This window comes from Lithobates pipiens, unplaced genomic scaffold (assembly GCF_037356315.1).
Source record: "Lithobates pipiens isolate NorthernLeopardFrog02 unplaced genomic scaffold, aLitPip1_a1.2 Scaffold_24, whole genome shotgun sequence".
Lineage (NCBI taxonomy): Eukaryota > Metazoa > Chordata > Amphibia > Anura > Ranidae > Lithobates > Lithobates pipiens.
The window spans coordinates 4,390,419-4,595,160 of NW_027507786.1; the positions used below are offsets into that span (position 1 = coordinate 4,390,419).

Genomic DNA, 204,742 nt, shown 5'->3' on the forward strand with positions numbered 1-204,742 from the left:
CTTCTGCCCCTCACTGGGGTCAAGTGTTCATTTGTATTGCATGGGTACAATAAATGGGGTTTCTTGTAATGTGGGGAAAATCCCACAATTGTGGAGCTGCCCCTGGTGAAGCCGAGCTTTCTCTGCATTGCTGGACTTTGCCTTTCATTCATGCTTCCTTCTCCCCCCTCCTCTCCTCCTCTCCTCCTCTCCTCCTCTGCTCTCTGTCTTTTTTTTTCCTATCTTCTATTCAGGAAAAAAAAAAAATGTGTGGGTGGGCACTGCAAGCTTACCTATCAATCAAGTTACTGATCTGAAAAAAAAAAATCAGCAAGGGGAATAGAAGGAGAGAGAGAGAGAGAGAAGGGGGCTGCAGCAAGGTAGGTGGGTGTACAGAGCCAGCGGTGGGTAGGATGCTACCAAAGAGGAGAGGGTGTAATAATATACAAGCAGCATCCTTCCCAGCACAGCTTCAGAATCCGCAGCACTGATTCATAAAAGGATGAATCCCACTCCCAGCCCTGACATATGAGCCTGTTGTGGGAGGAAAAGGAAAAATTTTTAGGATCAGAACGTACAACATAAACATCCAATCTGATAAGGTAATACTGCAATTTGTACATACATGAGATTCTTTTTTTTTTTGCATGATGTTATCTATGTAAAGGATGCAGCTTCATGTATGTTATAATAGCATGAATGTGTAGACTGCATACTGATCTATGGAAGGGGGGCTATTTAATGTGATGTATATTGCAGTTATATTTTATATTGCTGGAAATAAATGTATGCTTGATTATCTATCTACTTTATCTATCTATCTATCTATCTATCTATCTATCTATCTATCTATCTATCTATCTATCTTTCTATCTATCTATCTATCTATCTATCTATCTATCTATCATGCATTCTTTCTATCCATCCATAACCTAATTCATATATACCTGCCACATCCTCTCCTTGCTTCTACCTATAGAATGAATATGATCCATCTACCTTACTGTCTGTCTGTCTATCTATGTAAACCTCTCTCCTTTACTCATCTCTTTATTCCCCTAACATATTATCTTCCATCTCTCTACCTATGTTGTGTCTGTTTTATCTCTCTACTTATCTATTTTTCCACCTATCTATCTACAGCTCTCCCCTGATAACTCAAATCTACCAACCTCATCCCACTCTCTCTTTAGTATTTATTGAATAGTATCTATCATGTTCTCTCTTTATCTGCCATACATATTTTATCTATCTCCTCTTTCTCTCTTTCTTTCTCTCCCCCTTTCTTATCTATATAACTCTTTCTATCTTTTTTTCCTTTCTAATGTATATTATCTTCTGTTCTCCCCCACTCCTATCTCTCCTTTAATCTCTCTCCTCTTTCCCTCTCTTTCATTCTCTCTCTCTCCCTCCTTCTCTCTTATACTCCTCTCTCTCTCCATCTCTCTCTCTGTTTCTCTCTCTATCTCCGTCTCTCTCTCTCTGTTTTTCTCTCTCTCTCTCCCCATCTCTCGCTCTCTTTATTTCTCTCGCTTTCTCTTTCTCTCTCTCTCAATTTCTCTCTCTCTGTTTTTTCTCTCTCCATCTTTCTCTCTCTATCCCTCCTTTAATCTCTCTCCTCTTTCCCTCTCTTTCATTCTCTCTCTCCCTCCATCTCTCTCTCTCTCTCTCTGTTTCTCTCTCTCTCTCTCTCTCTGTTTCTCTCCCTCTCTCTCTCTCTCTCTGTTTCTCTCTCTCTCTCTCTCTCTGTTTCTCTCTCTCTCTCTCTCTCTGTTTCTCTCTCTCTCTCTCTCTCTCTCTCTCTCTCTCTCTCTCTCTCTCTCTCTCTCAATTTCTCTATTTCTCTCTGGCTCTCACTTTCTTTCTCTCTCTCTCTCTCTCTGTTTTTTCTCTCTCCGTCTTTCTCTCTCTATCCCTCTAATCTCCCTCCTCTTTCCCTCTCTTTCATTCTCTCGCTCCCTCCTTCTCTCTTATACTCCTCTCTCTCTCTCTCTCTCTCTCTCTCTCCATCTCTCTCTCTCCGTTTCTCTCTCTCTGTGTTTTTCTCTTGGTCTCTCTCCGTGTCTCTCTCTTTCTCTCTCTCCATCTCTCTCTCTCTCTCTCTCTCTTTGTTTCTCTCTCTCTCCATCTCTCTCTCTGTCTCTCTCTCTCTCTGTTTTCTCTCTCTCTCTCTCTCCATTTCTTTCTCTCTCTCTCCCCCCATCTCTCGCTTGCTCTCTTTATTTCTCTCTCTCTCTCTCCATTTCTCTCGCTCTCTTTAGCTCTCTCTCACTCTTTCTCTCTCTATTTCTCTCTCGCTCTCTCTATTTCTCTCTCTCTCCATCTCTCGCTATCTCTATTTCTCTCTCGCTCTCTCTATTTCTCTCTCTCTATTTCTCTCTCTCTATTCTCTCTATTTCTCGCTCACTCTCTCTATTTCTTTCTCTCTCTTTCTGTCTCGCTCGCTCTATTTCTCTCTCTCTCTATTTCTCTCTCTCCACCTTTCTCTCGTGCTCTCTCTCTCTCCATCTCTCTCCATCTTTCTCTCTCTCTCTGTTTCTCTCTCTCTGTTTCTCTCTCTCTCTCCATCTCTCTCTCTCTCCATCTCTCTCTCTCCATCTCTATCTCTCGCATGCTCTCTATTTCTCTCTCTCTCTCTCTCCACCTCTCTCCATCTTTCTCTTTCTTTCTCTCTCTTTCTCTCTCCCTCTGTCTCTCTCTCTTTCTCTCTCTCTCTCCCCCCTCTCTCTGCTTCTCTCTCTGTTTCTCTCTCTCTCTCCGTTTCTCTCTCTCCGTTTCTCTCTCTCTCTCCGTTTCTCTCTCTCTCTCTCAGTTGCTCTCTCCCTCTCTGTTTCTCTCTCTCTCAGTTTATCTCTCTCTCTTTCCAATTCTCTCTCTTTCCATTTCTCTCTCTCCCTTTCCATCTCTCTCTCTCTCTTTCCAATCCCTCTCTCTTTCTCTTTCCACCTCTCTCTCTCTCCATCTCTCTCTCTCTCCATCTCTCTCTCTCCATCTCTCTCTCTCTCTTTCCAACCCCTCTCTCTTTCTCTTTCCACCTCTCTCTCTCTCCATCTCTCTCTCTCTCCATCTCCTCTCTCCCCCTCTCTCTCCCTCCCTCTCTCTTCCTCTCTCTTCATCTCTCTTTCCATCTCTCTCTCTCTCTCTCTCCCTCCCTCTCTCTCTCTTTCCGTCTCGCTCTACCTCTCTCTCACTCTCTCCACATCTCTCCCTCTCTCTCCATCTCTCTCTCTCTCTCCATCTCTCTCTCTCTAATCTACATGATCCCCCCCTTTATTTTTCTTATCCTGTCTCTTGTGTATATAATCAATTCTCCCCCCCCCCCTCCCCTCTCCTCTTCCTCTCTCTCCTCCTCACCCCCCCCCCCCCCTCTCTTTCTTCCCCCTCTCTCTTTATTCTATATTATGTTCTTACTTCCTTTCTTTTTCTTATCCTTTCTCTCACCTATATAATCTCTCTCTCTCTCTCTCTCTTTTACCAATCACCCAAACATACATAAACACACACATACATATACCTAGAATCTGACCTCAGTGGATTTCTCAATGGTAATCAAAGGTTGTGAATTATTGATATCAGCAATTTACATTACAGCTCCTTTCAGTGCTGAGCACCCAATGAAGTCTTTATTTTTCTCTATATTTGAATGATTTGTTGTTGTCCATCTTACAGTAATGTAACAACAAACTCATAAATGTAATATAATATAATACATAAAACACAATGGCTGAGATGTACCGTACCAGGCGCTGAGTTTGAAGATTAAAGCTGTTGCACGTTTGTAGAAGATTTGTTGCTTCCTCTCCATAGATGAGATGTAACAAGGAGCTATTGATTGGAAGTGATCAGAATGTTCTGTATTTTGTGTGTGTGTTTGTGTGTCTCTGTGTATATTTACAAAAAAAAAAAAATATATATATATATATATATATATATATATATATATATATATATATATGTGTGTGTGTGTGTGTATGTTTAATATACAGAGCATTAGCTAGCCTATCTCTAGCTACCTATTGAGTATTCTAAACACAGTGTCACCGCAGTGCTCTTACCTGCTGACAAGCAACGCTTGCAGGATCAGAGACCTGATAAAACCAAGAAGAGAATCAATGTTAGTAAATGGGCTGAGTGGGGTTTGCTGATCTTGGTAAATTTAGGGTGCTTTGTCACTTCTACACTTTCCTGGGCAGTCTTTCTCAATCACCAGGCTGAGGCCTTCCTTCTACTTGGTCTTCAGTCAACTTCAGATCCCCTAATCTATCATAGTACCTCCAACCTGACATGGTGCCCCCAGGTCCCAAGAGATCCCTCAGCCCTCACATTATTCCCAACATCCCACAGTGTTCCCCAGCCTGCTGTAGTGCCTTCGGCTCCACATAGTGCCTGAACCTCTAGAAGTTTCCCATAGTGCCCCCCCCAACCTCCCACGCTACCACCCAGCCTCCCACAATGCCCCCACCCTGCATTTGGGCCCCCATAGTGCCCCCAACCTCCAGGAGTTTCCCATAGTCCCCTCCAAACCCCCCACACTACCACCCAGCCTCCCACAATGCCCCCCATCCTGCCTTTGGGCCCCCATAGTGCCCCCAAGCTCCAGGAATTTCCCATAGTCCCCTCCAAACCTCCCACGCTACCACCCAGCCTCCCACAATGCCCCCCATCCTGCCTTTGGGCCCCCATAGTGCCCCCAATTCCAAGAGTTTCCCATAGTCCCCTCCAAACCTCCCACACTACCACCCAGCCTCCCACAATGCACCCCATCCTGCCTTTGGGCCCCCATAGTGCCCCCAATTCCAAGAGTTTCCCATAGTCCCCTCCAAACCTCCCACACTACCAGCCAGCCTCCCACAATGCCCCCCATCCTGCCTTTGGGCCCCCATAGTGCCCCCAATTCCAAGAGTTTCCCATAGTCCCCTCCAAACCTCCCACACTACCACCCAGCCTCCCACAATGCGCCCCATCCTGCCTTTGGGCCCCCATAGTGCCCCCAACCTCCAAGAGTTTCCCATAGTCCCCTCCAAACCTCCCACGCTAGCAGCCAGCTTCCCACAATGCCCCCCATCCTGCCTTTGGGCCCCCATAGTGCTCCCAACCTCCAACAGTGTCCCACAGTGCCCCTCAACTCCCACAGTGCCTGCAGGCTGCATAAAGGTCCTCAGTGCCCAAATCGCTCCCCAGCCTGCTACAGAGCTATCAGCCCTGTAGTGCCCCCAACCTCCAACAGTGTCCCTCAACCCCCCCCCCCCCACACACACACACACACACACACACACACACAGTAGCCCCAGGCCCCATGAGATTCCTCAGCCCCCATAGTGGCTCCCTAACTTCTCACAGTGCCCTCCAGCCTGCTACAAAGGCATCAGCCCCCCCCCATAGTACCCCCAATCTCCAGGAGTGTTCCACAGTGCCCCCAGGCGCTATGAGAGTGCCCAGTCCCAAAAGTGGCTCCCTAACGTCCCACAGTGCCCTCCAGCCTGCTGAAGAGCCTTCAGTCCCCCATAGTAATCAAGCCCCAATAGTACCCCCATCCTCCAGGAGTGCCCTGGAGTGCGCCAAGGTGCCATAACAGGGCTCAGAACCCACAATTTCCCACAATTTCGTATAATGCCCTCCAGCCTTGCTGCAGAACCATCAACCCCCCCTTATTGTTCACAACCTCCAGCAGTGTCTCCTCTAGCCCCTAGATTCCCCCCCCCCCCCCAAAATTTGTGACTGTCTTTCACTTTAATTTTTGGTGATAAAGGTAAAAAGGGGACATAGGGTGAATAACCCTTATGTTTCCCGGGCTCTAAGCTCCCATCTGCACACAAGGGTTGCCAACCACCCGCAAATTTACGTAAATTTACAGACAGTTTGTAAAACATATGGCTGGTGAAGAAGCCGTGCAGCCAGACGATTCCATTCCCCAACCATGGACAGCTCCTGACAGCGCATGCAAACACTCAGAGCTAATAGGACCCCTATGAGATAGCATAGGCAGATGACAGATCCTCTTTGTGGAGACTTTGGAGTGTGTGAATCCCTAATGTCTCCCTGTTCTCATTCTCAAGACTTTAAAAGCGATCAGGATGTAGAGCCATCAGCTAAAAAAACAGCACTTTGTTTTAACCGCTTGAAGGCTTTATGGACGTCGCGTGGATAGGGCAGTTTGTTTTGTTTTTTTTAAATTGAGCTGCCAACTCATAGCAAATGTGACCTGAAACTTTTATTAAAAGCCGAGCACCTGTAGGGAGGTGATATAGAGACAGAGAGTTCGCCCCCTACAGGGCAGGTTAGAAAGTAATGCTCCACACTGCTATTCCTATAGCATTAACCCTTTCACACGTTTTAAAAATTATTTTAGGCCTGAAGATTACATAAAACCCCCAAACATTATATGTTTTCTGAAAGCAGACACCCTAGAGCAGTGATGGCGAACCTTGGCACCCCAGATGTTTTGGAACTACATTTCCCATGATGCTCAACTACACTGCAGAGTGCCAGAGCATCATGGGAAATGTAGTTCCAAAACATCTGGGGTGCCAAGGTTCGCCATCACTGGCCTAGAGAATAAAATAGTGGTAGCTCAAATTTTTTTTTATGTCACATAATATTGCCATATACACTATAAGCTACCCACATTTTTGGTAAAATATAAAAGACGAGGTTGCACCGAGTAAATAGATACCCAACATGTCAAACCTTAAAGCGGAGGTCCACCCTAAAGTGGACCTTCCGCTCATTGGAACCCTCCCCCCCTCCGGCGCCACAATTGGCACCTTTCAGGGGGGAGGGGGGTGCAGGTACCTGTACAGTTAAGGTATCTGCACCCACTGCCGGGATAGCTCTCTGCGGAAAGGGGCGTAGATTCTGCAGAATCTACGCCCCTTTCCGAAAGTCCCCCGCTGTCTGCTGGGAAACACACGGATCCCAGAGGCAGCGGGTCCATCCTTATTGCGCAGCGTGACTCGCGCATACGCAGTAGGGAACCGGGAAATGAAGCCGAAAGGCTCCACTTCCTGATTCCCATACCCAAGATGGCGGCGGCAGCACCCGAGAAACGATCGAGAGATCGGCTTCGGGTGCCGACATCGCGGGCGCGCTGGGCGGGTAAGTGTACTTATTTTAAAAGTCAGCAGCTGCAGTATTTGTAGCTGCTGGCTTTTAAAAAAAAAAAAAACGGCGGAACTCCCGGCGGACTCCCGCTTTAAGTTTGTGTGCGCCTGTGAAATGGCGACAAACTTCAGTACCCTACATTTTCTATAGGCGGCGCCTCAAAAACCCCCTACAGTTCATCAGTTTAGTGTTACAAAGAAGGTCTGGTGCTAGAATTATTGCTGTCACTCTGGCATGCGTGGCAATATGTCAGGTGATATGTCAGTTTTACACACAATCCCGGAGGCTGCAGCTACCTGATCGGATGCGAAACCCCCTCGCTGTCACCTCTGGACAGCAGGATTTGCAGCATTGGCAGTCTATGGTAAGGGGTATGTTAGATGTACTAGCAGATTTAGATATACTAACAATTTGAAGCCAAACTCAGCTAACACTTTATAATCAGTTACAGCAGTTTTTTTTTTTTTTTGTTTACCTTTTTGGGATAAAGGTTTCACAATAAGTAACAGCTGATTATTGTAAGCACCCCTGTCTGTGGTAAATGGTTTGACTCATCCCTGTAACTGATACATCTGCAAGAGAGCTTGTTCTTTTGAAAAACAGCGGACTTGCTAGCTAGATGACCAGATGAAGATAAAAGAAAGAAAGCCTAAAATGGAAAGCATCATATCTTATTCCACATACACGCGATCGGAAAGCCCGCCAGCAAAAGTCCGATGAGAGCTTTTGGTTGGAAATTCCGATCGTGTGTACGCTCCATTGGACTTGAGAGCAGGTTCTCGAATTTTCCAGAAATTTGGATCGTCTGTAGCAATTCCAACGAGCAAAATTCCTACGCATGCTCGGAAACAATTCGAAGTATGCTCGGAAGCATCGAACTTAATTTTCTCGGCTCGTCGTAGTGTTGTACGTCACCGCGTTCTTGGCGGTCAAAAGTTCAGAGAACTTTTGTTTGACCCGTGTGTGTATGCAAGCCAAGCTTGAGCGGAATTCCGTCGGAAAAACCGTCCAAGATTTTTCTGACGAAAACTCAGATCGTGTGTACGCGGCATAAGAAATAAGCTGCAATATAATACATGTTAGCTTTTGGGTTTATTACCGTTTTAAGCACTTCATGCCAGGAACCAGCAGACACCATCAATGTCATTAACCTTCACTCTGAATTCTATAGCGTTGCAAGAAGGGAATGCAGAACACGTCCCGTTCTTCACCAGTCCCTCTTGTCTTCCCAAGAGATGTAACATTTCTGGAAAATTTTAAGCCATAGGAAAAAAAAAAAGTTTTTTCCTTTTTTTGTTTTCTCTGGGAAAAAATAAAAATTTTCGGAAAAATTGAAAAAAAAAAAAATCAGTGTGGAGTAGTTTTAAAAATTGAAAGTTGTTTTGTTACACTAGGAAGGTGAAATGCAGTGTATATAAAAGTATTGTATTTTTTTTTTTGAAGCACCGGATTAGAGCCATAGGCTCTAACAGGCTTTAAAAAAGGTAAACTCGTGGAGCAAAGCATTGCGCTATGAGCCCACCCAGGTGTGTTAGAAAAGCGCATGAATATTCACTTTCCTAACACTGAACTGATTCTCAGCCAATTGGGCACATTGTCAGCATTTGATGGGCACAGTGGCTGCGTTTGATGGGCACAGTGGCTGAGTTTGATGGGCACAATACCTGCATTTGATGGGCACAGTGGCTGCGTTTGGCACAGTGGCTGCGTTTTATGGGCACAGTGGCTGCGTTTGATGGGCACAGTGGCATGCGTTTGGCACAGTGGCTGCATTTGATGGGCACAGTAGCTGCATTTGATGGGCACAGTGGCTGCGTTTGATGGGCACAGTGGCTACGTTTGATGGACACAGTGGCTGCGTTTGATGGGCACAGTGGCTGCGTTTGATGGGCAGAGTGGCTGCGTTTAATGGGCACAGTGGATGCGTTTGATGGGCACAGTGGCTGCGTTTGATGGGCACAGTGGGTGCGTTTGATGGGCACAGTGGCTGCGTTTGATGGGCACAGTGGATGCATTTGATGGGCACAGTGAGGCTGCAATTGATGTATTTTTTTCAAGAATTTTTCAGTTTGTTTGCGCTCCCCCAAACATTTTGATCACCAGCCACCACTGGTGCCTAGTGTCATACTCCCAAAGGTGGTGCCATAACCCAATGGTCAGAGATCAAGATCTTTGCTGAGAATGAAGGAGAAATCTGCTTTTCCCATCTCCCTGATAATGAGACAGTAAGCTGGTATAAGAAAGGGTAATTCTGAGCTGGTATTAATGTGGCATTGGGCTGGTATATAAAAATGTTGCAATGATCTGATATATAATAATGCTACATCAGGCTAATATATATACAGGGGTGGACTGACAACTCATGGAGCCCCCAGGCAATAGGAGATTATGGGGCCCCCAGGCAATCAGACATTATGGGGCCACACAGTATACACAAACACACACACAGTATACAATCACACAGTATACACAGACATGTTTCTATTGGCTGAGAAGGTGCTGGAGAGGTGGGGCAGCTATAATCTCGGGATTTTTAGACCAAAAGGATGTCGGTAAGGGACATTTCAGAGACAGATGTAAAAAAAACACAGATTTTTACATACTGTGCCTGGTTTTACTGAGGCTGGCAACCCTGATGGGGCCCCCTAGATGCACGGGGCACTCGGGCAGTGCCACCCCTGTATATATAATAATGTGACCCATAGCTGGTATAATTTAATATAGTACTTAGCTGGTATAAAATAATGTGTCTATAAGTTGGTATATAGTGATGTGGCTCTCAGGCTCGGCTCACACCTATACATTTTTCTTTCTTTTTTTTTTTTCAGAAACGCACTACAGTCCATTTAATGTGGTTTCCTATGGGACAAGTTCACATCTATGCTTTTTTCAGCCGTTGCGTTTTTGGAAAGGGTTAGGGACTTTTTCAAAAGCAAAACGGTGCATTTTTGGTTCAATCAAGAATTGGAGCACCCCTAGTGGTGGACTTTTTAGAATGTACGTGCCTAAAAAGTCCACCACTAGGGGTGCTCTAATTCTTTGTTTACAATTTTGGAAGTGGCACACAAAATAGTAAAATTATTGCCTTCCATATATATTTTTGGTTCAATAGACTTCGACGGAGAAGCTGCAGAAAAGCATGCAGTGCATTTTTGCCTTGATTTTACTGTGATCTAGATGCGATTTGCGTTTTTTTTTTTTTTTTTTTACTCCACCCAACAAGACAACAAATTGGCTGAAAAAAACTTGTCAAAAACGTGTGTGCAAAAAAATGCACCACAAAAAGCACTGCAGAGACAAATCAAAAGCAAACTGCATAGTTGTAAACCAAGCCTAACCTGGTATATAACAATGTGGCACTGATCTGACAAATACTGAGGTGACCCTGAGCTAGTATATAATCATTTCGCAGAAAGCTGGTATATAATAATGTGGCAATGAGCTGGTATATAATAGTGTAGCAGTGATCTGGTATGCAATAATGTGGAAAAGATCTGGTATAGAATAATGTAGCAGTGATCTGGTATATAATAATGTCATAGCTCCCAACTGTCCCGGATTTCGAGGGCGATTTGGAGCAAAGTCCCTCTGTCTCTCTTTCCTCCTCATTTGTCCCTCATGTTGGTCTGATCTATATAGATGTGTATAAAATGCACTTTTTATCTTTCAAAAAGTGTTTTCCAGTGCTAAACCTTTCATCCAATTTCTAAATTGCTGCATTTGTAAATTTGAAAAGCCAATATAAAGGAATAGTAGTAGTAAAAAAAAAAGTCCTTGTGGATTTTTAACCACTTCAATACCGGGCACTTAAACACCTTCCTGCCCAGACCAATTTTGAGCTTTCAGCGCTGTCGCACTTTGAATGACAATTGCGCGGTCATGCAACACTGTACCCAAATGAAATTTTTATCATTTTTTTCCCACAAATAGAGCTTTCTTTTGGTGGTATTTGATCACCTCTACGGTTTTTATTTTTTGCGCTACAAATAAAAAAATACAGAAAATTTTGAAAAAAAAAATGTTTTTTTTTGTTTCAGTTTCAAAACTTTGTAAATAAGTACATTTTCTCCTTCACTGATGGGCACTGATGGGGCTACACTGATGGGCACTGATAAGGTGGCACTGATGGGCACCAATGTGGCACCAATGAAGTGGCACTGATAGGCGGCACTGATGGGCGACACGGATGGGCGACACGGATGGGCGACACGGATGGGCGACACGGACGGACACTGATAGGTGGCACAAATTGGCACTGATAGCTGGCACAGATGGGCGGCACGGATGGGCATGGATAGGCGGCACAGGTGGGCATGGATAGGTGGCACAGGTGGGCATGGATAGGCGGCACAGGTGGGTATAGATAGGCGGCACAGGTGGGCATGGATAGGCGGCACAGGTGGGCACTCATAGGCGGCACAGGTGGGCACTCAGACGGCACAGGTGGGCACTCAGGCGGCACAGGTGGGCACTCATAGGCGGCACAGGTGGGCACTCATAGGCGGCATCGGTGTTATAGTAATGGATGCCAATCAGTGCCAAACAATAATGCATGCCAATCAGTGATGCCCATTGTGGCCACTGATTGGCATCCATTATGGGCACTGATTGGCACCCATTGTGCTGACTGGCACCCTGGTGGTCTAGGGAGGATTATGGGTTTTTATTACCTTTTCCCTGGTGGTCTAGTGGTGTCCCTGGTGGTCCAGTGTGGGCATCCTCGGGGGGGCTGTGCTGATAATCGATCAGCACAGACCCCCCCTGTCAGAGGAGCAGCCGATCGGCTCTCCTCTACTCGCGTCTGACAGACGCGAGTGAGGGAAAGCCGATCACCGGCTCTTCCCATTTACACTGTGATCAGCCGTGATTGGACACGGCTGATCACATGGTAAAGAGTCTCCGTCGGAGACTCTTTACCGAGATCGTAGTTGCCGGGTGTCAGACTGACACCCCGCAACAACGATCGCCGCGATGCGCGCCCCTGGGGGCGCGCAGCGGCTCATAATCCTAATCACGTCATATGACGTCCGGTTAGGATTATGAAACCACTTTGCCGCCGTCAATTTGTAATAGGGCGGGCGGCAAGTGGTTAATTAACCTTTTTTTTGGTTAATTCTCCTTTAAGGGGGTGTGGCAGGGGGCGTGTCCTATGCCTACATACGTTTGTTAGTAGGGGTCCCTCATTTCCATCTCAAAATGTTGGGAGGTATGTAATGTGGCAGTGAGCTGGCATATAATAATGTGGCAGTGAGCTGGCATATAATAATGTGGCAGTGAGCTGGCATATAATAATGTGGCAGTGAACTGTGGTATATAATAATGTGGCAGTGATCTGGCATATAATAATGTGGCAGTGAGCTGGTATATAATAATGTGGCAGTGATCTGGCATATAATATGTGGCAGTGATCTGGCATATAATAATGTGGCAGTGAGCTGGTATATAATAATGTGGCAGTGATCTGGCATATAATATGTGGCAGTGAGCTGGCATAGAACATCATTAAAGTAATTTTTTCCACAAAAATTGCATTTGAAAGGCCGCTGCGCAAATACAGTGTGACATAAAATATTGCAACAACCACCATTTTATTCTATAGGGTGTCTACTAAAATATATATATATATATATATATATATATATATATATATATATATATATATAATGTTTGGGGGTTCTAAGTAATTTTCTGGCAAAAAAAAATGTCAGAAAAAGGTTTAGTGTTTAAAGCGGGAGTCTGCCGGGACTCCGCGTTTTTTTTTTTTTTTAAAAGCCAGCAGCTACAAATACTGCAGCTGCTGACTTTTAAAATAGTGACACTTACCTGTCCAGCGCGCCCGCGATGTCGGCACCCGAAGCCGATCTCTAGATCGACACTCGAGTGCTGCCGCCGCCATCTTGGGTATGGGAATCAGGAAATGGAGCCTTTCGGCTTCATTTCCCGGTTCCCTACTGCGCATGCGCGAGCCGCGCTGCGCAATGAGGACGGTCCCCGCTGCCTCTGGGATCTGTGTGTTTCCCAGCAGGCAGCGGGGCACTTGCGGGAAGGGGCGGGCACTTGCGGAAAGGGGCGTAAGTTACGCCCCTTTCCGCAGAGAGCTATCCCGGAAGTGGGTGCAGTTACCTGGATTATCCAGGTAACTGCACCCCCCTCCCCCCTGAAAGGTGCCGATTGTGGCACCGAAGGGGGGGAGGGTTCCGATGAGCGGAAGGTCCACTTTAGGGTGGACCTCCGCTTTAAGTGGTTAAAACTTTTTTCACTTACACACAAATTCTATTCCATTGACAAATTGTTACAATGTTTATACTTAAGTTCAACTAATAAAGAATGTTTTGATTGTTGGCAGACTGCCCGGTTTTTCTCTTCCTTTCTTTTGGTGGCTGTGGCTTCAGAAGAGCAGAGAGAATTCTTTGCATAGAAAGAATCGGGAAACACTTTAGTCAAGATCGCGATAACGATTCTTGATGATTAATTGTGCAGCTCTATCTGGTATATAATAATGTGGCAGTGATCTGGTATATAATAATGTGGAAAATGATCTGGTATATAATAATTTGGCTCTAAGCTGATATATGACAATGTGGCACTGATCTGACATAGGCCCCTTTCACACTGACGTCCCGTTCAGGCCCGCCTGTCAGTTTTTCAGGCGGACCTGAACGGGTGCTCCATAGAGCTCTATGGAGCGTCGGATGTCAGCGGTGACATGTCCGCTGACATCCGACCCGCTCCGATCCGAAAAAGTTTAACGGAGGAAAAAGCTATTTTTCCATCCGTCTGCGGATCGGATCGGGTGACGACGGGCACTGTGGTCCGTCGTCATCCGATCTCCCATAGGGGAGAGCGGCGCTGTGACAGGTCCGTCCCTGCGCAGTGTGCAGAGACGGACCTGTCATCTCCCTGCTCAGCGGGGATTGACGGAGTGATCCCCACGGAGCAAACGGATATCCACGGGGCGGATCAGAACTGATCCGCCCCGTGTGAAAGGACCCATATAAAGAGGTGACCCTAAGGTAGTATATAATCATTTTGTGGTGAGCTGGTATATAATAATGTGCAGTGAGCTGGTATATAATAATATTTTGTAATAACGTGGCACTGATATAGTATGCAGTAATGTGACAGTGAGCTGGTACTTTACATAGTAAAGTGGCACCGAGCTTACATATAGGAATCAACCCGGGGCTGGTATATAGTAATGTAAAGCTGAGCTGGTAAAATATGTAGCACCGATCTTATAGGTAAGAATGCCAAGATGCAAATGAACATGAAGATGTGACTGCGCTAGGTTAAAACATACTAGGTTAAAACGTACTCAAAATAATTAATTCAATGGCCAAATGAATCACATGATCAAAGATATTACTGTGTAATAAACAAAAAAAAAATCATCAATGAAACAATGTTTCATATAAGCAAATAAAGCTAAAAAAAATTTACTTTAAAAAAAAAAATAAAATGAAAAAAAAAAATATTGCAATATAATTTATAAGTAGCCCACAATTTGCAGTTTCATATGGAACAGTCTTAACCCAATTTTCTTCATCATTGTTTCTCCAGCAGAGCATTTGAATCTGATTTTCATCTCCCATCTGAGACCAGAAAAGTGCCAGAAATCCTGACATTTATTGTTTCAAAAGAAAGTACAATGCACTTACATTGTAAAGTGTCTAATTTTTAGGGACTCATTAATGATGGGCATGGTACCACTGGATTGGCGCAGGGCCAACGTGGTGCCTATATTTAAAAAGGGAACAAAGTCTTTACCAAGTAACTATAGACCTGTTAGTTTAGCTTCTATAGTTGGGAAGATACTGGAGAGTTTAATAAAATATCACATAAACAAGTATTTTAAGCAACAGACAACATGGATTAATGAAAGACAGAAGGAGGTAAGTAAAACCTTGGACAGAGGGGTGGCTGTGGATGTGGTATACATGGACAGAGGGGTGGGCTGTGGACGTGGTATACTTGGACAGAGGGGTGGCTGTGGATGTGGTATACATGGACAGAGGGGTGGGCTGTGGATGTGGTATACATGGACAGAGGGGTGGGCTGTGGATGTGGTATACATGGACAGAGGGGTGGTGGTGGACGTGGTATACTTGGACAGAGGGGTAGCTGTGGACGTGGTATACTTGGACAGAGGGTGGCTGTGGATGTGGTATACTTGGACAGAGGGGTGGCTGTGGATGTGGTATACTTGGACAGAGGGGTGGCTGTGGACGTGGTAAACTTGGACAGAGGGGTGGCTGTGGACGTGGTATACTTGGACAGAGGGGTGGCTGTGGACATGGTATACTTGGACAGAGGGGTAGCTGTGGACGTGGTATACTTGGACAGAGGGTGGCTGTGGATGTGGTATACTTGGACAGAGAGGTGGCTGTGGATGGGGTATACTTGGACAGAGGGGTGGCTGTGGACGTGGTATACTTGGACAGAGGGGTGGCTGTGGATGTGGTATACTTGGACAGAGGGGTGGCTGTGGACGTGGTAAACTTGGACAGAGGGGTGGCTGTGGACGTGGTATACTTGGACAGAGGGGTGGCTGTGGACATGGTATACTTGGACAGAGGGGTAGCTGTGGACATGGTATACTTGGACAGAGGGGTAGCTGTGGACGTGGTATACTTGGACAGAGGGTGGCTGTGGATGTGGTATACTTGGACAGAGAGGTGGCTGTGGATGGGGTATACTTGGACAGAGGGGTAGCTGTGGATGTGGTATACTTGGACAGAGGGGTGGCTGTGGACGTGGTATACTTGGACAGAGGGGTAGCTGTGGATGTGGTATACTTGGACAGAGGGTGGCTGTGGATGTGGTATACTTGGACACAGGATGTCTCCAACTTAAAAGTCAAACTCAATGCTCTGTCTAATTGGGCGACTATGTGGCAGATGAGGTTTAATGTTGATAAATGTAAAGTTCTGCACTTGGGGGCTAAGAATATGCATCATACATACTAGGGGGAGTACAACTGGGGGGATCCATAATGGAGAAGGATCTGGGGGGGGTTTTGGTGGATCATAAGCTCAATAATAACATGCAATACCAAGCTGCGGTTTCTAAAGCGAGCAAAGTCATTTCCTGTATTAGGAGAGGTATGGACTCCAGAGAGAGAGATATCATTTTGCCCCCCTGTACAAATCATTAGTGAGACCTCATCTGGAATATGCAGTTCAGTTTTGGGCTCCAGTTCTCAAAAAGGATATCGGGGAACTGGAGAAAGTGCAGAGAAGGGCAACCAAACTGATAAGAGGCATGGAGGAGCTCAGCTATGAGGAGAGATTAGAGGAACTGAATTTATTCTCTCTTGATAAGAGGAGATTAAAGGGGGATATGATCACCAGGTATAAATAAGGGGTCCATATAGTGAACTTGGTGTTGAGTTATTCACTTTATGGTCATAACAGAGGACGAGGGGGCACTCTTTACATCTGGAGGAAAAGAGATTTCATCTCCAAATAAGGAAAAGTTTCTTTACAGTAAGAGCTGTGAAAATGTGCAATAGACTCCCGCCAGAGTTGGTTCTGGCAAGTTCAGTAGATTGCTTTAAGAAAGGATTCTTTCCTCAAAGCATATGAGGTAACTGGGTACTTATAGGTGAAGTTGCTTCTCGGGGGATCAGGAAGGAGTTTTTTCCCCTGCTGTAGCAAATTGGATCATGCTTTTCTGGGTTTTTTTTCGCCTTCCTCTGAATCAACTGTGGGTATAGAATTGGGTATATGGGATTGTATGATATTATTTATTTATTTATTTATTTTTATGGTTGAACTTAACTTGCGTCTTTTTTCAACCTGGCTAACTATGCAACTATCCAACTATGTCTACCCCACACTCGGGGATACTCACGTCACTAGAAAGCACTGTCATTTCTAACCGCTAAGCCAGGCTGTGAGAGGACAGGCAATGCGGAGAAACGTCAGTCTCGGAAAGCACCGCCCTACGCGTTTCGACGTGATGTCGTCATCAGGAGCGGCATCAGCTCACAGCCTGTTTTAGCGGCTGGAGCACTGTCTGTGTCCTATACATGGTCTGAGATGGGAGGTGAAATCATGCTGGGTTAACCCCTTGAGAGAAGGAAAGGATTAAGACTGGATTACCCAGTTATGTGACAATAGCTAATTAATAATTGCTATCGTCTTCCTGATTCGCCTTATGGCCAATCAGGAAGGAGTCTTAGGACTCCCTGGCCAATAGGGTCTCAGGACACACCTTCTGTTTGGGGGGGAGAAGAAGCAATGGCTCTATCTCTTCCTTCCCCCTGCCTCCTAAAGTAAGGCCTCTGAAGGCCATGCGGGGGGGGGGGGGGGGGGGCGATCGTCACATTCCCGTCTGACACCCATGCAGGGGGTGGGGGATGATTACTGCAAATAGTTTGCCACCTCCCCAAAATATTGAGCACCGGACACCACTGCATTTTGCCCAATAGCACTGCAAGTACTTTTTTTGTGGATTCAGCCACTGCATTGAGATTTTTTTTGTTGTGCAATAGACACTCTGGCACATGTTTATCCATTTTTGATTGACTTTTCATTTTATTTTTTATTTTTTATTTTTTTTACTTTTATTTATCTTATTTTTTTTGCTTATATGAACTATTTTGCCCATTGATGAATTATTTATTTATTACACAGTAATTGGGCCGCTTGCCTTTACACACACATGAACTTTAATGGCCTCCCAGTCTTAGTTCGTAGCGTTGATTGAGTTGGCCCGCCCTTTGCAGCTATAACAGCTTCAACTCTTCTGCAAAGGCCGTCCACAAGGTTTTGGAGTGTGTCTATGGGAACGTTTGACCATTCTTCCAGAAGCGTATTTGTGAGGTCAGGCACTGATGTTGGACGAGAAGGCCTGGCTCGCAGTCTCTGCTCCAATTCATCCCAAAGGTGTTCTATCGGGTTGAGGTCAGGACTCTGTGCAGGCCAGTCAAGTTCCTCCACCCCAAACGCTGAAAAAAAAAAAAAAAGTAGTGCATGCACAACCCTAGGCGGGTGTGTTGGGTTTCACATACTTTGAATGGTGATGCAGGGCACCTAGCATTACACTATAGTGTTAATGGACCCTAAGGGGAAAAAAATAATCTATCAGCAAGCTTGTGACACGTGGTAAGTGGGCGGAGCTGGGAACACGCATGTAGACTTCTCATTGTTCATCTTTAAATAATCAGTTTTGGACGGACCTATTGTACATCCTAAATTAAAAATGAAGATTATATTTTAATTGGTATTTCTTTCCTGTCTTGTCCCATTTACCTTTTCATCTTTAATATTTCCCTGGCAGGAGTATCTAGTTAAATCCAAACTGCTCAGTTTATATTCCGTCAGGCCTGGTTTAGCTGCCTCCCTGACAAACCAATTTGCAGGCCTCCCCAGGGCAGCCCTGCCGAAGTCTTCTTGAATCCTCTAGCATGTCATCGTTATGGGTAGACTAACCATTGTCAATGTATTTCTGATGAGCAAAAGGGATTGTGACAGAGCGGGTGTAATAATAAATGTTGAGGCCTGTCTTAAAGAAGATCTTTCGTCAAAATGCATGGTCCCCTTATTATGTAGATCCTCTCCTCCCCCATGTAGTAATGTAAAATTGAATTGTGTCTAAGCACAAGAACAAAAATGCCATATTTTGTAGCTTACAAGTCCTTGAATGTGGTGGCTTCATTAGTTTTCTTTTTTGTTTCTTTTTTTTTCCCTTTATTTGCACCCGGTCATCCTGCTAGTAACATACTTTGTGTTCTAGGGTGACAACCCTCACTCGCCACCATGGCTTTTTCTGTTTTTTTTTCTCAGAGAATAGGTGCAAGAACACCCTGCCTTGGCCAACTCCCTGCCTCCAACCACGCTCTAGCCCCGCCCCCGTTGCGGCACCTTCTGGCCGAAAAAAAAAAAGCCCTGCTCACCATACTGTATTTATGGGTGAGCAGGGTTGTCACCCTAAGACAGGGCTAGAGGACACCCTCATCTCTCCACATGGCTAGAACCTGGTGGGACTTGTTTTGTAATCCAAAGAGAGAGATGGTAACAAGGTAACTGATAACAGTAAGCAGAGGAAGAGCAAACAAAGTTTTCAGCTCTAAAGGGTTTTGAGAGGATCAGAACACTTATATATTATATTGAACATATATATTAAAAATATCCGTTCAATGGTATATTAAAAGCAGAAGTAAAGTTCTAGCTCTAGCAATATGAAGTGTTGCCAACTGTCTGTAAAATTATGGACAGTTTGTAAAAAAAAAAGGGCAGTTTTCTCCTGTCTGTAATTGTCCATGGACAGGACAGGATGATCATCGATAATCAGCTGAGCTCCGCCTTCCTCGGGCAGTGGGGCAGTGACGTCATGTCGCTTGGTACCTTTCCCAGCCGATGCGATGTCCGCAATCTACCACCATCATCATCTCACCCCGGTCTTCTTCTGGGTTTGGCATTTTTGGTCTTCTTCATTGGTCCCGGCTGAGATGACTTAGGCCTTGCTCATTCACATGGGGCAATTACTTCTTGCCTATCTTCAAGAAGCACCTTGAGGATAGGCAAGATGTAATTGGCTCCTGCAGTGATGAGTCAAATGACCAAATCATAAGGGGCTAGGGCAGTGATGGCGAACCTTGGCACCCCAGATGTTTTGAAACCACATTTCCCATGATGCTCGTGCACTCTGCAGTGTAGTTGAGCATCATTGGAAATGTAGTTCCAAAACATCTGGGGTGCCAAGGTTCACCATCACTGGGCTAGGGGAACAACACATAAGTAGAGTTGACCAATCATGATCACTTCCCAAAAGCCCAGGACTGAGATTACGTGACCAAATACCTACTTCTGCTCATGGGATCAGCCAGGGCTGGACTGGGACAGAAATTTGACCCTGGACTTCATCCAGACCGGCCCACTTACATTTTGAGTGTCCCATCAGCACTCCCTTACATCAGAGTGTCCCATCACCAGCCCCCTTACATCAGAGTGTCCCATCACCAGCCCCCTTACATCAGAGTGTCCCATCACCAGCCCCTTACATCAGAGTGTCCCATCACCAGCCCCCTTACATCAGAGTGTCCCATCACCAGCCCCCTTACATCAGAGTGTCCCATCACCAGCCCCCTTACATCAGAGTGTCCCATCACCAGCCCCCTTACATCAGAGTGTCCCATCACCAGCCCCCTTACATCAGAGTGTGCCATCACCAGCCCCCTTACATCAGAGTGTCCCATCACCAGCCCCCTTACATCAGAGTGTCCCATCACCAGCCCCCTTACATCAGAGTGTCCCATCACCAGCCCCCTTACATCAGAGTGTGCCATCACCAGCCCCCTTACATCAGAGTGTCCCATCACCAGCCCCCTTACATCAGAGTGTCCCATCACCAGCCCCCTTACATCAGAGTGTCCCATCACCAGCCCCCTTACATCAGAGTGTCCCATCACCAGCCCCCTTACATCAGAGTGTCCCATCACCAGCCCCCTTACATCAGAGTGTCCCATCACCAGCCCCCTTACATCAGAGTGTCCCATCACCAGCCCCCTTACATCAGAGTGTGCCATCACCAGCCCCTTACATCAGAGTGTCCCATCACCAGCCCCCTTACATCAGAGTGGCCCACTGAGCCATCGGCCCACCGGGAAACTCCCTGTAGTCCCGATGGCCAGTACATGCCTGGGATCAGCCCATTAGATCCCAGTGCAGCCTGTTCTTCAGCCTTTATATTACTGTTTTCTTTATTTGCCCCAGTAAAATTGCTAAAGTGAACCAGCCAGATCCTATACATTGTGAAAGCTAACCAAACTGCTTAAGTGCAAACAGCTTGTGTCGTGTTGCCTGCAAAGACCTTTGTTATTCTCAACTCTAGTTTCTCTGTTTCCTCAGAGTTCCTTCAAACCCAGGTCCAGGCTGTTTTTGGGACTTTGACATTTGTTCAAGTCAACACTAAGCCACCTCTTCCCCATCGTTCAGACGTAGAGTGGCAGAGCCTATTTGGTATCTGAGGTTCTGGCAATACTGTTGAATGGCAGGTAGACGAGTTTTGGTGCCAAGAGGGGTTGTAAATTCCAAAGGGTTCCATTAGGACATTTGTATTAATTTGAGGAAGAATATGGGTACAGCCATCATAAGGTGAGTACACTCCCACAGAACCACTGAAAAAATGTCGAAAAAAAAAACTGTTGTAGACTGCCAGACAGAACAATAAAAAAGAAATATAAGAAAGTCCCACACTTCGTGATGAAGATGGAAAAGGCTCCTAGCCTAGGATAGCCAAGGTGACATCAAAACACCCTCACCAAAAGCTTACCGGAATGCCAGTGACCCCTAGCAGTCACTGGTCAGTATGCACCATATCGCCATTCCATCCTCTGCCATGGAGTTCGTTCTTAGCCCTTGTACACACGGTCGGACATTACGACAACCAAATCCATCGGATTTTGTCCAATGGATTTTGTCTGAAACTGTTGCATACACACGGTCGGACGAAGTTGTCAGAAAATCCGATCGTTCAGAACGTGATGACGTAATTTCGTTACGACGGGACTACGTTCAGGCTAGTAGCCAATAGCTTTGATGTAGGAATTTGATCTGAGCATGCGTGGTACTTTGTCCGATCGGAATTCTCTACACATGATCGGAGTATGTCCGATCGGAGCATTTTGTCGGAAAATTTTACCAACAAGTTGGAAAACTTGGTCCGTCGGATACTCCGACGGAAACAGTCCGATGGAGACCACACACAGTCGGAATATCCGACAACACGGTCCGATAGGACACATTCCGACGGAATCTCCGACCGTGTGTACAAGGGCTAACTGTTTAATCGAGCGCCTATTGACCACTCTTATTAGGGTTCATTGGCATTTCGGTAAGCTTTTGGTGAGTGTGTTTTGGTGTCACCTCTGTTATTCTAGTAACCTTGTCCATCTTCATCACAGAGTGTGAGACTTTCTTATATTTCATTTTTACTGTTCTATCTGGTGGTGACACCTTTAAATGTGGATTTGTCACTATTTTGCACTACTGTTTTGTCACGATTCATTTCATTTATTCACTTTTAAATATTTTCGCAATTTGCATATTTCTTAAGGGCACAATTAATTACAAATTTGGATGTATATTACATTTCACACGTAAGTCGAAACCTTGTGTAAGCTCCATGTCAGAGCTTACGTAGGGTTAATGACTTCTTCTCCTCCTTCACGCAATTGGCTCCTCAGATCCCTCCACTGCACACTTATGCCCCGTACACACGATCGGACTTTCCGACAACAAAACCGTGGAATTTTGTTTGAAGGTTGTTGGCTCCAACTTGTCTTGCATACACACGGTCACACAAATGTTGGCCAACAATTACGAACGTAGTGACATACAAGATAAAAAGGAAGTTCAATAGTCATGCGCCACCCTTTGGGCTCCTTCTTGTCATGGTTATGCAATAGTTTGTCTGCTTACCTGTTCCCATGTGTTCATCTAGAGACCAGCCGACCCTCACCTGTCTGCTTTTGTAATCCATCCTCTGGCATGGCTCCACCCTAGCTCCTATCAGGGAGCTCTATATTAACCTGTGCACTGCAAGCCAACCCTGCTGATCAACCTTTGTGTGTTAGCTTCCTGTTACCTGCCCGTGTGCTCTTCTGTTGTTTTCCGTTACCGACTTTGGCGTGTCCTTGACTATCCCTGTTTGCCTGTGATCCCGACCTTTTGGCGTGTCCCTGACTATTCCTGTCTGCTTGTGGCCCTGACCTTGGCTTTGTCCCCCACTTTCCCTATCCTCCTGTTGCCTACTGTGGGTGTGAGCTGGGGGACCCTGGGGGTCGCGACCTGGAGCCAGTTGCAGCCAAGTCCATCCTCACCACTAGAGGCGCTGGTGAACACCTGCTGGCTCTAAGGCCGCGTACACACGGGCGGATTGTCTGCCCAACTAAGTTCGACAGAGAATCCGACAGACAGTCCGTCCAACTTTTGAATGAACGGACTTGACCACACACGACGAACAGACAGTCCGCTGAAAGCTTGCGCGATGACGTGTACAGCACGTACGACGGGACTAGAAATACGACGTCCAATACACTGCAATGCAACCTTCGGCCGTGTAAATCCTTTCTGAGCATGCGCCATACTTAGTCCGTCCAACTTGCCTACTCACGAGCGGACTGTCCGCTGAAACCAAGTTTGGACGGACAAAATTACGGAAATTCCGAAAGACTTAGTCCGCCAGACTGTCCGCTGAAAAAGTCCGCTGAAGCCCACACACGAGCGGATTGTCCGCTGAAACACGTTTCAGCGGACTAAGTTGGACGGACAATCCTCTCGTGTGTACGTGGCCTTAGACTCTGCGCCCCAGGGAATCTTACGCTCTAACCCCAGTGGGATCTGTCTCCCGTCTGCAGCAGTCAGCCGTAGGGTCCACAACCTTGCGGTGCACTCCTGATCCCTACGGTGTGCATCTGTCACCTCGCCTCAAGGTGACCTGATACTTCTGCTAATATTGTGTTTGGTGAGCCTTGAATCTGTGCATGCGTGTTTGCACTTTTAGACTTTTGTCCGACGTGCTTGTTCACACACAATCGGAAAGTCCGACAACACACATTTGTTGGCGGAAAATTTGAGAACATGCTAGCCAACATTTGTTGGCGGAAAGGCCGACAATGAATGTCCAATGGAGCACACACACGGTCGGACTTTCCGCCAACAATCCAACATTTGTTTTCAGAAAATCCGATCGTGTGTACGGGGCATTACACTTTAAAGAAAACCCACCAAGAATGGACATTTTGAAGGACCTTAATTTCCACACTTAAAGAGACTGATACTTCCCAATGCTGATCAAAGTATCAGGCCGCGTACACACGCGGGGACTGTTCGCCCAACTTTGTCCGCTGAACAGTGTTTCGGCAAACAGTCCGCTCGTGTGTGGGCTTTCAGCGGACAGTTTCAGCGAACAGTCCGCTGAACAAGGTTTTTCGGAATTTCCGAAAAACTGTCCGCTGAAACCTTGTTTCAGCGAACAGTTCCCTCGTGTGTAGGCTTGTTCGACAAACTAAGTTCCGCGCATGCTCAGAAAGGCTTTACACGCCGAAAGTTATAATGCAGTGTATAGGACGTCGTATTTTTCGTCCCGTCGTACGTGCCGTTCACGTCATCGCGCACGGTTTCAGCAAACTGTTCGTACGTCGTGTGTGGCCATGTCCGTCCATGCTAATTTTGAGCGGACTGTTTGCCGAAACTGTTTGACGGACAAAGTTGGGCGAACAGTCCCCGCGTGTGTACGCGGCCTCAGAGTCTTCCCTGCACTTCCCTACCACTACGTTCCTCCTTCAGACCCAAGAGTCCAAACCCATGTAAGCTCAATGTTGGATGGAATTGGAGCTTACATGGGGTTTATTACTTCTTCTCCACCTTCATGAAATCTGCTGCTCAGATCCAATCTCTACTTTCTGGTTGGAAGGAGTGGACTGAGCAATGGTGTGTTGGAGGATGAAGTCAGAGCTTATGTAGGACTAATGACTTCCTCTCCTCCTTCACACAGTTGATTGCTAATGCCCAAGCATTGAACATTCACACTTTAAGGGAACCCCATCTGGAATGGGTATTTTACCTTAATAAAGAAACTCTGATAATTTTCCAATGTTTATAAAAAGTGACAGAGCCTTCCCTGCACTCCCCCACCACTCCTTTCCTCCATCAGACCTGTTGGAAGGTGTAGGGCCTTTTATGTGATGCCACTCCTCTGGTGATGTAGTGGGTAGAGACTGTGACTTTTTTTATTATCAGCTGTGGGTGGGTCCTGGCAGATCAGGTATGGGATGGGAACCAGACACACCTGACAGCACCACGTAGATCCGTGTCATGTATACAAGAGAGAGAGCCCTTTGCAGGGCTGGACTGCCAGGAGGCTGGAGATGAGGACCTATGTTAGGGTGACTCACCAAGGAAAAGGTGGAAGGACATTAGATACCCCTGACCTACTCCTAGCAGGTATGTAGCCTGAAATATAGCCGGCATTTTGGGTACGGGGATTGGAGAGACACCACTGTACTGTGGATGTGGAGATATAATTCTGTGGTTGCCGAGTTTGTGTGCAGTAAAAGCATCTTGAGTGAATACTCTTTATCCTGGGAAACAGGCCTTTGCCCAGGAATATGTCAGTACTGTGAAGATGGTGGGACTCGGGCCTGAAGTATACGTGACACCATATGGCGGCATCTCTCCCAAAATTCAGGTATGTGTGTGTTTTATCTTGAGAAAAAGCAGGGCGGGACCTGGACCAGCTTGGTGGGAACCGCTGTTCAATCCCTTATAGACCCATGAATCCAAACCAGGGGCGGACTGACAACTCATGAGGCCCCCGGGCAATAGGAGAATATGGGGCCCCCAGGCCATCAGAGATTATGGGGTCACACAGTATACAATCACACAGTATACACATACATGTACACACAGTATACACAGACATGTTTCTATTGGCTAAGAAGGTACTGGAGAGGTGGGGCAGCTATAATCTCTGGATTTTTAGACCAAAAGGATGTCGGTAAGGGACATTTCAGAGACAGATGTAAAAAAAAACTGATTTTTACATACTGCCCTTGGTTTTACTGAGGCTGCCAACCCTGATGGGGCCCCCTAGTGGCCCGGGGCCCTCGGGCAGTGCCCGAGTGGCCCAATGGTCAGTCCGCCCCTGGTCCAAACCTTGTGTAAGCTCAATGTTGAATGAAGTTAGAGATTTTTTTGCTCTCTTCCCTCATTCAAAAGGCTGCTGAGGCTCAAGCCCTGCATCCTGGCTGTAAGGAATGGAGGGTGCAATGGTGTGAAGGAGGAGCATGGAAAAGGTGAAATATCAACAGGTGTGGGGGAAGGGGAGTAGAGTGTGTGTTCCTCTAAAAGAACCGTTTTCATTACACTAAATGGGCAAAGTGACTGGCTCTCTTTGACTTGTTATAATATTGCAGAAATTGGCATTTCTTGATACCTACATATGGTTATAACCACAGCTGGGCTGGATGGGCCTGAGCAATCCCACTGAAACTCAATCTTCTACTAGTGGAATTAGTACCCGGTGTTCTGCCTAATAGAGTCCGCCCATCAAATGGTGTCCGCTCCGTACTGCGCATGCGCAGTACGGAGCAGCCGAAGCTTCGGAAAATCTCTGAAGCTGAACGGCGCCTGCGCCGTGAGTGGAGGTGGTAGCCCCACCATCCAAGCGTACATAGGGTTGTGAATTTTAGAGTGCCGCTCGCCACGCTCCAGGCTCGGCCTCGCTCCGCTCGGCTCCTTTTTATTCTAACTCTATGTCCACTTGGATAGTGGGGATAGAACCTGGACTCACGGCGCAGGCGCCGTTCATCCTCGGCAATTTTCGGAATCTGTGTTCCTGTGTACTGCGCATGCGCAGTACGCAGGGGACAGTATCTGATGGAGGACGCTATTTGACAAGACACCGGAAATGACTTGCCCATAAGCAATGTAATATGTATGGTTGCTAGTATCCTTATTTTATTATTCCATTGATGACTGTTATATAAGCTGTAAACCTATTTTTTTTTAATCTGCAAGCTTCTATATCCACCTTCATCTTTACCGTTCACCGTTAGGTTCAGCAAACAAAGACCTCAATTTTTTTTGCAATCAGCCTCCTGTGCCGATACATTCACTGTCTCTATTACAGCTGCACAGCACATAAACTCAGCCCATAGGAACATGTATTTTTATCCAAAATCTTACAATAAAAACAATAGTTCAAAGGGCCGCCTTACAAGTAGTTTTATTGTTGATAGCAATGTGAAGTAAAGGAATTAGCAAGCATGTTCTAGAAACTTTCTGATGGCCTCTCCGGGAAGGTTTGCTATATGTGTGGGGAGTTTACCAACTCTCTCCAGCCAAAAACAAGGCTGACGGTTTAGAAGAGAAATCTGTTTGAAGGATTGCTTACCCGAGAGCTATTGTGACTGACCTTTTTTGCTGACCCAGCTACCATTAGATCTGCACTTGGATTACCCTTATCTGTTCACAACTCCTGTTTATGCTCATTGCTCACTCCAGCTTGGACCTCTGACCAAAATTCTAATTGTCAACGCAGTAACTCATTGCCTGCACATTGCCAGCCTCTGATTATTTCTTACCCTAGTTCGGCTTATGATGCTTTGTAATGCCCTGTACACACGGTCGGGCTTTCCGATGGAAAATGTGCGATCGGAGCTTGTTGTCAGAAATTCAGACCGTGTGTTTTTTCTATCGGAATTTCCGACACACACAAAATTTGAGAGCTTTTCCGACAATTCCATTCCCGTAAATTCCGATCGTGTGTAGACAATTCCGATGCACAAAGTGCCATGCATGCTCAGGATCAAGCAGAAGAGCAGCACTGGCTATTGAACTTCATTTTTCACCGATCATCGTATGTGTTGTACGCCACCACGTTCTTGATGTTCGGAATTTCCGACCAACTTTGTGTGACCATGTGTATGCAAGACAAGTTTGAGCCAACATCCATCGGAAAAAAATATGATGGATTTTGTTGTTGGAATGTCTGTTGTGTTTACAGGGCATTAGCCTAGCTATGCCCCCCTTCTCCTACATCCATCTTACTTATTGATGTAAAGAGGAATGCAGAAGGACGGACTCCTGCATTTCTCTTGCTATTGTTTGTCTTGGGCAAGTACTTGGAGTTAGACACAAGTTCCGGTTATCAAGCAGTGATCTCCTTGCTAGCTATGTTGTCGGATGACCACAGGGGAGAGGGGGCACCCTCTCTCACCTTGTAGCTAGCATTCCTCCCGTCCCTCTGCATCCCTCTTCCTGTTGCTTGCTTCAGGCAACTGCTTGGAGCCAGAGGCAAGTTCCATTTACCAAGCAGCCATCTCCTTGCTAGCTAGGTTGCCGGATGACCACAGTGGAAGGACGGCGCCCTTTCAGATCTTGTGGCTAGGCTTGCAAAGCATGTAGGAACATGGGAAAAATGTATATTGTACACATACTTTATGCTTGCAGGTCCTTTCTGACCTCATAGCTATGCTTACAAAGCAGGTAGGAACACGGGACAAGGTACTACTTGGGAGAGCTGTTGTATATTTGAGTTTCTTTCCATTTTTCACAGTTCTTTGTTTTGCTGCACCATCCCAGTCACTTCTACTTTTTCAAAGTAATTGATTAGTTTGGTGGTTTGATAGTGGTTTGTCACATGCCTCTATGAAGATGTTGACAAGGGTTACCTCTTTCCTATTTCCCACCTAGGCACTCCTGGAAATTGAGACAGGGCCTGCAAGAGTGATAGAAGGACACAAGTGTCTGGGTAACTGGAATTTGAGAGATCTGGAAATATATGTGCAGAAGTAAAAACTAGTAATCACTGAGGATCCACGGAGTTCAGGTATGACTGGAGTCAGGTCATAAGCCGTGGTCAGAAACAGGTGAGCAGCAAAGCACCAAATCGTAAGCAGGATTAAGGTCAGGAACAAGCAGAGGTTGGTACTATGTTGACAAACCGAATCTTGGTCAGAAGCCCAGGCCAGGGTCAATAACAGAGGTAAACTGCAATCATGAGCAGATAAGGCTAATTCAAGGGCAGGTCAGTTGGAAACCAGGCAAGCAACAAGATGCAGCAAGAAGGTCAGACACAAGTTCAGGGTCAGGAATCTCAGGAATATAGACTGAAAGACCTGCTAGGCTGAAATAGCCTGCTAGGTGCCAGCATCTGTGCCGGATGGGCGCATGCTAATGCCTGACAGCTTGCACGTTGTTCCTGTTGGCTGAGTGATGTTCCTGACACCATTACTGTCTCTTGGCAGCTGTATGTCTGTTTAGTGAGAATCTTCTACTAAGGTATCCCATCTCTGCTTGGGGAATGCTTTTGTGGTTTTGCCTGCGACATTCCATGGTTGCACAACTGTCCATCTAAAGTCATCATGGGCATCCGCAGGTAGGGGCAAGGGGGGTCAAGTGCCCCCCCCTGGAATCAGGGATTGGATCTTAAATTCAGCACAGTTGCGTCGCTATTGGGGTGCGGGCAGCCCGCACCCGGCTGCCACCCGCCAGTGGGGTGAAACCATCAAGGTGCTGTCAAGCCCCCCCATCAGTGTAGTGTGACCTCTTTTACCTACTCAGTCCAGCAGAGAACTCGGCTGTGCTGTGACAGGAGAAAGGCAAGCTGCAGGTTTCCCCCGCTTGCACCCCCCTTTCTCCTGTCAGGGAGAAGAGACAGCGGGTCTCACCAGGTTCTCTGCCCAGCTTCCTGCCCACTCCATTCCTTCCCTATTGTCCATAACTGTGGCCCCATTTTCCACAGGTAGGAGGCTACAGCTCGATCAAGAGAGAGATTGAGAGGGAGAGAGCGCTACAGGACAAAGAATAAGGAGTGTGCTGGGCGGAAGCCAGAGAGAGTGCCACGCTGCCCAGCGCCACCAGAAAACGACACTGCCCAGCAGCACCAGAGAGAGAAACACTGAGCCACTACCAGGGTACAGGCATGCTACACTACTGACCAGAGTCGCCCCCGGGGAACCCAGAGTGAGTGATCGTCCTGTGTTCTGCCAAAATCTGTCCCCCCTCCCATTGGATAGTGTCCGCCCCGCACTGTGCAGGCACAGGGCTTGCGCAGTACGGAGGATAAGGAGACTCTGAAAATCTCCGAAGATGAACGGCGCCTGTGCACTGAGTCCAGGTTGAAGCCCCACCATCCAAGTGAACATACGGTAGCAGTTAGTAAGTCGGCCCCTCGCGGGTTCGCATCGCTCGCCACGCTTCGGGCACGGGCCTTGCTTCGCTCGGCAATTTTTTATTCTAACTCTATGTCCACTTGGATGGTGGAGCTTGAACCTGGACTCAGTGCGCAGGCACCGTTCATGTTCGGAGACTTTCGGCGTCTCCTTGTCTTCAGTACTGCGCAAGCGCAGTACAGGGCGGACACTATTTGATGGCGGACAGTATTCGACGCAACACCGGCTCTGTTTCACATTGCTGTAACCATTAGTGCACCCCGGCTGTTCAGTTTTCCCCGCCGGGATTGTTGTACGAGTTCGTCACCATGCCTGACCGCGTGAATTATTGTCGCCGCACCCCACCTACAAGCGGTAAAGCTGTTATAGATCCCCCTGAGCTAGCGGTTGTACCGAACACAAATTGCGCGGCATCTCTAGTGCTCCAAGAGTTTATGTTCTCATTACCAAACTTATTTCAAAACAATACCGGAACACAGTTTTCTATCTCTCCTCGCCAGTACTCATGGGTTTTAGTTGCATACAAGTGCATTGGCAGTGTCTCACAACAAGGAACAATTAAGGAATCTAATGACTTGGTGTGAAGTGTTACTCCTCACTGCATTACAGCTGTTAATTGCTTTGAAATAGAAAACTGTAAAGGAAAAAAAAAAAAAGATTAGCTGTGATAAAGGAGACTGTAAGCTCAGAGAAGGCGCAGGCCCTGCCATGCGGATACAGTAGAGGTGTGCCACATTGTAAAAGTCCACCAGCAACTTGTCCAGTCTCTGCCATGGCCCACCTTGCTGGTATAATTACCTCCAGCTTTTTTTTATTTTTTTATTATTTGTTAACATTTTTAATGTCATTTTATTTAACCACTTGCAGACCGGACCAATTTGCTGGTCAAAGACCAGACCACTTTTTGCGATTTGGCACTGCGTCGCTTTAACTGACAATTGCGCGGTCGTGCGACGTGGCTCCCAAACAAAATTGACATCCTTTTTTTCCCACAAATAGAGCTTTCTTTTGGTGGTATTTGATCACCCCTGCGGTTTTTATTTTTTGCGCTATAAACAAAAATAGAGCGACAATTTTGAAAAAAACGCATTATTTTTTACTTTTTGTTATAATAAATATCCCCCAAAAATATATAAAAAAACTTTTTTTTCCCTCAGTTTAGGCCGATACGTATTCTTCTACATATTTTTGGTAAAAAAATTCGCAATAAGCGATTATTGATTGGTTTGCGCAAAAGTTATAGCGTTTACAAAATAGGGATAGTTTTATAGCATTTTTATGAATAATTTTTTATTGTTTTTTTTTTTTTACTAGTAATGGCGGCGATCAGCGATTTTTATTGTGACTGCGACATTGTGGGGGACCCATCGGACATTTTTGACACATTTTTGGGACCATTGTCATTTATACAGTAATCACTGCTATATAAATGCAGTGATTCCTGTGTAAATTACACTGGCAGTGAAGGGGTTAACCAGTGGGTGGCAGTGTAGGGGTTAAGTGTTCCTAGGGGTGTGTTACTAACTGTGGGGGGGTTGGGCTTTCATTTAGTGAACACTGATCTCTGCTCCAATCACATGGAGCAGAGATCAGCGTCACTAGTTGCTAGGCAGAATGGAGAAATGTTGTTTACAACGGCACTTCTCCATTCGGCCGCTCCGTGAGACGATCGCGGGGATGCCCGCGGCGATCGAGTCCACTGGTCCCGCGACCGGACTCACGGGGGTCCCGACCAGCGCGGGAGCACGCCGCCGGCGGCGCGCTCCCGATGGCAGGGCGGCAAATTTAAAGGGACGTACATGTACGCCCATTTGCCTGCCCGTGCCATTTTGTCAACGTACATCGTCGTGCGCTGGTCGGCAAGTGATTAAAATGACATGCAGGTTTTTCCCTGAACCAGTGGAAGTCAGCTTTCTTGATATAGGGGGCCTCAAGTGGGGCCCCTGACATCACCAAAGCATAGCTCCCAACTGTCCCTGAATTCGAGGGGACTGTCCCTGATTTGGAGCAATGTCCCCTCTGTCCCTCATTCCTCCTCATTTGTCCCTCATTTCGGTCTGATCTACCCTGTTTCCCCCGAAAATAAGACCTAGCGTGATTGTTGGTGATGGCTGCAATATAAGCCCTACCCCCCAAATAAGCCCTACCCTGTTTCCCTGAAAATAAGCCCTATCCTGAAAATAAAACCTACAAGGACTTTAATTGGGGGCTTATATTGCAGCCATCACCGACAATCACGCTAGGTCTTACTTTCAGGGGAAACAGGGTATATTGATGTATATAAAATGCACTTTTTTTTTATATCAAAAAGTGTTTCCCAGCGCTAAACCTTTCATCTGATTTCTAAATTGCTGCGTTTGTGAATTCCAAAAATCAATATAGAGGAAGAGTAGTGGTAAAAATTCACTTTTGGGTTGAACCAATCTTTTTTTTTTTTTTTGTACAATTCTCCTTTAAGGGGGCGGGGCAAGGGGCCTGCATACTTTTGCTGATAGGTGTTCCACATTCCCATCTCTAAAAGCTGGGGGGGGGGGGGGGGGGTATGCCAAAGGGCCACACATACAGTCATGAAAAGTCGGTGTCAGGAACATTGTATTTTACTGAGGCACAGTTTTAGAACCTTTTTTTGCATGTTTCTCAGGCATATGGCAACACATTGTTACTGTTACAAGTTACTGGGCTGCCCTAAAATGCGTTGTGCAGGAGCGTGCAAAAAAGGATGTGTGCTCAGGCGCACTTCCTGTTGTCAAAGAGGTCTTAATAATCAAACTGCAACATTGTAATTTTGTTGCAAGGTAAAAGATGAGAGAACCTTTCTGTCTTGTGGCCAAGATACATTATGCTATGCCAAAAGTATTGGGACACCTGTCTTTACATGCGCGTGCATACCTCCCGACTGTCCCTGATTTGGAGCAATGTCCCTCATCCCTCCTCATTTGTCCCTCATTTTGGTCTGATCCATATAGTTGTATATAAAATGCACTTTTTATCTTTCAAAAAGTTTTTCCCAATGCTAAACCTTTCATCTGATTTCTAAATCGCTGCATTTATACATTTTAAAAGCCAATATAAAGGAATAATAGTGGTAAATAATAATTGTGGATTTAACCGGTTCCCGACCAGCGCACGACGATGTACATCGACAGAATGGCACGGGCAGGCATATTGGCGTACATGTACGTCCAATCTTCAATGCCGCCCTGCCATCGGGAGCGCACCGCCGGCGGCGCGCTCCCGCGCTGGTCGGGACCCCCGTGAGTCCCGTTGCGGGACCCGCGGACTCGATCGCCACGGGCATACCCGCGATCGTCTCACGGGACGGCTGAATGGAGGAAATGCCGTGTAAACAGCATTTCTCCATTCTGCCTAGCAACTAGTGACGCTGATCTCTGCTCCATGTGATTGGAGCAGAGATCAGTGTTCACTAAATGAAAGCCCAACCCCCCCACAGTTAGTAACACACCCCTAGGAACACTTAACACCTACACTGCCACCCACTGGTTAACCCTTTCACTGCCAGTGTCATTTACACAGGAATCACTGCATTTATATAGCAGTGATTACTGTATAAAGGACAATGGTCCCAAAAATGTGTCAAAAATGTCTGATGGGTCCCCCACAATGTCGCAGTCACAATAAAAATCGCTGATCGCCGCTATTACTAGTAAAAAAAAAAATAATAAAAAATTATTAATAAAAATGCTATAAAACTATCCCTATTTTGTAAACGCTATAACTTTTGCGCAAACCAATCAATAATCGCTTATTGCGATTTTTTTTTACCAAAAATATGTAGAAGAATACGTATCGGCCTAAACTGAGGGAAAAAAATGTTTTTTTATATATTTTTGGGGGATATTTATTATAACAAAAAGTAAAAAATAATGCGTTTTTTTCAAAATTGTCGCTCTATTTTTGTTTATAGCGCAAAAAATAAAAACCGCAGGGGTGATCAAATACCACCAAAAGAAAGCTCTATTTGTGGGAAAAAAAGGACGTCAATTTTGTTTGGGAGCCACGTCGCACGACCGCGCAATTGTCAGTTAAAGCGATGCAGTGCCGAATCGCAAAAAGTGGTCTGGTCTTTGACCAGCAAAATGGTCCGGTCTGTAAGCGGTTAATTAACATTTTTATATTTTTTTGGTTTATTCTCCTTTAAGGGGGTGTGGCAGGGGGGCGTGTCTTATGCCTACATACATTTGTTAGTAGGTGTCCCTCGTTCCCATCTCAAAATGTTGGAAGGTATGCGCACGTGAACTGTAATGGCCTCCCAGTCTTAGTCTGTAGGGATCAATGATGAGTTTGCCCACCCTTTGCAGCTATAACAGCTTCAATATGTAGAATAGGGATTTCAATGCACGTACTTCATCCCCTGAGGGACAGAGCACTGAAAGAAATCAAAGTGGGAGTGCCCCCCCCCCCCCCCATTCTTCCCCTGGGTGAATTTCTCTTGCTGTTGTTTGTCTTGGGCAAGTATTTGGAGCTAGGCACAAACACTGGTTATCAAGCAGCCATCTCTTTGCTAGCTATGTTGTCGGACAACCACATGGGAAAGGGGACACCCTGTCTGACCTCCTAGCCAGCATCCCTCCTCCCTCTGTATTCCTCTTCCCCTCACTTGTTTCAGAAAAGTGCTTGGAGCCAGGGACAAGTTTTATTTATCAAGCAGCGTCTCCTTGCTACCTAGGTTGTCAGATGGCCCGGGGAGGGGAGGGGGGGGGGGCACCCTTTCTGATCTTGTGGCTAGGCTTACAATGTAGGAACATGGAACAAATTATTACTGTACTTCATCCTCTGGGCGATAGAACACTCAATAAATTGAAGTGCGAGGGACCGATCCCCCCCCCCCCCCCCCCACACACACACACACACATTCCTCTTGCTGTTGCTTGTCTTGGGCTCTGCCCAACCTCGTAGCTAGCATTCGTCCCATCCCTCTGCATTTCTCTTCCTCTTGCTTGTCATAGGCAAGTGCTTACAGCCAGAGAAACAGGGCTGCCTAGGGCACCTGGCCACTGGTGTTCCTATTCTCTTCTCTCTGCAGCAAGCAACTAAGTCTCAGCATGAGCAGCCAGCCGCTACACCATTCGCACATAGTGTCAGAGGCGCAGCAGCGGCCGAGGACTGTGTCTGTGTCCCGACTCCCGAATGAATGGAAGCAAGCAAACATTCATTAATGGGTGCTGGTGAGGCTGCATTGATGGGCGCTGGTGAGGCTGCATTGATTGGTGCTGGTGAGGCTGCATTGATTGGTGCTGGTGAGGCTGCATTTGATATGCGCTGGTGAGGCTGCATTGATGGGTGCTGGTGAGGCTGCATTGATGGGCCCTGGTGAGGTTGCAGTGATGGGCGCTGGTGGGGCTTTATTGATGGGCGCTGGTGAGGCTGCATTGATAGGTGCTGGTGAGTTTGCATTGATGGGCGCTGGTGGGGCTGCATTGATGGGCGCTAGTGGGGCTGCATTGACGGGCGCTGGTGGGGCTGCATTGATGGGCAATGGTGGGGCTGAATTGATGGGCGCTGGTGGGGCTGCATTGATGGGTGCTGGTGGGGCTGCATTGATGGGTGCTGGTGGGGCTGCATTGATGGGCACTGGTGGGGCTGCATTGATGGACGCTGGTGGGGCTGAATTGATGGGCACTGATAGGCTGCATTAATTGGCACTTCATTAAAAAGGTGGGGTCTACATGGGCAGGGCAATGGGTTGGAGTCAGATGTGGGGCCAATGGGGGGGGGGCGGCAAAATTAGCTTTCATCTAGGGTGTCAAAAATCCTTGCACCAGCCCTGCAGAGAAAAGTGCTGGTTAGCAAGCCACTGTCTCCTTGCCAGCTACGTTGTCGGATGACCATGTCTGGCCTCGTCCCTAGCATTCTTCCAATCCCTCTGCTTTCCTCTTCCTGTTGCTTGTCTTGGGCAAGTGCTTACAGCTAGAGAGTTCTGGTCATCAAACAGCCTTCTCCTAGCTAGCTACATGCATTGGCTAATTACCACAAGGGGGGGGGGGGGGGCTCCTGTCCAACCTCAAAGCTAGGCTTACAAAGCATGTAAGAACATGGGATTAATTAATACATGTACTGTATTTTGCCCCCCCCCCCCAAAAAAAATAATAATAATTGAAGTCAGGGTTTTTCTTTAAGTATTGCCCTGGGCCTGTGCTTGTTTTCCGTCACCCCAGAGTACAGATGTTTCCACGCTGAAAAAAATATGTGTAGTTTAGCCATCTTCTGTCTTGTAGCCAAAAAACGTCGTACATGCCTGCCAAGCACAGGCCCTTGTGACAGAAGGCTGCAAAAGACATCATGAGCCCCGGGAAGGAGGCAGCGCAAGCTGCTGATTATACGCTGTGTATGTAAAACACACTAAATTGGGGACTGTCTCCTCCGCTGACAAGAACGACTAAATTCGCTCTGTCAATCACACATGCCCATTAGATGACTAACTCGGCTCCCACACATGACGTGTAGGCAGTGAATGCTCTCATCATTCGATGCCGCTACCGCTCAGAACACATCCCATCTTCTGTTTACCTACTCGCCGATAAAAATACCCGGGTAATGTCGCACACGGCTCCGCCGTTATGTCAAGAGGGTTCTGGAGATGCTCTTTGCACGAGGGCAAGGTGGTAGGTGAGTAAAGCCGGACACGGCGCCCATTGCGCTCCGCAGAGTTCCCGGACAGCTGTGAGATCCAGCAGGGTGACATGGAGGAGCGGTATAGATGGCGGTATAGATGACCACAGATGTTGCCGGGTAAAGAGAGCCAACTTTTACACTCAGAATAAAATGCTTAGAGGGGAAGTCTTTGTATGAAAATAATCCCCCACAAATATACCTTAACTACTTCCCTACCAGGCCAATTCTGACACTTCGCTCCTACATATAAAAATCATAATTTTTTTTATGCTAGTAAATTACTCAGAACCCCCAAGCAAAAGAAAAAATAATAATATATATATATATATATATATATATATATATATATATATATATATATATATATATATATATATATATATATATATATAATATTCAGATTTTATATATTTTTTTAGTATAATTCTTTATTCAAATATTTTTCAATTATAACCAAACATATAAGTGATCATACCCCCCCCCCCCCCCATTTTTGTATCAAAATAATCCCCCACAAATATACCTTAACTACTTCCCTACCAGGCCAATTCTGACACTTCGCTCCTACATATAAAAATCATAATTTTTTTTTGCTAGTAAATTACTCAGAACCCCCAAGCAAAAAAAAAAAAAAATATATATATATATATATATATATATATATATATATATATATATATATAATATTCAGATTTTATATATTTTTTTTGTATAATTCTTTATTCAAATATTTTTCAATTATAACCAAACATATAAGTGATCATACCCCCCCCCCCCCCCATTTTTGTATCAAAATAATCCCCCACAAATATACCTAAACTACTTCCCTACCAGGCCAATTCTGACACTTCGCTCCTACATATAAAAATCATAATTTTTTTTATGCTAGTAAATTACTCAGAACCCCCAAGCAAAAAAAAAAAAATATATATATATATATATATATATATATATATATATATATATATATATATATATATAAATTCAAATTCAGATTTTATATGTTTTTTTTGTATAATTCTTTATTCAAATATTTTTCAATTATAACCCAACATATAAGTGATCATAACCCCCCCCCCCCCCCCATTTTTGTATGAAAATAATCCCCCACAAATATACCTAAACTACTTCCCTACCAAGCCAATTCTGACACTTCGCTCCTACATATGAAAATCATAATTTTTTTTTTTTGCTAGTAAATTACTCAGAACCCCCAAGCAAAAAAAAATAAAATAATAAATACATATATATATATATATATATATATATATATATATATAAATTCAGATTTTATATATTTTTTTTTGTATAATTCTTTATTCAAATATTTTTCAATTATAACCAAACATATAAGTGATCATAACCCCCCCCAACTTTTAGAGATGAGAATGAGGGACACCTATCAGCAAAAGTATGCAGGCATAAGACACACCCCTTGCCACTCCCCCTTAAAGGAGAATTGTACAAAAAAAAATGAAAGATTGGTTCAACCCAAAAGTGAATTTTTACCACTACTATTCCTTTATATTGGCTTTTCGAATTTACAAATGCAGCAATTTAGAAATCAGATGAAAGGTTTAGCGCTGGGAAACACTTTTTGATGGATAAAAAGTGCATTTTATATACATCTATATAGATCAGACCGAAATGAGGGACAAATGAGGAGGAATGAGGGACAGAGGGACATTGCTCGAGTTCAGGGACAGTCCCTCAAAATCAGGGACAGTTGACAGCTATGAGTAATAACAAAAAAAAAGGGATAAACTTGTTTTAGAATCAAAGAAAAAAATCAAGACTAGCTTCGCCAAACATATATAACGAATAAACCAATATTGACACATATTACATTTATAAACGAAAGATAGGAGGTTAATACGGATTATAAATGAATACACCACTCTAGTGAAAATTCATTATCAAATCAAATCGTAAACTCCAAAGTATATTTAATATGCGAAAATGACATCAATTGTTAATCTATAATACATATACCTTGACTTATCTACTTTAGGAAGAAAACCTTTCTCCTGACCCCAACAGTGGGGGTCCGGAGACAAAATCTACAAAATAAAAGAGAGAGAGAGGTCTTAGGGAATAAAATGGTGGTAATTGCAACTTTTTATCTCGCACAGTATTTGCATAGCAATTTTTCAAACGGGTTTTTTTGGGGGGGAAAAAACTGTTTCATGGGAAAAAAAACAGTGAAGTTAGCCCCGATTTTTTTGCATAATGTGAAAGATGATGTTATGCTGAGTAAATAGATACCTAACATGTCACGTTTTAAAATTGCGCACACTCTGAATGGCGCTAAACTTCGATACTTAAATCCCCATAGGCGACATTTTCATTTTTTTTTTTTTACAGGTTACCTGTTTAGAGTTACAGAGGAGGTCTAACATTATAATTATTGCTCCCACTCTACTGTTTGCGACAATACCTCACATGTGTGGTTTGACCGCCATTTACATATGTGGCGCAACCCACGTATTGCGTTCGCTTCTGTAAGCAAGCACGGCGGGGATGGGGGCGCTTTATTTATTGTATTTTTTTAATTGTTTATTTTCCTTTTATGTTTCTGTTTTGATGCTTTCTTTTTATTTTTTTATCACTTTTATTCCTATTTACAAGGAATGTAAAACATCCATTGTAATAGGAATAGTGCGTGCCAGGTCCACTTTACAGTGAGATCTGTGGTCAATAATCTCACCTCTAGGCTGGGAAGCCTGAAATAAATAAAAACATTTAAAAAAAAATCTTGGCTTCCCAGCCAAAGCGGCGGTGATTTTTAAAATGCAGGGGCCGGGCGTAATGTAATAACATCGCACTCAGCCTCCGAAAAGGTCATAGAGACTAACAGGGACCATCAGGCCCACCGTATTCTCTATTGTCAATTTCTGGCGCCGGTCGATTCCTTCTTCGGCTTGGCGATCACACGGGCAAGCCTGGAGAAGCACTGGAGGGTGGCCGGAGGGCAGGGCTGGACTGGGACAGAAATTTGGCCCTGGACTTCATCCAGACCGGCCCACTTACATTTTGAGTGTCCCATCAACACCCCCTTACATCAGAGTATCCCATCACCAGCCTCCTTACATCAGAGTGTCCCATCAGCACCCCCTTACATCATAAATCCCATCACCAGCCCCCTTACATCAGAGTGTCCCATCAGCACCCCCTTATATCAGAGTGTCCCATCACCAGCCCCCTTACATCAGAGTGTCCCATCATCAGCCCCCTTACATCAGAGTGTCCCATCACCAGCCCCCTTACATCAGAGTGTCCCATCATCAGCCCCCTTACATCAGAGTGTCCCATCAGCACCCCCTTTACATCAGAGTGTCCCATCAGCACCCCCTTTACATCAGAGCGTCCCACCACCAGCCCCCTTACATCAGAGTGTCCCATCAGCACCCCCTTTACATCAGAGTGTCCCATCAGCACCCCCTTTACATCAGAGTGTCCCATCAGCACCCCCTTTACATCAGAGTGTCCCATCAGCACCCCCTTTACATCAGAGTGTCCCATCAGCACCCCCTTTACATCAGTGTCCCATCACCAGCCCCCTTACATCAGAGTGTCCCATCAGCACCCCCTTACATCAGAGTGTCCCATCAGCACCCCCTTACATCAGAGTGTCCCATCAGCACCCCCTTACATCAGAGTGTCCCATCAGCACCCCCTTACATCAGAGTGTCCCATCACCAGCCCCCTTACATCAGAGTGGCCCACTGAGCCATCGGCCCACCGGGAAACTCCCGGTAGTCCCAATGGCCAGTACATGCCTGCCGGAGGGGGGGGGGGTGCCTGTAGGAACGATCAAGCAGCTGAACGGTTATGATTGTTCTTGCGGTGCAGGGAATCCCTCAAAGTTCGTGACGTCATATGACGGCTTGTGGGCGGGAAGTGGTTAAACATTAAATAAAAAGTAAGAACAATGCTGTGCTAAATAATACATATACAAACATAAATGTGAACAAATATAGTGTACCAGAATTAACTAATGGTGACAAGCGCACATACAAATCAAATAAATACAGTTTGTTATGAAAGCGCATATAATAAAATGTCCCAAGTAAAATACCGTGCGGAGTGAAAAGGAATGCAAGCACAGCAAACATGACACCCATAAAGTAATCACATTGGAGGCTTACCAGAATCCTGTATAATAATCATAATAATATCAGAAGGCCAGCGACCCTCCCCTTCTCGGGGACGTCAAAGAGCACTCTATCAACAAGCAAATCCAATGGCAGAAGCTTGAGCGTCCAACTCAGGTGGCCCCAGGCAGCCAATTCACAGAAAAGTGCTTCGTATAATCAATCCAACAGATCCTCTCTCGTATTCAATAAACCATGTGTATGTAAAATATAAAGTTCCACATAGTACAGTATTGTACAAACCTTCCATTTATTGAATAAAAGTAGTGCACTTACAATAAAATAGCAGTAAAAGACACAAATCGCATCCTAAATCACGAGCAGGTCAGTTTCCCACATCAAAGATGGCCAAATATCAGTCACGCACTAGTAGTGTCGTGTGTGCGTGGCTCCATCCCACGCGTTTTGTCAGAGGTGACATCATCAGGGGTACCTTGAGCATTGTTTGTATCAAATTGACTTTTAGGTGTATGAAAATAATTCTGTAGAGCTACCCCCAAAGGAGCCACTGGATAGGATGAGTCCTCTTTTCTTTACCTCAACCTCCTAAATGACTTCAGTACCTCTGACACAGCAGCTCAAAATAATATTAAAGTCTCGTTTTTTTATTTTTTTGGGTTTAAAAATAACAATGTTAGCCCTTGTACACACGGTCAGAGATTCCGACGGAATGTGTCCGATCGGACCGTTTTGTCGGATATTCCGACTGTGTGTGGTCTCCATCGGACTGTTTCTGTCGGAGTATCCAACGGACCAAGCTTTCCAACTTGTCGGTAAAATTTTCCGACAACATGATCCGATCGGACCTTGTCCGATCATGTGTAGAGAATTCCAATCGGACAAAGTGCCACGCAGGCTCAGATCAAATTCCTACACCAAAGCTATTGGCTACTAGCCTGAACGTAGTCCCGTCGTAACAAAATAACGTCATCACGTTCTGAACGATCGGATTTTCCGACAACTTTGTCCGACCGTGTGTATGCAACAGTTTCGGACAAAATCCGACGGACAAAATCCGACGGATTTGGTTGTCGGAATGTCCGACCGTGTGTACAAGGGCTAATACTAACCTGGCCCAGATCTTAGCCCAGATCCTCCTCATCTCGGTCCTCCGCCTGGCCACTCCCTCCTGCCCCCACAACAAGCAGCTTGCTATGGGGGCACCAGAGCTGAGCCGCTGCTCTGTGTATCCATTCAGACACGGAGCCGCAGCTCAGCCCCCTCTCTCCTTATTAGCTCACTGACTTGCAGTTGGCAGCAGCGGGAGCAAATGGCGCCGTGCTGCTGTCTCAGCCAATGAGGGAGAGTCCCCAGACAGCGTGCAACATCGCTGGATCGAGATTGGGCTCAGGTAAGTTTTAGGGGGCTGAGGGGGGCTGCTGCACACAGAAGGTTTTTTTATTGTAAAAAAAAAAATATTGTAATGCATAGAATGCACAGAAATCACTGAAGGCAATGACGGGTACACAATAATTATGATGGGTCCAAAAATAGACACCAAACAAATAAGCAAAGCAAGTCCTAATATATTGTCATACATTATGATTAGTAACGATAAAGGCATAAAAGTGGATTAGCAATAGTAGTAGTGCAACTCAACATACAGGGTAGCCAATAGTCAGCAGTGGGAATAGAAAAACACTATGCACCAGGATCAGCATAAACAATAGCAAGATCACCGTGAGTACAGCAATGGACAGTAACATAGTAGAATTAACCATGTTCAGGAGACTATGCTGCCAAAGTGTATTAATGGTGACTCTGCTAGACCATAGATGAACTAGGTGGAGGTACCCTTTAAATAAATAATTGATAGGGGCTAGAAGAATGATTTGTAGGGCGTAGTCTTTTATTTTCATCCTCTGTTGGCTATAGTTGGGGCTCATAAGAAGCGTTGGTGCACCTATCGACAGTATTGATGAATTATTAGGCAGTGTAGGTGCTAAGTAATAGGTATTCTGCTTCCAGCAACTCTGTCCATGCTATCAGTGTGTGAATAGCTAAACACATTTTAAAAATTTGGCTTTATATTCACTAAATTCTACCCTTCATATCATAATGCCAACCAGATTCAGGAAGTTCTTTAGTCTGTTTCTGAAGAGGGACGCAGCTTAAGGTCACCTAACTTCCAGCCGTGCATCCTTTTTAGCTGCATTGTGGGTGGGCGGCCCTATAGAAAGTTCAGTTAGTGGGCGGTGCACTGAATCAGAGAACACACTGCTTTGCACTTAAAGCCGAACTCCATGATAAGCAAATATCATCTAAATTAATTCACCATGTGTATTTTTCTTGACTCTTGGTGAGCTTTGTGTATTTCTTCCAGATCTGTGCAGTAATCCAGTGTGAGATTTTCCCTCTGTAATAAAGACCGCTCACTGCTGCTCTCTCTCCTTGTGCAGGGGGACTGGTCTTGTCTCCGCCCCCTCCTGTAGTTTACTACAGGCAACTTGTAGTGGGTGGAGCCTGCTAGGCTCCTCCCACTGCTCTGCTCTCTGCACAGGCTATATAGAGCACAGTGATGGTGTCGCTGTCAGGTTCACAAGGTAATATTTGGGTTTAACGGGGCATTTGGTGCTCACAAATGAGATTTTTTTTTTTTTATCCTTTGCGGCAAATACCGCAATATAATCAAATAAAAGTTTGTGTGCCCGGGGGTTCACTAGCTCAGATTCCAGGTTGGGCACAAAATAAGAATACAGGCAACTGTAGTCACTTATTTGTGCAAGGTGTACAGTGTATGGGAAGCCCTTGGATGGTGAAAAACCCGTGATGGGATAAATGTGATTACATAAAAAATTTAATGTACACAATATACAAGGGTAATTGGTGAAAACAAATCTTAAAGGGACATGACACTTAGTGTAATACTTATGCCCCATACACACGGTCGGACATTTCAATCACAAAATCCGTCTGATTTTTTTCTGACGGATTTTGGCCGAAACTTGTCTTGCATACACACGGTCGCACAAAGTTGTCGGAAAATCCGATTGTTCGGAACGAGGTGACGTACAAAACGTACGACGGGACTACGTAGAGGCCAGTAGCCAATAGCTTTCGTCTCCAAATTTTTTCTGAGCATGCGTGGCACTTTGTGTGTCGGAATTCTCTACACACGATTGGAAAAAGTCCAATCGGATTTTGTTGTTGGAAAATTTTAGATCCAGCTCTCAAACTTTTTCCGTCGGAAATTCCGACCGTGTGTATGGCGCATTAGAGTGACATATCTCTAATATATATATATATATATATATATATATATATATATATATATATATATATATATATACACAGTCAAGTGGATGGGCAAAACATCATTGTGACTTCAAATATAGGATTGTGCAGAAAAGTTGCCGATAGACGAACCACCACCAATAAGTAAAAGGCTTACCGGAAAGATTGAACTCAAACAGGCAAACGCCTAATGAGCCAATCAGACTTGTGGTGTGACACACCAGGAGATAATGGCCTCAACACACACGACCTCCGGTTAGGGGTATAAACTCCAGTGGTCCCTCACAATGACACTCCAAAAGGATAGCCCTCCAAAGGGATTGAGACGGAGAGCCAGATGGATGATCTCTCCTGTGTGATGTAGTTTTGAGGAAAGAAGGAAAAGGGCCACATAGTGTAATTCCATTAAGGAAAAAGGGAACTGAATGTACAAAAGGAACAAAAAAAGGGCTTGGTATAAAATATGACACAATGGCATCAGCAGAGCCCATCCCAATGACATCAGCAGAGCCCGTCCCAATGGCATCAGCAGAGCCCGTCCCAGTGGCATCAGCAGAACCCATCCCATTGGCATCAGCAGAGCCCGTCCCAATGGCATCAGCAGAGCCCGTCCCAATGGCATCAGCAGAGCCCATCCCAGTGGCATCAGCAGAGCCCGTCCCAGTGGCATCAGCAGAGCCCATCCCAATGGCATCAGCAGAGCCCGTCCCAGTGGCATCAGCAGAGCCCGTCCCAGTGGCATCAGCAGAGCCCGTCCCAGTAGCATCAGCAGAACCCATCCCAGTGGCATCAGCAGAGCCCGTCCCAATGGCATCAGCAGAGCCTGTCCCAATGGCATCAGCAGAGCCTATCCCAGTGGCATCAGCAGAGCCCGTCCCAGTGGCATCAGCAGAGCCTGTCCCAGTGGCATCAGCAGAGCCCGTCCCAGTAGCATCAGCAGAACCCATCCCAGTGGCATCAGCAGAGCCCGTCCCAACGGCATCAGCAGAGCCCGTCCCAACGGCATCAGCAGAGCCCGTCTCAATGGCATCAGCAGAGCCCGTCTCAATGGCATCAGCAGAGCCTGTCCCATTAGCGCTGCACTTATTTATAACTTTTCACTTTGCAATTGATCCTTTGCTGTGCCGGCTGCTATCTAACCATTTAAAGAGACAGCGCGGTATAGTTGTTTTGTTTTTAAACTGTAGTCACTAAGGATGGGTGTGAAAGATCGATGACATCATTACGTATCTGACCCCCATAACTCTATTTGCATCGCCTCTCTTTCCAGGTTTGGGAGGACGGTGTGGAAGCTGTGACTGTTGTGGAAGAAGATCCGTTTTGGATATGGGGTTGTCATAAAGATTCTCTTTTCTTCTTCATGGTAAGTAAATGTGTTTTATTTAAAATTAAACTTAACAAGTTTAGATAGCAGACCAAAGGGGATGGTGTAGACATTTATTTTCCTAAATTAATGTTGAATTCCAGGAATTCAGCCACTTTGTAAAAAAAAAAAGTGGAAGCACACTATGAGTTAGGTCCAAGGAGGTGCATGGCATCTCCTGAATTTATCAATTTTATTTACATCTGACAGGTTTATGGCTCTTCCCGAGCATACACTGACCCTCAGGGCTGTGAGAGAAGAGAGAAAGAGAGAGAGAGAGGCACACAGAGCAGCTATGCCTGCCCTTCCCCTCTGCTGCCCATTCAAAGAAGCCTTTGTATTTTGCGAATTAGTTCACATAATACAAGGGCTTCTGTGATTGGGCAGGAGGAGGCAAGGGGCAGGCATTGCACCTGCGTGTACTCTAATGCTGAAAAGGCTTAGACCTGAAGCATCAGTGCTGGGCTCCCAGAAATACAGGGATAACCGTCTTCCCGTTAGTGTAATAAATCTGTCAGACGTAAATAATAAAAATAGGCCCAGGAGATGTCATGCACCTCTATGGCCTTAACCCATAGTGTGCCTCCACGTTTTACAGAGGAGCTGAATTTCTGGAATCAGCTTTAATGTTGGATAGAGTAAGGGAGGGTTATAACCCAAGTCAAGTTTTTTTTTTTTTGTTTGTTTGTTTACCATCTGTGTCTCATAGGGGAGATTTCCCTACGCAACCAATGCAGAAAGTGAGAGGAAATCCCTCCAAAGGGAGGGGGTCCCTGGTTGTCATCAGAATTGGTGTCCCCATTGGAAGATTTCCCTTCTTTTCCAGTTCTAAAAACTAAAAAAAAAAAAAAAAAAAAAAACTTCCCCTACTTTAAGACTTATTTTTGCTTTTAGAAGTATCTTAAATTGGTCTGTTAGCTTCCTGTAAATCTCTATTCAACAAGGCTGGGTAAGGCATGGCCAATTTGCGTGGGCCAATCAGGCTTTTCCTCTTTTTACAGTTCTGTCAGTCTAACACTGTAAACACGCTTACAGGCGGCAGGGATGACCATGCTGCTGGTGCTCTTTTATTGTCCAGTCGCATGCTTGGATGGGTGGCCGTTGGACGACTTGAATGTTAGGATAACTGAAATTGCTAACTAAATGACGCTTTTATAATTTATTATCTTCATTGTCAATGAGAGAACAAATAATGTGAAAACACCCTCATAAGTTGTGGGGTTCATTCATTAAAACTGGAGAAAAGAACAAAAGTACAATTGCTGTCCATGGTGAGCAATTCTAATTACTGTCTCGTTAATTAAAAAACTAAAGGCTAAAATGAATTGGTTGCTGCTGGCAAAATTTTTATTTGTATTTTCACTTTAATTCTTTTCCTTTTTAAGCCTTTTCTCCCCCCTAGCCATGGCACCCCTTTATGTGGGTCTTTATACCTAGGGTGGGAAAGCAGGACAGACCTCACAATCATTTGACCATTGTGATTGGCTGTCACAGTGGTCAAGTGATTGAAAACCTTGGGTCCCTTCTACTACCCTCCAGCCCTCCTCTCCATGACTAAGCTCGGGGGGGGGGGGGGGAAACGCGTTGGGGGCATGGCCTGGTTGGAGCCCAGGCTGAGGTTGCCACTCTGATACTACCACAAGATGAGATGGATGTGTGGCTTCAGGCAGGGCCGGTGCTACCACTAGGCAAACTAGGCAGCCGCCAAGGTCGCCCTGCTGCCTATGGCGCCCGGCCTCTGGTTTTCCTATTCTCTTCTCTCTGCAGTCTCTGAAGTCTCAGCATCAGCAGGCAGCTGGTGCTCCGTTCGCACATAGTGTGAGGGGCGCAGTGGTGGTGGAGGACTGTGTCTGTGTCCTGACTCCTGATAGAATGTAAGCAAGCAAACGTTCATTGATGGGTGCTGGTAGGCTGCATTGATGGACACTAATGAGACAGGCTGCATCTGATGGGCACTGGTGAGGCTGCATTTGATGGGCACTGGTGAGGCTGCATTAGATGGGCACCGGTGAGGCTGCATTTGGTGGGCACTGGTGAGGCTGAATTTTATGGGCGCTGGTGAGGCTGCATTTGATGGGCGCTGGTGAGGCTGCATTTGATGGGCGCTGGTGAGGCTGCATTTGATGGACGCTGGTAAGGCTGCATTTGATGGGCGCTGGTGAGGCTGCATTGGATGGGCGCTGGTGAGGCTGCATTTGATGGGCGCTGGTGAGGCTGAATTTGATGGGCGCTGGTGAGGCTGATTTGATGGGCACTGGTGAGGCTGCATTTGATGGGCACTGGTGGGGCTGAATTTGATGGGCGTTGGTGAGGCTGAATTTGATGGGCGCTGGTGAGGCAGGCTGCATTTGATGGGCGCTGGTGAGGCAGGCTGCATTTGATGGGCACTGGTGAGGCAGGCTGCATGTGATGGGAGCTGGTGAGGCTGCATTTGATGAGCACTAGTGAGGCTGCATTTGATGGACGCTGGTGAGGCTGCATTTGATGGACGCCGGTGAGGCTGCATTTGATGGACGCTGGTGAGGCTGCATTTGATGAGCACTGGTGAGGCTGCATTTGATGAGCGCTGGTGAGGCTGCATTTGATGGGCACTTCATTAAAAAGGTGGTGTTTACATGGGCAAGCAAAAGGGGGTGGAGTCAGGGGTGGAGCCAGGGGGCGTCAAAATTTGGTTTGCCTAGGGCAGTGATGGCGAACCTTGGCACCCCAGATGTTTTGGAACTACATTTCCCATGATGCTCATGCACTCTGCAGTGTAGTTGAGCATCATGGGAAATGTAGTTCCAAAACATCTGGGGTGCCAAGGTTCGCCATCACTGGCCTAGGGTGTCAAAAATCCTGGCCCTGGCCCTGGCTTCAGGGATTATGTCCTCCCTCCTCCCTCCTCCAGGTCGAATGTTAGACATAAAGAATAGAATAAATCACTGAAATACAGCATTATGGCCACTAGATGGCGCCGATCCAGATAATAGGAAATAGGATTCAGGGCGGTAGGGAGCCCCAATGATGACTTTTCCAGGGCAAAGAAGAGGATTATGTACTGCCTGAGAAAAGGTAACAAAGAAAAACATGGCACAGCAACATAGAATAGTGATGGCAGAAAAAGACCATCAAGGCTGCCCACTATTTTACTTTTTGGAATTTTTTTTTGTCTGAATATAGATCTATGTTTGTCCCAAGCATGTTTAAATTTATTTTAGGGTGTATAGATCAATAATGATGTGCACAGCCCTTCAAAAATACATGTACGTTTATTCTGTGAGAATGAGGAGAAAACCGAATGTTATTAGGCTCCGTTTTTCTCCAGGTCGAATGTTAGTCATAAACAATAGAATGAACCAGTAAAATACCACATGGCCTCTAGATGGAGCTGATCCAGAGAAATAGGAAATAAATACCTATTTACTATGATTGTCAGCTCCCTCTAGTGGATGTGTATCGGGAGGCTATTGAGTGGAATTGAATGGTACTCATCTGGAACGACCAAACATAGATAATCTAAAAAAATATTATTTTATCACAGCAGTTTAAAAAACACACACAGACATTGTGCAGACAAAAAAAGACTAAAAACCGCTCTCATTTATATGGATTATTATCCAGTGATGCCAATCCATATAGATGAGAGCGATTTATGCGTCTGTCACCCTGCATGTAGTTTAGGGGGCCGGGCGCATGGATTAGAAGGGCGGCGCCCCTGCCCCCCTAATGGACGGGCCGCCACTGCTTAGGACATTGGTACTTGCATTGGTGATTTACCCCTTTAGCACTTAAAGCGGAGGTCCACCCTAAAGTGGACCTTCCGCTCATTGGAACCCTCCCCCCCTCCGGCGCCACAATTGGCACCTTTCAGGGGGGAGGGGGGTGCAGTTACCTGGATAATCCAGGTAACTGCACCCACTTCCGGTATACGCTCTCTGCGGAAAGGGGCGTAGATCTACGCCCCTTTCCAAAAGTCCCCCGCTGTCTGCTGGGAAACATACAGATCCCAGAGGCAGCGGGCCCATCCTTATTGCGCAGCGCGACTCGCGCATGCGCAGTAGGGAACTGGGAAATGAAGCCGAAAGGCTCCACTTCCTGATTCCCATACCCAAGATGGCGGCGGCAGCACCCGAGAGACGATCGAGAGATCGGCTTCGGGTGCCGACATCGCGGGCGCGCTGGGCGGGTAAGTGTCATCATTTTAAAAGTCAGCAGCTGCTGTATTTGTAGCTGCTGGCTTTAAAAAAAAAAAACGGCGGACTCCCGGCTTTATAATCTCCCTCTAGTGGCCAAAATGGCAGCGATCAAACTGCAACACTGCGACTTTGTAGCAAGGCCACAAGGTGAGAGGTCCACAGCAAGGGCTGATCTGTGTCAGACATTTGTAGAACACAGCCAAGAACTGCACAGGCATCACAATTTGCATTACTGTGCCATCAGGGACCTGGCATCTCAGTCCTGGAAGTAGATGGTGCCCCTGGATGATGCCTGAATAAAGATGGTGCCGTCCATCAGGAGAGATAAGCAGATGAAGGCATTGTTTCAGGGGGGGTTAGTGTGATCTTTATGAGAGGTAATACGTTTCTGAAAGGGTTATAGTCGCTGATTCCGGAACATGGGGATGCTAGGTCCACTTTTACCCGCTTGCGATATAGGCAAAAAAAAAAGCTCAAGTTGCTGGGAGGGCATCGATGGATATCGTCCCGGGATCACGCTTCTCATGCTTCCCGTGAGCCCCATGCGGTGCACATCTGCGCAGATCTGTGATTGCCGTGCCCTTCGGACACAGCTGATCACAGATTGGGGTAAAGAGCCAATAACAAAGCTCTTTACCAGGTGACCAGCTGTGTCCAATCACAGCTGACCACAATGTAAACAGGATTTGCCGGTTATTGGCTGACAGCGGGTGAGGAGAGGAGAGCAGATAACCAGAAAATCCACACAGGGGACGTCTACAATGATCATCAGGGCAGCCCCAACAGTTCCCATCAGTGATGCCTATCAGTGCCCATCATTGTTGCCTATCAGTGCCCATCATTGATGCCTATCAGTGCCCATCATTGATGCCAGTCAGTGCCCATCAGTGATGCCAGTCAGTGCCCATCAGTGATGCCAGTCAGTGCCCATCAGTGATGCCTGTCAGTGCCCTTCAGTGATGTCTGTCAGTACTCATCAGTGATGCCTGTCAGTGCCCATCAGTGATGCCTGTCAGTGCCCATCAGTGATGCCTATCAGTGCCCATCATTGTTGCCTATCAGTGCCCATCATTGATGCCTATTAGTGCCCATCATTGATGCTTATCAGTGCCCATCATTGATGTCAGTCAGTGCCCATCATTGATGTCAGTCAGTGCCCATCAGTGATGTCTGTCAGTGTCCATCAGTGATGCCTGTCAGTGCCCATCAGTGATGCCTGTCAGTGCCCATCAGTGATGCCTGTCAGTGCCCATCAGTGATGCCTATCAGTGCCCGTCAGTGATGTCTGTCAGTACTCATCAGTGATGCCTGTCAGTGCCCATCAGTGATGCCTGTCAGTGCCCATCAGTGATGCCTGTCAGTGCCCTTCAGTGATGCCTATCAGTGCCCATCAGTGATGCCTGTCAGTTCCCATCAGTGATGCCTGTCAGTTCCCATCAGTGATGCCTGTCAGTGCCAATAAGTGATGTCTGTCAGTGTCCATCAGTGATGCCTATCAGTGCCCTTCAGTGATGTCTGTCAGTACTCATCAGTGATGCCTATCAGTGCCCATCAGTGATGCCTATCAGTTCCCATCAGTGATGCCAGTCAGTGCCCATCAGTGATGCCTGTCAGTGCCAATAAGTGATGTCTGTCAGTGTCCAACAGTGATGCCTATCAGTGCCCATTAGTGATGCCTGTCAGTGCCACATATATGTGCCTCCTCATCAGTGCAGCATATCAGTGCCCATCAGGGCTGCCTATTAGTGCCACATATCATTGCCTCCTTATCAGTGCCCATCAGTGCAGCCTATTTAGAAGATTTTGTAACAGAAAAAAAAACGTCCCCCCAATTTTTGGTCTTATTTTGTTTGTTTAGCAAAACGTTACAAACTCAGCGGTGATTAAAGAGGAAGTAAACCCTGATGGGTTTACTTCCTCTTTCATTCCCTGCAAAGGTAAAGCATAATGGACTACTATGCATCGCATCGCATCGCATCGCATAGCAGCCCATTATGTGTCACTTACCTGACACAGGAGCCAGCGAAGTCACCGCTGTCCCCTGTAGACCGGCGCATCCATCTTCTCGGTTTGGTCTCGCAGCTCTGCCGCTGTCATTCGGCGAAGCCGCGATGACGTCACTCCCGCGCATGCGCACGGGAGCCGGCACGCGCGGCGTTGACGATGCCGCGCTCGCATGCGCCATAGACAGCGATGGCAAAAACCTATGTTTAGGAGATATTTCTTGGACCTACAGGTAAGCCTTAATCTATACTTACCTGTAGGTCAATGTGTGTTGTAAGGGTTTACAACCACTTTAAATACCACCAAAAAAAAGCTCTATCTGTCTCCAAAAAATTAAAAAAATGTCATATGGGAACAGTGCTGCACGACCGCGCAATTGTCATTCAAAATCCGACAGCAGTAAAAGCTAATAATGTGGTCTGTGCAGGAAGTGGGTGAAAGTGCCCACATAGGCAAGTAGTTAAAGAGGGCCGGGTACCGTGTGGGTGTGGGGGGAGAGGGGGGGGGTTCTTTAACAGCTCTAGAAGCCGGTGCTGTATTTGCCAACAATCTTCTCTCGTATGATTGTGAGCTCCTCGTTTTCGGTGGATTTTAATTGCAATTAGCAGACAGGGTGAAAATGAGCCGTAAGTCATGTTACAAAAAAATGAGGTGTTATAATTATACCTTCCTCTATAGACTGGTAATTTAATGTCATGAAATCACACATTACCAAAATCACGTTTAAAGCTTTTATTACTCCCAAGCGAGAATAATAATGTGAGACTTCAACAGAAGAAAAAATGAGGGCGATATTTATCCAATATTTATTATTCTTTCTGTAGTACTTTGCAGTATGACATTTGGGGGTGTACACTTGTAGCGGATTCCTCTGTTAAAGTGATTGTAAAGGAATTGTTTTAAATAACAAACAAAGTTATACTTACCTGCTCTGTGTAACGGTTTTGCACAGAGCAGCCCCGATCCTCTTCTCCTGGGGTTCCACTTGCGGGGGGGGGGGGGTACTCTTGCAGGTTCAACCCCCCAGTCAGGCTGTGTGCATCTATTGACACACACAGTGCTGCTCAGCCCCGCCCCCTGCTCTCTCCTCATTGGATTTAATGGACAGCAGTGGGAGCCAATGACTTTTGTTGCTCTCAATGAGACCAGTGAGGTGGGAGAGAGAGCAAGGCCACTGGATTTGGGGGGGGGGGGGGTGAACCTGAAAGGTTTTCTACCCTAAGAAGTCATTAAGGTAAAAAACCTTCTGGCTTTACAACCACTTTAACCAGTTCAGGTCCACCCTATAGCAGTTTTACAGCTACAGGGCGCCACTTGTGCGTGGCATTACGTATTTATGCGTGAGCTGGTTCTGCAGGTAGGTGGCGTGCATGCAGGCCGCCCGCAGCTCACTTCCTCTGTGATCACACGCAGCGGGAGCCCAGCTGGCAGGATCAGACAGGAGGGAAGGCATGGATCCTCTGTCTTTGCAAAGCAGGGACTAGAATCTTCTCTGTCAGAAACCATGAAATCAGGCCGAGACAGAAGTACAGTTAAATCACACTTGTTTAATAATAAAAGTAAAAAGCACAAACGTAGTCAAAACATAGCCAGCGTTCAGTAACCGTAACGGATAGTCAGCCAAGCCAGAAGTCAGGGATCAATGTAGTGGAACAGCAAGCAGGATCTGGAGCCAGAAGGGATGGAGCAAAGCCAGTCTTTAAACAGGATCGCAGGAGATAGTTTCTTGTGATGTTGACCAAGGCGAAGGCAGAGCTCCTCTGGGCTGGATGGCTTAAGTAGGCAGGACTGACGAGCAGGATATCATCAACAGCTAAGTAACTGTGGAGAGATAGGAGCTGACAATTAGACAACAGCTGAGCGGCCAGCTCTGAGAAGGAAGGGCCGAGCCCAGCCTTGACATTCCCCTAGTAAAAGCACCTCCCACAGTTTAATAAAACAATTGTTAGGCACACAGTTAACCCTTTGATCGCCCCTGGTGTTACCCCCTTCCCAGACATTAGTGCAGTGACAGTCAGTGCAGGGCACCAGGCGCATGGATTTCAATGGGTTGTTTTTTTTAAGCACGTGTTTAGAGCCTGAGGCTCTAATTGGATTAAAAAAAAGGGTGGGCTCAGGGCGCAGAACAATTCGCCCTGAGCCCACCCTGTTCTGTGACATTAGCGAATTAATATTCGCTAATGTCTTCCTGTTTCTCCTTCCCTCAATCAGGAAGCGGGTCCTGAGAACCCATTGGCCGAGAGTCCTAAGACCTTTTTGGCTGGGAGAAGTAGCGACAGCCAAGACATGGAGGAGACGGAGGGGGAAGCTGCAGCCGTGACCTGCATGGGGTAAGTGCAGGGCTGACGGGGGGCCTGGCAGGCCAGGGTGGGAGGGATGGGGGGTGTGGGTATTGTGCGTGGTGGCGTGTTTGAGCGACTGGGAGAGGAGGGTTAGTGTGGGGTGGTGGGCTAGAGCGACAGGGGGGGAGTCTGTGTTCAGGTCTGTCTCCTCCCCCCCAACAGATGGAGCAGCAGCCTCCACTGGTGACAGTGCATTTTCATTCGCTGATCTCCCCTTCCTCTTCCTGAGCCGGAAGCCACATGTAAAACATCACTTCCGGGTCCTGGTGTTGCTGTCGCCAAGCCAGTATAGGGTAGTAGCTAATAGAGTGAGATCTGCACTGCATTCGTTTCAGTGGAGGACACCGGAGACATCAGGGGTCTAAAAAGACCCCTGATGTCTCATTAAAGAGAGCCTATTACCAAAAAAGCATCACATGGGGGACTTTTTGTCCCCTATGTGATAAAAAAAAAAAAAGTTTAGTAAAAAAACATCCAAGCACTTAAAATCCCCCTAGTATTGTGTCAATATTGTTAGACATAAAAAATTGGAACTACCACTATTTTATTCTCGAAGGGTGTCTGCTTTCAGAAAATATATAATGTTTGGGGGTTTTCACTAATCTTCAGAACTAAAATATTTTTTTAAACATCTTCCTAGTTAGGATGGCAGGTACATTTAAGAGGAGGAGCAGTGATTGTTTGGTATTTTCTGTTCAGGGTACCCCCCCCCCCCCACCTACCTCTAGAAGAAGTGTCTAAAGCTTAGGGAGGGGCAATTCAAATGACCAGCCTGAATATTGATTAGGGCCTAACCAATCCCTGGGGAGGTGTGCCCAGATGGTGGCTGGGAAGTTGATAAATAGTATGGAGCCCTGGATTGTCTTTCTCCAGCAAGGAGAGTTCCAAGCCCCTGAGGCAGCCCGTGGACTGTGTTACTGTTCTGTGAGGTCTCAGCGGTGACAGACCTGGGACCTGGAAGTGATCTGGATCTGACTGCAGGACTTTACTAAAGGGATGTGGTCTAGAGAAGGATTGTCTTACTCACTGGGTTGTGTCCAGAGGAGGCTGGAAGGTGGCAGCTGTCCTGGCGACTTGCAAGTAATGACCCTGAATTTATTCCTGGTGACTTTGTGCTTTTGGGATATAAGTGCCAGAGGTAGCTTGGACTGAGACAGCTCTCATATGGTCTCAGATCCTGGCCATTCTCTGTCTTCCGCAGTGCCCAGCCCATGTGTCTGCCACCATTGAGAGACAATTAATATGTGCAAGAGTAACTTCCTGGCTTCCTTGAACCAGCTTGGTGGTGGAAGGCCCAGCAGATATCTGGCTGGGTCAGGAGTGACAAGTTTATTAATGGACAGCACACATCCCATCCTTCCACCCTGGGTTTGTCTCTTTAACACGTTTCACCCATCTGGGCTTCTCTATGATTAAACTTTTCAGGCTTTTATTACATCCTTGGAGTGCGGTCCCTTCTTTTATAGTGGAATGTCCTTCAAGGATCGGGAACTGCCTTCTTCAGGCTTAGCACCTGCCTGTCCACACAATGGAGGGTGTCAAGGAGATCTTCTACTCCATACCAAAAAGAACAGATCCTGGGCAAAGTCCAAAAAATGTGTAACAGGGTCCCTGGAGGTTGAAAGCACGTCCAACAATGGTCCTGGGCTGTGAGCTTAGAGAAGAGTGTCCTTCTGTTTTGTGTTACAGAGACCGAGCATTGTACCAATAGCTGTGCCGTGGTTCAGGGTAACCAATGCCAAAGAGATTTGCCTTATGGTATCCAGCTGTGAGGTCTTAGACTTCTGATGCCCAACCTGTGGCCCGAGGGCTGCATGTGGCCCTTTGGTATATGATGTGTGGCCCTTATATCTCAGCAGTCTATAGTGGGAACATTCATTAGGGCAGTGATGGCGAACCTTGGCACCCCAGATGTTTTGGAAGTACGTTTCCCATGATGCTCATGCACTCTGCATTGTAGGTGAGCATCATGCGAAACGTAGTTCCAAAACATCTGGGGTGCCAAGGTTCGCCATCACTGCATTAGGGTAATAGCACTGATCTCTACTAGCCTCATCTACCATGTTACCAGTTTCGTATTGTCTTCTGCTGTATATCCCCAGCCAACATGTATCTTGTGCACACTCTCTGACCCCCATTTCCTCTGTTAGGTTTGCAGGTTCTGACAGTTCTCTCAAGCGTTACATAAATTGAATATTGTGCGCAGCTCTTTGGTGATATCAAGGGCCGCGTTTGAGGCCCCCTTTTAGTTCATAAGTTGACAACCACTGCCTTATGCCGCGTACACACGATTGAATTGTCTGGCGTAGTCCGCCGAAACGCATTTCACCGGACAATCCGATCGTGTGTGAGCTTTAGCGGACTTCCTCAGCGTAAAGTCCGGCGGACTTAGAAAGTATCTTTCCGCTGGACTTGGGTTTCAGCGGATAATACGTTCGTGAGTATGCTAGTCCGGCGAACTAAGAATGACGCATGCTCAGAAGCAAGTACGAGAAGGAAGCTATTGGATACTGGCTATTGAACTTCCTTTTTCTAGTCCCGTCGTACGTGCTGTACGTCATCGCGCTAGCAAACGCCGGACTTTCTGTGTGTCCGTGTGTGGCCAAGTCCGTTCGGTAGAAAGCCCGCCGGACTATCCGCCAGATTGTTTGCCGGACTAAGTTTGCCGGACAATTCGATCGTGTGTACGCGGCCTTAGACTTTCCAACACCCTCAAATGCTAAGAAAAAGACCATCCTGTAAATTGTATTAAACGTTTTGGAGTATCCCTTGCCCCTACCCCTCTCCTGTTACAAGTTCTATCAGCAATAAATCACAAAATGGCAACCCCTAGACCAGCCTTTCTCAACCAGGGTTCCTTCAAGGTTGCTAGGGGTTCCTTGAGCAATGAGCAACTTCTGTCTCTCAGATGAGTACCAATATGAACATTGATCTTTTTGGCTATCTGTAAGGCCGCGTACACACGATCGAATTGTCCGGCAAACTTAGTCCGGCAAACAATCTGGCGGATAGTCCAGCGTGCTTTCTACCGAACGGACTTGGCCACACACGGACACACAGAAAGTCCGGCGTTTGCTAGCGCGATGACGTACAGCACGTATGACGGGACTAGAAAAAGGAAGTTCAATAGCCAGTAGCCAATAGCTTCCTTCTCGTACTTGCTTCTGAGCATGCGTCATTCTTAGTCCGCCGGACTAGCATACTCACGAACGTATTGTCCGCTGAAACCCAAGTCCGGCGGAAAGATTGGACTGCAAAAATACTTTCTAAGTCCGCCGGACTTTACACTGAGAAAGTGCGCTGAAGCCCACACACGATCAGATTGTCCGGTGAAATGCGTTTCGGCGGACTAAGTATGCCGGACAATTCGATCGTGTGTACGCGGCATCAGGGGGAGAGTCTTCTCGATGGCCACAAATGTGCGAAGCATTCTTCTAAGTGACCATCACACTAATGCGCTGTGAACTTTTGATAAAGTAATTACTAACAGGGGTTCCCTGAGCCTGGAAAGTTCCACCATGTTAAAAAAAGGTTAAGAAAGGCTAGTGTAGACAGGCAGCCTCTAAACTTTTGGGGAGGAACCAGTTAATATCTGAAGTCCCCGCGGGGGAACTCTACAGTAAATTGGCTTTTAGTTTTAGGAAGTGCATTTCGATCTAATTTCCAGTTATCAACGTGTCCTGTTCCCAACCCCATCCAATCAACTACACTGTATTGTCACAGAGTGTCCTTGTCCCAGGAAGGTGGAAAAAGAGCGCTGTGTCAACACAACACACAAAGCCTCAAAAGCATTGTGTGTGCTGAGAAGTGATGGCAATGACAGGGGTTGTGCCAGGATAAATGCTGCTTACACTGTGATATTACAAACAAAATATGACAGAATAAATTAAACCAGGTAAATAGCCAGAAACCTTAAAGTCTCACAATTGCAACCTGGAATTTTTTTTTTTTTAGGATAAATAGTTTTTATTTTATTTTAAAATGTTCAAGGGTACAACATGTGCTAACCCATGGGGGTCTATTTACAAAAATAAAATCACTGTGAGAGTGTCTTAAGCTGTCTCATCTCCATCTTTTGGCCATAATGTGGTATTTTCCTGAAAAACCCCAATCAGGAAAATTCCACATTATGACCACTAGACGGAGCTGACGATCATAGGAAATAAACGTACACAAATTACAGGGATTATTCTTGATGGTTGCATGAATGCTTGAGACTAGGGTTGCACTGATACTAGTATCGGTACTGATACCGAGTTTTTGCACAAGTATCGGTACTCGTGCAAATGTACCGATACCTGAAACCGATACTTTCAGGTTTGGTTCTTTGAGCTGTCAGTGGGTCTTCCCTGTTGACTGCTGAAGTGTTAAAGAAGTCCGGTAATTGAAGCTGTCAAAAAAAAAAAAAAGGCAGCTGGCAAATGTTTATTAACAACATTGATCAGCCTGAGTGCCCGTTCACACAGGGGCGACGCGACTTGCAGCGCGACTCACAGACGCGACCTGCACACGACTTCAGTGGCGACTTGCAAAATGACTTCTGTATAGAAGTCAATGCAAGTCGCCTGAAGTCGCCCCAAAAATAGTACAGGAACCTTTTTCTAAGTCGGAGCGACTTGAGTCGCTCCTATTAGAACGGTTCCTGAAACAACTAAAATAAAAAGAAACATTGTTTCTTTTTGTATCTTTCTGTTTCTTCATCTTCAGATCAACGGGATGAACAAATGTTCCTTTGTTTAACCCCTTATAAACCCTCAATTGACTCCAATCAGCCTTAATTAACTCCCTATTCTCCATTTAAAAATGTTGCTGTTTTTTTTTTCTTTGTGTGTTCATGTCTATTTTATAAACGATAAACAATTAAAACTTTTTTTTTTTTTTGCTTTGTTAGTGAATATTTTTACACATATATATTAACATATATTTACACATTTCACATTGAAAAAAATAAATAAAAATCAATTTATTTCATTTGTAAATAACTTTTCAAAGCTTTGTACCATTGCTGACAGCTGAAGTGAAAACAACACAGTTGCGGTAGGTATCGGTAATTGGTATCGGCAAGTATTTTTAAAAAAAAGTATCGGTACTCGTAAAAAAAAAATGGTATCAGTGCATCCCTACTTGAGACTTTTGCATAATGAATGTTTTATAAGTAGACCTCGTGGTCAGCTGATAGGAAACCTTGGCCTAGTGTGCTAAAGTTCCACATTCAAGTCAAAGAAACGTGCTAATTAAGGTGTTATCGTCCTTAAAGTGGAGGGCCACCCTGAAAAAAAAAAAATACATTAAAAATGTGAAAAAAATCTTAAAAAATAAATAAATAAAAAAAATATTTTTTTTTTACTTACCAGAAATGCCTGTTGCTAGGCACATCATCCTAATCTGTCTCTTCCTCCTCCGCGGAGATCTTCTTTCTTCTCTCCTCCGTGATGCGTCTTCTGGGTAATGGGTCGCGCTGTGTTCTGGGAACTGTGTGTCCCAGAACACAGCGCGTTCCCATTCACAAAGCGATGCGCGACTCGCGCATGCGCAGTAGGAAACGGGCAGTGAAGCCGCAAGGCTCCACTGCCTGTTTCCCTTAGATAGAATGGCGGCGCCGGGACCCGATAGCCGAGGGACGGGTCGGTCTCGGGCGGCCGACATCGCGGGCGCCCTGGCCAGGTAAGTCGGCTTATTAAGGCAGCAGCTACAGTGTTTGCAGCTGCTGACTTTTAATTTTTTTTTTTTTTTAACCGGCCCTCCTCTTTAAGAACAGTAAAAAAAAGTAAAGGGTATGCAGGGTGAGGTAAGGAAGGGGTTGACCCCGCAGTAAGATGGTGGAGGAGGGGAGAAAAAGAGAGAAAGAGGGAAGAAGGGGAGGAAGACGTTAAAGAAAGAAGTGAATGAAAAAGGGAAGAAAGAAAGAAGGGAAGGAAGAAAAAAAGAACAGGACGATGACCAGGTCCCCTTGCAGGAGTGGTCTTACAAGGTACATTTAAATGTGAGTATCAAAGCAGACCTAGGGGTCCCACACTCACTCATAAGTAATAAGGGTATTATTCATTCTATCTGTAAGTTTCCATAAGCTTTGCTTCTTGTATAGGTCAAATGTGGTCGAACCCATTTGTCTGCCACCATTGAGAGGCAATTAATATGTGCAAAAGTAACCTGGCTTCTTTGAACGCATTGGGTTGTGGAAGGCCGACAGGTATGTGGCTGGGTCAACAATGACAAGTTTATTGATGGACAGCACACATCACGTCCTTCCACCCTTGGTTCGTTCATTTAACGCGTTTCACCTATCTGGGCTTCTCTACGATTAAACATGTCAGGCTTTTGTGACGTCATTGGAGTGTGGCCCCTTCCTTTATAGAGGTGTGTCTTTCAAGCAGCCCAAACTGCTTTATTTGGGCTTAGCACCTGCCTAGCTACACAATGGAGAAACGATTGGGCAGCCTTAAGGTGGTGAGGTTTTGGGATTTCCTATAATGGGTCATGTGAATGGAGTTTGTAGGAGGGTGTAAAGAAGATCTTTCCATGCCATATAGAGCAAATCCTGGGGGGAAATGTAAAAAATGTGTAATGCCCCGTACACACTAGCGGAATTTCCGTCGCATTTTCCGACCAAAAGCTGTCATCGGTCTTTTGCTGGCCGAATTTCCGATCGTGTGTACGGGGCATAACCGGGTCCCTGGAGGTTGAAGGCACCTCAAACAATGGTCTGAAATGTTAAGAGCAAGGGAATGTAGAAAGGCAGAAGTATGGTACCAGTGATCTTGTAAAGTGAAGTTTTATGCGCAGTTTCCCAGATTTTGCCCAAATTCTCTAAGGTGAACCTTCTGTGTAAAGTTTTACGCAACATATTAAGGGTACAAAACAATATTGCAATCGGTAAGTACAAATAAATATGGTAATGTAAGGCTGTAAACCATCTATAGTAAAGAAAGAGTAATGAAGTAGTAACGTGAGATTTACTGTAGATATTGAAGTCAATGACACTCTACAACACTCTTTCTGAATTTAAAGGTATATATTAGGGTATGATATGTAACTATAGAAACACATTTGGCAATTGCTCAAAGTAAAGTTAGCTTTGTCATCAACACGGATGGATGGATGATATGTCAAGTTGAATAAGAGACCCCCAGTAAATATAGGAATAAACATGGTTCGTGTGGCCCGTCATCTTGGTGGATGCAGCTGGGGATCAATTTATATTATGTGTAAAACCTCGTACACGCAATCGGACTTTCCGACAACAAAACCGTGGAATTTTGTCCGAAGGGTGTGGGCTCAAACTTGTGTTGCATACACACGGTCGCACAAATGTTGGCCAACAATTACGAACGTATTGACAAACTAGACGCACTACGTGGTTTTTCAGCTCTTTAGCACCACGTTTTGGGCTCCTTCTGCTAATTTCATGTTAGTAGAAGTTTGGTTTGTGTTGATTCGCACTTTTCATTTCGCATTTTTAATTTATCGCTTTTCATTTTGCGGTTTTCTTTTTTTTTTTTTCTTGCCACATCAGCAACCTTGTACAGGAGACTTAATTCACCTTGCAGCTTATTTGTGTCTCTTCTCGATTCCGCATCATCGTGGCATTTTTAATTCCATAATTTTTATTAATTTATACAAAACTTTCTTATGGTCACAAAACATAAAAAATTCGTACAATTTGCAAAGGGAAGTAAATAACAGATGGAAACCTCAACACCCTTTAGCGTTCCCAAGATAGTCGCATTAGCTATTCCTAGTGCCCTGACACCTAATACCTATATTATTAGTTTCCTCCCCTTTCTCCTTACCCATTTCGCGGTTTTCAGTTTGTTTCTGAACGGCCGTTCGTCAACCAGACATGTTGCGGAATCGGAGGAGATAACATGTTATTTATTATTGGCCTTGGAGTTACTGCTTTGACATTATAATAATAAATATAAAATGAATAATAAATTAAATAATAATGATTTGATTTGGTAAATTTTCTATATTTTTGGATGCATAGAATGCACTTTTTGGTTATTTTCTATTGGCAGATAGCATGTCAAATTTTTTATTTTATTTTTTTGATGCACAATAAAAAAATTGTGTAGAATAATACTTGGCTATGTGTTTTACTTCAAATGACAGTTTGGGAGTAGCAGTTACATTTTAAAAAATACGATGTAAAATTAACAAGGGACACCAACATAGTTGTATCTTTGATCTTAAAGCAGGAGTCTGCCGGGAGTCCGCCGTTTTTTTCTTTTTAAAAGCCAGCAGCTACAAATACAGCAGCTTCTGACTTTTAAAATAATGACACTTACCCGCCCAGCGCGCCCGTGATGTCAGCACCCGAAGCCGATCTCTCGATCGTCTCTCGGGTGCTGCTGCCGCCATCTTGGGTATGGCAATCAGGAAGTGGAGCCTTGCGGCTTCATTTCCCACTTCCCTACTGCGCATGCGCGAGTCGCGCTGCGCAATAAGGATGGTCCCCGCTGTCTCTGGGATCCGTGTGTTTCCCAGCAGGCAGCGGGGGACCTTCCGAAACGGGCGTAGATTCTGCGGAAAGGGGCGTACCTTCTGCAGAATCTACTCCGGAAGTGAGTGCAGATACTTGTACTGTTCAGGTACCTGCACCCACCTCCCCCCTGAAAGGTGCCAATTGTGGCGCCGGAGGGGGGGAGGGTTCCAATGAACGGAAGGTCCACTTTAGGGTGGACCTCCGCTTTAAAAACTACAGGATAATGGTGTTGTGGTAACTTACCCAAATAAAAAAATAAAAAAACAACATAATAATATTTATTATTCTTGATATCACTAGAAAAAAAAAAGCCTTTTTAAAATTCTTTTGCAAAAACTCCATCAGTATCACCAGCAAAGCAGCTTCATTATTATCCCATTAAAGAAGAAGAGAATTGTGCGCTGCATTTCCAGATTTCATAATTTGCCGTGTCACCAATGTTAATTATCCATTATGAACGCTAGTTTACAAGACCGACCGATTCTACTTTCAAGCATGCGTGTTTGTACTTTGGACTTTTGTCCGACGGACTTGTGTACACACGCTCGGAAAATCCGACAACACACATTTTTCTGCGGAAAATTTGAGAACATGCTAGCCAACTTTTTTTTTGGTGGAAAGTCCGACAACAAATGTCTGATGGAACGTACACACGGTCGGAGTTACCGCCAACAAGCTCAAACCCAACATTTCCCATCGGAAAATCCGATTGTGTGTACGCGGCATTAGGCTGGCAGAGGTAAACCTTTCAATGTTATGAAATGTAGACATCAGTTGGGTAATTTCTTTTGAAGAAGTGTCTAGTATGCACTCTCATTCTGGGAGAATGTCATATGATGTACCCAACTCTTACCGTGCATGAGCGCCTGCGGGGGCGCTTGCGGGGCGGTGATCAGTGGTGCGCTCTGTCCCAGGTACACAGCACATCACCGGTCCTGGTAAAGAGATGATAATAAGGCTCTTTATCCATGTGATCAGCTGTGTCCAATCACAGCTGATCACATGTAAACAAGGAAATGCCAGTTATCGTCATTCCTCTCCTCACACTGACAGCGTGTGGAGAGGAGAGCTGATCAGCAGCATTTCCTCACAGGGGAGATCTGCACAGATAATCAGGACACTGATTGATTATTAGTGACCTGATTATCAGTGCAGCCCCAAAAGTGCCCAGCAGTGATGCCAGTCAGTTCCAAGCAGTGATGCCAATCAGTTTCCAGCAGTGATAACACTTAGTGCCCATCAGTGATGCCAGTTAGTGTCAATCAGTGCCTGCTCATCTGTGCTGCCTATCAGTGCCCATCAGTGCCACCTATTCATGCCACCTATCAGTGCCCATAATTGTCACCTATTAATGCCCATCAGTGCCACCTACAGTGGTGTGAAAAAGTGTTTGCCCCTTCCTCATTTCCTGTTCCTTTGCATGTTTGTCACACTTAAGTGTTTCGGAAAATCAAACCAATTTAAACAATAGTCAAGGACAACACAAGTAAACACAAAATGCAATTTGTAAATGAAGGTGTTTATTATTAAAGGTGAAAAAAAATCCAAACCATCATGGCCCTGTGTGAAAAAGTGATTGCCCCCTAAACCTAATAACTGGTTGGGCCACCCTTAGCAGCAACAACTGCAACCAAGCGTTTGCGATAACGTGCAATGAGGCTTTTACAGCTTCCTGGAGGAATTTTGGCCCACTCATCTTTGCAGAATTGTCCTAATTCAGTTACATTAGAGGGTTTTCGAGCATGAACGGCCTTTTTAAGGTCATACCACAACATCTCAATAGGATTCAGGTCAGGACTTTGGCTAGGCCACTCCAAAGTCTTCATTTTGTTTTTCTTCAGCCATTCGGTGGTGGACTTGCTGGTGTGTTTAGGATCATTGTCCTGCTGCAGAACCCAAGTTCGTTTCAGCTTGAGTACACGAACAGATGGTCGGACATTCTCCTTCAGGATCTCTTGGTAGACAGCAGAATTCATAGTTCCTTTTATCACGACAAGTCTTCCAGGTCCTGAAGCAGCAAAACAGCCCCAGACCATCACACTACCACCACCATATTTTACTGTTGGTATAATGTTCTTTTTATGAAATGCAGTGTTCCTTCTACGCCAGATATACTTGGACACACACCTTCCAAAGAGTTCCACTTTTGTCTCATCGGTCCACAGAATGTTGTCCCAAAAGTCTTGGGGATCATCAAGATGTGTTGTGGAGAAATTGAGACGAGCTTTGATGTTCTTTTTGCTCAGCAGTGGTTTTCTCCTTGGAACTCTGCCATGCAGGCCATTTTTGCCCAGTCTTTTCCTGATGGTGGAGGCATGAACACTGACCTTAACTGAGGCAAGTGAGGCCTGCAGTTCCTTGGACGTTGTTGTGGGGTCTTTTGTGACCTCTTGGATGAGTCGTTGCTGCGCTCTTGGGGTAATTTTGGGCGGCCGGCCACTCCTGGGAAGGTTCACCACTGTTCCATGTCTTCGCCATTTGTGGATAATGGCTCTCACTGTGGTTCGCTGGATTCCCAAAGCTTTGGAAATGGCTTTATAACCCTTTCCAGACTGATAGATCTCAATTACTTTCTTTCTCAATTCTTCCTGAATTTCTTTGGGTCTCGGCATGATGTGTAGCTTTTAAGGATCTTCTGGTGGACCTTAGGCCGCGTACACACGCGCGGACTGTTCGCCCAACTTTGTCCGTCCAACAGTTTCGGCAAACAGTCCGCTCAAACTTAGCATGGACGGACATGGCCACACACGACGGACGAACAGTTTGCTGAAACCGTGCGCGATGACGTGAACGGCACGTACGACGGGACGAAAAATACGACGTCCTATACACTGCAATGCAACCTTCCGACGTGGAAATCCTTTCTGAGCATGCGCGAGACTTAGTTGGCCGAACAAGCCTACACACGAGCGAACAGTCCGCTGAAACCTTGTTTCAGCGGACAGTTTTTCGGAATTTCCGTAAGACCTTGTTCGGCCAACTGTCCGCTGAAACTGTCCGCTGAAGCCCCACACACGAGCGGACTGTCCGCCCAAACACTGTTCAGCGGACAAGGTTGGGCGAACAGTCCGCGCGTGTGTACGCGGCCTTACTGTGTCAAGCAGCTCCTATTTAAGTGATGCCTTGATTGTGAACAGGTGTGGCAATAATCAGGCCTGGGTGTGGCTAGAGAAATTGAACTCAGGTGTGGACAACCACAGTTATAGTATGTTTTAACAAGGGGGGCAATCACTTTTTCACACAGGGCCATGATGGTTTGGATTTTTTTTCACCTTTAATAATAAACACCTTCATTTACAAATTGCATTTTGTGTTTACTTGTGTTGTCCTTGACTATTGTTTAAATTGGTTTGATGTTCCGAAACACTTAAGTGTGACAAACATGCAAAGGAACAGGAAATGAGGAAGGGGGCAAACACTTTTTCACACCACTGTATTAGTGCCCATCACTGCCATCTCTCAGTGCTCATCAGTGCTGCTGCATAACAGAAGCTAATGGTGTGTACACGCGACCGGACTTTCCGGCAGACTAGGTCCAACGGTCTTCCCGACTGACTTTCCGAACTAACGGACTTGGCCACACACAATCAAACACCAAAGTTTCATGTGATGACGTACGACCGGACTAGAATAAGGAAGTTCATAGCCAGAAGCCAATAGCTGCCCTAGCGTCGGTTTTCATCCGTCGGAACTAGCATACAGACGAACAGATTTTTCAAACGGACTCGAGTCCGCGGATAGATTTGAAACGTATTCTAAATGTAAAGTCCCTCTGATTTTTCGACAGCAAAGGTCTGATAAAGCCCACGCACGGTCAAATTGTGTACACGGCATTAGAAAAACTTTTTTTTTTTTTTTTTAAACATTTTCGACCATATTCGTTTATTTACCAAACAATAAAAAACCCAGTGGTGATTGAATAGCACCAAAAAAAAAGCTCTGTCTGTCTCAAAAAAATGATAATAATTTTGTTTGGGTACAGTGTAGCATGGCCGCGCAGTTGTCATTCAAAGTGTGACAGCGCTGAAAGCTGAAAATTGGCCTGGGCAGGAACGGGGTGAAAGTGCCCGGTAGGCAAGTGGGTGATCTAAAAGTATATTTCATGACCATATATTAAAATTCCTATAGGGTGAGGTAAAAATAAATATATTATAGACAGATATTAGACATTAGACAAAATTCCCCCTATATGATATGTCTTTGTGACAGTTCTTTTTGTTAAGAAATTAGAGGTCTTTTAGATCATTGGTCTCCAAATTGTGTCCGTTGGGCCGGATGTGGCCCTTTGCATTCCTTTAACATGCCCTTGTCCTAACACAGATACAAAGCACTATTCCTTCTACACCAGCAATGGGCCATAATTCTTGCCACTGATACCAACAATAGGGCACTATTCCTCCTCCCACTGACACCAACTGCAGGGCCCTATTCTTCCCACTGACACCAACAATGGGGCCCTATTCCTCCCACTAATATCAGTGATGGGGCATTCTGCTCTCCCATTGATGCCACAGCATTCTTTGCTCTCACTGGCTACAGTCCGACCTCCTCAAAGTGGGAAAAAAAGTAAACTGACCCTATATTCAGAAAGTTTGGAGACCCCTGTTTTGGACCCCTTATGTCTTCTCTGTTCTTCATTGAAGCTATTGCAGCACAGACCTGCCTCCATTAGCTTCTTCTCTGGCCGCTGACACCTGACAACTGTTATACATGTCGCTTCTTTTGCAGCTAAGGGAGATCAGAGAATAGATGTTCACTGGTCTCCTCCCTCTCCATCTGTGACCCCTACCATGTAGGTCCCAGGCCTGCAGGTGGGACAGTGGAGCCCGGGAAGCATGGTGGGGCGGCACAATTCTGGGGTTGATAAAAGCGTTCGGGAAGCCGTATATCCACTAAATTGCTTTTATCAGAAAACCGACCTTTAGCTTGTGAAACATACACAATGGGTGCAATGCTCTGCAGGCAAATTAGCAAAAAAAAACATTAAATCAATGTTGCTGGAATTGCTACTTTTTTCATTAGTGCACTATTATACACTTGTACTAATAAATTAGAAATATAGCATACAGTATATGTAAATGGAGTGTCTGAATATATGATAGGGTTTCCACCTCATCCCTTTAAACCCGAACACATATGAATTACCGTAACTACTCGAGTATAAGCCGAGTTTTTCAGCACATTTTTTAGGCTAACCCCCCCCCCCCCCCCCGGCTTATACTCGAGTGAGGGTCTCAAGTGCAGCCTCATTGTGCCCATCTGCAGCCATACCTTTGATAACTAAAACAGTGGGTGTCTCCCGCTGTGTCATGCAGTCTGTTCCGTCCATTGTAACAAAGCCCAGTCCTTCTCGGCTGCAGATGGGCACAGTGAGGCTGCAGATGGGCACAAAGAGGCTGCACATGGGCGCAATAAAGCCCTGTATACACGATCAGAAATTCTGCCAGCAAAAGTCGGATGTAAGCTTTTGGTCGGAAATTCCGACCGTGTGTATGCTCCATCTGACTTTTGCTGGCAGAATTCCCGCCAGCAAAAGATTGAGAGCAGGTTCTCTATTTTTTGGTCGGAAAAAGTTCTCTGACACACAAAATTCCTACGCATGATCGGAAACAATTTGAAACGTGCGCGGAAGTATTGAACTTCATTTTCTTGGCTTGTCGTAGTGGCTTGTCGTAGTGTTGTACGTCAGAGTTCAGAGAACTTTTGTGTGACAGTGTGTATGCAAGCCAAGCTTGAGCGGAATTCCACCGGAAAAACCATCCAAGTTTTAGGGGTAAAGAGTAACAGAAAGTATGATATGGTGATAACTCCTGGTCGAACCACTCCTTAATAGGAGGTAAAAGTATCAGTCAATAAGAAAATATCCAGACCGCAATAGCGCAATAACGAGTCCCAAATGACCGGCGTGGGAGGTGGCACATTCGTCCGTACACAATAAAGTCGGAGACAAATACTCCAAATTCCATGTCCACTGTCTCCAAAGGGGTATTTTAGGGGTAGAATTGCCCCGGATCCCAGGGAGTGTCCTAGTCCATATGGATCCTTTACTGGGAGTGTCTTTAACACTAATAATTGCCAGGAGAGCAACGTGATGTCCTGTCTGGAAAAAAACGCCACTGTTATTAGGCTGCAGATGGGCACAATGAGGCTGCAGAGATGGGCACTGATGATACAGGTGGGCACAGTGAGGCTGCAGATGGGCACAGTAAGGCTGCAGATGGGCATTGGATACCCAGTAGCTGCTGCATTTCCCACCCTAGGCTTATACTCGAGTCGACACGTTTTCCCAATTTCTTGTGGTAAAATTAGGTGCCTCGGCTTATATTCGGGTCGGCCTATACTCGAGTATATACGGCACATAGGTTCTAAAACTAATTTAGTGCAGGTAAGGCACCAAGTGAGTTTAATTACCACCTCAATCAGCCACAGAACCTGTGTAATTAATATGTGTTTGGGTTTAAAGGGATGAGGTGGCAACTCTAGTATATGGGCAGTGTCTATCATGTATTAAATACTTCCCGGGATCAACGGTGAGGTTGCAGTTCAAATGTTGGTTCTGGGAACATTGAATACGGAATGCGATGGGAATGTGTAGCAGCGATGGAGTGATTCATAGTTTCACCACCAGCATGACTAATTGTGCCTAATTAAGCAGGTGACTGCAGCATTACACATCGGATACATGCGGGGAGCTGTGTGCCGAACACTTACCTGATCCCCACACGAATTACGTAACTACAGAACTAGAGAGAAACGAACAATATCCTGAAGCGCTGCAAAAGGACTGTAGGGTCATGTATGATTGGATGTAGCTGTGACGTAAACAATCCGTGATTGATAATGATCAAACTCAGTGCAGCTGCCACAACACTGGAATAACGTGTAACAAACAAAAAGAACTATAAGCGGCGCTCTATGAGTAAGATCCAAAAGTGTAGTAGTCATAAAACAGGCACGTGTAACCATGGAATGATGATCCAACAATGTTTATTCCATCATAGATATGATGAGCTGATGCGAAGTCTAAAATTAAAATCTAAAAATCAGCTGGGAAACAGGTATAAAAACAATGATGTAATGGACAGATAAAAGTTATTCAACGTTACCACAGGTGACCTCAGATGGAGAAGAGGGGTAAACACACATCCGGGGGACATGGTGTACGATTGTTCTGGGAACCCAATTGCAGTCTATCATTTTTCTGGGAGCTCAAGTGTTGGTGTACCATTGTTATGGGAACCCAATTGTTATATCATTGCTCAAGTGTTGGTGTACCATTGTTATGGGAACCCAATTGTTATATCATTGCTCAAGTGTTGGTGTATCATTGTTCCGGGAATCCAAGTGTCAGTGTACTATTGCTCTGGGAGCCCAAGTGTTGGTGTCCCATTATTCTGGGAACCCAAATATTGGCATATAATTGTTCTGAGACCAAAAATATTTGTGTAGCATTGTTCTAGGACTCAGTGTTGGTGTACCATTGTTCTGGGAGCCCAAGTACTGGTGTACCATTGTCCTGGGAGCCCAAGTGTTGGTGTATCGTTGTTCTGGGAAGAACCCAAGTGTTGGTGTATCGTTGTTCTGGGAACCCAAGTGTTGGTGTATCGTTGTTCTGGGAACCTAAGTGTTGGTGTATCGTTGTTCTCAGAGCTCAGGTGTTGGTTTATCATTGTTCTCAGAGCCCAAGTGTTGGTGTACCATTGTGCTGGGAGCCCAAGTGTTGGTGTACCATTGTCCTGGGAGCCCAAATGTTTGTGTATAATTGTTTTGGGAGCCCAAGTGCTGGTGCACCATTGGCCTGGGAGCCCAAGTGTTAGGCCGCGTACACACGCGGGGACTGTTCGCCCAACTTTGTCCGTCAAACAGTTTTGGCAAACAGTCCGCTCAAAATTAGCATGGACGGACATGGCCACACACGACGTACGAACAGTTTGCTGAAACCGTGCGCGATGACGTGAACGGCACGTACGACGGGACGCAAAATACGACGTCCTATACATTGCATTACAACTTTCGGCGTGTAAATCCTTTCTGAGCATGCGCGGAACTTAGTTTGACGAACAAGCCTACACACGAGGGGACTGTTCGCTGAAACCAAGTTTCAGCGGACAGTTTTTCAGAAATTCCGAAAAACCTTGCTCAGCAAACTGTTCGCTGAAACTGTCCGCTGAAAGCCCACACACTGGCGGACTGTCCGCCGAAACACTGTTCAGCGGACAAAGTTGGGCGAACAGTCCCCGCGTGTGTACGCGGCCTTAGTGTATCATTGTTCTGGGAGCCCAAGTGTTGATGTATCCTTGTTCTGGGAGCCTACTGTAAGTGTTGATGTACTATTGTTGTAGGAGGCCAAGTGTTGGTGCACCATTGTTATGGAAGCCCAGGTATCGGTGTCACATTGTTCTGGGAGTCCAAGTTTTGGCATCCCATTTTTCTGGGAGTTCTTGCTTTGGCATACCGTTGTTCTGGGACCCCAGGTGTTTGTGTAGAATTGGTTTGGGACCCGATGTGCTAGTGTACTATTGTTCTTGGATCCCATGCTTTGGTGTACCATTCTTCTGAACCCCAGGGGCGAGATTTTGTAAAAACCGGTGCACACAGAATTTGGTGCAGCTCTGCATTTTTATTGTGAAAGCTTAATTGACAAGCTGAAGTTAAAAGCAGATTGGTTACTATGCACAGCTGCACCAGATTCTGTGTGCCCAAGTTTTAGTAAAAAATTCCTATGAGGAATAGTGGCAATGCCGAGTGAGTGGTCTGCACCACTGCACTGCATTCACTTGCATTGCATGCAGCTGCAGACGGGTTGCGGCCTGGCTCCATTCACTTAAATAGGTCACATGTAGCATGCAGAACCCTGAATTTGCATGGGGGGGGGGGGGGGGTGAGCACTGAGAGGGGAAATTTGAGGGGTTGAGGATTTGTGCTAGAAAGAGTGATTTATTGGGAGGGTTGATTTGCGCAGGGGGATTTGCAGAGAGAGAGAGGGAGAGAGAGAGAGAGGATTTGGGCTGAGAGAAGGGATGGGATGGCAAAGATTTGTGCTGGGAGGGAGGATTTCTGCAGGAGGGTGGATTTGTCCTGGGAAGAGGGGGGGTTATGCTTATGGGGTAAGCATACAGATTAGTTCTCCATTTTATTTTGGGGGGAATTGCTGACATATAATGCTCATACATTATGGGGGGGGGGGTGCAGTTTGGCATGCTCGTCCTGGGCTATAGATGAGCTTGTCCTGGCACTGGTGGTAACATGTTGTTTAATTTTTGCTGCAGCTGCAGCACATGTACAGCCCTGAGTGGATGCATAGCCTGGTTCAGGCGGGTGGCTGTAAGATGGTAAAACTGCAGATCAACCGCCTGGTTTTATTGCCCCCCTAGCCACATGTTTGAAGGAACCATAAAGAGAGTTCATAATGTACAAGGACATGGTAATAGGAGATTTGGAACCATGCGTCTACTATAATGACAGCATTAATCAGAAGTGTTTCTCTTTTCCATCTCGGAAAGTTAGAAGGAATGGCTTCTGCGTAAGCAGCTTTTAGATGGAGGATGGGTGGTGTGTGTGTGTGTGGGGGCATATGGTGCCAACATTTCTGAACCTCCAGACTCCAGTGATGCAGATCCGGTCCTGCTGTACGGGGAGAAAAAAAAAGGATGCATACATTATTAGGAGCGGCGTATCTTTCCGTGGTTGGATGCAGTTACACACAATTCTCCAGCCCACACTCCATCTTCCCCACGCAGACTGCGCACATGTCCAGAATTCAAATATATTCCTATGAGTCACCGTGCAGAGGAGAAGGGAGAGACAGGGAGAGAAGCATCTCCTGCCTTCCTGTGTGTACACTGTGAATAGTCAACCGCTATGTGAGCATCATCCTGAACGGAGGAAAAGAACATTTATTTTAATCCTCCCATTCATGCCTCCAGCTTGCTATTGTTAGTGACTGTCACCTTCTGCATATAATGTTGGCTTTTTAGACCACAGAGGCTGGACCGTACTGAACACCGCCTATAACACATTAATGTGTTGGGGTTTTTTTCTTTTTTTTTTCTTTTAAAACATGCTTTATTAAAAATTTTAACTGAAGATCTCCAGTTATATATATTTTTTTTCATTTTTCGTTCAGCTATACATAGATCGCAGTAATCGCCACACAGTGGCAGCTGGTGAAGTTTTAGGATGGGGGGGTGCCAGACCCCATCTTTCTTTTTTGACACTTTCCACTTCCCATAAGTCCCAGCCCTTATAAAATCCACCCACTCTGTTTCCTGTATTCCACCCATAGTGTCAGGAGTATATAGTCCAGCATCAAAGATGGGGTATACAGTCCAGCATCAAAGATGGGGTATACAGTCCAGCATCAAAGATGGGGTATACAGTCCAGCATCAAAGATAGGGTATACAGTCCAGCATCAAAGATAGGGTATACAGTCCAGCATCAAAGATAGAGTATACAGTCCAGCATCACTGATGGGGTACACAGTGCAGCATCACTGATGGGGTATACAGTCCAGCATCACGGATGGGGTATACAGTCCAGCATCAAAGATGGGGTATACAGTCCAGCATCACTGATGGGGTATACAGTCCAGCATCACTGATGGGGTATACAGTCCAGCATCACTGATGGGGTATACAGTCCAGCATCACTGATGGGGTATACAGTCCAGCATCAAAGATGGGGTATACAGTCCAGCATCACTGATGGGGTATACAGTCCAGCATCACTGATGGGGTATACAGTCCAGCATCATTGATGGGGTATACAGTCCAGCATCAAAGATGGGGTATACAGTCCAGCATCACTGATGGGGTATACAGTCCAGCATCACTGATGGGGTATACAGTCCAGCATCACTGATGGGGTATACAGTCCAGCATCACTGATGGGGTATACAGTCCAGCATCATTGATGGGGTATACAGCCCAGCATCACAGATAGAGTATACTCACAGCTGGAGGAGCAGAGAGACTGAGAGAGATAGTATGATGATGATCCTTTCTCCTGTCTTATAGTCAAACTATATAGCTATATACACTCACATCTTCCTTCCTGACTGTATATGGAGACCTTCCTCCATCATCACTGTGACTGCAGAAGTGCAGATATACATCATCTGTCCTGTTACTATGTATACGGCTATATACAGGACAGATGATGTATATCTTCAGCCAGTAATAATGGAGGAAGGTCTCCATATACAGGAAGGAAGCTGGTGGGAAGCTTCCTGTATATGGAGACCTTCCTCCATCATCACTGACTGCAGATATACAGCTATATACATAGTAACAGGACAGATGATGTATATCTGCACTTCTGCAGTCACAGTGATGATAGAGGAAGGGCTCCATATACAGTCAGGAAGGAAGATGTGGGTGTATATAGCTGTACAGTTTGACTACAGGACAGAAGGAAGGATCATCACCATACTATCTCTCTCTGTCTCTCTGCTCCTCCAGCCGCGTGATCAGGCCAAGTCTGCTCTGGTGGGGAGAGAAGTGGTGAAGCTTGGTAATGTATGCCTATGTGGAGCTGCGGCTGTCTGGGAAAATCATCAACATTATCAATCCTCCATGTCCAGTTGAGGCCTGCAGGTGGCACTGAGAAAGACAGTCGGTGCTGCTTAGCTAAGTAACTGAGCTTAATGTCCGTTCCTATAGGCCGTGCTCTCCAAGTGGTGAGGAAACCAGAAGTGACAGCTCCGCGATAAACCCCACCTACCGTCCCCTGGACCCACCAATCCTGTGCAACAGGGTGGAATGGAATCATGAATGATTCAATGTAGAGTGGAACTGGTAGTCTAAACTGGATGCATGGCCCATGCCTTGTTTGCAATCAAAACACCTCTCAATGAAGCTTTTCAGTCAAGTTTATAGTGTCCAGCTTTGGGGGGGGGCGGCGACCAAGCGCCCCCTATTGATGGGCCGTCACTGTGACATCACCTCTTTTTCAGCGATGTCCCCCACAGAAACTTCACCACCAGCCAACAGTGGGGATGGCACTCTTACAATGTCAATTAAAATTCAGAATGTCAACAATAACATACAAAGCCATCCACAACTCTGCCCTAATCAACATCACCAACCTAACATCAAAAGATCACCCAAAGTGTCCACTTCGTTCCTGCCAAGACCTCCTCCTCTCTAGCCCCCTAGTTACATGCTCGCCTTGTCACACACTCACTTCCAGGACTTTTCTGAAGCCTTTTTCATTCACCTTCCACTTCACTCCTCCCAAATTCTCCTGCTCTCTAGCTCTGTTGTCACCTCCTCCCATGCTTGCCTCCAGGACTTCTCCAGAGCCTCTGCCATCCACCCTCCACTTTGCACCTTTCAAGACCTCCTGCTCTCCAGAAACCTTGTCCCACGCTTGCCTTCAGGACTTCTCCAAAGCCTTTCCAATCCACCTTCCACTTCTCTCTTCGCAAGACCTTCTGCTTTCAAGCTCCCTCATCTCTTCCACCTATGCTCGCCTCCAGAATTTCTAAAGAGCCTCTTCCATACACCTTGCTTCTCTCAAGACCGCCTTCTCTCCAGCCCCCTTGTTACATGCTCACCTCCTTTCTATTACACCTTCTGCTTTGTTTTTCCCAAGACCTTCTGCTCTCTAGCTCTTTCATAAGCTTCTCCCACACTTGCCTCCAGGACTTCTCATGAGCCTCCATCGTCCACTTTGCTCCTCTCAAGGCCTCCTGCCCCTTAGCTCCCTTGTCACACACTTTCTTCAAAGCTTTTCCCATCCACCTTCCACTTCCCTCCTCCCAAGACAATCTGCTTTGGAGCCCCTTCCATCACCTTCACCTATGCTTGCCTCCAGGATTTCTCCAGAGTCCTCGTCCATCCACCATCCACTTTGCTCCTCTCAAGACCTTACTTTTCTCTAGCCCCCTTGTTACATGCTTACCTCCATTACTTCTCTATTCCACCTTCTGCTTCTCTGCGCCCAAGACCTTCTGCTCTCTAGCTTCCTTATCACCTCATACCATGCTTGCCTTCAGGACTTTTCCAGAGCCTCCACATGCAACCTTCAATTTGCTCCTCTCAAGACCTCCTTCTCTCTAGCCTCCTTGTCACACGCTTGCACAACACCTCCTTCTATGCACGCCTCCAAGATTTCTACAGAGCCCCTTCCATCCATCCTCCACTTTGCATATCTCAAGACCTCCTTCTCTCTAGCCCCCTTGTTACATGCTCGCCTCCAGGACTTATCTGGAATCTTTCTATTACACCTTCTGCTTTGTTCTTCCCAAGACCTTCTGCTCTCTAGCTCTTTCATCAGCTTCTCCCACACTTGCCTCCAGGACTTCTCCAGAGCCTCCACAGTCCATTTTGCTCCTCTCAAGGCCTCCTGCCCTTTAGCCCCCTTGTCACACAATTGCTTCCAGGACTTCACCAAAGCCTTTTCCATCCACCTTCCACTTCCCTCCTCCCAAGACAATCTGCTTTGGAGCCCCTTCCATCACCTCCACCTATACTCACCTCCAGGATTTCTCCAGAGTCTCTTCCATCCACCATCCACTTTGCTCCTCTCAAGACCTTACTTTTCTCTAGCCCCCTTGTTACATTCTTACCTCCATGACCTTTCTAGAACCTTTTTATTCCACCTTCTGCTTTGCTCCTCCCAAGACCTCCTGCTCACTAGCTATTTTGTCAGCTCCTCCCATGCTTGCCTCCAGGACTTCTCCAGAGCCTCCACCATCCACCCTCCACTTTGCTCCTCCCAAGACCTCCTGCTCACTAGCTATTTTGTCAGCTCCTCCCATGCTTGCCTCCAGGACTTCTCCAGAGCCTCCACTTTGCTCCTCCCAAGACCTCCTGCTCACTAGCTATTTTGTCAGCTCCTCTCATGCTTGCCTCCAGGACTTCTCCAGAGCCTCCACCATCCACCCTCCACTTTGCTCCTCCCAAGACCTCCTGCTCACTAGCTATTTTGTCAGCTCCTCCCATGCTTGCCTCCAGGACTTCTCCAGAGCCTCCACTTTGCTCCTCCCAAGACCTCCTGCTCACTAGCTATTTTGTCAGCTCCTCCCATGCTTGCCTCCAGGACTTCTCCAGAGCCTCCACTTTGCTCCTCCCAAGACCTCCTGCTCACTAGCTATTTTGTCAGCTCCTCCCATGCTTGCCTCCAGGACTTCTCCAGAGCCTCCACTTTGCTCCTCCCAAGACCTCCTGCTCACTAGCTATTTTGTCAGCTCCTCCCATGCTTGCCTCCAGGACTTCTCCAGAGCCTCCACCATCCACCCTCCACTTTGCTCCTCCCAAGACCTCCTGCTCACTAGCTATTTTGTCAGCTCCTCTCATGCTTGCCTCCAGGACTTCTCCAGAGCCTCCACCATCCACCCTCCACTTTGCTCCTCTCAAGACCTCCTCCCCTCTAGCCTCCTTGTCACACACATGCTTCTAGGACTTCATTCACCATCCACTTTGCTCCTCCCTACACTTCCTTCTCTCTAGAACCCTCCTTCCTGGGATTTTCCAACAATCTCTGGTGTTATTACCCCTAAATAGTGATGGACGAACTTCCGACGGGACGTTTCGCGAACGCGAAACGCGAACGGACACAAACGTTCGCGAAAACGACCGTTCGCCGCGGGCTCCATTGACTTCAATGGGAGGCGAATTTCGCAAACCTTTAGGTCGAATTTGCGGCCACGGGGTAATTATTAGGGGGTAGCACGTAGTCCCACCACCTGGACAATAGCATAATACATGTATGAGGTGAATTTGGGATCGATAACTACAAGCATTTTTTTTTTATTTGGGAAATTGTTCTGACAATTCAGGACTATGGAGCTAATGAAGGCAATGGAGGAGAGGGAAGGTCAGGGACCAGGGTAGGCAAACAAGAGGGTGCAGGAGATACAGAGCACTGACAGCAGCACCGTAATACAGAGCACTGACATCAGCACCGTGACATACAGCGCTGACAGCAGCTCCGTGACATACAGCGCTGACAGCAGCTCCGTGACATACAGCGCTGACAGCAGCTCCGTGACATACAGCGCTGACAGCAGCTCCGTGACATACAGCGCTGACAGCAGCTCCGTGACATACAGCGCTGACAGCAGCACCGTGACATACAGCGCTGACAGCAGCTCCGTGACATACAGCGCTGACAGCAGCTCCGTGACATACAGCGCTGACAGCAGCTCCGTGACATACAGCACTGACAGCAGCTCCGTGACATACAGCGCTGACAGCAGCTCCGTGACATACAGCGCTGACAGCAGCACCGTGACATACAGCGCTGACAGCAGCTCCGTGACATACAGCGCTGACAGCAGCTCCGTGACATACAGCGCTGACAGCAGCTCCGTGACATACAGCGCTGACAGCAGCTCCGTGACATACAGCGCTGACAGCAGCTCCGTGACATACAGCGCTGACAGCAGCTCCGTGACATACAGCGCTGACAGCAGCTCCGTGACATACAGCGCTGACAGCAGCTCCGTGACATACAGCGCTGACAGCAGCTCCGTGACATACAGCGCTGACAGCAGCACCGTAAGCAGCCCCAGGAGGAAGTCAGCACAGCACAGGGATGGTGTGATCCCCTCATAATAAGAACCCCCAGGAGGAAGTCAGCACAGCACAGGGATGGTGGGAGCCCCTCATAATAAGAACACCCAGGAGGAAGTCAGCACAGCACAGGGATGGTGGGAACCCCTCATAATAAGCAGCCCCAGTAGAAATATGACACCGCTCAACCTCTTCAAAGAGGAGGGTAGGGGCATATAGTACGGTGTGCTTTTTTGGGTCAGGGAAGTGAGCCAAATGAATTAAGAAGGTCTGTGTGCTTGATTCCAAAAATTGTTTATAGACATATACATGGTCTACTGATCACATGTGTTGAATTCCTCCGAGATCCATGCCTCATTCATTTTTAGAAATGTGAGGTAGTTAACACTGTGGTGAGCTAGGCGAGTACGCTTATCGGTCACAATCCCCCCTGCTGCGCTGAACGTCCTTTCGGACAGGACACTGGATGAGGGGCAAGCCAACAGTTCGATTGCAAATTGGGCAAGCTCTGGCCAGAGGTCAAGCCTGCCCACCCAGTAGTCTAGGGGTTCATCACTCCTCAGAGCGTCCACATCGGCCGTTAACCCAATGTAGTCGGACACCTGACGGTCTAGGCGTTCCCTGATGCTGGATCCGGATGACACCTGTCGATGGGTCGGCTGAAAGAATGACCTCATATCCGAAGTCACCAACACATCTTCAAACCGGCCTCTTCTTGCAGGCGCTGTTGGATTGGTACCCGCAAATCCTTCTCTGGGAGTGGGAATTGCTCCTCTGCCAGCGCACGCAAAAGCAGAATGCAGCATTTCTCGAAGCAAGGCCTGGAAGTGCTGCATTCTGACAGCCCTCTGCGACGGCGGTAACATTTCCGCCATTTTGTGTTTGTACCGGGGGTCTAAGTACGTTGCCACCCAGTACTGGTCCTTGACCCTCATGCTTTTTATACGGGGGTCCCTATTAAAACACTGGAGCATGAAGGCCCCCATTTGCACTAAAGTGGAAGCGGTGTGGTGGCCTGGCTCCTGCTCATCATCCAGGATAATGTCGTCCTCTTCATTCTCCTCTCCCCATCCTCGCACAACAGGGATCCCAGAAAGGTTTAAAGCATGCTCTTCTTGCTCCTGCTCATCCGCCCCGGCACCATCCTCCTCTGACTCCTCATCAGACTCCTGTTGTTGACTTGTCTCAGATAGAGTAGCCCCCCCTGGGAATTCATCCAGCATTGCGACTTCCTCATCTTCCCGCTCCTGCTCCTCCACAGCCTGATCAATGACACGACGCAATGCACGCTCCAGAAAGAAGGCATAAGGTACCATGTCACTGATGGCGCCATGGCTGCGACTGACCAGTTTGGTGATCTCCTCAAATGGCCGCAGAAGTCTGCATGTGTCGCGCATGAGCAGCCACTGGCGCGGTGAAAAAAAACCCAGCTCCCCAGAACCGTTTCTTTCGCAGAGTTCATACAGGTAGACGTTAACTGCACGTTTCTGCTGGAGCAGCCTATCAAGCATATAGAAGGTTGAGTTCCATCGCGTCGGGCAATCGCAAATAAGACGTCTGACCGGCAGATGGTGTCGCCGCTGAATGTCAGCAAGGCGAGCCATGGCCGTGTAAGATCTTCTGAAATGGGCCGAGATTTTCCTTGCCTGCCGCAAGATGTCCTGGACCCCAGGGTATTTGACAAGGAATCGCTGCACGACCAAGTTTAAGACGTGTGCCATGCACGGCACGTGCGTGATTTTGCCCTGTTTCAATGCGCTAAGCAGATTGGCACCGTTGTCACACACCACTTTACCAACTGTCAAATTGAGCGGTGTTAGCCACTCATCTGCCTGTGAACGCAAAGCTGAAAGGAGTGCCGGGCCAGTGTGGCTCTTTGCTTCCAGGCACAACAGACGCAGCACGGCATGGCAACGTCTCACCTGGCATGTGGAATAGGTTCTGGGGAGCTTGGGCGGTGCAGTGGAAGAGACGCTAGCAGCGGAAAAGGAGGAGGCAGCTGAGGAGGAGAGGGAGGAGGATGGAGTAGGAGGAGGAGAAGAAGAGTCAGGCCTGCATGCAATCCGTGGCGGTAAAACCAAATCTACACGGGTGCCACGGGTTACATGCTTGACGGCCGTCAGAAGGTTCACCCAGTGGGCAGTAAAACTGATATACCTTCCCTGCCCGTGTTTGCTAGACCACGTGTCTGTGGTCAGATGTATCTTGGCACCGACACTGTGTGCCAGAGATACATTCACTTGCCGCTGAACATGGCCATATAGCTCTGGGATGCCCTTCTCTGAGAAATACTTCCTTCCTGGGACCTTCCATTGTGGTGTTCCAATGGCCACAAATTTGCGAAAGGCCTCCGAGTCCACCAGTTTATATGGCAGTAGTTGGCGGGCTATGAGTTCTGACAAGCCAGCCGCCAACCGTTGGGCAAGAGGGTTATCCGGCGTCATCATTTTTTTACGCTCAAACATTAGGCCCACGGAAGCCTGCCTTTTTGCAGAAAAATGTGAGCTTGGCGTGATGGAAGGTGGAGTGGAGGACAATTGTGAGGAGAGAGGAGAAGGAGAAGTAGAAGACGAGGCTGGACGGTGAGAGCCTGCAGTGTGGCTTTGTGTGTTCCGTTGCTCCCACTGGGCTCGGTGATGGCTGCTCATGTGCCTTCTTAAGGCGGTCGTCCCTAGGTGAGTATTGGGCTTACCGCGACTAACGCGTTGACTGCAAAGATTGCAGATGGCAACGCTATTGTCAGCAGCGGACACGTTAAAAAAAGCCCACACTGCGGAGCCATGTGCCGGTGTCCTGGGAGCGCCAGATGTGACCGTACATGGTCGATGACTCGCTCCTGATACATTTGCAGTCTGCTTTGTCCCTGCTGTGCAATGTAAGTCATTGCTGCTTCTCCTCCCTATCTGCTGGTCCATATCTCCCTCTGAACTCCCCTCCTCTTCCTCTCTTGTGGGCACCCACGTGACATCACTAGACACGTCATCATCAACGTCACCTTCCCCACCGCTATAAGTAGAGTAGGCAGCAACACCGGGGACCAACCTCCTCCTTGGGCTGATCTGGGTACTGGCGTCAGACTGCTGAGTAGCGCTTGTTGCTACCTCCTCTTCCTGATCCAATACCAAGAGTGGCTGCGCATCAGAAATGTCCTCTTGATATGGATCGGAAAATAATTCCAGTGACTCAAGCGGAAGGTATGTGGTGGTGGTGGTGGTGGTCGTGTTGTTGGTGGTAGTGTCTTTGGGGGTGCACATAGCAGAGAGTGAAGAAGAGGGTGCAGATCGAGAGGATGAGGAGGGTGCAGAAGAGTAAGGCTGAGCGAGCCACTCAACCAAGTCTGGTGCATCCTTTAAAGTAATTGAACGCACCTTCTGCAACTTCCCACTTTGGCTCAAGCCTGTTGCTCCTGCCCTACCCCTACCACCCCTGCGGAAGGGCCTGCCTCTTCCTCTGCATGTCATTTTTTAAATGACCCTGTGACAAAACTCTTAGTCCCTATACCGCTGAAGGACTGCTGCAGTATAGGTGAGCGGTCAGCAGTGGTGCACGTCAACCCTATCTATTGTGGACCTATAGCGGTCCTTACAGAACAGCAGACTGTACCGCACTCAAGCCTATGTACCGTAGCACCCTATACCAAGTTACCAGTCCTTATAAGAACTTTTGTGGACCAAGCAGGTTGTGTATTAGTGTTTAGCAGACTGTACGTCAGTCCCTATACCGCTGAAGGACTGCTGCAGTATAGGGCAGCGGTCAGCAGTGGTGCACGTCAACCCTATCTATTGTGGACCGATAGCGGTCCTTACAGAACAGCAGACTGTACCGCACTCAAGCCTATGTACCGTAGCACCCTATACCAAGTTACCAGTCCTTATAAGAACTTTTGTGGACCAAGCAGGTTGTGTGTTAGTGTTTAGCAGACTGTGCGTCAGTCCCTATACCGCTGAAGGACTGCTGCAGTATAGGGCAGCGGTCAGCAGTAGTGCACGGCAACCCTATGTATTGTGGACCGATAGCGGTCCTTACAGAACAGCAGACTGTAACGCACTCAGGCCTATGTACCGTAGCACCCTATACCAAGTTACCAGTCCTTATAAGAACTTTTGTGGACCAAGCAGGTTGTGTGTTAGTGATTAGCAGACTGTACGTCAGTCCCTATACCAATGAAGGACTGCTGCAGTATAGGGCAGCGGTCAGCAGTAGTGCACGGCAACCCTATGTATTGTGGACCGATAGCGGTCCTTACAGAACAGCAGACTGTAACGCACTCAGGCCTATGTACCGTAGCACCCTATACCAAGTTACCAGTCCTTATAAAAACTTTTGTGGACCAAGCAGGTTGTGTGTTAGTGTTTAGCAGACTGTGCGTCAGTCCCTATACCGCTGAAGGACTGCTGCAGTATAGGGCAGCGGTCAGCAGTGGTGCACGTCAACCCTATCTATTGTGGACCGATAGCGGTCCTTACAGAACAGCAGACTGTACCGCACTCAAGCCTATGTACCGTAGCACCCTATACCAAGTTACCAGTCCTTATAAGAACTTTTGTGGACCAAGCAGGTTGTGTATTAGTGTTTAGCAGACTGTACGTCAGTCCCTATACCGCTGAAGGACTGCTGCAGTATAGGGCAGCGGTCAGCAGTGGTGCACGTCAACCCTATCTATTGTGGACCGATAGCGGTCCTTACAGAACAGCAGACTGTACCGCACTCAAGCCTATGTACCGTAGCACCCTATACCAAGTTACCAGTCCTTATAAGAACTTTTGTGGACCAAGCAGGTTGTGTGTTAGTGTTTAGCAGACTGTGCGTCAGTCCCTATACCGCTGAAGGACTGCTGCAGTATAGGGCAGCGGTCAGCAGTAGTGCACGGCAACCCTATGTATTGTGGACCGATAGCGGTCCTTACAGAACAGCAGACTGTAACGCACTCAGGCCTATGTACCGTAGCACCCTATACCAAGTTACCAGTCCTTATAAGAACTTTTGTGGACCAAGCAGGTTGTGTGTTAGTGATTAGCAGACTGTACGTCAGTCCCTATACCAATGAAGGACTGCTGCAGTATAGGGCAGCGGTCAGCAGTAGTGCACGGCAACCCTATGTATTGTGGACCGATAGCGGTCCTTACAGAACAGCAGACTGTAACGCACTCAGGCCTATGTACCGTAGCACCCTATACCAAGTTACCAGTCCTTATAAAAACTTTTGTGGACCAAGCAGGTTGTGTGTTAGTGTTTAGCAGACTGTGCGTCAGTCCCTATACCGCTGAAGGACTGCTGCAGTATAGGGCAGCGGTCAGCAGTGGTGCACGTCAACCCTATCTATTGTGGACCGATAGCGGTCCTTACAGAACAGCAGACTGTACCGCACTCAAGCCTATGTACCGTAGCACCCTATACCAAGTTACCAGTCCTTATAAGAACTTTTGTGGACCAAGCAGGTTGTGTATTAGTGTTTAGCAGACTGTACGTCAGTCCCTATACCGCTGAAGGACTGCTGCAGTATAGGGCAGCGGTCAGCAGTGGTGCACGTCAACCCTATCTATTGTGGACCGATAGCGGTCCTTACAGAACAGCAGACTGTACCGCACTCAAGCCTATGTACCGTAGCACCCTATACCAAGTTACCAGTCCTTATAAGAACTTTTGTGGAACAAGCAGGTTGTGTGTTAGTGATTAGCAGACTGTACGTCAGTCCCTATACCAATGAAGGACTGCTGCAGTATAGGGCAGCGGTCAGCAGTAGTGCACGGCAACCCTATGTATTGTGGACCGATAGCGGTCCTTACAGAACAGCAGACTGTACTGCACTCAGGCCTATGTACCGTAGCACCCTATACCAAGTTACCAGTCCTTATAAAAACTTTTGTGGACCAAGCAGGTTGTGTGTTAGTGTTTAGCAGACTGTGCGTCAGTCCCTATACCGCTGAAGGACTGCTGCAGTATAGGGCAGCGGTCAGCAGTAGTGCACGGCAACCCTATGTATTGTGGACCGATAGCGGTCCTTACAGAACAGCAGACTGTAACGCACTCAGGCCTATGTACCGTAGCACCCTATACCAAGTTACCAGTCCTTATAAGAACTTTTGTGGACCAAGCAGGTTGTGTGTTAGTGATTAGCAGACTGTACGTCAGTCCCTATACCAATGAAGGACTGCTGCAGTATAGGGCAGCGGTCAGCAGTAGTGCACGGCAACCCTATGTATTGTGGACCGATAGCGGTCCTTACAGAACAGCAGACTGTAACGCACTCAGGCCTATGTACCGTAGCACCCTATACCAAGTTACCAGTCCTTATAAAAACTTTTGTGGACCAAGCAGGTTGTGTGTTAGTGTTTAGCAGACTGTGCGTCAGTCCCTATACCGCTGAAGGACTGCTGCAGTATAGGGCAGCGGTCAGCAGTGGTGCACGTCAACCCTATCTATTGTGGACCGATAGCGGTCCTTACAGAACAGCAGACTGTACCGCACTCAAGCCTATGTACCGTAGCACCCTATACCAAGTTACCAGTCCTTATAAGAACTTTTGTGGACCAAGCAGGTTGTGTATTAGTGTTTAGCAGACTGTACGTCAGTCCCTATACCGCTGAAGGACTGCTGCAGTATAGGGCAGCGGTCAGCAGTGGTGCACGTCAACCCTATCTATTGTGGACCGATAGCGGTCCTTACAGAACAGCAGACTGTACCGCACTCAAGCCTATGTACCGTAGCACCCTATACCAAGTTACCAGTCCTTATAAGAACTTTTGTGGAACAAGCAGGTTGTGTGTTAGTGATTAGCAGACTGTACGTCAGTCCCTATACCAATGAAGGACTGCTGCAGTATAGGGCAGCGGTCAGCAGTAGTGCACGGCAACCCTATGTATTGTGGACCGATAGCGGTCCTTACAGAACAGCAGACTGTAACGCACTCAGGCCTATGTACCGTAGCACCCTATACCAAGTTACCAGTCCTTATAAGAACTTTTGTGGAACAAGCAGGTTGTGTGTTAGTGATTAGCAGACTGTACGTCAGTCCCTATACCAATGAAGGACTGCTGCAGTATAGGGCAGCGGTCAGCAGTAGTGCACGGCAACCCTATGTATTGTGGACCGATAGCGGTCCTTACAGAACAGCAGACTGTAACGCACTCAGGCCTATGTACCGTAGCACCCTATACCAAGTTACCAGTCCTTATAAGAACTTTTGTGGACCAAGCAGGTTGTGTGTTAGTGATTAGCAGACTGTACGTCAGTCCCTATACCAATGAAGGACTGCTGCAGTATAGGGCAGCGGTCAGCAGTAGTGCACGGCAACCCTATGTATTGTGGACCGATAGCGGTCCTTACAGAACAGCAGACTGTACTGCACTCAGGCCTATGTACCGTAGCACCCTATACCAAGTTACCAGTCCTTATAAGAACTTTTGTGGACCAAGCAGGTTGTGTGTTAGTGTTTAGCAGACTGTGCGTCAGTCCCTATACCGCTGAAGGACTGCTGCAGTATAGGGCAGCGGTCAGCAGTAGTGCACGGCAACCCTATGTATTGTGGACCGATAGCGGTCCTTACAGAACAGCAGACTGTAACGCACTCAGGCCTATGTACCGTAGCACCCTATACCAAGTTACCAGTCCTTATAAGAACTTTTGTGGACCAAGCAGGTTGTGTGTTAGTGATTAGCAGACTGTACGTCAGTCCCTATACCAATGAAGGACTGCTGCAGTATAGGGCAGCGGTCAGCAGTAGTGCACGGCAACCCTATGTATTGTGGACCGATAGCGGTCCTTACAGAACAGCAGACTGTAACGCACTCAGGCCTATGTACCGTAGCACCCTATACCAAGTTACCAGTCCTTATAAAAACTTTTGTGGACCAAGCAGGTTGTGTGTTAGTGTTTAGCAGACTGTGCGTCAGTCCCTATACCGCTGAAGGACTGCTGCAGTATAGGGCAGCGGTCAGCAGTAGTGCACGGCAACCCTATGTATTGTGGACCGATAGCGGTCCTTACAGAACAGCAGACTGTAACGCACTCAGGCCTATGTACCGTAGCACCCTATACCAAGTTACCAGTCCTTATAAGAACTTTTGTGGAACAAGCAGGTTGTGTGTTAGTGATTAGCAGACTGTACGTCAGTCCCTATACCAATGAAGGACTGCTGCAGTATAGGGCAGCGGTCAGCAGTAGTGCACGGCAACCCTATGTATTGTGGACCGATAGCGGTCCTTACAGAACAGCAGACTGTAACGCACTCAGGCCTATGTACCGTAGCACCCTATACCAAGTTACCAGTCCTTATAAGAACTTTTGTGGACCAAGCAGGTTGTGTGTTAGTGATTAGCAGACTGTACGTCAGTCCCTATACCAATGAAGGACTGCTGCAGTATAGGGCAGCGGTCAGCAGTAGTGCACGGCAACCCTATGTATTGTGGACCGATAGCGGTCCTTACAGAACAGCAGACTGTACTGCACTCAGGCCTATGTACCGTAGCACCCTATACCAAGTTACCAGTCCTTATAAAAACTTTTGTGGACCAAGCAGGTTGTGTGTTAGTGTTTAGCAGACTGTGCGTCAGTCCCTATACCGCTGAAGGACTGCTGCAGTATAGGGCAGCGGTCAGCAGTAGTGCACGGCAACCCTATGTATTGTGGACCGATAGCGGTCCTTACAGAACAGCAGACTGTAACGCACTCAGGCCTATGTACCGTAGCACCCTATACCAAGTTACCAGTCCTTATAAGAACTTTTGTGGACCAAGCAGGTTGTGTGTTAGTGATTAGCAGACTGTACGTCAGTCCCTATACCAATGAAGGACTGCTGCAGTATAGGGCAGCGGTCAGCAGTAGTGCACGGCAACCCTATGTATTGTGGACCGATAGCGGTCCTTACAGAACAGCAGACTGTACCGCACCCAAGCCTATGTACCGTAGCACCCTAGACAGACCAAGTTACCAGTCCTGATAAAGAGCTTTGTGGAACAAGTGAGTTGTGAATGATTAGCAGACTGCAGCAGAAGGGCAGCAGTCAAGTATAATATTCTTTCTATATTTGGAAGAAAGAATATTATACGTGTACAAGCCTATTACCGTACCACTGATACCAGTCCTGAAAAGAACCTTTGTGGAACTAATAGTAACAGCAAGTCTTTAAAATTATCCTCACTGCCTGACACACTGCTTCCTGCCTGTCCCTATACAAATTGGCAAAAAAGAGTAGGCTGGAACGATTAGCTGGAACAGCTCTTTTGTGGACCTGATAGTAACAGCTAATGATGATGATGATGATGATGATGAAGAAAGACTAATCTGGCTGAGCTGTCCCTAAAATAGCAGCATACAGCGCTCTGTCCCTTTATCTAAACTGACAAAAGAAACTCAGGCTGCTGACCTAACACCTATACCAGTCCTGAAAAGAACTTTTGTGTACCAAATAGCTAGCGTTTTCTCTGTCCCTACTCCACACAGGATCCTTTCCCTACAGTGACAGAAGAAAGAATGTAAAATGGCCACCGGATCGGGTGTATTTATAGGTTAGGGGGAATGTCCAAGTGTCCATGAGCTGTCATGTCTCAATTGGTTGTCCTGTAACACATGATAAACGTGTCACGAAAGGTTAAAGTTCTTGTATACATTAAACACGTAAGTCCGCCGGGGCGAACGACGGAAAAAGGCGTTCGAACCCGCGGACGGCGAAAGTCGGAAATTCGCCGCGAAACGACCGCCGGGCGAACCGTTCGGCCATCACTACCCCTAAATAATAATATCCAGTCATATTTTGTGCATTTAGGAATACATCCAGCTCCTTTTTAAAACAATCTACTGAGCTGGCCAGAACTAGTTCTTGAGGGAGACAGTTCCACATATTCACAGCTCTTACTGGGAAGAAGCTTTTCCATATGTTCAGGTTAAATCTATGTTAAGGGGTATCTATGTCCCCCTAGACCTCTAATGACCAGAAAGTGAATAACACTTTACCAAGTTTTCTATATAACCCCCTTGTGTTATTATACATGGTGGTGATCAAATCCCCTCCTAATTGCATCTTCTCAAGAGAGAATTTGTTCAATTATCTCCGACCTACTCTGTCCACCTTTACAGCAAAATAAAACCCAGTAGTCCACGTCAATGAAAAACATAAAAGAACAATGTAATACCCGACATACAATTAATAAATAGTTGATAACATCATCTAATTGCCCTTACATATTTTTTTCCACTGCGGGTGATGAGGGAACCATGTTCGATTGTTCCTATCAGTAAGGGTTAGTTTACACATGCGGCAAGTACTGATGCGTGTCTGAAAAGCGATACACATTCTGATCAATATTCCATAGGTGGTGAGGAGTTGATATGTCACCTGCTCATCACCAGTTTTAACCCACCTAAACCCCCCCACCGCGGATCTTGAATGAGTTACGATCGACGGGTTGTAGTGCCCGCTGTATGTGACAGGGGTTTTAATTCCTGCCACAAACACAAAGGGGGGGATGTAATGGTAAAAGCTTGGCTCGACTGCATATTTTTACTGCCCCACAACCTCAGGTGTAAACAAGCCCTAGGAAATAGGAAGTGCAGGGAACATCTGTAGGGCTTCCTAACACCACTATTTTGTATCTTACAGGCCTTTGTCCTGTCCACCAGCAGGAGACAGAAAACTGGGCTTTGCAGTCTTTCCTTAGCCATTGTAAAGAGACAAAGGAGGGCGAAAACTCCTAATGCATTACAACCACCAAATTTTATTTCATAAAAAATGGCAAAAACATACATACATGAGAAGGTACAAGCATATCCAAACTCAACTCCAGCTCAGGCGATGCCCAAATGACTACAGATGAAGAGGCAGGGCCGTCTTTAATATTGATTGGACCCTGGGCAACATTTTTCTTGGGGCCCCCCCCCTATGCAATTTCCCTTTCCACCTGCTCTGAGACATACAATAAATAGCAGCTAGACTTAAAATCAGTTTACTGTATCAGATCTGGCAGCAATTGTGATTGGTTGCCAGCAGTTACAGCATTTCATTACTGCTTACTGACTGGTTGCTAGAGGTTACAGCACACATTACAGCTCACTGATTAGTTGCTAGAGGTTACAATACATCCTCTCCTCACTGCAGGGGAGCGTGATATACATACGAATGCTTCCTTTATGCATATATCAATGCCACCGGCTGCAGCTATTTACTTAGTATTGTCGCCGCTATTTACATATGAATGACGGTTATTTACATGTAAACACAGGTATGCAGGTGAGTCATCTGTACACAACAATAGGGCAGAGCTGGGCAGCATTAGTACCACACACTTCACACTGACATATTGGGACACAGCACAGGACTAAGACTTCAAGGGACCAGGGAATTTAAACCAGGATAGTTGGCAAGTATGAGGCAGCTTTTTTGGGCCCCACAGCAATGACCGGGCCCAGGGAAGCTGCCCCTTTTGCCCTGCCTTAAAGACGGCCCTGTGAAGAGGGGATGCTTTTTGGGGGAAAAGCCCCCTTCCTTTGCCACGTAGCAACACACAAACCCCTAAAAAGCCAGGGGGCCAACCTGACTACATATTCATTAAAGGAAATGTAGCGGGAAGACCATTTCCTGTGACACCTTTCTAAAAGGGGATTTACATTCACTTTGAAAGGATCTCCTCTAACTACCTGCTGAATCTCCAGGCCAGGAATTGAAGTCCTACACTAAATTTGTATGTAGCACTAACCCCTGAAGGAGCTGCTGGTTATTTTTGGGCTTAACGTTACCTTCCGTTCTCCTTGTAGCAAGTCTAGGGGGATGTCCTGTGGTAGATGGCCCAGTAACTTGAAACTGACAATAGATCCACTTGAATGGATTTTATTTGCAAAACTCAGACAATTGAACAGTCTTTCAACTTGGGATTAGAGGGTTGGAAATAATGTTCAGGTACTCTTAGTGTCAAAGTCAGAAAAACGTTGAAGAACTTGCTTACTTTGATGGATGATCACACAGGTTGGACAGTCCCTCTCTCACAAGGCCTAGCAGCCAACTTGGTGCTTACTCAGGGACAAAGTCTTTGTCACAGACGTTGTAGAAACGTACAAAATAATCTCTCTGCCACAGCTTGAGAACACTTGTGGGATACCTGGATCTCTCAGCCTACTTGGGGATATCCACAAAACCGGATTCTCTCAGTTACTTCAGCCCTTCCAGGCTCTTTCTAAGAAAACCAACCCATACGTGGTGTTCTTCTGAAGAGTCCTCCCCTGGAATGCTTGAAGTCCACTGGGTCTCTCCCAAACCAGAGACGGCACCCAACCACCTCAGAATCCTCCTTTAGTTTCCTTGCCTTGGGCTAGCCAGCCCCGAGACATTAAAGTCGGGTGGATCCACACCCCAGGCCATAGCCTTCCTGGGGGCTGGTCAGGATGACCAGGACCATGAAGTCAGCACATCATTCTGGACCAGAACCCCGAACCACGTGTCTATGCATTTTAAATACCCTCTCCCAGAAAGCACAGAGAGAGCGCCACTCCCACTGGGCGAGAGTAATTTAAGCACCTGGCCAGACCATAGTTCCATGCCTGCCAGAAGAGACAGTGCCCCCTGTGGCCAGACTGAACACCGCACAGTCCAGTCAGACTGATGCTGAGGCCCAATTTAGATAATTGTACCCAAACTAAACTGCAGTTTAGGCAACTTTAACTTTAGAAAAACGCACAGTGTGTGCTCTTCAGGAGCCGCCGCTACATGTAAAATGTAGAAGAGGAATCCCCACCACCCACCCTTTTATTTTTTTGTTTCTATTGTGGAATTGTGGAATTGTGGAAACACAACAGCAAATGAAAGGAAATCTCAGAAAATTGAAGGGAGATTCCTCCTAATTGAGGTATCCCCAGCTGGAAGATTTCCCCACACCTTCTGTTCTGTTGACCACTGTAAAATCGTGGTTTCTCCATCACTTTCTGTGAACGCAATGATATGTACACTATGGATTCACAATTATATAAAGATCTGAAATGATGAGACTTTGAGTCAAAACAATGGTAGCAGCTATGACGTGTTTGACCTGGGGCTCAAACGTGGGCCTTCACTTTTAATGGTCTTTCTGTGTGATGCTAATTGATGCTTTCCTCCTTTAGGTCCATCCATGACAGGTCCTTCCCAGCAGACATGGGTTCCGTGGATGAGGCAGATGACCAGCAGCACCTGCAGGCGGGGATGGAGCATTCCCAGGATGTGGTGGGCGATGGGCAGTACAGCTGGGCCGCGCTCTGGAATATATTGACCATTGGGGGCAGTATCTGCCTCCTTGTACTCTCACAGATACTGGTAAGTCAGCAATGCAATCCAACTCGCAAGTTTCTTACAGCATCTTCTCAACCTCGGTCCTCACGTACCCCCAACGGGCCATGTTTTCAGGTTTTCCTTTACTATGCACAGCTGCTTTAAATCAAAATCAATGACATGGTATTGATAAGACCCATCTTATCTAGGGGAAGTTCCTAAAGCATGGCCCGTTGGTGGTACTTGAGGACTGAGATTGAGAACCACTGACTTACAGTATAATATAAACAATACAGCCTGAGCTATATATATATATATATATATATATATATATATATGTATATATATTTGGTTTTTATAAAGTGAACGGGGTTAGAGCCTCGTCTGTGCTTCTAGCTAGGGAGTTTCAACCCATCTCCTTTGTTATAAAATTCCCCAAATTATTGTTCCATGACAGCCTTGTGTCAGAGGAGATAGGTTTTATGATGCTGGCTGTCATTTAGCCTAAAAGACTGAGGACATCTAGTGGCAGAAGAGAATCACTGCAACTGCAGCAAAATCTACTTTTTTATTTTTTCTGCTAGGGCTTGTTCACACGGGCATCCGAGAGGAGGTAAAAACAAGCAGTTAAGCCACCTAAAAAAGGGCATGCACATTTACTGTACATTTGCTGTGATGCTTACTTTAAGGAATGAAGCAGGAATGAAACCGCATATTGCATTTGGCTCACACTGGTATTTATGCCTGCTTCACACAGGCTTCAGCTTGTATAAGAGTAGTGATGGGCTCTGGCATGTTCAGATCGAACCCCTGCCAGGAAGCCGGCACTGCACACCACCAATCATAGGCAGAATGTGTGTGTGCAGCTGCCCATCTGGAAATGCCTCACTGCCTGTGATTGGCGGTGTGCAGTGACGGCTTTCTGGCGGGTTCGATCCGAAAAAAAGCCAGAGCCCATCACTATATAAGAGCAGTGTGACCAGCAAGCTTTGGCAAACCAGGGGCAAAGCTTTCGGCGAGCTTTGTTGAAGCTTTTAAAGTACCATTCAGCTCCAGTTTGTAAATGCTGACCACTAATGATAATGGAGCGCTGATTGCCACTTTAAACAAGTTGCTAGCAGGCTTCTCGAAGCTTGTTCAAAAGTCTGCTGAAGCCTGCTAGCAGTTTGTTTAAAGTGACAATCAGCACTTCCATTAGAATCTGTGTTCAGAAAATTACAAACTGGAGCTGAATTGTACTTTTAAGGCTCCATGCACACTGGAAATTAAAATAACATTATAAAAACGATAGTAGCTTTGCAGTGTAGTCTTTCAACTTTTTTATTAACGTTTTTGCAACAGCGTTAGCGTTATTTAAGCGTTTTTTCCACGTTTTATTTTTTTCAGTGGGTCAAAAACGTTAAACACTGGTGGAACCATGTTTTTGAGCGTTTATCAGCGTTTGGAGTTTTTTTGTGGTCAGAAAAACGTCTGCTGAACACGATTTTATGGCATTCAGAAAACAGCCTGATAAATATCCAAAAACGTCCATGTGTGCATGGACACATAGGATATCATAGAGGGGAGTTCATGGGCTGTTAAAAAAAAAAAAAAAACGCCCAAACTCCCAAAAACTGCAATTTTTTGAGCTTCAGTGTGCATGGAGCCTAAAGCTTAAACAAATCTTGCAAAAAGCTCGCCGTTCACACTGCTTTTATACAAGTTGAAACCCGTGTGAAACAGGCCAAATAAACTGGCGTTTGTGGTGAATTTGTTAACGCCCCTCTAACACCTCGTATAGCAGTCTGCAATTGATGATATGGACAGAGCACAGAGCTGTTCACATTATCAAAACATGAAGAGTTTGCGTTGCGTCGTGTTGCGCCACCACACTTCAAAAGTATACATACATGTAGAGTCTGGAAGGAGATGAACCATCTCAACGCCTTCCATTCAAGTTTATGTTAACGCACCATAAATGCACCGGCATGCTTTTGCGATATGTTAGCCCACGTACGCACGGTCGGAGATTTTGCCAACCAAATCCGTCGGATTTTGCCCATCGGATTTAGTCCGACGGATTGTGTCCGAAACTGTTGCATACACACGGTCGGGCCAAGTTGGCGAAAAATCCGATCTTTCAGAACGTGATGACGTAATTTCGTTACGATGGGACTACATTCAGGCTAGTAGCCAATAGCTTTGATGTAGGAATTTGATCTGAGCATGCGTGGCACTTGGTCCGATCAAAATGCTCTACACATGATCGGAGTATGTCCGTCCGGCCCAGTTGGTCGGGAAATATTTCCAACATGTTGGAAATTTGGATCGGACGGAGATTCGGACGGAATCAGTCCGATGCATACCACACACAGTCGGATTATCTGACGACGCGGTCCGATAAGACTCATTCCGACGGATTCTCCGACCGTGTGTACAAGGGCTAAGACCTTTTTTTTCACAACAGCCAAAAAAAAAAAAAAACAGGCGTGGGGTGCATTTTTAGCGCTCCGTTAATGCATCTCGAATGCGGATGGGACATTCAGGCCAATTCTGACATTTCTCTCCTACATGTAAAATTCATCATTTTTTTATTTTTTTTTGCTAGATAATTACATAGAACCCCCAAACATTATATATATATTTATATATATATATATATATTTTTTTAGCAAAGACCCTAAAGAATACAATGGCGGTCGTTGCAACTTTTTAAGAAAAAAATACTAAAGCGCAAATATGGATCCTAAGTGGAACGTGCCTAAATGAAAACAGCTGCAAACACTTAAAGCGGAGGTCCACCCTAAAGTGGACCTTCCGCTCATCGGAACCCTCCCCCCCTCCGGTGCCACAATCGGCACCTTTCAGGGGGGAGGGGGGTGCAGTTACCTGGATAATCCAGGTAACTGCACCCACTTCCGGGACAGCTCTCTGCGGAAAGGGGCGTAACTTACGCCCCTTTCCGCAAGTGCCCGCCCCTTCCCGCAAGTGCCCCGCTGCCTGCTGGGAAACACACAGCTCCCAGAGGCAGCGGGGAGCGTCCTTATTGCGCAGCGCAATTCGCGCATGCGCAGTAAGGAACCGGGAAATGAAGCCGAAAGGCTCCATTTCCTGATTCCCATACCCAAGATGGCGGCGGCAGGATCCGACAGACGACCTAGCGATCGGCTTCGGGTGCCGACATCGCGGGCGCGCTGGACAGGTAAGTGTCACTATTTTAAAAGTCAGCAGCTGCAGTATTTGTAGCTGCTGGCTTTAAAAAAAAAAAAAAAACGCGGAGTCCCGGTGGACTCCCGCTTTAAACGTGGTCAGTCACTGAGATCAATAAATATTAAACAATAGCGATGCGCTATAATCAATATTCCACCCAAAAACTAAAGCGCAATGTGCAAATTGTGCAACATGCTATGTGCGACAATGTAACAATAGGGGGAGAAATCACCACGAAACCCCCCACCACTTTAACATCCACAAGAGGTGGCAAATAAATAACACTACTTCAAGTCTCAAAAATAAGTGAAGAATGAAATATCCAGAATGAATAGCCAAAAATTTAAACTTTGCAACTTTTTATCTCGCACTGTGTTGGTGCAGCAATTTTTCGAACACCTTTTTTTGGATAAAAACTGTTTTGTGCTTTAAAAAAAAACAAAAAAACATTAAAGTTAGCCCAGTTTTTTTTTTTGCATAATGTGAAAGATGAAGTTACACCGAGCAAATGGATTTTTAACATGTTACGCTTCAAAATTGCACACGCTCGTGGAATGGCGCCAAACTTCGGTGCTTAACCACTACAATACAGGGCACTTTCACCCCCTTTCCTTCCCAGCCCAATTTTCAGCTTTCATCGCTCTCGCATTTTCAATGACAATTGCGCGGTCATGCTACGCTGTACCCAAATGAAATTTTTATCATTTTGTTGGCACAAATAGAGCTTTATTTTGGTGGTATTTATTCACGACTCCGTTTTTTATTTTTTGCGATTTAAGCGCAAAAAAAGGTGGAAATTTGGAAAAAAAACTATATTTTCTTTTTTCTATTTTAAAATAAATCCAATAAAATCAACTTTTGTCATAAATTTAAGCCAAAATGTATTCTGCTACATGTTTTTGGTAAAAAACAATTCCGTTAAGTGTATAATAATTGGTTTGTGTGATCACAGACATATGTACGCAAATGATCACGTACAGATGTGTGCAGATAATCTTTGGGACATGTGATTTTAGTGGGACATATGTTTTTCATTTGGGGACATGTCTTTTTATTATTTGGGGACATGTGTGTTTTGGGGACATGTGTTTACACTGTGTGGTGACACTAGACTAGTGATCAGTGAGTAAAAAGCTGTAAAAACAGCTCATACTCACTGATCACCAGCCGGCTGCAGCGATCTGCTCTCCTCTCCTCAGCGACGACTTCCGTGTGAGGAGAGGAGAGCCGATTGCCTAGCAAGACGGCTGTGATTGGACATCATGTGATCAGGAGGGCCAATCACAGAGCCCTCCTGCCGATCCGAGATGCACCGTGTCCGGGTGACACAAGCGCATCGGGATCGCGCCGCTGCGCGGGCACGCGCGCACGCGATCCCCCTCCTTCTGAAGGACATTCCTGAATGTCCAGTCAGAAGGAGGCGGCTCCCACCCGGCCGTATATGTACATTGGCCGGGTGGGAAGTAGTTAAAAATCCCCATAGGCGATGTTTTAAATTTCTTTACTGGTTGCATGTTTTGAGTTACAGAGGAGTTCTAGTGCTATTGCGGCGATACCTCACATGTGTGGTTTGAACACCGTTTTCATATGTGAGCAGGACTTACGTATGCGTTCACTTCTGCGTGCGAGCACACGGGGACAGGGGCGCTTCAAATTTTTTTTATTGTTAATTTTACTTTTCTTTTTTTAGTTTGACACTTTAAAAATATAAAATAAAATTGTGATCACTTTTATTCCTATTACAAGGAAAGCAAACATCCCTTGCAATAGGAATATGGCATGACAGGTCCTATTTACAGTGAGATCTGGGGTCAATTAGACCCCCACAAAAAATAAATAAATGATCTCAGCTTCCCAGCCGTTTGAATGCAGAGGTCGGGCGTGACGTCATAACATTGCGCCCGGCCTCTGAACGATCATGGAGAAAATCTGCGAAATCTCTATGGTCAACATATGGTCATATGACCATATTGACCATATATGGTCAATATGGGCCCAGGCGGATCCTGTCTCCGACTCACCGATGGAAGCGGTGAGTCGGTAGAAGCACTGAACGGCGGCGGGTGAGGGCGGGGCTTGTCCCCTCTCACCACCCGTAAGAATGATCAAGCGGCAGAACACCCGATACGATCACTCTAATGCCCTGTACACACGGTCGGAAATTCCGATGAAAAAAGTCAGATCGGATTATGTTGTCGGAAAATCCGATCGTGTGTGGGCTCTATCGGACTTTTTCTGTCCGATTTTCCGACGCACAAAGTCTGATCGCGTGTAGACAATTCCGACGGACAAAGTGCCACGCATTGCTCAGAATAAACTATGGGTCGAAAGCTATTGGCTACTGGCCCGTTTATAGCCCCGACGTACGTGTTTGACGTCACCTCGTTCCGAACGATCAGATTTTCCGACAACTTTGTGCGACCGTGTGTATACAACACAAGTTTCGGACAAAATCCATCTGAAAAAATCTGGTCGGAATGTCCTGACTGTGTGTACGTGGCATTATGGTGTAGGGAATCGCCGGTGTTGTGTCGAATACTGTCCCCCCGTCGGATAGTGTGCGCCCTGTACTGCGCTTGCACAGTGCGGAGGACAAGGAGACGCCGAAAGTGTCAGAAGATGAACGGCGCCTGCCAGGCCAGTCCAGGTTCAAGCCCCACCATCCAAGTGGGCACAGAGTCAGAATAAAAAATTGCAGAGCGAAGCGAGGCCGTGCCCGAAGCGCGGCGAGCGAAGCGAGCCCACAAGGGGCCCTGTTACTAAGTTCTACCGTATGTCCACTTGGATGGTGGGGCTTGCACCTGGACTCAGTGCGCAGGCGCCGTTCATCTTCAGAGACTTTCGGAATCTCCTTGTCCTCCGTACTGCGCAAGCCCTGCGCCTGAGCAGTACGGGGCGGACACTATCCGATGGGGGGACAGTTTTTGGCAGAACACCGGCACGAAAAGATGATATCTAAATGATGTCCTTGACTTTGACCGGGTATATCTGAATGATGCCTGTAGCTGCAGGGCATCATTCAGATAAGCCCAGTCAAAGTCAAGGACTTCATATGACATAGCTCGGGTGGGAAGTGGCTAAATGTGTATCAAACGCATCAAACAACGCGCATTAACGCTATAGGAGTGTCAGTATTTTGACGAAGTGTTAACAAAGTCAAAAGAAGGAGAAAAAGAAGTTAAAAACACTGCGATTCGCTGTAGCAAAACATCACGTCGCCCTTACACAACGCACTCCAACACGCACGCGTTATAAGAGCCATGGAACGCACCCGCCGGTCCCTTGAACCTGCATCACGCTGCGATCTCCTTCTACTATGAATGTGCGTCTGTAATGAAACAATGTAATTTAGTCCAGACTTCTGGGAAATTAGCCCAACAGCTGTGCTGCACGTGAACATAGCCGAGCGCAACGCATTACACCAAACAGCTCTGCTACAATGTAATTCACTTACGGTAATGTAAGACTACGCCGCCATTAGCAGCGGTGGAGAGATTCCGTGGCGAGATGGGGGGGTGGGGGGGGTTACAGAAAAGCCTTATCATTTTCCAGAAGATTCTAAATGAGATTTACAAATAGACCATCTGGCGCCTCTAAGGCAACCTATGATTCAAATAAGATCAGATCCTGACCGACGAGGGCTGATTAATGTCATTTGTGCCGAGTCGTCCACCTCTCGCCCTAGGTAATACATTTTTCCAGGTCAGCTTCAATTATCCTAAATGTATTATGTTATTCAGTTCTCCAATGTACATTAGGGGGAAAATAATCGACGGAAAGGCCAATGGTGTGCATTTATTTGGGCAGAATAAGAATCAGTTCCCCCGCTTGGCCAACTAGCGACCTACACTATATCACCAAAAGTATTGGGATGCCTGCCTTTGCACACACATGATCTTTAATGGCATCCCAGTCTTATGCCCCATACACACGGTCGGAAATTGCAACGGAAAAAGTCAGATCGGATTATGTTGTTGGAAAATCCGATCGTGTGTGGGCTCTATCGGACTTTCTCTGTCGGAATATCCGACGGAAAAAGTTTGAGAGCAGGATCTAAAATTTTCCGACAACAAAATCTGATCTGACTTTTTCCGATTGTGTGTAGAGAATTCTGACGCAAAAAGTGCCACACATGCTCAGAAAAAAGACAGTAGACAGTACTGGGAGAAGACACCTCCAGGAGAACACAGCTCCAGAAGAAGACGGCACCGGAAGAAGACAGTACCAAGAGAAGTCAGCACCGGCAGAAGTCAGCACCTAGAGAAGACAGCTCCGGAAGAAGTCAGAACCAAAAGAAGAAAGCACCGGGAGAAGACAGCTTCGTGAGAAGACAGCACCGGGAGAAGACAGCCCCTGAGAAGACAGCTCCTGGAGAAGTCCGCTCGGGCAGAAGTCCGCTCGGGCAGAAGTCCGCTCGGGCAGAAGTCCGCTCGGGCAGAATTGAGCACCGGAAGAATTGAGCACTGGGAGAAGACGGCTCTGGGAGAATTCAGCACCAGGAGAAGACAGCACCAGCAGAAGACAGCTCTGGGAGAAGACAGTTCTGGCAGAAGACAGTACCGGCAGAAGACAGTACCGGCAGAAGTCAGCTCCGGGAGAAGTCAGCACCGGGAGTAGTCTGCTCCGGGAGAAGTCAGCTCCGGGAGAAGTCAGCACCAGCAGAAGACAGTACCGACAGAAGTCAGCTCCGGGAGAAGTCAGCACCAGCAGAAGACAGTACCGACAGAAGTCAGCTCCGGGAGAAGCCAGCACCAGCAGAAGACAGTACCGACAGAAGTCAGTTCCGGGAGAAGTCAGCTCCGGGAGAAGTCAGCACCAGCAGAAGACAGTACCGACAGAAGTCAGCTCCGGGAGAAGCCAGCACCAGCAGAAGACAGTACCGACAGAAGTCAGCTCCGGGAGAAGCCAGCACCAGCAGAAGACAGTACCGACAGAAGTCAGCTCCGGGAGAAGCCAGCACCAGCAGAAGACAGTACCGACAGAAGTCAGCTCCGGGAGAAGTCAGCTCCGGGAGAAGTCAGCACCAGCAGAAGACAGTACCGACAGAAGTCAGCTCCGGCAGAAGTCAGCTCCGGCAGAAGTCAGCTCCAGGAGAAGTCAGCTCCGGGAGAAGTCAGCTCCGGGAGAAGTCAGCTCCGGGAGAAGACAGCACCGGGAGAAGACAGCACCGGGAGAAGACAGCTCCGGGAGAAGACAGCTCCGGGAGAAGACAGCTCTGGGAGAAGACAGCTCTAGGAGAAGACAGTACTGGGAGAAGACAGCACCGGGAGAAGACAGCACCGGGAGAAGACAGCTCTGGGAGAAGTCAGCTCTGGGAGAAGTCAGCACCGGCAGAAGACAGCTCTGGGAGAAGACAGCTCTGGGAGAAGACAGCTCTGGGAGAAGACAGCACCGGGAGAAGACAGCAACGGGAGAAGACAGCAACGGGAGAAGACAGCACTGGGAGAAGACAGCACTGGGAGAAGACATCTCTGGGAGAAGACAGCACTGGGAGAAGACAGCAACGGGAGAAGACAGCACTGGGAGAAGACAGCACCGGCAGAAGACAGCTCCGGGAGAAGACAGCTCTGGGAGAAGTCAGCTCCGGGAGAAGTCAGCTCTGGGAGAAGACAGCTCTGGGAGAAGACAGCAACGGGAGAAGACAGCTCTGGGAGAAGACAGCTCTGGGAGAAGTCAGCTCCGGGAGAAGTCAGCTCTGGGAGAAGACAGCTCTGGGAGAAGACAGCAACGGGAGAAGACAGCTCTGGGAGAAGACAGCACCGGGAGAAGACAGCTCTGGGAGAAGACAGCACCGGGAGAAGACATCTCCGGGAGAAGACAGCTCCGGGAGAAGACAGCTCGGGGCTTCTTTTTTAATAAAGGACTTGTCAAAAACCAGCTCTTGTTTTTTTTTAATATTTCACTGCTTTTTTGGGTGAATATACCCTTGTTAAAGGGGGCGTTAAGATTCCGATAAGCCCATCATAATGGGGGCAAGGTGCTTTGGGGGGGTGCCTGCCATGGTTCGGGGGGGGGGTCACTTTTCCCCTCCCTTTCCTGACCTGCCGGGATTTTTGGGGGGGACCCCATGCAATTTTTTTCACATTTTGTCTTTTTTCACAATTTTTTTTTTTTACATTCAGTTGTCAACGGGGAACCCCGCTGACAGCTGATGACTCATCAGTTGTTAAGGACGAAGCGGCTGGCTTGTCGGCCCCCTCCTTAGCAACTAGCTATATACAGTGTTTAAACAAAAAAATAAACAACGCAAAACACATCAAAAAATCACATCACAGACACAACACTTGCATTTCTGGTGTGATTTCATTGAGCTTCCATTCATATCGGCCGATTTGACATGCGATTTGGCAAGTCAAATCGCATGCCAAATCCAAGCCTATTGCCAGCAACGGCACTATCCATATAGTTCCTGAACTACCTTTGGCAACTTCGGGGCTATTTTAATAGACATCTGTGCATGAACCCGCACAGATGTCTCTCAAATCGCCCCTGAAGTCGGACTGAATTGCTGGTTTCAGCTGAACTCGCACAATTTCAAACCCGCATTCAGTGTGAACCTAGGCTGAAGTCTACTACACACAAAACAAGGGGAAAAAAAAGTCCCTGACCCTTTCTAAAAATGCACCAGGTGCAAAATGCATAGATGTGAACTCATAGGAAACCATGTTAAATGGACTGTAGTGCATTTCTGCAAACTGCAAAACGCACTAAAAACTGCATAGATGTGAACCTAGGGTGAATGAAAATGCTGCTGTCCAAGGCTGGCTACTTTTCCCCTCCATAGACAGACCTCCCAACTGCCCTTGATTTCGAGGGACTGTCCCTGATTTGGAGCAATGTCCCTCTGTCCCTCTTTCCTCCTCATTTGTCCCTCATTTTGGTCTGATCTATATAGATGTATATAAAATGCACTTTTTAACTTTCAAAAAGTGTTTCAAAGTGCTAAACCTTTCATCTGATTTCTAAATTGCTGCATTTGTACATTTTAAAAGCCAAAATAAATTTATAGTAGTGGTAAAATAAGCACTTGTGCATTTAATTAACCTTTTTTTTGGGGTTAATTCTCCTTTTAAGGGGGTGTGGTAGGGGGCGTGTCCTATGCTTACATACATTTGTTAGTAGGTGTCCCTCATTCCCATCTGAAAATGTTGGGAGGTATGCATAGATACAGTAGAGGAGAGAATGTAGCCACCCTAAGACAGGAGGTGTGTGACTGTCCGATCATCACATAAAAACAAAGGAAAAAAAGCTTGAAAAAAGAAAACGAATGCAGCCACCACATCCACTGATTGATAAGATACAATATACAATTTTTGGCGTTAGCAATGCTTTAATGCAATTTTTTTTTCTATCTGATTCATTTTCTTAGGATCTAACAACCTTGCAAAATGGATTCTGGAAAATCGAGATGTCTGGCTTTGTGTTGGTGATCATCTTCTTTGTTGCGGCGCTCATCGGTACCATGGTGAGCCAAACATGTATTCTAGAAGACATTCGGCACACGATACACCTTTGCCATGCCCCCAGTCATTATGCCATCACCATGGATAGAAAGAATCAGACCCTGAAAACTTGACCTGCCAACCAAAACTTCCCAAACACTTGCAGAAACCTATTCCTCGAAATGTGTGGTTTGTAGACATGTGCATTTCGTTTCGTTCCGATTCGAAATTCGGACGAATTTTCATTATTCGGACATTCGGATGCATCCGAATTACCGAATTACAATGCTAACGAATTCAACCGAATTCGGCCGAAATTCGACTCAATACCGGATTCGAAATGATTTCAACATGATTCGACATTATTTCAACCGCATTCGAAAATATTTTGTGACCCGAATTTAGGGCCATGTATCTCGGGGTCACTTGGTGCTATAAACCCTAAATTTGGTATGCAAACACAATAGTACTAGCACTGCAACATATCCAAATTTGGAGATACTAGCACCAAGTGACCCCGAGATACATGGCCCTAAAGTCGGGTCACAAAATATTTTCGAATGCGGTTGAAATAATGTCGAATCATGTTGAAATCATTTTGAATGCGGTTGAAATAATATCGAATCATGTTGAAATCATTTCAAATGCGGTTGAAATAATATCGAATCATGTTGAAATCATTTCAAATGCGGTTGAAATAATATCGATTTATGTTGAAATCATTTTGAATGCGGTTGAAATAATATCGAATCATGTTGAAATCATTTCGAATCCGGTAAAAATATTTTCGAATTTGGTTGAAATCATTTCGAATGTGGCCGATTTTTCAAATTCGGTAGAAAACTAAACGAAATCCAAAAACAAATTTAAGGAAGTTAACGGATATAACTAAACGAAATTAATGAATTATCAAATTAAAACGAAACGAAACTAAACAAATTTTTTCCTTTTGCACATGTCTAGTGGTTTGTTGGGTTATGAATCGAAACTCGAATGAAATTTGCGGGATTCGGAGATTCAGATTTACCTGAATCTCCAAATCACAATAGTCACAAATCACAAAAATCCAAATCAAAAATTTCAACTAATCCAAATGAAATAATGACGACAACAAAAAATGTATTCGTATTCATTCAGATGACACTGGGCCTCTTGTTAACGTTTGAAGCATCTGAAATAACGTAACGGCATAACAAAGGATCCGAATTGAATGGAACCATTCATTTTGGTTCTAATGAGCGTAGAGTGAATATTCTGTTATGTTTAGGCATAATGGGGCCACCAAAAGCTGTTGTAGGTCCATGTAGGCACTTGTGAATGCCTGCACTCTACACCTAAGATTTTTATTTTTATTTTGTCCATTTAGTTTTATTATGGGAAAAGCAAAAGGAAGAGTTAGCACACCCCAAAGTGGGCGGTGTACGGAAGATAGGCAGGAACTGAGCCAAGACCTATAGTAGTAAGATCTAACTACGGGTGTCCACTGTCTGCTGACTGTCTCTTTCCATGACTTCCTGGATTCCCTTCAGGCTTTGCAGCTTCTCCTCAATTTCTAAGGACTACATATCCCATGGTACCTTGCTGTACCTTAATTTCTGTACTGACTCCGCCTCCTGACACAATTGCTCTCAGCTCCTCTGTAGTTCAGAAGGCGGGTGTAACGACATATTCGGCGACCCATCGCAGTTTGCTACGGAAGTGACGTTCCTTTGCCGCCATCTTACTACACCCCGCACTCGTCCACAGTAAGGATACACTAAGCCCTTGTACACACGGTCGGACATTCTGACAACCAAATCCGTCGGATTTTGTCCGACGGATTTTGGCCGAAACTGTTGCATACACACGGTCGGACAAAGTGGTCGGAAAATCCGATCGTTCAGAACGTGATGACGTTATTTCGTTACGACGAGACTACATTCAGGCTAGTAGCCAATAGCTTTGATGTAGGAATTTGATCTGAGCATGCGTGGCACTTTGTCCGATCGGAATTCTCTACACATGATCGGAGTATGTCCGATCGGAGCATTTTGTCGTAAAATTTTACCAACAAGTTGGAAAACTTGGTCCGACGGATATTCCGACGGAAACAGTCCGATGTAGAGCACACACAGTCGGAATATCCGACAAAACGGTCGATCGGACACATTCTGTCGGAATCTCCGACCGTGTGTACAAGGGTTAAGAAGGGGGAAAGCGGACATGTTGTTACACCCACCAGAGTTTTGCATTTTACACGTATTAAGAACAGTAAAGTCAGTCTATATAGTGAAATACAGGACTTACAACTCTGTCTGACTGCTTAGATCTTGAATTTTAAAAGCAGCGGAAACCCCGCTCATCTCACAGGTTTGCTAATCTGACAGAAGTTCGCTGCTTTTAAAATTCAACATCTAAGCAGTCAGACAGAGTTCTAAGTCTTGTAATTCACTATATAAATTAATTTTACCGTTATAAATATATCCAAAATTAAAAACTCCGGTGGGTGTAACAACATGTCCGCTTTCCCCCTTCTTAGTGTATCCTTACTGTGGACGAGTGCAGGGTGTAGCAAGATGGCGGCGACGGAACGTCACTTCCGTAGCAAACTGCGATGGGTCGCCAAATATGTTGTCACACAGGCCCTGTGAAATGTGTAACACAGAAGTGCCTACTCACGGGTCATAATGACTCCGTATAAAGCCAAAAGGAGCTGCGCTAACCAATGACAGCACTCAACAATTCAATGTAGTGTGAACAGTGATGTAAAATATATAAATGAGAAAAGAATAATCAATAACAGCACTCAAAAGTTTCCATAAAGTGCAAAGAGTAGATAAGGTGCTCAAAAGTCATAAAATAAATAAATAAGTGGATAAAAAATAGTCAATAGTGATCAAATTAATTCAATTAAGTGTAAACAATGATGAATGAATATACCGTATTTATCGGCGTATAACACGCACTTTTTCCCCTTTAAAGTGGAGGGCCACCCTAAAAAAAATAAAAAAAGAGCATTAATATTCTTAAAAAATGTAAAAAAAAACATTTGAAAAAAAAATTTTTTTTTACCTTGCCAGAAATCCCGGTTGCTAGGCAGTCTTCCTAATCTGCCTTTTTCCTGCTCCGCAGTGATCTTCGGTCTTCTCTCCTCCTCCGCGCTGTCTTCTGGGTAATGGGGTGCGCTGTGTTCTGGGAACTGTGTGTTCCCTAACACAGCGCGTCCCATTCACAAAGCGCAAAACGACTCACGCATGCGCAATAGGAAACGGGCAGTGAAGCCGCAAGGCTCCACTGCATGGCAGCGCTGGGACCCGAGAGCCGAGGGACATGTCAGCCTCGGCGGCCGACATCGCAGGCGCCCTGGAAAGGTAAGTCTCCTTATTAAAAGTCAGCAGCTACTTTTGTTTTAGCTGCTGATTTAAAAAAAAAAAAATTACGGCTGAAACACTGCTTTAAAATCAGGGGGGAATCGTGGGTGTGTGTTATACGCCGATCCCCCGCCGATTGCTAGCTCCTCTGCCTTTTCTGCCATTCTCGGCAGCTTTCGGCTATTTTCGGCCGATCTCTGGCTATTTTCGACCAGTCCCAGCATCCTCTGGGACTGTGACATCATAATGGGCGGGGACATCATCCGGCGATGTCCCTATATAAGTCGCCCCACGCCGCGTGCATGTCATTGTGACCAGAGACAGCAACGAGGCAACAGCTCAAGAAGAGAAGAAGAGAAGAACAGAAGGCGGCGACAGAACACCGCTTGTAAAAGAGTTAGAAGAAGGCGCGGTGGCCCGGCAAGAAGAACCGAAGAGGGGGACAAGACCCCCGAAGTCAGAAGAAGAGGGCGGCGGCGAAGAAGAAAGCCGGGCTCCTCCGCTAGTGAAAGAGCTAGTAAAAGAGCAGAAGATAGCGGAGGAGTCCGGCGAGAAGACCCCCCCAAGACGGAAGACCCCCGGAGCAGTGCAATAAATTATTTTCAAATCTTGTGTGTTGTGTTTTTTTTTTTTAAATTTTTCACAGGTGAATGGGTAGGGGTACATTGTACCCCATACTCATTCACATAGGGTGGGGGGCCAGGGATCCGGGGGCCCCTTATTAAAGGGGGCTCCCGGATTCCGATAAGCCCCCTGCCCGCAGACCCTGACAACCAACGGTCAGGGTTGTCGGGAAGAGGCCCTTGCCCTCATCAACGTGCGCGGCCTCATCAACATGCGCGGCCCCCCTTCCCCAAAGCACCCCCTCATGTTGAGGGCACGCGGCCTGGTACGGCTCAGGAGGGGGGAGGGCGCTCGCTCGTCCCCACCCCCTTTCCTGGCCGGCCGGGTAGCGTGCTCGGATAAGGGTCTGATATGGACCTGGGGGGGAACCCCCACGCTGTTTTTTCGGCGTAGGGATTCCCCTTTAAGTCCATACCAGGTGACGGGGCCAGCGACGCCTCCTTGGCTGGTACTGGCTACCTGGAGCCACGCTCAAAATGAGCGGACTTTTCTCCCCGGACTTTTGTTCATTTCAAAAGTACGGCGGACTAGCACACACACGGCCGTACTGTCCGCCGGACTAGCACACACACAGCTGTATTGTCTGCCGAAATGCGAGTCCGGCGGACAGATTGGTGTGCAAAACTACTTTCTTAGTCCGCCGGACTTTTGGGTAAAAAAAGCCCACACACGGGCGGACTTTTCGACCGGATTGTCTGATCGTGTGTACGCGGCTTCACAGAAATAATGAATGAAATCGGCATAAAAACAATGCGAGCCGGCCGGCCTCGCTCACAGCCCGTAGCTTCCGGAACTAGGCGTGTCAAAACGTCAGAGGAGTGAATGTGTGGGGATCTTCACAAAGGAAGTTTACAAACTTCAAGATCACTCAGAGTAATAGGAGTAGGCTAGAAATAATTGAAACCCAGTGTGGAAATGAGTACAGTCCATCCCCGGGTTACAAACAAGATCGGGTCTGTAGGTTTGTTCTTAAAGCGGTTGTAAAGGTTCGTGTTTTTTTTTTTCACCTTAATGCATCCTATGTTCTCAGGTTGCCAGTAAAAAAATGTGCTCCGCCAGTAAATTTTCCATGTTTTGTCAGTGAAAAATGCTGCAGGAGGTTGGCAACCCTTCCTTAGATTTGTTCTTTTTTTTATCAGTCCAGACCAGGCTGGGACTTTTAGTTCCTCATCATCGAGATAAACCAAGGTTGCTTGTAGGATAGAGGTACACAGCTGCTGGAAAACAATTCAAGGACACCTTATTATCACAGCACATTTTTCTTCTCTCTCTCTCTCTCTCTCACAACAAAGGGACTTGACATTACAATATCATAATACCGAGAACTGACTGTTTCCACACCGTTCCACCGCAGTCGCTTTTACCAAGTGAAAAACACGTCAGACCTTACAAGGCTAAAACACAGGCAGACAATAGGAATGTGAAGACACGGGAAAAAACTGGTTGTTCTAGGCCAAATATTCTTCCTGCCGCATCCACAAGCGCATCAACAATCCCCGCTTTGCCTGCAATCAAAAAGGGGGCGATAAAAGGGGGTTCCTTTACGGTTTTGACTTTTTTTTTTTGGTTGCAGGTATGGTACCTGAAGTCCCACAGTGAACCAGTCCTTTCAGACGATCGCCGTCAATCCGTGAGCCGGCAGCCCTCCTTCACTTACTCCGAATGGACAGATGACAAAGTCGAAGACTTCATGGATTTTGACCCTATTCCAGACACCCCCGTTTTCGATTGTCTGATGGATATTAGGGGTGATATGGACCTGGGCACGCTCAGCGTCAAACCCGTGGGCCTCCAGGAAAGGTGATATCTTTATTTTGAATGTTTGGATATGAGGTATATTATTTATTTATTTTTTTAGCAAGAGACAATCAACCTTAAGGGCCGGTTCACACTGCAGGCGAGGCGAGGCGACTCCGACTTGCCTCGCCGCGACCTGCCGCGACCTCAGCGGCAACTTGCAGATGACTTCTGTATAGAAGTCAATGCAAGTCGCCCCGAGGTCGCCCAAAAGTAGTACAGGAACCTTTTTTCTGAGTCGGAGCGACTCGAGTCACTCCTCTCAGAACGGTTCCATTGTACAGAACGGGGGCGACTTGCGAGAGCGAGGCGAGGCGAGTCGTGTCGCCTCGCATTGCCCGCTGTGTGAACCGGCTCTAAAAGTGATAGTTCAGAGTTTGCAGAGGAATATTTGAAAATAAAGTCAATCCTGCAATTACAACGTTCCAGTTAGGTGAGGGTTAGAATCCCTGGTGGGGAAACCTAACCCTGATGCCCCGTACGCACGATCGGAAATTCCGCCAGCAAAAGTCAGATGAGAGCTTTTGGTCGGAAAATTCAACTGTGTGTATGCTACATCGGACTTTTTCTGGTGAAATTTTGGCCGGCAAAAGACTGAGAGCAGGTTCTCAATTTTTCGGTCTGAAAAAGTTCCGAACGGAAATTCCAATCGTCTGTACAAATTCCGACACGCAAAAGTCCTACGTATGCTCGAAAACAGTTTGACGCATGCTTGGAAGCATTGAACTTCATTTTCTTGGCTGGTCGTAGTGTTGTACGTCACCGGGTTCTTGGCGGTATGAAAGGTCAGTGACCGTGTGTATGCAAGCCAAGCTTGAGCTGAATTTGAACGAATGGCAAGGAGTTTGCTTGTTTCTCTGGGTGCCACATCCAAGAATACAAAATGAAAAAATTGAAGAATTCCCCTTGGTGGACTTTAAAGGCAACCGGAGAAACTGAGTAAGGGTCTGTCACAATAATATAACAACAATACATTTTATTAAAGATCAAACATGATTAAAAAATATACAAATATGAAACATTGATGAACTGAACGCAGTCAGCTGGTGATGCCTTAACAAATTTTTCATATTAAAACCTCCTCACACCCAACGTGTTTCAGGGTAAAGTGCAGTCCTTCTTCAGGGGTGCAAAAAGAGGGAAGGAACTCGTATAGGTAGGCTGGTTTTCAGTGTTTCATTGGTTAACCCAACGTGTTTTGGGGTAAAGTGCAGTCCTTCTTCAGGGGTGCAAAAAGAGGGAAGGAACTCATATAGGTAGGCTGGTTTTCAGTGTTTCATTGGTTAACCCAACGTGTTTCGGGGTAAAGTGCAGTCCTTCTTCAGGGGTGCAAAAAGAGGGAAGGAACTCATAAAGGTAGGCTGGTTTTCAGTGTTTCATTGGTTAACCCACCGTGTTTCGGGGTAAAGTGCAGTCCTTCTTTAGGGGTGCAAAAAGAGGGAAGGAACTCATATAGGTAGGCTGGTTTTCAGTGTTTCATTGGTTAACATTAAAAATATTTTGTAGGCAAAAAGTAGCACATGAAGAGTATATCAGTGGGGCCACTATTGCAGTCAATACAAGATGTTGGGAGAGTCTAAGAGATGGACTCAATAATGCTGTCTCTGTGGGGGAAGGTCATCTCCCCACATTCCAAGGCCAGAGGCCGGCCAGATGGATACGCTAGGACCAAATAGGAGAACCCCTGTTAGTATTTGAGGTACGTCAGCCCGAGCTGGTAGCCAAGTGTAAGATAAGGCCACCCGTAGCAACTTAAATCACAGGGAGTAAAGAGGAGACAGCCGCACATCCCACCACCCAACCATGCAATTCCATCGGAAAAAACATCCACGTTTTTTCTGACGGAAAATCCACTCGTGAGTACGGGGCATTGAGCTGCATTCACACCTGATTTCAAATCGCTGCAAAACTGCTTCCATTGATTCTTAATGGCACCTCAATCGCTCCGCATTTTTACAGCGATTTTCACTATGTTAAAACGCGACATATCACAACGCGCAAAGCTGTCACCCAAAAGAAGCTTGTGTTCCTTTTTGAGCAACAAGCATAGTGCGTTGTGATTGCAGCACGATTTACCACGCAACAATCATGGCAAAATCGCGATTGGGGTGCCATTAAGGAGTAAAACGTGCCCCACGTTTTGCAGCGATTTTAAATCGCTGGTGAAATCACGGCAATTCTGCCCACAATCAGGTGTGAATGCAGCCTTAATATTTGACTCAGTAACTATTGACTCCAGGTCAGAAAGTGTTAGTCAGTCACAAAATCTAGGTATTGCAGGCAGGGACGTCTTAATAGCATCATGATCACTGGGCAAAGGATTGCACTGGGGCCCATATCAGCCTGCCCCAATTTACGCAAATACTTTAGAGAATTAAAATATAAATAGTTGACAGAATTAAACATATAGTTATTACCAAGAGAAAAACTCACCCAAGCTCTACCGCTATATAGTATAGTTGGTGTGTAGAGTAGTCGGTGCTCTGGCTAATTAAGCTCACAAAAAATCCATAGAGAGTACAGGCCGGCAACTCGACAGCTTCTCCATAGAAATATTTATTTAAGCATTACAGCAATTATATCATACAAAAATACTGACGCGTTTCGGCCTTGGGCCTTCATCAAAAGTATGATGAAGGCCTTGCTTTTGATGAAGGCCTAAGGCCAAAACGCGTCAGTTTTTGGATGATGTTATTGCTGCAATGCTTAAATAAATATTTTCTATGGAGAGGCTGCCGAGTTGCCGGCCTGAACTTTCTATAGATATAGTTAGTATTGCTTTCAATAAAATCTATTTTAAACAATAAGAAAATATGCCATAAATCAAAGAATAATCAACACAAAGGGCACACTGGGGGGGGGGGGGAGTCAGGAGGGCACAATGTTGAGACCAGGGGAGAACAATACAGGTTCTGGGATGTGGCCATCCTGGGACAACTTAGTAAAAAGTGTGACTGTCCCAGAAAATCCGGGACAGTTGCACAGTATGAGATAATGCAAGGCTATCATGGGGGCCCCATGCAACTGGGACCCCTAGGCACTGCCCATGAATTAAGACAGCCCTGATTGCAGATCCTTTAACCATGTGCTAACCAACGTGCATATATAAACACCCCACCAGCAAGTGGCTATTAGAAGATCATGGCTGCAACTACAGTGGTTCCTGAGCTCTCCCATCCTTCTGGGGAGCCCTGGACTGCAGTGAGTACTCTTTATGGACACATCAAGGGTCTCTATAAAGGGGCTTATTTGTCTCCCCTACCCTCAAAATCTGCAAAACAAGGACAGGTTGTACATGATTAGCTGTTTCCCTGGCTGTAACAGAGTGGTTCTCTAGCTCTCCCATCCTTCTGGCGAGCCCAGGACTGCAGTGAGTGGCCTGTGATGGCTTCCCATAGAGGAGATGTAGGAACATCCATTCCTCTATGATGTATGAACCCAGAAGTGACGAGGATTTCGTTATTTCCGGTTTCAGAGCTGTCATTCCCTGGCTGTTACACCTAGCGAAGCAGCTAACCAAGCACAATCTGTGCTTGGTTCGCTGCTTTTGAGGTCGGGTGAGACATTAGGGGTCTAATAGACCCTTGATGCCTCCATAAGGGGTACCTGTAACCTGGCTAAAGATATCATAAGGAGGCAAAGGAAGTGATGAGGATTTCATCATTTCCAGTTTTCAGAGCTGTCAATCTGTCAGAAACCATGAAATCAAGCCGAGACAGAAGTACAGTTAGTTAAAAGAACAAAAAAGAACAAACGTAGTCAAAATATAGGCAAAGTTCAGTAACTGGAACGGATAGTCAGCCAAGCCAGAAGTCAGGGATCAATGTAGTGGAACAGCAAGCAGGATCTGGAGCCAGAAGAGATGTCAGCAAAGCAAGTCTTGAACAGGATCGCAGGAGAACATTTCTGTGATGTTGGTGAAGGCAAAGGCAGAGCTCCACTGGATTAGATGGCTTAAGTAGGCAGGACTGACGAGCAGGATATCATCAACAGCTGAGTAACTGTGGAGAGAGATGGGAGCTGGCAATTAGCCGACAGCTGAGCGGCCAGCTCAGAGAGGAAAGGGCTAAGCCCAGCCCAGACACAAACAATCTGTGATTGGTTCGCTGCTTTTGAGGTCAGGTGAGATATAAGGGGTCAAATAATTTACAAAAAATGTTAACATAAATGCAAACGCGTGCATTTGAAGTATCGCCACACGTGTCTGAGTGAGAGCAATAATTCTCAGGCCATAATTTGCAATTTACTCTAAATTGATAACCATTAAAGGCTTTTAAGTGTCGCCTATAGACAACCATTTCACGGGCCTGCGAAATTTTAAATCTTTACGCGTTTGGTATCTATTTACTCGATGCAACATCATCTTTTATATTTAACCATAAAAATTGGGTATTATTTTGTATTGCACTAAAATTTATTTTAGTGTGTTTTTTTTCCTAACAATTTGCATTTGATAAATGGCTGCGCAAACATCATGTGATATACAAAAATTGCAACAGGCACCATTTTATTCTCCAGAGCCTCTGCTTTGAGAAATTGTATAATGTTTGGGGTTCCAAGTAATTTTCTAGCAAAAAATGCTGATTTTAACACGTGTGTGTGTGTGTGTGTGAAACATTTAAAAAATTGCCTAGGGCACCAGGTGGACACCAAGAGGTTAAACAAGGTTTGGATCTGAATGGATCGATGCAAACTTGGTGGTAGCTTCTTATCTCTTCTGAAAACTGTGAAATGACTGAAATGTTAGTATAAAAGTCAACACAATCCTAGAAATTACATTTTAGATTAGAGAGTAGCTGAGACGCTTTTAGCCTAAAATTGTTGATAACACATAATAGCAGTCCATGTAGCAAATTTGTATGTTTGTTTTAATAACTTGTGTAATAAATGTAATGTTCAAAGTACTTATAATAATGTACAATGCCTTGAAAAAGTATTCATACCCCTTGAAATGTTCCACATTTTGTCACGTTACAAACAAAAACGTAAATATATTTCATTGGGATTTTATGTGATAGACCAACACAAAGTGGCACATAATTGTGAAGTGGAAGGAAAATGATAAATGTTTTTCAAACTTTTTTACAAATAAATATGTGAAAAGTGCGGCGTACGTTTGTATTCAGCCCCCTTTACTTCGATACCCCTAACTAAAATCTAGTGGAACCAATTGCCTTCAGAAGTCACCTAATTAGTAAATAGGGTCCACATGTGTCATTTAATCTCAGTATAAATAAAGCTGTTCTGTGAAGCCCTCAGAGTTTTTTTTTTTAGAGAACCTTAGTGAACAAACAGCATCATAAAGGCCAAGGAACACACCAGACAGGTCAGGGATAAAGTTGTGGAGAAGTATAAAGCAGGGTTAGGTTATAAAAAAAAATATACCAAGCTTTGAACATCTCGCAGAGCTCTGTTCAGTCCATCATCCAGAAATGGAAAGAGTATGGCACAACTGCAAACCTACCATGACATGGCCGTCCACCTAAACTGACCGGGCCGGGCAAGGAGAGCATTCATCAGAGAAGCAGCCTAGAGGTCCATGGTAACTCTGGAGGAGCTGCAGAGATCCACAGCTCAGGTGGGAGAATCTGTCCACAGGACAACTATTAGTCGTGCTCTCCACAAATCTGCCCTTTATGGAGGAGTGGCAAGAAGAAAGACATTGTTGAAAGTCATAAGAAGTCCTGTTTGCAGTTTGCGAGAAGCCATGTAGGGGACACAGCAAACATGTGGAAGAAGGTGCTCTGCTCAGATGAGATCAAAATTGAACTTCTTGGCCTAAAAGCGAAACGCTGTGTGTGGCGGAAAACTAACACTGCCCATCACCCTGAACACACCATCCCCACCGTGAAACATGGTGGTGGCAGCATGATCTTGTGGGGATACTTTGCTTCAGCGGGGACAGGGAAGCTGGTCAGAGTTGATGGGAAGATGGATGGAGCCAAATCTGGAATTTATGGAAGAGTGATAAGAAGAAAGCCGTTGTTGAAAGAAAGCCATAAGAAGTCCTGTTTGCAGTTAGTGAGAAGCCATGTGGGGGATGCAGAAAACATGTAGAAGAATGGGCAAAAATTTCCCTCTCTTGATACGCAAAGCTGGTAGAGACATCCCCAAAAAGACTGTAATTGCAGTGAAAGCTGGTTCTACATAGTATTGACTCCGGGGGGCCCATTACAAATGTACCCCCCACACTTTTCACATATTTATTTGTAAATAATTTAGAAAACAATTTATCATTTTCCTTCCACTTCACAATTATGTGCCACTTTGTGTTGGTCTATCACATAAAATCCCAATAAAATACATTTACGTTTTTTTTGGTTGTAACATGACAAAATGTGGGAAATTTTGAATTGTGAACATCTTTTCAAGACACTGAATAATAAGTGGTTTAGGTTATTGGGTCTGTAATTCTATGTGAGCTCTATGTGTATTCGGCAGGCGCGGCTCCAACGTGTCCCTGACCTTAGACATGTGCACACCCGGATGCACAGAGCCCTATGGACATATCATGTCACCCAGGGAGCAGTCTACCCGGGAATATCTCCAAACCGCCGGGACCATCCTCACCCCTGACGAGCTACACGAGAAAGCCCTGGACTCTTTTAACCTTCATAAGGAGTTCTTCGTAAGTCTATTAATAAAATATCAACAGCAATGCTTGTAGTGCTAATGGTATTTATAGCTACAGGTAAGTTCATAATAAAGCTTACCTGTCAAATAAATAGCTCCTAAGCCTGCACCGTTTAGGCGATAGTGAGCGGCAGCCGGTGAGGTCACCAGCACATGCACCCTGAAAGAACGGCATACTCGTGCTGTTCCTTCAGAGCTTTATGCCATGGCCATGACTCCTGCACGCACCTCTTCCTTCCTTCCTCTACTCTGCTCTCCTCCTCTCTTCGTTTCTGCCCTCCTCTCCTTTTCTCTTTTCTTTTCCCTTTCCTTTACTCTCCTTCTCATGTCCTACTTTCCTCTTCTACCTTCCATTCTTCTTCCCTGCCCTGCTCTTCTCTGCCCTCTACCCTATCCTAGATTCTGCCCTCTTCTATTGGCCTCACATTTCCTACCTTCTCATGTCCCACTTTCCTCTTCTACCTTCCATTCTTCTTCCCTGCCCTGCTCTTCTCTGCCCTCTACCCTATCCTAGATTCTGCCCTCTTCTATTGGCCTCACATTTCCTACCTTCTCATGTCCCACTTTCCTCTTCTACCTTCCATTCTTCTTCCCTGCCCTCCTCCACTCTGCCCTCTACCCTATCCTAGATTCTGCCCTCTTCTATTGGCCTCACATTTCCTACCTTCTCATGTCCCACTTTCCTCTTCTACCTTCCATTCTTCTTCCCTGCCCTGCTCTTCTCTGCCCTCTACCCTATCCTAGATTCTGCCCTCTTCTATTGGCCTCACATTTCCTACCTTCTCATGTCCCACTTTCCTCTTCTACCTTCCATTCTTCTTCCCTGCCCTCCTCCACTCTGCCCTCTACCCTATCCTAGATTCTGCCCTCTTCTATTGGCCTCACATTTCCTACCTTCTCATGTCCCACTTTCCTCTTCTACCTTCCATTCTTCTTCCCTGCCCTGCTCTTCTCTGCCCTCTACCCTATCCTAGATTCTGCCCTCTTCTATTGGCCTCACATTTCCTACCTTCTCATGTCCCACTTTCCTCTTCTACCTTCCATTCTTCTTCCCTGCCCTCCTCCACTCTGCCCTCTACCCTATCCTAGATTCTGCCCTCTTCTATTGGCCTCACATTTCCTACCTTCTCATGTCCCACTTTCCTCTTCTACCTTCCATTCTTCTTCCCTGCCCTCCTCCACTCTGCCCTCTACCCTATCCTAGATTCTGCCCTCTTCTATTGGCCTCACATTTCCTACCTTCTCATGTCCCACTTTCCTCTTCTACCTTCCATTCTTCTTCCCTGCCCTCCTCCTCTCTGCCCTCTACCCTATCCTAGATTCTGCCCTCTTCTATTGGCATCACATTTCCTACCTTCTCCGCTCTCCAATCTTCTTCTGCTCTTCTACCTTCCTCTTCTTTGCAATCCTCTACCCTCTTCACCGTTCTGCTCTCTTCTCCTGTCCTCCCGTTTCCTCCACTCTCTTCTCCTCTTCCCCAGAGTGGGTGGTGATATGGGTTGGTGACAAATTCAAAACAAGCACCAACATCCCTGAATAGATAATAGAAACAGAGAGATTTGTTTTTTTTGTGTGCTAATATAATGAGAACAAATATTCCATTAAAAGGGTTTTTATCAAGACAAACACGTTAAAATAAATAGTTTGTTATTCTAAAACAGACATATACATCAGTACAGCTTGTATGGAGATATGCTAGAGATATGGAAGTATAATGTAAGAGTATCTTATCGTATGGAAAGTAGCAGTTATGAAGTTATCCTGACATGTTTCGCCACCGCAAGCTTCCTCAGGGGATATATTAAATAACTCAATATACTTCACTAGATATAGAACAGAATACATTCAGAACATAATAATTACAAATCAATATAAATCATTTCTTGAAAAACTCAAAATATCCCCAAATTACCCACCATTGTCAACCTCACCACCACTCGCCCTGTCTGAACTCCCGAGAGCTCCAAATGAAAGCCAGGGCGAGAGCGGCATACTCCAAGAGGCACAGAATAACGACCAAAGAAGGTCCAGTTGGACCGAACTACCCCCACCCCACGCTCCTCAGACCCCCCCCCCCCCCATCGTACCTTATTCTCTTTTCCCTTATCTCCTCTAGTCTGCCCTTCTAAACTCTCTCATCTATCTTCTTGTCTCCCATCCTGTTCCCCCTCCTCTCATCCCCGCTCCCCTGCTGTCCTTCCACCTCTCTTCTCTCCGTCCCATCTTCCACCTCTTTCCTCATTCCTATTTTCTTCACACTCATTCCTCTCCTTTCCCCTTCACCTGCCCCCCTCTTCTGCCTCTTTCCCCCAACCCTGCCCATTACTCATTCTTCCCCTTTATCCACCCTCTCATTCTTCTTCTCTCTATGGCCCTCCCATTCCCTCTCTTCTCTCTTTCCCTCTCCTCCCCTCTTCACTGCTCTTCTCTCTACTTACCTTCCGCTCTCCTCCTCTCCCCGCATTTGCTCTGTTACTCTGTTCTCTGTCTTCTATATCCTCCCCACCCATTCCTCCTTCTCCCCTTCCACCCTCCATGGCTTTTCACTCTTTTTTATTCTCACCTCCCATCCTGTTCCTCCTCCTTTCATCCCCACTTCTCTTCTCTCCTTCCACCTCTCTTCTCCCCTCCCCATCATTTCTTCCCCTCCTTCTTTTGTCCCCTTCCCCCCTCGTTCACCCCCCCCCCCCCCCACACACACACACACACACACTCGTTTCTATCCTTTCTTCTGCCTTCCGCTCGTCTATCTTCTCCCCTTCTGTCTGATTCCACCACCATTCATCCCCACTCCTCTGCTCTCGTTTCTACGCTTTTCTTCTATCATTTCTTCCCCCTTCTTCTTCTTCATTCCTCCTTTCTCCCCAACCTTCTCCCCATTCATTCCTCTCCCTTCTCCTTCAACTGCCCCCCTCCTCTTCCTCTTTTCCCAGCCCTCCCCCCTTTCCTCATTTATCTCCCCTCCTCTCTTCTCTCTTACCCTCTCACGTTCTTCTGGATCCCCCACATGTCTTCCATAACTCATTAAAATCACAGGACATCAAGGCTGCCTTCGAGTGTCACGATTTTTGTATCTTGAGATTTCAGAGCTTTATGTGCGAATATTAATTACCTTCTGCTGTGAAATGTGTCCAGATGACAGACAAGTTGATGGAAAAGAATAGATGAATATATGCTTGCTGAACGTCTACAAGCTTTTAGGCCGTGTTCCTTTTCAGATACAGTGGTGTGAAAAAGTGTTTGCCCCCTCCCTCATTTCCTGTTCCTTTGCATGTTTGTCACACTTAAGTGTTTCGGAACATCAAACCAATTTAAACAATAGTCAAGGACAACACAAGTAAACACAAAATGCAATTTGTAAATGAAGGTGTTTATTATTAAAGGTGAAAAAAAATCCAAACCATCATGGCCCTGTGTGAAAAAGTGATTGCCCCCCTTGTTAAAACATACTATAACTGTGGTTGTCCACACCTGAGTTCAATTTCTCTAGCCACACCCAGGCCTGATTATTGCCACACCTGTTCACAATCAAGGCATCACTTAAATAGGAGCTGCTTGACACAGTAAGGTCCACCAGAAGATCCTTAAAAGCTACACATCATGCCGAGACCCAAAGAAATTCAGGAACAATTGAGAAAGAAAGTAATTGAGATCTATCAGTCTGGAAAGGGTTATAAAGCCATTTCCAAAGCTTTGGGAATCCAGCGAACCACAGTGAGAGCCATTATCCACAAATGGCGAAGACATGGAACAGTGGTGAACCTTCCCAGGAGTGGCCGGCTGCCCAAAATTACCCCAAGAGCACAGCGACGACTCATCCAAGAGGTCACAAAAGACCCCACAACAACGTCCAAGGAACTGCAGGCCTCACTTGCCTCAGTTAAGGTCAGCGTTCATGCCTCCACCATCAGGAAAAGACTGGGCAAAAATGGCCTGCATGGCAGAGTTCCAAGGAGAAAACCACTGCTGAGCAAAAAGAACATCAAAGCTCGTCTCAATTTCTCCACAACACATCTTGATGATCCCCAAGACTTTTGGGACAACATTCTGTGGACCGATGAGACAAAAGTGGAACTCTTTGGAAGGTGTGTGTCCAAGTATATCTGGCGTAGAAGGAACACTGCATTTCATAAAAAGAACATTATACCAACAGTAAAATATGGTGGTGGTAGTGTGATGGTCTGGGGCTGTTTTGCTGCTTCAGGACCTGGAAGACTTGCCGTGATAAAAGGAACTATGAATTCTGCTGTCTACCAAGAGATCCTGAAGGAGAATGTCCGACCATCTGTTCGTGTACTCAAGCTGAAACGAACTTGGGTTCTGCAGCAGGACAATGATCCTAAACACACCAGCAAGTCCACCACCGAATGGCTGAAGAAAAACAAAATGAAGACTTTGGAGTGGCCTAGCCAAAGTCCTGACCTGAATCCTATTGAGATGTTGTGGTATGACCTTAAAAAGCCCGTTCATGCTCGAAAACCCTCTAATGTAACTGAATTAGGACAATTCTGCAAAGATGAGTGGGCCAAAATTCCTCCAGGACGCTGTAAAAGCCTCATTGCACGTTATCGCAAACGCTTGGTTGCAGTTGTTGCTGCTAAGGGTGGCCCAACCAGTTATTAGGTTTAGGGGGCAATCACTTTTTCACACAGGGCCATGATGGTTTGGATTTTTTTTCACCTTTAATAATAAACACCTTCATTTACAAATTGCATTTTGTGTTTACTTGTGTTGTCCTTGACTATTGTTTAAATTGGTTTGATGTTCCGAAACACTTAAGTGTGACAAACATGCAAAGGAACAGGAAATGAGGGAGGGGGCAAACACTTTTTCACACCACTGTATGTGAAACAATTCCACCATTGTATTTATTGGCGATTAATTTCTTATCAAAAAGCTGTTTTTTGATTTTAATCTCTAACATGTCTTCATTTTGCAGGAGATTCCCATGAACTTTGTTGACCCAAAGGAATACGAAATTCTCGGTTTGGTCCGAAAAAACAGATACAAAACCATACTCCCAAGTGAGTTCTAACCAGCTGAAGAATGAAGTAAAAATTGTCAGTTATTGATACTGAAATTCATTTTGGTGCAAAATAACTAATTTTGTAAAATTGAAAACCTTAAATTTTTCTCATTGCTTTACTTTGCTAAGAATTACAATTTTTTTTTTTTAATTCTTCAGCTGAAAAAAAATGTACTTTTTTTTTTTTTTTGAATTGGAGTGTATGTTTTGTTTTTTTGAGGGGGATATTTAAGGTACTTTAACTTCTTTAGTTTATTTTGCTTTTTTGTTCTTTGTGCTTGTTTTTATTTATTTATTTTTATTTTTTTTTTGCTTTTTGTTTTTATGTGTTTTGTGTGTTTATTTTTTGCATACTGACACTTTAATTTATTTTAATTTTTTTCACCTTCTGGTCTTTTATTTTCTGTGAAATAACAAAATTAGGAAGCTAAGGAAGGGCCATATTTGGGCACAAGAACAGATCCAAGACGGTTAAAAGAAGCTTCAGAAGGACTTTAAAGCCCCATTGCCCCTTTCTGCGTTCACTAAAATTTAGTGAAATTGAAAACATTTAATTTCTCTCATTGCACTACTTACATTTGTTTTAAAATGTACTTTGCTAAAAATGACAAAACATTTAAAAAAAATTCTTAAGTTAAAATTTTTCTTTTTTTTTTTTTTTTAATTGTGGGGTATGTTTTGTTTTTTTGAGGGGGGGGGGGGGTATTTAGGGTACTTTAACTTCTTTAGTTTATTTCACTTTTTTTTTACTTTGCTTTTGTTTTTTATGTATTTGGTGTGTGTTTATTTTTTGCATACTGACACTTTAATTTATTTAAATTTTTTTCACCTTCTGGTTTTTTATTTTCTCTGAAATAACAAAATTAGGATGCTAAGGAAGGGCCATATTTGGGCACAAGAACAGATCCAAGACGGTTAAAAGAAGCTTCAGAAGGACTTTAAAGCCCCATTGCCCCTTTCTGCGTTCACTAAAATTTAGTGAAATTGAAAACATTTAATTTCTCTCATTGCACTACTTACATTTGTTTTAAAATGTACTTTGCTAAAAATGACAAAACATTTAAAAAAAATTCTTAAGTTAAAATTTTTCTTTTTTTTTTTTTTTTAATTGTGGGGTATGTTTTGTTTTTTTGAGGGGGGGGGGGGGTATTTAGGGTACTTTAACTTCTTTAGTTTATTTCACTTTTTTTTTACTTTGCTTTTGTTTTTTATGTATTTGGTGTGTGTTTATTTTTTGCATACTGACACTTTAATTTATTTAAATTTTTTTCACCTTCTGGTTTTTTATTTTCTCTGAAATAACAAAATTAGGATGCTAAGGAAGGGCCATATTTGGGCACAAGAACAGATCCAAGATGGTTAAAAGAAGCTTCAGAAGGACTTTAAAGCCCCTTTGCCCCTTTCTGCGTTCACAAAAATTTAGTAAAATTGAAAACATTTAATTTCTCTCATTGCACTACTTACATTTGTTTTAAAATGTACTTTGCTAAAAATTATACAAAACATTTAAAAAAAATCTTTTTTCTTTTTTTTTTTTAATTGTGGGGTATGTTTTGTTTTTTTGAGGGGGGGGGGGGTATTTAAGGTACTTTAACTTCTTTAGTTTATTTCACTTTTTTTTTACTTTGCTTTTGTTTTTTATGTGTTTGGTGTGTTTTATTTTTTGCATACTGTCACTTTAAATTATTCAACTTTTTTCACCTTCTTTTTTTTTATTTTCTGTGAAATAACAAAATTAGGAAGCTAACGAAGGGCAATATTTTGGCACAAGAATAGATCCAAGATAGTTAAGAGAAGCTTCAGAAGCACTTTAAAGCCCCATCGCACCTTTCTGCAGTCACAAAAATTTTGTAAAAACGTAAAATGTTTAATTTCTCTCATTGCACTACTTATTTTTTTTTAAATAATTAAAAATAATATAAAAAAATAAATAATAATTTGCTAAAATCTCCTGATTTTCAGCAAAATCGTGGGGAAATTAACACTCATTTAATTTGATTGGCTTCTGTTGAGCAGGGACTGCCAAACACTGATGAAAATTTGTCCGGTCCCTGTTGAACCAGCAGAATTTTGGCCAGCTTTTTAAGTACTCTTACTTAAAGTAGAACTATAGGCAACCATCTTTTTTTTTTTTTTTTTCATTTTTAATAGAGTAAGGGAGGGCTATAACCCCCGTTAGATTTTTTTTTCACCATCTTTGTCCCATTTCTCTTCACTTCTTGTCCCATAGCCAAACAGGAAGTGAGAGGAATTCCCTGAAAATTCCTCGAGGACCCCCAGGTCTCCAGAACTAGTGTCTCCATTGGATTACTTTTTTTTTGGGGACAACCCAAAATTTGGGATTTTTTTTTACTTTCACTTCCAATGATAATGGTAAACAAGACAAAGAGAGAGGGTGAATCTCCTTCACAGGGGCACAGACAGCAATAAAACCGATAAGCGTTCTAATCCCTCTCAACTCTATCCAAAACGTTTCGCCTTTAGTTATACGTTAACCCTAATCAGCCCTAACTAACTCCTTCTTCCCCTTCTCCTCTTAGCTATTTTTTTTCAACTTTTTTTTTTTTACTTTTGTTCATTACTATTTTTTTCTGTTTGAGATTTAATTTTTTTTTTTTTATTTCCTTCATTTTGTTTGTTATTTTTTTCAGTGTCACATAAAAAGAAAATGTACAGAATTCAAGAAACAACGTTTTTTTTTTTTCTTTTACCAGAAACATCATTTAGTGTCATTTCAAATTATAGAATAAAATGTATATTTTTCTTTCGCAGAAAATCTAATAAAAAAAAAAAAACACTTATTAAACATGCATTTTTTCCCACTTTTTTTTGCATCTTTATATTACATAGAAAACATGCCTATAGAATACATAGAAAATAAAATAATTTTTGCAAGACAAGATTACAGAAGTAAATCTAGCTTATCTCTCTAAAATACAATGTATTCATGTATTTGTTATCTAATGTAAAAGCAAAATGTTTACCGAATAAACAGGCCCATAGTAGAAATGTACAAATTGCTCTGGTCTATAGGGGGTGTTCAGGTACGGGAGCTGACATCGGAGGTGGGGGACCAGAGCCCACAAAGGGTTCCCCAGCAAACACAGGAGGACATGCAGACTCCATTCTCCTAACGGAAATTGAAGATAGCGCCACAGTGTTGCAAAAGTACAGTGCAAACAAAATACACCACCGTGGATTTTTTATTTTTTTTGTACCTTTTTCAGATCCACAAACCAGAGTGTGCCTTATATCGCCAGACCAAGAGGACGACCCTCTGAGTTCCTACATAAATGCCAATTACATTCGAGTGAGTACAGTCCGGGTATTTTTATTTTGAGCAATAAATGTTTTCATTGATACAGTGTGCTGAAAAAGTATTTATACCCCTCCACATTTTGTCATGTTACAACCAAAAACATATACCGTATTTATCGGCGTATAACACGCACCCCAAGTTTAGGAGGGAAATTTAAGGAAAAAAACTTTTAGGAGGGAAATTTAAGGAAAAAAAAACTTACATTTAAATGCCCATCAATGCAGCCTTATCAGTGTCCATCTGAAGCCTTGTCAGTGTCATTTGCAGCCTTGTCATGCAGCCTGTCCGTCATTGCAGCCTTGTCATGCAGCCTGTCCATCATTGCAGCCTTGTCATTGCAGCCTGTCTATCATTGCAGCCTTGTCATGCAGCCTGTCCATCATTGCAGCCTTGTCATGCAGCCTGTCTATCATTGCAGCCTTGTCATGCAGCCTGTCCATCATTGCAGCCTTGTCATGCAGCCTGTCCATCATTGCAGCCTTGTCATGCAGCCTGTCCATCATTGCAGCCTTGTCATGCAGCCTGTCTATCATTGCAGCCTTGTCATGCAGCCTGTCCATCATTGCAGCCTTGTCATGTAGCCTGTCCATCATTGCAGCCTTGTCATGCAGCCTGTCTATCATTGCAGCCTTGTCATGCAGCCTGTCCATCATTGCAGCCTTGTCATTGCAGCCTGTCCATCATTGCAGCCTTGTCATGCAGCCTGTCCATCATTGCAGCCTTGTCATGCAGCCTGTCTATCATTGCAGCCTTGTCATGCAGCCTGTCCATCATTGCAGCCTTGTCATGTAGCCTGTCCATCATTGCAGCCTTGTCATGCAGCCTGTCCATCATTGCAGCCTTGTCATGCAGCCTGTCCGTCATGCAGTTTGTCCGTCATTGCAGCTTTGTGCATCGTTGTTCCCTCAGTGAGTCAGCTTTTGTTTTTAAAAATGGCGCCGCCGAGAGGTCCTGTGTATCTCGGCGGCGCCCGGAAGTTCTCGGCGGCTTTTGCCCACCTTCGGCCGTACTCGGTGGCTTTCAACCGCCTCGGCCGTACTCGGTGGCTTTTGGCCACTCTCGGGCCTTCTCTGCGGTTTTCGGCCAACGAGAAGGGGCGAAGGCGGCCGAAAGCCACCGAGTACGGCCGAGGTGGCCGAAAGCCACCGGGTACGGCCGAGGCGGTTGAAAGCCACCGAGTACGGCCAAGGCGGCCGAAAGCCGCGAGAAGGGCCAAAGGCGGCTGAAAGCCGCCCAGAGCCCAAAAATCAAGCGGAAATCGCGGGGATCGGCGTATAACACGCACCCGCTTTTTTCTTCTGATTTTAAGGGGGGAAAAGGTGCGTGTTATACGCCGATAAATACGGTATGTACTTTATTGGGATTTTATGTGATAGACCAGTGATGGCGAACCTTGGCACCCCAGATGTTTTGGAACTACATTTCCTATGATGCTCATCTACACTGCAATCTTAGTTCTAAAACATCTGGGGTGCCAAGGTTCGCCATCACTGGTCTATCACATAAAATCCCAATAAAATACATACCGTATTTATCGGCGTATAACACTTTCCTTCCACTTCAGAATTATGTGCCAATTTGTGTTGGTCTATCACAGTGATGGCGAACCTTGGCACCCCAGATGTTTTGGAACTACATTTCCCATGATGCTCACCTACACTGCAATCTTAGTTCTAAAACATCTGGGGTGCCAAGGTTCGTCATCACTGTGATAGACCAACAGAAACTGGCACATAATTCTGAAGTGGAAGGAAAATGATAAATGGTTTTCAACATTTTTTTACAAATAAATATGTGAAAAGTGTGGTGTACCTTTGTTTTCAGCCCCCTTTACTCTGATACCCCTAACTAAAATCTAGTGGAACCAATTGCCTTCAGAAGTCACCTGATTAGTAAATAGAGTCCACGTGTGTGTGATTTAATCTCAGTATAAATACAGCTGTTCTGTGAAGCCCTCAGAGGTTTGTTAGAGAACCTTAGTGAACAAACAGCATCATGAAGGCCAAGGAACACACCAGACAGGTCAGGGATAAAGTTGGGGAGAAGTGTAGAGCAGGGTTAGGTTATAAAAAAAATATCCCAAGCTTTGAACATCTCATGGAGCTCTGTTCAATCCATCATCCAGAAATGGAAAGACTATGGCACAACTGCAAACCTACCAAGACTTGGCCGTCCAACTAAACTGACTGGTTTAGGTGGACAGCCATGGTAACTCTGGAGGAGCTGCAGAGATCCACAGCTTAGGTGGGAAAATCTGTCCACAGGACAACTATTAGTCGTGCTCTCCACAAATCTGACCTTTATGGAAGAGTGGCAAGAAGAAAGACATTGTTGAAAGAAATCCATAAGAAGTCCTGTTTGCAGTTTGCGAGAAGCCATGTGGGGGACACAGCAAACATGTGGAAGAAGGTGCTCTGTTCAGATGAGACCAAAATTTAACTTTTTGACCTAAAAGCAAAACGTTATGTGTGGCAGAAAACTAACACTGCACATCCCCCTGAATGCACCATACCCACCGTGAAACATGGTGGTGGCAACATCATGTTGTGGGGATGCTTTTCTTCAGCAGGGACAGGGAAGCTGGTCAGAGTTGATGGGAAGATGGATGGAGCCAAATACAGGACAATCCTTGAAGAAAACCTGTTAGAGTCTGCAGAAAACTTGAGACTGGGGCAGAGGTTCACCTTCCAGCAGTACAACGACAGAGCTTGAGATATTTTACAAAGAAGAATGGGCAAAAATGTCCCTCTCTAGATGTGCAAAGCTGGTAAAGACATCCCCAAAAAGATTTGCAGCTGTAATTGCAGTTAAAGCGGGAGTCCACCGGGACTCCGCGTTTTTTTTTTTTTTTAAAGCCAGCAGCTACAAATACTGCAGCTGCTGACTTTTAAAATAGTGACACTTACCTGTCCAGCGCGCCCGCGATGTCGGCACCCGAAGCCGATCTCTAGATCGTCTCGAGTGCTGCCGCCGCCATCTTGGGTATGGGAATCAGGAAATGGAGCCTTTCGGGTTCATTTCCCGGTTCCCTACTGCGCATGCGCGAGTCGCGCTGTGCAATAAGGATGGTCCCCGCTGCCTCTGGGATCTGTGTGTTTCCCAGCAGGCAGCGGGGCACTTGCGGAAAGGGGCGGGCACTTGCGGAAAGGGGCGTAATCTACGCCCCTTTCCGCAGAGAGCTATCCCAGAAGTGGGTGCAGAATACCTGTACTGTACAGGTATCTGCACCCCCCTCCCCCCTGAAAGGTGCCAATTGTGGCGCCGGAGGGGGGGAGGGTTCCGATGAGCGGAGGTCCACTTTAGGGTGGACCTCCGCTTTAAAGGAGGTTGTACAAAGGATTGACTCCGGGGGGCGCCATACAAATGTACTCCCCACACTTTTCATATATTTATTTGTAAAAAAAAGTTTGAAAAACATTTATCATTTTCCTTCCAGTTCACAATTATGTGCCACTTTGTGTTGGTCTATCACACTGATGGCGAACCTTGGCACCCCAGATGTTTTGGAACTACATTTCCCATGATGCTCAACTACACTGCAGTGTGCATGAGCATCATGGGAAATGTAGTTCCAAAACATCTGGGGTGCCAAGGTTCGCCATCACTGGTCTATGACATAAATTCCCAATAAAATACATTTACATTTTTGGTTGTAAACATGGCAAAATGTGGTAAATTTCAAGGGGTATGAATACTTTTTCAAGGCACCGTATATTCAGGAACAAGTTAAAGATAAATTCCAGGTCTCGTTTTTTTTTTTGCATAGTTACATTAGTCCTGCTTAATCCCTGTGAAAGCTGGAAATCACAGCATTAGGTACCATTACTACAGTGTTTGATTGCCCCTAGCTTCCAGGTCCTGTGTTGAGTATATGCCCTGCTAGCTCAGCACAGGGAGCCATTCAGGGAATACTTCGCATTTTCTCAATGACTGCAAAGTGTAGCCCCCTTGTCCTAAACCAGGGCTATGATGTCAATTTAGTTTTTGGCTGGTTTGTAGTTTTCTCAGACTGATTGTTTAGTATTTTACCTGGTTTTTCCCCTAAGCTTAAGTTGGCTTGTGATTTCTAACTGTCACCAGTAGATGTTACTGGACTCACTGGTCATAATATGAGATTTCACAAACAAAACTAAGTTATTAATATTTATTTTTCCTTCAGCCAATACAGTAGGAGATCTATGCTACTGGTGCATGCTGGGGGAGGATATAAATATTTGGGATGGGGTATGTGCTCTTTCTTATCCCCTGGGCTGAGGCCCAGGGAAGTGCTGCTGGATGGAGCTCTGCTGTTAGGACCAATAGTCTGCTTTGGGGCCTAACGTGTGCTAAAGTGGTTCTAAAGCTGTCCTGACTGTTCTGGAGGAAGCTGTGCCAAGGAGTAGACCCAGGGGAGGCCCCTTGCTGGAGAGAGCCAGGAAGAAGGCTGGTCTCTCAGAAGGGCCTGGCGACTTATCTTAGTGAACGCAATGAAATTCGGGAACCTGCTTTCAGTGTTGTCGGGTCGGTTTAAGGGTTCTGACACTGTGAAGCTGGACATTGATCTGGAGAGTCTATAAGTAATCTTCTACGGTATCTGGGACCCCCAACTCTCATCTTCTTAATCGTTCTGCAATAAAACCTTACAAAGGCAAAAATGACTGGGCCCAATAATGAATATTCTTTCTCAGTCTCAACATTTTGTGAATGTTAGCCCGCCTTTGGCACCTGGAGGTGCTATCCGAGTGCTACAAAAGCAGTGTCTGATTGGACAAGGTAGAGGTCGTGACATCACAGTCCTTCCCCACCACCTCATCCAATCCCAATTTTGACCAGCCTTTTTGCAGTACTTGAACAGCAGACTGGGGGGAGGGGGAAGCAGCACAGGCCACAGTGCTCATGTGCTAACAAGTTGCATACTGATAGCAGGAGAGTGCAGAGTAACAGAGAGATGAGCTCATCAATCTGCTGCTTCTCTTTTTACTGTCCAGTCACAGGATGGTGTTGGTGAGACAGGACCTGTAAGTGTTAGTTAACTGCAGCAGAAAAAAAACAGGTCTCCTAAACTACTAGTGCTTGCACTCTCCAATTATAGTAAATACCCCCCTCCCCCGAATGTGTGTCCTTTCTATACAAAACTACAACTGAGGGCCTTGCAACTGAAAGCGGTTCTTCACCCTAAAGGTGAAGTTCCGCTAGTCTGATCCCTCCAGGTATCTGCACCCAGGCTGCCACAGACCCCCCCCCCCCCCCCCCCCGTTGTGTTCTGGGAAACACACAGTTCCCAGGACACAGCGGGGACCAGAAGAGACATGCAGCGCGACTCGCGCATGCGCAATAGGGAACCGGGCAGTGAAGCCGCAACGCTTCACTTCCCGATTCCCTGACAGAGGATGGCGGCGGGGGTAGCAGCGAGACGAGCGATCGCTCGTCATCTGCCGCCGACATCGCTGGACCCTGGAACAGGTAAGTGTGATTTTATTAAAAGTCAGCAGCTGCAATATTAGTAGCTGCTGGCTTTTAATATTTTTTTTTTAGGTGCAGAACCACTTGAAGTTCTGCATTAGAGATAATAAACTCCTGTGTAGCCTGTAGGGATGTCCAGGACCCGTCTCTGCCATCTTGCAGAGTTGCCGGGATCACAGGACTGGCTGCACAGAGTTTTAAATATTTTGGCAGATAAGATGAATGTGAAGCTCTGCTGACTTCCATTATCCAATCACCAGCAAATTTTTTTTTTTTTGCTCATGATTGGGTTTTCTTTGCTAAGTGAAATTTCATCACATTCACTATGCTCTCTGGGGAAAATTTTCTTGCAAACTACAATTTATTTTGCAAAGTGCAACAGCCTATTGTCTTTTAGTAAATCAGCCCAGCTTGAGCTCAGGGCAAAGCTGAGTGACTGAAAAGCATCTCTTGTTCCACCTGCTGGTGACAAATGTTACTGCATTTTTCAGCTTTTTGCTTAGAGCCCATAGGCCAGTGATGGCGAACCTTGGCACCCCAGATGTTTTGGAACTACATTTCCCATGATGCTCCACTACACCGCAGAGTGCATGAGCATCATGGGAAATGTATTTCCAAAACATCTGGAGTGCCAAGGTTCGCCATCACTGCCATAGGCTCTTAGTCCTTGTGCTGCTAGCAATCTTCCTGATGTTTTTGCTCTATGCCATAGGGTTACGACGAGGAGGAGAAAGTTTATATTGCCACTCAGGGACCCACAGTGAACACCGTCGGAGATTTCTGGAAGATGGTCTGGCAGGAACGCTCCCCCATTATCGTCATGATTACCAACATCGAGGAAGTCAATGAGGTGCCTCAATTTTTTCTGATTCTCATAATCCCGATTTTTCCAACCTTTTTCACTTTGTGAACCATGGGGGTGAGACATAAGTATGAAATCATGTATTCCTTTCTCAACCAGGGTTCCTTAGACCCTTAGGGTTCCTCCATAGGTTGCTAGGGGTTCCTTGAGCAGTAGAGGATTTATTTTCTGCCTGGCAGTACTTGTATAGTTCTGGCACCAATGACACGTGGGAAGAGTGGTTATCAATATAATGGACAGCTACAATGACCACCTATTTAACCGTGGATATATCCAGGAGACACTAGGACTTCAATACTTATTGATAGTAAAGGGAAAGACGACAAACGTTAAAAAAGCTAACTGGCTCTGGTTAGGTGGCTCATATGCAACCATGGCCACCCTCCAATGGACTTTAAGTCACCAAAGTAACAGGGCATTGTTTCCAGTTGTTACTAATGTAAGCAGGTCCTTTTCCCATTGACCACCAATATAAGGGGGACCCTTTTCCCATTGACCACCAATGTAAAGGGACATTATCATTTTCAAAGTCTCAGTAGTTTTTTTTTTTTTTTTTACCATTATTATTCATTTAAAAAAAAGATAAACCCTGCATTCTTTATTCTTTTATTTTCTTCTGTATTTACAACTAGGAATCATGCTAATGTACCAAGAGCTATAGATGTGATCATTTTATAGGAGGGGTTCCTTGAGGCCTGAATATAATTTCAAGGGTTGCTTTTGCTAATAAGGTTGAGAAAGGCTACCATAAACTTCCAAGCTGACGTCACAGGATATTGTGATGTGCAGCCTCCTCTCTATCCAAGAGGCAGTAATGACGCCAACAAAGGTTGGGAATTCCTGGCCTGCAAGTCCACATATGTAGTGCAGACCTTATAGCTGGTCCTGCTATCATGTCCCAGGTCCACGTTTTTCCAAAGTGTAAGAGCAGCCAGGCATACAGTAGCATCCACACTTCTGGCTCAATAAGTAGTCTAGGGGCTTGTTTTTTTCTGAATTTATTGCAGTGTAACTTGGTCAGGGCATAGGGAGCTGTGGGATACTTCGGAATGCTGAACAGTAGTAAGAGGACGCTCTCTTTTAACAGCTACACCTTCTTCAAAAGGCCTTTAGCTACAGTGCATGGGAAATGGAAAGTGCTGCTGCACCAATGCAATGTTCCAGGCCGGGCAAACCTCAGTCTCAGGGCAACAGGGGGTTACCAAACAGTCTTCCACCAGATCCTGCTCTTAAGTCTGTACTCACAAGTCCTTTGGTGCTTGGATGACCCTCTCAGAGTCAATCAGCAGCTTATTGGACTCACAAGACTGAATTTTAAATGAACCCCCCCCTTCTTTTGCTTTAACTCTCTCTCTGCAGGTAGGGCCCATGTCTTTGGGTAATTTGTGCTTTGCTGGCGCCAGATAAAGGTGTAGGAAGCAGCCCTCCAGGCCGGGGGCTTCTCCTGCTGCAGAAGTACCTTGACTGATGCAGCCCCAGACTGTTTATGTTCTCTCCAGCCACTTTCTGAGACGGTCCCCTCAGGGATTGGCTGGGACCGCATAAATATCCAAACTGCCTACTCAGCCTGCTCCACTCCTATTATCTGGATCTTTCCAGAAAGCAGGAAGGAGCAATCGAGTGTGCAGCCTGTGGGACCCTGATCAGCCCAGAGCAACCAGAAACAGCTCTACCGATTACAGAGGAGCACAAAAAATAAAAAAATTTACCTGGAAGTTTAGCATCTAACTAGGAGGTTTCTTCAAATAGTTCAGATAGGTGTTCAGAGACTACAAAGATTTCCAACAACAAGGAAAGGTCTTGTACACTAAAGCTGTGACTGTATAAAAACCAGAAGTTCTGGGAGGGCTAGACCACTTCTTTTCTTGTCAAAGCTCAATAAATCAAGCATGTGCTGCCAATCTGACAAATATCATCTTTTGCTCAAAATCGTTGGCATACAAACATAGAAATATAGACGACTGATAGTAGAACAAGGCCAAGTGGTCCACCAGGCTTGCTCTTCTTTTTTTTTAAATATTTATATCTGATGATAGAGCAACGTTTATCCCAAGCATGTTTAAATTTGCTTACTGTTAATTTACTAAACTACCTCTGCTGGCAGTCTGTACCAACATCCACTACTCATTTCAAAAGATAACACTTTCTAAAGTTAACCTTGAACTCTCCCCACTCTTAGTTTAAGGGCATGCCCAGGTATTCTTATACTTACATTGAAAATTCTGCCCTCCCAGACCTTATACACACCCTTATTTTAAAGGTTTTAATCATGCACTCCTTTCCCTCCTTTTCTCGAGGCTGTACATAATAATGCACAGGTTTATTATTAGTGAAGTTGGCTTTTGCCCCTGTACACGCGGTCGGAGATTTCGACAACCAAATCCGTCGGATTTTGTCCGTCAGATCTTGTCCGAAACTGTTGCATACACACGGTCGGACTAAGTTGTCGAAAAATCCGATCTTTCAGACCGTGATGACGTAATTTCGTTACGACGGGACTACATTCAGGCTAGTAGCCAATAGCTTTGATGTAGGAATTTGATCTGAGCATGCGTGGCACTTGGTCCGATCAAAATTCTCTACACATGATCGGAGTATTTTAGTGAAAAAGTCAACCAGCGCTAAAAAACAGTGAAAAAATGTATAAATAAAAAAAGATGCAGCTAGAATACTGTAGGTCAAATTACCAAATCCCACATTTCAAAATATAAATATCTCAGTACAGCGCAAATACAAAAAAATCTCTTTAAAGTGCAATAATAAATGCATAAATAAAAGTCCAAATTGTGAATGATAAATAAATAGTGATCAAGAAAGATCAAAAAGAGTCCACTTGTGCAGTGTATCTTCAATCTATATATCCAGTTACGATGTGATCCCTTCACCAATGAAATAGTTGGACTCTCACCTCATCAAATGGACCCCTGATAAATCAGATAGGTCAAAAACGCATGTTCCCATCAAGGGTGAAGTGTAAGGCTACAGCAGACCAAACGGAAGCATTTCCAGATAGAATCTCCTCAATATCGTCAAGTCAGGATGATGTCATATATGGAAAAGAACAAGCAAATCTAGTGCTCTCCGTTTGATAACAGTTTATTAAAACAGATATATAAAAACAAATTTCCACTCACATTTCTAAGCACTGATCTCCAGTGCTGAGTGCAAAGCAGGAAATAACATGCATGGATCAGTGTGTCAGCTGACGGATGACGTCACGACGCGAGTCACGTGGTCCGTACGCGTTGCGTCCCAGGGAGTGGGCGGGACTTCATCAGCGGTGACGGAATAACGTCGGACGGCCGCTTTATACCAACACACTAAATTTAAACCAATAAACAGCGGAGTTATGCGCAAGGCAAGTGCCGCTACTAGCGTGACACCGGAACACACATCTGCGCTCACTCCATACACAGGGGGAAAGGAGAGGGCATACAAAAAACTCCATAAGCGCTACAGAAAACTAAAACAAAATTAAAATCAACACCAGAGAGAAGCGCACGCCAAGTCTGCTGATTGGCAACAAGATATCATCCACTGATTATTCTCGCATGAAACATGCAGAGAAACAAACGGAACATAGCCCAAAAAGACAGTACAAAGCCTTAAACGAATCTCCCGGTGGGTCACATGACCAATAATAAGAACAAACGAATATACCCGCAAATGCCGCTGACGTCATCAGAAAGCAACACTGATCCACACATGGAAAATAAACAAACAAGTATACATAAAATAAAACACATACATTACAGATAAGGGAGGAATCAAAAGATATATATAAAAATATATATAAAAATATATAAAAAAAATATAAAAATAAATAAATATAAAAATAAAAATAAAAATAAAAATAAAAATAAAATAAAATAAAAATAAAAACAAAAACAAAAACAAAAACAAAAACAAAAATAAAAATAAAAATAAAATTAAAATAAAAATAAAATTAAAATAAAAATAAAAAATAAAAAATATACCGCAAAATATAAAAAAGAATCAAATACTATAGAATAATTATCTGTCCGAAATGAAACAATTTAAATCAAATTCCACATTTAAACCTCCCGGGGCAAGAACCCGTGTTTCATGGATCCAATAGGATTCACGTTTGCTTAGTTGGCGTATAAAGTTACCTCCACGCCAGTGCTTGGTGACCTTCTCAATCCCCCAAAAGCTCAAACTCCTGGGATTCTGGGAATGCACCAATTTAAAATGGCGAGACACATTGTGAGTCTTCAGGCCCTTTTTAATATTATTTACGTGTTCACCCAACCTCACATGTAGGGGTCTGGAGGTTCTACCGATATATTGGAGACCACATCCACATTGCAACATATATACCACCCCTATGGTGGAACAGGTGATAAGTTTATCGATCTTATATTCCTTATTATTACTAGTGGCTATGAAGGATTTTCTCCTTTTCAAATTGCATCTAGAATGCCTACAAGCCGTACATCTACCACACGCATAAAAGCCGGATAGGAAAGAGAAAAGTCTGCTTTCAGTTTGTACAGGAGGATCAATAACACTCGGTGCTAATTGGTCACGCAATGATGGAGCCTTCTTATATATGAAAGAGGGCCGTGCAGGTAACAATGGACCCAACACTCGGTCTTGTTTCAGTATAAACCAATTTTTGGCCACAACTTTTTCAAATTTTTTATACTGTACATTATAGTCAAGGACCATTCGGAAATTAACCCCTTCTATTCCTGATTCTTTAGCCTTATCTTTAATCAGAAGGGACCTGTCCATCTGCTGAACCCTAGATATTTCATGTTCAAGAACGGATGGATCATAACCCTTTTCCCGAAACCTAGAGGACAATGTGTGGGCTTGAACCACAAAGTCATCCAGGTGAGAACAATTCCGCCTTAATCTAACAAATTGTCCCCTGGGGATATTACACAACCAAGACTTATGGTGGCAACTCCCCAGGGGAATGTACGAATTCCGATCAGTTGGCTTGAAGTGGTTTTTCAATACCAGCCCATCATTTGCTTTGGTGATCTCTAGGTCAAGAAACACCAACCGTTCTTGGCTAATATTCCATGATAACTGGATGTTTTTGTCATTAACATTCATAGTACTGACAAATTCATCCAATCCTCGCCGGTCACCATCCCATACTAAAATGAGATCATCAATGAATCTATTGTAGCAGATTAGTTCCTTGGGGCGATTCCGAAAAACAACATCCTCCTCCCAGTGGGCCATAAATAAATTGGCCACACTGGGAGCAAACTTGGCCCCCATAGCAACCCCCCTTACTTGTAAATAAAACTGATGATTAAACCAAAAATAATTCCTAGATAAACAAAAATTCAAACACTTGAGAATATATTTTCTATGACACTCCGATAAATCGGAGTAAGTGGACATAGCCCACTGAACTGAAGCTCGCGCAACACTGTGTCCTATAATAGTGTACAGTGTGCCGACATCGGCTGTCACAAAAAACAGGAGGACGTAATCTCCAATGACTCAAGAATTTGAATAATATGTTTAGTGTCTTTAAGGAATGCTTTGGTTTTAAATACCAGGGGTTGTAGAAAAGTGTCAATGTACTGACCCACTCTAGAAGAGATGGAGTCAATACCGTTGACAATAGGCCTGCCAGGCGGATTAACACAATCCTTATGGATTTTTGGCAGGCTATATATAATAGGGGTACGGCAAAATAATGGGTCGAGATAAGATCCCTCTTTTTTATTGAGAATATTTTTATTTTTCCCTTCTTCTATTAGCCAATGTAATTCATCCTTATACTGTAACATAGGGTCTTTGTTCAAAATATGATATGTGTCAGTATCACTGACAAGTTTGTTCATTTCGGACATATAACTAGTTCTATTTAAAATCACCAATCCCCCCCCTTTATCCGCGGGGCGTATGACTATGTCATCCCTGCTCCTAAGGGATTCCATTCCCAATTTAATAAACTGGGGGTCCTTTACTTTGCGTAATTTAAGATTATCCAGATCATTTATAACAACATTCTTAAAAACCTCCAAAAACTTGTTATCTGTGTTTAAAGGGTTAAACGTAGATTTATTACGGAGATTTGAATGATGATCTTCTAATGCTTTCACCTGTCTAACAGGGTTGGATAAAAAATATTTTTTCATGTTCAAATTCCTAACAAACTTTTGGATGTTGACATATGTATGGAATTTGCTAAAATTCCTTACCGGAGCGAATTTTAGACCCCTATCTAAAACTTTTAGCTCATTATCGCTTAATGGACATCCACTTAGGTTATATATGCCTGCCCCTATTGGGGTTTTTGTTTTTTGAATTCTCCTGCCCCCTCTCCTTCCTCTCTCTCTTTTCTTTTTCGGACCTGATTGCCCGACTGGGGGGTTCCGTACGATTGCTGTCTCCACCACTGCTGATGGATAGGTGGAGGTGCAAATGGTGGATGGATGGGTTGGTGAATGGGGGGCTGCACATAAGGGCCCCTTCCGGGTCCACTCTGTGCACCCAAAAAATCCCCTCCCTCACCAGCTCCTCCATATTGTAATGGTGCATACCTATTAGACACAGGTAAAGTGTATCTAGGTTGACCACCATAAGGCACCCTCTGATGGGAACCATAATCAGACTGATATCCACCCTGTCTGCTAGGGGAATGGTAACCATAATAGTACTGAGATTCATTAACAGGGCCTACCCTGGAATCAGAATTCCTGTCGTGGTTACCAGTACCTCTACCTCTTTTCTTTCCGTAATTATTACGGTGTCCCCTGCTATGTGTACCTCCCCTCGGAGCACCACTCCTAGTATTACAGGGATCTGGCACCAGATTTTCCGGAAAAAAGGTGCCTATAGAACCAGGTGGGGGTATAGGGGCCACAGCATCAACCTCAATAGGAGTATCATGGTGAATATCCCCCTCGGTTTGGTTCATTTTTTGCCATTTAAAGACATTGCCCCCATTGAAATCATCTGAGTCTCTTATGAACTTTTTCTTTTTCTTATTTTGGACCTCAAAGTCCCACTTTGCCATCTTGTCCTTTAGTTCAACAGAGAGTCTCATGAAATCAGGAGTATCCTTAAATGATTCAATGGAATGTTTAATCTCATTGATCTGACTATCTAGAATGGTCATTTTTCTTTGTTTACGTTTCAACAAAAACTCCATTAATTCTAGACCTTTGTTAAGAAAAAAGTTTTCCCATTCCAACATGGAATCCCTATCCAGGAGTCCATCGTTAGGAGGAACGTCCCATCTTAGACGGCGTGGTATTAATCTAGCTAAAATATATTGCTGAAAAGAAACAATATCCCACCAAGCTTTAACCTTTTTCTCAAAAACATGACCAAGCTTTCTAAAGGCCAAAACCACATCCGGGGTTTGTTCAGAAATAGGGGTACGTGAAAAAATATCACTTAATTTCACCTCTCTATTTTCCAAATATTGAAATACATCCATATTAGCTGCTGAAGTTGTAGTAAATTGGTGCAAAGAATTTTAGTGAAAAAGTCAACCAGCGCTAAAAAACAGTGAAAAAATGTATAAATAAAAAAAGATGCAGCTAGAATACTGTAGGTCAAATTACCAAATCCCACATTTCAAAATATAAATATCTCAGTACAGCGCAAATACAAAAAAATCTCTTTAAAGTGCAATAATAAATGCATAAATAAAAGTCCAAATTGTGAATGATAAATAAATAGTGATCAAGAAAGATCAAAAAGAGTCCACTTGTGCAGTGTATCTTCAATCTATATATCCAGTTACGATGTGATCCCTTCACCAATGAAATAGTTGGACTCTCACCTCATCAAATGGACCCCTGATAAATCAGATAGGTCAAAAACGCATGTTCCCATTTTTATTTTTATTTTTATATTTATTTATTTTTATATTTTTTTTATATATTTTTATATATATTTTTATATATATCTTTTGATTCCTCCCTTATCTGTAATGTATGTGTTTTATTTTATGTATACTTGTTTGTTTATTTTCCATGTGTGGATCAGTGTTGCTTTCTGATGACGTCAGCGGCATTTGCGGGTATATTCGTTTGTTCTTATTATTGGTCATGTGACCCACCGGGAGATTCGTTTAAGGCTTTGTACTGTCTTTTTGGGCTATGTTCCGTTTGTTTCTCTGCATGTTTCATGCGAGAATAATCAGTGGATGATATCTTGTTGCCAATCAGCAGACTTGGCGTGCGCTTCTCTCTGGTGTTGATTTTAATTTTGTTTTAGTTTTCTGTAGCGCTTATGGAGTTTTTTGTATGCCCTCTCCTTTCCCCCTGTGTATGGAGTGAGCGCAGATGTGTGTTCCGGTGTCACGCTAGTAGCGGCACTTGCCTTGCGCATAACTCCGCTGTTTATTGGTTTAAATTTAGTGTGTTGGTATAAAGCGGCCGTCCGACGTTATTCCGTCACCGCTGATGAAGTCCCGCCCACTCCCTGGGACGCAACGCGTACGGACCACGTGACTCGCGTCGTGACGTCATCCGTCAGCTGACACACTGATCCATGCATGTTATTTCCTGCTTTGCACTCAGCACTGGAGATCAGTGCTTAGAAATGTGAGTGGAAATTTGTTTTTATATATCTGTTTTAATAAACTGTTATCAAACGGAGAGCACTAGATTTGCTTGTTCTTTTCCATATATGACATCATCCTGACTTGACGATATTGAGGAGATTCTATCTGGAAATGCTTCCGTTTGGTCTGCTGTAGCCTTACACTTCACCCTTGATGGGAACATGCGTTTTTGACCTATCTGATTTATCAGGGGTCCATTTGATGAGGTGAGAGTCCAACTATTTCATTGGTGAAGGGATCACATCGTAACTGGATATATAGATTGAAGATACACTGCACAAGTGGACTCTTTTTGATCTTTCTTGATCACTATTTATTTATCATTCACAATTTGGACTTTTATTTATGCATTTATTATTGCACTTTAAAGAGATTTTTTTGTATTTGCGCTGTACTGAGATATTTATACATGATCGGAGTATGTCCGATCGAACCAGTTGGTCGGGAAATATTTCCAACAAGTTGGAAAATTGGGTCCGACGGATATTCCGACGGAATCAGTCCGATGCATACCACACACAGTCGGATTATCCGACAACACGGTCCGATAGGACACATTCCGACGGATTCTCCGACCGTGTGTACAAGGCTTTTAATTAATTCCTCCAACCCCTTGAGTGTAGAACCTGACAGAATACTTACCGTCCTCCTTGATCCACCAATATGTCTTCCAACAAGGTCCCAGCTGGCTCCTATATATACTGACAACAGCCCTATTCTTATAGGTAAGTCAAACTATAAAGAAACTGCTCAAGGCTCCCATGAGTAGAACGTAACCATAAAAATGAATAGGGCCGAGGTGCGCATACGTAGCATAAAGAGGGGTCAGCCGAGATCTTATAGTGAGGAAGGTATTATCCCAGTTGTCTGTGAAGGTTCTCATTTATTCAAGTCATTTAATAGTGCTAAGTCACACTGTGTACCAATTGTGTTGCGCTAAAAACATATCATTAACAAAAAAATCAAATAAATAAGTAAAGAAAAAAAACAGAAAGTTCCAAATAATGGTGAGAAAAGTCCACACTGTACAAGAAAAAGTACTCAAAGTGTTCCACCATCAAAGTCTTGAACTGTGTTCTCACACCAAGCAGGTTCACCACCTCCAGATGGTCACAAATGCAGGCTTAACAAACTCAAATGACTCTCTTATTAAAGAGAAGTCATAAACGGCATTTGATTTATAGGTTTACGCAAACCATGTTTTCCCACACTCTTCACCAAATTCAAATATTAGCCAGAGAAGTTAGAGCTCCTATGGATCCTCCTTTTACTCACAAGCTTCCACATATGCTCAAAAAGAAGTAAAAGTGCAGATAGTGACATTCAACTGGACATATTAACAAGGGACAAAATTGGAGTTTATAGGTGCAGACAATCAATAAAAATTGATATTAGAAAATATATAATTTTTTATTAAACAAATATAAAAAAAAAAGAAGAAGAAAACAGTTAGTATAAAAAAAAAAAAAAGAGTACAATGGAGCTCAGTAGTCACTATACAAAAGAATAGGTGCCTCTAAATGTTTCACCATAATCGTGCTTCTTCTGGAGCTTTTGTAGGACCTTATTACATTTCCACCCTTTAAGAAGGTCAAAGTTCCAAGGACTCCTCAGAGCCCTTTTCCTTTTAAATTGATTTTATGAACATACAGGTGTCAGGATAGGCGGCCACTACCCTGACACCTGTATGTTCATGAAATCAATTTAAAAGGGTTATTCCCTGTGGGACAGAGCAGCTGTTTTGACCCTCCCTGGCCCATAGGTATCATATTGATACCAAATAAAGGAATATTATTGGCACTCTTGGAAAAGGAATTGTTCAGGTGGCATTTTTCTGAAGTTTGTTGCTAGCATATGAAGTGTGCGTCTTGGGGGAGGATATCTGTGTCAGTCCATTCATTTGCCAAATTTTTCCGATATAACAGGGTGTGAATGCAGGGTCATTTTCGGCACACAGATACGTCATTAGAGCTCTTGACAGGCTCTGAGGATTCCTTGGAACCGTGACCTTCTTAAAGGGTGGTAATGTAATAAGGTCCTACAAAAGCTCCAGAAGAAGCCACAATTGTGGTGAAACATGTAGAGGCACCTATTCTTTTGTATAGTGACCACTGAGCTCCATTGTGCTCTTATTTATACTAATTGTTTTTTTCCGTTTTTTTTTTTACATTTGTTTAATAAAAATGATTTTTCTAATATCAATTTTTAAATGTTCAAATTTTGGCCCTGTTAATATTTCTGAATCTTAAAGAGGTGGTGTACATGGTGAACTCTCCAACCTCAAATGTTAAATTTATTCAACTGGACATGTTCTGTAATATGTCCAGTTGAATGTTGAGCTCCATTGTGCTCTTATTTATACTAAGGCCGCGTACACACGGGCGGACTGTCTGTCCAACTTAGTCCGCTGAAACACATTTCAGCGGACAGTCCGCTCGTGTGTGGGCTTCAGCGGACTTTTTCAGCGGACAGTCTGGCGGACTAAGTTTTTCGGAATTTCCGTAATACAGTCCGTCCAACTTTGGTTTCAGCGGACAGTCCGCTCGTGAGTAGGCAAGTTGGACGGACTAAGTATGGCGCATGCTCAGAAAGGATTTACACGGCGAAAGGTTGCATTGCTGTGTATTGGACTTCCGATTTCTAGTCCCGTCGTACGTGCTGTACACGTCATCGCGCAAGCTTTCAACGGACTGTCTGCTCATCGTGTGTGGTCAAGTCCGTTCATTCGAAAGTAGGACGGACTGTCTGTCGGATTGTCTGACGGACTTAGTTGGCCAGACAGTCCGCCCGTGTGTACGCGGCTTAATTGTTTTTTTCCCATTTTTTTTTTTACATTTGTTTAATAAAAATGATAGATTTTTCTAATATCAATTTTTACATTTTCAAATTTTGGCCCTGTTAATATTTCTGAATCTTATGGAGGTGGTGTACATGGTGAACTCTCCAACCTCAAATGTTAAATTTATTCAACTGGACATGTTCTGTAATGTTGAAGACATTTCATAGCTTCTTCAAGCCACTTCAGAACTGAAGTGACTTTTTAAAACCTACAAAACATCTTCAATATTATAGAAAAAGTCTTTCTGCACTCAGTTGGTGGTGGAATTCATTATAGGAAAACGTAATTAAAGGTCTCTCCATATATGTTTTATCACTCTGACCTTGCATTATTTTTGTTGCTTGTTTCTGGTTCCCATATATCTTATCAATATCTCTTTGTAAGGTATGTCTCCGAAACTTGACACAGTATTCTCAATGGGGTCTAATGCTCTATATAGTGGAATCAGGACCTCCATATTCTCCTTTGCTCCCATATTTTGTAGTCTCCCAAAGGTACAAATTTTGGCTGGCAAAAATACACACAAGGATTTAATTTTGTCTAGTCAGGCCTAGAGTATTTTAACTAGCCTGGATGGTCTATGAGTTAGTTATATAATCCTCTGCCCAGTAGTGCGATGTCTTCAGATTTAGCTTAGCTTTGCTTTCAGAAGGGAACGAGAAGTAAATTAACCGAGTAGCTAAAATTGCTTCCTAGAGTCTTGTTAACCAACTTCTATATTCCAGCTTCAAAACAATATGGCTGCTGACCTATTGTCTTCTATTTTGTGCCATCTTCTTTAGAAATGTACAGAATACTGGCCAGAGAAACAGGCAACATATGAAGGAATAGAAGTCACGGTGAACGACATCATTCCAGATGATGACTATGTGCTAAGAATCATGACTTTAAAGGTGAGGAAAATTAATGGATTGTACTAACACAACAGAAAAGATATACAAAGCTAGGTGAAAGAAAAGAAGAACATATGATTGGATAAACCAATGTTTCTTCTTCTTTCTTTTCTCTTTTTTCTTCTTTTTCTTCCTCCTCCTTCTTCTTTTTTCTTCCTCCTTATTCTTCTTCTTTCTTCTCCTTTCTTTCCACTAGTCGTTAGAAATATCACTGTTCCAAGTTTGGTAAGCCAAAGAAACAGGTTTACCTTTATGGTGTCCTTACCAGCCACCTTCATCCTGCGTACACACGATAAAGACTATCCGGCGGACAACCCGCCGGACTTTCCGAACGAGCGGACTTGCCCACAACACGCCCACACACGACCGGACTTTTGGCGGAGGTCCGCCAGACTTTTGAAACGAACGGACTTGCCCACATACAAAGTAAAGTCCGTTCATTTTGACCATGACTCCGGGTAGCCGGGACTAGCGAAGGAAGTCAATGTCGCCACCTCCATCGGCGAGATTGACACCTCGCAAGCCCCGTCGCCTGGTATGGATTTAAAGGGGAACACCTAAGCCAAAGTCCATAGCAAACCCTTATCCGAGCACGCAGCCCGGCGGATCAGGAAAGGGGGTGGGGACGAGCGAGCGCCCCCCCCTGAGCCATACCAGGCTGCGTACCCTCAACATGGGGGGGTTCTTTGGGGAAGGGGGGACCTTGTCCCCATATTGATGAGGACAAGGGCCTTTTCCCGACAACCCTGGCCGTTGGTTGTTGGGGTCTGTGGGCGGGGGGCTTATCAGAATCTGGGAGCCCCCTCTAATAAGGGGGCCCCTAGATCCCGACCCCCCACCCTATGTGAATGAGTATGGGGTATGATGTACCCCTACCCATTCATCTGGGGAAAAAAAGTGTTAATAAAAAACAACACAGGTTTTTAAAATACTTTATTAGACAGCTCCGGGGGTCTTCTTCTGTCTTCGGGGGTCTTCTCGCCGGACTCCTCCGATATCTTCTACTCTTTTACCGCTAGCTCTTTTACTAGCGGAGGAGCCCGGCTTTCTCCTTCGTCTCCGCCGCCATCCGGGGGTCTTCTTCCAACTTCGGGGGTCTTCATCTGACTTCGGGGGTCTTGTCCCGCTCTTCGGTTCATCTTGCTGAGCCTCCGTTATCTTCTTGAAGGTCTTTTACTAGCGTTGGCCCGATCTTGTCGCTGTCGCCGCCTCCTTCTGCCTTCTGCTTTCTTCTTTTTCTTCCTTCCGATGTTGACACGATGCTCTCTCTGGCCATTAATGGCAGGGACGTGTGTTGTGCGGCGACTTATATAGGCATAAGGGCGGGGTCACATGGTGGCCCTGCCCCTTATGATGTCACAGTCCCTGAGAATGCTGTGACTGTGACATCATAATGCCTATATAAGTCGCTGCACAACGTGTCCCTGCAATTAACGGCCGATGAGAGCGTCATGTCAACATCGGAAGGAAGAAGAAGAAGAAGGCAGAAAAGGGCGGCGACAAGACCAGACCAACGCTAGTAAAAGAGCTGCAAGAAGATAGCGGAGGCCCGGCAAGAAGAACCAAAGAGCGGAAGAAGACCCCCAAAGTTGGAAGAAGACCCCCGGACGGCGGCGGTGACAAAGAAGAAAGCCGGGCTCCTCCACTAGTAAAAGAGCTAGCGGTAAAAGAGCTAGCGGTAAAAGAGCAGAAGATAGCGGAGGAGTCCGGTGAGAAGACCCCTGAAGACTGAAGAAGACCCCCGGAGCTGTCTAATAAAGTATTTTAAAAACCTGTGTTGTGTTTTTTTATTAACACTTTTTTTCCCCAGGTGAATGGGTAGGGGTACATCGTACCCCATACTCATTCACATAGGGTGGGGGGCCGGGATCTGGGGGGCCCCCTTATTAAAGGCGGCTCCCGGATTCCGATAAGCCCTCCCGCCCACAGACCCCGACAACCAACAGCCAGGGTTGTCGGGAAGACGCCCTTGTCCTCATCAACATGGGGACAAGGTGCTTTGGGCTGGGGGGCCGCAGGGCCCCCCCTTCCCCAAAGCACCCCCCTCATATTGAGGGCACACTGCCTGGTACGGCTCAGGAGGGGGGGTGCTCGCTCGTCCCCACCCCCTTTCCTGACCGGCCGGGCTGCGTGCTCAGATAAGGGTCTGCTATGGACTTTGGGGGGACCCCCATGCCGTTTTTTTGGCGTAGGGGTTCCCCTTTAAATCCATACCAGGCAACGGGGCTTGCGAGGTCTCAGTCTCGCAGATGGAGGCGGCGACATTGACTTCCTTCGCTAGTCCCGGCTACCTGGAGTCACGTTCAAAATGAACGGCTTTAATCCGTGTGTGGGCAAGTCCGTTCATTTCAAAAGTCCGGCCTGTCGAGTCCTTCGAACAATTTTGAGTCAAGACTTCTTTCTAAGTCCGCCGGACTTTTGGGAACAAAAAGTCCACCGGAGCCCACACACGGGTGGATTATCCTCTTGACCAAGTCTGCCGGATAATCCGATCCTGAGTACACGGCAATACGCATCTTCCCTTTACTCCCCCACTGGTCAGTTAGGCCACTAGAAGAAAAGATAGAAAACCCCATGTAAGCGCTAAGTTGCTGAGGACTTTCTTCCACAACATATAACTGAAAGTATATGGTATTTTTCTTGATGGCATTTGGTTTCTTGATAGAGAGCAACTAGTAAGTATAGTCACATGGCTCAGTGATCTGCATAATGTGGTTATTAAGAATACCAGTGTGTTTTGGGGAAAAAAAGCCTACCCCTTCTTCAGGTCTTAAAATCTATGGAGTGTAATTAAACTACCGTATTTATCGGCGTATAACACGCGCCGGCGTATAACACGCACTCCAAGTTTACGAGGGAATTTTAAGGGAAAAAACTTTTAGGAGGGAAGTTTAAAGGAAAAAAAAATCTTACATTTATATGCCCATCAGTGTCATCTGCAGCCTTGTCCACCATTGTAGCCTTGTCATGCAGCGTTATGCAACCTTGTCCACCATTGCAGCCTTATGCAGCCTTGTTCACCATTGCAGCCTTATGCAGCCTTGTCCACCATTGCAGCCTTGTCATGCAGCGTTATGCAGCCTTGTCCACCAATGCAGCCTTATGCAGCCTTGTCCACCATTGCAGCCTTATGCAGCCTTGTCCACCATTGCAGCCTTATGCAGCCTTGTCCACCATTGCAGCCTTATGCAGCCTTGTCCACCATTGCAGCCTTATGCAGCCTTGTCCACCATTGCAGCCTTATGCAGCCTTGTCCACCATTGCAGCCTTATGCAGCCTTGTCCACCATTGCAGCCTTATGCAGCCTTGTCCACCATTGCAGCCTTGTCTATTTAAATGGTCTCTTTTTTATTTTTTAAAAATGCAGCCGCCGAAATACAGAGCCGGATGTGTATCTCAGCGGCGCATGAAGATGAAGATGGTGGCAAGTATGGCTGCCATCCTCTTCTCCATGAGGATATGCTGACACCTCAGTCTATGAAACAGCATACCGTACGCCGATCCCCCGCAGTTCTGAGCCTCTGGGCGGCCGCCATTATCGGCCGTTCTCAGCGGCTTTGGGCCGTCTTCGGCCGATCTCGGCGGCTTAGGGCCGCCTTAGGCCGTTCTCGGTAGCTTTCGGCCGCCTGCGGCTCTTCTCGGCAGCATTCGGCCGCCTTCGGCCGTTCTCGGCAGCCGAAAGCGGCCGAAGGCGGACGGAAGACGCGAGAAGAGCCGAAGGCGGGCGAAAGCTGCCGAGAACGGCCTAAGGCGGCCCTAAGCCGCCGAGAACGGCCGAAGACGGCCCAAAGCCGCTGAGAACGGCCGATAATGGCGGCCGCCCAGAGGCTCAGAACTGCGGGGGATCGGCGTACGGTATGCTGTTTCATAGACTGAGGTGTCAGCATATCCTCATGGAGAAGAGGATGGCAGCCATACTTGCCACCATCTTCATCTTCTCCACACGGATATGCTGACACCTCACTGTCAGCATCCGAAATAGGCTATCTATTAAACATCTAGTTTTAGGGATTCTTTAGCGCTTAAAATCTTTGGAGCATAATTAAAACTGTATGGTGTTTAATAGATCTGTTCTGGGGCTAAATGAAACTGAGGCGTCAGCCTTGTGGAGAAGGGATGACTGAATATGGCTGCAATACCCTTCTGCATGAGGTATACTGTCCCCACAGTCTAATGAACACCATCCAGTTTTAACAACACTCCATCATTTTTAAGCATTAAAGAAAGGGGAAGCCTTTTTCTCGGAAATCCATTGGATATTCTTAATACTTTATTCTAATCATAATTTATACCTAAACATTCTTACTAGCCATTCCTAGCCCTATACTTAAAAATATATTATCTGTTATATGGTGCACTTACTGTGACCAGAGGGGTAGCAGCTTAATGTCCCATACACACGATCGGATTTTCCAACAGCAAATGTTGGATGTGAGCTTGTTGGCTGAAAGTCCGGCCGTGTGTATGCTCCAGCGAAAATTTGTTGTCGAACTTTCCACTAAGGAATGTTGTCCCAGCAGGTTCTCAAATTTTCCGCCAACAAATGTTGTTGTCAGAATTTTTCGATCGTGTGTACACAAGTCCGACGCTCAAAAGTTCATGCATGCTCGGAATCAAGCAGAAGGAGCCACACTGTCTATTGAACTTCCTTTTTCTCTGTTCATCGTACGTCTTGTACGTCACTAGGTTCCCACGTTCGTAATTGTTAGCCAACATTTGTGTGACCGTGTGTATGCAAGACAAGTTGGAGCCAACATCCTTCGAACAAAAATCCACGGTTTTGTTGTCGGAAAGTCAGATCGCGTGTACGGGGCATTAGACTTAAAATAGGTCTCTATACATCACACCTATACTGCAGCTTGACTTCCTCAAAGTAAGACCACCTCTCTATACAGATTGATAAATTCTCAACCTTCAGCGCTAGCTCATATCCATTAGATTTCCTCATTGGTTTGGTAAACAGGGAGTGAGAGGGAATGCAGTCTAATTCTTCTACCTAGTATAGTCTAAGCCCTTGTACACACAGTCGGAGATTCCGACGGAATGTGTCCGATCGGACCGTTTTGTCGGATATTCCGACTGTGTGTGGTCTCCATTGGACTGTTTCCGACAGACCAAGTTTTCCAACTTGTTGGTAAAATTTTCCGACAAAATGCTCCGATCGGACATACTCCGATCATGTGTAGAGAATTCCGATCGGACAAAGTGCCACGCATGCTTAGATCAAATTTCTACACCAAAGCTATTGGCTACTAGCCTGAATGTAGTCCCGTCGTAACGAAATAACGTCATCACGTTCTGAACGATCGGATTTTCCGACAACTTTGTCCGACCGTGTGTATGCAACAGTTTTGGACAAAATGCGTCGGGCAAAATCCGACAGACAAAATCCGACGGATTTGGTTGTAGGAATGTCCGACCGTGTGTACAAGGGCTAAAGGGACAAGAACCACAGATGTTAACTGCAGGTTCAAATGACATTTAACATCCATTGGGAAAAGGAAAGACCCCATTCAGGAGAGTACTCACACCCCTAGCAGTATTGTAATTGCATGTAAGACCTGAACCATGTACAGTAAATAAGAAAAACTGCTCAAGCATTTATATGAATATATACCACACACACACACACACACACATATATATATATATATATACAGTGCTCAACATAAATGAGTACACCCCAACAGATTTGTCAGGAAACCTTTACTTTCCTTTCTTCCTTTCTGAATCAACATTTCCTATGGGACACTATACTGCAAAAAACTCCCACAAATGCGGGCCATTGATTGCAACCAAGATTTGTTAATTTGCACAAACAAAAAAGTTTTTTTCCTAACACATTAATTCAAGACCATGTAGCAAAAATGAATACACCCCAATGAAAGTCTTAGCCCTTGTACACGCGGTCGGACATTCTGACAACCAAATCCGTTGGATTTTGTCCGACGGATTTTGTCCGAAACTGTTGCATACACACAGTCGGACAAAGTTGTCAGAAAATCCGATCGTTCAGAACGTGATGACGTTATTTCATTACGATGGGACTACGTTCAGGCTAGTAGCCAATAGCTTTGATGTAGGAATTTGATCTGAGCATGTGTGGCACTTTGTCCGATCGGAATTCTCTACACACGATCGGACAAAGTTCGATCAGATCATGTTGTGGGAAAATTTTACAGCCCTGCTCTAAAACTTTGTTGGTTTGATATTCCGACGGAAACAGTCTGATGGAGCCCACACACGGTCGGATTATCCGACAACACGGTCCGATCAGACATTTGCCGTCGGAATGTCCGACCGTGTGTACAAGGGCTCAGGAGCAAAGCTAAATATTAGACAACAAAATCCCAATTTACAAGAATTCAACTACAGATGAGTGTAATTCCTCATTAAACAAAAAAAGTGAAGGCTACAAGGAGATCAGCAAAGCTTTACTTATCAGTCAGAATACCGGAGCAAAAGTTATACAAACTGTACATATACATATACACGTTTGAATATTTTTTCTTGTTTTATATGGTTCAGGTTTTACAAGCTATTACAATACTGCTAGGGGTTTGAGTATTCTCCCGAATGAGGTCTTTCTTCTTATCTGAATATAACAATGCAATACCAACAGTTGGCTGATCTTATCATTTGTATGTAGATTTTAATTACTATGTAAGTAAAAGTTCTGTTTTCACATAACTACCTTTTGGGGAACCTTAAGGTCCCTTTCACACGGACTGCTATTCTGCCGCAGTTTAGCATGTTTATTTTTTTCTGTGAAATTCAAGACTCCATGCACAGCGATCAGCTGCATTTGTACAGTGCAATTACCTGCGTTTATGTGCGTTTCTGTGCAGTTGCGTTCAGCTGCAGTTATCTAATATAGTCATTCCCATAGCAACCCTTTTTTTATTTATTTTTTTGGTCCCTTGAATCCCTTCTCACGCTGCTATCCGCAGTTGACACAAAAGACTGCGAGTACCTGCGGTTATATGCGTATAGCTGCGCTACATCGCACCTGGACGCATTCAATTCTATTTTTTCTATTCGCACCAAACCGCATGTATTGAAATCGCAGCTAAACGCTGTGTGTGAATGGGGCCATAGGAAAGCATTGTGTGCTTTTTAGCTGCGGTAGAAAACTAGAAAATCTGCAGCTGAAAGCACCATTCTATCCGTCCGTGTGAAAGGGGCCAAAAAGTTCCCTTTTGGTATTATTTTTTTCTGTCATGTTACTTTATGGATGTGGTACCCAGCGTTTTATAAGGCCCTGCTCCCCTAAACACCTCTAAAAAAGAAAATGAACGTGTGTAAAGAAATGGAAATATTGTTACAACAGATGTAAAGCCACATATGCTGTTTTTGGGATGCCCTTTACCAAAAAAGTAACAGCTTTATTACTTCCAATTGGCCTAGAGTGGCGAGGAAGAACGGACCCTGAAGCAATTCTGGTACACCTCGTGGCCGGATCAGAAGACGCCGGATCAGGCTCCTCCTCTCTTGAAACTGGTGCAGGATGTGGAGGAGGCCAGGCAGAAGGCGGACTGGGATGTCGGACCCGTCATTGTACACTGCAGGTAGGCAAAGGTTTTTGAAGCGGATATTTTGATCCAGGTTACTGAAGTCACTTCTTTTTTTTTTTTCTGGACTTGACTAGGTGAATCTTATTTTTCCCTTTTTTGGATCAACTCCCCTGGCAGAATTTGGTGTGCATGTGTCCTTTTTTTCCGTCACCAAAAAGCCCAGTTGAAGTTTAAAGCGGAGGTCCACCCTAAAGTGGAACTTCCGCTCATTGGAACCCTCCCCCCATCCGGCGCCACAACTGGCACCTTTCAGGGGGGAGGGGGGTGCAGGTACCTGTACAGTACAGGTATCTGCACCCACTTCCGGGATAGCTCTAGCTAGCGGGGTAGCGGGATAGCTCTAGCTGCTAACAACAGGTTTTATTCACATGGTTTAAAGGACAACTTCATCTTTGGTGACTTTGGTCTTTAAAGCGGAGGTCCACCCTAAAGTGGACCTTCCGCTCATTGGAATCCTCCCCCCCTCCGGCGCCACAATTGGCACCTTTCAGGGGGGAGGGGGTGCAGGTACCTGTACAGTACAGGTATCTGCACCCACTTCCGGCGTAGATTCTGCAGAAGGTATGCCCCTTTCCGCAGAATCTACACCCCTTTCCGAAGGTCCCCCGCTGCCTGCTGGGAAACACACAGATCCCAGAGGCAGCGGGTCCATCCTTATTGCGCAGCGCGACTCGCGCATGCGCAGTAGGGAACCGGGAAATGAAGCCGAAAGGCTCCACTTCCTGATTCCCATACCCAAGATGGCGGCGGCAGCACCCGAGAGACGATCGAGAGATCGGCTTCGGGTGCCGACATCGCGGGCGCGCTGGGCGGGTAAGTGTCCTTATTTTAAAAGTCAGCAGCTGTAATATTAGTAGCTGCTGGCTTTTAATTTTTTTTTTTAGGTGCAGAACCGCTTTAACGTCTTAAAATACCCTTTTCTTTCAAAGAAAATACAGCTTCCTGCTCTTACACTGAAGTGCTTGCAGAGCAGAGTAACAGCCACACCCCTCAGATAGGGAAGAGAGGGGGCGTGTCTGATTTGGTATGTTACTGATGGATGGATGGCAGTCTAGAGGAGTAGGAGGTCCTAAGCAGGTTTCATTTGCATGCAGGCCACCCTAGGTAAAACCCACATGTGAAGCTGAGCCTGCATGATTGAAATAACTCGTATCCAATGAATGAAAGGGGTGGGCCGGGGACAGTCAGGCTGGAGAGGATAAGGTTAGATGATACTGGAGGTTCTCCAGCCAGGATGTGCTCAGCCAGCAAGACTGAATGCAAGGCTGGGGTTCAATTTAAAGCAGAATGATGGCAAACACTTTTTTAGTGCTGGACCGGCTTGGGGAAGGGTTAGAGCAGGGATATGCAATTAGCGGACCTCCAGTTGTTGCAGAACTACAATTCCCATGAGGCATAGCAAGACTCTTAGAGCCACAAGCATGACACCCAGAGGGATGATGGGACGTGTAGTTTAGCAACAGCTGGAGGTCCGCTAATTGCATATCCCTGGGTTAGAGTCTTTCTCAAGCCTTGCATTGCTTTCTGTGTCGGGTAACAACCAGCAGGGATTCTAACTCATCCCCAATTTATCTAAAGCAGAAACATTTGGCTTGAGTTGGGCTTTAATTGCGTGTTGCAGATGATTATAGATCAGTGATGCTGACCTTGGCACCCCAGATGTTTTGGAACTACATTTTCCATGATGCTTCTGCACTCTGCAGTGTTGTTGAGCATCATGGGAAATGTAGTTCCAAAACATCACTGTTAGGCTGGGTTCCAAAACATCACTGTTAGGCTGGGTTCACACTGCTGCGGTGATGAGGTCGGATGTGATTCGCACCGCACTGCAGTGCAAATCACATCCGATCTCTTGTGCGATGCGAGTTCAGCCATACAGATAGTATGGCTGAATTCGCATCGCATCCGGCCCAAACTCGCACAGGACCCTTTTTTTTGGTCCGCAGCAGAATCGGATCGCATGGGTGTTCACACCATGCGATCCGATTCCTGGCCGAGTTTGCAGATCGCACTGCGATATGCAAACTGATCTGGGGGTGTCATTAACTTTTCACTGACACTCCCAGCCGCTCGCATAGGGCAGTGTGAACTGCCGCCGGGAGGCATGCGATGCGGGAACCCGCAGCGGATTCGCAGCGTTCCCGCATGGCAGCAGTTTGAACCCAGCCTTATAGACGATATTATTCATTGCTCTTATACACTATATTACCAAAAGTATTGGGGCGCCTGCCTTTACACGCACACAAACTTTAATGGCATCCCAGTCTTAGTCCGTAGGGTTGAATATTGAGTTGGCCCACCCTTTGCAGCTATAACAGCTTCAACTCTTCTGGGAAGGCCATCCACAAGGTTTAGGAGTGTGTCTATGGGAATGTTTGACCATTCTTCCAGAAGGGCATTTCTGAGGTCAGGCACGGATGTTGGGCAAGAAGGCCTGGTTCGCAGTCTCCACTCTAATTCATCTCAAAGGTGTTCTGTCATGTTGAGGTCAGGAAAGTCAAGTTCCTCCACCCCAAACTCACTCATCCATGTCTTTATGGACCTTGCTTTGTGCACTGGTGAACAGTCATGTTTGAACAGGAAGGGGCCATCCCCAAACTGTTCCCACAAGGTTGGGAGCATGAAATTGTCCAAAATGTCTTGGTATGCTGACACCTTTAGAGTTCCCTTCACTGGAACTAAGGGGCCAGTCCCAACCCCTGAAAAACAACCTCCACACCATAATCCCCTCTACACCAAATGATTTGGACCAGTGCACAAAGCAAGGTCCATAAAGACATGGATGAATGGGGGGGGGGGGGACTTGACTGACCTGCACGGAGTCCTGACCTCAACCCGATAAAACACCTTTTGAATGAATTAGAGTGGAGACTGCAAGCCAGGCCTTCTCGTCCAACATCAGTGCCTGACCTCCCAATTGCACTTCTGGAAGAATAGTCAAACATTCCCATAGACACACTCCTAAACCTTGGGGACAGCCTTCCCAGAAGTGTTGAAGCTGTTATAGCTGCAAAGGGTGGGCCATCTCAATATATAATCCTTCGGACTAAGACTGGGATGCCATTAACGTTCACGTGCCTGTACGTCATAGGACGGCATTCCAATACTTTTGGTAATATAGTGTATGTACAAAATTGCTTTTGGCTATTTGTGTTCTATGCTGTTTGATAAAGCATTCTCTATCTATGGCTGTAGCTATGTACTTTGTATAAATTAATTCGCCCTAATAAGCTTCGCCCCAATTGTCACAAAGTTTGACAGTCACTTATCATCTTATCAGTTATCTGCACCCGAAACGTAAATTAGATGAAACCATTCTAGGTTGCAACAGGCAATGAACTTCATTCTACCTTAAGACGCTTTAAAGTGGGAGTTCCGCCATTTTTTTTTTTTTTTTTTTAAAAGCCGGCAGCTACAAATACTGCAGCTGCTGACTTTTAAAATAAGGACACTTACCCGCCCAGCGCGCCCGCGATGTCGGCACCCGAAGCCGATCTCTCGATCGTCTCTCGGGTGCTGCCGCCGCCATCTTGGCTATGGGAATCAGGAAGTGGAGCCTTGTGGCTTCATTTCCCGGTTCCCTACTGCGCATGTGCGAGTCGCGCTGCGCAATAAGGATGGTCCCCGCTGTCTCTGGGATCCGTGTGTTTCCCAGCAGACAGCGGGGGACCTGCGGAAAGGGTCGTAGATTCTGCGGAAAGGGGCGTAGATTCAGCAGATAGCTATGCCGGAAGTGGGTGCAGATACCTGTACTGTACAGGTACCTGCACCCCCCCTCCCCCCTGAAAGGTGCCAATTGTGGCGCCGGAGGGGGGGGGGGTTCCGATGAGTGGAAGGTCCACTTTAGGGTGGAGCTCTACTTTAAGACGCTTTAAGTCGGAATTTAGAATGCTTTCACACATGCATTAACATATGTAGCGGTAAGGCAGCCCATTGATTTTAAATGGATGGGCAATGCACTACAAGGCAGGTTTGAATCTGAAGTGATTATTTTTTTTTTTCAAATATAAATTTTATTCAACTCCAAACTGGGGAAGACCGTCCCCGTATTACAACATACAACAACAAGTTAAGTGCAATCCAATTAAGCAAAACTCAATACAGATAAAAACTGGGACTTTAGGACTGTCATATTGCAATCATAACGAGGTGAAATATAGCGCGTATATCGTGCCAGGGTCTGGGATCATATAAACCCCAAGTCCCCCCGGCACCATCTATCCCCAGAAAGGGGTAGGGGTCTGTCGTTCTCACTTTTCACTTTTTCCAAAAAAGAAAGAGTAACAGAGAGGGGGGGGGGGGGGGAGAGAGGAATACAGAGAGCAGAAGAAAAAAGGAAGAGAAAGAAAAGAGGGAAAAGATGCGATGGCGACCTCCGTCCCAGGGGGCCCATGCAGGCCGTCCCCTGGCACTAAGGTGAGAGCAGGCGGCGCCCCTCCAGCGAGAATATGAAAACATTCCAACCGTCCCAGGTTTGTTTAAAAATCTCCTGTTTATCCTGTGCCGTAAGGATCAAGTCCTCCATCTTTTTAACGTCTTCTACTTTCCTGACCCAGTGAGCAATAGAAGAGGGGGAACTGTTCTTCCAATAAAGCGGGATACAGGACTTTGCAGCATTTAGTAAATGCCGTAGGATGGACTTTCTGTATTTTTTAATGGGGACCTGTGAGAGGTGCAGGAGAAAGAAAGCCGCTTCATCCGGGAGCGGGAATTCCGCAAATTTCTGCGTAATGCGTCTGACTTCTCTCCAGAAATCCATCAACCTTGGGCAGGACCAAAATATATGAAGCAGAGTGCCTTCTTCCTCGCCACATCGCCAGCATCTGTCAGAGGTAGCGGGGAAGCACTTATGTAGCTTAGATGGTGTCAAGTACCACCTGGTGAGAAGTTTAAAGCTTGTCTCCTGAATCCTGGTGCATAGCGAGGACTTGAGAGTGAGGGTAACAATGCGCTGTCTTTGCGCCGGGGAAAATGAGCAGTTAAGATCTCTTTCCCAACTGGACAGACATGGTAAATGTGGATGCTCTGGAAGTGTGTTCAGGAAGCGTATATGTCTGAGAGAGGATGTGGGCCAAGGGGCCATCGCTTGTACATAGCTGAAGTGATTATTTTTAACACATTGGGGGAGATTTACTAAAACTGGAGCACTACGGATCTGGTGAAGCTGTGCATGGGCAGCTTGTTTAATTAAGCTTTGACAATAAAACCTGGAAGTTGATTGGTTTCTATGCAGACCTGCACCAGATTTTGCATGCTCCAGTTTTACTAAACCCCCCCCCATTGTAATACACCATGCAGATGGTTCACACCTTTGCACTGTGGTACAATAAAATGCACATGCATTGCTGTGTGCTAGGTATGTGCTAGGTATGTGCTAGGTATGTGCAGAATGAATGGCACTTCAGTGCATCACGCCTAGTTTTGTGAATTAAGATCAGACCTTATGGCTTTTCATTTTTTATAAATTTTTTTACTGTTTGTACACACACTGTCACTTTGCCTATTTGGGGTCAAGAAACAATGTCTATGTAAAGCTACCTCCCTCCACCCACCTGATACTTACCTCTTCAGGGGTACCCCTCCATTCCTCACTTCTTTACAGACAGTACCACCAAAATACCCGATGTGCTGGTGTTTTACCTAGAGAAGGCAGGGCCATCATCCCTTCTGTCATCTTACAGAGCTCTTGTCCAACTTTCCAACTGGAGAAGGTCTCATGCTTTCCAAAACCTAAAAGCACCAGGTATCTTTCACCGACAAAAGCGGTGGAGTATCTCAGGGGTTTGCCTTTTTTACAGACATTGCCACTTTGCCCTAAATGCTAGTTCTGCTCAGGGAATCATCTCTGATTGCACATCATGGGCAACCCTAAAGAGGTGGGCTGTATCAGTAGAAGACCATGCAAGGCTTCAGATGATCAAGATCCCTTTCGCATAGGATCTCTAGAATTACAATTGACTAAAGACTGGAAAAACTTTACCTGGTCTTAAGAATCTTGATCTTCTGCGACATACAGATAGTAGGGGTGAGAATATAGAAGATAGCGAGATTAGAATTTGGCAGATACATGTTCAGAACTTGGTGGATGCCAGGGTAAGGATCTGGCAATTCACAGGGTCAGATTCTGGCAGATGGTGGGGTTAGAATCTGGGTTATCACTCAAAATTTATCGAACTAACAGGTCAGAATTTGGTAGGTGGAAGGTCAGAATTTAGTACATCAGAGGGTCAAAATCTAGGAGATGACAAGGTCAAAATCTGGTAAATAAAAGGATCATTAGTTGGGGTGCACAGTATGAACCACTGGCTGGACCTGGATATGAACCTGTGACCTCTCTATGTTTGGCAGTGTCGCTTCTTCCTGAGCCTCCTGATATGCTGGACAGCTCAACCTTGCCTTATGTCTTGTTTCTTTTGAACCTTGAACCCCTTGCACCTCCAATGAACCTCCTATTTAAAGTGGAGGGCCACCCTAAAAAAAAAAATACATTAAAAATTAGAAAAAAATCTGAAAAAATTAAATGAAAAATTTTTTTTTTTTTAACTTACCAGAAATGCCTGTTGCTAGGCACATCATCCTAATCTGCCTCTTCCTCCTCTATCTGCCACTGGATCCTGGCTTGATCACCTCCTGGCTCGCAACCTAGCACTAACAACCACTATGTTAGCTCACTATCAGGAGCTCTGGTGAATACAGATTAGAGCTTAGACCCATTACCTCAGGTGAGCCTGCATCAAGCAGGGTGACTTGTATAGCTATCCGACTGTCCAGTGGGAGCCTCTCTGCTGCTGCAGCTACTGGCCTCCGAGCCTCACCCCTGAACATGACAACCCCTTTGGATGAAGTGAAACATGAAGCTGCACCTTGAATGTATGACCAACAAATCTAGAGGAACTAGATTCCCTAGATAATAATAGCGCTTTACCCAAGGAACATTTCTAGTACCTTCTCGGGTCCATGTTTAAAACACTTTAGACTAAAATAAGGGTCCTACCTGGCACCAGATAGTGTAGGTGAATCTAATAAATTGGACTCTGAATACAGTGTACTTGGTTGTGTTAATACTCAACCCGACAATCCTGTTTATCTTTACATCAATAACACACCAAAGGCTCCATTCTAGCCTCTTAGATGTGGTAAACTAGTCGAACACAGCCAGAACTGTCCAGTTAGATGACCGGTATCTGCTAACAAGTATGTTCTGTCTTGCAGTGCAGGGATTGGAAGAACCGGCTGTTTTATCGCTACCACAATCCTGTGTAAGCAGCTTAAGAATGAGGGGGCAGTGGACATTCTGCGGACCACCTGCCAGCTACGGTTAGACAGGTAAGATATTCTTCTTCTGCTAATTTCATTTTAAAGGATCCTTTAGGCCTAATTAGAAAATAAAAATGAAATGTTGAGACCTGTTTCCAAAGGTTACTGTAACCATTGTTCTTTATTCTCCACAGAGTATCAATCTTGCCTTCACATTTTGCCCATTTTCATAAAATTTGTTATAGAAAGTTGTGATATCAGCTTTTCATATACAGTGGTGTGAAAAAGTGTTTGCCCCCTTCCTCATTTCCTGTTCCTTTGCATGTTTGTCACACTTAAGTGTTTCAGAACATCAAACCAATTTAAACAATAGTCAAGGACAACACAAGTAAACACAAAATGCAATTTGTAAATGAAGGTGTTTATTATTAAAGGTGAAAAAAAAATCCAAACCATCATGGCCCTGTGTGAAAAAGTGATTGCCCCCCTTGTTAAAACATACTATTAGGGTCCTTTCACACGGGGCGGATCAGTTCTGATCCGCCCCGTGGATATCCGTTTGCTCAGCGGGGATCACTCCGTCGATCCCCGCTGAGCAGGGAGATGACCGGTCCGTCTCTGCACACTGCGCAGGGACGGATCTGTCACAGCGCCGCTCTCCCCTATGGGAGATCGGATGACGACGGACCGCAGTGCCCGTCGTCACCCGATCCGATCCGCAGACGGATGGAAAAATAGCTTTTTCCTCCGTTACACTTTTTCGGATCGGAGCGGGTCGGATGTCAGCGGACATGTCACCGCTGACATCCGACGCTCCATAGACCTCTATGGAGCACCCGTTCAGGTCCGCCTGAAAAACTGACAGGCGGGCCTGAACGGGACGTCAGTGTGAAAGAGGCCTAACTGTGGTTGTCCACACCTGAGTTCAATTTCTCTAGCCACACCCAGGCCTGATTATTGCCACACCTGTTCACAATCAAGGCATCACTTAAATAGGAGCTGCTTGACACAGTAAGGTCCACCAGAAGATCCTTAAAAGCTACACATCATGCCGAGACCCAAAGAAATTCAGGAACAATTGAGGAAGAAAGTAATTGAGATCTATCAGTCTGGAAAGGGTTATAAAGCCATTTCCAAAGCTTTGGGAATCCAGCGAACCACAGTGAGAGCCATTATCCACAAATGGCGAAGACATGGAACAGTGGTGAACCTTCCCAGGAGTGGCCGGCCGCCCAAAATTACCCCAAGAGCGCAGCGACGACTCATCCAAGAGGTCACAAAAGACCCCACAACAACGTCCAAGGAACTGCAGGCCTCACTTGCCTCAGTTAAGGTCAGCGTTCATGCCTCCACCATCAGGAAAAGACTGGGCAAAAATGGCCTGCATGGCAGAGTTCCAAGGAGAAAACCACTGCTGAGCAAAAAGAACATCAAAGCTCGTCTCAATTTCTCCACAACACATCTTGATGATTCCCAAGACTTTTGGGACAACATTCTGTGGACCGATGAGACAAAAGTGGAACTCTTTGGAAGGTGTGTGTCTAAGTGTATCTGGCGTAGAAGGAACACTGCATTTCATAAAAAGAACATTATACCAACAGTAAAATATGGTGGTGGTAGTGTGATGGTCTGGGGCTGTTTTGCTGCTTCAGGACCTGGAAGACTTGCCGTGATAAAAGGAACTATGAATTCTGCTGTCTACCAAGAGATCCTGAAGGAGAATGTCCGACCATCTGTTCGTGTACTCAAGCTGAAACGAACTTGGGTTCTGCAGCAGGACAATGATCCTAAACACACCAGCAAGTCCACCACCGAATGGCTGAAGAAAAACAAAATGAAGACTTTGGAGTGGCCTAGCCAAAGTCCTGACCTGAATCCTATTGAGATGTTGTGGTATGACCTTAAAAAGGCCGTTCATGCTCGAAAACCCTCTAATGTAACTGAATTAGGACAATTCTGCAAAGATGAGTGGGCCAAAATTCCTCCAGGACGCTGTAAAAGCCTCATTGCACGTTATCGCAAACGCTTGGTTGCAGTTGTTGCTGCTAAGGGTGGCCCAACCAGTTATTAGGTTTAGGGGGCAATCACTTCTTCACACAGGGCCATGATGGTTTGGATTTTTTTTCACCTTTAATAATAAACACCTTCATTTACAAATTGCATTTTGTGTTTACTTGTGTTGTCCTTGACTATTGTTTAAATTGGTTTGATGTTCTGAAACACTTAAGTGTGACAAACATGCAAAGGAACAGGAAATGAGGAAGGGGGCAAACACTTTTTCACACCACTGTAGAATAGATTGCTGTCTGAATACCTGAAGAGTGCACCTAATGGAATCCAGTCACCATTCCATAGGCAATTTTCCACTTGGTTCCTTCAATACTTCAGTTGACTTTTGCAGAGCCGAGTGGTGCCAACAGGGCCACCCTCAGTTTGAATTTCAGCCAATTCAGCAGAAATCGCCCGAATTTCCAGCTGTGTATGGACAGCATTAGTTTAACCTCATGCCAAAGGGGGAGAGCTTTGACCTGCCAAAGGATAACTTCCTGTGCTCCAAATTGGGCTTTTTTTTGTCCCTGTGTCACATCCCAGTTGTCTTACCTTGTTCACCATAATTGTACTATGGTGGCTCTTTGATTTGTTCATTCACATGGAATGTTTCCGCTGTGACTGACACTACACAACATATCAATTATTTTCCTTCCTTCCTTCCTTCCTTCCTTGTTATATGGTAATTATGTGAATCATCAGTACATTATATACTTTATAGTCACCTGGAAGCACTCACCTACTTATGGCTTAGTGTTTCTATGCTCCCATCTGAGTCTGTTTTACTTGGACCGGTGATTGTTTTCCCTTCAATGAAAAGCCAGCTACCATATTCATAGAATGATTTTGCATGAGTTTAAAGTAGTGGTTCTCAATCTGGGGGTCGGGACCCCCTCGGGGGTCGAATGACGATTTGCCAGGGGTCACCGAATCCTGGGCTGTTCCTGAAGCCCGCACTGCTCTCCCAGCCTTTTCGTGGCCACCCAGCAGGGCTGTCCCTAGAGCCTGTGGCCGCCCAGCTGAGCTGTTCCTGGAGCTCGCGGCCGCCCACTCAGCCTCTTCACAGCAGCCCATTCAGTTGATGGCATGGCTGGGGGGCAGAGACTAGGGGGTCAGCTAACTGGTGAGAAATGTGAAGAAGGAGGGGCTGGAGGAGACCCTATCTCCTAATTTTGGCATAGGTGTCACTGCTACAAGACACCACAAAGTCGGTGACACAGTGAAGCCAGAGACACAGTGAGTAACACTACCTGTGATTATAGTTGCCATTAAAATTTCCCACTACAGTTCTCAGATCAGCAGATGACCTTGATCAAGGCTGAAGTTGGCTGGTCGGAACTCCCCCCAGCACTCCCAATCATTCCAACTCCCCGCCAGCACTGCCACTCATCCCAACTCCCCACCAGCACTGCCACTCATCCCAACTCCCCACCAGCACTGCCACTCATCCCAACTCCCCACCAGCACTGCCACTCATCCCAACTCCCCACCAGCACTGCCACTCATCCCAACTCCCCACCAGAAGTGCCACTCATCCCAACTCCCCACCAGCACTGGCACTCATCCCTACTCCCCACCAGCACTGCCACTCATCCCATTCCCCCCACCCCACCAAGGAGTAAGAGAAGGAATAAAAATAGAGAATACATGGAAGGTAGAGGAAAAGAGGAGGAGGAACAAAGAAAAAGGAGAGAAAGAATAAGAGAAAGAACAAGAAAGATGGCTAGAGAGGGATTAGGGGGGGAAGAAAACGAAATTAGGTTAGGGAGAGATAAAAGGGAAAGAAAGGAGAACAAAGAAAGAGCGGTACATTCTAAAATGTACCATGAGGGGTTTTAATACTGTATGAGTGGAAGGGACTCAGGGAACGCTACATATCCCTGGGTTAGGGGCGCAAATAAATTGTCTTGCCTTGGGTGCTGACAACCCGCGCTACTGTTGGGGCCCCCACAACTTGGGAAATTTTATTGAGGGGTCGCGGCAGTAGAAAGGTTGAGAACCACTGGTTTTAAGTATGCTTTGGGATATTTGAATGGTTCTTCCGGCATAACATAGTGTCACGCTGATCCAACTCGGCATTCAGTGTTTCATTTGACCACAGTCATTCACTTCAGAGGCTTTTGTGTCCACCAACCATGTCAACATTTCCTAAAGAACTGATCCTTTGGGCTGACTGCCAAATGTATACTATAGTTAGCATATTTTCTTAAATCAAGGAGTCAATAATAGTTTTACAGAGTGAAACCTGAAATGAAGAGAAAGTTCCATTCATAAAAGCAGATCCAGGACCCAGGTTCCTAGTTTCTAGGGAACAGGTGTAGCTACCTGTCCCTAGTTAGTCATTGAATCCTAATTCAAAGATATATATTGTAGTATATGAGTTCAGACACAGACACCAAATGTGTAGTGGAACTGGCTCCATTTTATTGGATGATTGACATAAGTATTTATAATATAAAATGTGGCAGTCATGTAGTCTTTGGTCATTGGTGAGATATTGTTGACGAAGGTCAGATGTTGATGACGATTGATGATAAGTTTAGGAGACTTCTAGACTTTACATTATTTATGAATATCTTAATTTACACTTTTATGATTCCCCGTCCCAAAACTTGGCACTGATCCTTTGTGGTCATGGGTTTCAACACTTAAATTCTCAATAGTACGTGTGTATTAAAATGAAAGAAAAGTAAAAACAAAGGTTAAGCCTCATACACACGATCGGACTTTGTACAAACTTTCCCGTGGACTTTTGTACAAAGGGCGTAGTCCACAAGTTTGTATTGCATACACACGATCAGACTTTTTGACAACAAACACGAACGTAGTGACGTCACAACGTACTGATGACACTTCAAAAGAGGACGTTCAATGACTCCAGCGCCACCTTTGGTCAACTTCTGTATTGTAGTCTGATCTTTTGCATTGGTTCTGAGCATGCGTGTTTGTACCTTGTACAAAAGTCCGATGCTTTTGCGTACACACGGTCGGACTTTGCTCCATCGGAATTATGGTGTCAAAAAGTTTGTCCAACAAAAGTCCGATCAAAACAGAAAAAGTTTGACCGATGGAGCGTACACACGGTTGGATGTTGCTCCAAAACAGCTAATTTGCATGTTTGTTGTCAAAAAGTCCGACCGTGTGTACGGGCCTTAAGTTTCAGAAGCTACCTAAAGGCCCATACACATGATCAGACTTTTTGACAACAAACATGCAAATTAGCTGTTTTGGAGCAACATCCGACTGTGTGTACGCTCCATCGGACAAACTTTTTTGGTTTTCATCGGACTTTTGTTGGCTGTGCGAACGGACAAACTTTCTGGCAACAAAAGTCCGATGGAGCAAAGTCTGATCGTGTGTACAGAAAACCATAGGACTTTTGTACAAAGTGCAAACAGGCATGCTCAGAACCAATGCAAAAGATCAGACAACAATACAGAAGTTGACCAAAGGTGGCGGTAAAGAGCAGAAAAACCACATGATTTGGTGAAAGTTGGCTGAAAAAGTCCTGTTGTGTGTATGCAATACAAGTTCAGGGCTGACGCCCTTTGTACAAAAATCCAAGGGAAAGTTTGTACGAAGTCCTATCGTGTGTATGAGGCTTTACAATCATTTTAAAATCATCCGTAGTTATTTTAAAGGCATATTTTGCCACAACATGGTAAACAGAAAAAAAAAATTACACAATGCAGCTCTGCCAATGAGCTTCCATGTCTTATTGTCAAAGCTTAATTGAACAAGCTGAGGTTGGAAGCTAATTGGCTACCATGCACAGTTGCACCAGATTCTGAGCGCTCCAGTTTGAGTAAATCTCCCCCATAGCCTGCTTACAATTTAAGCCTAAATCTTAACGGACTATGCCATTACAAAAGTCTATTAAATATTCCCGAAATTAGGAAGGTGAGCTTGGAACTTGGAAACATATGCTGCACTGTTTGTCCTGATAACCTCTATTACCGAAAAAGTTTAAATCGTACTTTTAAGAGCTGGCATGAGAGCAATAAGTGAATGGAGATATTCCAATGAGACAAATGATCTGGTGGCAACTATGTAAGATGAGAGTTCCCCTTATTTTGGGAAGGTTTCCTGTTTTGTTTTCAAGACAGAAAGTGAAGAGAAATCTCCCCAGCAGCAGAGGCAGCTAAAAAATAACTTAATTGGGGCTTTAACCCTTCTCTTCTCTATCCAAAACAACATTTTCTAAAGAATTCCAGGTGTGGATATTTTTACATAGTTCCATTGTTCCATTGTGGACCAATGTACATGTAACTATGTAATATACCATACCTGTCAGATCCACATGGAAGCTGGAAATTGCTGAATTAGATGCTGCTACTTCATTGATCTCCACTAGCTTCAAGCTTCTTTGCCAAACGGCTGCACTGATGCCTTTTAAACACTGGAGGTTGGCCACTCAGCATTTGCTGATTGGATGAGATGGAAATCATGATGTCACCTCTCACCTCTCTCCTGTCTACTATTCACCTTGTCCAATCATAAAATGCTTTGCATTTATTCAGACAATGAAAAGCATTCTCTGAATGACACTGATGCTGAGTGGCTAGCCTCCAGTATTTACAATGCAGCAGGGCAGCCACTCTGTGCGGGATCTGGAAGCAAGTGGAGATCACTGGATTAGTGGTGTCTAATAAAGTGATTTCCAGCTTCTAGAGTAGGGGGTCTCCACACTTTTTAAACAAAGGACCAGTTTGCTGTCCTTCAGACTTAAGCCCTTGTACACACGGTCGCAGATTCTGACGGAATGTGTCCGATCGGACCGTTTTGTCGGATAATCCGACTGTGTGTGGTCTTCATTGGACTGTTTCCGTCAGAGTATCCGACGGACCAAGCTTTCCAACTTGTCGGTAAAATTTTCCGACAACATGATCCAATCGGACCTTGTCCGATCATGTGTAGAGAATTCCGATCAGACAAAGTGCCACGCATGCTCAGATCAAATTCCTACACCAAAGCTATTGGCTACTAGCCTGAACGTAGTCCCGTCATAACGAAATAACGTCATCACGTTCTGAACGATCGGATTTTCCGACAACTTTGTCCGACCGTGTGTATGCAACAGTTTCGGACAAAATCCGACGGACAAAATCCAACGGGTTTGGTTGTCGGAATGTCCGACTGTGTGTACAAGGGCTAAAGGGGGCCGGACTGTGGCCTTTGCAAGTAGGAAAGATCCCGATGGCAGTGGAAATAAACAATGCCCCATCTTTGGTGTTAATGGGAGGAATAGTGCCCTATTGTGTCCTTAGGAGGAAATGTGTCCAATTATTGGTGTCATTGGGCCCCATTGTTGGTGTCATTGAGAGGAATTGTGCACCATCATTGGTATCATCGGGAGGAATTCTGCCCCTTCACTGGTGTCATTGGGGGGAATTGTGTCCCATTGTTTGTATCAGTGTATCCCAAGGGTCAACTAAAAACAAATAAAGGGCTACAGTTTAGAGACCATTGTTCTAGAGCAGCCGTTCTCAACCTTTTCAACGCAGAGGAACCCTTGAAATAGCTCTCCGGTCTCAGGGAACCCCATCTAAAAAATTTAAATCTACAACTCATGATATATTAGTGTGATGGTCAGTGGGAAGAATGGTCCTTACACTTGTGATCATTGGGAAGAATTACCTCCTTACAGATAGCTAAAAAGATCAATAGTGTGAGTGGGAACTTATCTGAGAGGCAAAAATTGCCCAATGCTGAAGGAACCCCTAGCAACCTCTGGAGGAACCCTGATTGAGAATCACTGTTCTAGAGGGAGGTGCGCATGGGCGTCCGCAGAACTTTTCTCAGGGGGGGGGCATCATTTTAGGGTCCCCCATGCACCGCCCCTTTTCAACAATGTCATGATCACATTATCATGCTCAGAGACTACAGATGTAGTACAGTCCCTAGCATAAGTAATGGATAATGGCCAACAGGCCCTTTTACCAGACCCAGCGAAACTACAGCAGTGATCCATCTGGCTGGACGATCGCTCACTCTGGGTTCCCCATGGGAGACTCTGGTCACTAGTGTAGCATGTCTGTACCCTGGTAGTGGCTCAGTCTTTCTCTGGTGACACTGGGCAGCGTGGCTCTCCCTCTGGTGGCGCTGGGCAGGGTGGCTCTCTCTCTGGTGGCGCTGGGCAGCGTGGCTCTCTCTCTGGTGGCGCTAGGCAGCGTGGCTCTCTCTCTCTGGTGGCGCTGGGCAGCATGGCTCTCTCTCTGGTGGCGCTGGGCAGCGTGGCTCTCTCTCTGGTGGCGCTGGGCAGCATGGCTCTCTCTCTCTGGTGGCGCTGGGAGCCGCTGTCTCTTCTCCCTGACAGGAGAAAAGGGGAGCAAGCAGGGAAAACCTCTGATAGCCCGCAGCTCCTGACACTGCGCCGCCGAGATCTCTGCTGGACTGAGCAGGGAAAAGAGCCCGCAGTCACACTACATTAATGGGGGGCTTGACAGCACCTTGATGGTGTCACCCCATTGGCAGGTGGAACCCGGGTGCGGGCTGCCCGCACCCCGATATCGACACAACTGTACTGAATTTAAGATCTGATCCCTGATTCCAAGGGGGGGGGCGCTTGATCCCCCCTTGCCCCTACCTGCGGACGCCCATGGAGGTGCGGTATATACATAGTTACAGTGATCCAAGCTGGACCAATTTACCTATGTAAAAATATAGCGTAGAATTCCCCGAACACTGCCGGCTGTATGGCACATGTGCAGCAGTTTTACTTATCATGTTACCTATTTGTTTTCCTTTCTAGGGGAGGAATGATTCAAACCAGCGAACAGTATCAGTTTGTGCACCATGTCCTGAGCTTGTTTGTCAAACAAAACTGCTGCACCGTAGAGGAATAGGCCTGGACTTTCCACGTGACCCGACTTGGGGAAAGAAAAAAAACACAAAGCTTCAAATGCGTCCCGTGTAGCTAAACAACGAACGGTAACTCTACGGTCTAATCAGAGACTTTTTTTTTGTTTGTTCTATTTTAAGGGCAGGTCCAAAAGACCAACTTTATCTCTCCAACGTCAACGTTTAGGACCCGACGAACGCCTTTGAGTTTCAGCGTTATTTCATGACATGGGACATTAGCTCACCAAAAACTATTTCTACTGTAAATAGAAATTCAGACACGTTTGTAACAAGACTCTATAGAGAAGGAAAAAAAAATCCAAAAAAAAAAAAAAATAACATTTGTGCTTTTAAGTTTACTATTTTTCTGGGAGTAAGAAAAAAAAAGAATAATTATAACTTGCTTTTGTCTGCAGTGTTGAACTTTCCAACATCGAGCAGTCACGTAATGTCTTTATGCCGATAAAGTACTTTTTTGCCTTTTTCTGAACCGTTTTTACATTTTTAACTACCGAATACTGTGTCACATGATTCACCGACAATTCAAACCTCCGCATCAAGAGTTCAGTTGTCTCATGCAGCGTTGCGCTTATTACCTCATCTTGTAAAAAAAAAAAGGATAATGTTTTGGCGAGGGTCCCTTTTAGGAAGTTACGCCCTTAATCCTCTCAAACGTTGGAGGTGTGTCTTTATAAAGCAAAAAAATGAAAAAATGAAAAAGTACAAAAAAAACAAAAAAATAAAAAAAACATTATTCTATACTACATGTTGTTTACAAAATATTATATGAGCTTTTATAAAAACTGTCCGGTGAGGCATGACAGACAAAAGTGGTCTGTAAAATGGCATTAGTCTTCGTCTGGGATTTTCCGCACTATATGGCCAAAGGTTTGTACTCCTCCCTCCAAATGACTGAGTCCAGGTGTTTCCAGTGAAGGGTATGGTTAATGCTACAACATACAAAGACATTTTAGACAATTGTTCCCTTCCAACCTTGTGGGAACAGTTTTTTGGAGAAGGTGCCGTTGTGCACAATGTTCCATAAAGACATGGGTTGACCAATTTGGTGTAGAGGAACGGAACTGACCTACACAAAGCCCTGACCTCAACATTACTGAACACCAACTGTGAGCCAGATCTTCTTGTCCAACATCAGTGCCTGACCTCACAAATGTTCCTTTGGTTTATTGAGCACAAATTCCCAAGGACATACTCCAAAATCTTGTGGAAAGCCTTCCCAGAAGGGTTCAGGCTGTTAGTAATGAGGAGCCAGCTTATTCACGCCCATGGTTTTGGAATAGGATCTCCAACAAGCTAATCAAGTTCATATGGCAATGATGATCAGGTGTCCATGTGCGGCGGTATAGTGTAGGTTTATAACTAAGGCAAAGAGACACACAAAATTTTAGTAGCCAGCATCAATTCAAATTCCAATACTTATCAAGCATACTTTCTTTGATTGGGGTAGTCTCAATGTGCCAACACTAACTGGGACTTCTCAAAGTGGGCGTGTTTAGTGCCAGTAATGGCAAGTTGAGGTTGTACCTTTAACATCCCAAATGTTTGCCATAGATATTTAGCTTAGCAAGGAATTTCTGACTTATGAAAACAGATTGGCATGGGCCTTCATGCCATGATGGGCTCAAGGTAAATTCTTAGATATTGTTTGATCAGATGGACCTTTATGGAGAATCTGGTCAGCGTTTGGATGACTTGGGGAGGAGCCTACAGTAGAACTTGGTTGAGCTATAGACATTCAAATATTTACATATTCTTAAAGCCTTGTACACACGGTCGGAGAATCCGTCGGAATGTGTCCTATCGGACCGTGTCGTCGGATAATCCGACTGTGTGTGGTATGCATCGGACTGATTCCGTCCGAATCTCCGTCGGACCCAATTTTCCAACATTTTGGAAATATTTCCCGACCACCTGGGCCGGTCGGACCTAATCCGATCATGTGTAGAGCATTTTGATCGGACCAAGTGCCACGCATGCTCAGATCAAATTCCTACATCAAAGCTATTGGCTACTAGCCTGAATGTAGTCCCATCGTAACGAAATTACGTCATCACGTTCTGAAAGATCGGATTTTTCGCAAACTTTGTCCGACCGTGTGTATGCAACAGTTTCGGACAAGATCCGACGGACAAAATCCGACGGACAAAATCCGACGGACAAAATCAGACGGACAAAATCCGACGGATTTGGTTGGCAAAATCTCCGACCGTGTGTACAGGGGCTTAGAAAGCTGTAAATAAGCATTAAAATAATTCCTCTCCAACCTCTGTTGTTCCAGCCACTGTGAAGCAATTTATCCTCAAATTTTACAGTAGAAAAATTAAACAAGGGCTCGGCACTCTGCTTTCCCCCCTCTTCCTGTGAACCTGGTCTGTGTTTACAATAGGGATTAGAAGACTGGGAGGGAAGAACCAAACTACATTGAGAAAAGGAATTGAGATGCTCCAGATGCAAACTTTGAGGACAAATTACTTCAGAGTGCCTGCAGCTACAGAGGTCAGTGAGGGCTTGTTTGAAAGTAAATTTCTTCTTGTTAGGCTCTGTACATATTTAAATGTCTGTAGCCTGGCCACAGCTCTACTTTAAAATGATTCTGATTTTAAATGTAAATGTTATGAACCACATTTCCCAAGGCCTTTCGTATAGGGTATATTGGGGGGGGGGGGGGGGGTCAATTGACTCACAGGTATATCCAAGGCTCTCTAAATGATAAAGGTATCAGTTCTTCAAAGACTCAAGTGTTATCACTCGTCTTCAATGTTCCTCCTCTCCCAGCAAGCACTTTTTTCCTGCATTAAGAAAGGTCCGCAAAAAAGGGCTGCTCATAGACCTGCATAGACAATGTTTTGGCCAGGACTGACTTTAATGAGGTCAATAGGGGCTTACCATGGTCAGTTCCAGACAATGAAAAATTGGTTCCTGGCAAGCGTTCCTTCTTATATCTTGTGAGAACATTATTTTGCAAACATATACATTACAAAAGGGCCGTTTTGGTACATTTTTCTTCATTTCAAAGCAGCCAAATGTATCAGCTCATCATTAATCATCAGCTGAACTTCTCTGTAAAGATCACCTGTAGTATTGGAGAAGGTTCTGTGCTGCAAAAAAAAGTGGGTAGAAAATATAGGAACTATTTAATTTTATTTTTTGAAGGTTTATAGAGTAATTTGGAAAGTTGATGTTAAGCCCCGACTTCTGTTCCAATTGACCTAGCTCCAATACTACCTATGCCCCCTCCATACATTCCATTTACAAGCAGCTGCTGTTAAAGACGTGTCAGGCATGGAGTCACATTCCAAGTTCAACGGTGTTGAAGGACCATGAAACCTTTGCATCTTTGTCCACAGGCTATTCTGCTATTGCCTACTGGGTATCAGAACAATGGTTTAGATGCAAATTGAGTTATCCTTAAAGAGAAAACCACACCAATTTGGTTAAGCCCTACCATCTATCCTGCCAAAAAAAGAAAGTTGGATGATTATGCCACGTACACACGACCGGACTTTTCGAGGGACTAGGTCCGGCGGTCTTTCCGACGGAGTTTTGGCGAGTTCCGACGGACTTTCCGAATGAACGGACTTGGCCACACACAATCACACCAAAGTCCGACGGATTCTAACGTGATGACGTACGACTGGACTAGAATAAGGAAGTTCATAGCCAGTAGCCAATAGCTGCCCTAGTGTCAGTTTTTGTCCGTCGGACTAGCATACACACAAACGGATTTCTCTGTCCGGCGGAGTTCCGGTGGAAAAATTTAAAACTTGTTCTATTTCTAAAGTCCACCGGACTGATGGAGCCCACACAAGATCGAATTGTCCGACGGACTCGTTCCATCAGACCTTTGCTGTCAGAAAGTCCGGTCATGTGTACGCGGCATAAGAGTAGTCGTAGTTATCACCTTCAAATAAACATATGCTGTAATGTTGTTTCCTAAATTCTGAGGCTGGTCTGAAGGTTCTCGTTTATCCAGGGCATGGTATATCTAGAAGTAGTTGGTCACATTCAACTGGCCTTGACCTGTAATGTTGAAGATGTTTTGTAGCCTATCCATGTCACTTCTTCAGTTCTATTGAGTGCCAGGAACATATCCCAACATTTATATCCACACAGGTTAGGCAGTCACCTGAATCCAATCACATTTTGTCAAGGCAGGGTGTCAAAGAAAATGATGGGAGATCACAGCCACCTGTTTTATTACCATACCATGAAAATCTGGACAGGTTTTCAATGTTTCTCCTATATGGATGAAGGTGTGAACTGTTGTCATATTCCTGGGATAAAGATGTTGAAATGGCATTATATTTGGGTGACAAATTGTATTGAGAGACAGTTGTTCCAGTTTGGTGAAAATGGCCTCTTTTTTACGCCTTTTGCAAACCAATTGTCCTCTTTTGACCAAAATGTTGAGGTATGTTCCAAACACTGAGGAAGCTACTTAAAAGAGTGGCAAAATGTTGTCAACATTCCAGAACCAGAAACAATTGAAAGTGCTAAGTACTATTAGCTATATTATGTCCCAGGGCTGTCTTAATGGTGCCCATGGGCCCTAGGTGCATGGGGGGGGGGGGCCCATGATAGTCTTGCATTACATCATACATGCCAACTGTCCCGGGTTTGCTGGGACAGTTATGCTTTTTACTAAGCTGTCCCATGATGGCCACATCCCAGAACCTATATTGTGCCCTTCTGACTGATTTATGGCATGGTTTTCTTATTGTTTAAAATCAATCAACTATTTATACTTTAATTCTTGAGAGTATTTGTGTAAATTGGGGTAGGCTAGTAGGAGCCCAAGTGCATTACCTTACCCAGTGGCCCATGATGCTATTAAGATGGCCCTGCCATGACCAGGATGAATGAGAACCTTCACAGACATATTGGATGATATGAACAGGAAGCATGATTTAGCATACATAATCATATAGATTGTTTTTTTTTTTTTTTGTGGAACCCAGTCTTAGGACCTGCTCTGACCATTGTATTATATCTCTCTGGAATGGAAATATGTAAAAATGTAAGTGTACCCATTTGCCTCTGTTTTTTAATAGAACCTCACCACTGCAGAACTGGAGCTGAGGAACCTACGGCCCAAGTGCGCTTGCATCAGTTTGAGTCTATTTGCCCCTGAATGTAGCCCTGGTGTCATCTTCATTTAAGTAGAACTTAAGAGCAAAATAAAAATTGTAATCTGTCAGTAGCATTAACATGGCAGTTTTTGGTTTTCTGAGTCCTTCTCTTACATAGTTGATCCTGATAGTGAATCTGTTATTTTTTCACTTCCTGTAACGGGCTAAACGGTCCAATAAAACTGAAACATATAGGAATTGGAATACACCATAAAACAATGACAGGGGTGCTAACAACAGGTTTTATTCACATGGTTTAAAGGACAACTTCATCTTTGGTGACTTTGGTCTTTAAAGCGGAGGTCCACCCTAAAGTGGACCTTCCGCTCATTGGAATCCTCCCCCCCCTCCGGCGCCACAATTGGCACCTTTCAGGGGGGAGGGGGTGCAGGTACCTGTACAGTACAGGTATCTGCACCCACTTCCGGCGTAGATTCTGCAGAAGGTATGCCCCTTTCCGCAGAATCTACGCCCCTTTCCGAAGGTCCCCCGCTGCCTGCTGGGAAACACATGGATCCCAGAGACAGCGGGGACCATCCTTATTGCGCAGCGCGACTCGCTCATGCGCAGTAGGGAACCGGGAAATGAAGCCGAAAGGCTCCACTTCCTGATTGCCATACCCAAGATGGCGGCGGCAGCACCTGAGAGATGATCGAGGGATCGGCTTCGGGTGCCGACATCGCGGGCGCGCTGGGCGGGTAAGTGTCATTATTTTAAAAGTCAGCAGCTGCAGTATTTGTAGCTGCTGACTTAAAAAAAAAAAAAAAAAACGTCGGACTCCCGCTTTAACCACTTTCAGACCGGACCATTTTGCTGGTAAATGACCAGAGGTCTTTTTACACTTTGGCACTGCGCTGCTTTAACTGGTAATTGCGCGGTCATGCAATGTTGTACCCAAACAAAATTTGCGTCCTTTTCTTCCCACAAATAGAGCTTTCTTTTGATGGTATTTGATTGCCTCTGCGATTTTTATTTTTTGCGATATAAACGTAAAAAGACCGCAAATTTTGAAAAAAAATGATATTTTCTACTTTTTGTTATTAGAAAAATCCAATAAACTCAATTTTAGTCATACATTTAGGACAAAATGTATTCAGCCACATGTCTTTGGTAAAAAAAAAGTCAATAATTGTATATTTATTGGTTTGCGCAAAAGTTGTCACATCTACAAACTAAGGTACGTTTTCTGGAATTTACGCAGCTTTTAGTTTACGACTGCCTATCTCATTTCTTGAGGTGCTAAAATGACAGGGCAGTACAAAACCCCCCCAAATGACCCCATTTTGGAAAGTAGACCCCCTAAGGAAATTGATAAGAGGCATGTTGAGCCCATTGAATATTTTATTTTTTTGCCTCAAGCGATTGAATAATGACAAAAAAAAAATTTTTTTTTTTTTTTTACACAAAGTTGTCACTAAATGATATATTGCTCACACATGCTATGGGCGTATGTGAAATGACACCCCAAAATAAATTCTGCTGCTTCTCCTGAGTACGGGGATACCACATATGTGGGACTTTTTGGGAGCCTAGCCGCGTACAGGGCCCCGAAAACCAAGCACCGCCTTCAGGCTTTCTAAGGGCGTCAATTTTTGATTTCACGCCTCACTACCTATTACAGTTTTGAAGGCCATAAAATGCCAAGATGGCACAAAACCCCCACAAATGACCCCATTTTAGAAAGTAGACACCCCAAGCTATTTGCTGAGAGGCATGTTGAGTCCATGGAATATTTTATATTTTGCCACAAGTTGCGGGAAAATTACAAACTTTTTTTTTTTTTTTTTTTTTTCACAAAGTTGTCACTAAATGATATATTGCTCATGCATGCCATGGGCATATGTGAAATGACACCCCAAAATAAATTCTGCTGCTTCTCCTGAGTACGGGGATACCACATATGTGGGACTTTTTGGGAGCCTAGCCGCGTACGGGGCCCCGAAAACCAAGCACCGCCTTCAGGCTTTCTAAGGGCGTAATTTTTTGAGTTCACTTCTCACTACCTATTACAGTTTTGAAGGCCATAAAATGCCAAGATGGCACAAAACCCCCACAAATGACCCCATTTTAGAAAGTAGACACCCCAAGCTATTTGCTGAGAGGCATGTTGAGTCCATGGAATATTTTATATTTTGCCACAAGTTGCGGGAAAATTACAAACTTTTTTTTTTTTTCACAAAGTTGTCACTAAATGATATATTGCTCACGCATGCCATGGGCATATGTGAAATGACACCCCAAAATAAATTCTGCTGCTTCTCCTGAGTACGGGGATACCACATATGTGGGACTTTTTGGGAGCCTAGCCGCGTACGGGGCCCCAAAAACCAAGCACCGCCTTCAGGCTTTCTAAGGGCGTTACAGTTTTGAAGGCCATAAAATGCCAAGATGGCACAAACCCCCCCCCCCCAAATGACCCCATTTTAGAAAGTAGACACCCCTAAATTTAGGGGTACACTAGTGAGACTAGGTAATAAATGGCGGGTGCCCTGAAACTATAAAAAAATAACTAACCAACCAGCGTCACCTGTAACAGTTATATGGTGATCACTGGTGAAAGGGTTAACTAGGGGGCAATCAGGGGGCTTTATGCGGTAGTATATGGGGGTCCCTGGCGCTATAAAAAGCTGCGGCGAACCTAAATACCTACCTGCCTAACTAGCGTCACCTGTGACACTAATACAGCGATCAGAAAAACGATCGCTTATTAGGCTGGGTTCACACTGGAGCGATGCGGGAACGCCACGAATGCGCGGCGGGTTCCCGCATCGCATGCCTCCCGGCGGCAGTTCACACTGCCCTATGCGAACTGCTGGGAGTGTCAGTGAAATGTTAATGACACCCCCAGATCAGTTCGCATATCGCAGTGCGATCTGCAAACTTGGATCGCATGGTGTGAACACCCATGCGATCCGATTCTGCTGCGGACCAAAAAAAGGGTCCCGTGCGAGTTTGCGGCGGGTGCGACACGAATTCAGCCATACTATCTGTATAGCTGAACTCGAATCGCACAGAGATCGGATGTGATTTGCACTGCAGTGCGGTGCGAATCACATCCGTTCTCATAAACCGCTGCAATGTGAACCCAGCCTTAGTGACACTGGCGACGGGGGGTGATCACGGGGTTAAACCTTTATTGGGGGGGTTAGGGGGGTACCTTAGAACTAAAGGGGGCTAACCCTAACTGCCCTAACAGTTATTAGTCACAAATGACACCTGCCGGGTGATCAGGGGGTTAAACCTTTATTAGGTAATAAATGGCGGGTGCCCTGAAACTATAAAAAAATAACTAACCAACCAGCGTCACCTGTAACAGTTATATGGTGATCACTGGTGAAAGGGTTAACTAGGGGGCAATCAGGGGGCTTTATGCGGTAGTATATGGGGGTCCCTAGCGCTATAAAAAGCTGCGGCGAACCTAAATACCTACCTGCCTAACTAGCGTCACCTGTGACACTAATACGGCGATCAGAAAAATGATCGCTTATTAGGCTGGGTTCACACTGGAGCGATGCGGAAACGCCGCGAATCCGCGGCGGGTTCCCGCATCGCATGCCTCCCGGCGGCAGTTCACACTGCCCTATGCGAACTGCTGGGAGTGTCAGTGAAATGTTACTGACACCCCCAGATCAGTTCGCATATCGCAGTGCGATCTGCAAACTCGGATCGCATGGTGTGAACACCCATGCGATCCGATTCTGCTGCGGGCCAAAAAAAGGGTCCCGTGCGAATTTGCGGCGGGTGCGGCGGGTGTGGCGGGTGCGGCGGGTGCGGCGAATGGCTGAACTCGAATCGCACAGAGATCGGATGTGATTTGCACTGCAGTGCGGTGCGAATCACATTCGTTCTCATAAACCGCTGCAATGTGAACCCAGCCTTAGTGACACTGGCGACGGGGGGTGATCACGGGGTTAAACCTTTATTGGGGGGGTTAGGGGGGTACATTAGAACTAAAGGGGGCTAACCCTAACTGCCCTAACAGTTATTACAGTCACAAATGACACCAATGCAAAAAAAAAAAAAAAAATGACATTGGTGTCACTGTGACTGGGGGGCAGGGGTAATTGGGGGGGTGATCGGGGGGTAAAGGGGGGGTGTGAGTGTGCCTGGCATGTTCTACTGTGTGTGGGATGTGTTGGTGCAACTCACTGATCCGCTCTCCTCCGTGTCGGAACGAAAAATACCGACACGGAGGAGAGAATACATCACTTCCTCTCCTGTGTTTACATTACAGGAGAGGAAGTGATGTCACCGGGGATTTCCATTCGTCGGGAGCGATCGCGAGGGGGTGGCCATGAATGAATGGCCGTCCCCTCGTCCGGGATCGCTCCCGAACGAAAACCGACCGCCGCAGGCACCGGGCGGGGGCCCGATCGGGCCCCCGACCCGCGGGAGGCAAAGGACGTACATATATGTGCTTATGCCTGCCCGTGCCATTCTGATGACGTAGATCGGCGTGAGGCGGTCGGCAAGTGGTTAATCAATCCTCCCACCCCCCTGAGTCAGAAGAGTAACTAGAACCTTCAGGGCAAGAAACCATGAAGGACCCCCCATCCCCATATGGACAATGTTAGAATTAGCGACTTCCCTGCTTTGGTCTCATGACCCTTTTCATCTGTCTTGCTGGGGCCCTTGCCGCTGGTTGCGGGTCCCTTCCCGCCGGTCCTGGGGCCAGTTTCCATTGGTCCCGGGGGCCCCTAGCTTTGAGCCCAGGGCCCTGCCAACTGATCCGGGGCCCTTTACTCTCATTGCGTGGCCCTTTATTATGGTAGTGGTCTTTAATGTATATATTCACCTGCATTGTCCAGTTGCAATCCGCTGTTTGGGGGTCCACACAGCAGGTCCTGTGCCACTGCCGCCATCTTGGTCTTCTTCAGCTAGCTGCTTCTTCTGGGTGCAGGAAGTCATCTCTGATAATGTGTCATGCTGCGTACACACAGTCGGATTTTCCGACGGGAAATGTTGGATGTGAGCTTGTTGGCGGAAAGTCCGACCATGTGTATGCTCCATCGAACATTTGTTGTCGGACTTTCCACCAACAAATGTTGGCCCAGCAGGTTCTCAAATTTTCCACCAACAAAACGCTGTTGTCGGAATTTCCGAGCGTGTGTACACAAGTCTGACACACAAAAGTTCACGCATGCTCAGAATCAAGCAGAAGGAGCCACACTGGCTATTGAACTTCCTTTTTCTCGGCTCATCATACGTCTTGTACGTCACTACGTTCCCACGTTCGTAATTGTTGAGCAACATTTGTGTGACTGTGTGTATGCAAGACAAGTTGGAGCCAACATCCTTCGAACAAAAATCCACGGTTTTGTTGTCAGAAAGTGTGTGTGCGGGGCATTAGACTTTAAATAGGTCTCTATCTATTTTCCGCCAACAAATTTGTGTTGTCGGACTTTCCAATCGTGTGTGCACAAGTCCGTCGGACAAAAGTCCAAAGTACAAACACGAATGCTCGGAATCAGTGCTCACCAAACACGACATTGGCAGAAGGAGCCCAAAGGGTGGCGCATGACTACTGAACTTCCCTTTTATCGGCTCGTCTTACGTTCGTAATTGTTGGCCAACATTTGTGTGACCGTGTGTATGCAAGACAAGTTGGAGCCAACAGCCTTTGAACAAAATTTGATGGTTTTGTAGTCAGAAAGTCCAATCGTGTGCACGGGGCATTTGACCTGCCCTGAGGACCACACCCTCTGGACCACACCCTCTGGACTGCCCTTCAACCCATGTGCCGATCTTGCAGCCTCCTGAGAGATGTGGTGTAAGTATCCCAGGAGGCTGCAGGACCAGGTACCTAGACCCCAATGGCGGCAGAGGGTGGAGCTAAAAATTAAAACTTTTTTTAACAAATAGAAAAGAAATTCTGCAAATCTGACAGGAAAAGTGGAAAGTCCTGCTTTAAAGTCTATTTAAAACTGTATGTCAATCTAAGACCACCCTGGAATGCCAACGCTGGTTTGTTATTTGCAGTGAACAGCGTTGTCACCCCAGGAAGTGGAAGTATAAAGGATGTACTGGCAGGATCAACAGATAATAAAATTATATCAGAGGGAGGCTCGGGAAAGCAAAACTTTTGTGTCCATGCTAATGGCAGGCTACAGCCTCTGGCAGGGGAAAACCTGCTTAAAGCGGAGGTCCACCCTAAAGTGGAGCTTCTGCTCATTGGAACCCTCCCCCCCTCCGGCGCCACAATTGGCACCTTTCAGGGGGGGCGGGGGTGCAGGTACCTGTACAGTACAGGTATCTGCACCCACTTCCGGCATAGATATCTGCAGAATCTACGCCCCTTTCCGCAGATATCTACGCCCCTTTCCGAAGGTCCCCCGCTGTCTGCTGGGAAACACACGGATCCCAGAGACAGCGGGGACCATCCTTATTGTGCAGAGCGACTCGCGCATGCGCAGTAGGGAACCGGGAAATGAAGCTGCAAGGCTCCACTTCCTGATTCCCATAGCCAAGATGTCGGCGGCAGCACCTGAGAGACGATCGAGAGATCGGCTTCGGGTGCCGACATCGCGGGCGCGCTGGGCGGGGAAGTGTCATTATTTTAAAAGTCAGCAGCTGCAGTATTTGTAGCTGCTGGCTTTTAAAAAAAATAAAAACGGCGGACTCCCGCTTTAAAAAAAAAAACACCTACAGCGCAAGTTTAGTTGCATCGTGCGTTTGAGAGTTAAAGAATTAAATACATTCATCATTCATTTTTTTTCAAGTTATTAAATAAATATATTTTTTTAATTATTATTAAATAAATATTAACTTATCTTTTCTGTTTAAAAAAAAAAAAATTTAAATATTAACTTATTCTGGCCATTGGCATGCATCAATACCCAAACGCATTTAAATGCATCTAGCATTTAGGCACGTTTACATGAATCAATAATTTTTTCTGCTCAAAGGCTCCTTTCCTGAATGCGCTTTTGATTAGTTTTTTTATTCCAGCCTGTAAATGCTCCTCTTTTAATGCGCCTGTAAATGCTTATGTGTACAGTGACACATACACTAACACAAAGGTGTGGTTACATGCCGGAAAAAAAGAAAGTCAAATGTCTGTAAAAGCATTTTTTAAAGCCCTGTGTGCAAAAAGTTGTTTTTAATTTTGCCCAGAGTTCCACTTTAACTATAGTGCCTTGAAAAAGTATTCACACCCTTTGAAATTTTCCACATTTTGTCATGTTACAACCAAAAACGTAAATGTGTTTTATTGGGATTTTATGTGATAGACCAACACAAAGTGGCTCATAATTGTGAAGTGGAAGGAAAATGATAAATGGTTTTCAACATTTTTTTTTATTTTTATTTTTGTGGCGTGCATTTGTATTCAGCCCCCTTTTACTCTGATACCCCCTAACTAAAATCTAGTGGATCCAATTGCCTTCAGAAGTCACCTAATTCGTAAATAGAGTCCACCTGTGTGTAATTTAATCTCAGTATAAATACAGCTGTTCTGTGAAGCCCTCAGAGGTTTGTTACAGAATCTTAGTGAACAAACAGCATCATAAAGGCCAAGGAAACACACCAGACAGGTCAGGGATAAAGTTGTAGAGAAGCTTAACCACTTCAGCCCTGGAAGGATTTACCCCCTTCCTGACCGAGCCATTTTTTGCGATTCGGCACTGCGTCGCTTTAACTGACAATTGCGGGTCGTGCGACATTGTACCCAAATAAAATGTACGTCCTTTTTTTCCCGCAAATAGAGCTTTCTTTTGGTTGTAGTTGATCACCTCTGCGGTTTTTATTTTTATTTATTATTATTATTTATTTATTTTTATTTCTACAAAAAAAGACCCACAAGTTTGAAAACAAAAACAGAATTTTTTACTTTTTGATATAATAAATATCCCCAAATTTGCAAAAAACAAAAACAAATTTCTTCATCAGTTTAGGCCGATATGTATTCTTCTACATATTTTTGGTAAAAAAAAGTATATTGATTGGTTTGCGCAAAAGTTATAGCATTTACAAAATAGGGAATAGGTTAATGGCATTTTTATTATTTTTACTAGTAATGGCGGCGATCAGCGATTTTTATCAGAACTGCGACAGTGGACAGATCGGACACCTTTGACACTTTTTTGGATCCATTGACATTTATACAGCGATTAGTGCTATAAAAATGCACTGATTACTGTGTAAATGTCACTGGTAGGTAAGGGGTTAACACTAGGGGGCGATCAAGGGGTTAACTGTGTTCCCATGGGAGGTGATTCTAACTGTAAGGGGATAGGACTGACTAGAGGAGGAGCCAGATCGTTGTTCCTACTTAGTAGAAACAGATGATCTGTCTCTTCTCCCCTGTCAGAACCAGGATTTGTGTGTTTACACACACAAATCCTGGTTCTGGCTCTCGTGCCCATGATCGCGGGTGGCTGGCAGCGATCGCACCCGGCCCCGTGCCTGCTACGGCTCTTAGAGGAGTCGCGGTATGGGTACGGAGGCTCACTCAGCGGTGCCATTCTGCCGACGTATATCAGCGTGAGCCAGTTGGCAAGTGGTTAAAGCAGGGTTAGGTTATAAATAAATCTCCCAAGCTTTGAACATCTCACAGAGCTCTGTTCAATCCATCATCTGAAAATGGAAAGAGTATGGCAGAACTGCAAACCTACCAAGACATGGCCGTCCACCTAAACTGACCGGGCCGGGCAAGGAGAGCATTCATCAGAGAAGCAGCCAAGAGGTCCATGGTAACTCTGGAGGAGCTGCAGAGATCCACAGCTCAGGTGGAAAAATCTGTCCACAGGACAACTATTAGTCGTCTCTCCACAAATCTGCCCTTTATGGAAGAGTGACAAGAAGAAAGTCATAAGAAGTCCTGTTTGCAGTTTACGAGAAGCCATGTGGGGGACACAGCAAACATGTGGAAGAAGGTGCTCTGGTCAGATGAGGCCAACATTGAACTTTTTGGCCTAAAAGCAAAACGCTATGTGTGGCGGAAAACTAACACTGCACATCACCCTGAACACACCATCTCCACTGTGAAACATGGTGGTGGCAGCATCATGTGGTGGGGATGCTTTTCATCAGCAGAGACAGGGAAGCTGGTCAGAGTTGATGGGAAGATGGATGGAGCCAAATACAGGGCAATCTTAGAAGAAAACCTGTTATGCCGCGTACACACGACCAGTTTTCTCTTCAGAATAAACTCTGAAGGTTTTTCCGATGGAGTTCCTCTGAAAACTGTCTTGTACACAAGATCACACCAAAGTCCGACTGTCAAGAACGCGGCATACGATGGGACTATAAAAAGAAAGTTCAATAGCCAGTAGCCAATAGCTTCCGTCTCGTTCTTGCTTCAGAGCATGCCTCGTTTTTGGTCCGTCGGAACGGCATACAGACGAGCGGATTTCCCGATAGGAATTGGTTCCGTCAGAAATATTTAGAACATGTTCTCTTTCTAGGTCTGTCAGAATTTTTTTTTTTTTTAAAGTCAGATGAGGCATACACACGATCGGAATAAACGATGAAAATTTTCCGTCAGACTTTTTCTGTCGGACATTCCACTCGTGTGTACGCGGCATATATCTGCAAAAGACTTGAGACCGGGGCGGACGTTCACCTTCCAGCAGGACAACGACCCGAAACGTACAGCCAGAGCTACAATGGAATGGTTTAGATTCATGTGTTAGAATGGCCCAGTCAAAGTCCAGACCTAAATCCAATCGAGAATCTGTGACAAGACTTGAAAATTGTTGATCACAGACACTCTCCATCCAATCTGACAGAGCTTGAGATATTTTGCGAAGAAGAAGAATGGGCAGAAATGTCCCTCTCTAGATGTGCAAAGCTGGTAGAGACATCCCCAAAAAGACTTGCAGCTGTAATTGCAGTGAAAGGCGGTTCTACAAAGTATTGACTCCGGGGGGCGCCATACAAATGCACTCCCCACACTTTTCACATATTTATTTGTAAAAAATCTTGGAAAACCATTTATAATTTTCCTTTCACTTCACAATTATGTGCCACTTTGTGTTGGTCTATCACATAAAATCCCAATAAAATACATTTACGTTTTTGGTTGTAACATGAGAAAATGTGAGAAATTTCAAGGGGTATGAATACTTTTTCAAGGGAATGTATTGTAGCAATCCATTGTTCTACATTCAGCTTTTAGCCTCAAAAAAGGATCTGGAATACATAAACCGCCATGGTGTGCCTCCCTCTTCTCTCATTGTTGGCATCTATTTAATAAATGTGATGGTTCCTATGATAAATCCTATAGACATATTAGATGATGACGCTTGCTTTTTATGATCCGCTCAGCTCATCCGCTTCCCTTTCCATGCGCTCTCAGCTTCCATCCCCCTTTAAATATTATATATATATATATATATAAATATGTATATATATATATATATATATAAATATGTATATATATATATATATATATATATATATATATATATATATATATATATATATATATATATATATATATATATATATATATATATATATATATATATATATATATATATATATAAAAAAAATATATATATATATATATATATATATATATATATATCAAATCTCAAAGTCATTGCAGAACAATTGCAGGTGGCAGCTACCTAAAAAGGGTCTTTTTTTTTTTTTTTAAATGCAATTTATTAAAAGAATTTAGATTTTCACCTCTATAATAATACATTACAATATAAATATAATAATACACTTGATTATTTTTATTTATTTACATCCCGCATTCCTACCGAGAAAAAAAAAAAAACTTGTTGCCAAAATGCTAACTTTTAAGATAACTAACTTTTGGCATTTGTAGAAAAAAATTAAAAAAAAACGAGGGTTAACGCTGCGCTAGAAATAAAGAACAAAATATATTGAAAATAAATAAAAGCTGCCAGCACCAAAAGTCTAATACAAAAACTCAAATGCAATGTGATAAAGATGCAGCGTTAATAATGTGAAATAATGGAAAAACCAATGATCAGAAAGTAATAGTGAAAAAACTCTCAACTGGTAAAACTAAGAGGGTAATCATAAAAAAAAAAAAAAAAAACCCTCACCTAAAAAAAAAAAAAAAACTAAAGCAGATACCACAAAATTTTTTGGAAAATAAAAGTGATATAACAAAAAATCATAAATAATAAAACCACATATTAAATTTAAAACTCTAAAACATATACAATATATATATATATATATATATATATATATATATATATATATATATATAATATATATATACAAAAAATGAATAAAGTTGGCCAATCCCCAGACGACGTCCTATCGTGGCGAAACGCGTAGCCTGTGATGGTGACGTCATTAAGCTTTTATTTTAGGAGATTGATGGGAAGCAAACAGCAATAGGAAGCCTGTGGAGATTCCGCATTCTCCATCTTTGACTTACATTGTTACCACGCTTATGAAGGATGAAATATCTTGTAAGTGCAATTCATTTAGGCTCACGATAGGACGTCGTCTGGGGATTGGCCAACTTCATTCATTTTTTGTATATGTTTTAGAGTTTTAAATTGAATATGTGGTTTTATTATTTATGATTTTTTTGTTATATCGCTTTTATTTTCAACAAATTTTTGTGGTATCTGCTTTAGTTTTTTTTTTTTTAGGTGAGGATTGGTTCATTATTATATCTGATTCATTTAGTATATCGCTTATCAGTTTTTAGTTTTCTTTGTGGTATTTGCCTTTCGTTTTTCCAGTTGAGAGTTTTTTCACTATTACTTTCTGATCATTGGTTTTTCCATTATTTCACGTTATCAGCGCTGCATCTTTATTTATCACATACATTTTGCCATTATTTAGAATTGCGGGTGAAGGGGTGGCAAAATTGAATTTTTGCAACCAGAGATGTAAATGCACGTCTAAATATCCCCTTAAAGTTCTATGAAACCCCAAAGCAAACATTTCTTATATTGCAGCTTACCAATTCTAAGATCTGACAGCTGCATTTGTTTTCTTTTTTAGGCTTTCCGTTTGGTGATCCAACCAGCAAAAAAAAAAAAAAACAGTTTGCCGTAGCGGAATATAAAGTGTGAGCTGGAGTTTGGCTTCAATTTGTTAGTGTATTTAAATCTGCTAGTACATTTAATACCCCCCCCCCCAAACTGAAAACACTGATGCCTGCTGTGCCCCCTGTGCTCCTTCATCCAGAGTGTGTGTGCTCTAATACAGGAGGTGTGTTACTGGCCAGATCACCAGGTGAAAACAGAGGGGGGAAAACAAATGCAGCCACCCCATCTATTGATTGGTAAGCAGCAATATATTACAGTTTTGGGTTTAATACCGCTTTAAAGTGGAACTCCTCTTTAGGTGAACGCCGTACATTGCTTTTCTGTGTTCCTAAAGCCCAACTTAACTCTCAGTTTAGAGCTAAAGTGTAATATTTTGTCTTCCTCGGTTCATCCCTCTCCCCTTTTATCGATGTGATAATTTTTCCCAATAAAACGTTTCTTTTTTTTTCATTAGGTACCTTATATTAGACCCAGTGATGTCATCACTAGATCGCTGTACTTCTTTATGCAATGCAAGGTAAATTATGGCTGGTGGGAGGGGCTGGCAAGGGGCTGTACATGAAAACCTCACAGCCCCCTGCCCCACTACTCCTCCTAAGAGTCCTCAGTCCTGATGCAAGCAGTGGGCTGGTTCTTGGGAGGAGTTATGCAAATATACCATATTACCAAAAGTATTGGGACGCCTGCCTTTACACATACATGAACATTAATGGAATCTCAGTCTTAGTCCGTAGGGTTCAATATTGAGTTGGCCCCGCCCTTTGCAGCTATAAAAGCTTCATCTCTTCTGGGAAGGCCGTCCACAAGGTTTAGGAGTGTGTCTACGGGAATGTTTGACCATTCTTCCAGAGGTCAGGCACTGATGTTGGGTGAGAAGGCCTGGTTTGCGGTTTCTGCTCTAATTCACCCCAAAGGTGTTCTATTGGGTCGAGGTGCAGACCAGTCAAGTGGGCAAGTGGGTTCCTCCACCCCAAACTCGCTCCTCCATGTCTTTATGGGCCTTGCTTTTTGCACCGGTCCAAATCATTTGGTGGAGGGGGGATTATTATGGTGTGGGGGTTGTTCTTCAGGAGTTGGGCTTGGCCCCTAAGTTCCAGTGAAGGCAACTCTTAAGGCATCAGCATACCAAGACATTCAGGTCATTCAAGTTCCTCCACCCCAAACTCACTCATCCATGTCTTTATGGGCCTTGCTTTGTGCACTGGTCCAAATCATTTGGTGAAGAGGGCGGATTATGGTGTGGGGGGGTTGTTTTTCAGGGGTTTGGCCCCTTAGTTCCAGTGAAGGGAACTCTAAAGGCGTCAGCATACCAAGACATTTTGGACAATTTCATGCTCCCAACATTGTGGGAACAGTTTGGGGACGGCCCCTTCCTGTTCCAACATGACTGCTCACCAGTGCACAAAGCAAGGTCCATAAAGACATGGATGAGCGAGTTTGGGGTAGAGGAACTTGAATGGCCTGAATGTCTTGGTATGCTGATGCCTTAAGAGTTCCCTTCATTGGAACTAAAGGGCCAAGCCCAACTTTCGAAGAACAACCCCCATCATAATTCCCCCTCCACCAAATGATCTGAACCAGTGCACAAAGCAAGGTCCATAAAGACATGGATGAGCGAGTTTGGGGTGGAGGAACTTGAATGGCCTGAATGTCTTGGTATGCCGACACCTTAAGAGTTCCCTTCACTGGAACTAAGGGACCAAACCCAACTCCTGAAGAACAACCCCCACACCATAATAATACCCCCTCCACCAAATGATCTGGACCAGTGCACAAAGCAAGGTCCATAAAGACATGGAGGAGTGAGTTTGGGGTGGAGGAACTTGACTGGTCTGCACCTCAACCTGATAGAACACCTTTGGGATGAATTAGAGTTGAGACCGCAAGCCAGGCTTTTTTTTCCAACATCAGTGCCTGACCTGTGGAAGAATGGTCAAACATTCCCATAGACACACTCCTAAACCTTGTGGACGGCCTTCCCAGAAGAGTTAAAGCTGTTATAGCTGCAAAGAGTGGGCCAACTCAATATTGAACCCTACGGACTAAGACTGCCATTAAAGTTCATGTAAAAGCAGGTGTCCCAATACTTTTGGTAATATAGTGTCTGTAAATGCCTTGCTGGGTGCATAGCAGTTTGGAGGAGAGGCTGTGTTTGAAGGAGACCACCCTAGGTAATGCACACACATGTGATAGTGAACCTCAATGGTTGATAGACTGAACTGAAATCTTAGTTTTCTTTTGATGCACCTGGAGGGTATTTAGCTGATTCAAACCAAAAGTTCAGTTGGGCTTTAGGCTGGGTTCACACTGCTGCGGGTGGGAGACCCGGATGTGATTCGCACCGCACTGCAGTGCAAATCACATCCGATCTCTGTGAGATGCGAGTTCAGCCATACAGATAGTATGGCTGAATTCGCATCGCACCCGCCGCAAACTCGCACAGGACCCTTTTTTTGGTCCGCAGCAGAATCGGATCGCATTGGGTGTTCACACCATGCGATCCGATTCCTGTCCGAGTTTGCAGATCGCACTGCGATATGCGGACTGATCTGGGGGTGTCATTAAGGTTTCACTGACACTCCCAGCAGTCCGCATAGGGCAGTGTGAACTGCCGGCGGGAGGCATGCGATGCGGGAAAACGCCGCGGATTTGCGGCGTTCCCGCATCGCTCCGGTGTGAACCTAGCCTAAAGAATGGCATGGTATTCAGTTTGGTAGGTGGTAGGGGTACCCACATCACTAAACAGGCAGAATAATTCACAAGTATTTGGCGGGGTAAACCTATTCCCATTTGCGACTTGCCAGTTAACACCACATGCAGTCCAGTGCATTTTTATTCTGCATCAAAAACGCACGGAAAGTAGGTTATATGGTTTCCAATGGCATAGTTCACATCAGTGCAAGTCAGTTCCAGGGCTTTTCAGTTCCAGAAAAAAAAAAAAGTAGAGTATGCTGCATTTTTCCTGCACTGGCATGTACTGGAACGCATCAAAAATGCACTGGAATGCGCTGGAACACATCAAAAACGCACTGGGACCCTAGTATAGTTGGGGAAAAAAGAAGAAAAAAAAAAAGCACCAGGAATGCATCTGGAAATGCGTCAAAAACACGTTAAAAACGCATCCCGGAATGGATCTGGAGTGCGTTTTTGTGGTGCGATTTCCACATTAAACCACCAATTAGGTTTCCAAATGAGGTTTGCGATTGTTCTGCATTTATTGTAAATATCATTAAAAAAAAAAACAACGAAATGGTTTTGAATTTGATTTGTTCATGCAGAAACCTGAATATTTGTAGGCCATCTATTACCACCATCTAGCTCTGCCCATGCTTGCCCATCATCAAGTACAAAACCCGCATTGGTTTACCAACCAATTATGTTCCCGCCATCCTTTTAGAGAAGATCTGTTTGTAAATAGCATCAACCCCACGACCCGTGGGGAGGGGAAGGGGGGGGGGGTGGAGGGCAATATTATCATGTTTTTAAATTATTTAAAGGACAAACAAAAAGTACAAATGATAAAAAATATTGGCATAGCATGGACATTTTTAGCATTTTTATGACTATGATAGATTGACCATCTCCGAGATGTTTTCACTGTCATTTTTATTGCTGTATATTGATGTGGTTTTTGCATCAAATAAAGGCAGATTTCAGAAACTTGTGTTTGATGTGTTCTTCATACGACAAGGAGAGGCAACAGCAGAACAAAATGCTAATTTTCAGCTGGACACTGTCCCCCAACATCCACCTTTTCATGGAGCTCTCAAGACCAAAAATCCAGTCCAGGCTTTAAAATAGGCCCCCCCCCCCCGGGCTATGCTACACCTGGGACCTCGATGATCCTTCAGCAACGTTCCAGAAGACTGCCCTTAGGGCAGGGGTGTCAAACTCATTTTCATTGCATTCCACATCAGCAGTATTGTGGCCCTCAAAGGACCAGTTGTATCTGGAGTGCGCTGTGTACAGAGTGCGGTGCTCAGGATTTTGCTATGTACAGAGTGCAGGATTCAGGAGTGTGCTGTGTGCAGAGTGCAGGATTCAGGAGTGCGCTGTGTACAGAATGCAGGATTCAGGAGTGCGCTGTGTGCAGAGTGCAGGATTCAGGAGTGCGCTGTGTACAGAGTGCAGGATTCAGGAGTGCGCTGTGTACAGAGTGCAGGATTCAGAAGTGCGCTGTGTACAGAGTGCAGAGTTCAGGGGTGTGCTGTGTACAGAGTGCAGAGTTCAGGAGCGCGCTGTGTACAGAGTGCAGAGTTCAGGAGTGCGCTGTGTACATAGTGCAGGATTCAGGAGTGCGCTGTGTACAGAGTGCAGGATTCAGGAGTGCGCTGTGTACAGAGTGCAGAGTTCAGGAGTGCGCTGTGTACAGAGTGCAGTTTTCAGGAGTGCACTGCGTACAGAGTGCAGAGTTCAGGAGTGCGCTGTGTACAGAGTGCAGAGTTCAGGAGTGCGCTGTGTACAGAGTGCAGAGTTCAGGAGTGCGCTGTGTACAGAGTGCAGGATTCAGGAGTGCACTGTGTACAGAGTGCAGAGTTCAGGAGTGCGCTGTGTACAGAGTGCAGGATTCAGGAGTGCGCTGTGTACAGAGTGCAGAGTTCAGGAGTGCGCTGTGTACAGAGTGCAGAGTTCAGGAGTGCGCTGTGTACAGAGTGCAGAGTTCAGGAGTGCGCTGTGTACAGAGTGCAGAGTTCAGGAGTGCGCTGTGTACAGAGTGCAGAGTTCAGGAGTGCGCTGTGTGCAGAGTGCAGGATTCAGGAGTGCGCTGTGTACAGAGTGCAGAGTTCAGGAGTGCGCTGTGTACAGAGTGCAGAGTTCAGGAGTGCGCTGTGTACAGAGTGCAGAGTTCAGGAGTGCGCTGTGTACAGAGTGCAGGATTCAGGAGTGCACTGTGTACAGAGTGCAGAGTTCAGGAGTGCGCTGTGTACAGAGTGCAGGATTCAGGAGTGCGCTGTGTACAGAGTGCAGAGTTCAGGAGTGCGCTGTGTACAGAGTGCAGAGTTCAGGAGTGCGCTGTGTACAGAGTGCAGAGTTCAGGAGTGCGCTGTGTACAGAGTGCAGGATTCAGGAGTGCGCTGTGTACAGAGTGCAGGATTCAGAAGTGCACTGTGTACAGAGTGCAGAGTTCAGGAGTGCGCTGTGTACAGAGTGCAGAGTTTAGGAGTGCGCTGTGTACAGAGGGCAGAGTTCAGGAGTGCACTGTGTACAGAGTGCAGAGTTCAGGAGTGCACTGTGTACAGAGTGCAGAGTTCAGGAGTGCACTGTGTGCAGAGTTCAGGAGTGCGCTGTGTACAGAGTGCAGCGTTCAGGAGTGCGCTGTGTACAGAGTGCAGCGTTCAGGAGTGCGCTGTGTACAGAGTGCAGGATTCAGGAGTGCGCTGTGTACAGAGTGCAGGATTCAGAAGTGCGTTACATACAGAGTGCAGAGTTCAGGGGTGCGTTATATACAGAGTGTAGAGTTCAGGATTATGCTACTGTATTTGCAGAGTTCAGGATAATGCTATGCACAGAGTACAGAGTTCGGGATTACACTACATACAGAGTGCAGGGTTCAGGAGTGCGTTATGTACAGAGTGAAGAGCTCAGAATTATGCTACGTACAGAGTGCAGGGTTCAGAGGTGCATTATGTACAGAGTGCAGAGCTCAGGATTATGCTGCATGCAGAGTGCAGGGTTCAGGAGTGTGTTATGTGCAGAGTTCAGGATCATGCTACGTAGAGAGTGCAGGGTTCAGGATTATGCTATGTATAGTGCCTTGAAAAAATATTCATACCCCTTGAAATTTTCCACATTTTGTGATGTTACAACCAAAAAACGTAAATGTTTTATGTGATAGACCAACTCAAAGTGGCACATAATTGTGAAGTGGAGGGAAAACGATAAATGGTTTTCAAAATGTTTTACAAATAAATATGTGAAAAGTGTGGGGGGGCATTTGTATGGCGCCCCCCGGAGTCAATACTTTGTAGAAACGCCTTTCACTGCAATTACAGCTACAAGTCTTTTTGGGGATGTCTCTACCAGCTTTGTACATCTAGAGAGGGACATTTTTGCTCATTCTTCTTTGCTAAATATCTCAAGCTCTGTCAGATTGGATGGAGAGCATCTGTGATCAGCAATTTTAAAGTCTTGACACAGATTCTCAATGTGATTTAGGTCTGGACTTTGGCTGGGTCATTCTAACACATGAATATGCTTTGATCTAAACCATTCCATTGTAGCTCTGGCTGTATGTTCCGGGTCGTTGTCCTGCTGGAAGGTGAACCTCCGCCCCAGTCTCAAGTCTTTTGCAGACTAACACAGTGTTTCTCAACTCCAGTCCTCAAGGCGCACCAACAGGTCATGGTTTAAGGATTTCCCTCAAAAGAAACGGCTGTGGTAATTACTAAGGCCGCGTACACACGGGCGGACTGTTCGCCCAACTTTGTCCGTCCAACAGTTTCGGCAAACAGTCCGCTCAACATTAGCATGGACGGACATGGCCACACACGACGAACGAACAGTTTGCTGAAACCGTGCGCGATGACGTGAACGGCACGTACGACGGGACGAAAAATACGACGTCCTATACACTGCATTATAGCTTTCGGCGTGAAAATCCTTTCTGAGCATGCGCGCAACTTTGTTTGACGAACAAGCGTACACACGAGCGGACTGTTCGCTGAAACAAGGTTTCAGCGGACAGTTTTTCGGAATTTCCGAAAAACCTTGTCCGTCCAACTGTCCGCTGAAACTGTCCGCTGAAACTGTCCGCTGAAAGCCCACACACGAGCGGACTGTCCGCCCAAACACTGTTCAGCGGACAAAGTTGGGCGAACAGTCCGCCCGTGTGTACGCGGCCTAAGGCAGTGAAACTGATCAAATCACCTGTGCAAAAATGGGATTTTTATATACAGCTTACCTGTAAAATCCTTTTCTTGAGAGTACATCACGGGACACAGGAGCTTCATTACATAGTGGGTTATATAGGCACCTCTGGTGATTGGACACTGGTTGACCCTAATTAAGGAGAATTCCTCCCCTATATAACCCCTCCCATCCGGGAGGCACCTCAGTTTTGTAGCAAAGCAATAAGAACCACGTAAAACCCAAGAGGGGCGGGAGCCCTGTGTCCCGTGATGTACTCTCAAGAAAAGGATTTTACAGGTAAGCTGTATATAAAAATCCCATTTTCTTGATCATACATCACGGGACACAGGAGCTTCATTACATAGTGGGATGTCCCATAGCAATGCTCAGGTTGAGGGGAGGGAGACACAGATCATAAACATAGACCGCCAGGGACCTGAGGACCTAAACTGCAGCCTGCAGTACACTGCGCCCGAAGGCGATATCCTCTTGCCCTCTGACATCCACCTGATAGAATCTGGTGAATGTGTGGATTGATGACCAAGTCGCAGCCTTACAGATCTGAGCCAGGGAGGCCTGGTGATGCACTGCCCAAGAAGCACTGACAGCCCTAGTAGAGTGCGCTTTCACCTGAAAAGGAGGAATCTTCCCCTTTAAGCTATAGGCCTGAGAAATAACCTGTCTGATCCACCTCGAGAGAGTGGACTTTGACGCTGCCTGACCCCTTCTAGGGCCTTCTGGCAGAATAAATAAGCAGTCAGTCTTTCTTATCTGAGCAGTTGCTTGAAGATAAAGACTGATTGCTCTAACCACATCTAAAGTGTGTAAGGACTCTTCCTCTATGGACTGAGGATTTGGAAAAAAGGATGGTAGGATTATATCTTGATTCAGATGAAAACCTGAAACCACCTTAGGTAGAAAGGACCTATTGGGACGCATAACCACCCGGTCCTTATGGATAATTAAATAGGGCTCTTTACAAGAAAGAGCTGCCAATTCTGATACCCTTCTAGCCGTGGATATGGCTACTAGGAAGACTAGCTTCTTTGTCAAGAGGACTAACGAAGCAAGATGCAAAGGTTCAAATGGTTGGGCTTCTAAGGCCGAGAGAACCAAATTCAGATCCCATGGGCATACCGGAGGTCTGACTGGCGGTCTTATCCGCATAGCCCCCTGGATAAAGGCCCGTACCAGGGAATGTGATGCAAGCGGTCTTTGAAAAAAGACAGACAGGGCCGAAATCTGCACCTTGATGGTGCTTATGGCCAAATTCAATTCAAGGCCTGATTGGAGAAAGGCCAATATTCTGCTAATGACAAACCTTCTAGGATGCCATCTCCTGGGTTCACACCAGGAAACATATGCCCTCCAGATCTTGTAATAGATACACCTGGAGGCCGGCTTTCTGGCATTAACCAGAGTGGAAAGGACTGGCCCCGAAAGACCACGGCCTTTTAAAATGTGGGACTCAGCAGCCAGACCGTCAAATTCAGACTGCGTAAAGCAGGATGGTAAATTGGGCCCTGCGAGAGCAGATCTGGCCGGAGAGGGAGGGTCCATGGCCTGCCCACTGCTAGCTTCATGATTTCTGCGAACCATGGTCGCCTGGGCCAAGCCGAGGCCACTAGAAGGACCGACTTCGCCTCCCTCTTGACCCTTCCCAGGAACCGTGACAGTAGCGGGTTCGGGGGGAAGGCATAGATCAGATTGTACTGATCCCAGGGAACCGTCAGAGCATCTGACCCCTGAGCAAGTGCATCTCTTGTCCTTGACACAAAGTTGTCCAGTTTCCTGTTGAATCTGGACGCAAAAAGATCCACGTCTGGAGTGCCCCACTTGTAACATATGTCTCGAAACACATCGGGGTGCAGAGCCCATTCTCCTGGGCACAACTGCTGGCGGCTGAGATAATCCGCCTGCCAATTCTCCACTCCTGGGATGAAAACTGCAGAGAGGCACGGAACATGCTCTTCTGCCCAGACAAGTATGCGATTCACCTCCTTTTGGGCCACCAGACTTCTGGTACCGCCCTGGTGATTGATATAAGCCACCGCGGTGGCATTGTCGGACTGAATCCGAACCGGGAAACCTCGCAGTCTGTGTGACCACTCTCTGAGTGCCATGTAAACTGCCCGAATCTCTAGGATATTTATGGGCAGCAGACTTTCGGTCGCAGACCATCTTCCCTGCGAGCAAGTTCCCTCTAATACGGCTCCCCAGCCTGTCAGGCTGGCATCCGTTGTGACAATCTTCCATGAGAGGGGAAGAAACGTTTTGGCCTTTTAGCAAATTTCTGGTTTGTAACCACCAAACAAGACTCTTGCGTGCCCGGGGGGATAAACGCATAGGAAGATCCAGAAATTGGGGCTTCCTGTTCCAAATCGCAAGGATGCATCTTTGCAGGGGCCTTGAGTGGAACTGGGCAAATGGGACAGCCTTGAATGAGGCGACCATCTTTCCCAATAGTCTCATACATAGGCGAATAGAGGGAGATCTTCTGCCCAGAACTAGGCGCACCAGATCTCCAATGGCCAAGGCCTTTGGCCTTGGAAGGAACACCCTGCCCTGAGCGGTGTCGATAATGAGACCCAGGTAATCCAACCTGGTGGTCGGTTGCAGAGACGACTTTTCTAGGTTTATAATCCAACCTAGGTGGCCCAGATGTTCTAGCGCTTTGGTGACGCTGCGACTTAGGCTCGTTGTAGTTCTCTCTACGAGAAGCAAGTCGTCTAGGTAAGCCATGATGGCTATGCCCTGAACTCTTAAAGTTGCTTAGAGAGGGTCTAGAATCTTCGTGAAGACTCGGGGGGCCGTAGCTAGGCCGAACGGCAGGGCCACAAATTGAAAATGGCGCTGCTCTACCGCGAACCTTAGAAATTTCTGGTGTGCGGGAAATATTGGCACATGGAGATATGCATCTCTGATATCTATTGATGCCATGAATTCTCCTCCCTGCAGGGAGGAAACCGCAGTGCGTATAGACTGCATCCGGAAGGTCTGGATGTGTAGAAACCGGTTTAAGTCTCTCAGATCCAAGATAGGTCTGACACTTCCGTTTGGTTTTGGAACGGTGAAGAGATTCGAATAAAAACCTGAACCCTGATCTTTAGGGCTCACTTCTACTATCACACCTTGGGATAGTAACTGATCTAAGGCCAGGAGTAGCGGTTTCCGCTCTATCGGATCCTTGGGGATCCTTGACCTTAGAAAACGAGAGGGTGGAATCTTCTGAAATTCTAGCCTGTAGCCCAGAGATACCGAAGAGATCACCCATTTGTCCTGAATCTCCTCCCGCCAGGCGCCTGCAAACCGCAGGAGCCTTCTCCCCACTCGGCCGAGCGGGGGCGCCCCTTCACAGGGAGGTCTTGGAGGTTTGCTTGGCAGGCTTCCGCCCCCAAGTCCTCTTCTGTCCCTGGGCTCGGCCCTGAGGCTTTCTAGCAGCGGAGGGCTGGGAAGGCCGTCGCCACTGTTTAGAGCTTGACGCTTCGGGAGAAAGAGTACGCCTGAATGAGGGACGCTTACTCTTCTTGACTGGAAGGAGTGTAGATTTACCTCCTGAAATATTTTGGACGAATTTATCTAATTCTTCTCCAAACAAACGCTCCCCTTTAAATGGGAACCCAGCCAAATGCTTTTTGCATGACATCTCAGCGGCCCAATTTTTTAGCCATAGAGCCCTACGCATGTGTACCAACATGAGGGACAAACGTGATGCTTGTTGGACAGAATCCAAAATCGCATCAATTATGAAACATAGGATGTGAGGCATCTCTGCATATTTCTCTACTTCCTCGCTGGGGAGGAGTTCAAACATTTGTTTGACCTGTTCCTTAAGGAACTGGCACAACCCCACGGCTGCGACTGTAGGTTGCACCACAGCGCCGGCCATGGAAAAGGAGGCTTTTAACAAGGTTTCCAGCCTTTTGTCAGCTGGATCCTTAAATACCTGCGCATTATCCAAAGGACAAGTTAGGTTTTTATTCACACAAGAGATAGCCGCATCAACAGATGGGGCCCCCCATTTCTTGGTGAAACTTTCCTCCACGGGATAATTCATAGAAAACCTCTTGGGAGGAGTAAACAGTTTATCGGGATGTCCCCAGTCCTCATACATCAAGTCAGCCATTAAAGGATGAATTGGGAAGGAATAAGCAGTCTGTGGGGCTTTCCTGACTCCCAGGGAAGAGACAGAGGATGTAGCGACTTCAGCAGGCGGCATTCTGAACGTAATACGCACCAATTCAGTGTAATACTGCACCTGCTTTCTGAGTGCCTGGGAGGAGGGGACTAACTCCTCATCCTCTGACTGATCCGACTGCTCATGATCCCTTTCTAAAGATAGGGATCTCTCCTCATTTTCAGAGCAACTGTCTGAGAGAGGGATTTCAGCAGAGGGAGGGGATCTACCCCTTTTTCTGCTATCTTTTAGGGAAGCAGAAATAAAATTCATTATCCTCCCTTCAAAACTCTCCAATGTAGCCCTCAGGGAGTCCTCAGTGACATAGACCGGGGCTGCGACATTAGGAGAGGCTGCAAAGCCTGAAAGGGGCACTGACTCGTCTTGAGATGCAGGCTCCACTCTTGCAGAGGGGGATGGTAATCTGCATGCACTTTTGGAACCCCTGGACCTAGGCGGTGATTTGCCAGTGCTTTTGTTACCTGCCCCTGAAACCCTCTTACGAGGAGACATAGTACTGAGCTACAAAGCAGAGTTACTAGTGTAAAATGCAATCACTTGTTTGTGCTTAAAGTCTCACAATAAATCAATATTAGCTTAACTGTACAATATGATGCCGAGTAGGTGTCTTAAGGTTCGCCTGGATCCAATCCCACGGATGCTTACAGCCCACAGCTCCTGTGTCTCACCTTACAGTCCCCTGACGCTCTGGGCTTTTAAATCGGCCGTTTTGGCGCCTGCACTGCAGCATAGAGCACCTGATTGTGCACAGCTGGCAACCACACCCCCCCCTTCCCCATTAGGCCGGGAGCGCGCCCGGCGCGCGTGCACGCGCCCGCGCGCGTGCACGAGGACCGCGGGATCCGGGGGGGGGAGGAGAACCCAAAAGGAGTGACATGGGACCCCCTGATCTGCGTGGGACCCCTCTTTTACCTTTATTGTGGCAGGGACTGCAAGGAGACGTGAGTAGCTGGGAGAACCAGGCATTTCACTGAGCGTGTTTGTATTGAAAGGCATTTAAGTATGCATCAGGCTGCTCTTACTCCCTCAAGTGGTGGAAACCAGGTAAGACATACAACTACTCACAATGAAGAAATCCATTCATATATTAAATATATAGGATGACTTCCCATACCTGTTCCCCGCCGCAGGAATTGCTGTGTTCAGACCAATTCCAGCCTTCACCCATCACGGCGGGTATTGTTAGCCAACCTTCAGGCGTATCTGGGGTTCTTACGAAAAGATCCTGCTACCTGGGCCTTGTAAAAAACTCTGCCAGAAACTTACGGGCGCCCTGAGTAAACAGTACCCCAAGTCTGGTTGTCCCAGAGTCCAGTCTTCCAATGGAGAGGACTTACAGGCAAAACCTCGTGTCTTCGGCAGACGAGGCCCGGGTACCATACCATCTTGGGAGTCAAATATCGGCCCGAGGTATGGATCCGGTTTGTTGTAGCCCTTCGGCCCTCGCCGGGACCCGCATAGAGCTAAGTTTTACGTGACCATCGACCAGACACTGGCGAAAAAACTGAGGTGCCTCCCGGATGGGAGGGGTTATATAGGGGAGGAATTCTCCTTAATTAGGGTCAACCAGTGTCCAATCACCAGAGGTGCCTATATAACCCACTATGTAATGAAGCTCCTGTGTCCCGTGATGTATGATCAAGAAATAGTTGGTGCGCCTTGAGGACTGGAGTTGAGAAATACTGCTTTAACATGTTTTCTTCTAAGATTGCCCTGTATTTGGCTCCATCCATCTTCCCGCCAACTCTGACCAGCTTCCCTGTCCCTGCTGAAGAAAAGCATCTCCACATCATGATGCTGCCACCACCATGTTTCACGGTGGGGATGGTGTGTTCAGGGTGATGTGCAGTGTTAGTTTTCCCCCCCACACATAGCGTTTTACTTTTAGACCAAAAAGTTCAATTTTGGTCTCATCTGACCAGAGAACCTTCTTCCACGTTTGCTGTGTCCCCCACATGGCTTCTCACAAACAGGACTTCTTATGACTTTCTTTCACCAATGTCTTTCTTCTTGTCACTCTTCTATAAAGGGCAGATTTGTGGAGAGAAGACTAATAGTTGTCCTGTGGACAGATTCTCCCCCCTGAGCTGTGGATCTCTGCAGCTCCTCCAGAGTTACCATGGACCTCTTGGCTGCTTCCCTGATGAATGCTCTCCTTGCCCGGGCCGGTCAGATTAGGTGGACGGCCATGTCTTGGTAGGTTTGAAGTTGTGCCCATACTCTTTCCATTTTCAGATGATGGATTGAACAGAGCTCCGTGAGATGTTCAAAGCTTGGGAGATTTTCTTATAACCTAACCCTGCTTTAAACTTCTCCACAACATTATCCCTGACTTGTCTTGTGTGTTCCTTGGCCTTCATGATGCTGTTTGTTCACTAAGGTTCTCTAACAAACCTCTAAGGGCTTCGCAGAACAGCTGTATTTATACTGAGATTATATTACACACAGGTGGACTCCATTTACTAATTAGGTGACTTCTTGCTTGTAACATGACAAAATGTGAGCTCTGCAGTCTGTATGTAACGCACTCCTGAACCCTGCACTCTGTACTTAGAGTACTCCTGAACGTTGTACTATGTACATGGCATAATCCTGAGTTCTCCACTCTGTACGTAATGCATGCCTAAACCCTGCACTCTGTATGTAGTGTAATCGTGAACGCTGCACTCTGTACATAGCATAATCCTGAACCCTGCACTCTGTAAATAGCATAATCCTGAACCCTGCACTCTGTATGTAGCATGATCCTGAACCCTGCACTCTGTACGTAGCATGATCCTGAGCTCTGCACATAACGCACTCCTGAAACCTGCAAGGAGCATAATCCTGAGCTCTGCACTCTGTACATAGCGCACTCCTGAACCCTGCACTCTGTAACTAGTGTACTCCTAAACGTTGTACTCTTTACATAGCGTAATTGTGAGCTCTACACTCAGTACATAGCGTACTCGTGAACTCTGTACTCTTTGAAGTGGCTTGAAAAAGTATTCACACCCCTTGAAATTTTCCAAAATTTTGTCGTGTTACAACCAAAAACGTAAATGTATTTTATTGGGGTTTTATGTGATAGACCAACATAAAGTGGCACATGACTGTGAAGTGGAAAGAAAATGATAAATGGATTTCACATTTTTTTACAAATAAATATGTGAAAAGTGTGCCGTGCATTGGTATTCAGCCTCCTTTAGTCTGATACCCCTAACTAAAATCTCAGTATAAGTATAGCTGTTCTGTGAAGCCCTCAGAGGTTCGTTAAAGGACCTTAGTGAACAAACAGCATCATGAAGGACAAGGAACACACCGGACAGGTCAGGGATAGAAGGAGCCAAATACAGGGCAATCTTAGAAGAAAACCTGTTATAGTCTCAAAAGACTTGAGATTGCGGAAGGAAGAGCTTGATAGCCCACTAAATCTGTCAACATTCCAAATAGCGACTATAGAGAAACTTAACCCCCAACAGGGGCTTTAAGGACAGATAGGGGAAGGGCAATGCCCCATACACATGGTCGGACATTTCAACCACAAAATCGGGTTGGGTGAAACTTGTCTTGCATACACACGGTCGCACAAAGTTGTCTGAAAATCCGATCGTTCGGAACGAGGTCACGTACAACACCTACGTAGAGGCCTGTAGCCAATAGCTTTGGTCTCCAAATTTTTTCCGAGCATGCATGGCACTTTGTGCATCGGAATTCTCTACACACGATCGGAAAAAGTCTGATCGGATTTTGTTGTCGTAAAATTTTAGATCCTGCTCTCAAACTTTTTCTGTCGGCAATTTCCGACAGAAAAAGTCCGATAGAGCCCACACACGATCGGATTTTCTGACAACATAATTTGATCTGAATTTTTCCGTCGGAATTTCCGACCGTGTGTATGGAGCATAAGAGTAAGACGCGTAGTATTAGTAAAAAGTATGACAAAAGTTTATTGGTCACAATGAATAAAATGTTCCCAAAATGGGGACGTATGTACAAAAAAGATCACAATATCATTTGACATATATGCAAAAAAGCACCCTGATCACGAGCTACGCCGGAGCACCAAACCGGCCTATAGGAAGTGAGAGGCCACCAGGATTGGCGAAGGTGTTCGCAGCTTGACCCGAACCCAACGCGTTTTTGGAAATGTTATATAACTTTCTTTCCTCAGGGGAGAGGATGAGGGTGCAATATGTCTACAAAAGTAATCATCATGGGTATTAATAGCAAATGTAATAGCAGCAGTATATCCAGACCAGCTTAAAGAGGAAGTAAACCCTGATGGGTGTTACTTCCTCTTTCAATCCCTGCAAAGGTAAAGCATAATGGGCTACTACGCATCGCATAGTAGTCCATTATGTGTCACTTACCTGACACAGGAGCCAGCGATGTCACCGCTGTCCCCTCTAGTCCGGAGCATCCATCTTCTCGGTGGGTCTCGCCGCTCCGCCGCTGTCATTCGGTGAAGCCACGATGACGTCACTCCCGCGCATGCGCATGGGAGCCGCCACTCACGGCATATCGCCGTTGACCGCGGCACGCTCAGTGCGCCTGTGCGCCACTGTCTACGGCGCATGCGGTGCCTGTCTTTCGGCAAATATCTCCTAAACCATGTAGGTTTAGGAGATATTTCTTGGACCTACAGGTAAGCCTTAAAGGGGTTGTAAAGGTAAATGTTTTTTCACCTTAATGCATTCTATGCATTAAGGTGAAAAAACATCTCACACTGCCGGCGCCCCCAGTCCCCCCGTTTTACTTACCTGACCCCTCGAAAATCCCGCGCTCGCCCCCGCCGTCCTCTTCGCCGCTCAGCCTGGCCGCTGATTGGCTGCAGTGGATGGATTGAAAGCAGCGCAGCCATTGGCTCGCGCTGCTGTCAATCACATCCAATGACGCAGCGCGCCGGGGGGGCGGGGCCTTGTGATACAGCGAGCGGCTATAGCCGCCGGCTGTATCACGGGAGCGCGCCCGCAGTGCTTCTCACCAATGCGAGGGAGCTCGCATTAACGTGAGAAGCACCTGCGGGAGGAAGCAGAGACAGCCGCCGAGGGACCCCAGAAGAGCAGGTTCGGGGCCACTCTGTGCAAAACGAGCTGCACAGTGGAGGTAAGTATGACATGTTTGTTATTTTAAAAAAATAAAAAATTTTACTTTACAACCCCTTTAATCTAGGCTTACCTGTAGGTCAAAGTTGGTTGTAAGGGTTTACAACCACTTTAACATAACAAAGGTAGGTGCATCCAAAGAGAACAGATCTGTGCAACATGCGGAGACCGTAACAAGTAGGATATGAGTATGTCACCTCTCCTGCAGAGAGAGGGTGGGCGCATTGTGGAGAGATGTCTAATCGCCTAGTCTGGAGCTGATGGAGAACCATCTGTCCTTTGAGTCCCTGCTGGGGTTAAGTTTCTCTATAAAGACTTGAGACCGGGGTGGAGGTTCACCTTCCAGCAAGACAACGACCCGAAACATCCAGCCAGAGCTACAATGGAATGGTTTAGATCAAAGCATATTCATGTGTTAGAATGGTCCAGTCACAGTCCAGACCTAAATCACAATGAGAATCTGTGGCAAGACTTGAAAATTGCTGTTCACAGACACTCTCCATCCAATCTGACAGAGCTTGAGATATTTTACAAAGAAGAATGGGCACAAATGCCCCTCTCTAGATGTGCAAAGCTGGTAAAGACATCCCCAAAAAGACTTGCAGCTGTAATCACAGTGAAAGCTGGTTCTACAAAGTATTGACTCCGGGGGGCGCCATACAAATGTACCCCCCACACTTTTCACATATTTATTTGTAAAAAATGTTGAAAACTATTTATCAGTTTCATTCCACTTCACAATTATGTGCCACTTTGTGTTGGTCTTTCACAAAAAATCCCATTAAAATACATTTTTGGTTGTAACATGACAAAATGTGGGAAATATTCAAGGGGTATGAATACTTTTTCAAGGCACGGTAGTCTCTATCCAGGGGTGTATGGGCTTAGGCATGCGCGGGTTTACCAGTGCAAACCCAATTACAGACACATCCAGCCATTCAACAGCCTCCAATGCCATCCCATAATACCTCCGCGACTTCACACTCTCCATAAACAAGATCATTTATTAAAGTGGAGGGCCACCCTGAAAAAAAAATACATTAAAAATTAGAAAAAAATCATTAAAAAAAAAAAATGAAAAAAATATTTTTTTTTACTTACCAGAAATGCCTGTTGCTAGGCACATCATCCTAATCTGCCTCTTCCTCCTCCGCGGAGATCTTCTGGTCTTCTCTCCTCCGTGCGGCGTCTTCTGGGTAATGGGTCCCAGAACACAGCTCGTCCTATTCACAAAGCGCTGCGCGACTCGCGCATGCGCAGTAGGAAACGGGCAGTGAAGCCGCAAGGCTCCACTGCCTGTTTCCCTTAGATCGAATGGCGGCGCCGGGACCCGAGAGCCGAGGGACGGGTCGGCCTCGGGCAGCCGACATCACGGGCGCCCTGGACAGGTAAGTCGGCTTATTAAGTCAGCAGCTACAGTGTTTGCAGCTGCTGACTTTAAATTTTTTTCTTCACACAAATAGAGCTTTTGTTCGGTGGTATTTAATCATCATTGGTGTTTTATTTTTTTGCTAAACAAATGAAAAAAAGACCAAAAAAAAACACTTTTTTTCCTGTTATAAAATTTAAAAAACAGGCAATTTTTCTCCTTCACTGATGGGCACTGATGGGGCAGCACTAATGGGCACCGATAAGTACTGATGAGGCTGCACTGAGGGGCACTGATAAGTACTGATGAAGCTGCACTTATGGACACTGATAAGTACTGATGAGGCTGCACTGATGGGCACTGATAAGTACTGATGAGGCTGGACCGATGGGCACTGATAAGTACTGATGAGGCTGGACCGATGGGCACTGATAAGTACTGATGAGGCTGCACAGATGGGCACTGATAAGTACCGATGAGGCTGCTCTGATGGTCACTGATAAATACTGATGAGGCTGCACCGATGGGCACTCATAAGTACTGATGAGGCTGCACTGGTGGGCACTGATAAGTACCGATGAGGCTGCACGGATGGGCACTGATAAGTACCGATGAGGCTGCATTGGTGGGCACTGATAAGTACTGATGAGGCTGCATGGATGGGCACTGATAAGTATGATGAGGCTGCTCTGGTGGGCACTGATAAGTACTAATGAGGCTGCACCGATGAGCACTGATAAGAACTGATGAGGCTGTACTGATGGGCACTGATAAGTACTCATAAGGCTGCACCGGTGGGCACTGATAAGTACTCATGAGGCTGCACCGATAAGTACTGATGAGGCTGCACTGATGGGCACTGATAAGTACTGATGATGCTGCACCGATGGGCACCGATAAGTACTGATGAGGCTGCACTGATGGGCACTGACAAATACTTATGAGGCTGCACTGATTGGCACTGATAAGTACTCATGAGGCTGCACCGATGGGCACTGATATGTACTGATGAGGCTGCACTGATGGCCACTAATAGGCTGCACTAATGGGTACTGATGAGGCGGCACTGGAGGGCACTGATAAAGAGGCACTGATGAGGCTGCACTGACATGTGGCATTGATGGGCACTGATAAGCGGCACTGAAGAGGAGGCACTGATAGGCGACACTGATGGGTACTGATAGGCAGCACTGATCGTTGGGACTGATGGGTACTGATAGGCAGCATTATCTATGTCAATAGACACCCTCCCAGAACTGGACGACTGAGCTGTAGCCTTCATTTGTAGCTGTCATTTGGACTATGTCGCGGGTAAACTACACTCATGAGTCCCTGTTAGACCTAAATGGAACCCAGCATCATACATATTGTTCATGTTAAGTGCAGCAAGTGTCAGTGTAACCCTTCCATGAATTTATTATTTCTCACAGAGATCAGAGTATTCCCCCTGACAATGTCCTTTTCTCTCCAGAAGGACGGCACCATCTTTGTTCAGGCTTCATCTGGGGGTCACCATCTACTTCCTGGGCTGAGATGGCAGCTCAGAGATGACACGGTCCTGTAAATCCTGGTGCCCGGGCAATTCTTGCCAGTGTTCACAAATGTCTGATGCAGATAAGCCCCTGCTACAGCCTCTCACCTTCTGACTTGTTACAAAGTTACAATATTGTACTCTGATCATGGTGGGGGGGGGGGGGGGAGACTGAGAAGATGCTCCCTCCTGCCTGCAGCAGACTGATGGCATTATCCCAGTCTACCTGAATGTCTCAAGGATGGAAGATGAAGCTTTATGGAAACTGTTGCTGTATATTGTGACATGTCCTCAGTCTGTAAAGTCAGATTCAAGTGTTTGCAGTATTCCTCTCCCTCTTTCTGTCTCTGGGACAAAAAAAAAAGTATCAGGGAATGTCCTCAATGGGATATAGACAGCAAGAAAAAAAAATGCCAAATTTTTCCATTCCCTATTCACCGAACAATGTTTATGGATACACTTTAGTTGCTGCACTGACAATCTTTTGACCACTAGATGGCGCCTGTACACTGACCTATCTCATCATCCACATCCACTATCTTTAGGGCACCTTGTCAGTCTATCTCTGCAGGCATTTCTAGAGATGAGAAATGCAGATCTCTTTTCAGTAGTAGAATTTTTAGGCAGACGTCATGCCCCGTCCACATCCATCATGTGCGGGTATCTACACGTAGACCCCATACACACTATTAGATTTTCTGCAGATTCTTGTCTTCAGATTTACCAAAACCATATAATATGAGGTCAAACGTTAATGCCGCATACACACTACTGGTTTTCCCGTCGGAATAAACTCCGAAGGTTTTTCCGACGGAATTCCGCTGAAACTGTCTTGCGTACATACGATCACACCAAAGTCCAACTGTCTAGAACGCGGTGACGTACAACACGTACGACGGGACTAGAAAAAGGAAGTCCAGTAGCCAATAGCTTCCGTCTTGTACTTGCTTCAGAGCATGCCTCGTTTTTGGTCCGTCGGAAACAGCATACAGACGAGCGGATTTCCCGATAGGAATTGGTTCCGTCGGAAATATTTAAAACATGTTCTATTTCTAGGTCCGTCAGAATTTTCGTAAAATAAAAAAAAATAAACATACACACGATCGGAATATCTGATGAAAAGATTTCGTCTGACTTTTTCTGTCAGGCATTCCACTTGTGTGTACGCGGCATCAGAGTTTCCATTTGTATGCAATCAGGCAGGCCCTTGCACCACATGGTTTTGGTAAATCTGAAGACAAAAATCTGCAGAAAATCTAATAGTGTGTATGGGGGTCTAAGGCCTGGTTCACACCAATGCATTTTTTAATGCGTTTTCAGTTTTGCAGAAACACACTACAGTCCATGTAACGTGGTTTCCTATGGATCACGTGGCTTCCTATGGATCACGTGGTCTCCTATGGATCACGTGACTTCCTATGGATCACGTGGCTTCCTATGGGTCACGTGGTCTCCTATGGATCACGTGGTTTCCTATGGACCACGTGGCTTCCTATGGATCACGTGGTTTCCTATGGATCACTTGGTTTCCTATGGATCACGTGGCTTCCTATGGATCACATGGTTTCCTATGAATCACGTGGTCTCCTATGGATCACGTGGCTTCCTATGGATCATGTCACGTGGCTTCCTATGGATCACATGGCTTCCTATGGATCACGTGGTTTCCTATGGATCACGTGGCTTCCTATGGATCACGTGGTTTCCTATAGATCACGTGGCTTCCTATGGATCACATGGTTTCCTATGAATCACGCGGTCTCCTATGGATCACATGGCTTCCTATGGATCACGTCACGTGGCTTCCTATGGATCACATGGCTTCCTATGGATCACGTGGTTTCCTATGGATAACGTGCCTTCCTATGGATCACATGGTTTCCTATGGATCATGTGGCTTCCTATGGATCACGTGGTCTCCTATGGATCACGTGGCTACCTATGGATCACATCACGTGGCTTCCTATGGATTACGTGGCTTCCCATGGATCACGTGGCTTCCTATGGATCACGTGGCTTCCTATGGATCACGTGGTCTCATGGATCACGTGGCTTCATATGGATCACGTCACGTGGCTTCCTATGGATCACGTGGCTTCCTATGGATCACGTGGCTTCCTATGGATCACATCTGTGCATTTCATGGAAAGGTCCAGGGACTTTTTTTCTGGTTTTCGGTTCCATAGACTTCAATGGATCAAAAATTGTGTATTGAAAAACGCAAATTGCACCAGGAATATGCAAACTGCAGCCTGCATAGGGGTGAACCAGGCCTCATGTACAGATGTGTGCAGGTGATCACGGACCTATGTGTGCACATAATCATAGGGACATGTGATTTTAGTGGGACATATGTGGGGGACAGGTGTTTTTATTATTTGGGGACATGTGTGTTTTGGGGACATTGTGTGGTGATGTGTGTTTACACTAGACTGGTGATCAACAGCTCATACTCACTGATCACCAGCCGGCTGCAGCGATCCGCTCTCCTCTCCTCAGTGACGACTTCCATGTGAGGAGAGGAGAGCTGATTGCCTAGCAACCAGCTGTTTGTTTACATCACATGACGGCTGTGATTGGACACAGCCGTCATGTGAGCAGGAGGGCCAATCACAGAGCCCTCCTGCCGATCCGAGATGCGCGGCTTCTGGGTGACACGAGCGCATCAGGATTGTGCCAATGCGCGGGTACGATTCCCCTCCTTTTGAAGGACGTTCCTGAAAGTCCACTCAGAAGGAGAGAGCGCCCGCCAGGCTGTATATGTACATTAGCCGGGTGGGAAGTAGTTAAGTGACTTTGAACGTGGCATGGTTGTTAGTGACAGACGGGCTGGTCTGAGTATTTCAAAAACTGTTGACCTCCTGGGATTTTCACACACAATTATCTCTCGGGTTTACAGAGAATGGTCCGAAGAAGAGAAAATATCCAGTGAGCGGCAGTTGTGTGGAGGAAAATACCTTTTTGATGTCAGAGGAGAATGGGCAGACTGGTTCCAGATGACAGAAAGCAGTGGCAGCTCGTGTTTTTTTGTGGCACCTCAAAGCCCCCAAGCCCCCACACCGCTCGCTGTATGACAGTCAGTCCACTTACCCCATCTAGGTGGCAGGCATCAGCCAGCGGCAGGGATCGGGCAGTGGGGGACATCAGGCTGTGGCGGGCATCGGATAGCGGCTCCTGTGTCTTCTCTTCCTCCCTCCTCCTTGCTTCCACCATTCGTCTCCTCCCCTCCTCCTAGGCGTCCAATAGGATCGTCTGTCCTTTCAGCCAATTGGGTGATGGGTATCAGACCCGCTTCCTGATTGGCCAGGAGGAAGATCAGTGTTGCAACAGCAAATATTAATTTGCTGTTGTAACACCTGGGTGGGCTCAGAGTGCAATGCTGTGCTCTCCAAGCCCACCCTATTTTGAAGCCTATTAGAGCCTGTGGCTCTAATCAGGAGCTCAAAGCGGTGTTCCAGACGCAATTTGTTTTTTTTAAAAGTCAGCAGCTTCAAACACTGTAGCTGCTGACTTTTAATAAGGACACTTAACTGTCCAGGGAGCCCGCGGTGTCGTCACTCAATACTCTCTCACCACTCGTAAAGATTAATTAGTCTGCGGTGATTCCCGGGAGGAGATCAAATCAGTAGACTAGTGCAGAAAGCTGTGTAGTCACGCCTAGACGCGTTTCGTCATTCCGGCTTTATCAATAGGCATGGCTACACAGCACGGACGTGGGGGTTAAGACCTAACAGACAACAGTCTATAAAGTTGCAAGTCCGTGCCGTGTAGCCACACCTATTGATAAAGACGGAATGACGAAACGCGTCTATGGCTTGCTGCACTAGTCTACTGTTTCGATCTACTCCCAGGAATCACTGCAGATGAATGAGTCTTTACGAGCGGTGAGAGAGTAACGAGTGACAGTTCACAGTGCTATGTTTTGTTGAAATGCTTTCTTTTAACCATGTTTT

At 45.5% G+C, this 204,742-nt stretch overlaps 1 protein-coding gene across 1 annotated transcript; it reads left to right on the plus strand.

Annotated features, from left to right (window-relative positions):
- Window positions 1-233: 233 nt before the first annotated feature.
- PTPN5 (protein tyrosine phosphatase non-receptor type 5) lies at window positions 234-165,379 on the plus strand. Its single transcript, XM_077453529.1, has 13 exons — window positions 234-581; window positions 45,056-45,148; window positions 90,763-90,952; window positions 101,466-101,561; window positions 107,086-107,312; window positions 113,751-113,937; window positions 118,882-118,966; window positions 122,196-122,278; window positions 128,442-128,579; window positions 140,785-140,895; window positions 148,303-148,463; window positions 155,682-155,795; window positions 164,527-165,379. The coding sequence occupies exons 3-13, from the start codon at window positions 90,794-90,796 to the stop codon at window positions 164,618-164,620; spliced, it is 1,455 nt and encodes a 484-aa protein (XP_077309655.1). The 5' UTR covers window positions 234-581; window positions 45,056-45,148; window positions 90,763-90,793; the 3' UTR covers window positions 164,621-165,379.
- Window positions 165,380-204,742: the final 39,363 nt, after the last annotated feature.

Coding starts and splice junctions, on each gene's coding strand:
- PTPN5 (XM_077453529.1), top strand. CDS start 90,794: ATGGGTTCCGTGGATGAGGCAGATGACCAGCAGCACCTGCAGGCGGGG. Junction 118,967..122,195: donor ATACAAAACCATACTCCCAA/GTGAGTTCTAAC, acceptor TACCTTTTTCAG/ATCCACAAACCAGAGTGTGC. Junction 122,279..128,441: donor TAAATGCCAATTACATTCGA/GTGAGTACAGTC, acceptor TCTATGCCATAG/GGTTACGACGAGGAGGAGAA.